General features: G+C 45.0%; 1 protein-coding gene across 1 annotated transcript; it reads left to right on the forward strand.

Annotated features, from left to right (window-relative positions):
- The first annotated feature begins 83,574 nt into the window (after positions 1–83,574).
- Positions 83,575–241,465, forward strand: LOC126426602 (uncharacterized). Its single transcript, XM_050088495.1, has 4 exons — positions 83,575–83,602; positions 85,153–87,177; positions 231,280–231,939; positions 241,413–241,465. The coding sequence occupies exons 1-4, from the start codon at positions 83,575–83,577 to the stop codon at positions 241,463–241,465; spliced, it is 2,766 nt and encodes a 921-aa protein (XP_049944452.1).
- Positions 241,466–279,275: the final 37,810 nt, after the last annotated feature.

Genomic DNA, 279,275 nt, shown 5'->3' on the forward strand with positions numbered 1-279,275 from the left:
CAGGATCGCGCTCTGCCTGTAGAGCTGTATTACAAGAACGATGACTCTGCACACGTCGCTCTGCGCAAGTTCCGGACACTGAAGGGTTTTGGAAAAGGCGTTGGTCCGATGCAGAGGTGGAGAGGGCCTCTGGCTAACTAAATTTGATGAAAACGTCTCTCCGGAACAGACTAACTACTATTACAGTGAACGCAATAATTACAATAAGAGCTCGTCTTAATCGTGTCGCTAAATGCTGTCACGGTTACGAGCTGCCGGAGAAGGTATTCCAAGAAATCGGCACTATAAGAGCATATGCTCCACCGATGTCTTGACTGGACACGCAGACCTAGCGCTGACTTTGATCTTAAGTTCAATGTTTCGATTTATGAGGGGCTGTGTGGGGTCAGTGTTTTTATATGGCGTGGAAAGTTGGACGTTGAAGGTGAACACCGTCAGCAAGTGGGAAGTATTCGAGATGTAGTTACATCGAGGAATACTTAAAATTCCGTGGACAGCAAGGAAAACAAATGAACAGCTCTTCAGAGTAGTAAAAGAGTCCGCGAACTGCTTACCACAACAAAACTTAAGGAAACTGCTTACTCAGACCATATGATACGAAATGAAACGTATCACCTTCTTAATCTGATACTCGAGGGGAAGACTGAAGGCGAAAGAGGAATTGGCAGCAGAAAAAAATGTCATGGATCAGGAATAAGAGACGCTGACAACTTGATCCATGCTGGAAGAGAGAAAGACAACGCTGGGCAAATTAGATCGCAAATATCGATTAACAGCTGTGCAGAAGAGGAGGAAGAAGACGAAGACGAAGAGGAAGAGGAAGAAGACGAAGACGAAGACGAAGACGAAGAGGAAGAAGACGAAGACGAAGACGAAGAGGAAGAGGAAGAAGACGAAGACGAAGACGAAGACGAAGAGGAAGAAGACGAAGACGAAGACGAAGAGGAAGAGGAAGAAGACGAAGACGAAGACGAAGAGGAAGAGGAAGAAGACGAAGACGAAGACGAAGAGGAAGAGGACGAAGAGGAAGAGGAAGAGGACGAAGACGAAGACGAAGACGAAGACGAAGACGAAGACGAAGACGAGGACGAGGACGAGGACGAGGACGAAGACGAAGACGAAGACGAAGACGAAGAGGAAGAGGAAGAGGAAGAGGACGAAGACGAAGACGAAGACGAAGACGAAGACGAAGAGGAAGACGAAGACGAAGACGAAGACGAAGACGAAGACGAAGACGAAGACGAAGACGAGGACGAGGACGAGGACGAGGACGAAGACGAAGACGAAGACGAAGACGAAGAGGAAGAGGAAGAGGAAGAGGACGAAGACGAAGACGAAGACGAAGACGAAGACGAAGACGAAGACGAAGACGAAGACGAAGACGAAGACGAAGACGAAGACGAAGAGGAAGAGGAAGAGGAAGAGGACGAAGACGAAGACGAAGACGAAGACGAAGACGAAGACGAAGACGAAGACGAAGACGAAGACGAAGACGAAGACGAAGACGAAGACGAAGACGAAGACGAAGACGAAGACGAAGACGAAGACGAAGACGAAGACGAAGACGAAGACGAAGACGAAGACGAAGACGAAGACGAAGACGAAGACGAAGACGAAGACGAAGACGAAGACGAAGACGAAGACGAAGACGAAGACGAAGACGAAGACGAAGACGAAGACGAAGACGAAGACGAAGACGAAGACGAAGACGAAGACGAAGACGAAGACGAAGACGAAGACGAAGACGAAGACGAAGACGAAGACGAAGACGAAGACGAAGACGAAGACGAAGACGAAGACGAAGACGAAGACGAAGACGAAGACGAAGACGAAGACGAAGACGAAGACGAAGACGAAGACGAAGACGAAGACGAAGACGAAGACGAAGACGAAGACGAAGACGAAGACGAAGACGAAGACGAAGACGAAGACGAAGACGAAGACGAAGACGAAGACGAAGACGAAGACGAAGACGAAGACGAAGACGAAGACGAAGACGAAGACGAAGACGAAGACGAAGACGAAGACGAAGACGAAGACGAAGACGAAGACGAAGACGAAGACGAAGACGAAGACGAAGACGAAGACGAAGACGAAGACGAAGACGAAGACGAAGACGAAGACGAAGACGAAGACGAAGACGAAGACGAAGACGAAGACGAAGACGAAGACGAAGACGAAGACGAAGACGAAGACGAAGACGAAGACGAAGACGAAGACGAAGACGAAGACGAAGACGAAGACGAAGACGAAGACGAAGACGAAGACGAAGACGAAGACGAAGACGAAGACGAAGACGAAGACGAAGACGAAGACGAAGACGAAGACGAAGACGAAGACGAAGACGAAGACGAAGACGAAGACGAAGACGAAGAGGAAGAGGAAGAGGAAGAGGAAGAGGAAGAGGAAGAGGAAGAGGAAGAGGAAGAGGAAGAGGAAGAGGAAGAGGAAGAGGAAGAGGAAGAGGAAGAGGAAGAGGAAGAGGAAGAGGAAGAGGAAGAAGACGAAGAGGAAGAGGAAGAGGAAGAGGAAGAGGAAGAGGAAGAAGACGAAGACGAAGACGAAGACGAAGAGGAAGAGGAAGAGGAAGAGGAAGAGGAAGAGGAAGAGGAAGAGGAAGAGGAAGAGGAAGAGGACGGAGACGGAGACGGAGACGGAGACGGAGGAAGAAGAAGACGAAGACGGAGACGAAGAGGAGGAGGAGGAGGAGGAGGAGGAAGATGAAGACAGAGAGGAGGAAGATGAGGAGGAGGAGGAGGAGGAGGAGGAGGAGGAAGATGAAGACAGAGAGGAGGAAGATGAGGAGGAGGAGGAGGAGGAGGAGGAGGAAGATGAAGACGGAGAGGAGGAGGAGGAAGATGAAGACGAGGAGGAGGACGGAGGAGGAGGAGGAGGAGGAGGAGGAGGAGGAGGACGGAGGAGGAGGAGGAGGACGGAGGAGGACGGAGGAGGACGGAGGAGGAGGAGGACGGAGGAGGAGGAGGACGGAGGAGGAGGAGGACGGAGGAGGAGGAGGACGGAGGAGGAGGAGGACGGAGGAGGAGGGGGACGGAGGAGGAGGAGGACGGAGGAGGAGGAGGACGGAGGAGGAGGAGGACGGAGGAGGAGGAGGACGGAGGAGGAGGAGGACGGAGGAGGAGGAACAAGAAGGTAGGTTCATTTGGGGGAGGGGACCAGACAGTGAGGTCATCGGATTAGGGAAGGAAGTCGGCCGTATCCTTTCACGGGAACCATCCCGGCATTTGCACGGAGCGGTTTAGGGAAATCACGGAAAACCTGAATCAGGACGGCCGCACGCGGGTTTGGACCGTACTTCTCCCGATTATGGGTCCTGTGCGACACGTCGCTCGGTAACTTGAATACAAGGGAGAGCTTTCCGAATGTTTTGGTCTAGATCAGGGCCTCCCGAAGTTTTCCTGATACAATGCGACCACGGAACAGTTTGCAAATGCTCGTGCTTTGCTGGGGGACGTTTACTATCTTAAAGATTAAATATTTTGTTTAAAATTAGACACAGTTCTCTTATTCAGTCACAAATTTTATATCATAAGTAGCACCACTGAAAGATCTAAACAGAAACAAGGCCCGGGAGTAGACAACATTCCGCATGAACTAGTCATAGCCTTGGGGGAGCCAACCGTGAGAAAACGAGACAGGCGAAATAATCTCAGACTTCACGAACAGTATTACAACTCCAATTCCAAAGAAAGAAGCTGCTGACAGGTGTGAAAATTACCGAACTATCAGTTTAATAAGTCACAGCTGCAAAATACTAACGCGAATTCTTTACAGAAGAATGGAAAAACTGGTAGAAGCCGACCTCGGGGAGAATCAGTTTGCATTCAGAAGAAATATTGAAACATGCGAGGCCATACTGACGACTTCTCTTAGAAGACAGGCTAAGGAAATTCAAACCTATGTTTCCACCGTTTGTAGACCTATAGAAAGCTTTTGACAATGTTGACTGGAATACTCTCTTTCAAATTGTGAAGGTGGCAGGGGTCAAATACAGGGAGCGAAAGCATATTTACAATTTGTATAGAAAGCTGAGTGTCGAGGGGCACGAAAAGGAAGCAGTGGTTGAGAGTGAGGGTTGTAGACTTTCCCGAACGTTATTCAAGCTGTATTTCAGCAAGCACCGAAGGAAACGAAAAGAAAATGTGGAGTAGGAACTAAAATCCATGGAGAACAAAGAAAAAAATTGAGGTTTGCCGATGACATTGTAATTCTGTCGGAGACAGCGAAAGAGACTTGGAAGAACGGTTGAACGGAATAGATAACATCTTCAGAGGATATACGATGAACATCAACAAAAGCAAAACGAGGATTATGAAACGTAGTTGAGTTTAATCAGGTGATGCCGAGGGAATTGGATTAAGAAATGAGCACTTCAAGTAGTAGATGAGTTTTGCTATTTGGGGGCGAAGTAATTCATGGCCGAAGTAGAGAGGATATAAAATGTTGAGTTGCTAAGGCAAAAAAGCGTTTCTGAAGAATATAAATTTGTTAACATCGATTTAAGGGTCGGGAAGTCTTTTCTGAAAGTATTTGAATGGAGTGTAACCATGCATGGAAGTGAAATATGGACGATAAATAGTTTAGACAAGTGAACAGAAGCTATCGAAATGTGGTGCTACAGAATAATGCTGAAGATTAGATTGGTAGAACACGTAACTAATGAGGAGGTATTGAATAGAATTGGGGAGAAGAGGAGTTTGTGGCACAACTTGACTAGAAGAAGGGATCGGTTGGTAGGATATGTTCTGAGGCATCAAGGGATCACCAATTTAGTACTGGAGGGCAGCGTGGAGGGTAAATATCGTAGAGGGAGACCAAGAGATGAATACACTAACCAGATTCAGAAGGATGTAGGTTGCAGTAGGTACTGGGAGATGAAGCAGCTTGCACAGGATAGAGTGGCATGGAGAGCTGCATCAAACCAGTCTCTGGACTGAAGACGCCCCACCGCACACGCACACATGTAGTAACAAACAAACCTTTGTAAAATTAAATAAATAATTACTAGCGTTAAAATGTCGAAACACAACGCCATGTTATACACAGTTTCTCGTGGACCACTTACGGACGTCCCACGGAACAAACACTACTGTTGGCTGGAACAGTGTGGGAAATCTTAGTTTGGACTGAAGGCCTGTACTGGAGTCAAATGAGGACGATAAGCAGTTCAGAGAAAAAGAGAACGAAGTTTTTAACTCTGGTGCTAGAGAAGAAAGCTAAAAATTAGATGGATAGATGAGGGGTACTGCATAGAAGTGGAGAAAATGAAAATTTAGGGCGTATTTTGACTACAAGGAGGCATCGCTTAATACGATACGCCATACCCATAGAACTATTGTCTCTTTGGTAGTGGAGCGAAGTGTGGAAGGTTGAAGCACGGCCCCATTGTCCCGCTGACCTGCTACCACGCCAACTCTGACGACTGGTTGGATGCCTACCTTCCCGGCGGCAGGCGGCGCTGTGAAATGAAGCGAGACACCGAACGCTGAGGAATGCGGACATGGTGTAAAATTCCTGGCTGTACAGTCGTCATATTCAGGAATAAAAAGATCTTGGAGCAGCTGGGAAAGGAGTAGCGGGAAGGTGTGGTGTGGTGTGGTGTGGTGTGAAGTACCGGTGACAGACGGTTTGCTCCGTACGCGTATCCTGAGAAAAAGACCGCCTAAATTGTGGTCCTTCTCCTCGATTGGCTGCTGCGTTCGGAAGTTGCGCGCCGAATATTAGTGTGGTCTTCAGTCCTGAGACTGGTTTGATGCAGCTCTCCATGCTACTCTATCCTGTGGAAGCTTCTTCATCTCCCAGTACCTACTGCAACCTACATCCTTCTGAATGTGCTTAGCGTATTCATCTCTTGGTCTGCACTACTATTTTTACCCTCCACGCTGCCCTCCAATACTAAATTGGTGATCCCTTAATGCCTCAGAAGATGTCCTACGAACCGGTCCCTTCTCCTAGTCAAGTTGTGCCACAAACTCCTCTTCTCCCCAATTCCATTCAATACCTCCTCATTAGTTATGTGATCCACCCACCTAATCTTCAGCATTCTTCTGTAGCAGCACATTTCAAAAGCTTCTATTCTCTTCTTGTCCAAACTATTTATCGTGCATGTTTCACTTCCATACACATCTATACTCCACACAAATACTTTCAGCAACTAGTTCCTGATACTTAAATTTATACTCTATGTCAAAAAATCTCTCTTCTTCAGAAACGCTTTCCTTGCCATTGCCAGTCTACATTTTATATCCTCTATTTCGACCATCATCAGTTATTTTCCTCCCCAAATAGCAAAACTCCTTTACTACTTTAAGTGTCTCATTTCCTAATGTAATTCCCTCAGCATCACCCGACTTAATTCGACTACATTCCATTATCCTCGTTTTGCTTTTGTTGATGTTTATCTTATATGCTCCTTTCAAGACACTGTCTATTCCGTTCAATTGTTCTTCCTAGTCCTTTGCTGTCTCTGACAGAATTACAATGTCATCGGCGAACCTCAAAGTTTTTATTCCTTCTCCACGGATTTTAATACCTACTCTGAATTTTTCTCTCGTTTCCTTCACTGCTTGCTCAATATACAGATTGAATAACATCTGGGATAGGCTACAATCCTGTCTCATTCCCTTCCCAATTCTTTTTAATGCCCCTCGACTCGTATAACTGCCATCTGGTTTCTCTACAAATTGTAAATAGCCTTTCGCTCCCTGTATTTTACCCCTGCCACCTTTAGAATTTGAAAGAGAGTATTCCAGTCAACATTGTCAAAAGCTTTGTCTATGTCTGCAAATGTTAGGAACGCAGATGTGCCTTTCCTTAATCTAGCTTCTAAGAGAAGTCGTAGGGTCAGTATTGCCTCACGTGTTCCGATATTTCTACGGAATCCAAACTGATCTTCTCCGAGGTCGGCTTCTACCAGTTTTTCCATTCGTCTGTAAAGAATTCGCGTTAGTATTTTGCAGCCGTGGCTTATTTAACTGATAGTTCGGTAATTTTCACAACTGTCAACACCTGCTTTCTTTGGGATTGGAATTATTATACTCTTCTTGAAGTCTGTGGGTATTTCGCCTGTCTCCTACATCTTGCTCACCAGATGGTAGAGTTTTGTCAGGACTGGCTCTCCCAAGGCCATCAGTAGTTCCAATGGAATATTGTCTACTCCGGGGGCCTTGTTTCGACTCAGGTCTTTCAGTGCTCTGTCAAACTCTTCACGCAGTATCTTATCTCCCATTTCATCTTCATCTACATCCTCTTCCATTTCCATAATATTGTCCTCAAGTACATCGCCCTTGTATAGACCCTCTATATACTGCTTCCACCCTTCTGTTTTCCCTTCTTTGCTTGGAATGGGGTTTCCATCTGAGCTCTTGATATTCATACAAGTGGTTCTCTTTTCTCCAGATGTGTCTCTAATTTTCCTGTAGGCAGTATCTATCTTACCCCTAGAGAGATAAGCCTCTAAATCCCTAGCCATTCCTGCTTAGCCATTTTGCACTTCCTGTCGTTGGCGTGTTTCGATTCCACTATTTCGTAAGTGTTAATAACCAGCAGAATAATATACAACTGCAAAATGAGAAGGCAGACGAAGCACTTCGGAGATCTTCGGATGACGGGCGAAGTGGTTCGGCTATGAGACCAAAGCTGGGTCGGCAGTCTGGTTTTTTGGACGTGTAACTCGACTAGTGTGACAGTAACTACGCAGACACGCACTTCATTATTCTGTTCATTCTCTGTGAAAGTGTGAATAATGGAAACTGACTGTGATTCGTAAAATGGATTCTAACTGTGCAGTTTCTCCTATCCTACTAAAATAAAAAACTAATGTTCAAAATTTAATTATTTATACAATACGATTTCCTCGCTAATGGTTTATTACAGCCTCGATAGAACGGACGTGCTGTTTCCTGCGCAGGGGACAGCAACTATAGATCACTGGAGGAGGTTGGTGAACGTTACTCGGAACCTGTGTGCATTCCACTCAGGGCAGTGGAAGGAACTGCGCACCCCGTGTCTAATGCAGTATCTGTACAAATGAGATCGGGACACGTGATTTGTGGTAACGCAGAGGATGTATGGAGGAGGGAAATTTTCGAAGCAACGGCTCATTTTTTTGTTTACATTCGTTTTAGAAACCCTCTACAGAGAAGAAATACGGACACAAACTGATGATCTGTCAGATGGTGATCAATGTGACGTCAGGAAAGTTAAGACCGCCAGAGAAACTTACTCGGTTGCGGTCGATACTTGCACAAAGACGTAGCGAAAATTAAGGTACCTTCACAGAATCTGTCTAACAAAAAGCAGTTAACACCGTAAAATTGTCCAATGTCTTCGGAATTGTGTAAATAAAAGAGGTCAGCTATAGGGGAAGATGGGTATTTTGCAGGTTGTATCACAATGTTTTGATCATTTCAAATTTGAACAACAGACAAATTCCGAAACAAAGATGAAAATTTTACACAAGCAAGAGCACTTTGACAATTCGCGGCTACCCAATACTCCAGAACTTTCATCCTGTTTTTGAACTCGTCTTACGCAACAACCGCTGGAATTTTGGACATTTCATCGTGAACCTGATACACTGTATCAAAACTATGGGGACACTCCACAAATGTATGTTTTCAGGTAAGGTACATTGTGCTGCCACCTGCTGACAGGTACTCCATATCAGCGACCTCAGCTGTCATTAGACATCGTGAGAGAGCAGAATGGGCCGCTTACGGATTTCGAACGTGCTCAAGCGATTGTGCGTCACTTGTATCGTAAGTGTGTACGCGAGATTTCCACACTGCTAAACATCCCTAGGTCCACTGTTTCAGATGTGATGGTGAAGTGGAAACGTGAAGGGACACGTACAGCACAAAAGCGTACAGGCCGACCTCTTATGTTGACTGACAGAGACCGCAGACAGTTGAAGAAGGTCGTAATGTGTAGTAGGCAGACATCTATCCAGACCGTCACACAGGAATTCCAATCTGCATCAAGATCCACTGCAAGTACTATGACAGTTAGGCGGGAGGTGAGAAAACTTTGATGTCTTGGTCGAGCGGCTGCTCGTAAGCCACACATCACGCCGGTAAATGCCAAACGTCGCCTCGCTTGGTGTAAGGAGCGTAAACATTCGACGATTCAACAGTGTGGAGTGACGAATCACGGCACACAATGTGGCGATCCGATGGCAGGGTATTGGTATGGAGAATTCCCTGTGAACGTCACCTGCCAGCGTGTGTTGTGCCAACAGTAAAATTCGGAGGCGGTGGTGTTATGGTGTGGTCGTGTTTTTCCTGGAGGGGGCTTGCACCCCTTGTTGTTTTGCGTGTCACTATCACAGCACACGCCTACATTGACGTTTTATGCACCTTCCTACTTCCCACTGTTGAAGAGCAATTCGCGGATGGCAACTGCATCTTTCAACACGATCGAGCACCTGTTCATAATGCACGGCTTGTGGCGGAGTGGTTACACGACAATAACATCCCTGTAATGGACTGGCCTGCACAGAGTCCTGACCTGAATTCTGTAGAACACCTTTGCAATGTTTTGGAACGCCGACTTCGTGCCAGGCCTCACCGACCGACATCGATACCTCTCCTCAGTGCAGCACTCCGTGAAGAATGGGCTGCCATTCCCCGAGAAACCTTCCAGCACCTGACTGAACGTATGCCTGCGACAGGGGAAGCTGTCATGGAGGCCAAGGGTGGGCAAACACCATACTGAATTCCTGCATTACCGATGGAGGGCGCCACGAACTTGTAAGACATTTTCAGCCAGGTGTCCGGATACTTTTTATCCCTATTTTAAGCTTCTCGGCCGGTTTGAGTACACTCACGCCTTCAAATAATCTCGTAGGTGAAAGTCTGGCACCGTTAAATCTGGCGAGCGAGGCGGCCATTCGAGAGAAGAGTGTTTGGGAATTATGTTGTCACCGAACGCTTTACAGAGAACCGAAGTTTCTTCCACAGTTCAATATTGCTCCACGATCAGGACTGATATTGCTGCAGGACGTTGAAATGGGTATGAGAGGCACATTGAACACTCCTCGACACACATTCACCGTACGAGAACGAAGCGAAGGCAGGAGTTGCTCCGAGCAGTCATCATTGGCTGATTGGCCGGATGACTTGGGGGGGGGGAGGGGGGGGGAGGGGGGGGGGTGGGACGACCAGACAGGTTACGGCCCCCATCGGATTAGCGAAGGATGGGGAGGAATTCGGCCGTGTGCTTTCATAGGAATGATCCCGGGATTTGCCTGAAGTGGTTTAGGGACATCACGGAAAACCTAAATCACGATGGCCGGACGCGGATTTGAACCGACGTCCTCCCGAATGCGAGTCCAGTGTGCTAGCCACTGCGCCATCTGGCTCGTCACGTGTACACGGTCAGTGTGCCATCTATGTGGGGCACTCCGCACTACAGACAGAGGCTTGTTTTTACCAAGCAGGCGTTATTCAAAACTGAGATGCTCAAAACATTCTGAAACACGCTGTACAATATGCAGGAGAAGCAACACGGGACAAAGGCAACAAGGAATCTCGCTAATTATGAAGGATGCTGCGCGGCTGGCGCCAGTGTTCTCGCACTCAGAATGGCACTTCGACCATGAATATGATAGACTGGCCCTGACGTCATTTTCCTGGCTCCAACATCTCCGGGCTGAAGTCACGTGAATGTTGGCAACACATGGTTGTTTCGTGTTGCGCTTATGGCTGTACTCGGCGTTTTGTCGGGGGAAATGGCGTTACGTTTCACATGTGTTTCTATGATAGTGCAGATGCGTTTATTGAAATCTGCTGAAGTGACTTTTCTATGGTTTTTTACACTTGAAATAGAGTATCACGCAAATTAAAGTGTTGAAACTGATGCCTGTAAAGTCAGACTCATATTACATTTTGGAAAGGGTCTGTGATAATTCGGTCACAGAAGTAAGTATAACTGTTTCTCGTTCCTACTCATAGGTTCCCCAAGGATGAAAACCGAAGGCAGCTTTGGATACAGGCCCTGAAACGGAAAGACTTTAAGCCATCTGCACATACGCCCCTTTTTGTATATACAAGTGAGATTATAATAAGGTAAGAGCTCCTATAGTCGACACATGAAGAGATTTTTTTTTTCTACCTTCTAATACTATAAAATAAATATAGGCTCCGAAATTATTTTCTGAAACTTCGAAGTCTCACCTTTCATCTAAAATATTTTTTATTTTAACTGATAGCTTAAACTTTTGTAAAAGTAGTAGAAACCGAACCTTTGAAGTGCACCTAAAATTGACCTGCTCCTAAAGGCGACAATTTTGGAACCTATACTTGACATAATTCCCATATCCCATATTCTTGTGTAAGTGACTAGAAGAATTTCAACGACACTTTTAATTGATAGTTTATAGTAATTTATTCCTGCTGCCCACCAGAGTGGCGTTCGATGTATTTGTTAGATTTTATAAATGGTACTGTGAACAAATCCAGGTCAAATGTAGTTCTGGCATAATTTTTCGCAAATAAAAAAAGTAATTTTTGTTGGAAGCGTTTGGCAGTCAACTGAGAAATGTGGGGGAAAATACGATACAAACTTAGGATGGCAGACCGCTGATTTGGAATCCCGCTACGTTTTGCCAACAGTCCCGTGGTTTATGTTGGAGCCACACCAGCCCTATAGCCTCTGCACAGCAAGGCCACTCTACTAGTATCTATGGTCGAAGGAATGGCATCGCTGCCATCCATTGTAAGGTGAGCATCTTTGCCTTCCGCGATTCAGGCCGGTGGTCGAGTGGTTAACGGGCAGAGAAAAGAGACAGCGGAGTGGATATTCGCAGGGTCGGAGGTGGCTTGTCGACGTTTACCCTGAGGCCTGTGGCGCGACGCTTGTGCGCTATGGACAGGGTCAGCGAGAGATCCCGGCAGTGACTTGGTGGCAGCTCGGGTTTGGTATCGCGAGGTTGCACTGTTGTGTTTTGGGGCTTTTATGCTCGAGGGCGTGTATAGGTTCTTGTTACTGGCCATTGAAATTGAGATGTGTCTATGGCGTGACGGGGGAAATGTGTGATGCTCGTCGCTGTTGCATGGGAAAACGCTACGTCTGCCTTGTGTCTGTGCAGGAAATTGTGTGAAGTAAATAGCTGATACCACGGCGACGTCTTGCTCTCACGCGTTTTTCAATATACCGGGTGATCAAAAAGTCAGTATAAATTTGAAAAATTAATAAACCACGGAATAATGTAGATAGAGCGGTAAAAATTGACACACATCCTTGGAATGACATGGGGTTTTATTAGAACAAAAAAAAATTACAAATACAAAAGTTCACAAAATGTCCGACAGATGCCGCTAGACAGCGAAACTGCTACCGTGACGGGCGAGAGGTACGCCGATATGTTACAGAATCGCATCATCCCCAGCCTGGCTGATAAACACCTGCTGGAACGTACGACGTTTATGCAGGACGGCGCTCCGCCCCATATTGCTAGACGCGTGAAAGATCTCTTGCGCGCGTCGTTTGGTGGTGATCGTGTAACTCAGCCGCCACTTTCGTCATGCTCGGCCTCCCAGGTCTCCAGACCTCAGTCCGTGCGATTATTGGCTTTGTGGTTACCTGAAGTGGCAAGTGTATCGTGATCGACCGACATCTCTAGGGATGCTGAAAGACAACATCCGACGCCAATGCCTCACCATAACTCCGGACATGCTTTACAGTGCTGTTCACAACATTATTCCTCGACTACAGCTATTGTTGAGGAATGATGATGGACATATTGAGCATTTCCTGTAAAGAACACCATCTTTGCTTTGTCTTACTTTGTTATGTTAATTATTGCCATTCTGATCAGATGAAGCGCCATCTGACTGACATTTTTTGAACTTTTGTATTTTTTTGTTCTAATAAAACCTCATGTCATTCCAAGCATGTGTGTCAATTTTTACCTCTATTTACATTATTCCGTGATTTATTCAGTTTTCAAATTTATACTGACGTTTTGATCACCCAGTATTTCGGAATTACTGAATGGTTAAGATATCCCACGTGTACAGCAAATGAAGCTATTTGCGCCATACGAAGGTACTGTTTTGTTCTGCTGAAATCTATGTCAGTTCTATGTGCATTTATATGCCCTTCTTTAGTTGCAGAAATTATAGAAATGTGTAAACAGAGAGCTATGTGGAAAGGGATGAAAAGTTGAAACCCTTCCAAAGAGTGAATACACTCTTACTCGGGTATTACTAAAGGTCCCTTTTGCTACCAGCACCTACCTTGGGTAATAAGTGTTATTCGGAGGTTGTCAGGGTACTGCAAGTAATTATTATACACAAAACTGTTTATTCAGGTTGTGTACATGGACAAGGAAAAAAAATTCCCGGATTTCCCGGGTGAAAATACACTTTCTCCCGGGTGAAAGTACACTTTCTCCGTGTTAAGTGTCAGTATACTTTTCCTCGGCACTGTGAAACTTATCAATCCTTAGAATGTTCATGGTTTTCTACACATGACGTAGAATTTGACGGTACTTAAGAAAACGAAACCCATGGTGGGAAAAAAACACGTTTTGGAAAGATCTTTGATGTGCAGCAACATGTACGCTGCATTTTTTCGTGTTACGGAGGTATAAATTCGAATTCCACCAAACACCGCATCTTACTTTCCGAAGCAATTAAATCGAGATTGCGACGCACTTTTGTAAGTCAGTCATAGCTCATGTCACGTGATCTCGCCAGCTGATGACAGCATAGGACACGTGATCTAGTCAACCAGTAGCAAGATCACTATTTAAGTAGCGCGAACACACAAAAATTAAAAGTTAACCGTTGAAATTAACATACATAGTGTTGCTACAAGAAATACAAAGCTTTCACAAACAGTATTGGTCTCTAAGATTAATAAGCTGCAGGAGAAGCTAAGCTTCCACATAGGGTCAATAATGCTGATTTTTTGCCCTTGTTACACTTTAAGATACATCACAAAAATGTGCCAGTAAATAACGACGTAAGTGTCTGATCTTCTGGGCTCGAAATACTTCTAGATGGTCGTCCCCAAAGGGTTGATTCTTAAATGAGAGTCAAACGCTCTGTGATTTAAGAAATTCATCGCACATTCTCGCACATAGTTCATTTGCGTAAAAGGAAATTTACTTTGAAAGTAACACTTTTTAGACCACCATTCGCGTATTTTCCCGTGACCTGTTAGAAACTGGTTCGTTTCAGCAGTTGCAAGATGACAGGCGTCACTGCTCATGCGCAGCTACGACGCCGCAGGAAGCCCGTATGTTCGTACGTGTTAAACATTAAAAGATCTTGCATTATGTTATAAAAGAAACAAGACATCGAAGGATACCATACTAAAATGCATAATCCGGCTTAAAGTGCGCAATCGTATGTCCAGATACGGATGTAAATTTTCTTGAGTACCAGTACTGTATTATGCCGTGTTTGGTTCTTTATTATGGCACAATGCCATACGAGCTAGAATATCGAAAACGTGCACTTGAAATGCAGCGAACAGTTGAAACTAGCCAATAGTGTGAAATTAAACACTTCGCTTCAAATAAATTGACTGCTAAGCGCAAAAGATTGATAAAAGCCAAATCTCTTTAGCAAACCGACAAAAATAACTTCATTGTTCCGCAAGGCGATTAATGCTTGACTGTCAGAAAGGTGGAAATAAAACCTGAAACTAACAACGAATTTTAGCCTTCCGTAACTTTGCGAACGTATTTTAATTCATTTGGTAGCTCCCGGCCACAGAAATCCGTTTTGTTTTCATTTAATGTGAGAGCAATAACCGAAGAGGAACCAGCAAAATCACTGAACGTAAACACAAGTCACGTGGAGACTACCCACCTCCCCACTACAATTCAAGACTGCTCTGTGCATCAGCCCCGGATCTACGATATTTCCGAACCGGAGCAATTTAGATAGCAGCGCCAAGCCACACATCTGTAGCCAGAAGCGAGAGAAGGTACTGAAACTTCCTGGCAGATTAAAACTGTGTTCCAAACTTTACAGAAGCTCTCCTGCGAACCTTGCACAACTATCAGCGCACACTCCGCTGCAGAGTGAAAATCTCATTCTGGAAACATCCCCCAGGCTGTGGCTAAGCCATGTCTCCGCAGTATCCTTTCTTTCAGGAGTGCTAGTTCTGCAAGGTTCGCAGGAGAGCTTCTGTAAAGTTTGGAAGGTAGGAGACGAGGTACTGGCAGAAGTAAAGCTGTGGGTACCGGGCGTGAGTCGTGCTTGGGTAGCTCAGTTGGTAGAGCACTTGCCCGCGAAAGGCGAAGGTCCCGAGTTCGAGTCTCGGTCGGGCGCACAGTTTTAATCTGCCAGGAGCTTGCATATCAGCGCACACTCCGCTGCAGAGTGAAAATCTCGTTCTGGAGAGAAGGTACTACTCACACGTGACTCAACTACGCACGCGCAAGAGCCCACCCGCAACTGCTCAAATGAGTCCAATGTGAACAGCTGCCACGTCACGCTCATCGGAGGCAATCTGTTGTTACCACAGTGTTTTGTTGTTGTACATGGCGCATTTCCTTTGCGACTTAGGTCTTATTTTCGTTTTTCTCTGCTTCATGTTTTGTTGCTGTAGTATTATTCTGCAAAGGTGGGGATACAGTAATATCCCTCGTTAGAGTATTCGTTCTTACCAGTCAAAATTACAAAAATTTAAGTGGTAACTAAAACAATAAAAAATTCCCGTAATTCTAAAAAATTCCCGTAATTCTAAAAAATTCCCGTAATTCTAAAAAATTCCCGTAATTCTAAAAAATTCCCGTAATTCTAAAAAATTCCCGTAATTCTAAAAAATTCCCGTAATTCTAAAAAATTCCCGTAATTCTAAAAAATTCCCGTAATTCTAAAAAATTCCCGTAATTCTAAAAAATTCCCGTAATTCTAAAAAATTCCCGTAATTCTAAAAAATTCCCGTAATTCTAAAAAATTCCCGTAATTCTAAAAAATTCCCGGGGTTTTCCCGGACGAAAAAGTTCCCGGGTGTTTCCCGGATCTCCCGGGTCGTATACACCCTGTTATTCTGATTGTACTAAATTGGAGATATAAGGTCGGTTGTGTGCCGCTGTGAATTGCTATTGTCTCCTCTGTGTGGCAGCCCAGCATTGTTAGTGGCTTTCAATCATTATTCCTGTCATATTTCGAGTTTTGTATTCGCTGGTTTGCTTAAGCTGACGCTGTTGAGTTGTACGACCGATAAGCAGGCAAGTCGAACTGAGTATTCTATGAACTCAAGACGATATTCTATTACGTGGTATCTTGGTTTGTTATAGGTTAGAAGTACTTTACGTGTTATTAATATTCTGCTGTTTTCTTCGTCTGTAGAGGAGCTTGTTCTGTGAAGTAGTCGTTTAATTTTTATTAGTGTGTTACGCGTTGTGCCTTTTCATGTTAATTGTTTTTAAGGAGCTACCTCTATGATTGTGTACGTTGCAGGCAGCTGAAAGTAAACGTGTTTACAGGGGTCGCGTCCTTACAGGGTGGTTATTGGCCCTTTTTACTACGGCACAGCCGCCTATCCTTCAGTACATTTTTCTCGCTTATATCGTTACTACGTTTGTCGAGTGGAATTAGGGCTTACTGTAATCACCTTATATGTTGAAGTTAAGTGTGTCTATCGCCAGGGCCCAAACCTTCGTGGATATAGTCGTATTCTCACCTGTAAAGATTGATAGTGTTATTCATTTGTTCTCGTCACGTGTATGATTATCTTGTTATGTTTAATGTCAGTAAAATGTCTTAGCGAGGTCCGAATTGGGACGTTGGATTCTCCTGTTGTGGAAACAAATTTAAGTGGTTTTATTCCTTTTTTAAGTAGCCTTTAGATGCGTACAATTTGCCTCCATGTTTGGAGTTTTCATGGCTTCCACGTTAATTAAAATTACAAGAAAGGTAAATTTGGCAACGGAGGGTTTCGTGTATTTATTAGTCGCTAAGTGGATCCTAACTTAAGTGCAGGAATCCTACCATATGTAAGACGACGATGCAGTCATCCCCCTATAGTGTTTAATCCATTCGTCGAAGAAGCAGTGACAAACGGATTAAGATCCAGGGTCAAAATACGTCAGTGACAACATTCGCTGTCGACACTGCTACAGTCAGTGAAAGTGAAGAAGAATTGGAGGGCGCACTGATCGGAATGAACAGCCGATGGATTGCAGAATACATATTGTTACTAAATAGAAGAAAACATGAGTAACGAAAAACAGCAGAAATGAGAACAGCAAGAAAGGTAACATTAAAACTGGTTACCTCTAGGAAGACGACGGGAAAGGAATTATGCTATCTAGGTAGCAAGTAACACATGACGGGAGGACTAAGGAGGGCTTAAGCAGAATAGCACTGGCAAGAACGGAATTCGTGCGCAAGTTGGGTCCACCAGTATCAAACATTGGCGTAAAATTGAGGCATACATTAAAGAGACTGTACGAGGACTGTTCAAAAAGTAAGGTGACTTGTCAAATTGAGAAGGCACCATACATTCAATTATCGGTCTTTTTTTGTTATGTTGGTACACGTGCCCCGAACCTATGTTCACAGCTTGAACTGTACAGAATACTTCGTTTGCTTTTGACCGATAGAAACGTTAGACGTGTTTTAGTGCGCCCGGCGATTTTCAATTATTATAAAGAAATGTATCAAAGAATTTGCATCAAATTGTGTGTGAAAAATGGAATCAAGTGCTCTTGGACACTTGAAATGTTGACAGTTGCGCACGGTGAGTCTGCTCGAAGTAAAAAGGAAAGTGGTACAAGGTCTTCCAAGATGGCCGAGAAGACACTACGACGAAGCTCGCTCTGGACGCCCCAGCACATCATCAACAGGTGATAACCGCGAAGTTGTTAAGAGAATTGTTTTGGAGAAACGTAGAACTACAGTAACAGACCTTGCGGAGTATTTTGGCATTTCGGTCGGCTTGTGTCGTGTATCTTCGGATGTGCTGGGCACGAGACGTGTGTCGGCGAAGTCTGTAAAAAAGGTTCAAAATGGCTCTGAGCACTATGGGACTTAACTGCTGAAGTCATCATCAGTCCCCTAGAACCTAGAACTAATTAAACCTAACCAACCTAAGGACATCACACACATCCATTCCCGAGGCAGGATTCGAACCTGCGACCGTAGCGGTCGCGCGGTTCCAGACTGAAGCGCCTAGAACCGAACGGCCACACCGGCCGGCCCTTGTATAAGACGAGTGTCTGGCGCAGTAGTCAGATCGTTTACCGCTGCTTCAGTGGCAGGTTACGAGTTACAACGTGGTACTATAGTCGGGGCGCGGGCGGTGGGACACAGCATCTACGAGGTAGCGACGAAGTAGGGACTTTCTTGTACGACCATTTCACGAGTGTACCGTGAATATCTGGAATTTGGTAAAACATCAAATATCAGAGATTGCTGTGGCCGGAAAAAGATCCTGCAAGAACGGGACCGACGACTGAAGAGAATCGTTCAACATGACTGAAGCGCAACTCTTCCGCAAATTGCTGCGGATTTCAGTCCCAGGCTATCAAGAAGTGTCAGCGTGCTAACTATTCAAGGAAATATCATGGATATGGGCATTCGAAGCCGAAGGCCCATTCGTGTACCCTTCTTTACCGCACGACACAAAGCTTTACGCTTCGCCTGGGCCCGTCAACACCGACATTGGACTGTTGATGACTGGAAACATACGGCCTGGTCGGACGAGTATCGTTTCAAATTGTATCGAGCGGATATGGAGACAACCTCACGAATCCGCAGACCATCTATGTCAGCAGGGGACTGTTCGAGCTGGTGGAGGCTCTGTAATGGTGTGGGGCGTGTGCAGTTGGAGTAATGTGGGACCCCTGATACGTCTAGATGCGACTGACAGGTGACACGTACGTAAGCATCCCGTCTGATCACCTGCAGCCATTCGTGTCCAGTGTGCGTTCCGTCGGAGTCGGGCAATTCCAGCAGGACGATGCGACACCTCCAAATCTCCAGAATTGCTACAGAGTGGCTCCAGGGACACTCTTCTGGGCTTAAACACTTCCGCTGGCCACCAAACTCCCCAGACGTGAACATTATTGAAGGTATCTGGGATGCCTTGCAACGTGCTGTTGTGAAGAGATCTCCACCCCCTCGTACCCTTACACCCCTGCAGGATTCGTGGGGTGTGAAATCCAGCACTGCTTCAGACATTAGTCGAGTCTATGCCACGTCGTGTTGCGGCAGTTCTGCGTGATCGCGTGGGCCTTACACGATATTAGGCAGGTGTACCAGTGTGTTTGGCTCTTCAGTGTACAATGAAATAGCAAAGAAGTAACGGCATCGCAACAGGAAAATAATAGCCCTAGTTTCTGCAAGAATCTAACGCTACGCTGATGGTGTCGGAAACTTCTCACGGTGGAGCAATAGAATTCAAGGATAACTTAAAATCAATAATTGCTGGAGCTTTAACGAAGCAGGGTTGTTGCCCACTGCTATCCTGTTTTGGTTTTACACTCTTTCAGTAACTTAGTTAAGCAATCAACTTTTGTTTTTCATTGTCACTACTCAGGATTCCGACTACAGATTCTGTGGCTTTCAGCGTCATAGCACAGAATTCAGAAATAGTTTACATAAAATTCCCCTAGTAAACTCCATTATCCTGAAAGTAATGAGCTATTTACTTTATTGGACATGAATCCTATTAAAAGTTATGAACAATGACGTATGTTGTGCAGTACATATTAAGTAAAATTCGAGTGAGCTAATAGATCGAATTCAGCTATAAGACTGCATCCAAAAGAAAGCCCAAGTTTCAGTGATTCCAGCAAAGTAAATTAACATAAAGTTTATTAGTTAAATAGATATTAAGACTGGAAATCTGTAGCGTGTATGACTTTCAGTGCCAATTGTGAGCAAACTACTAATCAATTCCGAGATCTGTTTTGATACTTTTGCTACCTTTATTTTTCTACGTAAAATGACTCCAGTCTCAACTTTGTGAGTGCACTGATTAAGAATTAAGTAAATTTGAATAAGCGAAAATTATTGTTCAAAAGGGCTGCCACGGTTATAAGTCGGGAATTCCCACTGCGGATGCGTAAGTTAGTTCTGCGTATTTAAATTGATACAGCTCATTTGTGTTATTTAAATAATGAAACCCAATAGTTAACTTCAAAACCAATTAGAAAGGATCATTTTAACCCTCTGAAATTATGAACTATAATATATTAACAGAAACAGTCAAATATTCGAGCGCTCGTCTATATAAGGTCCGAGCTGGTGCAGTTCTCATTTCTCGGTCAGATTCTCACGGAGCAAAAATGCGGCAAATCGGTGCCGGAATGTGATGTGATGTGATAATACTTGAAACAGAAGCTTAACTTTTCCGGTCGGTACCAAAAAAGTGTAACTGTATTCGGCTTTGGACATTTAACGCGTATTGTGAACATTGTTGAAGATTTGAAGTTTTTGACCTACCTAATGTGAAGATTATTAAGTGTAAGAGCCCCTGTCACACGAATATTGTGTGTGTGTGGCAACAGATAAATCGCAATGTGGTTGTCATAAGTGTTCGACAATCAATGCGGTCTCGACTTTTGATTTTGTGAAACATAATCTAGGATCCTGGCTTCTTAATTGCAGTGCGATTTAGGTGAGACGGACGCAGCTACCGAGAAGACAAGTACAGATAGTGTTGAGGATCAGTGGACAAAGTTCAAAACCATCGTACAATATGCGTTAGATGAGTATGTGCCAAGCAAGATCGTAAGAGATGGAAAAGAGCCACCGTGGTACAACAACAGAGTTAGAAAACTGGTGCGGAAGCAAAGGGAACTTCACAGCAAACATAAACATAGCCAAAGCCTTGCAGACAAACAAAAATTACGCGAAGCGAAATGTAGTGTGAGGAGGGCTATGCGAGAGGCATTCAATGAATTCCAAAGTAAAGTTCTATGTACTGACTTGGCAGAAAATCCTAAGAAATTTTGGTCTTATGTCAAAGCGATAGGTGGATCAAAACAAAATGTCCAGACACACTGTGACCAAAATGGTACTGAAACAGAGGATGACAGACTAAAGGCCGAAGTAGTAAATGTCTTTTTCCAAAGCTGTTTCACAGAGGAAGACTGCACTGTAGTTCCTTCTCTAGACTGTCGCACAGATGACAAAATGGTAGATATCGAAATAGATGACAGAGGGATAGAGAAACAAAATCGCTCAAAAGAGGAAAGGCAGCTGGACCTGATGGGATACCAGTTCGATTTTACACAGAGTACGCGAAGGAACTTGCCCCCCTTCTTGCAGCGGTGTACCGTAGGTCTCTAGAAGAGCGTAGCGTTCCAAAGGATTGGAAAAGGGCACAGGTCATCCCCGTTTTCAAGAAGGGACGTCGAACAGATGTGCAAAACTATAGACCTATATCTCTAACGTCGATCAGTTGTAGAATTGTGGAACACGTATTATGTTCGAGTATAATGACTTTTCTGGAGACTAGAAATCTACTCTGTAGGAATCACCACGGGTTTCGAAAAAGACGGTCCTGTGAACCCCAGCTCGCGCTATTCGTCCACGAGACTCAGAGAGCCATAGACACGGGTTCCCAGGTAGATGCCGTGTTTCTTGACTTCCGCAAGACGTTCGGTACAGTTCCCCACAGTCGTTTAATGAACAAAGTAAGAGCATATGGACTATCAGACCAAATGTGTGATTGGATTGGGTAGTTCCTAGATAACACAACGCAGCATCTCATTCTGAATGGAAAGAAGTCGTCCGAAGTAAGAGTGATTTCAGGTGTGCCGCAGGGGAGTGTCGTAGGACCGTTGCTATTCACAATATACATAAATGACCTTGTGGACAACGTCGGAAGTTCACTGAGACTTTTTGCGGATGATACTGTGGTATATCGAGAGGTGATAACAATAGAAAATTGTACTGAAATGCAGGAGGATCTGCAGCGAATTGACGCATGGTGCAGGGAATGGCAATTGAATCTCGACAAGTGTAATGTGCTGTGAATACATAGAAAGATCCCTTATCATTTAGCTACAATATAGCAGGTCAGCAACTGGAAGCGGTTAATTCCGTAAATCATCTGGGAGTGCGCATTAGGAGTGATTTAAAATGGAATGATGGTATAAAATTAATCATCGGTAAAGAAGATGCGAGACAGATTCATTGGAAGAATCCTAAGGAAATTCAATCCGAAAACAAAGGAAGTAGGTTACAGTACGCTTGTTCGCCCGCTGCTTGAATACTGCTCAGCAGTGTGGGATCCGTACCAGATAGGGTTGATAGAGAAGATCCGGTGGAGACCAGCGCGCTTCGTTACATGATCATTTAGTAATCGCGAAAGCGTTACGGAGATTGTAGATAAACTCCAGTGGAAGACTCTGCAGGAGAGACGCTCAGTAGCTCGGTACGGGCTTTTGTCAAAGTTTCGAGGACATACCTTCACCGAAGAGTCGAGCAGTATATTGCTCCCTCCTACGTATATCTCGCGAAGAGACCGTGAGGATAAAATCAGAGAGATTAGAGCCCACAAGAGGCATACCGAGAATCCTCCTTTCCACGAACAATACGGGACTGGAATAGAAGGGAGAACCGATAGAGGTACTCAAGGTACCCTCCGCCACACACCGTCAGGTGGCTTGCCGAGTATGGATGTGGATGAAATAAGCAAAGCAAGGTAGGTCAGGAACACTGCGCACTATCTACTGGGTGAGGAAATGTTTCACTACATCCGGTTGTGACGTGAACTTTGAGTGGCACCAATGCAAGGATACAGCCCGGCACGTTACGCCGTGGGACCGTTCCCTACTGCTGCCCTAGCGAGTGTAATGGACCTTTAGCTGAGCGCTTATCAACCACATTCCAAGAGACTGTTTTATCGGCTAACGCCGGGATAACTTCAGTTCAATTCAGACAGTCGCTCGCCTTTGATACGACCATCTTTCACTCAAAACGCCTGCACGTCTGATTTGATTGTGCAGAAACAACTGTACTGCCGATAAGGTGGGAAAACCAATAGTTAGCTATCGCTCTCAAAACGACAGCCGTCTCGTATGCGGGCTCTCTATCGGCTCCCCAGTTACGCCGCACATTCTGGTTAGGATTTCCACGTTCCCGAGCGTACACCAGGGAACAGAGAATATTTGACGCAATTACCGATGCTCCTCTAGGAATCTCCTTCGGTGCGCTTGTGTGATACTTGAACTCTCGACATTTACACGTTCCTCTTATAACACCATAACTCTAATGCTCTGCTGATTTATTTTGCTTTTGTTTCATTTAATGTTACATCGTTGAGCTTCTGTAAGTGTGTTTGAATCGGTAACACAAAACTGTATACTCCTTCCTTTGTTAAAACTTTGATGTCGTGGTTTGATTCTATGCAATGTAGTAAATCTGTCATTTAAATTCTTTGTCCCATTTGGAGGGAACAAAACGTACTGTATATACAGGGTGTTCCAAAAAGGTACGACCAAACTTTCAGAAAACATTCCTCAGACACAAATAAAAGATGTTATGTGGACATGTGTCCGGAAACGCTTAATTTCCATGTTAGAGCTCATTTTAGTTTCGTCAGTATGTACTGTACTTCCTCGATTCACCGCCAGTTGGCCCAATTGAAGGAAGGTAATGTTGACTTCGGTGCCTGTGTTGACATGCGACTCATTGCTCTACAGTACTAGCATCGAGCACATCAGTACGTAGCATCAACAGGTTAGTGTTCATCACGAACGTGGTTTTGCAGTCAGTGCAATGTTTACAAATGCGGAGTTGGCCCATTTGATGTACGGATTAGCACGGGGCAATAGCCGTGGCGCGGTACGTTTGTATCGAGACAGATTTCCAGAACGAAGGTGTCCCGACAGGAAGACGTTCGAAGCAATTGATCGGCGTCTTAGGGAGCACGGAACATTCCAACCTATGACTCGCGACTGGGGAAGACCAAGAACGACGAGGACACCTGCAATGGACGAGGCAATTCTTCGTGCAGTTAACGATAACCCTAATGTCAGCGTCAGAGAAGTTGCTGCTGTACAAGGCATCGTTGACCACGGCACTGTATGGAGAGTGTGCTACGGGAGAACCAGTTGTTTCCGTACCGTGTACAGCGTGTGCAGGCACTATCGGCAGCTGATTGACCTCCACGGGTACACTTCTGCGAATGGTTCATCTGACAATGTGTCAATCCTCATTTCAGTGCAAATGTTCTCTTTACGGATGAGGCTTCATTCCGACGTGATCAAATTGTAAATTTTCACAATCGACATGTGTGGGCTGACGAGAATCAGCACGCAATTGTGCAATCACGTCATCGATACAGATTTTCTGTGAACGTTTGGGCAGGCATTGTCGGTGATGTCTCGATTGGGCCCCATGTTCTTCCACCTACGCTCAATGGAGCACGTTATCACGATTTCATACGGGATACTCTACCTGTACTGCTAGAACATGTGCCTTTACAAGTACGACACAACATGTGGTTCGTGCGCGATGGAGCTCCTGCACATTTCAGTCGAAGTGTTCGTACGCTTCTCGACAACGGATTCGGTGACCGATGGATTGGTAGAGGCGGACCAATTCCGTGGCCTCCACGCTCTCCTGACCTCAACCCTCTCGACTTTCATTTATGGGGGCATTTGAAAGCTCTTACCCACGCAACCCCGGTACCAAATGTAGAGACTCTTCGTGCTCGTATTGTGGACGGCTGTGATACAATACGCCATTCTCCAGGGCTGCATCAGCGCATCGGGGATTCCGTGCGACGGAGGGTGGATGCACGTATCCTCGCTAACGGAGGACATTTTGAACATTTCCTGTAACAAAGTGTTTGGAGTCACGCTGGTACGTTCTGTTGCTGTGTGTTTCCATTCCACGATTAATGTGATTTGAAGAGAAGTAATAAAAAGAGCTGTAGCATGGAAAGTAAGCGTTTCCGGACATGTCCACATATTTTCTTTCTTTGTGTGTGAGGAATGTTTCCTGAAAGTTTGGCCGTACCTTTTTGTAACACCCTATAATTGTAATTTCTGTGTGAGTAAGTTTTTGTAGAAATGTCAATATGTGCAGATGTTCTGTTTTATTTAATGTGTTTGATTGCTGTTCTGTAAACTGCTGATGCTCACTTAGGGTTCTCAGTTACGCGGTATGTAAAATATAGTGTGGTTCCGCTGGGGAACGGAACTGTGTAGCGCGTGCAAATTGTGGTTGGCCTAGGTAGAAAGGTGCAATTGACAGTCAGCTGGGTACGAGCTACCAAACTGTGCACTGCCCATGTTAAAGTTGTATAGTGTGCTGGTTGCGAGAGAGGTTCTTTCTGCCGCTTTCCAATGCCTCGGATGGATGCATAAATAGCCGGAACTATTCTGGAATTGGTATCCATCATCGCCACCAAGAAGGGACAGAGTCCAGCAATTCTGCCTGCAAATCCACCTACCAACATACAGTTGCCACCGCATTTTGCAATCACTGTAACGGAATACTATATAATGTACAGTGAAGGATCAGGTTATTGGATGTGTTAGTGTGCTCAAATATAAGGTAGCTTATAATTGAATTCATGTACCTACCTTGATTTTTCCCTATCACTACACCTCTCAAGTTCCTCTCCATTTGAACTATGATTACCGAGTGTCCTAGTTTGTGGAAAAAATGAAAGCCTCAAAGCCAAATAGTTAATTAAATAATATTGTTTGATCTTTGGTGAAAAATGGTTCAAATGGCTCTGAGCACTATGCGATTTAACTTCCGAGGTCATCTGTCACGTAGAACTTAGAACTAATTAAACCTAACTAACCTAAGGACATCACACACATCCATGCCCGAGGCAGGATTCGAACCTGCGACCGTAGCGGTCGCTTGGCTCCAGACTGTAGCGCCTAGAACCGCACGGCCACTCCGGCCGGTTGATCTTTGGTAAGAAAGGAGTATTCTGATTTACTGTGGATTTAGTGAAATTGTGGGGGGTAGTAAATGTAGTCTTGTGAAAGGCTCCCAGTGATGAAAACAGTCCAATTTAAAGTTTTTTTTTCTTTTTTTTTGGAGTTCCAAAGTCACCTACTTAATCATTTACTTCAAAGTAGGAAACTGTGCTAATAAAGACAATTTGCTGTTTCTTTTAAGAATTAAAAGTACTGAAAGCTGAGGCTTATAAAGTTTTTGCTTAATTAATGATCATAGTGCTGCCTGTAGTAAATTTCAAAAGGTGAGTCAGTTTCTTGTAAATATGTCAACATTGTATCTCACTGCAGTAAAAGTCGTGAATTGCAGTTGTGGAAAGATTGATGCTTGCTAAGCACTTGTTTCTTTTGGGTATTGAAAGTGCATATTAATAGTGTAATGAGATCCACAGGTTATCCTTTACCACTATTTATGAAAACAATAATGTCTTTATTCAAAAGACAGAAGTAACATGTTAGTGAATTCCATTTAACTTTCATTGTAAACAGGGTAGTACAGGGTTATTACAAATGATTGAAGCTATTTCATAAATTCACTGTAGCTCCATTCATTGACATATGGTCACGACACACTACAGATACGTAGAAAAACTCATAAAGTTTTGTTCGGCTGAAGCCGCACTTCAGGTTTCTGCCGCCAGAGCGCTCCAGAGCGCAGTGAGGCAAAATGGCGACAGGAGCCGAGAAAGCGTATTTCGTGCTTGGAATGCACTCACATCAGTCAGTCATAACAGTGCAACGACACTTCAGGACGAAGTTCAACGAAGATCCACCAACTGCTAACTCAATTCGGCGACGGTATGCGCAGTTTAAAGCTTCTGGATGCCTCTGTAAGGGGAAATCAACGGGTCGGCCTGCAGTGAGCGAAGAAACGGTTGAACGCGTGCGGGCAAGTTTCACGCGTAGCCCGCGGAAGTCGACGAATAAAGCAAGCAGGGAGCTAAGCGTACCACAGCCGACGGTTTGGAAAATCTTACGGAAAAGGCTAAAGCAGAAGCATTTCTTAAACAGGAGATTGGAAAACCGATGGATCGGTCGTGGTGGAGATCATGATCAGCAATTCATGTCATGGCCTCCACGCCCTCCCGACTTAACCCCATGAGATTTCTTTCTTTGGGGTTATGTGAAAGATTCAGTGTTTAAACCTCCTCTACCAAGAAACGTGCCAGAACTGCGAGCTCGCATCACCGATGCTTTCGAACTCATTGATGGGGACATGCTGCGCCGAGTGTGGGAGGAAGTTGATTATCGGCTTGATGTCTGCCGAATCACTAAAGTGGCACACATCGAACATTTGTGAATGCCTAAAAATTTTTTTGAGTTTTTGTGTGTGTGTGCGAAGCATTTTGAAAATAACTCAAATAATAAAGTTATTGTAGAGCTGTGAAATCGCTTCAATCATTTGTAATAACCCTGTATTTAGTTGAGGGGTATTCAACCAGTGACCTGTTCATAATTTTGCAGTGAACTACATTTATAACTTTATGTCAGCTAGGAAAATGTTTGAACAATAATACTGGATCTATGTGCAATTAATGATTCTGCAGTGATTATTAGTAGTAATGTTATAAAGACCACTCAGTTTGAATAAGCCCTGAAAGTAATAGTGTGTTTCGTTATCTGTTATACACTCCGGGAAATTGAAATAAGAACACCGTGAATTCATTGTCCCAGGAAGGGGAAACTTTATTGACACATTCCTGGGGTCAGATACATCACATGATCACACTGACAGAACCACAGGCACATAGACACAGGCAACAGAGCATGCACAATGTCGGCACTAGTACAGTGTATATCCACCTTTCGCAGCAATGCAGGCTGCTATTCTCCCATGGAGACGATCGTAGAGATGCTGGATGTAGTCCTGTGGAACGGCTTGCCATGCCATTTCCACCTGGCGCCTCAGTTGGACCAGCGTTCGTGCTGGACGTGCAGACCGCGTGAGACGACGCTTCATCCAGTCCCAAACATGCTCAATGGGGGACAGATCCGGAGATCTTGCTGGCCAGGGTAGTTGACTTACACCTTCTAGAGCACGTTGGGTGGCACGGGATACATGCGGACGTGCATTGTCCTGTTGGAACAGCAAGTTCCCTTGCCGGTCTAGGAATGGTAGAACGATGGGTTCGATGACGGTTTGGATGTACCGTGCACTATTCAGTGTCCCCTCGACGATCACCAGTGGTGTACGGCCAGTGTAGGAGATCGCTCCCCACACCACGATGCCGGGTGTTGGCCCTGTGTGCCTCGGTCGTATGCAGTCCTGATTGTGGCGCTCACCTGCACGGCGCCAAACACGCATACGACCATCATTGGAACCAAGGCAGAAGCGACTCTCATCGCTGAAGACGACACGTCTCCATTCGTCCCTCCATTCACGCCTGTCGCGACACCACTGGAGGCGGGCTGCACGATGTTGGGGCGTGAGCGGAAGACGGCCTAACGGTGTGCGGGACCGTAGCCCAGCTTCATGGAGACGGTTGCGAATGGTCCTCGCCGATACCCCAGGAGTAACAGTGTCCCTAATTTGCTGGGAAGTGGCGGTGCGGTCCCCTACGGCACTGCGTAGGATCCTACGGTCTTGGCGTGCATCCGTGCGTCGCTGCGGTCCGGTCCCAGGTCGACGGGCACGTGCACCTTCCGCCGACCACTGGCGACAACATCGATGTACTGTGGAGACCTCACGCCCCACGTGTTGAGCAATTCGGCGGTACGTCCACCCGGCCTCCCGCATGCCCACTATACGCCCTCGCTCAAAGTCCGTCAACTGCACATACGGTTCACGTCCACGCTGTCGCGGCATGCTACCAGTGTTAAAGACTGCGATGGAGCTCCGTATGCCACGGCAAACTGGCTGACACTGACGGCGGCGGTGCACAAATGCTGCGCAGCTAGCGCCATTCGACGGCCAACACCGCGGTTCCTGGTGTGTCCGCTGTGCCGTGCGTGTGATCATTGCTTGTACAGCCCTCTCGCAGTGTCCGGAGCAAGTATGGTGGGTCTGACACACCGGTGTCAATGTGTTCTTTTTTCCATTTCCAGGAGTGTATTTATGCAAGTAGTGTGTTCTGCTCTGTCAGCTCAAATCTTACCGTGAACGTATGCAGGTGTCAGAGTTCATTGCACTCGAGTGTAGCAAAGTATAGCTTGTGCTTGTCCGTTAAGGTTATTCATACTTAATTTCTTGAACAAGAATGTCAACCATCCTCTTGCCTAATTAGGCTGGCGAACGTTTTCCTTGTTCTTTGAACAGTGTAGATCGGCAAAAATATCGTTTGTTACTGTTCGAATATTTACGTAATTCTGACTTTCACTTCCGATAAGGCACACCCGTTAGGTACGACACGGTCAACACAACGAAATTCCTCTCAGAGGGTAACATTGCTCTGTTGCTTTATACCATAATTGCTTTAACTAGATAGTTCTATTTCACGATCTGGGTCCTACTTTAAGGCTATGGTATATGTAAGGGGTCCGTAGGCCCTTACTATAAATTTGCACTCGGCACAGGTCGATAGGGCAAACAATCGATAGTGTCGTGTTGCGAGAGCGAGTGTAGAGTTGAAGTGAGTTTCCCAGGTTGCGGGCCGAGCCGTGCGGAGGCCTGTTGCTGTAATGCAAGGCTTCACCGACAAAGGGAGTGGCCAGCGCCGCGGTTTAACCCCTTTGTGTTAGAATAATACGGGGAAAGTGAAGAAGTATAATTACGAGAGTGATCAGTGACATTTCTAGGGCCGATATTTTGGTTTCGCGTCTACCGCGCCGGCATCATTTTGGATTGCAGTGTTGGATTGCAGTGATTGAATTTGCGTGTGACGATAATGAATAACGAAGAGGCCTGTGCTGAGATTAGCCGTTATTAAATATGTATGACGAAGGCAGTGGCTGTCTCCTTTTTCTTGTGTTTTAGAGACGCATATAGGTTCTTGATTAGTGAAGCTGTGTTGTTGTTCTTCTTGTTACCAGACATTTCATTATTACAGCATTTGAGAAGGACAAAATGGAATGTAACAACTCCGTAGCAGTCAATTCCGATTGCCAGCCCCATTAGGTACACGGTCACAATAATTAATATTTATTTGGGCTGCTATCAGATCCGATAGGGTCGAGAAATATTGAAGTAGCAGAAAGGAGTGTTATACTTGTACAGCACCCCGGGTAGCATCACGCCACGTCCCATTGTACGGCCGTCCTCTCACGGGACGTGGAAGCGACCGTGGACGAGAACCTGATGACGTCGCAGCGTGGAATCTTCCTCCACACCGCGGACCTTGTGATACACAGTCTGTCATCTTAGAATTTTTCCTCGCGGAGAACAACGCGACCCATCAGATGTGACGTCCTTTTACGTCAGAAGAAAGGCACACAAGCCGCCGTAGTGTGTGGCGTTAGAAATCTTATTTCCTGGTTTGTTTCTCGGAGAGTACGTCGTGCGAATATAACCCGTTTAAAAGCATCACCAAATTGAGACTCTGTCGAATACGCGTCGTTTCGGCTGCAATTTGTTGCAATAGCGACAGTAAACTACGTATCGGTAGGTGGTGGTTGTTGCTGCTTTTAGTCCTGAGACTGGTTTGATGCGGCTCTCCATGCTACCCTATCCTGTGCAAGCTTCTTCATCTCCCAGTACCTACTGCAACCTACATCCTTATGAATCTGCTTAGTGTATTCATCTCTTGGTCTCCCACTACGATTTTTACCCTCCAATACTAAATTGGTGATCCCTTGATGCCTCTGAACATGACCTACCAACTGACCCCTTCTTCTAGTCAAGTTGTGCCACAAACTCCTCTTCTCCCCAATCCTATTCAATACCTCCTCATTAGTTACGTGATCTACCCACCTAATATTCAGCATTCTTCTGTAGCACCACATTTCGAAAGCTTCTATTCTCTTCTTGTCCAAACTATTTATCGTCCACGTTTCACTTCCATACATGGCTACACTCCATACAAATACTTTCAGAAACGACATCCAGAGGCTTAAATCGCTTCTGGATGTTAAATTTCTTCACAAACGTTTTCCTTGGCAATGCCAGTCTACACTTTATATCCTCTCTACTTCGACCATCATCAGTTATTTTGCTCCCCATATAGCAAAACTCTTACTACTTTGAGCGTCTCATTTCCTGATCTAATTCCCTCAGCATCGCCCGCTTTAATTAGACTACATTCCGCTATCCTCGTTTTGCTTTTATTTGTGTTAATCTCATATGCTCCTTTCAAGACACTGTCCATTCCATTCAACTGCTCTTCCAAGTCCTTTGCTGTCTCTGACAGAATTACAATGTCATCGGCGAACCTCAAAGGTTTTATTTGTTCTCCATGGATTTTTATTCCTACTCCAATTTTTTCTTTTGCTTGCTTTACTGCTTGCTCAATATACTGATTGAGTAACATTGGGGTTAGGCTACAACCCTGTCTCACTCCCTTCCCAACCACTGCTTCCCTTTCATGCCCCTCGACTCTTATAACCGCCATCTGGTTTCTGTAAAAATTGTAAATAGCCTTTCGCTCCCTGTATTTTACCCCTGCCACCTTCAGAATTCCAAAGGGAGTATTCCAGTCAACACTGTCAAAATCTTTTTTAAGTCTACAAATACTATAAATGTAGGTTTGCCTTTCCTTAACCCATCTTCTACGCAAGTCGTAGGGTCACTATTGTCTCACGTGTTCCAACATTTCTACGGAAGCCAAACTGGTCTTCCCCAAGGTCGGCTTCAACCAGTTTTTCCATTCGTCTGTAAACAATTCGTATTAGTGTTTTGCAACCCCGACTAATCGAGCTGATAGTTCTGTAATTTTCGCATCTGTCGACACCTGCACATTGGTAGGTGAAGGCTTCCAAGTCTGTGGCATCACCAGAGCAACAGCAATCACGTGACTAGAGCTTGATATGTAATGTTTTTTATGCTTCAATTACATAAAAATAACATTTTGTTAAGACATTGAGCGTAAATGCTATTTACATGTTATAATCAATCATAATAACAAACTGGACCATATTTTTAACACAGGGAAATAGCCAATTCTGCTGCAGCCTAGGAAGCACGGTAACCCGTAACGGACGGCTCAAGGACACACAAAGCGGACTAGCTATGGCAGAAAGGGTATTCCTGCCCAAGAGCCGTCTACTGGTATCAAATACCGCTGTAAATTTGAAGCATAAATTTCTTACAATCTACGTTTGCAGAACGGCATTGGTGTTATAACTTGTGTGCTACGGAAGTATACCGTTTCAGTGTTACAGCACAATGACTGTCAAAAGCGCCTATTTCTGCTACACTTTGCATATTAAATACCAAATAATTACATCTGTAGATACAGTCTTTGCACAGTTCCTACCAGGTACGGAGGGCCAGGAGCTATGTTAAAGAGTCGTGAGCTACAGAACTGTGAAGGTACAGACAGAACGTCTGCGTCCACCTGCTTCAGCGTTTTTTTTTTTTTTTTTTTTTTTTTTTTTTTTTTTTTTTTTTTTTTTTTTTAGTTTTTGTTTTATCCATGTCGTTTATGATAAGTAACTACCTTAGCGTCCGCTACTTCGCTCGCCTTGACTGTATGGTCTGCTCGGATTTTTTGTTAATTTCCTTTAACCGATGCTGTTGGCAAACTGGAGCACCTTCTAAGCTTTTCCCGTTAGTTGAGTCTACAGAAGCATCGTCTTTTCCGAAAGTACTTCTGACCAAAAAGCGCTTCGGGTAGCTGGTGTTGGAGGTGTTTGTAGATCATGCCTTTTGAGATCTTGAGCTGCCATTTCCATAGAAACTTCCATCCTGTAAGACATGTCTCTCTGTAAGTCCACTAGAAATTTTCACACATTTAGCTTTAAAAAGGTTTCAATATAACGAAATATTTTCATTTTTATTCCTTATTTCACTGCCTTAAGGGTTTTTATCAAAAAGTCTGGAACACATTTTTTACATCTAACCGTGGAGTCACATCAGTTTTCATGGATGTCCGTTTAAAAAATATTGTATTAGTACTTCGATAATGATTTACTTTCGAAAAAATGTCACCCGATATTTTACACCCTTAGTAGTTGAATTTCCCAAAATATTGAACTATGTGTATCTTTTGTTTCTGACCGAGGAACCAAATACCAATTTTCGCCAGTCTGCCTCCGAAATTGCATTAATGGCGACGTATTTTCAAAAAAAAAAAAAAAAAAAAAAAAAAAAAAAAGAGTTTCATCCCTTTAAAGGTGGAATTTTCAAAAATCACTTCTTAAACTACGCCTACAGTGTACCCATGTATGGACCATGTGTAGTTTATACCTGTATGGAAGTGAAAGAGGAAACAAGTTGAACAGAATGGACAGTGTCTTGAAAGGTGGCTGTAAGATCAACATCAACAAAAGCAAAACGTGGATAATGGAATGTAGTCGAATTAAATTAGGTGATGCTGAGGAAATTAAGATTACGAAATGAGACACTTGAAGTAGTAAATTAGTTTTGCTATTTGAGCAGTAACTTAACTGATAATGGTCAAAGTAGGGAGGATATAAAATGTAGATTGCCTATGCGAAGTACAAGAAGAGAATAGAAACTTTTGAAATGATGTGCTACAGAAGAATGCTTAACATAAGATGGGTACATACGTAACTGATGAGGTGGTACTGAATAGAATTGGAGAGAAGAAGAATTTGTGGTACAGCTCGCGACGGGGCAGTGAAGAAGCGCGGTTGAAGCGTTCTCACGTATGTGCATATACAACTGTTTGTTAAGAAATGTTATTGCAAACTTTGGCTCTCACGTAAGTTTCAGGGGTTGATTACAACACTTCGTGCATTAGTATACTGTTCCACAACCGCGCATTAGTTATAGTCTTTGAATTAATTATTCACTCAGACTTGAGTTCAGTTTATGCTAGGGAACAAAAATTAGGCGATTATTTTAGCAAAATCATTTTTTTCACGACAATTCAATCACTATTTATTGGCGTTGTCCTTTTCTTTCACACAGTGAAATTAGCACTGGTGAGACGGTTTACAGTTTTACTTTTAATAATAATTTCACTCCGAGCCCCCAATAGCAGTAATGTAGGCTGCTATAAACGAAAATTACGCAATTCGAACAGGACCACAAGTCCCACTGTCCTCTTTGTTCTAGCAGTTTTGGCGCGAAATCACAGTTCGCCCCATGTTCACTTACGCCCATGTATACTTCGTAAATCGTACTCTCACGAACAATCGTAGCACTTCCAGTTCACCAAATATATGCTTGCACACTTTCACTACTAAACAATACTCTTTGTCGAAATAAATCTGCGCGAGAAAGAATTCTCAAACGACCAGATGGGCCAGCCTTAAGTGGGCTCGCTCGCCACCCACCCTCCAAAACGACTGACCCATGGCCAACATGTCCGCTCGCTTATATAGGCTCGGACGTCAACCCCCCTGGTTATTTAAATACCAATCTCACCAGTTAAGGTTACAAACTTTGATACATACATCCCTCGACATAAATAAATACACCATCGGAACCGCGCTAAAAAGTACATCTCATCTATTATGTTACATTAATTTCTAGGACTGTTCTATCGCCCGTAAACCAAGTTTTAGTATAATTAATTAATTAATTAATTATAGGCGATAAATGTTAATAATACTTAGCAAACAAAAACTATTGCAGCTTAAGGGTATAGTATAACTTGTTCAAAATACATGCGATGCCACCCAAAATATTATATAGTGCCGTTCTTTACGTCATGAACTTTCTGTTGAATTTTATAAACAATTTTCCCACAAACTGTTTTTTGCTCTTTACTGGCTTAATTATTTATGAATCTTAACATCGGCACTCGATCCGCTATGACGAAACGTTTTTAATGAGAGCTCGCTCATCCCTGTAAGTTGTTATTTACTATTTTTATTAATCTTTCAGTATTCGCGATATTGACCGATTTTGAGGTTGCTATAACTTTTGCGTCTAGTGACTAGAAATAAAGATCGATCTTTCAGAAGGTTCATATTGCTGACCAAAATCCACTGCCGCATCGCTCTTGACCGTGAGTTACACAGTTTTTCGCGTAATGCGCGAAAAACCAAACAACGCCGCAAGCTGGAGGCGACGTCGCCGCCCTGCGGCGGAGACCATCCCACCGACCGTTGCGAATCTCGCGCCATACGTGACCCGTTCATCTAGAAACGGGGGTTTGTACCGTCACAAGCTTGACTGGAAGAAGGGATCATTTGATAGCACATGTTCTGAGCCATCAGGGGGATCACGGATTTAGTGTTGAACGACAGCGTGGAAGGGCAGAATCGTAGAGGGAGACGAGGAGATGAACAGACTAATCTCATTCAGAAGGATGTAGGCTGCAGTAGTTACACTGAGATGGAAAGGCTTGAACGGGGTATAGTAGCATCGAAAGCTGCATCAAACTTATCTCTGGACTGAAGACCGTAACAACAACAACAACAACAACAACAACAACAACATAGTGTAAGATCAGCACCTTCTCCAAATTTCGTGTTTCTATCCATACCCGTTTGGGCTGAGTCAATCAGGACCTTGCTTCTCATATTGTTGTTGTTGTGGTCTTCAGTCCCGAGACTGGTTTGATGCAGCTCTCCATGCAACTCTATCCTGTTCAAGCCTCTTCATCTCCCAGTACCTACTGCAACCTACATCCTTCTGAATCTGATTAGTGTATTCATCGCCTCTCATATACAGAGATGTATTTGCTGCAATTCTTGTTGCATAGGCCGGGTACTGGATTGTTTCCGTAGTGGCCAGCAATCTTAACAGGACTGCCGGGATGTCAGGAAGTGAACACAAGGAACACACTAATATTTTGCGATTATGGAACTTTCTCTACAACACACACACACACACACACACACACACACACACACACACACACACACGTCTGGGTTTTTGAATGGCTCATTTTTGTATCTTGACAATAAGTATGTTTTTAGTGATGGTCAGCAGCTTCGAAAAAAATTTCCTCTTCTGTACAAAATGAAATTACAAAACGAATTTCCATTTCGAAGTTTTTGCGATGAACTACGACATTTCAGAGTATTAGCAGTCAATGCAACATGGAGAACATGGATATTAAGCACGCGCAAATTAACGTCCGACATTATACCTTAAGTATACTCAACTTAAAACCGGAAAATTGTGAAAATTGAACTCAGTTAATTAACAACATTTACTGGTATGTATCCCAGATGATTTAAGAACACTGTAGGGCTCCTCTGCCAGCAATTCGCTGTTCAAGTCATCAACGGGTCCAGAAGATTGTTCCTGATTTTCTCCGCCTTTTTTTCCACAGTCGATAACAGGTCAGCACAGCTATTTTACACGTGTCCATTTTCGTACAGGAACTGTGCCGCCTGCGAGCCATATGAAGCCGACAAATGCCAATGGAGAGTGCGGAATCACGTTATCCATCTCGTCCAGAGCGCCGCATCTCGCGATATCCAGCGTAACGTCAGCGTAACGTCAGCGTAACGTCAGCGTAACGTCAGCGTAACGTCAGCGTAACGTCAGCGTAACGTCAGCGTAACGTCAGCGTAACGTCAGCGTAACGTCAGCGTAACGTCAGCGTAACGCTCTGCAGAGACACTTTACGCGACGCATACTGCATCTTAAGTTTAGTCGCAAAGCTTTACTGGTGGACTCAGACTAATGTGCTCCAATGTAAAATCTCTACTACAATGAACTTAATACGGAAGACAGGATGAAAATTCAATTGCCACTGTCTTTTTTTTGCGGCGTAACGCGTGGACCAGAGTTTCAGCCTAAGCGAGCAGCGGCGGCGGCGGCGGCGGCGGCGGCGGCAGCAGCAACAACAACAAGTGGTGTTCCCCAGTCGGTTCTGCACTCACCGGTCTGCGACGCGACGACACGGATGCGACGCTCTCGTCTCGCATCACCCACACGTCCGTGTCGGAGTCGATTGTCGAGCTGGACGAGAACTGCGACCGCATCTCGACCAGCGAGGTGTCGACGAAGCGCTTGTCCAGGTGCGGAGAGGCCAGCGGCGAGGGACGCACCGAGGAGCCTGCCGGCAACACGAGTCCCAGCTGTAGCACTAGCACTAGCAAACAATAACACTAACGTTATTTCAAGTTTCTGCTGCCAGTGACTTTTTATTTTATGCTTGATCTAACATAATGCAACGCGTTTCGAACATGGTTTGTTCATTTTCAAGCGTTTGTACGTACATACATACATACATAGACAAATGTTACTTAAAAATAAATAGATTAATCTAGAACACTGCCATCTCGTGTTGGTGTGTATAACATCGAAGCAATTTCTGCAATGCCATTCAGTGAAGAACTATAATGTGCAATAGTGTAATGTCAATCAACAGCTCCGCCATTGCACCAGTGATGCAAGCCAATCAGCAAGAAGATGTAACTGCAGTGATATACATAGTCAACAACAAAGAAGAAAACCAGCAGACGACATCACTGACTTCGACTTCTAGATATACACTGCCCCCCTCCTTCCCCCCCCCCCCCCCAAATGCCACACCAGCACCTATAGTAAAAAACAAAGTGTTCTAGATTAATCTAGTTTAAAACTGTTTATTTTTAAGTAACATTTCTCTATGTATGTATGTATGTATGTATGTATGTATGTATGTATGTACAAACGCTTGAAAATGAACAAAACATGTTCGAAACGCGTTGCATTATGTTAGAGTAAGCATAAAATAAAAAGCAAGTGGCAGCAGAAACTTGAAAAATACTTTTCCCCACACAATCACGGTTACAAACATAGCCATTATGGCTGAAAATTACGGTAACATCAACAAGATTAAGGAAAGACAAACACGTTTCTAGCATTTGTAAACTTAGAGAGTATTCCAGTGAATAGTATCAAAAGGTTTCTCTTTCAAATTATAAAGGCGGCAGGGGTGTAATACAGGGAGCGAAAGGCTATTTACAATCTGTACAGAAACCAGATGGCAGTTTTAAGAGTCAAGGGACATGAAAGGGAAGCAGTGGTTGGGAAGGGAGTGAGACAGGGTTGTTGTCTATCCCCAATGTTATTCTATCTGTATATTGAGGAAGCAATGAAGGAAACAAAAGAAAAATTCGGAGTAGGTATTAAAATCCATGGAGAAGAAATAAAAACTTTGAGGTTCGCCGATGACATTGTAATTCTGTCAGAGACAGCGAAGGACTTGGAACAGCAGTTGAACGGAATGGACAGTGTCTTGAAAGTAGGATATGAGATGAACATCAACAAAAGCAAAACGAGGATAATGGAATGTAGTCGAATTAAATCGGGTGATGCTGAGGGAATTAGGTTAGGAAATGAGACGCTTAAAGTAGTAAAGGAGTTTTGCTATTCGGGGAGCAAAATAACTGATGATGGTCGAAGTAGGGAGGATATAAAATGTAGACTGGCAATGACAAGTAAAGCGTTTCTGAAGAAGGGATGACAAGTAAAGCGTTTCTGAAGAAGGGAAATTTGTTTCAAGTGTCAGGAAGTCGTTTCTGAAAGTATTTGTATGGAGTGTAGCCATGTACAGATGTGAAACATGGATGATAAACAGTTTGGACAAGAAGAGAATGGAAGCTTTCGAAATGTGGTGCTACAGAAGAAGATTAGATGGGTAGATCACATAACTAATGAAGAGGTAGTGAAGAGAATTGGGGAGACAAAAAAATTGTGGCACAACTTGACTAGAAGAAGAGATCGGTTGGTAGGACATGTTCTCAGGCATCAAGGGATCGGCAATTTAGTACTGTAGGGCAGGGTGGAGGGTAAAAATCGTAGAGGTAGACCAAGAGATGAATACACTACGCAGATTCAGAAGGATGTAGGTTGCAGTAGGTACTGGGAGATGAAGAAGCTCGCACAGGATAGAGTAGCATGGAGAGCTGCATCAAACCAGTCTCAGGACTGAAGACCACAACAACAATAGCCAGTGCGGGGGTTTGTAAAGCCCCATCTGGCGCGTCCCCAGATGGCTGATGCTCGGTAGATATGCTGGGAAGGTGCGAAATAAAATAGCACCGGCGGACCAAAATGAGAGCCAGAATGGGTAACGCGCAAGCGGCAGTATGGTCGGCGTCTGTTCACTAGGAGGTGCGGCTCTAAACGTGCTCCACCAAGTCACAGTCCCTGGTTCCACGCAACTAGCAAAGCCAGACAACTGATGACAAGCAAAGTTGACTCGTAAAAGTAATGACGAAACTACCCCAGGTGGACAATCCACGCGCTGCACAGTGGCAACCGAGCAATCGGATTCTGGGGAGCTTGCACTTGTAAGAGACTGCGTGTCTGAGTTGCTCTCATTAACTTCCACGAGAAACACACACGTGTATGGGCACTTTCAATATTCAGACAGTTCAAGCAGGAAAATTACACAATGTAACAACAGAACTCACGAAGCAGAAAATCCAGTTTCGGAGGCAACAGATTAAAATAATCACACCATCTTCAAAAATCGAACAAACAAGAAAACTGGCAAAGGAACAACACTATTTGGAGTGTCCTTTACTGTACACATAAAACACACATGTGAAACTCATCAACAATCGACTTATGACCCTAAGAATCGAACACACAAACACTATACCTTTATTAATGCACATGCACCAACAAATTGTGGTGATAAAAAATCCTCAAAAACACTAACACTGTGGGAAGAACGTGAAACAGAGGTGGCCAAAATTCTAAAAGATGTCAAAATTCTACTCGGTGACTTTAATGCACAAATTGTGCAGAGAACACAGATACAATAAGACAATACGAAGCCATCCAGTACACAAATTTACCAATAGAAATGGCACACAACTCATTGAATTATGCCAACAAAAGAACCTAAAAACTACGTCAACCTCACTTCGGAAGCGTCCCAAAAAAGTAAAAAACATGGCGACCACCCATCCATCATTTTGAAGATTATCACATTGATCATGTTCCAATATCTTACGACTACCAAAAAGAAATTCACATGTGCAAGTACGCTGAGGTGCAAATATAGTTTCGGATCGTTATTTAACCGGAATAAAAACTGGAATGACACCCAAGAGAAAATTCAAATGAAAAACACCGCTGATTCGAAAATTTGATCTACACAAAATCAAGGACTGAAAAGAAACCCTGAAAAATGGGGAGAGCAACACGCAGAAGACTTCAAACTAAAATCTCCAACAAAAGATCTCATCCCTCTTCACGAAAAACGGAAACACCCTTGCTGGATTCAAGAACGCGGGAACGCACCAGAAGGAAGAAGAAAGGTATTTCAAAATTGTAATTCCAACAAATCAGAAGGAACACAGAAGAAATTTTTCAAAATGTGCAAACAGACTTCCAGGACCGTATGCCAACTCCAACGAAAATATTTCAGTGAGCAACTGCAGTCAATCGAAGAAAACTTCGAAAACCACAATACACACGATTTCTGTAAGAGCTTATCAAACGAGATCGAAGGGTACTAGCCACAAAACCTTTGCTTTCGAAAACAAGTGGCTAAATTGGCCCTGACAAATACATAAAATTGCCAAGTTCTAGCCACGTATTTTTCACAGCTTTTGAACTGTCCAGAACCCAAAGAGAGATTCCCGAAAGTGCAGCCAGCAATCTCACCACAGAACTCGTCATCAACAGAAGAAGAAATTTATGCACACATCAAGGAACTTACTACTCTTAAGGCATCAGGGGAGGACGGAATTGTAGAAGAACTCTTGAAGAATTTGGGCCCAAATTCACTCAAACAAATTACTCGAATAATCCAAAGCAACTGGTCAACTGAAAAATCCCGGATGACTGGAAGATTCCACTACATAAAGGTAATAAATCAGGTGTGAACAACTATAGGGGAATCTGTCTATTACCAGTCACCCAAAAAATTGTATCAGCTCGTGTCTTGAATAGAAAACAACAGCAATTAGATCCTTAAACAGTGCAATATCAAGCAGAATTCAAACCGACTAGATCATGTCCAGCGGAAATTTTCAACCTAAAAAGCATACTCAAAATGCGATCCCTCAGACAAAAACCTGTAGTATGCACGTCTGTAGATTTCAAAAAAGCGTAGTATTAGATAGACACGCCCTCACTATTGCAGATTTTAGAAGCGAGAGGATTAGACCGCAAAATACGACAAATCATAAAAACAGGAACTGAAGTAAAACTTATGGGGCAGATCTCAGAACCCTTTGCCATTCGAACAGGTGTGAGACAAGGTGATCAACATTCTCCTGTTCTGTTCAACGTAGTTATAGACAAAGTTACTGGGAGAAGGAGAATTCAAGACGGGGAGAAAAATCAAGAAATGTGCGGTTTGGAAGACAGTCTAGCTGGGCGTTGCCGTAAACAACCTCTACATACCGTATCTTGCATTTGCGGACAACCTGGCGATACGAACAGACGACGAACAGACTGCAGTCACACAGCTGTAACTACTCAAAAAAGTGCAGAAAAAGTAGGTTTACACATTTCATTTGAGAAAACTGAATTCTTCTGTTCAGAAACAAATTCCAAGCTTAAAAACAAAATACGGTAAAATTAACAAGGTCCCACACATTAAATACCTTTGAGAATTCATCGAACCGACAGGCACTGAAAAATATCACTAAGCAACATTGATTGCATCCAAAGAAAGTAAAAAGAATTTGGCTTAACGCAAAATCTCTACAAGAAAAAAAATCAATGTCAAGAGGGGAAAAAATTAGACATTCCAATACTGTCATAAAACCAGCAAACGTTTACGCAAGTGGAACACTAACCCTTAACAGAAAACAACAAGTTGAAGACATCGAACAAGAAGAAAGATCATCCGGAAAAATCTGGAATGAAATTTTCACTCTGCAGCGGAGTGTGCGCTGTTTTAAATTTGCTGGCAGATTAAAACTGTGTGCCGGACCGAGACTCGAACTCGGGACCTTTGCCTTTCGCGGGCAAGTGCTCTACCATCTGAGCTACCGAAGCACGACTCACGCCCGGTACTCACAGCTTTACTTCTGCCAGTACCTCGTCTCCTACCTTCCAAACTTTACAGAAGCTCTCCTGCGAACCTTGCAGAACTAGCACTCCTGAAAGAAAGGATATAGGATATCCTTGCCTGCGAAAGGCAAAGGTCCCGAGTTCGAGTCTCGGTCCGGCACAGTTTTAAGCTTCCCGGAAGTTTCAGGAAAATTCTAGGAGGAAGACATACACAAGACGGTTATAGACTACAATGAATTAAAATAACAGAAGTTTTCAAACATCGAAACTGATGTAAGGAAAAGACGAGTGAAACTCTTTGGTCATCTCAGCCGACTACCAGAAAATCGGTTGACGAAGAGAATAACAGATTATGTAACCTCACTGAAGAACTCTTAACGTTAGCTAGATGAAATTCGAAAGCGCCTAAATAATGCAAAACAAAACAAGCCGACATTCTACAATGAGACATTTTTATATACAGAGTAGACAAATGGGAAGGCCGGCCGCTGTGGCCGAGCGGTTCTAGGCGGTTCAGTCCGGAATCACGCGCCTGCTACGGTCGCAGTTTCGAATCCTGCCTCGGGCCTGGATGTGTGTGTTGTCCTTTGGTTAGTTAGGTTTAAGCAGTTCTAAGTTCTAGGGAACTGATGATCTCAGATGTTAGGTCGCATACGGCTTAGAGCCATTTGAACAAATGGGCAGTTGTATCAGAGCAACCAAAAGAAACACAGTAGAGATCGAAGCGGTCGGATGAGCGTAAACAAGCGTTTCGGGAAGAAATGGAAACCTATTGGAAGAAGAAAAATTCAACAACTGATTGATTTATTTGCTTAACGTCTTCCATTTCTGGAGAGAATTCGCCAACAACAATAACAATCTCCATACGTGAAAGGCAATGTCCCGTCTGACCGAGTCCTCATCTTCCGGTAGAAACTGCTAGGGGCAGAAACTTTAAATCTGGTGATGGTGTTGGACTTACACCGTAGGTGTCGCTTAAGAATGCAGTTTTCGAAATTCCACCCATAAGTAGTCGAAATAGGGAATGAAGCTTTTTGAAAAATATATCGCTATCAAGCCAATTTTGAACGTAAGATAATTGATATTCGGTTTCTCGGTCAGAAATTAAAAAAAAGTATGTGTCCAAGCATTTTTGAAAAGTCAACCGCTAATGGGGTGAAATAATGCGTGAAAGTATTCAAAAAACTAATCATCGAAGAACTATTAAAGCTACATCTATAAAAACGTGTGTTTCATTTCTTAGCTAGAAATAGAAAATACGAGCTCCTGGAGATTTAACTACTAAGGGGTAAAACACGTCAACGGCCTTGAGGCAGTGCTAACACCGGCTCCCGTCATACCTCCGAAGTTAAGCGCCGTCGGGCTGGGCTAGCACACGGATGGGTGACCATCCGGTCTGCCGGGCGCTGTTGGCAAGCGGGGTGCACTCAGCCCTTGTGAGGCAAACTGAGGAGCTACTCGGCTGAGAAGTAGCGGCTCCGCCCTCGTAAACTGACGTACGGCCGGGAGAGCGGTGTGCTGACCACGTGCCCCTCCATATCCGTGTCCACTGACGCCTGTGGGGTGGGGATGACACGGCGCCCGGTCGGTACCGTTGGACCTTCCAAGGCCTGTTCGGACGGAGTTTTAAGGGGTAAAACATGGCACGAAAGCTTTTTTGAGAGCCACTTATTGAAATACTACTAAAGCAATTTGGAAGCTGCAGCTGTGGAAATTTCCATTTGAATTCTGGTTGGAAATCAAAAAAGAAAGGAATGCATTTCTGTGACTTTGGAGACTCTGACAGGGTAAAATAGGGGATGAACATTTTTATGAAAATATTTGTTCTTTCATCAGATGCGTTACATCGCCATCACTTTGAAACCATCTGTGGCAGCATTAACGCAGGTGGAGAAGACCCACAGTTACGTCGAACTGGCCGTACAGCCGACCGACCCTTGGACCACATTCTGTCAGCAGAGGTCAGCTCTGGTCACGGCCCTAGCCAGCCACCCAGGTCATCTAACCTGTGACGAGCCCTGAAGTCTAAGGCACATCACAACAACCGTCACTATCTTCTTCAACAGCGGCAGAACATTTCGGATGAGGTTGTAGCAATTCCGCCTTCAACTACTTGCTGACCAGGGCCCAGAAGTGCAGAGAGCTGAGTGGTGGCCACTTGCAACGTCTCCTACACTCATCTCAGTACTGTACTTCCTTTCCTCAGCTGTGTGTGTGTGTGTGTGTGTGTGTGTGTGTGTGTGTGTGTGTGTGTGTGTGTGTGTTTGCACCCTGCAACTGTGTTCTGAGGGCCACTACTATTTGCTCTCCCAGTACGTCTTAGTGGACGAAATTTTGTATACAAATATCAGCGCTTCAACTCAAAATACAGGATTACCCAAGACATGGGAAACCACCTACCAGAATCTGTTTTTGGTCAGAAGTACATTCGCAAAAGACCACAACTTCATCGAGGCACTGTCGGTCCAGTTTGTCCAACTCCTCGACGGCGATTCGGCGTAGATCCCTCAGAGTGGTTGGTGGGTCACGTCGTCCATAAACAGCCCTTTCCAATCTATCCCAGGCATGTTCGATAGGGATTCATGTATGGATATCATGCTGGCCACTCTAGATGAGCGATGTCGTTATCCTGAAGAAAGTCATTCACAACATGTGCTCGATGGAGTCGCGAATTTTCGTCCATGAAGAGTAATGCCTCGCCAGTATGCTGCCGATGTGGTTGCACTATCGGTCGGAGGATGGCATTCACGTATTGTACAGCCGTTACGGCGCCTTCCGTGACCACCAGCGGCCAACGTCGGCCCCACATAATGCCGCCCCAAAACAGCAGGGAACCTCCACCTTGCTGCACTCGCTGGACAGTGTGTCTAAGGCGTTCAGCCTGACTGGGTTGCCTCCAGACACGTCTCCGACGATTGTCTGGTTGGAGGCATATGCGACGCTCATCGGTGAAGAGAACGTGATGCCAATCCTGAGCAGTCAATTTAACATGTTGTTGGGCCCATCTGTACCGCGCTGCACGGTGTCGTGGTTGCTAAGATGGACCTCGCCGTGGGCGTCGGGAGTGAAATTGCGCATCGTGCAGCCTGTTCCGTACAGTTTCAGTCGTAACACGACGTCCTGTGGCTGCACTAAAAGCATTATTCCACAGTGTGGCGTTGCTGTCAGGGTTCCTCCGAGCCATAATCCGCAGGCAGCGGTCATCCACTGCAGTAGTAGCCCTCGGGCGGCCTCAGCGAGGCATGTCATCGACAGTTCCTGTCTCTCTGTATCTCCTCCATGTCCGAACAACATCGCTTTGGTTCACTCCGAGACGCCTGGACACTTCCCTTGTTGAGAGCCCTTCCTGGCACAAAGTAACCGCGGTATTGACCGTCTAGGCACGGCTGAACTACAGACACAACACGAGCCGTGTACCTCCTTCCTGGTGGAATGACTGGAACTGATCGGCTGTCGGACCCCCTCCATCTAATAGGCGCTGCTCTTGCATGGTTGTTTACGTCTTTGGCGGGCGAGGTTAGTGACACAGTCAGTTCTTCACTTCTGGTAACCGAAGTGATGCAAAACTTTTTTTGGTTCCCAATTTTCGGAAAATTGTTTGAAGTAGTTGTTCTGAAATTTTAGTAGAACATACTTTTACTTCGACAACGTGAAGGAGTCTCACTACTTTTTGAGCTTTTGTAACGTCCAATCTTTCTCCTTTTCTCAAGCAAGTTGATGTGGTACAAAGTAAGAAATCCGGGTGGCGGTGTGAATGGAATCACAAGGTATCCGATGTGTGGAAACACCAGACCAGTTGCATTAAGAAACAATATTTAACTCAACTAGTGGGCTATTTCTTCACGTCGACGTTCTTCAAAACGAGTTGTTGAAAATTAACAAATATGTAAGTGACAAAATTGCTCTCTGTGGTGGGCGGAGACGTGTGAGGGGAAATGCCGACGTAATCGGCTCCCCGTTTTTTTGTTTTGTTTTGGTTTGAGGTGAAAAAAAAACAACTGGGGTTATACGTGCTCAAGTCAAAACTGTAGAACACCAAGACAGAGAGGTGTTAAAAAAACGAGTACACGTCAGTCCCAAGTGACAGAAGGCAGCTAAAAACAGGGACGTGAAGAAAGGGCTAAGCAAGACATCAAACACAAACGGAGGTACAAAATTAAACATTTAATGGCATTTCTGATACTCCTTTGGATCGGCGCTCGGTGCTACCAACAGGAAATGCAACGTTTAACTTCACCACGCAATTTTCACACTATCCCTGATACTTTGCTGCCGTGTGCAGAAATGGAAGAAAGAAGAAGAAAAAAGAAAAAAGAAAAGCGTAGTCGACATGAAATGTTCCGGACAAATCCGATGTGTGACGAGAATCGAATGACGGACCTAACGGACACTTTTCATTGTGGCACTTACAAGGGAACCTCCCCATCGCATGCCCCTCAGATTTAGTTATAAGTTGGCACAGTGGATAGCCCTTGAAAAACTGAACACACATCAGTTAAGAAAACAGGAAGAAGTTGTGTGGAACTATGAAAAAAATAAGCAAAATATACAAACTGAGTAGTCCATGCGCAAGATAGGCAACATCAAGGATAGTTTGTACCCAGCAGCGCCGTGGTCCCGTGGTTAGCGTGAGCAGCTGCGGACCGACACGTCCTTGGTTCAAGTCCTCCCTCCAGTGAAAACTTCAATTTTTTTTCAGTTTATGTGACAAACACTTATGTTTTCATCACTTTTTTAGGAGTGATTATCACATCCACAAGAAAACCTAAATCGGGCAAGGCAGAAGAATCTTTTTACGCATTCGCCAAGTGTACAAGTTAGGTGGGTCGACAACATATTCCTGTCATGTGACGCACATGCCGTCAACAGTATCGTATAGAATATATCAGACGTGTTTTCCTGTGGAGGAATCTGTTGACCTATGACCTTGCGATCAAATGTTTTCGGTTCCTATTGGAGAGGCACGTCCTTTCGTCTACTAATCGCACGGTTTTGCGGTGCGGTCGCAAAACAGACACTAAACTTATTACAGTGAACAGAGACCTCAGTGAACGAACGGACAGATCGTAACTATGCGAAAATAAAGAAAGTAAACTTTTCACTCGAGGGAAGACTTGAACCAAGGACCTCTCGTTCCGCAGCTGCTCACGCTAACCACGGGACCACGGCGCTCCTGGGTTCAAACTATCCTTGATGTTGCCTATCTCCCACATGGACTACTCAGTTTGTATATTTTACTAATTTTTTTCATAGCTCACACAACTTCTTCCTGTTTTCTCGACTGATCTGTGTTCAGTTTTTCAAGGCCTAGGCACTGTGCCAACTTATAACTAAATCTGAGGAGGGTGCGATGGGGAGGTTTCCTTGTTAGATATATTTACCATTGTTAGCAAACTGGTCATAGTCAAGCGTGAGCGTCCATCGTTTTTACTTCACTTCTTGCTCTAAGGGGGATAAGCAGGCCGCTACCTGCTTGATGTACAGAAAACTTAATAATAAGTCAATACTTAAATATTCGTCTCTAAAACCGGTAGTATATTTAGGAAGTGCAGCCTATATTTTTATAGGGTATTTTTTCCGCAGACGTATCGACACTTTTCTCCAAGAAGTCGATGCTTTCCTTCGGTACATCGACACTTTGATACAACTACACTTTTAATTGATATATCGAGGGCCATTAATGGTTTTTTAGATACCGACTCAGTATTCCCGATATTCTTAACCTATTATGGCCCAAATTAATTTTTTTTTAAACTGAAGGTTTTATTCCTTAATTATAATGTACATAGTGTATGAACCACAATAATTACAAAAATAGCCAAAGAGTATTTATACATGCTGATATAATGGCCGTCCTCAAAATAGGACACTGGGATCTAACAGTATCGTATAACATACTAAACTGTATTCAAATCTTAACTGTTTATTTCTTGTGAAATGGTACACAACACTTCACACACAGTGTTACACGGCATTTAGCACAGTATGTTTGTGGTTTGCCATTGTATTTAGCTCTTACACACGTTCTTTGCGTGCTTCTTTTGTCAATCATATGACCAATTCCATCAAACCTGATGTCTGGTATCACTCTTGACCGACTTGATCGGTATTCCGTTGGACATCCAATATTCGGTCTTCCAGTGTCCAATTTCAGGTATGTAACTGTAACAGCACGTCTGAAATCCAGTGCATTTTTCCCACGTACTAGTCTGTAGAAGAGACAGACATTTACGAGGGCCATTCCCAGCAAACGTGTAATAGGACCTAGTACCATTTTTTCCCTCTAATTACCGTCGTATATTTTCAATCTAACGAGTCATGGCGGTCAACACCTCCCAAGTACGCGTTATATGACTTCAAAACGGCTGGTTGTTGCACTTGTGTCTTCTTAGTTTGGGAGCAGCTACGCGGTACAGTAGACAAACAAAGGTTCAAAATTTGTACCAGTTGTACGAATCTGTTGTGCCAACGAACAAATAAGATTTCACCATTCCTGTCGTACTGGTAGTCGTAGTTTCCTCGAACTGTCTTTCTCAGTTCGTTGGTGCTCAGTAGTGGACAGTCACCAACTATATTCTCTCTGACAGTCCCAGTTGCTCGAAAACCCAGATTTCTCAGATGAATCGGAAGATCTCTACTAGTGAAGAGATCGTCAAACTACACACAATGATTCTCGGGTTTTTCAATGCAGTCCAACATGTTTAGGACTGCTCTTGATCCCAATAGTAGGTCATCCCTTGCAGTATCTTCTAGATCCTTTCCACAGTATAAATCAAATTTGAAACAGTAGCCACTTGCTGCACAAGGAGACCACAACTTATAGCCAAATCTAACAGGCTTGCCTCGGATAAACTGTCCATCTGGAACTCTATTATTTACTAATGGGTAACATAGTCATAAATATACTTACATAATACGCTGTAAATTTCAAAGTAACTTCATATCCTGTAAAGAGGGGTCGTTACTTACCTCGGCAACAAAATCTGCTAAAATTATCACGTTCTAAAATGAAAATACATCAGCAGTAGCAGAGTTTCATATTGGAACGTGCAGCAATACAAATAACTGAAATGATAACACCAAGTCACAGTGTCCTATTTCGAGTACACCAGATTTTATAACAATGGAAAACAATGAAAATAACTCCAATTGAGCTAACAATGGAAGTAGTCTAAAAGACACATTGTTGACTATATATAACAGCAAAAAGATCTTTGCCACATATTTCAAATATTACTGAGTTGTCGATAAAGTAAATACCTGTAATAAGGAGAAGTGTGCCTTAGTATTCAATCATCAATTAATGGTAGGATTTATTGGTTTTAATTTCCTGTAAGCATACATTTGTTATAAGAGTCGTCAACAAACGACGTAGAACAGTAATAGTTGCAAATTAATAATTTATTGTGTATCTATAAATAACTATGTGCTCTGTCCTCAAAATAGGGCACTGGTACTTGATGGGTTAAAGACACGAGCAGTGGTGATCGCCAGGGGGCACTGACCTGGGGAGCCCCGCTGCTGCCAGCGCGCCCTGGCGGCGGCGCCCGCGGCCGCTGGAGGCGGCTGCTGGAAGATGGTGGCCACGTGGGGGCGGCCGCTGGAGGTGAGCGGCCCGCCGGCGCCCGGGTACGTCGCCGTCGACGAGCACAGGTCGGCCATCTCGTCCGCCTCCTCGTCCTCCACCGCCTCGTCTGCAACCCACACACACGCCCGCTCTGATAACCAAAAAGCACGAGCGACAGCAACTACTTGCTCATGTCCAGCTTATATAGCGTGAGCGAGGGAATTCAGCAGGTGAGGTTTCGGTTCGTTCTGCGCATCTGACGTCACAAAACACAGTCAGCCAATGAGCAGAGAACGACGTTGCCAGAGCTCGACTGCAGTGCAGAGCACGGACGAGTGACTTCAGTTTTAGAAACGTTCAGTCATAAATAAAGTAACTGAACAAAAGCAATGTCTCGATAGCAGACTTTCTATAAAAGAAAGTTTGGAAAAAAGCATTCTTTACACCAACTGCTTCACATTCTATTAATTAATTAAACCAAATAAGCAATAAGCCTCGTAATTCAATAGCAAGGAAATTCTCACTTACCACCGCTTTTTCGCAATAAAGAACAGCGGTAATTGTTTATTTCCTATTGTACTTCGACGAAACGTAATTCATAGTGATACCAACAGTGTTTGTTGGTATTCTGCGTGACATTTTAAAGTCCTCTAGGAATATATTTGAATGACAAGCTACGTTAGCGTAATGGTTTGCCAGCACGGTAGCTCAGCGTGTTCGGTCAGAGGGTTAGTTGCCCTCTGTAATAAAAAAAAAAACTGAGTTAATCGATCAACAACGAACTTAAACGGATGTCTTACGACGTCCGCCCCCGAGCAGATGCAACGTACAAAAGGGAACAAAATGAGATTAAAAAAAAGTTAAGGTGTATGACTGGTAAGCGAAAAGTTCTGAGTTGAAACCTTGTTCGGTGCTTGATATTTTGTTTATTTAAAAACAATTTCGTAGTTTCTTACTTAACGAATTTTATTTGTTTGAATGTAATATTTTGAAATTACTAGTTCTTTGTCTCTTCATTATAATAAGTTTTCGGTTCTAATTTTGTCCTCCAATATCTCTTTTCGCAGCAATTAAAAACAATGAAAAGGCACACATACAATATTCATTTTATCTGTTTTGTTTGTTGTATCTTCTCTTCCGCAGTCACTGTTTTACTATTCATATTGAGTTAAAAGTATTATTTAGAGCAGAATTCCGGCTCGTACGTTACCGAGCTACTTGATTGTCTGACGCAATTCTTTGCTTCGCTGCTTTGGCAACATCATATTCAATGTTTTCGTCGACTCATCTATGTTTTGGCAAGTATTTGCTGTCCGTTGTGACAAATACAAATTGTTTGGGCACTGGGTCTCACTGACAATATATTTTAGTTTCTATGTTTTATTACATCCACAATTCAGTTTCGTGTACTTCGCCAATTTTGTTTTAATCAGAACTTTTTAGAAAAAAGCGAAATGACTCTGGTATAAATAAAACTTTTATTACAGTCGCGAAAGACGGAATATTTCTCAATATTACATACGACACCTATCTGGTACTTCAATTAAATGAGGTATTGTTATACAGTAAATTTTATATGAAATTAAGGTATCTTGTCCACATTTCATTCTCAACATTGTGGCAACTAAAATCGACCATACGGAAATATACGCTATGGACTTCTACCTCTGCAAACTCTTCAAAATTTCGTGCAATGGTTTACTACATTTAATGCTGCACAGTAACTGCGCTGAACATCGGAACAAAATTAAGTCATTTATGGGGGGAAGGTATCAGTCAAGAAGATGTGTAAAAATCAAATTTTTGGGCCAAATAGTTTTTGTGAAACCGAATGGTGAGTGTGTCAAAGCAGTCGGAACACCGTGTGTCTGCACAGGCGAGCAGTGCAGTGATGACAAAATGCGGGGAGCACGTCTCTGTAGCAGCGAAAGGGTTATAAGTTTGCGAACTGAACTATACTATACTATGCTATACTATGGCGCTGCTTCTATTGGCGCGTGCGTCGTGTGCAACTGGCAACGCAGCAATCTCCCGCGTCTTGGCGGGCATGCGCGAGCCGAGCCGCCAAGATAAAAGAATTCAACTATAGTTTCGTCGTCGCACTACGGCCTATCCTCAGGCCGCACCACCGCCAAAGCACTATTTGATTCCCTTGGCGCCTTTACTTTGGTATCCTTGCTACTACCACATATGAGCTCGTTTTTATCACGAATCTATGGTCAACAGCCTGTCATCTGGAACGGACTGGAGATGGTGGTGATGTGTCGCCGAAACTAGTCCTGTGATAAAATGATACTCTGAAAACACAGCTGTTATTTTTTTGTCGTATACTTTGTAAGTAGGCTGTTTAGGTTTTTATGTTGGTAACGCCACGTAGCACTCTGAATGAAAATCACTGGCTGTGCTGTGTGCAGTCTGTGGCTGGTTCGCATTGTTGGAATATTCGCTTGTGTAGTGTTGGGCAGTTTGATGTGAACAGCGCGTAGCGTTGGGCAGTTGGGGGTGAGCCGCCAGCAGTGGTGGATGTGGGGAGAGAGATGGCGGAGTTTTGAGAGCGGACGGTCTGGACCTGTGTCCATCAGAGATAGTAAATTTGTAAGACTGGATGTCATGAACTGCTATATATATATTAACTTTTGAACACTATTAAGGTAAATACATTGTTTGTTCTCTATCCACATCTTTCATTTGCTGACTATGCCTATCAGTAGTTAGTGACTTCAGTAGTTTGAATCTTTTATTTAGCTGGCAGTATTGGCGCTCGCTGTATTGCAGTAGTTCGAGTAACGAAGATTTTTGTGAGGTGAGTGATTCATGAAAGGTATAGGTTATTGTTAGTCAGGGCCATTCTTTTGTAGGGATTATTGGAAGTCAGATTGCGTTGCGCTAAGAATATTGTGCGTCAGTTTAGTGGTGATCAGAGTAAGTGAAGAGAGGAATGTCCGAGTACGCTCAGTTTTGCTCAGCTGTTTGAAAATCAAATAACGTAAGAGGTTCAGCACCACAGTATTTCGCTAATTTGTCTGAGGGGACGTTTCAACTTCAACTTCAGTTTCCAGCCTCAAACATTTCGTGGTTCACATTAGAGACGGGACAAACTGAGCGGGTTAGCACAGACACCTGTATTTTACGACTGTGCTTTGGAAAGTTCTTGGAATCACCACCAGAGGTCAGAGGTGACGCAGAGAGCTCTTCACGTGATATTCACTGGACTGTTGGCTGTAAACACGTGTCACGTCGGTGCTCTTGGGAGAGAGCTGTGGCGGTTACGTGGCTCTGTTGTTCCCGCAGAGTGATTTGCCAAGATGGGGGGGGGGGGGGGGGGGGAAATCTGGAGATTCGAGCAGTGATTTAGTACTTCATAAAGAAAGGTATAAAGCGAAGGACATTCGTGCCGATTTCCAGAATAGACTGGGGCACTCTGCTCCCTCATATTCAACTGTTGCCAAGTGGACAAATGAATTTAAATTTGGTCGGGAGATGTTAGACGGCGATCCGCGCAGTGGTCGGCCAAGGTGTCTCACTGCTGCAGAAATCATTGCAAGAGAGCACTAAATGGTCACGGAGGATCGCCGATTTAAAGTGCGTGAAATTGCTCACGTTTGCCAGATGTCATCTAGAAGGGTGTTTCACATTTTAACCGAAGAATAAGAAATGAAAAAAATTGTCTGCAAGATGGGTGCCGAGACTCTCGACGCTGGGTCAAAAACGCACGACAACGGACATATCAGAACAGTGTTTGGCACGTTTTAGGAGAAACGGAGAAGGTGCACTACTATTCCCCAGAGGCGAAACAACAGTCACAGCAGTGGAAAGATGCTGATGCTCCGCCACCAAAGAAAGCGAAGACAATTCCTTCGGCGGGAAACGTCACGGCATCAGTATTCTGGGATGCGAAGGAGATTCTGTTTGTAGATCATCTCCTCACTGGGCGAACAGTTACTGGAGAATACTGTGCCAACCTCCTGGACAAATAGTAACAAACGAAAAAGGAAGGAAGGAAGTCATCTTCCATCAAGAGAATACGCGCCCGCACCCATGTGCCGTCGCCATGGCGAAATTACACTAACTGAGGTATGAACTGTTGCCACACCCGCCTTATTCACCTGATATGGCTCCGTCAGACTTCCATCTCTTCCCAAAATTGAAATTTTTTCTTGGTGGACGAAGATTCACTTCAAAAGAAGAATTGATAGCCGGAGTTGAGAACTACACTCCTGGAAATTGAAATAAGAACACCGTGAATTCATTGTCCCAGGAAGGGGAAACTTTATTGACACATTCCTGGGGTCAGATACATCGCATGATCACACTGACAGAACCACAGGCACATAGACACAGGCAGCAGAGCATTCACAATATCGGCACTAGTACAGTGTATATCCACCTTTCGCAGCAATGCAGGCTGCTATTCTCCCATGGAGACGATCGTAGAGATGCTGGATGTAGTCCTGTGGAACGGTTTGCCATGCCATTTCCACCTGGCGCCTCAGTTGGACCAGCGTTCGTGCTGGACGTGCAGACCGCGTGAGACGACGCTTCATCCAGTCCCAAACATGCTCAATGGGGGACAGATCCGGAGATCTTGCTGGCCAGGGTAGTTGACTTACACCTTCTAGAGCACGTTGGGTGGCACGGGATACATGCGGACGTGCATTGTCCTGTTGGAACAGCAAGTTCCCTTGCCGGTCTAGGAATGGTAGAACGATGGGTTCGATGACGGTTTGGATGTACGGTGCACTATTCAGTGTCCCCTCGACGATCACCAGTGGTGTACGGCCAGTGTAGGAGATCGCTCCCCACACCATGATGCCGGGTGTTGGCCCTGTGTGCCTCGGTCGTATGCAGTCCTGATTGTGGCGCTCACCTGCACGGCGCCAAACACGCATACGACCATCATTGGCACCAAGGCAGAAGCGACTCTCATCGCTGAAGACGACACGTCTCCATTCGTCCCTCCATTCACGCCTGTCGCGACACCACTGGAGGCGGGCTGCACGATGTTGGGGCGTGAGCGGAAGACGGCCTAACGGTGTGCGGGACCGTAGCCCAGCTTCATGGAGACGGTTGCGAATGGTCCTCGCCGATACCCCAGGAGCAACAGTGTCCCTAATTTGCTGGGAAGTGGCGGTGCGGTCCCTTACGGCACTGCGTAGGATCCTACGGTCTTGGCGTGCATCCGTGCGTCGCTGCGGTCCGGTCCCAGGTCGACGGGCACGTGCACCTTCCGCCGACCACTGGCGACAACATCGATGTACTGTGGAGACCTCACGCCCCACGTGTTGAGCAATTCGGCGGTACGTCCACCCGGCCTCCCGCATGCCCACTATACGCCCTCGCTCAAAGTCCGTCAACTGCACATACGGTTCACGTCCACGCTGTCGCGGCATGCTACCAGTGTTAAAGACTGCGATGGAGCTCCGTATGCCACGGCAAACTGGCTGACACTGACGGCGGCGGTGCACAAATGCTGCGCAGCTAGCGCCATTCGACGGCCAACACCGCGGTTCCTGGTGTGTCCGCTGTGCCGTGCGTGTGATCATTGCTTGTACAGCCCTCTCGCAGTGTCCGGAGCAAGTATGGTGGGTCTGACACACCGGTGTCAATGTGTTCTTTTTTCCATTTCCAGGAGTGTATTTTGCAGGCCCGGAGCAAACCCATTTCCGAGATGGGATCAAGGCACTGGAACATCGTTGGACCAAGTGCATTAATGTCAAAGGAGACCACATTGAAAAATAAGTGATGTAAGTACTTTTTTCTGTTCCGTTCCGAGAACTTTTCGAACCACCCTCGTAGCTCCGAAAACCCAAAACTTTTCCGCCTTTGTTTCGTCTCTGATTTACCAGGCGTTTTCCGTATTTTACTAACAACTACAGAAGAAACCAAAATATCAGCCATAGCAGCAGCGCTAAACGTTTGCTTCTAGATAAACATTTCATACAAAACGAATAATGTTTTTCAGTAAAATGTCCATTGTGTACAATTATCGGTTTATTAAAGCAGTTCGGAAGATCAATTAGAACTATTTTAATAAAAATTCTGACAGAAACAAGCAACATACACATGGCACTGAAACTTCCTGACAGATTAAAACTGTGTGCCGGACCGAGACTCGAACTCGGGTTCGCAGGAGAGCTTCTGTGAAGTTTGGAAGGTAGGAGACGAGATACTGGCAGAAGTAAAGCTGTGAGGACGGGGCGTGAGTCGTGCTTGGGTAGCTCAGTTGGTAGAGCCCTTGCCTGCAAAAGGCAAAGGTCCTGAGTTCGAGTCTCAGTCCGGCACACAGTTTTGATCTCCCAGGAAGTTTTATATCAGCGCACACTCCGCTGCAGAGTGAAAATCTCATTCTGGAAACACATGGCAATGCTGAGACAATTAACATGAATATGTGACCTCTTTCGAGCAAGTCCGGAAGAACTGACACGAGACTCAGAAGTCGACTGGCCCCGATGGGCAATGAATACACCACCTTTGATGTGGATCCACCTTTTCCAGCGGGAATGTAAAGATAGACGACGGTGGGAATGTGGGTCCGGCAAGGGGCGTTCCGAGATAGTCCGGGTATTTATGACACACTGTTTCCGGGTGGCGCATTGGTTAACTGAACTGCCTAGAAAGCAGGAGATCCCAGGTTCGAGAGCCCGCGCGGCACACATTTTCACTCGTCGCCCCCGACCGCGCACGTTAGTTCCTCTTACGTTAGATTCTTTCCTTTTTCCCCACTCCCTCCTCAATTTACATAGTAAGGTAGCTGTTACCACGTGGCGTGTTGTATTAGGTGTACCCGCGTACATGCAGTCTGTGAGTTTTGCCCTACGTGGTCTATATAGTAGTTCCTACCTGTTCTTGAACAATAGTTCTATTACACAGGTTGAGTCACTAACTATTGCCACCAAGAATAGCTCCGGAAGTGACAGGAGCTGAAAAATTTGTGGGACAAATGTAGCGTGGCGCAAGAGGGGGCCATGATATGACGTTCGCCTTTTTTGTTGCTAGGTTTGGTCGCTTCAGAGACATGGTCAACTTCGGTGTTTTTAAGGGAATGCTATAGTTTGGTCCTTACTTTCTGATAGCGGCTATCGAGACTAATCAGATGATGTTTGGCAGTAAGATCTTCGGAGTTCAACGAATGTCACAAAGGTGGCTTGAACGTCCATTTGCAGAAGGTGTTCGAAGTGATGGCCATTGGTACGTATGCTGTGCTGCAATCTTCCTATCATGGATTGAGTGGTATTCCTTATCACATCGGCACTTAACGAAGCACATGCTCTGACAATTCTCTCTCGCAAATCCTGAGGTGTAGTTGGAACGTCTTTATAAGCAATATCTTTTAAGAATCCCTATGAGAAAAAAATCCGGAGGTGTCAAGTCTGGTGAACGAGCCGCCCAAGACATCTCCTCCGCGTCCAATCCAACGATTTGGTAATTGTTTCTGCAACTCATTTCTAGCCGACAGCGAAAAATGTGCCAGACACCCATCTTGTTGATACCACATTCTGCTCTTTGTTCTTAAAGGTATTCCTTCCAATAACAGGCCTACCGTTTCTTGCAGGAATGTGGTGTACGTCCTACCATTAAGATTTCCTTCAGTGAAATAGGGGCCTGTAATTCTGTCCTCCAGAGTCCCACACCAACTCCCAAGTGTAAGCTGCGAAAATGAAAAGGGTAAAACTGGTTTGACCCATCAAGCAAATTGCAACATACTAGCCAGATACATCGAGAAGCTGCTCAACTGCTCACCGCCAACAACGAACTGGAACTTCTGGCTGTTCCCGAGAACCTAGAAGACTATATGCCACCAACAAAAGTAGTAGTAAAGGAAGCCCTAAGAAGTCTCAAAAACAACAAAGCCAGCTGAGAAGACTCAATATCAGCAGAAATGCTGAAATGGGCTGAACTGAAAATCCTAGACGACCTACACCGAATCTTGCATGAAGTATCGGGAGAGCGGAAAACTGCCACAAGAGCGGAAAACTGCCACAAGAGCGGAAAACTGCCACAAGAGCGGAAAACTGCCACAAGAGCGGAAAACGTCTCTAATCCATCCAACCCATAAGAAAGATGACAAACAATATGTTAACAACTACAGAGGCGATTCCCAGTCACCTACAAAATCCTCTCAAAGACACTGTAGAATAGAATTGAAGGAATCCTATATAAACAACTTGGAGAATACAAGGATGGGTTCCGGAAACGCTGCACCTGAGGCAAACGAATTTTTCATGTGAAATCAATAATTCGACACAGAATGGTGAATGGCAAAAATATAGACCTTTCTTTCATTGACTCGATGGATAGAACAACCCTACATAGGATCAGAGAATACGGAGTCAAAAACAAGCTGGCAGACATTATCATAGAAACGTCAACAGGAGCAAGTTCGAAACTGGAGTTTGTGGGAGAATTGTCCCAACCATCTGAAACCAAGACGGGTGCGCGAGAGGGTGATGGATCATCACCATTATCAGTGTCCTGGAGAAGATAGAGAGAATTTAATCCCAAACTTGACAATGCACGGATTGGCCGAGTCTGGTTCCTCCAGATTTCCTTCCTAGACAAAGCGATCTGCTTGGCTTTCGCTGATGATTTTGCAACACTTTCAGAGAACTTAGAAGAGGCGTCCGTACAGATCGACCTACAAGAAGGGATCGCTGGCAAGACGGGACTTAAGACCTCGAAAGAAAAGACTGAATTCGTGAGAAGTGACAAACATGGACCAGAATTCCTTTAAACAGAGACTGGACGGAATGAGGGGGTGAAAAGATTCAAATACCTCGGTGAAGCCATACAAGAGAACGCGCTGCAGGAAACTGCTGTGGCGGACCGGATCTCAAAAACGGCGACAGCTTACGGATTAACTAAAAACATTTACAACAAAAACTGCATCTCTTGGAATGCCAAAATAAAGCACTAAAGTGCTGCGGTAAAAACAGAGTGCCAGCGAAATTCTCTTAATATATCTATGTGGATACTCTGCAAATCACAATTAAGTGCCTGGCAAAGGGTTCATTGAACCACCTTCACAATTCTCTATTATTCCAATCTCGTATAGCGCGCAGAAAGAATGAACACGTGTATCTTTCCATACGAGCTCTGATTTCCCTTATTTTATGTTGCTTATCGTTCCTCCCTATGTAGGTCGGTGTCAACAAAATATTTTCGCATTCGGAGGAGAAAGTTGGTGATCCGAATAACATGAGAAGATTCCATCGCAAGGAGAAACACCTTTCTTTTAATGATGTCCAGCCCAAATCCTGTATCATTTCTGTGACACTCTCTCCAATATTTCGCGGTAATACAGAATGTGCTGCCCTTCTTTGAACTTTTTCGATGTACTCCGTCAGTCCTATCTGGTAAGGATCCCACACCGCGCAGCAGTAGTCTGAAAGTGGACGGACAAGCGTAGTGTAGGCAGTCTCCTTAGTAGGTCTGTTACATTTTCTGAGTGTCCCGCCAATAAAACGCAGTCTTTGGTTAGCCTTCCCCACAACATTTTCCATAGAAATTGTACGTCCTAGGTATTTAGTTGAACTTACGGCTTTTAGATTAGACTGATTTATCGTGTAACCGAAGTTTAACGACTTCCTTTCATCACTCATGTGGATGACGTCACACTTTTCGTTATTTAGGGTCAACTGCCACTTTTCGCACCATTCAGATATCTTTTCTGTATCGTTTTGCAGTATGTTTTGAAATTCTGATGTCTCTGCTAGTCGATAAACGACAGCGTCATCTGCAAACAACCGAAGACGGCTGCTCTATCTCCAAAATCTTTTATATAGATAAGGAACAGCAAAGGGCCTATAACACTACCTTGGGGAACGCCAGAAATCAGTTCTATTTTAGTCGAGTACTTTCCGTCAATTACTACAAACTGTGACCTGTGACAGGAAATCACAAATCGAGTCACATAAGTGAGACGATACTGCGTAAGTACGCAATTTTACTACGAGCCGATTGTGAGGTACAGTGTCAAAAGCCTTCCGGAAATCCATAAATACAGAATCGATATGAAATCCCTTGTCAATGGCACTCCACACTTCGTGCGAGTACAGGGCTAGTTGTGTTTCACAGCAACGATGTTTTCTAAGCCCATGTCGACTGTGTGTCAATAGACCGTTTTCTTCGAGGTAATTCATAATGTTCGAACACAATGAATGTTCTAAAACCCTGCTGCATATCGACGTTAACGATATGGGCCTGTAATTTAGTGGATTGCTCCCACTACTTCTCTTGAATATTCGTGTGACCTGTTCAACTTTCCAGTCTTTGGGTACCGATCTTTCGTCGAGCGAACGGTTGTATATGATTGTTAAGTATGGAGCTAATGCATCAGCATACTCCGAAAGGAACCTACTTGGTGTACAGTCTGGACCAGTAGACTTGCTTTTATTAAGTGATTTAAGTTCTTTCACTATTCCGAGGATATTTAGTTCTAGTTACTCGTGCTGGCAGCTTTTCTTGATTCGAGTTCTGGAATATTCACTTCGTCTTCTTTCGTGAAGGCATTTCGGAAGACTGTGTTTAGTAACTCTGCTTTCTCAGTACTGTGTATCTCCATTGCTATCGCGCAGAGAAGGCATAAATTACAAGTTGGGAAAGCTGGGGATGGTAGGAAGAAGTATATTACGGAAAATCATGGGTGTGACTCCGATTGAAACTGGCCGGAAATTTCGGATCAACAAAGAAATCTACAAAAAGGCGGAGGAAAATCTCTGAGACCATAAAAAAAGAAGTTATCATTCCCAGGACACATGCGCAGAATGGGCAAAACCAGACTAACCGAAAGGATATTCGAGTATCTGCGAAAAAAGAAGACTAGGACGACATGAATTACCGAAGCTCGTAAATATCTAGAAAGGTTCAACATCCAGGAAGTACATATGTAAGAACCTTCAACATCGCAGCGCGTCAGCAACCGTTGGTTAATATATTAAAAAACTAAAAACCCGCCTCGATTGCGAAAAAAGCGCCTAGTGTTAACCCAGGTTTCGGCGTAGGCAACACCACCTTCTTCAGAATAACAATAAAACCCACAAGTGCCTAAGGAGACCCTTGTCAATGATTAAAAGAACACCATAGCTATACATTTATGAACGAAAAAGAAAAGGAAGACACAAACAGTACATATGTGCAAAGTGAAAACCATTACTTAACTTAATGGTGTACGCTACACCTCACACCGGCCTATGTTCGATGGGCCATGACCCGCCATAAGCTGCAGCCGCTATCTGTGCACATGCGCAAGACAAGGGAAGTTACTTGAATGCGCATGCGCATACGAATACGAGAAAGTTTATACATGGGTCGGGGCTAAGTAGCCCTTATATTCCCAACTGTGGATCAACGTATATAAAAAAAAATTGAATGGATACAAGGAGAGACGAGCTAAATAGGAGATGAAACCTAAAAATAACCGCACACGGTTGCTTATGCTAGTAAAGAAACTCATATATGAAGCTACCTATGACAACAGGAGGAACTTTTAAAAACTATACCTGAAGCCAATAGTTAGCCTGGGGCGGTAGGGGACGGGGGTTGAGTGGACGTAATCTAAAGACGTCATGGTAATAAAGATATAGGGATAAAACGTGAGGTGTTCAATTGGCGAAAATCACCTTCATCTTAAAAGGAAGATGAGGATAAAACGAAAGAAGATGAACAGCTTGACCAACCGGACTCGTGAATCAGCGCGCGCATGTGATAATCCCCAGATCATCAGATTTACAGGTATGAAGAACGAAGTAAAGGGGGCGAAACCTTCAAAACATTTTCTTTTTCTTTGTAGGAGTTGGTCATTGAGGATATTGTCTTTAACACGTTGCAGATACTTAAAGATCTGCATTTCTTCCAAACCATCCAGTTTCAAGCCCTTACCCTCGGCATGAAGTAACTCGATATTAACTGGAGGGCTTGGCACATGAGCCGTCTGCACAATCTGTCTTCTTAGGCCCTTGTGGGTTTCATTGTTATTCTGAAGAAGGTGGTTCAAAAGGCTCTGAGCACTATGGGACTCAACATCTGTGGTCATCAGTCCCCTAGAACTTAGAACTACTTAAACCTAACTAACCTAAGGACATCACACACACATCCATGCCCGAGGCAGGATTCGAACCTGCAACCGTAGCAGCAGCACGGTTCCCGACTATAGCGCCTAGAACTGCTCGGTCACACCGGCCGGCAGTGGTCAATTCGCAAATAATAATAGTAATAACACAAAATGTATAGGGGAAGAGGGTGCGCATGCCTCCGAGTCATTTGGGGAGATCAACTGTTGTTTGAGTGCTACAGTTACCACGAAATTATATTACAAGCTGAAGCGGTGCGGATGCGAGCTACTGTCCGTAGGCCAGCCCGCTCCACAAACGACACTTGTCCCTGGACACCGTCGAGGGCGAGGGCCAGATGCCACTGGTGAGACGTTTCCGTACAGGGATACACAACACTGGAGATACGTCGTATAGCCGTTACGTTGCTGTATTTGCGCTGGTTTTCTTCGGTCCATAATCAGTTCGCGACCCTGGTGTCTCAGTAACTAGCGTGACGATTTTGTAACTGCTTTCCGATAGCGAAGATAAATTATGTAATGTTAGTGAGGAATGTTTCTTCTACTAAAATGCATTCTTATCCTGACTTTGCTTTCTTCATTGAGATCTGCTGGCGATCTTTGCGTTTTAATAGTTCCTGTTCGTGTTGTACGACCGTCGTTCAATAAGTAATGCCCCACGTTTGTTGTTGAGAGTCACAATTTGGCGACAGTCTTGTCCAATGTCCTGTTTTTCTACACAGTCTCCGTCACGTTCAATGGCCGTTCGCCAACGTTGTGGAAGAGCGTGTATTCCCTGCTGGTAGAAGCTCTTGTCCTGTAGGCGTAGCCATGTTTTCATTGCACGGCTGATACTCTCGTCCCCATGAAAGCCAGTTCCCCGTAGAGAATCTGTAAGTGACCCAAAGAGACGGAAATCGGAGAGTGCCAGGTCTGGACTGTAGGGTGGACGAGGCAGCGATGTCCAACCCAATTCGGTGATGTGTTCCCGGGTTCTCAGACTCGGGTGTCGGCGTGCAATATCGTGTTGGAGCAAGGTTTCTGCTGGACTCTTGTCCAAGCGAACGAGTCGCGAAAGGTTCTTGAGTTCAGAGTCTTCACCTGTGTGCCTCTGACTTGATGGTTGACCGTCTCGGCATCACATCCACGAGAATGACGCCACCACAATCCCACAAGACCGGCACTGTGACTTTTCCGGCAGAGAGGGTTGTCTCGAATTTCTTCTCTTGTGGTGGATGAGGATGATGGCACGCCACGGACTGCATTTTTTTTCTTTCAAACGCGAAGTGCTGCACCCAGCTTTCGTCCCACGTAACGGTCCGTGACAGAAACGCCTCTCCGTCGGTCTCAAATCGCTCCAAGATTCCAGATAAAATGGCCTTTCTTTGAATCTGTGAGCATTCGTGGAGCCGACCGTGAGCACCTCTTGGAATATCCGAGAGTCTCAATCACTGCAGACGCGCTTCCAGTGCTGACGGACGACTGTAGAGCCAGTTGTCGAGCTGTGATGCGCCGGTCGGCACGAATAATGGCGTCCGCACGACTCAGCACCTCTGGAGCAGTGGCTGTGACAGGCCGTCCAGAGCGTGGCTGAGTTCTGCATTCCCTGAGGCTGTGACTTTCTTCACCCATCGCCCGATTGTACTCCTATCAACTGCAGCATGGCCATTTCTCCACACAAACGTTTATAGATGTTCACCGCGGTTTCTATTTCTGCCCGCAAGAATTCAAGAACAGCACGCTGGTTGTAACGGAAGTCGTATGTAGACGCCATTTTGACAGTGTACTGCGGCTCTGCCATCTGCCGGAACGGTTCAAAACTTCAATGGCGCACAGAACAAACATCAAATATGAAGCACCAACAAGGACATTTGTCTGTGTATATCAATGGCTTTGTTGGATGTGGAGTCCGCCAGTTAAGCAGAAGACAGTTCTTTCTCAGTACCCAAACATGTTTCGACAGTGGGTTTTAGTTTTTCTTTATTCTGCAATGTGAACATTTTGCTAAATAGTTATCAAATTATGTGCATCTTTAGTTCAAAGAACAGATGGTTTCTTTTTGTAGATACTTTTGCATTTGGTGTGCATGAATTTTCTGCGTCACTTTGTTAATTACTACTGGTCAGACAGACACACACACACACACACACACACACACACACACACACACACACACACACACACACACACACACACACAAGTGTTTTACTACATGATTTGTGGAAAATACTTGTTATAGATACGTGTGCATCACAACACCTCAGCATGAGGCGGAGAATGGAAGTGCTTGCCACAAGGAAACGTAATTTAAATCGAATATAGGCGCAAATCATCTCTAAAAACTAAATTGCACTCTAGAAGATAGTTCAACTCCCAGTAAAAAACTCTCATCAACATCGTTTGGTCGCATATGACAAGCTACCTGTAGTTATTAACACACAAATGATCCAGAAAATTCATGCTCACGAAATTTAATGGTATTTACAAAAATAAACGATCTGTTGTTTGAGCTAATGATGCACATAATTTTATAACCATTTAACAAAAATGTTCACATTGCAGAATAAAGAAAAACGAAAACCCACTGACGATGGCACAGTGGTGTCGAAACATGTTTAAGCACTGAGAAAGAAACTCTGTTTTGAGTAACTGGCGGACCTCACATCCAACGGTTTTAACTGCAAACGGGGCCAACACAAGCAGCTGCAAATCAAGGTGATGAATATTAATGGATTTTATAAAAAATGTGGGGCATTACTTATTTGAACGACCCTCGCATATGCTGCATGCACAGTAGAGATGAAACAGATATTCGGCAACTATCTGGTATCCGGCCTAATTTTCCGTTTGAAGACCGCACATACCAGAGCCGGTACGCCAATCGTGCTAATTTGCCGTGAGCATTGGGGCAAACGTCCCACCGACGCAATAGGCAGGAGATAACCGCCTGGTACAACACGGTGTTCTGCAATGTGAACAAGACCGTAGCTACCTGCTGCAAATCGTCATCCGACAGAATCGGCCACCCTTGAAGGTCTTTCTGAAGGACCGAAGGCGTGATTATCGCACGAGGAGAAATCGTGACTATAGAGGGGATGACGGGGAGTCAGCCAACAGTAGAGTTGGCGCAACTTCTGAGCCACGACATTTCCGATACGGGGAGGTGCCTTGTCTCGAATAACCACCGCCAGATATTGCAAGATTCAACAATGACGCTGTTGGACAGACAATCAGCGCCACACGCATTCTTCATTCTCCGATGGATGTCTACTGGCGTTTGTCCTTCGGCAGCCAAGAAAAGAGTAACAGCATATTGGTCCTGTTTGGAAACCTCTCTTAATATGGCCACCATACCTCAACGTTTCCGCTCATACGTCCGGAAGACATGAATGCCACACTGATCCCTTGCCTACGCGTTGGTGCTTATATACCCGCAAAAGTGTCGCTCTGCGTTGCAACACACGCTGCATCAACGCCCTCCAACGGAAACTTTTCGATCGCCCTCCTCCTCCCCCCCCCCCCTCCCCAATACAATTAGTAGTCCTACTTAAATGTAGGCATATTACACTACTGGCCATCAAAATTGCTACACCACGAATATGACGTGCTACAGACGCTAAATTTAACCGACAGGAACAAGATGCAGCGATACGCAAACGATTAGTTTTTCAGAGCATTCACACCAGGTTGGCGCCGGTGGCGACACCTACAACGTGCTGACATGAGGAAAGTTTCCGACCGATTTCTCATACACAAACAGCAGCTGAGCGGCGTTGCCTGGTGAAACGTTGTTGTGATGCCTCGTGTAAGGAGGAGAAATGCGTACCATCACGTTTCCGACTTTGATAAAGGTCGGATTGTAGCCTATCCCGGTTGCGGTTTATCGTATCGCGACATTGCTACCCGCGTTGGTCGAGATCCAATGACTTATCATAATATGGCATCGGTGTGTTCAGGAGGGTAATACGGAACGCCGTGCTGGATCCCAACGGCCTCGTATCACTAGCAGTCGAGATGACAGGCATCTTATCCGCACGGCTGTAACGGATCGTGCAGCCACGTATCGATCCCTGAGTCAACAGATGGGGACGTTTGTAAGACGACAACCATCTGCACGAACAGTTCGACGACGTTTGCAGCAGCACGGACTATCAGCTCGCAGACCGTGGCTGCGGTTACCCTTGACGCTGCATCACAGACAGGAGCGCCTGAGATGGTGTACTCGACGACGAACCTGGGTGCGCGAATGGCTAAACGTCATTTTTTCAGATGAATCCAGGTTCTGTTTACAGCATCACGATGGTCGCATCCGCTTTTGGCGACATCGCGGTGAACGCACATTGGAAGCGCGTATTCGTCATCGCCATACTGGCGTATCACCCGGCGTGATGGTATGGGGTGCCATTGGTTACACGTCTCGGTCACCTCTTGTTCGCATTGACGGCACTTTGAACAGTGGACGTTACATTTCAGATGTGTTGCGACCCGTGGCTCTGCCCTTCATTCGATCGCTGCGAAACCCTACTTTTCAGCAGGATAATGCACGACTGCATGTTGCAGGTCCTGTACGGGCGTTTCTGGATACAGAGAATGTTCGACTGCTGCCCTGGCCAGCACATTCTCCAGATCTCTCACCAATTGAAAACGTCTGGCCAATGGTGGCCGAACAACTGGCTGGTCACAATACGCCAGTCACTACGCTTTATGAACTGTGGTTTCGTGTTGAAGCTGCACGGGCAGCTGTACCTGTACACGCCATCCAAGCTCAATGCCCAGGCGTATCGAGGCCGTTATTACGGCCAGAGGTGGTTGTTCTGGGTACTGATTTCTCAGGATCTATGCACCCAAATGGAAATGAAGTCCCATGCTTCTTTACAGAGCGTAGAGGAACGATGCGGGAGACCCGCACCGCCTTACTAGGCAAGGTCCTAATGGAGGTGGTTTGCCGTTGCCTTCCTCCGACCGTAATGGGGATGAATGATGATGATGATGATGATGATGATGAAGACGACACAACAACACCCAGTCATCTCGAGGTAGGAAACATCCCTGACCCCGCCGGGAATCGAACCCGCGACCGCGTGCTCGGGAAGCGAGAACGCTACCGCGAGACCACGAGGGGCGGACTATGCACCCAAATTGGGTGAAAATGTAATCACATGTCAGTTCTAGTATAAAACATTTGTCCAATGAATACCCGTTTAACATCTGCATTTCTTCTTGGTGTAGCAATTTTAATGGCCAGTAGTGTACCGTTGAAACGACAAAGTTTTGCAACGATAGACGAGGTAAGAGAGAATTTGTAGACGGCGCTTCTCGCGATCCACCAAGAGGCGGACCCATAGTGTTTCTGGAAGCGGGGACAGCGTCGGGAGCCGTGCATCGAATGTGTAGGAGAGCATTTCGAAGAACATGCACAGTAAGTTCAAATGGTTCAAATGGCTCTGAGCACTATGGGACTTAACATCTGTGGTCATCAGTCCCCTAGAACTTAGAACTACTTAAACCTAACTAACCGAAGGACATCACACACATCCATGCCCGAGGCAGGATTCGAACCTGCGACCGTAGCAGTCCCGCGGTTCCGGACTGAGCGCCTGAACCGCTAGACCACCGCGGCCGGCTGCACAGTAAGTAAGAAGTAGGAGTAGAAACATTATGTGGACGAAGTTCCGGAATTTTTTTGAACAGAAGTCGTACGTCGTCATGTACGATCTGTCCGTTATGCGTGAACAAACGACACAAAGAGTTGTTTACGGTATTAGTCGAGCGGCTGACAGCGGATACCGGGCTGCGATATCGGCGTGGTGGGAACGACCTCGTGTGGCGCGGGATGAAGGACAGAGAGAGAGAGAGAGAGAGAGAGAGAGAGAGAGAGAGAGAGAGAGAGACTGGGTGTCGTTTTAATTGTGCGGAGCCAGTTGTTTACTTCCGCAGGCCGAAGGACGGCTGCGGCAGCCTATGTTGTATACCAGCGTAGCGGAGCGACCTGAATACGCAGCGCAGCTCAGGGACGTGGCGTAAACAGGAGAGGCGGCTGAGACGCACTGCGTTGAGCGAGGACCGCCAGACACTGGCAACTAACCGTATACCTACGTCCGATGAAGGCGGTACTAGAAGAGACACGTATCGTGTGTTAGTCTGCAGCAGCGTCCCGAACGTTCAAGTCTGGAACTGCCAACTTCTTCCTTTAGCCCTATTCAGGCTGACCAACTCTCCCGTATTTACAGACATTTTTTTCATAATCTCCCGGCTCCCGTATTTTCAGGCTCGGAGGCCGTTTATCTCCCGTCTTTAACTTTATTTTTCTTATCACGTACCGATATGTAAAAATATTTTTCCATCATTTAAATTTTGCACTCACTGTCAGGATTCGTTCGTAGACAGCAGACACAACTGATTGTAAATCGACCTTCGACCATAGATGTCGATATTATGTCTATCGAATATCTTTGGAATGATCGACCGTTTCTGTGCCAGTGCTTACTGTGAATCGTCGTTAACCTGTTCAACATTTTATGATGGGCAGCGAAGACGAAGCTAAAACGCCACCAAAAAAGAAAACGAATTATATGTGTACATATGTTACGAAATGGGAAACTATATTCCTGGATTGGACCAGCACTGTCAAATGCTTATAAAGCAAACTGTTCAATTTGCAAAAGGGAGTTTAGCATCGCGCATGGCGGCAAGAACGATTCTTTACAGCACATGGATACTTCAGGTACGGTAATAAATTATTAATGTGTGTGTTACGCATAATATCTTACTGTATATATATCTTACTGTTCAGTGCGTAGTAATTGTATTAATACTGATGAATTATATGAGGAGTTTTGTAGTTCTAATGATGGAATTTAATGTGCTGCCTCTCTAGATGGTAATGTTAGCCAGAAATGGCTACAGGTTTTTACAACTATGGAATCAAATAATGTTGATTTTGAAAACTCTGGTAAGCTGGTTCGTTTTGTTATCAGTATACCAGGAAGTAATACACTCAGAGTATTTTCTCTTATGAACAATAAGTGGACTGAGGTAAGAAACAGAAGTAGCACAAACTTAATCAAATCTGAACTACTAGGTGCCATGAATTTTCTTTCTTCGTCTAGTCAATTCTTTGAATTTGCTAAAAATGTAGAACTACTGACTGAGGCAAAATATGTATAAGTAATTGTGATGTGTAAATAGTCTACTTTTAGAAATACTGCTTTGATTTTTGGCGAATTTTTGCCCTGCTATTAATCTCCCTTATTTTTTTGTTAAGGATATAAGAATCTCCCTTATTTTCGTTTAGAAAAGTTGGTCACCCCAGCCCTATTACACATCACATCTAACGCGTAAAGCCGGCCCGGGTGGCCGAGCGGTTCTAGGCGCTTCAGTCTGGAACCGCGCGACCGCTACAGTCGCAGGTTCGAATCCTGCCTCGGGCATGGATGTGTGTGATGTCCTAATGTCAGTTAGGTTTAAATAGTTTCAAGTTCTAGGCGTCTGATGACCTCAGAAGTTAAGTCCCATAGTGCTCAGAGGCATTTGATTTTTAACGCGTGAAGTCTCCACTAACGAACCAGGGATTATTAATAGAAATTCCAGGCTCCTCTGTTTGTTTGAGCACGAAGTCTGATATTCTTGCAAAGCTGATATTAACTTAAACTTCTGAGGCGTCTAGCTTCGTATTTATTCAGCAGATATCTTGTGCCCCTGGAACTAAATTACTTTATGCGTACACATAAGTAGCTGGTGTACATGGCTTTGCTAAGTGAGACATTTGGGAGGATGCGTTGTACGCTTTTATACAAGGTGTTTCAAGAAGGATCACTGAGCTTTAAAAATTCATATAAATTTATTGGCGCAAGATACAGAGCTGCGTTTAGTGTTGTAGGGAAACAGGTCTTTTTACCCAGAACTAAAGATGTTGCATGTCCCTTCCATTGGTCATCCTGCACACATGCGATCTCAAGTCAATTTCTTCCAGAACTCTGTATAGCATTTGTAGTGTAACGTGCTCGGTAGCGGACTAAATTCTTGCTGTCATTCCAGGTAGATAAAGTGGCACGGGAGGTACAAACATGATATCCTTGAATAACCCCCGTAAAAAGGAAGTCTAGTATTGTCAGGTCTGGGGTACGTGAAGGCCATGCAACTGGTGGCCAGTCCATTCACCTGGAAAGCGGTCACAGAGAAAATTCCGGACGTCAGCCAGGTGGTGGGGTGGTGCACCATCTTTAATTAAATCAACATTTCGTTCATGGCCATCCTCCTCGATCTGCGGTACCAAAAATTGTTGTAACGTATCAAGGCACACTACTTTCTACTTAAATGGTAAGGTGAGCGCACACAACTGTAGGATTTGGGGCAGCGGAAATCCACATCAAACATTGCAACATGTTATTGATATCACTGAACTGAACGTTTTTCGTGCATTGAGCAAGAGCAAAGTCAGTTGATAGTCATCTCACGGAAAAATACACGAATATGTTGCCGTGTTTGATGTGGATTTCCACTGCCCCAAATCCTACTGTTGTGTGTGTTAACCTTGCCATCCAAGTAGAAATTAGACTTATGAGGAAAGATGATTTTGTGTGTGATAAGTTCATCCTCATGTAATCGATTTAACACATCCGCACAGAAGTTCTTGCGAGCAATTTCATCCGTGTCTTTTATTGCTTGTACGAATGTCAATCTGTACGGTTTCAAATGCAAACGGTTTCTCAACGCACGCCAAACAGTCGTATGTGGGATTTGCAGTTCGCGAGATGCACGCAGGGTCGATTTCGTAGGGCTGTTGACAAAACGTTCTCTCACTCGCTGAACAACGTCGTCAGATGTGCTCTGACGGCTTAATCATTTCCCATGTCTTACCGAGCACCCTGTTCCTATAAAACATTTATGCTACTCAAATTGTAGGCCTACCAGGAGAGTGTTTGGCGTACTCGGTACGGAAATCACCCTGAACCGTCGCCGCCGACTTCTATTCTTCAAACCAAAACACGCAGCTAGCACGCTCGGGTCCAATCAAGGCAGCCATCTTTAACTGCCGCTATCGCTCCTTACGGTGCGAATCGGCACTAGCGAACTACGCCAGACAAAACTTGATATATTTCCCTACAAATTCACACTACACTCACCTCTGTAGGTACTATGACTTAATGTATATAAACTGTCGAAGTCGTAAAGTCCGTTTTTTAAGACCCTATATTTTGAAGAGTGTTTTCTGAAGTTTACCCGGTCATGTATTGTAAAAATTCCTGCGGAGGTGCTTCCAACAGTGATAATCGAATTTTCCCATCGATACAACAGAATCCTCAAGCTTCTGTACGGAATTCTTTCGCATTGCTTAACTGTTAGGTGTTACCCTTTTTTTCCGATTACGCTGTGTGTGTTTGTTGTATTTTTTCGCCGAGTCGTAGTTGAATGCTTCGTTTGTTGGGTTGCACTGTTTACTTTTACGCGCTCCTCGTAGGATGATATTTTCATTGTTGGCTTGAGTGGGCAGTCTTTTGTTTAAGGCCTGTGTCGCCGTTCTTCGTTCTTCAATCCGTTCATATCGTCGTTCTTCCGTTTCTCTGCCTCTCACGTCGCTCATTCTCGTTCGTTGGCAACTTTAGCGTGCTTCGCGCTCTTCATATGTTTCTTTTCCGCGCTCTTCATATATTTCTTTCCCGCTATTTTTTTCCGCCGTTTTGCTTCAGAACTGGCAAGACCGCCTCCTTTATCATGTTTGGCCACTGTGTCTGTAATATAAATCTATTCAACTTTTTATTAACAAATACATTGAATAGACTGTATCGCTTTCATTACCCACACTTCACTTCACTGTTTGTTTTTATTCACTCCCTGCACAGTTTCGCCTGTCATTTAACCAGTATTCATTTTATGTACCTCATCATACGTTTGTTGCTTGTTGTCTGGCTGTGAAAACTTCGTTCTTTGGAAGTTATATTACTTGTGCAGGTTTCCTCACAATGATCTATCCGCCATAAAAATACAGTATCTGAATTATCACTCGTTCTAGCGTGCCTGTACAAGAAATGCGGTTACGTATCGTTCAGTTTGTGTACGTATGTTTATGATAAAAGACTACAGATAGTGAGCCGCGGCTGGCTCATGCTATGGGCTGGATTAAACCTTCGATCGGGTTCTGTGTTTAGGATCCCGCGGTTATCGCGATTTTGCTGTTATCCTCTCCTTTCGCGGGTGGTGGCTCAGCGGTGTGTGTGGTTATTCGCACCTTGGACTATCTTTGACCTGGCGCTTATAGTTTCTGGCTGGGCGGTGTGCGACCAGACGAAAGTTGAGTTTTGATTTAATCTACCAGCAAGTCAAGACTGTTCACATTTGTGTCGCTTCAAGTTCGTTGTCGGCTGTTGGGATATTCCCGTGAGCAACAACGCTGTTTTCAAGTTGGCAAATTTTGGCCACCCTCCGGTGGAGTTTCACTGTATTTGATTATTTGAATCGAAGTGCACAACGGCATCTTATGCCTTGTGCCTGTTAACGTTCCTGTTACCCGCCCTGGCCGTTGACGTAAATTCAGGCAGTGTATTTTCCTCATCGTGTTGTCGCTGTCCACCACGGTGTGTAGTTTGACAGCTCCGTGTATGATTGGTTGTAGGCGCCAATTTCTGCTAACAAGGGAACCTCCCCATCGCACCCCCCCTCAGATTTAGTTATAAGATGGCACAGTGGATAGGCCTTGAAAAACTGAACACAGATCAATTGAGAAAACAGGAAGTTGTATGGAACTATGAAAAAAATAAGCAAAATATACAAACTGAGTAGTTCATGGGAAGATAGCCAACATCATGAACAACATGAGCTCAGGAGCGCCGTGGTCCCGTGGTTAGCGTGAGCAGCTGCCGAACGAGAGGTGCTTGGTTCAAGTCTTCCCTCGAGTGAAAAGTTTACTTTATTTTTGCATAGTTATTATCTGTCCGTTCGTTCATTGACGTCTCTGTTCACTGTAATAAGTTTAGTGTCTGTGTTTTGCGACCGCACCGCGAAACTGTGCGATTAGTAGACGAAAGGACGTGCCTCTCCAATCGGAACCGAAAACATTTGATCGCAAGGTCATAGGTCAACCGATTCCTCCACAGGAAAACACGTCTGATATGTTCTATACGACACTGGTGACTGCATGTGCGTCACTTGACAGGAATATGTTGTCGACCCACCTAACTTGTACACTTGGCGGATGGGTAAAAAGATTCTTCTACCTTGCCCGATTTAGGTTTTCTTGTGGATGTGATAATCCCTCCCAAAAAAGTGATGAAAACATAAGAGTTTGTCACATAAACTGAAAATAAAAAAATTGAACTTTTCACTCGATGGAAGATTTGAACCAAGGACCTTTCGTTCCGCAGCTGCCCACGTTATCACGAGACCACGGCGCTCCTGCTTTCCCAGCGTCCTCGACATTGCATATCTTCCCATGAAGTACTCAGTTTGTATATTTTGATTATTTTTTTCACAGTTCCACACAACTTCTTCCTGTTTTCTTAACTGATGTGTGTTCAGTTTTTCAAGGCCTATCCACTGTGCCAACTTATAACTAAATCTGAGGGGGGTGCGATGGGGAGGTTCCCTTGTAAGTTGTTCTGTTCAACTCCCTGTTGTGCCCTGGTCGGGTTTAGAGGAAGTTACCTTGTCGGTGGGTCCGTTGACTGTCGGTCGGTTGGTTTGTTGTCGGATCGTGAATGGTTGGCCCGACTGCCTGCCTCACCTAACGGAGCGTTAGTGTTTGAATTCCAGGCCGACCCACGAACATCTGGGCGCCCTTGGGTGTACTGACTTATTTGTTCTTGTTGTTTGTACTTGTACGGCTTCTAACCGATTTTTTAAAATTAAGGTTGTTTTGCCCTTAAAGCGTAAGATTCGCTAAAAAAAATGGCTCTGAGCACTATGGGACTCAACTTCTGAGGTCATGAGTCCCCTAGAACTTAGAACTAGTTAAACCTAACTAACCTAAGGACATCACAAACATCCATGCCCGAAGCAGGATTCGAACTACGGTCTCGCGGTTCCAGACTGCAGCGCCTAGAACCGCAGGCGTAAGATCCTTTAGGCCTTCAGCCTAATTTAAATAACGGTTTCACGTAAGGCCTTTGGTTTAAAAAAATAATGTTACGGAGTTTTAAGCATTAGTCCTTCAGCCGATTTCAATGTAACTTGTTTGCTATTTAAGTGTGATTCTTTGAGCCTTCAGCGTAACTAAAGAACTGCTTGCCTTTTAAACTTATGATTATGCTTATTGGCCTTCAGCCGTTTTTAAATAAAAGTTGCTTTCAGCCGGTGATTAAGTCCCAAAATTGAAGCTGTGTGTTTTTTAAAAAACACAAAATTTTTTGGGCTCTTTTAATGTTTCATCAAATAATAAAGTTGTACGTTTGAGTGTAGCCGACAGCCCCTTATTTTGGCCCCTTTCCACAATTTAAACACCCTGTCCTGTCATGCGGGTTTAGCAGGGCGTCTCAGATACATAAAAAATATTCCTCTCCACCTTTGCAACAGTGAAAACATCACACGAATCTAGAAATTTTGAGACGAACTGCTTCAGTACAGCTTTCGACTATCAAGAACCGTAACTGCGTACACTGGTTTCACGTTTTTTCACGAAATACGAGGTGCATTCAAGTTCTAAGGCCTCCGATTTTTTTTCTAATTAACTACTCACCCGAAATCGATGAAACTGGCGTTACTTCTTGACGTAATCGCCCTGCAGACGTACACATTTTTCACAACGCTGACGCCACGATTCCATGGCAGCGGCGAAGGCTTCTTTAGGAGTCTGTTTTGACCACTGGAAAGTCGCTGAGGCAATAGCAGCACAGCTGGTGAATGTGCGGCCACGGAGAGTGTCTTTCATTGTTGGAAAAAGCCAAAAGTCACTAGGAGCCAGGTCAGGTGAGTAGGGAGCACGAGGAATCACTTCAAAGTTGTTATCACGAAGAAACTGTTGCGTAACGTTAGCTCGATGTGCGGGTGCGTTGTCTCGGTGAAACAGCACACGCGCAGCCCTTCCCGGACGTTTTTGTTGCAGTGCAGGAAGGAATTTGTTCTTCAAAACATTTTCGTAGGATGCACCTGTTACCGTAGTGCCCTTTGGAACGCAATGGGTAAGGATTACGCCCTCGCTGTCCCAGAACATGGACACCGTCATTTTTTCAGCACTGGCGGTTACCCGAAATTTTTTTGGTGGCGGTGAATCTGTGTGCTTCCATTGAGCTGACTGGCGCTTTGTTTCTGGATTGAAAAACGTCTCATTCATTGTCACAACCGACGAAAAGAAAGTCCCATTCGTGCTGTCGTTGCGCATCAACATTGCTCGGCAACGTGCCACACGGGCAGCCGTGTGGTCGTCCGTCAGCATTCGTGGCACCCACCTGGATGACACTTTTCGCATTTTCAGGTCGTCGTGCAGGATTGTGTGCACAGAACCCACAGAAATGCCAACTCTGGAGGCGATCTGTTCGACAGTCATTCGGCGATCCCCCAAAACAATTCTCTCCACTTTCTCGATCGTGTCGTCAGACCGGCTTGTGCGAGCCCGAGGTTGTTTCGGTTTGTTGTCACACGATGTTCCGCATTCATTAAACTGTCACACCCTCGAACGCACTTTCGACACATCCATAACTCCATCACCACATGTATCCTTCAACTGTCGATGAGTTTCAATTGGTTTCACACCACGCAAATTCAGAAAACGAATGATTGCACGCTGTTCAAGTAAGGAAAACGTCGCCATTTTAAGTATTTGAAACAGTTCTCATTCTCGCCACTGGCGGTAAAATTCCATCTGCCGTATGGTGCTGCCATCTCTGGGACGTATTGACAATGAACGCGGCCTCATTTTAAAACGATGCGCATGTTTATATCTCTTTCCAGTCCGGAGAAAAAAAAATCGCAGGCCTTAGAACTTGAATGCACCTCGTACATCTGAACGCCGGACGGTTCGAAATTTTCTCTCCGGAACCTATGGATCTTAACGTTTGAGGTCGTCAGCCTCCCTTCCCCCCCCCCCCCCCCCCCCCCCTCTCTTTCCCCGACGGTCTACAGCCCATCTTTTGCTTCATTCAGAGCCACTAGAAAACCTGAATACCCGAAAACCAATTTTGCAACAGTTAGCGCACCCATATTTACGACGTATTCTTCGAAACATTTAATTGGAAATCTCGGCTCGCATCGTGAATCATATGTAGGCAAGTACGAGTACGCATACTTTGAGGAAAACATGCAGGACACTTCAGCTCACACTATAGGAGTCTTCTTAGTATCTCTCGTCTGCGGCTTGCAGACGTGGCTGACATCTAATCGGAACACGCCCCGTCGATAACCGACCTCGTCTTAGTGCGACTGACCATCATTTCAGCTTCGACAATACTGTCTAAACTACATCGTAAGACTAAACCTCATCCAAACATTGCATTATGGTTTCTTCCGAGTTTGCTGGACCCTCATTGTATTTTCGTTTCACGTGGAGCAGAAGCCATTCTGTCTCGAGTACAGTCAAGTACGGTAATGAGGATACGTTTTATGCTGTGCGTTACGCATACCGAGTGATCAAAAAGTCAGTATAAATTTGAAAACTGAATAAATCACGGAATAATGTAGATAGACAGGTACAAATTGACACACATGCTTGGAACGACATGGGGTTTTAGTAGAACAAAAAAAAAAAAATACAAAAGTTCAAAAAAATGTCAGACAGATGCCGCTTCATCTGATCAGAATAGCAATAATTAGCATAACAAAGTAAGACAAAGCAAAGATGATGTTCTTTACAGGAATTGCTCAATATGTCCGCCATCATTCCTCAACAATAGCTGTAGCCGAGGAATAATGTTGTGAACAGCACTGTAAAGCATGTCCGGAGTTATGGTGAGGTATTGGCGTCGGATGCTGTCTTTCAGCATCCCTAGAGATGTCGGTCGATCACGATACACTTGCGGCTTCAGGTAAACCCAAAGTCAGTAATCGCACGGACTGAGGTCTGGGGATCTGGGAGGCCAAGCATAACGAAAGTGGCGGCTGAGCACACGGTCATCACCAAACGACGCGCGCAAGAGATCTTTCACGCGTCTAGCAATACTTTGTTTCTCTGTTTTGTTCTAATAAAACCCCATGTCATTACAAACATGTGTGTCAATTTTTGCCTCTCTATCTACATTATTCCGTGGTTTATTATGTTTTTAAATTTATACTGACTTTTAGATCAGCCGGTACATCGACTCAGCGATAATACGGGACGCCGCACGGGATTGGCCGAGCGGTCTTGGGCGCTGCAGTCATGGACTGTGCGGCTGGTCCTGCCGGAGGTTCGAGTCCTCCCTCGGGCGTGTGTGCGTGTGCGTCTTGCTTAGGGACTGATGACCTTAGCAGTTAAGTCCCATAGGATTCCACACACATTTGAACATTTGATAATACGGGACAACAGCTTTACTGGCGCACTTAACTTGGAGAGCACTGGCCAGCCACACGCTGGTTCTAACATGTGAAAAGTTCTAGTAAAAGCACGCTTAAAAAGTGACGGGCAGAGAACAACATCGTCTCGAGTGCCATTCAATTTTTGAACAGAAGGAAATCACCGTAAAAACCCAGGCGATACGCTTCTTAGGTGATCTGAAGGAAAGTATACTCTCTATCTTAGCTAAGGTAGTACTTTAATGAAAAACGACAGTGATGGTAATTCCTGACTTGAACAAGGGTAATTTTTCTGCGGTGTAAAAGCGGCATTTCACCATGCAGCTAAATACTGAGGCCACTGAACGTGTTACAGTCAGTCGTCTGGTAATCTCAGAACGCCTTCCATATCGGACTACGACGAAAGCGATCCATTTCATTTCATTTCATTTCATTTCAGTATTGCTACGCCGATAACGAGTGTATCAACAACAGAATCCCAAGCCGCCATAAAGTCCAGCTTTCCTGGTCCTCCCCTTTTATGAGGAGTTGTTCTGCATTACACCACCGCTCGGCAGCTACGTGTCAAAGCTTCGCACATTAGCTCCAGTACGTTTGGCATCTTAAATGTCTCCTTATTCCTGTCGACAAATCTCCTAACTTGCTTCCGTATCAGTTCTATTGGGTTCAGCTTCCAGTGGTACTGTGATACTTTTACAGTGTCGTGCACCATGAAAATTGTTTTCCGTGTTTCTAAGACGCTTACCACTCTGGCTCATGTGAGACCACATCATTCCTGTAGAACAGGGGGCATATTCAAACCAAGACTATATGATTTTTCATTTTCCTCACAAAAAAAAAAAACTGTTGCAGCCTACGTCCTTCTGAATCTGCTTAGTGTATTCATCTCTTGGTCTCCCTCTACGATATTTACCCTCCACGCTGCCCTCCAATACTAAACTGGTGATCCATTGATGCCTCAGAACATGTCCTACGAACCGATCCCTTCTTCTGGTCGAGTTGCAGTTATGTGATCTACCCACCTAATCTTCTGTATTCTTCTGTAGCTGATATACTGTATGCTATATACTGATAAATTTCATATTTAAATGATCTAGATTTTCAAAAGAAGCAAAAATAGATTGTTGATCACAACGGGTTTCGAACCACTGTCCACTAACCCGCCCGATCCTCGAACAACGACACTACCGATTACACCAAGATGACAATTACAGTGGGGCCTCTAGTTTTTAACATCGTGTCTCTGAATAGACGTCAAAGCAGGAAGCAGTGCCATCCATTTTCGTGGTACGTATGAACAGTGAGACAATCTGACTGCAAGTAGCGCTTACTATGACTGTAACTGTACATCATTTTTTAAATAAGAATTAAGTAGCTAAAGAATGGCTGTTGATACGATGGTCATTCAACAATTAAGGAGACAAACTGGTCTCTAGAAAACGGCGTTTACTTTCACGAAACAGTAATTTTCCTGCTTCTCAACATAATACCCTTTAACATTTGTGCACCTGTTCCAACGGGCTACAAGCTTTTTATTCCGGATGCAAAGAACTCTATCTTGATGTATGAACCAATTTCCCACAAACGTTTTCACGTCCCCGTTGTCCTGGAACCTCTTCCCACCTAATGCCTCCTTCCAGTGCGCCAAACAGATTGAAATCACTAGGGGCTAAATCAGAACTGTAAGGGGAACGAGGCAGTACTTCCCAGCCCATTTTGTCGATGGTTTAACGGGTTACTTGAGCAATACGAGGACGTGCGTTGTCTTGCTGGAGAATCACACCTCTCCCCTGATATCCACGACGTCTCTCTCTCTCTCTCTCTCTCTCTCTCTCTCTCTCTCTCTCTCTCTCTCTCTCTCTCTCTCTCTCTCTCTCTCGTGGCTGGCTTCAGCTTGTTTAAAAGCAAATCCGAGTAGTATTGGCTGTTCATTGCACGCTACTCTTTGAGATAATCACAAAAAAAAACTGGGACCTTCAGCGTCCCAAAATACCGTCAACATGACTTTCCCTGTTGATGCTTGGGTTTTGAACATGTTCTTGGCAGGTGAGGTGGTGTGTGCTTCCACTCCATGATTTGTCTTTTAGATTCTGACTCATCATCATACTGAAAGCAAGTCTCATCTCAAGTTCAAATCTTGTTGAAGTGATCACCTTCGCTTTCATAACGTCCCTTTAACTCTGTGCACACTCTCAACCTTGTTTCCATGTGTAGCCGCGTCAGCTCCTTTGGGACCCACCTTACACATGTTTTGCGGTACTTCAGCTTGTTACAGATAACGTTACGAACTGTACCAGTACTAACTTGAACCTTACCAACTATCATTTCCACAGTCACACGGCGGTCGGCACGAATAATGTCATCGACTTTCAAGTGAGGAAGTTGAAACTGCAGCTGGTCGGCCAGAACGGTGTTCGTCAGTCACTGAGTCGCGACCATTTTTGAACTGCTCCGCCCACTTGTAGAAATTTGCATGATTCATACAACCTTCACAGTCAACTATAGACATTCCACAGTATATATTCGCTGGTTTCTCGCCTTCAGCACGTAAAATACGAATGACAGAACGTTGTTCAGGTAATGTCGACGTTTCAAACGGACTCGCCGTCTTGAAATGTAGTTTTAAGTTTATAAACAAAACACTGTTAATACATCAGCTGATCAGAACGCACCCCAGTGATGCCTACTTAGAACCGTAGCAGTACCAACCTTGCGCTACTAACATTTTTTTCCCCAGACCAATTTGTCTCTTTAATTACGGAATGACCCTCCCACATCAGAATCTCTGTAAGTTTCCTTTACACTGATCTGATGAGATTTGTAGTACAGAAGTTGGACCTACTGCCAAGACCGGTACACCACCAGTGTTCGAGAGCTGTGGCTGGTCACCAGTCATCGCGTTTGCGTTCTTTTACATCAGGTTTAGTCTTATGACGAATGGAGTATAGTTACCACGTTCCATTTGCACAGCAACAGGTATTTGACGAGATACGATGTGATTTTAGTGCGATATTTAGAGTGTGGTGAGCACATTAGCACACTGACCGCCACTGTTAACGAAAGCACTTCACATACTGGATTTGAGAGTGGAACTGGGAGGGGTTGAGTAGAAGTGCTCCGAGATGCAGACGTGGGACGCGCCTCGGTGTCTTACCGTACACGTCTCGTCGTTGACGCCAACCGACTCTGCGAAAACACGACGGAAGGGCGCCCAAAATTTTCCGCGCTCGCCTGGCACCCACTATTAGCACGCCGAGTCGGCGCTGCCGATAATTCTCCCACGGCGGCGTGAGTCAGCCGGCCACAGCCGAGGGCCTTGTGCCAAACAAACATGTTTACACGCGGCGCTAACACACTTGTTTCCCAGTAGGCGCGCGAACTCTACCGACTTCCTACCCCGTGTTAGCAGAGCTGCCCGCTCCACAATGCTCCGCCAAGGCGGACAGGCGGCACTGAGCCGACACCGACACCGACACCACCTCAGCGCTAGTGGACCAGCCACGGGCTGCACCGAACTACTGCAGGTGTGTATTCTCCGCCCCGTAAAATTTCTGCCCCGCATTGGTCGAGGAAGGGCCCACTAATCCGCTGGGGATGCGAGCTAGTATGATCAAGCCGTACCGCACTAGCCATACTATATGTTGCATGTAACAGTTTCAGTATTATTATTTCTGGTATGTATGTGTGTTTACGTAGAGAGTGCTTACTGATTTTAAAAAAAAGATTCTATTAATTTACGCAGAAATTTGGTTTAGAACACATACACAGCGACGCTGCCCCAGTGAGTACAAAGTAAGTAAATAAATAAACAAGTAAATTGCCGTCAGGTTTTCGAAGGGCCATTTGTTGGCTGGTTCGATGCTGAAATTTGTTAACTTACGTCAGAGAAGCACTTGACCCTAAGGACATGAAAGAAGGCGCGAAAATATTACAGTTCTAGAGTACATTTGTACATGATCAAAAAATTGTCGAGACTAAAAAAATTAAGAACCTATTAAGGAGGTGGTTCTTGATAAAACTGAAGGACTTAAAGAAGGCGTAGAAAATGTTGCACATACCTGTCATGCAAAAGAAGACAGTGTGTTACTTGAAGAAAGAGCAATTGAAGAAGAATCCAATTAAAGTACTACTAGAATGAGATTTTCACTCTGCAGCGGAGTGTGCGCTGATATGAAACTTCCTAGCAGATTAAAACTGTGCGCCCGACCGAGATTCAAAATGGGGACCTTTGCCTTTCGCGAGCAAGTGCTCTACCAACTGAGCTGCCCAAGTACGACGCACGCCCCGTCCTCACAGTTTCAATTCTGCCAGTACCTCATCTCCTACTTTCCAAACTTTACAGAAGCTCTCCTGCGAAAGTTTGGAAGGTAGGAGACGATGTACTGGCAGAATTGAAACTGTAAGGGCGCGGCGTGAGTCGTGCTTGGGTAGCTCAGTTGATAGAGCACTTGCCCGCGAAAGGCAAAGGTCCCGACTTCGAATCTCGGTCCGGCACACAGTTTTAATCTGCTAGGAAGTTTCAAGGTAGTACTAATATTTTCTTTTCTGTCATCTGTCAGTGACCTTTAACTGTCTTGGAAATCTAACAGTTGAATAATAAAAATAGTAAGTGACAAAAAATTTAAAAACAAACACTACTCATACGTTTTTGTTTAACAGACAATGCGATAAAAAAAGCGTTAACTAACAGTTAACGTCTGACTCCTCCTGTATCAGCCACAGCGTGAGAATGTTTTCAGAATTTGGATGGCACATTCAACTAAAAAATCACAGTTTGTACTAAACTTGTTATAGTCTTTTCACCAGAGGTACAAGATTGAACAACGCATATGAATTTGTTAAAAGTTTTCAAGCGTGGTTGAATTTTCAAACCAAGGAACAAGTCAAACTGTAAACAGAAATACCTTACCTAGACAGCACCTCAAACGGAACAATGGTTCAAAAAATGGTTCAAATGGCTATGAGCACTATGGGACTTAAATTCTGAGGTCATCAGTCCCCTAGAACTTAGAACTACTCAAACCTAACTAACGTAAGGACATCACACACATCCATGCCCGAGGCAGGATTCGAACCTGCGACCGTAGTAGTCACGCGGTTCCGGACTGAAGCGCCTAGAACCGCACGGCCACCGCAAGAATGTTCCTATCGGAATTAGTAAATAAATAAATAAATAAATGATTTTGTAAAGATGGCAGTTGGTGAGGATGACAGAAGTCCGCGTTGAGTGCCAAAATACATAGCTGAACCACTGCGCACACATCAGTCTGAAGCAGAACAAAATATTCGACGTGTGGGTAACAAAAATAGAAAATTAATACAGTTCTGTGTGAGCTCGAAATTGATCACTGCAAATATCGGCAAGTCATTCAATAACTTTATATTTAAATAGCTTTTTTATCCTGTCTTCTGATTTATCGTCGCTTATCAGGAAACAGATGCCGTCATTGATAGTTAACCGCTCTGCTTTAAGTTCAATCTCTTTGAGGCGTAGCGCCTTTGCACCGCCCCTGGCACTCGTTAGGACGATATCGTTATAGGCATGAGTCATCGACAGATGTCACCAGCTGACACGGACCTGAGTTACAAAGCTGCACGTAGTTGTATTAGTAGGCGGCAGAGGTCACCAGTTGACGACAGCGCTAGCAGTCGAAGTCAAAACCATGTTGTAAAGTTGTGTTCGATTAATATTTGATGTATTTGCGTAATTATAATTGTTTTATATGTGTAGTAATCAGCAGTGTGAGTGTTGTATGAGTGAAGAAGAACAGAAGTAAATGAAAATTGTTTTGTTTATTCACGAGGTACCAGTTAAACTATACAGGGGAATTACTATAATTAAATGTGCAGTCAGTTTACGGTACTAATAGATCGTGAGTAGAACACAAATTAATCGGTAATTTCAGAAGGAATAATTATATATTTGATACTTTTCTAAATTTATTTAGCAATTGCCATAGAAAGAAATGTTTTACTATGAATGGTCATTGAAGTAAATCGCGGATTAGCGCGGGATAATACTGCAACCTGATTTGCTGCTTGTGATGTCATCCAATCAGAAAAATGCAGGCTCGCGCCAATCTGTGCTGGGAACAAAGCCTTTGGTGTGATCTAGAGGGGTCGGGGCTGAGGGTTCGAAGTAGTAACATCTCACTGAAAGCAGCTCTGACGAAAGTACTGTAAAATCGCGGAAAAATGCTAATTACGAGTTCGCGAAGTAGTAAAAAGTGGTGTTAAGTGAATGGTATAGTGGAAGTCGCGTGGAATTTCGGAAGGAATATCAAAATTATTGCTTTTGACTGGTAGTTAAAACCGCGTGGCGTGTTGTGCGATCTAAGACTGGAACAGGTATTACGTGTAGAGCAGAGTGCACGACATTTGAGCAAGCATTTTCATAACCAAACGATCCGATGAACTCTATTAATTTCGGTAACGGGTGTAAATACCAGAAACTGGCTACGTGTGTGATTGTGGTGTGTGTGTGAACTTTACATTGTGTTGCCACTTAGTACGGACTTGGCAGTATTAACTGTGATCCTTATCGTAAAAGTACACCTGAAAACTTACATTGCCAAGTTAAAACTTTTATTTCAGTAGCTAGCCACATCCCGTTTACCGGACAATTCTATGTAAGTTGCGACCTGCAAGAGACAGTAGTGGTCTAGTATTTTCTGCTACAGCTTTTAGCTAGACAAATGAACATTGCCGGACACTGGCAGGGCGGTAAGAAAGTAACGTGCCGCGCCGCATCATTTTTTGTCTCTGGATCTGTCTCACTTCCCTGCGACTTTGCCCTTTGCTTGTATAACGTCCTCTTCGTTGTTCGCTCTGGCACTTGTGTCACAAAGTTGTACCCTCGATAATGCAAGCTACCTAGCTCCTCTGAATATATTTTGGAAATTGACATTTTCCTCTCCTGCCCTCTTCTTGGCCTGCTTCAGAGTCCTCTGTACTTGCAACCTTGCGTCATCCGGAGCTCCACATCGATGCCTCGTGCGAAATGAGCACCGTAGAATCCTTGGTTTTAAGCTTTCCTCGGCAATGCTTCTCCTTCTGTTTTGAACAGCGCCAAATCACAGGCTCATCTTCCGTCGTTTTCTTCACTGTGTAAGAGTAACCTTCACAGTGGCAACTAGGTTTACCAGGAATTGTCGCTGAAACTTCCGTATCACAACTACTGACTGAGGTGGTAGTATCCAAGTGGCACGATGTGAATTCTGCGAAAACTAGAGCGATAGTAACAGGCAGACGGAACTGTGCGGGCGGAGTTCGGCCGAGTCTACTGACGAGATAGACCCAGGCGATTTGGACGGTCTGGCTGCAGTCAGGAGGGGACACAATGGCGGAGAGTTCGCAAATTTCGAGTGGGGCGGAAAGTTCGCAGGGCGGAGAATTCATGCATTCCTACTACAGGGTTGGGAGGGGAAAACCCGACGAGTTAGCACCGACACCAGTATTTTAGTTCTGAATACCCAGTGATTATGATGTCCCATAATCCGAGAAGCGTAGGAGGACGATGCAGAGACCAAGCACCGCCGCCTAGGCAAGGTCCTAACGGAGGTGATTTGCCATTACCTTCCTCCGACCGTAATGGGGGATGTACTTTTCTGTATTTGTTTGGTCTCAGTTGCAACATTTTTTTTTACTCGTAACTAGAGACCTGATTATATCCATTTGCATATTCGGCTCCTTTTCACCGGTTACTGCATACTTTAACTAAAAACTAGTGACAATGCATAGGTTGGTTGGTTTTTTTTAAAGGCGGGAGAAGGGAGGGACCAAACTACCAGGTCATCGGTCCCTTGTTCCTAATAAAACAATGCCAAAAGTGTGAGAATAAAACAGGCGAAACATGTAACACTAAAAAAGCAAGGCTAAAAAAGCCAAGGCAAGGCTCAAAAAAGCCAAGGCAAGGCTCAAAAAAGCCAAGGCAAGGCTCAAAAAAGCCAAGGCAAGGCTCAAAAAAGCCAAGGCAAGGCTCAAAAAAGCCAAGGCAAGGCTCAAAAAAGCCAAGGCAAGGCTCAAAAACAGCCAAGGCAAGGCTCAAAAACAGCCAAGGCAAGGCTCAAAAACAGCCAAGGCAAGGCTAAAAAACAGCCAAGGCAAGGCTAAAAAACAGCCAAGGCAAGGCTAAAAAACAGCCAAGGCAAGGCTAAAAAACAGCCAAGGCAAGGCTAAAAAACAGCCAAGGCAAGGCTAAAAAACAGCCAAGGCAAGGCTAAAAAACAGCCAAGGCAAGGCTAAAAAACAGCCAAGGCAAGGCTAAAAAACAGCCAAGGCAAGGCTAAAAAACAGCCAAGGCAAGGCTCAAAAACAGCCAAGGCAAGGCTCAAAAACAGCCAAGGCAAGGCTCAAAAACAGCCAAGGCAAGGCTCAAAAACAGCCAAGGCAAGGCTCAAAAACAGCCAAGGCAAGGCTCAAAAACAGCCAAGGCAAGGCTCAAAAACAGCCAAGGCAAGGCTCAAAAACAGCCAAGGCAAGGCTCAAAAACAGCCAAGGCAAGGCTCAAAAACAGCCAAGGCAAGGCTCAAAAACAGCCAAGGCAAGGCTCAAAAACAGCCAAGGCAAGGCTCAAAAACAGCCAAGGCAAGGCTCAAAAACAGCCAAGGCAAGGCTCAAAAACAGCCAAGGCAAGGCTCAAAAACAGCCAAGGCAAGGCTCAAAAACAGCCAAGGCAAGGCTCAAAAACAGCCAAGGCAAGGCTCAAAAACAGCCAAGGCAAGGCTCAAAAACAGCCAAGGCAAGGCTCAAAAACAGCCAAGGCAAGGCTCAAAAACAGCCAAGGCAAGGCTCAAAAACAGCCAAGGCAAGGCTCAAAAACAGCCAAGGCAAGGCTCAAAACAGCCAAGGCAAGGCTCAAAACAGCCAAGGCAAGGCTCAAAACAGCCAAGGCAAGGCTAAAAACAGCCAAGGCAAGGCTAAAAACAGCCAAGGCAAGGCTAAAAACAGCCAAGGCAAGGCTAAAAACAGCCAAGGCAAGGCTAAAAACAGCCAAGGCAAGGCTAAAAACAGCCAAGGCAAGGCTAAAAACAGCCAAGGCAAGGCTAAAAACAGCCAAGGCAAGGCTAAAAACAGCCAAGGCAAGGCTAAAAACAGCCAAGGCAAGGCTAAAAACAGCCAAGGCAAGGCTAAAAACAGCCAAGGCAAGGCTAAAAACAGCCAAGGCAAGGCTAAAAACAGCCAAGGCAAGGCTAAAAACAGCCAAGGCAAGGCTAAAAACAGCCAAGGCAAGGCTAAAAACAGCCAAGGCAAGGCTAAAAACAGCCAAGGCAAGGCTAAAAACAGCCAAGGCAAGGCTAAAAACAGCCAAGGCAAGGCTAAAAACAGCCAAGGCAAGGCTAAAAACAGCCAAGGCAAGGCTAAAAACAGCCAAGGCAAGGCTAAAAACAGCCAAGGCAAGGCTAAAAACAGCCAAGGCAAGGCTAAAAACAGCCAAGGCAAGGCTAAAAACAGCCAAGGCAAGGCTAAAAACAGCCAAGGCAAGGCTAAAAACAGCCAAGGCAAGGCTAAAAACAGCCAAGGCAAGGCTAAAAACAGCCAAGGCAAGGCTAAAAACAGCCAAGGCAAGGCTAAAAACAGCCAAGGCAAGGCTAAAAACAGCCAAGGCAAGGCTAAAAACAGCCAAGGCAAGGCTAAAAACAGCCAAGGCAAGGCTAAAAACAGCCAAGGCAAGGCTAAAAACAGCCAAGGCAAGGCTAAAAACAGCCAAGGCAAGGCTAAAAACAGCCAAGGCAAGGCTAAAAACAGCCAAGGCAAGGCTAAAAACAGCCAAGGCAAGGCTAAAAACAGCCAAGGCAAGGCTAAAAACAGCCAAGGCAAGGCTAAAAACAGCCAAGGCAAGGCTAAAAACAGCCAAGGCAAGGCTAAAAACAGCCAAGGCAAGGCTAAAAACAGCCAAGGCAAGGCTAAAAACAGCCAAGGCAAGGCTAAAAACAGCCAAGGCAAGGCTAAAAACAGCCAAGGCAAGGCTAAAAACAGCCAAGGCAAGGCTAAAAACAGCCAAGGCAAGGCTAAAAACAGCCAAGGCAAGGCTAAAAACAGCCAAGGCAAGGCTAAAAACAGCCAAGGCAAGGCTAAAAACAGCCAAGGCAAGGCTAAAAACAGCCAAGGCAAGGCTAAAAACAGCCAAGGCAAGGCTAAAAACAGCCAAGGCAAGGCTAAAAACAGCCAAGGCAAGGCTAAAAACAGCCAAGGCAAGGCTAAAAACAGCCAAGGCAAGGCTAAAAACAGCCAAGGCAAGGCTAAAAACAGCCAAGGCAAGGCTAAAAACAGCCAAGGCAAGGCTAAAAACAGCCAAGGCAAGGCTAAAAAAAACCAAGGCAAGGCTAAAAAAAACCAAGGCAAGGCTAAAAAAAACCAAGGCAAGGCTAAAAAAAACCAAGGCAAGGCTAAAAAAAACCAAGGCAGGCTAAAAAAAACCAAGGCAGGCTAAAAAAAACCAAGGCAGGCTAAAAAAAACCAAGGCAGGCTAAAAAAAACCAAGGCAGGCTAAAAAAAACCAAGGCAGGCTAAAAAAAACCAAGGCAGGCTAAAAAAAACCAAGGCAGGCTAAAAAAAACCAAGGCAGGCTAAAAAAAACCAAGGCAGGCTAAAAAAAACCAAGGCAGGCTAAAAAAAACCAAGGCAGGCTAAAAAAAACCAAGGCAGGCTAAAAAAAAAAGGCAGGCTAAAAAAAAAAGGAAGACTACAAAAAAAGGAAGACTACAAAAAAAGGAAGACTACAAAAAAAGGAAGACTACAAAAAAAGGAAGACTACAAAAAAAGGAAGACTACAAAAAAAGGAAGACTACAAAAAAAGGAAGACTACAAAAAAAGGAAGACTACAAAAAAAGGAAGACTACAAAAAAAGGAAGACTACAAAAAAAGGAAGACTACAAAAAAAGGAAGACTACAAAAAAAGGAAGACTACAAAAAAAGGAAGACTACAAAAAAAGGAAGACTACAAAAAAAGGAAGACTACAAAAAAAGGAAGACTACAAAAAAAGGAAGACTACAAAAAAAGGAAGACTACAAAAAAAGGAAGACTACAAAAAAAGGAAGACTACAAAAAAAGGAAGACTACAAAAAAAGGAAGACTAAAAAAAAAGGAAGACTAAAAAAAAAGGAAGACTAAAAAAAAAGGAAGACTAAAAAAAAAGGAAGACTAAAAAAAAAGGAAGACTAAAAAAAAGGGAAGACTAAAAAAAAGGGAAGACTAAAAAAAAGGGAAGACTAAAAAAAAGGGAAGACTAAAAAAAAGGGAAGACTAAAAAAAAGGGAAGACTAAAAAAAAGGGAAGACTAAAAAAAAGGGAAGACTAAAAAAAAGGGAAGACTAAAAAAAGGGAAGACTAAAAAAAGGGAAGACTAAAAAAAGGGAAGACTAAAAAAAGGGAAGACTAAAAAAAGGGAAGACTAAAAAAAGGGAAGACTAAAAAAAGGGAAGACTAAAAAAAGGGAAGACTAAAAAAAGGGAAGACTAAAAAAAGGGAAGACTAAAAAAAAGGAAGACTAAAAAAAAGGAAGACTAAAAAAAAGGAAGACTAAAAAAAAGGAAGACTAAAAAAAAGAAGACTAAAAAAAAGGAAGACTAAAAAAAAGGAAGACTAAAAAAAAGGAAGACTAAAAAAAAGGAAGACTAAAAAAAAGGAAGACTAAAAAAAAGGAAGACTAAAAAAAAGGAAGACTAAAAGGAAGACTAGAGGACAATTACACTAGTAATAATATTTTCTTTTCTGTGATCTGTCAGTGACCTTTGACTAACAGAGAGACGCTACAGATACAAGAGAGTTAAAACACGAAAGCAGATTACAGTGGCTGGCCAACCACGAGAACAGAAAGGGAAAGCCAGCCACTCTGCAACACATTATAACCTCCACCCTAAAAGCACTAGGGTGGAGGACACACAGGGACAAAGGACATGCGCTAAAACCTACATAGAAGTATAAAACCCACTCTCGCGGAGAAAACGTGGAACTAAAGCTGCTGTGGAGGTGACTATGCATATTTTTGCTCTATGTTTACAATAGTTTAAAATTCTGGACGGGCGGTCTCTAGCTCAATCTAGTTTTGATGTATCTCATATTCACCGTGACCTAGAACTGCCTGCATTCGCTAACCGAGATGCCACTGCGTAGCGAAATCTTAACAGAAGAGTGACAGGAACAGGCAAGATAGAGGTAATATTCCTAAGTACGCGCCCCCGGTTAATCCCCTCCACTGCCATACCAGTACGCGTCGGCAACGACTAAACTAAGCAAGCTTTTAGTCGCACGTCCATTGTTTCAGTTTAGCTTTCTATTTACTTGTACACAGTTGAACATGTTTACGACGTGTCGTGTGTAACGTGTTGTGCGCCATGTCGCCCGAAAAAAGAAACTTCGTTTTGTGGATAGCTGACCGTTCTGGAACATTTACACATGACGGAATTTTTTTTATATTGTCGAGTTTGCGAGGAAAATTTTCCTTAAAAAAAGTTTCAAATACACCCGCATGTCGACACAAGTCCTTATATCGCAGGCAACTTCTGAGATCATCAAGTTGCTCTAGCAGGGATTTGTCGAAAGGTAACCAAAAAACATGTGACGTCATCAGTCCCCTAGAACTTAGAACTACTTAAAACTAACCAACCTAACGACATCACACACATCCATGCCCGAGACAGGATTCGAACCTGCGACCGTATCAGCAGGGCGGTTCCGGACTGAAGCGCCTAGAACCGCCCGGCCACAGCGGCCGGCTTATTGTTCATTTCAAGTAATATTCCCCTTAAACTTACAAACCCTATGCGCCAAGGCTTCCTACGCAAATATTGCGTAAATCAAAATGCACCAGATGAATCAACATTGCGTAATGTTCTGGAAGAAACACGCAATGAACTCCAGGGTTGCATTACCTGGATTTCAGTTGTCGAAACTACAGACACCTGTAGACTTTACATTGCAAAATTTAATTGGTGGTGCTTTAACAGAAGAGCTTCCTCCTCCATATTTGGCGCCCTGCAAAGAACTTTAGAGAGTAAATCATTCTACGATCGCCAGATGTGTGGATCAGGGTACTAGAAAAATATTTCCATAATCTTTTGCAGATGAAAGGGTGTTTGTGTTTATTTCAGATGCTTCTCCCTGTATGATCAAAGCAGGAAAAGCCCTCCGAGTAATATATACCAATCTGATTCATGTGGCCGACCGAAGTGGCCGAGCGGTTCTAGGCGCTACAGTTTGGAACCGCGCGACCGCTACGGCCGCAGGTTCGAATCCTGCCTCGGGCATGGATGTGTGTGATGTCCTTCGGTTAGTCAGGTTTAAGTAGTTCTAAGTTCTAGGGGACTGATGACCTCAGATGTTCTCCCACAATACTCAGAGCCATTTGAAAAACGACAAACATATTTGTCTACCGTTATGCATGTTTCAAATGATGACATTCTGTATTATTTACGTTTCTTCTACTTTACTATCCCATGTCTATACTATTTTGTTGCAAAATAAACGCAGCCTTGCAGAATTTCCATTTGTTGGTTTAATTTTAGACACCAGACTATTTTGAAGGGCGAGTGACACTGTTTTAGACTAATAAATAATATTCTTTCCGTTACTGTTTCATACACGCGTCGTATCAGGGAAATTCTGTAGCCTGTCTACATATCGTTACCGTCGTATAACAGCGGCTGTGCTGTTAGGTTTTGCTGGTATTCTGTTTGCACTGCGCCGCCCATGATACGACACAGACTGTGCCAAGATTACCCACTACAGATTTTTAAATAGCTGCGTATTAAGGCAGCAGTCAAAACAGCGTATGGAGAACTCCACTCAAAGTCTAAGCGTGTTTTTCTGCTTCCGTCTCCACTGTGTCTTGCAACAGCTGCGAGCGGCCAGAACCGGTTCCGCAGCTCACAACTCTCCTGCGTGGCCCGTCGCCAGTCACGTGCCATTTTCTTTTTTTTCCTCCTTCCCTCTCTTCCCCCCCCCCCCCCCCTCTCTGCCCGCCACTCTCCGTCGTTCCCGTGACACACCCACGCTCGCGTTGTTCACCGACCGCTGGAACGCTTGTGATGTGCTGACCAGCGCGCGGTGTGTGAGGTGACGTCAACAGCCGATGTAGTCCGAGCGCGGCCGACAATGCACGAAGGGCGCGGAAACAGCTGCGGCGCGAGAGCGAAACAAAAGCAACTCGGGCGCCAGGACAACTGAACCGAGATCCGCTCCGCTGATAATGCAGCTTCTGTTGCCGAGTGGCGCTTCGCTAAAACAATACACACGTCTCTCTCTCTCTCTCTCTCTCTCTCTCTCTCTCTCTCTCCCTCCCTCCCTCCCTCTCCCTCCCCCCCCCCCCCCACCCCCTGTACTGAACTGTACAAGCCACCTTATAAAGAACGGCGGAGAGAACTTTCTGTTCGTTTCTCTTGCAGAGTCACCATCTAAACATAAAAGTACCGTCCTTTTCCAGGAAGTAAATTCTGTCGCCAGTCTGGCAGTATACGCCTGCTACACCGGAGACGCAGCTGGGCTGGCATTAAATCTCTGCAATCGGATGTACTTTCATTCGCCGACTTCCGTAAGTCCTATATATACTGAAGATGCGCTTCAGTTACCCTCTCATATACGGTGATTACCGACAAACACAAAAAGTTTCCATGTGTAATGGATTAGTAGGGAGGGGAAATCCGATGAGTTAAGACAGATACCGGTATTTTAGCTCTGAATAACACGTATTTTTCGTTATTTCTTTGCTGTCAGTTACAGGTGGTTGTTTTTTTTACTAGTAACACGTTAAAAACCGAAGTATCAATTAGCCATAGCAGCACTGCTTAAAATTTTTGTTACTAAATCATTTTTTTAGGCAACGAGTAATTTTTATGGGCAAAATTTACATTTCTTTGAAAACCAGCGTTATACAAATCGAGGAAAGTCGTTATCATATGGCGTGACCTATTAGATGATACAGATGTACATGCGGTGTATAGGACTTGCCCATCTGGTCTATACGGCAGTTTCTGTCGTCAAACATTAGCATTATTCCAGAATAGCACCGTCCCTAGTCTGGAAATAATTTTACGAAGTGCGGTATCGATCGATTCCAGTGCTGCTTCGAGAAATTAAAAAATGAGATGAACCACATTAAACTTGCGTTATAATATCCGGGAAAAAACTTTAAAGTTAACGTTTAATTCAAAGTTTGCAAAAAAAAAAAAAAAATGAAAAATCTGGTCTGCTCCGTGTATCTACCTAGTACGCCTGTATCTTCTTGTAGTCCTTGAAAAACGGCATATTATGAGGGCTGTTCAATAAAGAATTATTATAATTCTTTTTCTATGGTCATTATTTCTCACGCTAAAATTTAATCGTCTGAGATTGTTAGCTTAAGGTGCAACAAACATTTGTTTATGTTGAAGATCCTCAGCACGTCCACATTTCGCTGCAATTATCAACCGTCGCAATTTCTCTGTGTACAACAGCACCATCCGCGAACACGCAGATATATGCTGAAGAGCCGACGAAACTGCTGCACCTGCCTAATATGGTGTAGGGCCCCCGCGAGCACGCAGAATTGCCCCAACACGGCGTGGCATTGACTCGACTGATGTCTGAAGTAGTGCCGGAGAAAACTGACACCATCAATCCTGGAGAAAACTGACACCATCAATCCCGGCGGGGCTGCCCATAAATCCGTAATAGTAGGAGGCGATGGACATCTCTTCTGAACAGCACGTTGCAAGGCATCCCAAATATGCTCAGTACTGTTCATGTCTTTTTTTGTAGTTTTAGGGCGCACAACTTCAATGGTCATTAGCGCCCAGACTACGTTAGGAATGCACCGCGAGTCACAAGTTTAAAACAGCAACTAAAAGGGAAAACACGATAAAAGACGGATTGACAGGCATAGGATTAAAAAAACAGCATCATCAAATGTCCTTAGAGAGGTTTGTCAAGTTGATAAAACGAAGAACGCGAGCAGCTGCTCCTCGGTCATCCGCTAAAATGGCATCCAGAGTACATAGCAGGCCGAGATCAAGACGCAGTGTGTTAAAATCCGGACAGGACGTTAAAATGTGGCGGACCGTCAGCAATTGCCCACATGGACAGAACGGCGCCGGCGCAGCCGTCAGCAGATGGCGATGGCCGAACCGGCAGTGTCCAATTCGTAACGGGGCCAAAACTACCTCCTCCCGCCGAGAAGGGCGTGAGGAGGACGTCCAAGCCGCGGGAAGAGGTTTCGAGGCCCGAAGCTTGTTGTCCGTAAGTGCAGCCCAATCGGCATGCCACAGCGATAAAATGCGCCGACAAATGACCCTGCTACAATCTGATGACGGGACACAATAAGAAGCTGTCCGAGGCTGGAGGACCGCAGCCTTGGCCGCGGCATCTGCAGCTTCGTTCCCAGCGATACCGACATGGCCAGGAACCCACATAAAGCTAACCGGAGAACCGACGTCCACCAGCTGCTGAAGAGAGCGTCGGATCCGGTGCACGAAAGGGTGAACCAGATACGGATCACCGAGGCTCTGAATGGCGCTCAGGGAATCGGAGCAGATGACATAAGCAGAATGTCGGTGGCGGCAGATGTAAAGAACAGCCTGGTAGAGGGCAAAGAGCTCAGCTCTGGAGACCGAACAAGCTGTACTCTTGCTTCCCTTTTTGTAATTAAATTTTTTTTCGTTCATTAACATTAAAAAAAAAATTAAGTAGAGGGTGATGTAGGGAAACAGCCTACTCACGCTGTAATAAATTCACATCAGTCTTCCCATTGTGTGCCAGCCAGTCTGCTGTAACTAGCTCTGACGTCATAAATGTTGCGCAATACTTTAAAAACCAAGTAAATAACCTGAAACGGTTCTAGCATGTCAGGAGTAATACTAAATCAATATGTGTTGAATATCAGTTTAATAACTTTCACTCTTTTCGAAATTTGGACGTTTTTCTGTAAAAATCATTGGCGCAACAGAAAAGAGCTAGAGACTTAAAATTTCTATTCAGGTTCCTTTTTCATAATAATTTAATAGAAACAGTCTTCTGGATCTCGCAAATTAAGATTTTAGTTTAAATTAATGATTTTCTGGTTTTTGTCTTAAAAATTAAGGAAGCAAGATAGATTAAGTAGGCTAATAAATAAGGCTAGGATGTTTAGATTTACGTAGAAGGGAGATTCGCTATAATAATAAAGATGTCAGAAGTTTCAATTGAATAACTATAAAACTATAGCGATAGCGTATCTCCAAAGGGCAAGTTCAGAGCTCGTCTACTGCGTGTAGTGTAATTAAATTAATTCTCTAGCCCAAAATATTTAACTTAGCCACGTCAAACTTTTATTATGATTACTTACCTGTGTGTTGAATGCAAATTTAAATTGAGAGCTTCATCTGCCATCAGCAAAGGAAGCTATGATTTATTCGGTAACTTAATGTGGTGCATTACTAGCTCAGCGGCTAGTCGGGAGAGCCGATGTGATCACGCGTTCCCTTAGCCGTCCGCACCGCGGCTTTATATATAAGAACGCTGCGCGAGGAAGCAAGGCCCCAGTTCTCTCCAGACGCTGAATAGCACACCATCTGTGTCGGGAGTCGCGTCGCGTCGGTGTCATTGCCTCGGATGCCGTAATAAGTTACTCGGGATACGAGTAACCATGAAATCATTTTCGAGTGAAGTGTTAATTCTGGGATGACTAATTATCTAGCTTCAGTTTGCGTATGTCGTATTTTCACGGGCCGCCGCGGGACAGACATTCTACCATTATTTAGCGTGGCGTTTGATGAACCTAATCATCAAATTATGGCGAGCATTCATTTAAACATTTAATTTGGACAGTTATAGTTGCATCAGCGCATTAGACTCTGAACTGCTCTGTTAGTCAGATTGTGTGGATTCTTTTGTTTTTCATCTGTGACTTTCATAATACAGAGAACGTTTTTACACGATCGTTTTTTTATTATGAATCCCAGACAATCTCCTAATTCCTCAGAGCTATAAGCTGTAGCTATAAGTGTATTTCTCAGATGAAGTGGGCACTAGGAATTTTAATTACAGGCTTCACGTTTTGCTAATCACTTTCTGGTTGCCAAAATTGTAGTTAGAGAGCCAGTGTTGAGAACGGCAAAAGAACAGCATAAATAATAGGAACATTTATAATAATATTTTCCACCCGCCGCCCCACATATGGTTAAAACGGCAGGGTATTGCATCTTTTCTACATTACAAATCATTTTATATTTCATTTTAAAAAACTATTTTCCACCCGCCGCCCACAGGCAGATGTAAAGAACCGCCTGGTAGAGGGCAAAGAGCTCAGCTGTGAAGACCGAACAATGGCCACGGAGCCGGTATTTGAAACTTTGTGCCCCGACAATAAAAGAACACCCGACCCCGTCATTGGTCTTAGAGCCATCTGTATAAATGAAGGTCGTATTAATGAACTTCGAACAAGTTCGACAAAACGGGAGTGGTAGACCGAACCGGGGTAACCTCCTTTGGGAGCGAGCAGAGGTCAAGGTGGACGCGGACCTGAGCCTGGAGCCAAGGTGGCGTGTGGCTCTCGCCCACTCGAAAGGTTGCAGGGAGTGAAAAATTAAGGTGTTGAAGGAGGCGACGAAAGCGAACTCCAGGGGGTAGCAGGGCAGAGACATACAACCCGTATTGACGGTCGAGAGAGTCGTCAGAAAAGGAACGATAAGACGGGTGGTCGGGCATTGCCAGTAGCCGACAGGCATACCGACAAAGCAGTATATCGCGCCGGTAGGTGAGTGGCAATTCACCGGCTTCAGCATGAAGACTCTCGACGGGACTAGTATAAAATGCTCCGATCGCAAGACGTAAACCCCGATGTTGTATGGAGTTGAGACGGCGTAAGATGGACGGCCATGCAGAGCAGTATACGAAGCTCCCATAATCCAGCTTGGAGCGGACGACCGACCGATATAGGCGAAGTAGGACGGTTCGATCCGCTCCCCGCGACATACCACTGAGAACACGGAGGACATTTAGAGAACGGGTACAACGGGCAGCCAAATATGACATGTGGAGACCAGCTAAGTTTCCTGTCAAATAGAAGACCTAAAAATTTTGTCTCCACGAATGGGAGAGCAACGTGTTCATGTCTGGGGACTTATGCCGCCAGGCGGAAGTGACCTCAGTAAAGTGTGGGGTGTGCATTTTCCCGCTGGAATTGACCAATTCCGTCGGAATGCACGATGGACACGAATGGATGGGGGTGATTAGACAGGATGCTTAAGTACGTGTCACCTGTCAGAGTCCTATCTAGGTGTATCAGGGGTCCCATATCACTCCGACTCCACACGCCCCACACCATTACAGAGCCTCCACCAGCTTGAACAGTCCCCTGCTGACATCGATGGTCTACGGATTCGTGAGGTTGTCTCCATACCCGTACGCGTCCATCCGCTCGGCGCAATTTCAAACGAGACGCGTCCGACCAGGTAACACGTTTCCAGTCATCGACAGTCCAATGTCGGAGTTGTTGAGCCAAGGCGAGGCGTAAAGCTTTGTATCATGCAGTCATCGAGGGTACACGAGTGGGCCATCGGCACCGAAAGCCCATATCGATGATGTTTCGTTGAATGGTTAGCGCGCTCACACTTCTTGATGGCCCAGCACTGAAATCTGCAGAAATTTGTGGAAGGGTTGAACTTCTGTCGCGTTGAACGATTCTCTTCAGTCGTCGTCGCTCCCGTTCTCGCAGGGTCTTTTTCCGGCCGCAGCGATGTCGTAGATTTGATGTTTTGCCGGATTCCTGATATTCATGGTACACTCGTGAAATGGTCGCACGGGAAAATCTCCACTTCATCGCTACCTCGGAGATGCTGTGTCCCATCGCTCGTGCGCCGACTATAACACGTTCATACTCACTCAAATCTTGATGACCTGCCATTGTAGCAGCAGTGACCGATCTGACAACTGCGCCAGACACTTGTTGCCTTATATAGGCGCTGCCGACCGCATCGTCGTGTTCTGCCTGTTTACGTTATGTGTATTTGAACAGGCATGCCTATACCATTTTCTTTGGCGCTCCAGTGTCATTTCTCTACCCACGTATCTCTTGTTCTCCCTTCCTCTGTCCCTATTATCCGGAAGCATTGTGGACCATAGACAGAGCGCAATTTCGCCCCGCCACTTCCGCAAAATATCTGGCCAGGAAGTCAGATAGCTACGCTCTTAACTGCCGACGACATAGCTGAATACACACGCCCCGAGAGAAGCGGCCAGAACATTCTGTTATTACAATACACGACGTGGTCACTGACGCTGAAGTGCAACCCACAAAAGAATTAACCACTGCTGCCTGTAATACCACGAATATCCTCCCTACATTAGCTACTATCATTTATTTTGCTGCCCAAACAGCAAAACGTATCTACTTTTAGTGCATGTGCGACCCTAGTTCCCGCAGCATTGTCTGATTTAATTCTATTACTTTCCGTCAGCCTTGTTTTGCTTCTGTTCATCTTGTAATCTCTCCCCAAGGGAAAATAAATTCCGTTCAAGTGCCCCTCCGAGACTTTCGCCGTCCGACAACACCTCAACTGCAGACAGTGGCAAGATGCAATGGACGAGAAATATAAGTACTGCGAGGGCATCCAGTAAGTGACATGCTTTATCGTGTTAGTTGATGGTTCCACGACAAACCGAGAGATGGCAGCAGAGCCTCACTAATGGCGAGTTTGTCAGGATGTGAACTGTGATACGCGCCAGTAACACATTGCCAGTTGTAGTTGTACCGTGTGCGCTGTTCGTGCCAGGAGAATACTTTTCAGGGGCGATTCTTAAAAATCTCTGCATTATGCGCGTAAAGGCGATTCAAAGATTCTGGATGTGTTCCCGAACGCAAAGCCACTTCGAGAGTAGTTGATAACACTGTTCTACAAAAATAAACTTTTTTTCTATTTCTAATAAAAAATATTGTGATCCTACCTGTATTTTGAGTGCTGAACTGAAAACTGTTTTTGGTTTTTTTCTGTCAGGGATAGTTTATGAGTAACCGCAATTTTATTTCTCTTTTCAGTTTCTGATATACTGCAGCAACGTGAGGTGAAATTCGACAAACAAATGCCCATCTTTATGATGTTATAAGTTCATCACATTAATGGAGGGTGTGATCTAACATATAACACAGTAACCTATGTGTATACACTTTGAAGGATTTATTTGACATGAGAAATTACAGAAAATTGACAAACAATGAGCCACTGCCTTGTAATGCACATCACTTTTTTCTCTTGTATTGCGAATCTTTCTTCTCTCGAATGATATTCCAGCAATAATCTGCTAACATAGAAGGTACCCACTGCCCTTCATAGCGCCTTTCTATGGTAGAAATGTCTTTATGGAATCTTTCCCCATGTACATCCGATACGTCACTACAACTCTCTGTGAAGTAGTCCAGATGAGAGTCCATCATATGTACCTTCAAAGACATATTGCACCCCAAATCCTGATATGCTTTGATCATATCCTTCACCATTGCTTTGTAGTTAGTAGCTCTTCTTCTTCCGAGGAAGTTTTCCGACACCATCTTGAAACAGTCCCATGCGGTTTTTTCGTTATCAGTTAAACATGCTTCAAAATTTGCATCTTTCTGCAGATCCCTGATTTGTGAGCTCACAAATACACCTTCCTTTATTTTTGCAGCTGAAAGACGGGGGAATCTGGTAGCTAGATATGCAAACCCACAACCTGTTGGATCCATGGCCTTCACCAATTGTTTCATCAGGCCAAGTTTGATGTGAAGCGGTGGAAGTAGTATATATTCAGGACCTACCAGACTTTCACGTTGTACATTCTTTTCGCCAACTTTCCATCTTCGCCTAGGCCATTTCTTTTTCACGAAGTGAGAATTTCGGCCTCGACTATCCCACTCGCAAAGAAAACAGGCATACTTTGCGTAGCCTTGTTGCTTTTCCAGTACCATAGCAATTACCTTGAAATCTGCACATATTTTCCATTTGTGTTCATTCTATTTTAATGAATTTAGCATCCTTTGTACGAATTCGTAATTCTCTTTTGTCACAACTAGCGTAAGCTACTGGAACAGAGGGTATTTTATTTCCGTTATGGAGCAAAACACCCTCCAGACTTGTTCTCGATACATCTATGAAAAGTCTCCACTCCTGTGAAATATAAGTGAAGTTCAGCACTTTCATCAGGCCAGCAACGTCATTGCAAAATGTCAGTGCTTCGTCAGTTGAAAAATAAGAAATAAAGGCATGTTCTCTGTGCCTGAACACACTGATTTTAGCACTTTGGTGCAGTAGATTATACTCTTGTGATCTTGAACCAAGCAGCTGCGCCTTTTGTTTACTTAGTCCTAGATCGCGTACTAAATCATTTAAATCTGCCTGTGTTAACAAATGTGGCGATGACTCACTTGTGCAGTGATATAAAGAATCATCATCTGTGATTTCTTCAGTACTACTTATTTCACTGTCACTCGGAATTTGACCTCGAGCTCTTGAAGGGACGGGAAGGTTGTCGGAATGCTGCACTGGCATTCTCGCTGATGGCAGAGCTGGGTAAACAATGTGCCTCTTCGACTTTTTGTTTGTAAAACCCTGAATTTTCGTTAGACAGAAATAACAATCAGTCACATGGTCCTTAGGCTCCCTCCACACCATGGGAACAGCAAACATCGCCACATTCTCTTTACTTTTCCACCACTGAATTAGTTTGCAGTAACATGTAGCACAACAGAAATGTGGTGCCCATTCTTTATCTTGGTCTCCTACCTCTACTCCAAAGTGATGTTTGTATGCTTTCTTTATGACTGAAGAAATTTTCTTCCTATTTCTGGCAAAAGTGAACTTCCCACAGATGTAGCAGAAGTTGTCCGGCTTATATCGACGTCCACGACGACGTGGCATTTCTGCAAATTTAAAAATACCGCTTTGGTAATACACCTGTATTAACTTAATAGTAGGGAACTAGAGGAACGCTGATGTATAAAAACAAGCCGTCGTTTTACTTTCAGCACCAGACTCAATCAGTTTACACACTGGAACTAAAAAATTCAACCGTGCTCGGAAATACGACAGACAGTCACTTGTCAGCCAAAACACCCACTCGTTAAGACTTACACAATTGCGGCTAATGCCACTGTTGTAAACTCGATGCACCTGCCTCTAGGAGGCGTGAAGCTTTACTGCCGAGGCAGCGACCGGCTGTCGCCGTTCGAGTTAATGAGATGTTTCAGGTGGTCTTAATGACATAGGTGTGGGGGGGGGGGATAACCTAATGATGTCTGATTCTTCCCACCTGCTGTTGCACAAGAAATTATCACGTTCTATCACTACTGGATGCGGCAACATACCCGTATTTCTCTATAACGTCTCTGTGTTTGCCATGAATTGTGAATATACATATATATACATATTACATAAAAAGTATCCCTGACAACGATATTTTGTTTACATATTTGAATTTCCCACGGTGAAATGGTCTAGAAGCACATACTTTAATATCAGAAATAGAACCCATGTCAAACAGTGTAATCTGGTACATGACAATATGTATTTAAGACAGTATACCTTGCTAAGCTCTGGCTATAGCTTACTTGAATTTACATTATAGGGTGACTGTAGAAATCTTTAGAGCCATCCTTATCATTGTTTAAGTGCTGTACTAAGCTGCTTACTACAATTAATTTTATACTGAAGTGCATCATATGTTAATATTATTGCAAAAATATAAAAATCTCAAACCCTTCAGATTTGCGTTACTGTTAAATTTCCCAGTTCGCCCAGCAATTAAACAGTGCTAAGTCAATGATAATCTATGTTAAACGTACTCACTTTGCAACAATAAAATTTTGCTTACAACTTACCGCTGTGGAACAAAATGCGCAATACGAATAAACAAAATCACACTGCATGCACAGAATGTAAATAATGTTCTGTCTCTTGTACGCCTGGAAGACTTGATAGTGACTATGTAGTGACCCTACGGAAAGGATTAAGCGCAAGAAACTTTAGCTTTCGAAAGAAGATTTACGCAAGAAACCTAATCATGGTGCTGCCGTTCCGCCTACGTTGTATGGTCTGCCCAAGTTGCAGAAGGAAGGGGTTCCTCTACCCCTACTGTTAGTGATTTGGGTGCACCCATTTCGGTCAAACTTCAAACTTGTTTTTCTCAAAGCCATGTTTTTCGCCATGTCATCCCTCACGCCACAATTTTCATCGTATTTAACTATTTTTGTTCTTTGTTGAAGCAAATTTAATTCTCTTTAGTTCATCGTAGCCGAGGTTTTATGCTGATGTCTAGCATTCTTTAGACCAAAAAACGAGTCCAGAAATGGTCATTTTTCAAACCTCTATAATCTCGCCACTTTCTTGCAAATCCCTACTATGAACTGAAATTACATCTGTAAGGACCAGGGTGATACGTTAATTTCATGTTTCAGATAACCACAATCAGAGTTACAGCTACAACGGTCAATCTACTTCCTTTCAGAGCTTTTTCGGGAAAAATAGCAATTACACAATGAAGACAATATTTCTCCATAAAAAATACCAATAATGTATGCTTTATTCAGTGCAGTAAACCTCATTTGTCTACTACATTGCAGTAAGGAGGGAAAAAACTCCTTAATTACAGCAACGTTTTCGTCCCGTCATCCTGTCTTTCACCTTTAAGGGAATTACCGGCGACCGTGTGTAAGTAACGATCTATCTCGTAACAGCTCTTGGGAGGCGACTCGTACATTATGTGATTAGTTCAAAGGCGTTTTATGGACACTTAGCAGCGGAATAAGAAAGGACAATTCGAAATATTTGGAGTGAAGACTTGAGTATGGGAATTTTGACAACAGCCAATAACGATTCAACTCGACTTGTCTACATTCTCTTTCAGCTCGAGTGCCAGTAACTATGGAATTCATATCGGATCTGTAAGTACCGAACATGTCCTTAAACTGCTAAGACAGTACCACGTGCGTTGATTATGAGAACACTAGTTAGTATTCAGAAATAAACTAACTACACGATTTTACTCATTTCGGTGGCTCAGAGGTTGCGTTGTGGACTGCAATATAGAAGATTACGTGTCCGAACCCACGTCACTTCTTGAAGAAAGAAAAAGAAAATTTCATTTCTTACTACGTTCTCGACATGGTTAACCCACTGTGAGTTGAATAGCACGTCATTGAAGCTGAGATTTCGTTTGGAGAAAGGTACTGTAGAGCAGTTTATAACCGCTCTTTTAATTAAGAACAATGTTATCAGGATTATTCTGATATAGGGGACAGGTGCTCGATAATATCGGAAATAATTAATGGCTTTGAAAAAGTTTTAATTAAAATTATCGATATAATCTCTGGTCAGCATAACGCCCGCAGCAAAGCAGTCAGGAAAATCTAAAAGGGTTTAACGCGGCTACTTTTGTTTCTAAATTCTACTATATAAACCAAGCGAGGATATTGTTTGTTGTGTTGTTTTTACGCTCTGAACAAGTTGACGTAGCTGCGGCGTGCGATATACTGGGCATTTAAGTGTGATATGCTACGAAAGGGATCAGGTGACTTTTGTTAAACTGCAAGAAAACTGACTGTTGTTATTTTATACGGGACAGACTTTTACCGTAACGTCACAGACTAAGAATATCTGAGGAACTGTGTGCGCGAGAAAAAGTAGTGCTCAGTATTAAATTCTATTTCATACCGATTAACCGATATTGGGATCTGTGAAGTATACGAAGGGATGTTAAATTGAATAGAAGAACGAAACTTGACACTTAGCTTCATTAACGTAAAAAGTACAAAGTTTGAATGACTGTCGAAGTATAGTAACAGACCATAGTCCTTGCGATAATATTTTTGAAAGACAACTATAAAAATTACGCACATTTTAGTTGCCGTAATTACTGAGTAATTTTAGGTTCAACCATCCTTTTCTTTACACACCAAACGCAATCATTCATTATCAATCATCATTAAATGTTCATAAAAAAACTAAAGCGATTTCCGCAACAGCGTTTGTTTTAGTCAACGATAATCCTAGGCAAGCTGTAAACTGTATCTGTGGATGACGGAAGATTCGAATACGAAATATCACGAAGCGTAAATTGTGACTTAAAAGCTATTTAACATTTCATTTCCTATCAGACAGAAATAACACCAAATCCGGAACAGTGTGGGTATGGGAGCCTTTATATTTTATGAAGTAACAGCTTTATCATGAGATGAAGAAACATTTTATTTTCCAAGTACAGATCAAAAACTAACAAGAATAAACAACTCGTAACCAAGCCAACTACGGCAAAGATAAATATCTATCAGCTGCAGCTTTCACCCGCTGTTTTTGGCGCAGTGGATAAATGACGTCGCCACACGGGTATGTAGTAACGTCGGAAATAGGAAGTTGAAATAACATCCAAAGACGTTATTAACTATCTTGTCTTCGGTAACGCAGCAACAAATCAAGGGTGACCGACTGTGCAAAAAGTGAACGTTAATTATTAGTAAAACCCGAAATTTAGTCACCGTTACAGTGAAGATGTTTGTGGCTGTTCCACCCGAGGTACAGATATAACGAAAAGTCGGGCATACACAGTAGATAATAACATGAACATATTACGTCACAGTACGACAGCATATCTTCGACCATAAATATCACTGGCTTAGAGGTCATTTTCGTGGCTCCAACATCTCTGGGCTATAGTCACGTGAATGTTGGCAAAACATGGTTGTTTCGTGTTGCGCTTATGGCTGTACTCGGCGTTTTGTCGGGGGAAATGGCATTACATTTCACGTGTAAGTGTTTCTATGATAGTGCACAGGCGTTTATTGAAATCTGCTGAAGTGACTTTTATATGTTTCTTACACTTGAAATAGAGTATCACCTAAATTAAAGAGTTGAAAGTGATGGCTGTAAAGTCAGACTCATGTTACATTTTGGAAAGTATCTGTGATAATTCGGTTACAGAAGTAAGTATAATCGTTTCTCGTTCCTACTCATAGGTTCCCTAAGGCTGAAAACCGAAGTCGGTTTTGGATACAGACCCTGAAACGGAAAATAAGCCATCTGCATATACGCGCCTTTTTGTATATACAAGTGAGATTATAATAAGCTAAGAGCATCTATAGTCTACACACGAAGAGAATTTTTTCTATCTTCTAACAATTCAATAAATGTAGGCTGATATAGTTCGAAGACGTCACACAGGTGGTTTTTTTGAAAGTACAAGAAATCTCAGACGCTAAGCCGCGATGTTTAAATATCGTATCTAGATGGTCAGGACCTGCCCATGACGGCAATATTTTCGGAAACTCACGCGTACATGCTCCGTTGGAAACAGGAGAAATTCCACAAGGCGTAATTGTCGGAGGCAATGGCTATCAATGTTGCAGGTATTTGCGACGGCCGTACTTGGCAAAGAAACGGTGGCTGAGTGAATCGAAATGGTGATTCACGAAGATATGGAATCATTTTTTGTTTAGGTTTTTATGTTGGTAACGCCACGTAGCGCTCTATATGAAAATCACTGACTGCTGTGTGAAGTCTGTGGCTGGTTGGCATTGTTGGAATATTCGCTATTTTAGTGTTAGGCAGCTGGATGTGAACAGCGCGTAGCGTTGCGCAGTTGGAGGTGAGCCGCCAGCAGTGGTGGATGTGGAGAGAGATTTCAGAATTTTGAGAGCGGACGAAGTGGACGTGTGTCCATCAGAAAGAGTAAATTTGTAATACTGGAGATATATATATATATAACTTTTTAACATCATTAAGGTAAATACATTGTTTCTTCTGTATCAAAATCTTTCATTTGCTAACTATGCCTATCAGTAGTTAGTGCCTTCAGTAGTTTGAATCTTTTATTTAGCTGGCAGTAGTGGCGCTCGCTGTATTGCAGCAGTTCGAGTAACTAAGATTTTTGTGAGGTAAGTGATTCGTGAAAGGATAGGTTATTGTTAGTCAGGACCATTCTTTTGTAGGTATTATTTAAAGTCAGATTGCGTTGCGCTAAAAATATTGTGTTTTAATTGAGTGTTGATCAGAATAAGTAAGGAGAGAAATGTCTGTGCACGCTCAGTTCTGCTCAGCTGTTTGAAAATCAAATAACGTAAGAGGTTTATCAGCACAGTAATTCACTAATTTTTCTAAGGGGATGTTTCAATTTTAATGTTAATCTACAAGTAAAACTAAACAAAAAAGTTCATATAAACATAGGCCTGCAAATTTTTAGATACGGAGTTACGGCTAATAAATTTAGCAACTCCAGCAGGCGAGGCGTGCTAACAATTTCTTCAAGAAGAAATTCCCGCTTGCTCGAAGATGTTCCACTTGCTACGCGATTGCAAATTTATTTTCAACTTGACGGCGCGCCTCCACATTTCACCACACCGTTACTGCACACTTAAATGAACATTTTCCCCAGAAAGGGATTGGTCATGCTGCTACACGTCTGTGCCCATCTAGACAGCCCAGTTTAAAAAATGGTTCTGATGGCTCTGAGCGCTATGGGACTTAACATAGGTCATCAGTCCCCTAGAACTTAGAACTACTTAAACCTAACTGACCTAACGACATAACACACATCCACGCCCGAGGCCGGATTCAAACCTGCGACCGTAGCGGTCGCGCGGTTCCAGACTGTAGCGCCTAGAACCGCTCGGCCACTCCGGCCGGCTTGTGAGGACAAAGTCAATATACTTGAGGCATTACTTGCTCGCACTATGAATGCAATCGACAACCCTGTGAAACAAATGGGGAACAATATCTGCTCATACGCGTGCAGTAAAGGCACTGAACTCGGTGGAGACATTTTTGAACATTTATTGCAAATGTATTGTGAAATTGTACGTACAGTGTACAACTCCCGTAACACTAAGCTTCATTTTTTTCGGTTTAATATGGATTCACGTGTGTTATGGTACTAATAAGAACAGATTATCCGACACATTCGTACATTTTCAGTTAACGTTATTACCATAAAATCCCCAAAACTGAATTCTCTACAATTTCTGTGGAAAACTTTGTGCAATTGTCTGGAGTTTTAAAAACAAATTCGGCCAATTAATTAATAAATTAAAAATTTTTACGAAATTCTTCTCTGTGGATGTTCTGGAGAACTACTGCAGATACATGTCTGGGACGTGTTTCATTACATTCACCAGACCAATAACAACAAAATAAATGGAAATCGTGCTTTAATTTAACCTCTTACAGTTTTGCGATGGCTAAATTTGAGCGAAGTTGCTGAATTTCACGCAAAATCTTATTAGCCATAACTAAACATTTGCGGACCTATGTTCATATGAACGTTTTTTTTTTTTTTACTTGTAGAATAACAAAATATTTGCATATCTTTGTGTATCGCCTGTATAATCGTGTCCACAAGAAAATCAAAAACAGTTGAAAGAATGTTTGGAGTAGTAATAGGAAGATTTCCCTCTTCGAGTTTAGGACTCAAAGTATATCGTGCAGCAGTTGTAATAACTGCAGCATTTGTGTTGCACAATATGGCTGACCGTTCGTCAGAGGAACAACCTGAAATTGATAATTTTTTGCTGGAAGAAGAGCGTACGCAAAAATTCCAATACCTGGAGGCTATCAAGCCAACAGGGGTCATAAAACAGTGAGGGCGTCATTTATCAATGCACAAAGTTAACAATTAGAGTGAATGTACCAAGTGTCAGTTTGAAGGCCCGATTTCCTTTTCCTTTCTCTTTGTTCTACTTACTTGTTTATGTCCTGGTTATTGTGTTCTGTATCAGAACAAGAACACCACGAGTGGTGTTATGAAGTACCTTTTACGCAACAAATTCGTCTCAAAACATTAATCAGAGCGTATTACAATGTAGAATACGAAACACCGCACATAACTTCGAAATGAAAATCTGTCTTCAAAGAAATTCGAATAAGCTGCATATTAACGGGTAACAAAGGTAAACAGCAGTCACAATGCAGAGGGTGCCAAGTTTATTAACGAGGTAGATATACAAAAAGTTACAAGGTTGTAAAAATTTACAATGTATCAGCTTAATAGTCTCATTTCTTTAAGTTGCAATTCTTTAATTTCTTATCTCATCTTCTGCAAGCAAGCAGTGAGCTTTCACTTTATGTTCACGCTCGACTCATTTTACTCTTTACTTGTAAAACTGTAATTTCTTATCGGAAACATTCTTTTCTTTTGTTTTTGAGACGAGTTTCTGACACTGTAAGAGAATCCTGGCGTGTTATAAGTGTACCTGTAACTAAATGATATTTTCAACGCAAAATACGCGATGTTGTGCTGTCACGGTAAAGTTATTACATAGTTTTAGTGCACCACTGTTCTTACCATAGAGCAAATATCTCTGGAGTGAGCACTCACATGCGCAGAACAGATTTTGTGTTGTCAACATACATTGCCGGCCTGGTCACGTGATCTCGGGACGTCGTGTGTTTGTTCGTATAGCGCCCTGTATATTTAGAATGTCACTACATCCCTAGTACAGAGCCTGAAGTACATTTTTGCAGTGATAGTCCTGCAAAACGACTCGACAGTACGTTAGTACTTTTGCAACTGTCCGAAAAACACCGAATTTACCACACATTAGCGATTATATCCCTGCCAATTCGTCCTTTTTTCTTGTATTTCTGCGTATTTATTTTCTCATTTTTGCGATCTAAAGCACAATTTTTCTTACTAGTGGCACTTTGAGGTATTTATTTAACGCATTTTACGTACTTGCTCCCAGTTCATTAAATAAATAGTAGATCTAGTAATCTATATACATAATTGACAAGTCACTGATAAATGCATGGAGGATAGTATTTACTGAAACAACTAACCTTTTCCTTTCCTGTTCCACTAGCAAATTTACGAGAGGAAGCGATTGTTTGTAAGCTTTTGTACGAGCCGTAATATCTATTATATAGTCATAAAATCGTACAAAAATATGTCTACAGAATCAAGTCTTAATTATAATGCGTCTCGAAATTTTTAAACGTATACAGTGTCTCTTACTAAAATGAAAACTATAATTAGAGCTATATGGAATGTAACCATGAAAAGTTACTATCCCTCCTATCACGTATTTTTCTTTGCATCCCTAGCAGCAACGTAATTCACCATCGCTATTACAATATCAACAAACGGTGAAACACAACAAAAACCTCTTGATATTATAAACTTCAAACGCTGCAGAAAGCACACACGCACAGCGAAGTCCTGAGATCACGTGACAATCCAGGTTTAATGTTGACAACATGCGCAGAACGCAATGCTCACTCCAGAGATATTTACTCTATGGTTCTTACCAAGTCACTGTAAACATTCTCTTCTTAGTTTCCAATTTTATTATCATCAACAGGAGCATTATTTTCGATTGAAGTTACAGCTCTCTTCTCGTTTGTGAATGAACTGCAACTTGGGTTGTCTGAAACTGTATCATAACGTAATGAGTAACATTGTTAACTACCCTTTACGCAGCACAATTGCCTCAAAAAAACGTATGCGATGGCATCAAAATGTTCACACACCGCTGCACGCAATTTCACGTTGAGAATCTGCATAGTCATTGTAAACGTTTGAACTAGGAAAAAAAATAGTGGCTTAAGGGTTGCAATTAGCTTTTGTCCACTTTCTGCAACGTTAGGCCTTACGAAAGTACGGCCTCCAGTTTCATGCATTTCCAGCTTGACGAGTCTTGAAACTCGTTTTTACTCCACTTTATACACCACATACATAAATAAACGAAATGTAGTGATTATAAAGTATCTACGTTAGACCTCGTCATGTGCGAATGCTTTCTTGGTCCTGTTCTTAATATTTTCATAGCACATTTTCAAAATTTTCCAATGACAATCGGTCCCGATCTTACGGGATTTAAATTCAACAGCAACTTCTCTCCATGCCTTTACCTTGTTGGCCGCAGTGACTTATCTTTTTTTTCCCTTGCATTTAATTATATGTTTATATTGGTCCAAGACAAATTTCAGCAGAAAATATTACTTGTATTGAGGAAACGTTCGAGGATGGCTCCTTCTTCCGTCTATTTGCCTCAGTGGTTACAAGCACGTCACCTTCGATAAAAAATACTGCGTATCTACGCTGTACGATAAATATCTGCGGTCCAAGCGCAATAATCGTTTCGACAGGCGATTTCAGCCCTGTCGTCAAGCATGTTACGTGCTACATTAGATCAGACGTTTTAACTTGCTCCAGTAGATGCAAGTTTAGCGTTGTTCGAAAGAGCCGAGTTCTGAACAGAGTTCAGTTTCCGATGCTGTGTGAAATCTGGTTTCCCGTCAGCGATGTTTATACAATCGACCCGAACAAGGAGAGGTCCACAGCACGGCGCGATTGAGTTTTTGTAAACCATCGATACAGTGACCTGGGTTAAGATCCCTGGCGTCACACACTGGAGCTATTCGTCCTGGTAGGCCCTAGTATGCGAGTAACTGACGAAAAAAAATCAGAATTACGCGTAATAGTCAATACCGTGAAAAAAAGATTATTTACATAATCTGGTTGTGTGGTATAATGGGTAGGATAACACACTCAATACGTTGTTGGTTCGAATCTCGCCAGAAGCAGTAACTTTCTTATTTTAATGTTTATCGAAATGACTTAATTCTGATTCAATTAACTGATTTAAAAGTAATTTTTTAATTTCATTCCTTTGTCACATAATTTTAATCTCAATATTAACTTCATTTGCTCTCCTTTTTCTTCGTATCATTCTTCCTCCACTTGAAATCTTTGTTGATATTATTTTAATTGATTTTATGTAGTAATTTCGTTTTAATTTCTTTTGTTTTACGACACTTTTTTGTCCAAATTATTAGGTATTGTATTTATCTTTCGTTTTGCTCGAATTTCGTTTTACTTACAAACCCGTCTTTAAGTTTTCATCTGTTTCATTGTTTCTGCAGTGCAACAACTATTTACGTTACACTGTAAATGACAATCACGATGACCGAGCAGAAAAAGTAATTGCACTGGTAACAAAAATTCATTTTTCACACCACTGCACACATTAAATTATTTCGTCTTTTGTTTTTTAGCCGTCACATCGAAATTTTCAAGTAACCGAATATTGTAATTGGTAATTGTAACTAAATTCATAGTCACAAAAATTCATATTCGGAGAAAAATAATACAAAGAAAGAAATGAAACAAATGAAGTTGATACGATTAAAATTATGTGACAGGGGAATTAAATTAGAAAATTAAATTTAAAACAATTAATTGTATAGAAATAATGATCGAAGTCATTTCATTTCAATAAAGATTTGAAAATGAAATAATTTACAGCACCTGGCAAGATTCGAACCCATAACCTTTTGCACATGAAGCTGTTATCCTATCCATTACGCCACACAACCTGGCTCTGTAACGCAACTTCGATTCTCTCTGTTTCAGCTGTTACTCGCATACGACGGCCCACCAGGGTGAATGGCCACAGTACGTGATATTTCGGACTTCTTAACGGGAGTCGGAGCGGAAATTTTTTTTCACATTTACGGATTTTCATCACAATCACAGAATTTGCAATTTTCCGAAATAAAATGATATATATATCACTTATGAACTCACATGGGAAGTATTTTATTTTATTAAATATAATCTACACTTCTTTTTATTTAGAGTCAGTACCGCCATTAGACTTTATTTGCAGTATTACATTTACACTTACACAATCATGATTTCGGCTTTAAACTGCCATTATCAAGCGTTTTAAATTTTATACAGTGCCTAAGATGACATGCTGTCGTATTTAAAATACACTATTAGACACATTGTGTAAGGGTCGATATTTCTAGTAAAGCCTACTGCTTTGTTTGAACACTGAGTATATGGTTCTAATGGCTCTGAGCACTATGGGACTTAACATCTGTGGTCATCAGTCCCCTAGAACTTACAACTACTAAAACATAACTAACCTAAGGACATCACACACATCCATGCCCGAGGCAGGATTCGAACCTGCGACCGTAGCGGTCACGCGGTTCCAGACTGAAGCGACTAGAACCGCACGGCCACCCCGGCCGGCAATGAGTACACAATCCTGACCCTTACACAATGTGTCTAACAGTGTATTTTAAATACGAGAGTATACCATCTTCGGTACTGTATAACACTTAAAACGCTTGATAATGGTAGTTTAAAGCCGAAATCATGATTGTGTAAGTGTAAATGTAACACTGCAAATAAACAACATTCCAATGGCGGTACTGACTTTAAAGAAATATATTATGACTGTGGCCCCGCATTATGAAAAAATTATAATATACACTGGTTGAAAACTTTCAAATTTGTAAGTGCATTACTTCAAGATCTAATAAAATCGGTCATTTTTCATATAGAATGCTGTAGATTGCTGTGTCAAAGGTTAAATTACGTGTGTGTTGGTAGCACTGTCAAAAACAGTATCGTATCGTTTCATAGTATAAACAAGCGTTGTATGTGGAAGTGCTAACATTCTTCTGAGGAAAAGTGACAAATATATTCGTAAATCTCCCGAAAAGCGAAGTATGACGCGAAAACGAAATGTTTTTAAGAACCGTCGGTTTCATGGTAATAGATTTTCAAATAAACGGAAGCATTGTGTTCAACATGGTCATGTGAAGTTAAAAACAATGAAATACATGCGAACTCTTCAGTATCTAGAGCAACACTTGTCAGTGCTTCGAAGATTAAAATAAAACGTTGTGATGTACAGTTTTCTCAAAACGGAAGTGATGTAAATGGTGGGTTAGGATGTACTCTGATAGATTTACACGTCCTAACAAGGGTGTTAGGTGAATGTATGTCTTGTAAAATATGTCGAGGAACAGTTAGTTTCCATGGAGGCAGTGATGTATCAAATGGACTAGCCAGGAAACTTATCACGAATTGTGCTACTTGCAAATATGTTCATTCATTTTGGAATTCTGATGAGTGTAAAGGTAATTATTTTGAAGGAAATGTTTTATGCTTTGAGAGCTATTGGCAAAGGACACACTGCAGCAGAAACTGTGTGTGCCGTGATGAATATGCCACGCCCACCTTGTAACATCGACAAGTATGCAGGATTTATCGGAGCTGCTGTGGTATCTGTTGCATGTGAGTCAATGAAAGGTGCTGCTACTGAAGCTGCTTAAATAAATGATAGTATATGACTGACCTACCAGTGGCTTTTGATGGCACTTGGCAGAATCGCAGCTACAGTTCTAACAATTCTGATCTGTGAACGAAAGTGGAGTGTGTTACACTTAAGTTCTTAGGCGATGAAGACTCAAAAGCATGTAACAGTGTGGTAGCTGCTCAGCCTTAGTGAGAAGAATCACAAAACTGGAATGTGTTTGTTATGTCCAGAAGAGGATGGGTACCCAGTTGAGGAATTTTAAACAAAGTTTGAGACACAAGAAACTCTGTCATGATAAAACCATAAGAGGCTAGCCTGATGAACAAAATGATTGATGAACTACAGCAGTATTATGGGATGCCATTAGAAATAATAGTGAGGATTTATTGAGAATGAAGCAGGCAGTACAGGCTACCTTCTTCCACAGACTGTCAACTGATGAAAAACCATTACACCTCCTTTGCCCTCCTGGATTTGATTCATGGTGCAATTACCACAATGCTCAGTACTCAAAGAGTTCATACAGCCATAAACATTCCATCCCAGCAGCAAACGTGGATATCAGAAAACCTATTTACAGAGACCTGGCAAATCCTGAATTACTGAAGACGTGTCTCCATGGTCAGACTCAAATTAGCAATGAGTCGTTCGATAATCTTATATGGATTCGCTTACAAAAATTGTTTTTGTTGGAATGGAGACACTTAAGTGGAGCGATCAGTGACGCTGATATTGCTTTTAATGAGGGCAACGTTGATAGGGTGAAAGTGCTACAGCGCGTGAGAATTAATCCTGGAGCTAACTGCATCAGAGAACTTTAACGGACAGACAAGATTTGCACTGATGCAGCGGAGTATGCAGCATGGTTGGCCACTAAGGAGTCCAGAAAGAAAAAAGAAAAGGAAGAAGAAAAATAACACCAACAACAAGAAGAAAAATAACACCAACAACAACAAGAAGAAAAATAACACCAACAACAACAAGAAGAAAATAACACCAAGAAGAAGAAGAAGAAAATAACACCAAGAAGAAGAAGAAGAAAATAACACCAAGAAGAAGACGAAGAAAATAACACCAACAACAAGAAGAAGAAAATAACACCAACAACAACAAGAAGAAAATAACACCAACAACAACAAGAAGAAAATAACACCAACAACAACAAGAAGAAAATAACACCAACAACAACAAGAAGAAAATAACACCAACAACAACAAGAAGAAAATAACACCAACAACAACAAGAAGAAAATAACACCAACAACAACAAGAAGAAAATAACACCAACAACAAGAAGAAAATAACACCAACAACAACAACAAGAAGAAGAAAATAACACCAACAACAACAACAACAAGAAGAAAATAACACCAACAACAACAACAAGAAGAAGAAAATAGCAACAACAAGAAGAAAATAACAACAACAAGAAGAAAATAACAACAAGAAGAAGAAAATAACAACAAGAAGAAGAAAATAACAACAAGAAGAAGAAGAAAATAACAACAAGAAGAAGAAAATAACAACAAGAAGAAGAAAATAACAACAAGAAGAAGAAAATAACAACAAGAAGAAGAAAATAACAACAAGAAGAAAATAACAACAAGAAGAAAATAACAACAAGAAGAAAATAACAAGAAGAAGAAAATAACAAGAAGAAGAAAATAACAAGAAGAAGAAAATAACAAGAAGAAAATAACAACAAGAAGAAAATAACAACAAGAAGAAAATAATAATTTGGAAAATGATCAAGAGGATGATATACAGTATGGTGCACGGTGCTGCTGAGTGTCTAATAAAAACAAATAAAAGCATATATTACGTTATGTCTCTTGAAACTTTAGAGGATGTTCCCAAAAATTTGCATGTTCTGTTACATTTTCCCCTGAATCTCAGAAACCACATCGAATGGAGTAATCAAATTTGAAGGGAGTTATAACATGTACTGAATCTACTGAACTAAAAGACGAACATAGTGTTATGTATAATTAATTACGATAACGTACGAAAAGTACACAAAATTTTAACGGTGAAATTAAAAACTTTTATATCCGAAAGCAGTGGCTGGAATGGCATTATTGTTGTTCAGTAGACTCAGAAAATACAGGTTATCTGCTGTAAAAGTTTGATGTCAATGGCTACAGCGGTTCCTGAAATACAGCGAAGCCAAGTCATTAAATTTACTATTGTCGGGATAGGGCGTTCCAGCTGCCCGTAACCGCCGTCACCGTATCGATAGTTTCAAAAACTCTATCGCACCGCCGGCGGAGGTCTCTCTGAAAGAGCAGCAGTCGACGGGAGGTTGAACGACTGCAGGGCCATCGCTCTGCCATTCCTCGTACTCGGCGCTACTGCAGTGTGAAGGGGGGGAGGAAGCCAGTAATGGAAGTGACGTAACGGCTCGCGCCCTCACTTCTGAGCCACGTATTTTAACTCTCGGCGTTCGTTAGGGCCGTACGGTCTGCTCGCCGCCGCTGACTGGACCTCGGCACTGCACTCGCCGCGATGACGCAACGCTTACCGCCGCCCGGCAACAGACACACGGCTCACACCAGCCGGGCTCGGCTTTCGCCGCCGTTGCGTGTGGCCCGTGACGTCATCGCCCGCCTGCGCTGCAGAGCGCCGCCGATCGTGAAACACGCGCGCAACCGACTCCGCAGTCCACACCCACACACGGCCGAAGGACCAAGGTCGAAATGGCATCGACGCTTATTATTCCATTTCTCCCGTCTTCATATACTCGCCGCCGCACTCTGTTCATCAGAAGAATAATGTTGTTGTTGTCTTCAGTCCTGACACTGGTTTGATGCAGCTCTCCATGCTACTCTATCCTGTGCAAGATTCTTCATCTCTCAGTACCTACTGCAGCCTACATCCTTCTGAATCTGCTTAGTGTATTCACCTCTTGGTCCCCCTCTACGATTTTTACCCTCCACGCTGCCCTCCAATACTAAATTGGTGATCCCTTGATGCCTCAGAACATGTCCTACCAACCGATCCCCCTTCTAGTCAAGTCGTGCCACAAACTCCTCTTCTCCCCAATCCTATTCAATACCTCCTCATTAGTTATGTGATCTACCCATCAAATCTTCAGCTTTCTTCCGTAGCACTGCATTTCGAAAGCTATTGTCTTCTTGTCTAAACTATTTATCGTCCACGTTTCACTTCCGTACATGGCAACACCCCTTATAAATACTTTCAGAAACTACTTCCTGACAAATCTATATTCGATGTTAACAAATTCTCTTCTTCAGAAACGCTTTCCTTGCCATTGCCAGTCTACGTTTTATATCCTCTCGACTTCGACAATCGTCAGTTATTTTGCTCCCCAAATAGCAAAACTCCTTCACTACTTTCAGTGTCTCATTTCCTAATCCAATTCCTCAGCATCGCCCGATTTAATTTGACTACATTCCATTATCCTCTTTTTGCTTCTGTTGATGTTCATCTTATACCCCCTTTCAAGACACTCTCCATTCCGTTCAACTGCTCTTCCAAGTCCTTTGCTGTCTCTGACAGAATTACAATGTCATCGGCGAACCTCAAAGTTTTATTTCTTCTCCATGGATTTTAATGCCTACTCCGAACTTTTCTTTTGTTTCCCTTATTGCTTGCTCAATATACAGATTGAATAACATCGGGGAGAGGCTACAAACCTGTCTCACTCCCTTCCCAACCACTGCTTCCCTTTCGTGTATCTCGGCTCTTATAATTGCCATCTGGTTTCTGTACAAATTGTAAATAGCCTTTCGCTCCCTGTATTTTACCCCTGCCACCTTCAGAATTTGAAAGAATATTCTAGTCAACATTGTCAAAAGCTTTTTCTAAGTCTACAAACGCTAAAAACGTAGGTTTGCCTCTTTTTAATCTAGTTTCTAAAATAAGAAGTAGAATCAGTAATGCCTTACGTGTTCCAACATTTCTACGGAATCCAAACTAATCTTCCCCGAGGTCGGCTTCTACCAGTTTTTCCATTCGTCTGTAAAGAATTCGTGTTAGTATTTGGCAGCTGTGATTTATTAAACTGATAGTTCGATAATTTTCACATCTTTCAACACCTGCTTTCTTTGCAATTGGAATTATTATATTCTTCTTGAAGTCGGAGGGTATTTCGCCTGTCTCATACATCTTGCTCACCAGATGGTACAGTTTTGTCAGGACTGGCTCTCCCAAGGCCATCAGTAGTTCTAATGGAATGTTGTCTACTCCGGGGGCCTTGTTTCGACTCAGGTCTTTCAGTGCTCTGTCGAACTCTTCACGCAGTATCCTATCTCCCATTTCGTCTTCATCTACATCCTCTTCCATTTCCATAATATTGTCCTCAAGAACATCGCCCATGTATAGACCCTCTATATATTCCTTCCACCTTTCTGCTTTCCCTGCTTTGCTTACAACTGGATTTCCATGGAGACCAGAAGAATAAACCTGATGTAAACATGACGCCAGGTATTCTTCCGCTTTTGCTTGAATCGCGTTGGATTTCGTTTCGGCTGGAGTGGGAACCGAGCTGTGACAGTACAGTCCAGTACGATCATTATACGTTTTATGCTGTGTTACACCTTGTAATTCTGTCAGACAAGAAAGGACCTAGAAGAGCAGTTGAACTGAATGGACAGTGTCTTGATAGGAGGATATGAGATGAACATCAACAAAGGAAAAACGAGGGTAATGGAATGTAGTCGAATTGAATAAGGCGATGCCGAGGCATTTAGATTAGGAAATCAGATACTATATGTAGTACGTGAGTTTTGCTACCTGGGGAGCTAAACAACTGATCATGCTCGAAGTAGGATGTAAAATGTTCACTGGCTATGGGAAGGAAAGCGTTTCTGAAGTAGAGAAATTTGTTAACATTGAGTATAGATTCAAGCGTCAGGAAGTCGCTTCTGAAAGTATGTAATGTAGCTACCATGTATGTAAGTGAAACATGGACGGTAACTAGTTTAGACAAGAAGAGAGTAGGAACTTTGGAAATGTACTGCTGCAGAAGAATGCTGAAGATGGCGGTAGATCACGTAAGTAATGAGGAGGTATTGAACAGAATTGGGGAGAAGAGGAATTTGTGGCACAACTTGACTAGAAGGGATCGGTTGGTAGGACATGTCCTGAGGCATCAAGGGATCACCAATTTAGTATTGGAGGGCAGCGTGGAGGGTAAAAATCGTAGAGGGAGACCAAGAGATGAATACACTAAGCAGATTCATAAGGATGTAGGCTGCAGTAGTTACTGGGAGATGATGAAGCTTGCACAGGATAGAGTAACATGGAGAGCTGCATCAAACCAGTCTCTGGACTGAAGACCACAACAACATCCCCAGATAGATTGAGCGATAATGTGCGCATTGAACTAGGGACATCAGTGGTCAACCAGCGGTCCAACTAGCCTGCAATGGTGTGGGCAGTTGCAGTTCAGACGTAAAAAGAGACGGGCAAAGATACGATATGGCTTCCAATGTCATTTACTTTTGAAAGAGAACGAAATAATACTCGGCAAAACTCAAGCACGACCGCGATCTTCTTAGGTGACCAGGTGGAAAGCATAAAATGCTCGCTCTCACCAGACATAGGAATTTTCATCACCATTTTTTTAATTAGAATACTAACTTAAACACAGGGTAAGTTTTCTGAGCGACCTGTGTGTGATGCAAAAGAATACTGCAGGGATTTCACCGTCCTGTTGAATACTGCAGTCACTGAATGTATTCATTACAGTCATCTGGTGATCTCTTAGCTCCTTCCTCATCCGAATCCGAGAAATACATTACAGTACTGGAACTGTTATCAGCTACGTTGGTAACAGAATCCACGAAGCCAACCAAGAGCCGGATTTTTCACCTCTTTTTTTTGTGATATCTCGCCAACGTTCGGCATTGGCACCAGAAAAAGCTACGTGCGTTATTAACAGCGATGTTATTTCTCGCTCTCAATCCCGCAACTTGGCTCCAGGTCACTTCTGTTGGGTTCATGCTGTAATGGTACAGTGGCAAACAAAGACACAGCATTTTTATTGTGTGCTCAATGCTGTTAAAATGACTCATGTTTCTACGACGACACTTCTCTACAGCCAGCCGTTGTGGCCGAGCATTTCTGGGCGCTTGAGTCCAGAACCGCGCTGCTGCTACGGTCGCAGGTTCGAATCCTGCCTCGGGCATTAATGTGTGTGATGTCCTTAGGTTAGTTAGGTATAAGTAGTTCTAAGTCTGGGGAGCTAATGACCTCAGATGTTAAGTCCCATCGTGCTCAGAGCCATTTGAACGAATTTGAACTTTTCTACATCTGTGGTATAAAACAATGGGCATAGTCCAAACAAAGAGTATTTGGTTTTTCATTTTTGCGTAAATTGTTGTGTTTCCCCAAACCCAAGCAACCCCAAACCCAAGCAACCCCAAACCCAAGCAACCCCAAACCCAAGCAACCCCAAACCCAAGCAACCCCAAACCCAAGCAACCCCAAACCCAAGCAACCCCAAACCCAAGCAACCCCAAACCCAAGCAACCCCAAACCCAAGCAACCCCAAACCCAAGCAACCCCAAACCCAAGCAACCCCAAACCCAAGCAACCCCAAACCCAAGCAACCCCAAACCCAAGCAACCCCAAACCCAAGCAACCCCAAACCCAAGCAACCCCAAACCCAAGCAACCCCAAACCCAAGCAACCTCTTTCATAAAATACCTATAGTTAAGTATTTGCATTTGAAGTGCAGACAGGAATTTCGTGTGCAATATGTAATTAAAAACAAGAAGACGTGCATAATCATAAAAATTACGATGAATTTTACGATTACGAGGTGTAGGTGTTTCAAAATGAACGAGAAGGAACAATGACGCGCACGAGATTTGATCCGGCGAACCATAAACTGCAAAAGATATAAGGTCCATTTGCGCTACCTATTCTGCTGCAGGTAGACTTCGCGTCTGTGTCTGAACTGCATCTAATATAGTGCCTCGGAGAACTTCAAAGCCGATTGTCTCTGCAAATTTATGAAAAACAGTATTTCTCGGCAGTTTTTACCCGTGTTCCACACGCGCGTTTCGCTGCGGAACAGGAAGGAGTCTCAGCCATTCTCGTACTGCGTATTAACAGCGCGACAATCACAGCACAACAATGCAGAGGCTGTTAAAGTACACCGTTTTTTAAAAATAAGAGCTACATAGCTAAAGCGTGATTAAGAAAAAACTTTGATGGCACTTAAATCATTTGAATACCTGAGAAGTTTCATTTAACGTTACTTAGTAATAATGTATCTAATACATAAGTAGTACCTACTTCCAAGAGCGTAACACCAGTTTACGGCTTCTGGCAAATGATCGCCTTTATGTGCGTTTACATCACGTTTATTGTTACGGTCAACGGAGTATATCTGCTGTTCTATCTTCCAAAATGTCATTATGTACGTCACTTGGAACACTGCATAGTTTTCATACGGCGGTATGCTGCAGGAACAACTTCCACGACATGATGTGCAGTAGGGATAACGGTTGTCGCTGAAACAACTAGTTTGTTGGTGTATCTATTTTTGTCGACAGTTAACCCTAACCTAAACCCGCTCAAAAAATACGAGTTTCTGAAGTAACAGGTTTTCGGTTTTCCTGTAAATTAGAAAAAAATAAAACCGTAGAACTCGAAAGAAGATTGAAAAATTTTGACATCCTCAGTTTCAAGACACGCAAAATTAAATACGCAAATTAAAAAATCTTTCTCCGCCCGGTTTACTACTTGTCTCGGAAAGTAGTAAGTGGTTGAAACTACAAAAAGAATCAGCAAAATTGTCGTATCGATTCCGACTTATTAAAAAAAATCTTCTCAAAAATCACGTTGCAATCGAGAATCATACCACAGTTTGGACATGTCGAATAGTTAGTGCTAAAGAGTGAAAGTGGTTCGAATGGCTCTGAGCACTAAGCGACTTAACATCTGACGTCATCAGTCCCTTAGAACTTAGAACAAGTTAAACCTAACTAACCTATGGACATCACACACATCCTTGCCCGAGGCTGGATTCGAACCTCCGACCGTAGCGGTCGCGCGGTACCAGGCTGAAGCGCCTAGAACCGCTCGGCCACCCCGGCCGGCGCTAAAGAGTGAAAACTGAGGTATAACACCTCTATTTTTCGTGTTGTCCTTTTCCAAGAGCTACAAGCAGATGAAGCCACGTTATGTAGACACAGACAACAGCTCGGACACTTTCTCGTTTTACTTCCTGCTCTGAATGAATTGTTAAGTTTCAAGTTTTCTCCTTATACGATTTCCCACATTCTTTTTTGTCTTCGTATGAAATTATTAACTTATTTCGAGTGAATTTGTATGTAATGTGGGGAGATGTATGTAAAAGATTTTAATTGTGTAAATCTAAAAATTTACTACGTAACAATGATGGTGACTGTTCAAGAACATGTAAGTAGAGGTGATTTGTACGCTGCCTGAGGCCAGTCTTAAGTCAGTTATGAGACAGTATTAAATCAATAGTTCGCCGCCGAAGATCTAGCGTGTGAAAAAGTCTACGTGAACGAGAAACACTGGCTTTTTTTTTAACCATTCCATGATTCTCTACTGGCGTTGCAGTGACATCAAGATGAACCCACGGCAGCATTAAGAAAAAGCACCACGGATTAAACAAGATACGTAATATTTATTTGGTGGAAGATATCCGTAATATGAAGTGGTGTTCTGTTTTTCTTGTGTTAAGCAAAGAGACACAATCCAAACTTCACCACACAAACATTTTCGGCAAGTTATATTACAATATCTATATTCGCAAATATATATATATAAAATTGAGTGTACTTGCAAGTATACGAACAACTTGAAAAAGCCGTTCAACTGTAATTAGGAAATCTATGTTGGTTGTTAATCACATGATTTACTTGATACAGAACAATGGCGATATTTACTTAAAAGGTACGTTTTTCTGTCACTTTCTCAGACTTTGAGAGCACAATTCGATGCGCTTCAAGTTTTCTCCTGCAAAATATTGCGCCGAAACTGAACGATTCTCAGACTTTCTAGGGCGACTAAGAAGTGTGAAAAATTGCCGTTTCCAGACGTCTCTTTCCTATGCGAAAATTTAACAACACAGCGAAGTTTTGGTACTCGACCGAAGCACAATTCTACACCACTGGCCATTATAATTGCTACACCACGAAGATGACGTGCTGCAGACGCGAAATTTAACCGACAGGAAGAAGATGCTGTGATATGCAAATTATTAGCTTTTCGGAGCGTTCACACAAGGTTGGCGCCGATGGCGACACCTACAACGTGCTGACATGAGGAAAGTTTCCAACCGATTTCTCATACACAAACAGCAGTTGACCGGCGTTGCCTGGTGAAACGTTGTTGTGATGCCTCGTGTAAGGAGGAGAAATCCGTACAATCACGTTTCCGACTTTGATAAAGGTCGGATTGCAGCCTAACGCGATTGCAGTTTATCGTATCGAGACACTGCTGCTCGCGTTGGTCGAGATCCAATGACTGTTAGCAGAATATGGAATCGGTGGGTTCAGGAGGGTAATACGGAACGCCGTGCTGGATCCCAACGGCCTCGTATCACTAGCAGTCGAGATGACAGCCGTCTTATCCGCACGGCTGTAACGGATCGTGCAGCCACGTCTCGATCCCCGAGTCAACAGATGGGGACGTTTGCAAGACAACAACCATCTGCACGAACAGTTCGACGACGTTTGCAGCAGCACGGACTACCAGCTCGGAGACCGTGGCTGCGGTTACCCTTGGCACTGCATCACAGACAGGAGCGCCTTCGATGGTGTACTCGACGACGAATCTGGGTGCACGAATGGAAAAACGTCATTTTTTCGGATGAATCCAGGTTCTGTTTACAGCATCACGATGGTCGCATCCGTGTTTGGCGACATCACGGTGAACGCACATTGGAAGCGTTTATTCGTCATCGCCATACTGGCGTATCACCCAGCGTGATGGTATGGGGTGCCATCGGTTACACGTCTGTCACCTCTTGTTCGCATTGACAGCACTTTGAACAGTGGACGTTACATTGCAGATGTGTTACGACCCGTGGCTCTACCCTTCATTCGATCCCTGCGAGACCGCTACGGTCGCAGGTTCGAATCCTGCCTCGTGCATGGATGTGTGTGACGTCCTCAGGTTAGTTATGTTTAAGTAGTTCGAAGTTCTAGGGGACTGATGACCTCAGAAGTTAAGTCCCATAGTGGTCAGAGCCATTTGAACCATTTTTTTTATCCCTGCGAAACTCTGCATTTCGGCAGGATAATGCACGACCGCATGTTGCAGGTCCTGTACGGGCCTTTCTGGATACAGAAAATGTTCGACTGCTGCCCTGGCCAGCACATTCTCCAGATCTCTCTCCAATTGAAAACGTCTGGTCAATGGTGGCCGAGCAACTGGCTCGTCACAATACGCCAGTCACTACTCTTGATGAACTGTGGTATCGTGTTGAAGCTGCACGGGCAGCTGTACCTGTACACGCCATCCGAGCTCTGTTTGACTCAATGCCCAGGCGTATCAAGGCCTTTATTACGGACAGAGGTCGTTGTTCTGGGTACTGATTTCTCAGGATCTATGCATCCAAACTGCGTCAAAATGCAATCACGTGTCAGTTCTAGTATAATGTACTTGTCCATTGAATACATCTGCATTTCTTCTTGGTGCAGCAATTTTAATGGCCAGTAGTGCATATTTTACTACAATTCTGGTAATCTTGCCCCGTTTTCTGATGAAATGCTGCGATTTTCACAGGAATTTAAAAAGTTGTAGCTTCTGGTCGTTTTCACCAGAGCTGAAGCTACCCTCTGAAATAGAGGCTTACTCTATTTACACCAGAGAACACTGGAGTGACAAACAGTTTGCATATTTTGATTTTTGGAAAGCAAAGACCTTTCTGGGACTAATTTTACTGGCCTGTTAATCAGATCTTTTATGGCGACGCTACGCAAGAGATCAAGCTGTGGCATCCCTCTCAGGAAATCCTCAACCCCATCACAAATGTAGTCCGACACCCGTATTACTGTACTTTCCCTGTACGCCACTGAACCGAGAGCTGTTCTAAAACTAGACTTAGTCCCTGCGTATCAGCAGCTTGCTGCTAGACGTTACCAACCCAGGAACCGTACACCGGTGAACACGCTACAATTGCCAGAATGAAATTTTTACTCTGCAGCGGAGTGTGCACTGATGTGAAACTTCCTGTCAGATTAAAACTGTGTGCCGGACCGAGACTCGAACTCGGGACCTTTGCCTTTCGCGGGCAAGTTCTCCACCATCTGAGCTACGCAAGCACAACTCACGCCCCGGCCTCACAGCTTTACTTCTCCCAGTATAACGTCACCTACCTTCCAAACTTCCTTTCATATCAGCGCACACTCCGCTGCAGAGTGAAAATCTCCTTCTGGAAACATCCCCCACGCTGTGGCTAAGCCATGTCTCCGCAATATCCTTTCTTTCAGGAGTGCTAGTTCTGCAGCTTCGCAGGAGAGCTTCTGTAAAGTTTGGAACGTAGGAGACGAGGTACTGACGGAATTAAAGGTGTGAGGACGGGGCGTGAGCCGTGCTTGGGTAGCTCAGTTGGTAGAGCACTTGCCCGCGAAAGGCAAAGGTCGCGAGTTCGAGTCTCGGTCCGGCACACAGTTTTAATCTGTCAGGAAAGTTTCAGGTTACAATTGGAACGTGGGTCGCGGTACGGTCCCCACAGCCCGGCAGCATGCGAGTGACTTATCGCCGCCGCCATTGCCAGCATATACGCGCATTCGAGGTCGCGCACATGTCTTATCAGCTGGCACCCGTATGTGCACAAGTGCTCCCACTGACTTAGCAGTGCTATCCCAGAGCAAAGAGACTCGCACTTCCCACAAACAGACCAAGGCCACAAGGGTAGCCGTCCACACCAACAGTCAAGCTGGCCAGCTTAAGGTGTGTGCGCTGAACCGGTTACTGCATTATTTATTTATTTATTTATTTATTTAACCTGATCAGATTAGGGCCATCAGGCCCTCTCTTGCATCGGACCAGTGTTCCACACATGCAGCATTTCACACATCAGAGTTACGTCATGGCAATAGTTTAAGTAAGAAAATTGTATTACTCTAGTGACAATATGAATAAAGACTAATGACAGACCTAATGAAGTAAATGCTGGCAGTATTTTTACAACAGGTGCTATACATTCCAATTATGATAAAATCAATAACATTAAAAAATGAAATAATTAATATTAATAATAATGATATACATGAGAAAAATTGGCAATAGTAATGAAGATTTGTGCACATGTATATTAATATCTTGGTGTGTAAAGTAGATGTTTACTAGTATAGCGAGTTTTGGGGAAGGGAGATTTGAGGAGGAGGAAAAAGGGAAGTAATAAGGTGAAGTGCATTCGTGTACAGAGAAAGGCATTACTGTGGCTGAAGTAGATACGTCATTGACTGTGTTTTGAATCCGGACATGTTTTTAAGTTCTCTGACATAACGAGGAAGGTTATTCCAAAGTCGGGTTCCTGCTACTGTAAAGGACTTGGAGAAGGTGACTGAGGGACGCAGTGGAACAGAGAGGATTTTAATATGATGGGAACGTGTGTTTCTGTCATGTTTTTCCGACATAAGCGTTAGGGACGAGAAGAGATATGAGGGACAGTGTACATTTATAAGGCAGTAAATGAGACCCTGTATGGAAATCTCTGTTCTGGCTGCGTGCAGATAAACGCAATTTTGGATATGCTGGTGAAATGTACGTCACATATATCGGACGCAGGCATTCGTGACCAGTTCCAGACGTCGCAAATTTTCCTGAGAGAGGCCTTGTAGAATAATATCGCCGTAATCAATGATTGGGAGTATAAGCGTTTGTACTAATTTCTTTTTAAGATCGAAAGGGAAGAGTTTTTTTTTATATTTTTGTAGGACATGAAGGGATGCTGATTCTTTTTTGCCCACTGCAGTTACGTGCTCTGTCCAATTGACATTTTCATCTTTTATTACTCCCAAACTACTTGCTGAGGGAAGGAAGTTAATGTTTGTTCCATTTAGGATAAAGATGGTACGGATTCCCGATATTTTGGGCTAATGAGCTTAGAGTGACCAACTAGTACCGCTTGGGTTTTAGATGGGTTTAGTTTTAGTCCTATGTCCTGTGACCATTTTGATAGTGCATCGAGGTCAGTATTTGAACTTTCAATAGCTTTCTGAAGATTGCTTGGTTTCACACTTAAATACAACTGAAGGTAATCAGCATACATATGATATCTGCAATAGGTCAGAACCGATGACGCATCATTGACGTATAGAGGAGAGTATAGGACCTGATACTGAGCCTTGGGGAACGCCTGACACTACCTGCCGCCGTCGTCATTTTATATTCCCAGACAGGACGCGTTGCTGACGAGACGGCATGTACGAGCGAAACCATTGCACTGCACTTGGTGAGAAATTTAGAACGCTAAGTTTGGCCGCTAAGATGTCGAAGTCGACAGTATCAAATGCTTTGCTGAAGTCTAAGAAGCAAATGATAGTCGCTTCTTGTCTGTCCATGGCAAGTTTCAGGTCATCTGTCACCTTTATCAGAGCGGATGTTGTGCTTCGATGTTTACGGAACCCTGATTGGTATTCGTCTAGTAGGTTGTTAGGTAGTTGGTGAGCTGGTCGTGGACTATATATTCTAAGGCCTTTGATGGTGCAGGAAGAAGTCAGATGGGACGGTAGTCAGAGGGTGCTGTGGCGATGTCCTTTTTAGGCTGTGGCTTAATTTGTCCCTGTTTCCAGGCCTCAGGGAAAACACTCGTGATTAATGAATCGTTGAAAATGTCTGTTATAGAGGGCAATGATCAATAATAAGTTTTACCATCTCGATAGTGATGCCATCATGTCCAGTAGATGCTGATCTAATCCGCATTATGGCTTTCTTGACTGTATTGCAAGTAACGTGCTGTAGATAGATTTTTCTTTCCTACAGTCGTTCATCCCCATGAAGTAATCGATGATTCTCTGTTTAGGCCGGTATTAACGCTATCACATACAATCTGACACTGAAGTCTACATACAATCCCATTTTGTAGCAGGTTGCGTACAGCCTGGAAGCACAGAGGTAGACGTGAAACTGTGCCCGCTTCCACGTCGACAACAACAGAAACCAACGTCTTCAGACCTATCACGTGCACTGCAAGCTTGATACGAGGGTACGTCAATTATTATCCGGAATTTAGTTGTATTTTTGTTTATTTTGGTAGCACTGTCGTTTTACGTTGATGACGCATCCTTTGTTTATTCGTTGTTATATCTTTGCAATTTTCAAGCTGCTAGGTTAGTTTCGTTATCGCCTCCGTGCTGTTAATCATGGCTGCTCCGCTGTCTATTTGCACCAAAGAAGAGCAACGTCCAGTCATCCGTTTTTTGTGGTTGGAAGGCGTATCGGGGCCGAAATTCATGGTTCTAATGGCTCCGAGCACTATGGGACTTAACATCTGTGGTCATCAGTCCCCTAGAACTTAGAACTACTTGAACCTAACTAACCTAAGGACATCACACACATCCATGCCCGAGGCAGGATTCGAACCAGCGACCGTAGCAGTCGCGCGGCTCCGAACTGAGCGCCTAGAACCGCGAGACCGCAGGGCCGAAATTCATCCAAGACTTCCGGTACAGTAAGAGAACTGCGTTTTGCCACAACGGAGTGTCTCCGAACGGATTGAAAAATTCCGAAATGGTCGCTCAAGTCTTACGCACGATGAAGGAGCCGGACGACCGTTTACTGCCACAAATGAAGAAAACATTCAGCGTTCACCCGGAATGATTCTCTTAAGATACACTATTGGTGAAGTGGCGCATCGTCTGCAAATTAGTCACGGTTCTGCCTACGATATCATCCACAACAGACTTGGGTTTCATAAAGTTTGTGCAAGATGGGTCCCAAAACAACTCACACAGTTGCATAAACAAACTCGCTTGGGAATCTGCAAATAACGTTTGGATCGCTATGGTAACGAAGGGGACTACTACTTAGACAGGATCACTACTGGTGACGAAACATGGATAAATCATTACGAGCCGGAGAGTAAACGCCAGAGTATGGAATGGAAACGTCCAAATTTGCCGTGCAAGAAAAAGTTGAAGACCGAACCGTCCGCTGGAAAACTGATGATTACGGTCTTTTGGGACGCACAAGCTCCAGTACTGGAACATTATGGGGAAAGGGGCACAACAGTAAACAGTGTACGTTACAGTGAGATGCTTACTGCCAGGCTAAAGCCTGCAGTTGGAAGAAAACGCAGAGGATTGCTGTCAGAAGGTGTTGTGTTGTTGCACTACGATGCCCGTCCGAATACTGCTGCCCACACTGCTGAAACGCTCCAGAAACTCAAATTCGAAGTATTGGATCATCGTCCGTATAGTCCCAACCTTGCCTCTTCTGACTATCACTTGTTTGATCCACTGAAGCAGGCATCAAGGGGCCGTCGATTTGCCTCTGACGAAACAGTGAAAGAAGCGGTACATTCCTGGCTCGCAGCTCAACCGAGAACCTATGAGGTGCATTCAAGTTCTAAGGCCCCCGATTTTTTTTCTAATTAACTACTCACCTGAAATCGATGAAACTCGCGTTACTTCTCGACGTAATCGCCCTGCAGACGTACACATTTTTCACAGCGCTGACGCAATGATTCCATGGCAGCGGCGAAAGCTTCTTTAGGAGTCTGTTTTGCCCACTGGAAAATCGCTGAGGCAATAGCAGCACGGCTGGTGAATGTGCGGCCATGGAGAGTGTCTTTCATTGTTGGAAAAAGCCAAAAGTCACTAGGAGCCAAGTCAGGTGAGTAGGGAGCATGAGGAATCACTTCAAAGTTGTTATCACGAAGAAACTGTTGCGTACCGTTAGCTCGATGTGCGGGTGCATTGCCTCGGTGAAACAGCACACGTGCAGCCCTTCCCGGACGTTTTTGTTGCAGTGCAGGAAGGAATTTGTTCTTCAAAACATTTTCGTAGGATGCACCTGTTACCGTAGTGCCCTTTGGAACGCAATGGGTAAGGATTACGCCCTCGCTGTCGCAGAACATGGACACCATTTTTTCAGCACTGGCAGTTACCCGAAATTTTTTTGGTGGCGGTGAATCTGTGTGCTTCCTTTGAGCTGACTGGCGCTTTGTTTCTGGATTGAAAAATGGCATCCACATCTCATCCATTGTCGCAACCGACGAAAAGAAAGTCCCATTCGTGCTATCCTTGGGCGTCAACATTGCTCGGCAACATGCCACACGGGCAGCCGTGTGGTCGTCCGTCAGCATTCGTGGCACCCACCTGGATGACACTTTTCCCATGTTCAGGTCGTCGTGCAGGATTGTGTGCACAGAACCCACAGAAATGCCAACTCTGGAGGCGATCTGTTCAACAGTCATTCGGCGATCTCGCAAAACAATTCTCTCCACTTTCTCGATAGTGTCGTCAGACCGGCTTGTGCGAGCCCGAGGTTGTTTCGGTTTGTTGTCACACGATGTTCTGCCTTCATTAAACTGTCGCTCCCACAAACGCACTTTCGACACATCCGTAACTCCATCATCACGTGTCTGCTTCAACTGTCGATGAATTTCAATTGGTTTCACACCACGCAAATTCAGAAAACGAATGATTGCACGCTGTTCAAGTAAGGAAAACGTCGCCATTTTAAGTATTTAAAACAGTTCTCATTCTCGCCACTGGCGGTAAAACTCCATCTGCCGTACGGTGCTGCCGTCTCTTGGACGTTTTGACAATGAACGCGGCCTCATTTTAAAACACTGCGCATGTTTCTATCTCTTTCCAGTCCGGAGAAAAAAAATCGGAGGCCTTAGAACTTGAATGCACCTCGTATCATGAGGGCATCAGAAATCTTGTACAACGATGGACAAAGTGCGTTTAAACGCAGGGAGGCTATGTCGAAAAATAATGATGTTCTTAAATTTCCTATTTGATTACAATAAAATTTTGTAACTACTCTGCCGATAATAATTGACTCACCAACGTAGATGCAACAGTGTTTGTTTACTGCGATACAGAAGTCAACACATACTGCGAATCTGTCCTTAGTTGTAAAAGACGTTGCAATGAACGCAGTACAAGCGGTGTGGTTTGTTGATATAACAGACGCGTATTGCAGTGCGTAATTCGATCGCTGAACATTGTTTCAAACAACCAAAATACCAGTGGAAGTGAGGAAAAATGTTATTGAGATCAGTAGAAAGGGCTTCTCACTTCGGAAAATGTGGGAAATTGTTAGAAGAAGCCGTGCAAATGTCCAAACCGCAATAAGAAATTACAGGGATCGAGGTAATGAAGAAAAAAAGACGCGGACGAGCACCAAAATTTTCCAGCAGGGAGTGCTGACACATTAGAAAAGTGAATGCGGATCCCAGAATCACAGCTTCGCAAATGTAGAAATAATGTTTATCCCGTAAGAGTAAGACTGCTGCACTATCATGCATTTGAAAGTAGAACAGCAAGAAAGAAACCGTTCATAAGCAGTGTAAATGAACAGAAGCGACTAGAATTTGCAACTCTGTATCGAAATAAAGATTCCAGTTTGGAATACAGTACTTTTCACGGATGAGAGTAAGTTTAAGATCTTCCAGTATGGAGGTATGTCGAAAAAGGAATGAAAGTTGTGAAAGTTGGAAGAAGAGAAATCTTGTCTTATCAGTGCAGTAGGGTGGTAGAAATATTCTTGTGTGGGGTTGCATGTGTTGAGTTGGGAATTTAGTATCTATTGAAGGTATTATCCATAAATGGAAGTATCCTACAATCTTCAAGGAGGATCTGAAGCAATCTGCGGGTCTACGAACAAACTGGGTGTTTCGGCAAGACAATGACCCCAAGCATACGGCCATTGTCGTAAAAGAATGACTACTTTACAATGTACCAAAATAGTTACATTCGCCTCCCCAGTCACCAGACATTAATCCAATTGAACATCTTTGGGGAGAACTAGCGCGTAGGATAAAAAAAAATACAATATGAAAAGGAAAGATGATGTAAAAGCAGCCTTAGCGAAAGAGTGGAGTAACTTCACACCTCTTCGACGGCTCACCTGAAATTGACTGGCAGTTGTCCAGTTGAAATATCGTGCAGTGAAGTTTAGGACTACCAGCTGCAGTCCCCAAATTTCTTCGAACGTTTAACTCGCCGGGAAAACTAAGTTTCACAAAATCATGACGCGTAGGTCGTGGTAATTATGCATTACAATGAACTTTATTCTGGTTTTCAGTACAGTATCCAAAGAGACTCGACTTTGAAGCAGTATAATCTCGTCAGCACCACTCTTAATATTGCACTAAGTTTATGTATTTTTTTTAACGTAAAAGACGAAGCAGATCTTGTTAAACATCAACCACAGTTAACTACCTGTATATGTTTCACATGCCATGACTTTACTACTGTTTAAGTGCAACGACAAAGCGTATCTTGGACACGTCTGGTTCTAGCTCCGAACACACGACGTTGAAAAGCCCACCCTCCATGTTATTCTGAATTGGTCCCATGGACCGGTGTCATCCTTGCACCACAGGATGGAGCAATTTAGAAACTACGTGACTGTAATGAAATGTCATTTTCGGATAAAACTGGACATTTCCAGTTATTGCACGCCAATGCCTTCTATTACTTCACACACTCACACTCATTCAAAAGGACACAGTTATCTGCAAACACACACATCGTCAGTGGAAGAACTTAAGAGCTTCATGTATGTATGTATTTATGTACTTATTTCCATTGCACTCCTGATACTTTGGGTATAGAATATTGGTGTTTTTCTTAACGGCTTTCTGCATTGTACAAAGTGATTCAGCTGTCATACCTATGGGTTTTACGCAACCCACAACACCTTCGAAAACCACACACGAGACCTCTCTTTCGCTTACTACGAACAGACTGTTAATCCTACAGAAAAATAATTAACTGATCATTTTTTTTGTAGAAAATTCAATGCATTTAAATTTTGTACTGGAATTTGTTTTCACTGGAGGCCACGGTTTTCGAGTTAAGAGAAACGCATCTGGATGTAACTTTCGCGTATTTTCTTTGGGTAATTCGAAACGAACGGCCTCTAGCGAAAACGTATCCCACACAAAACTTTGCTACATTACGTTTCCTACAAGATCATCTTCGTTCTTTTTTGTAACGCTAACAGTTTGCGTGTAGCGAGGGAGAGAGTATGAATATTTGTGTGTGTTATTTGAAGGCATTGCGGCTTGCATAAAACTTATAGGTAGGGGCAGCATAATCCATCGTGTATAAGGCAGTGGAGGATGGAACATCTGTACCATTTTGGTACGTATCGGCGATTCTATGTTCCGTACCTCAACCGGTAAGAACATAAACCTTATGTCCATCTGTTAAGATCTCTTCTTATCTGGAAGGTATAGCAGTATCGAGATAAACTTTACGTCAAATACTATGGTCAGCGTTCTCCTGGGGGGAGTATGAAATTTCATCTCTGCCTTAATGCAGTCAAAATATAGACCCTTTATGCCACCCATTTTTATACTCGCCAACTATATCATGAAACCCTAAATATAGATGAGGTATAGCCCCACATAATTAAATTTGTCGGAGAATCTCAGAGCTAAAGTCCTACACGCATTGGTTCAAATTTTTTTGTTTTTATTCAAATCCTCTTGATAGTATAAGAAAGTGCTGAAAAGTAACGACTCCGAATTTTTGTGTAAACTCTTCAAAGCTTTTAAAAGAAGACAAATATCTTAACATTGTACAGCAGTATCCTTGATGTCTACATAACGATTTCTCCCTGACGCCGAACGAATTTCTTCCAACGACAGACCAGTTTGTTGATGCCGTTACTTTAGAATATTTCATTTTGTTGACGCAACCACAATCTCACCTCTGCTTGCATCGCTTCATCGCTATCAAACTGGAGTCCTTGGAGGTTTTCTTTTAAGCTCCCTTAACAGATGAAATTCTCGCTCGCTCTGCGTGAAATTGCACATGGAGGCAGACAAGTGACTATCTCGACTAGTATCGCATCGACGGAAGTCAAACTTTAGCAATGTTCACGGGGGGGGGGGGGGGGGGGGGGGTATTTGCGGATGTTTTGCATAAAATTTCGTCGAAATCCGTGACTGTCAAGAAGAGAGGCCTAGGCGAAACGGAAAAAAATCGATCGAGTAATATGCACGAGACGTAGCACCTGAACCGATACTGAAATCAGAATATAAAACATTGGGAAAGTGTTTTCAGCACGTCCTCACACCCTCTTACTCTCCACAGTTCTGGAAACGCACAACACTGTGAGGAAAGCTCTTTCTGACTCAACACGCATGAGCGGCGACACGGCACACAGAACATCCGCCATCTTGTCAAACATGTCCTCAGTCGAAATTTTTCTCGACCACATCAAACACGTCCAGATTTGACAATAACGTCCAGATTTGACAAACACGTCCAGATTTGACAAACACGTCCAGATTTGACAAACACGTCCAGATTTGACAAACACGTCCAGATTTGACAAACACGTCCAGATTTGACAAACACGTCCAGATTTGACAAACACGCCAAGCAAAGCCGCGCACCGTGTAACAATTTGACAAACCGGAGAAGTTTGACTAACTGATCATTTGCTGACGGCGTTGAGCCAGACAGAAGCGCGGATGCCCGGCTATCCCCGACGCCAGGTCTTTACCCCCACCCCTCTTCCCTGCTGGCTGGCTGGCTGGCTGGCGTGAGGCTATTTTGGCGCTGACGTCAGCGACCTTGACTGACCTTGGCCAGCAGCCCCCACCCCCCCCGCCAGCAACACACACACACACACACACACACACACACACACACACTGGGCTCCCTGTTAAAACACTGTGCTGAGCATCAGTAAGCGGTGGCAGCGGCCGCTCCACCTCCCTTCTCTCTTCTGCACTGTACTCCCACGCATTCGCAGTTGGCCGGTTACTGCCAGGTGTTTCGATAACACCTGCGACCGCTCTGGGCGGGTTTCTGCGGCGAGCTAATAGACTCAGCTCGTCCGGTTAGCCGCAGTGCCAGAAAAAATAAACGCCAGGAACGCCGCCCGCCGTTCCAAATACTGCGGCGCTGTGCGCGAAGTTCACTCCGATATCGGGTACAGGTGTAACTTACAAGACTGCCTACACCCACACTGGCTACGTTTGGTAAAACCGAGGCAGCCGAAATAAAAGGGTTAGCGAAGTCCATTCGGACCGTCTGCCGCCTCTTCAATAGCGCCTTTTACTACAGCAGTATCAGATTGAAAACCAATCATAAGCAAAAAAGGGAATGCAGAAACGTGGAAATAGTATATCCAGCGTCTACACAAGGGCGAAGTACTGGAGGGCAATATTACTGAAATGAAGGACGTAGATGGAAATGAGTTGGGAGATACGATGTTTGTTTGTTGTTGTCTTCAGTCCTGAGGCTGGTTTGATGCAGCTCTCCATGCTACTCTATCCTGTGCAAGCTTCTTCATCTCCCAGTACCTACTGCAGTCTACATGCTTCTGCTCTTTGTCACCCTCTACGATTTTTACCCTCCACGCTGCCCTACAGTACTAAATTGGTGATCCCTTGATGCCTCAGAACATGCCCCACCAACCGATCCCTTCTTCTAGTTAAGTTGTGCCACAAACTACTCTTCTCCCCAATTCTATTCAATACCTCCTCATTAGTTATGCGATCTTCCCATCTAATCTTCAGCATTCTTCTATAGCACCACATTTCGAAAGCTTTTATTGTCTTCTTGTCTAAACTATTTATCGTCCATGTTTCACTGGCTACTCCATACAAATACTTCCAGAACCGACTTCCTGACACTTAAAACAATACTCGACGTTAACAAATTTCTCTTCTTCAGAAACGCTTTCCTTGCCATTGCCAGTCTACATTTTATATCCTCTCTACTTCGATCATCATCAGTTATTTTACTCCCCAAATAGCAGAACTCCTTTACTACTTTAAGCGTCTCATTTCCTAATCTAATTCCCTCAGCATCACCCGATTTAATTCGACTACATTCCATGATCCTCGTTTTGCTTTTGTTGATGTTCATCTTACACCCTCCTTTCAAGACACTGTCCATTCTATTAAACTGCACTTCCTTGTCCTTTGCTGTGTCTGACAGAATTAAAATATCATCGGCGAACCTCAAAGTTTTTATTTCTTCTCCATGGATTTTAATGCCTACTCCGAACTTTTCTTTTGTTTCCTTTACTGCTTGCTCAATATACAGATTGAATAGCATCGGTGAGAGGCTACAACCCTGTCTCACACCCTCCCCAACCACTGCTTCCCTTTCGTGTCCCTCTACTCTTAACTGCCATCTGGTTTCTGTACAAATTGTAAATAGCCTTTAGCTGCTTGTATTTTACCCCTGCCACCTTCAGAATTTGAAAGAGAGTATTCCAGTCAACATTGTCAAAAGCTTTCTGTAAGTCTACAAATGCTAGGAACGTAGGTTTGCCTTTCCTTAATCTTTCTTGTAAGATAAGTCGTAGGGTCAGTATTACCTCACGTGGTCCAACATATCTACTGAATCCAAACTGATCTTCCCCGAGGTCGGCTTCTACCAGGTTTTCCATTCGTCTGTAAAGAATTCGCGTTAGTATTTTGCAGCTGTGACTTATTAAACTGATAGTTCGGTAATTTTCACATCTGTCAACACCTGATTTCTTTCGGATTGATATTATTGTATTCTTCTTGAAGTCTGAGGGAATTTCGCCTGTCTCATACATCTTGCTGACCAGATGGTAGAGTTTTGTCAGGACTGGCTCTCCCAAGGCTGTCAGTAGTTCTAATGGAATGTTGTCTACTCCGGGGGCCTTGTTTCGACTCGGGTATTTCAGTGCTCTGTCAAACTCTTCACGCAGTGTCGTATCTCCCATTTCATCTTCATCTACATCCTCTTCCATTTCCATAATATTGTCCGCAAGTACATCGCCCTTGTATAGATCGTCTATATACTCCTTCCACCTTTCTGCTCTCCGTCTTTGCTTAGAACTGGGTTTCCATCTGAGCTCTTGATTTTCATGCAAGTGGTTCTCTTTTCTCCAAAGCTCTCAAATTTTCCTGTAGGTAGTATCTATCTTACCCCTCATGAGATACGATACTGCGTGAGATACGTAAGTCGAAACAATGCCCGGGGAGTACACAACGCTGCATTAGAGAGCTACTGGTAGCCTTGGGTGACATGGGCCAGCCATGACAGGACTACCATCCATTGAGCAAGATGTACGAGACAGACGAAATACCCTCAGACTTCAGGAAGAATACGTTAATTGCAGTCCCACAAAATCCAGGGTTGACAGGTGTAAAAATTACGGAACTACCGGTTTAATAAGGCACGATTGCAAAGTACTAACACGAATTTTTTACAGACTAATTAAAAAACCGGTAGAAGCCGACCTCGGGGAATATCAGCTTTGATAACGGAGAAATGTTAGAACACGTGAGGCAATACTGACCCTACCACTTATCTTAGAAGATAGATTAAGGAAAGGCAAACCGATGTTTCTAGAGCCGCCCAAGGTGGTCGAACTGTTCTAGGCGCTTCAGTCCGGAACCGCGCGACCGCTACGGTCGCAGGTTCGAATCCTGCCTCGGGCATTGATATGTGTGATGTCCTTAGGTTAGTTAGGTTTAAGTAGTTCTAAGTTCTAGGGGACTGATGACGTTAAGTCCCATAGTGCTCAGAGCCAGCCTACATTTCGAGCATTTGTATACTTAGAGAAAGCTTTCGACAATGTTGACTGGAATACTGTCTTTCATATTCTGAAGGTGGCAGGGGTCTAACACATGGAGCGAAAGGCAATTTAAAATATATACAGAAACCAGATGACAATTACAAGAGTACAGGGTCATGAAAGGGAAGGAGTGAAACACGGTTGTAGCCTTTCCCTAATATTATTTGGTCTGTATACTGAGCAAGCAGGAAGAGGACGAGTATCAAGGAAAGTAAAACGAGGATAATGGAATGTAGTCTAATGAAATTAGGTGACGCTGAGCAAATTAGATTAGGAAATGAGATACTGAAAGTATCGTAGTATCATAGTAGCTGAAAAGTTTGTGGGCCAAATGTTGCACGGGACACGGGGGCCATAACATGACGTTCGTCTTTTGTTGCTAGGTGGGGTCGCCTCTGATATACGAAGGTCAACTTTGTTTTCTTTTAAATGGGATGCTACAGTTTGGTACTTGTTTTCTGATAGAGGCTATCGAGACGAATCCAATGATGTGTAACAGGAAGGTCTTTGAAGTTCAACGAAGGCCAAAAAGGTGGCATGAACGTAAATTTACGGTAGGTGTTCGAAGTGATGCCCATTGGTATCAATGCAGTGCTGCAATTTTCTTATCATGGATTGAGTAGTTGTCATTATCACTTCGGCACGTATCGAAGCACATTTTCTAAGAATTCTCTCTCGTATATAGTGCGAATAGTAAATATTCGCCCAATACGGCGCATCCGTCTAACGTGCCACTGACATGTAAATACCATTCGACGGTTTCGGAATAAAACACTGATAGGAACGGTAAGCCTAGTATCGTCGGATCAAGCGGATGTGAATCATGTATTCCTTCGAAGAACATGTCGATATGCTTCTCATTTACAAAGAATGCCAACGAAATTCAGTGAGAGCTAGAGACTTGTGTGCTGAAAGATATCCTCTACGTACTCGCCCTACACATTTGAATACATTTAAATACGTGTATGATAAATTGAGAACAACTGGATCTTTAACGCATCGGAAAGACATCCGGCAGAGGAAAGCTACCAACGACGAAACAGAAACTGGTACGCTTGCCACTGTGGTTCGAGATCCTCGTCTTAGTTCGCGTCAAATCGCAAAAAGGGAATCTGGAATGAGCCGGAGTAGTGTTGTTCGTGTTCTGCATCGCCATAAATACAGGGTTATTACAAATGATTGAAGCGATTTCACAGCTCTACAATAACTTTATTATTTGAGATATTTTCACAATGCTTTGCACACACATACAAAAACTCAGTTTTTTTAGGCATTCACAAATGTTCGATATGTGCCCCTTTAGTGATTCGGCAGACATCAAGCCGATAATCAAGTTCCTCCCACACTCGGCGCAGCATGTCCCCATCAATGAGTTCGAAAGCATCGTTGATGCGAGCTCGCAGTTCAGGCACGTTTCTTGGTAGAGGAGGTTTAAACACTGAATCTTACACATAACCCCACAGAAAGAAATCGCATGGGGTTAAGTCGGGAGAGCGTGGAGGCCATGACACGAATTGCTGATCGTGATCTCCACCACGACCGATCCATCGGTTTTCCAATCTCCTGTTTAAGAAATGCCGAACATCACGATGGAAGTGCGGTGGAGCACCATCCTGTCGAAAGATGAAGTCGGCGCTGTCGGTCTCCAGTTGTGGCGTGAGCCAATTATCCGCGGGCTACGCGTGAAACTTGCCCGCACGCGTTCAACCGTTTCTCCGCTCACTGCAGGCCGACCCGTTGATTTCCCCTTACAGAGGCATCCAGAAGCTTTAAACTGCGCATACCATCGCCGAATGGAGCTGGCAGTTGGTGGATCTTTGTTGAACTTCGTCCTGAAGTGTCGTTGCACTGTTATGACTGACTGATGTGAGTGCATTTCAAGCACGACATATGCTTTCTCGGCTCCTGTCGCCATTTTGTCTCACTGCGCTCTCGAGCGCTCTGGCGGCAGAAACCTGAAGTGAGGCTTCAGCCGAACAAAACTTTTTCTACGTATCTGTAGTGTGTCGTGACCGTATGTCAATGAATGGAGCTACAGTGAATTTATGAAATCGCTTCAATCATTTGTAATAGCCCTGTATCATCCTTAGCATATCAGTCTCCAGCAAGAATTGACTGTCACGGATTGTATGCGTCGCATTGAATTCTGCCGATGGGCTCAACTTCAGAGGGATGACACAATTATTGATTTGATTTTATTTACTGACGAGGCTACATTCACGAACAATGGAAACGTTCATTTGCATAAAACGCATTATGGCGCAACTGAAAATCCATGTTGACTGCGGCAAGTTGCACACCAAAAACTGTGGTCTACACATTATGGTGTCGGACGACATAATTATAGGCCCCTATTTCATCGGAAGGAAAGGTAAACCTACAATTCTAGCATTTGTAGACTTAGAGAAAGCTTTTGACAATGTTGACAGGAATATTGTCTTCCAAATTCTAAAGGTGGCAAGGGTAAAATACAGGTAGCGAAAGGCTATTTACAATTTGTACAGAAACCAGATGGCAGTTACAGGAGTCGAGGGGCAGGAAAGGGAAGCATCGGTTGGGAAGGGAGTGAGACAGGGTTGTAGCCTCTCCCCGATGTTATTCAATCTGTATATTGAGCAAGCAGTGAAGGAAACAAAAGAACAGAGTAGGCATTAAAATCCATGGAGAAGAAATATAAACTTTGAGGTTGGCCGATGACATTGTACCTCTGTCAGAGCGAACAAAGGATCTGGAAGAGCACTTGAACGGAATGGACAGTGTCTTGAAAGGAGGGTATAAGGTGAACATCAACAAAAGCAAAACGAGGATAATGGAATGTAGGCGAATTAAGTCGGGTGATGCTGAGGGAATTAGATTAGGAAGTGAGACACTAAAAGTAGTAAAGGAGTTTTGCTATTTTGGGAGCAAAATAACTGATGATGGTCGAAGTAGAGAAGATACAAAATGTCGACCGGCAATGGCAAGGAAAGCGTTTCTGAAGAAGAGAAATTTGTTAACATCGAGTATAGATTTAAGTGTACAGAAGCCTTTTCTGAAAGTATTTGTATGGAGTGTAGCCATGTATGGAAGGGAAACATGGACGATAAATAGCTTAGACAAGAAGAGAATAGAAGCTTTCGAAATGTGGTGCTACAGAAGAATGCTGAAGATTAGATGGGTAGATCACATAACTAATGAGGAGGTATTGAGTTGAATTGGGGAGAAGAGGAATTTGTGTCACAACTTGACAATAAGAAGCGATCGGTTGGTAGGACATGTTCTGAGGCATCAAGGGATCACCAATTTAGTATTGCAGGGCAAAGTGGAGGGTAAAAATCGTAGAGGGAGACCAAGAGATGAATACACTAAGCAGATTCAGAAGGATGTAGGTTGCAGTAAGTACTGGGAGATGATGAAGCTTGCACATGATAGAGTAGCATGGTGAGCTGCATCAAACCAGTCTCTGGACTGAAGACGACAACAACAACAAGAACAACATTTCATCTAAGGAAATTTTGTTGGAAGTACGCCACATTCCTGCAAGTAACATTAGGACTGTTGTGTGGTATCAACACGAGCGTCCGGCCATTTTTTGCTGATGGTTACGAACGAGTTGCAGAGCCAACTCCCAAATCGTTGGACTGGGCGCGGATGAGATGTGTCATGACCGGCTCGTTCGCCAGACTTCACGCCTCTGGACTTTTTCTCGCTTACAAAAATGTTTCAACTACACCTGAAGATACGCGAGAGAGAATTGTCGGAACATGTGCTTCAGTAAGTGCCTAAGTGACAAGTAATACCATCCAATCCATGATGAGAGAAGATTGCAGCACTGCATCGATACCAGTGGTCATCACTTCGAAGATCGTCTGTAAATTTACGTTCATGCCACCTTTGTGAGCTTCACTGACGCTCGTAGTCCTTACTGTTATACATCATTGGATTCGTCTCTATAGCCGCTATCAGACAACAAGTACCATCCGTACTATAGCATCCCATTTAAAAGAAACAAAACAAAGTTGACCTTCATATATCTGAAGCGACCCCACCTAGCAACAAAAAAACCAACGTCGTGTTACGGCCCCCGTTCTCCCGTGCAATATTTGTCCCAAAAACTTTTCAGCTCCTATCATACTTTCTGAGTTATTCTAGGTGGCAATAGTAGTAACTTCACTGCGAATGCACACGAAGTCTGAACGGTGGACGCCCACATGTGAACTGTGTGTTAAGTCGAGAATTTAGGTTGGAAGGGCAGTGTCCAGAGAGGCGAAGCGGCTAAGGGTTCAAGTCCTGGCCGGACACTAATTTTCATGTCTGACCACTGAATGTGTGAGGTGCATTCAAGTTCTAAGGCCTCTGATTTTTTTTCTCCGGACTGGGAAGAGATAGAAACATGCGCATTATTTTAAAATGAGGCCGCCTTCATTGTCAATACGTCCCAGAGATGGCAGCACCGTACGGCAGATGGAATTTTACCGCCAGCGGCGAGAATGAGAACTGTTTTAAATACTTAAAATGGAGACGTTTTCCTTACTTGAACAGCGTGCAATCATACGCTTTCTGAACTTGCGTGGTGTGGAACCAATTGAAATTCATCGACAGTTGAAGGAGACGTGTGGTGACATAGTTACGGATGTGTCGAAAGTGCGTTTGTAGGTGCGACAGTTTAATGAAGGCAGAACATCGTGTGACAACAAACCAAAACACCCTCGGGCTCACACAAGCCGGTCTGACGACACGATCGAGAAAGTGGAGAGAATTGTTTTGGGGGCTCGCCGAATGACTGTCGAACAGATCGCCTCCAGAGTTGGCATTTCTGTGGGTTCTGTGCACACAATCCTGCACGACGACCTGAAAATGCGAAGAGTGTCATCCAGGTGGGTGCCACGAATGCTGACGGACGACCACACGGCTGCCCGTGTGGCACGTTGCCGAGCAATGTTGACGCGCAACGACAGCACGAATGGGACTTTCTTTTCGTCGGTTGTGACAATGGATGAGACGTGGATGCCATTTTTCAATCCGGAAACAAAGCGCCAGTCAGCTCAATGGATGGTTGGTTGGTTGGTTGAGGGTAAAGGGACCAAACAGCAAGGTCATCAGTCCCTTGTTTCAAATAGACTCCATTCTGCTAACGGGACATCTCAGTATAGTCAGAAAAATAAAACAGAAAAAGGGGAAACGTAAAAGGGCAGTCACGTTGTCATTAGTAAAAACAAATGAAGGAAGTTGGCAAGAGAACGGACCCAACACTATGCTGAAGCAGCATAAGCAAGACCACCTGTGTCTTAAAAGGTACAACTGCTATAATGCAGAAAGTACGGATGGGAATAGAAAAACTAACCAAGCCTTAAAAAGAAGGGGTAAAAACAGAGTAAAAGGGAAAGAAAAGAGGATTCCGGTCAGGGAGGTGAATCGGGAATCTCTGAACACTGCCTACAGTGGGAGACACCCAAACACTCACCGCCCCGCCCCAACACCAGAGGGAGATTAAAAACTTTAAAACTGAGAATAAAAACCACTCTCCCGGAGGAAACCTAGAACCAGAGAGACCATCCGGGAATCGTCAGCCAACATCAAAGGTAAAGTGTGGGGGAGTCTGTACTTAGCACGCAGAGCCAAAAGAAGGGGGCATTCAACCAAAATGTGGGCCACTGACTGGAAGGCTCCACAACCACATAGCGGGGGTGGCTCATCACGCAAAAGGAAACCATGGGTCAGCCTGGTATGGCCAATGCGGAGACGACACAGTGTGGTCGAGTCCTTGCGGGAGAGGCTAAAGGAAGAACGCCATGGGCCTGGATTCACCTTAATGGCACGAAGTTTATTAGACAGTGGAGTAGCCTCCCAAGAATTGGCCCATGACTGTGCAAAGTGGGATTTGATGTGAAGCCGTAAATCCGCTGCAGGAGGGGTTACAGAAAACGGGGGGTAAGTAACTGCTCCCCCAGCCAAACGATCAGCGAGCTCATTACCCGGGATACCCACATGGCCCGGGACCCATAGGAAATCAATGGAACAAGCAGCACGGTGAAGATCAGCGAGATGGTCATGGATGGCAGAGACCAAGGGATGGCGCGAAAAACACCGGTCAATAGCAACAAGGCCACTCAACGAGTCCGTACATAACAAAACGCGGTTGTGTGGGGATTGTTTAATAAAGGTAAGGGCCCGGGAAATTGCCATCAATTCCGCAGTAAACACCCCACATGAGGGTGGCAGTAGATGATTTTCCGTTCCAACAAAGGACGTGAAGGCATACCCAACATGATCAGCAGATTTAGAGCCATCAGTGTAAAAAACAACAGCATCCCGAAACTCCCATAAAATTTGGCGGAAAAAGGAACGGAACACCACCGGGGGGGTGGAATCTTTCGGACCGCGGCGGAGATCCATCCGAATTCGAGGCCGAGGAACTAACCAAGGAGGGGTGGAGGGGAGGGAGCGAGGAAGACAGGACAAAGAAGGAAGCCGAAAATCACGGGTAAGAGACGCAAGGCGCAGCCCAACCGGTAAACCCGCCCGAGGGCGGGAGTCAGGCGGGCGACGTCCATGGTCTGGGAATAGGATAGAATAGGAAGGATGAGCGGGAGAAGAACGGATAGTAAGGGCATAAGACACCAGAAGCTGGGACCGCCGAACAGAAAGGGGGGGGATCCCAGCTTCAACCAAGAGACTATCAACAGGGCTCGTAGGGAATGCACCGGTGGCCAAACGGATACCACGATGGTGGACTGGATCCAGCACGTGCAGCGTGGAAGGAGCAGCTGAACCATAAACTTGACAACCATAGTCCAAACGTGACAGAACTAGAGCACGATAAAGACGGAGGAGGAGGGAACGGTCCGCACCCCAAGAGGAGTGGGCAAGGAAGCGAAGGACATTGAGTTTTCGGAAACATCCTACCTTCAGGAGTCTGATATGGGGCAGCCAAGTGAGCTTGTTGTCGAAAAGAAGACCTAGGAAACGAAACTGTGGAACCACAGGCAATCTTTGTGCAGCGAGATAGAGCTCTGGATCAGGGTGGACCGTAGTACGGCGACAGAAGTGGACCACCCGCGATTTTAAAGGAGAGAATTGAAACCCGTGTGAGAGGGTCCATGCAGAGGCACGCCGTATAGCCACCTGGAGCTGCCGTTCTGCAGATGGCATCGAGGAGGAACTAACCCAAATGCAGAAATCATCCACATACAGGGCAGGGGCGACCAAGGGACCGACAGAGGCCACAAGTCCATCGATAGCAATGAGGAAAAGAAGGACACTCAAGACAGAACCCTGTGGGATGCCCGTCTCCTGGGTCCGTGGAGAACTAAAAGCAGTACCAACTCGAACTCTGAATGACCGATGGATCAGGAACTGGCGGATAAAAATCGGGAGTGGGCCCCGAAGACCCCACTGATGAAGGGTTAGTAAGATGTGATGGCGCCAGGCCGTGTCATAGGCCTTGCGAAGGTCAAAAAACACTGCAACCAAATGGCGGCGCTGGGAAAAAGCCTGCCGAACTGCGGATTCCAAGCGAAGCAAATGATCGATTGGAGATCGTCCCTCTCGAAAGCCACACTGGTAAGGGGACAATAGATCCCGAGATTCGAGGACCCAAGTGAGCCGACGGGCTACCAGCCGTTCAAGTAACTTACAACCAACATTGGTCAAACTAATTGGCCGATAGCTGTCAACAGATAGGGGGTTCTGACCAGGCTTAAGGACAGGAACCACAATGCTATCCCTCCACTGAGAAGGGAAGTCACCCTGGAGCCAGATACGGTTAAACACCCGAAGAAGATGGTGCCGTTGTGGAGCACTGAGATGTTGAAGCAGCTGGTTATGAATGGAATCTGGGCCAGGGGCCGTATCATGAGAAGAAGATAGAGCAGAAAGAAATTCCCATTCAGTGAAAGGTTCGTTGTAAGATTCTGACTCACAAGTGGTGAAACATAAGGTGACAGCTTCAGCCTGCTGTTTTTGATGAAGGAAAGCAGCTGGATAGGAGGCCGACGCTGATGCCACTGCAAAATGGGTCGCAAGATGTTCTGCGAGAACTAATGGGTCCGTACAAATGCCATCTGGGAGGTGAAGGCCTGGGAGGGTGGACTGCCGATGGCAACCTTGGAGAGAGCGAAGTGTAGCCCATACCCGTGACAGAGGGACAGTGGAACCAAGGGAAGAAACGAATCGTTCCCAACATATCCGTTTGCTCTGTTTAATTAAATAACGGGCTTTAGCGCGAAGGCGCTTAAAGGTAGAAAGGCTGGCTACAGATGGGTGCCTCTTAAAGTGTTGCAAAGCTCGACGGCGATCACGGATGGCAATGGCAATGGCCGTACTCCACCACGGGACTTGCCGACGACGAAATTGTCCAGATGAGCGCGGGACAGCAAGGTTAGCAGCGCGAACAATCGCGGCAGACACGTCACGTAGGACGTCATCAATACAACCCAACAAAGAGGGAGAAAACTCGACCTGTGCAGTATATAGAGGCCAATCGGCGCGGTGGAAAGACCAACGAGGTAACCTGTCCATCGGGGAGCGGGAAGGGAGCGTGATAATCAACGGGAAATGGTCACTATCACAAAGGTCGTCGTGTGGCGACCAGTGTAATGAAGGGAGGAGAGAGGGAGAAGAAAGAGAAAGATCAATGGCAGAAAAGGTACCATGACCAGCACTGAAATGAGTAGGGGAGCCATCATTAAGAAGGCATAGGTCGTGGTCTGCAATAAATTGGTCTATAAGAAGACCTCGTCTAGATGGAAAGGCACTGCCCCACAAAGGATGATGAGCATTAAAATCCCCAAGGAGGAGGAAGGGAGGAGGAAGTTGCTGAAGAAGGGTGGTTAAGGCAGCAGGTGTAAGAGTCCTGTCAGGAGGGAGATAAAGATTGCATACTGTGACTGCAGAGTCTAAGTGGACCCTAACAGCAACCGCTTCCAATGTAGTGTGGAGAGGAATCCACGTGCTAGCAATGTCTGTACGGACTAACGTACAAACGCCACCAGAAGCCCGCAAGGGTCCGACCCGATTTCGACAGAAAACACGGAACCCACGGAGGGTCGGTGAGTGAGCATCAGTAAAATGAGATTCCTGGAGAACCACACAAGCTGCAGAGTAGGACGAAAGAAGGGATTTCAATTCCGGAAGGTGACGATAGTAGCATTACAATTCCATTGGAGAACCACAGAATGATGGGTTAAATGAGGGCGGAACACGCTAAATCCAGTCATACCGCCGGGTCCCCACCCGTCACCGACAAGGAGGGGGCGACATCCATAAACGACAGGTCAGAATCCGGTTGTGAAGCCGGGGAAGGGACCTCTGGTGACACCAGAGGCTCCTTGTCCCGGGACTTATGTTTCTTCTTCTTTTCAGGCTGAGATCGAGGAGGGCTGTGTGGCATAATGGAGCCAGCTGCAGCAAGATCGGGAACAGAAAGAGACCGGGCGACCGGGGGGCCGATAGACCGCGGCTCTCGCGGTCGCCGCGCTGCAGCAGACCTTTGACCTGGAAGGTGCCGGGAAGGGGCATCCCGGGAGAGGCGCCCTTGACCGGCAGACGCCGAAGGAGTGGGACACTTCTCCGGCTGGGGAGGGGGAGCAGCGCCCAGAGGAGAAGGTGTGGGAGCCGCAGGGGAGGGGGGAAGGAGAGGGGTCCGGGATGGGGGTAAGGAAGGGGGAGGAAGGGATGAAGATGTAACCAAGGCGTAACTCGATGTCATGGACACAGGGTGCAATCGTGCGTATTTCTTACGGGCCTCTGTGTAGCTTAAACGATCAAGAGACTTATACTCCTGTATCTTTTTTTCTTTCTTATAGACGGGGCAATCTGCTGAACGAGGAGAATGACTACCACGACAATTTACACATACAGGAGGGGGAACACAGGGACTCCCCTCATGGAGTGGACGTCCACAGTCACCACAGAGAGGGTCCTGGGTACAGCGAGAAGACATGTGGCCAAAACGCAAGCACTTAAAACACCGCATAGGAGGTGGGATGTACGGCTTCACATCACAGCGATAGACCATAATCTTAACTTTCTCAGGAAGGGTATCCCCTTCAAAGGCCAGGATAAAGGCACCAGTGTCAATACGATTATCTTTAGGACCCTTCTGAACACGCCGAACAAAGTGAACACCCCGCCGTCCGAGATTGTCCCGAAGTTCCTCATCAGTTTGAAGGATGAGGTCTCTGTGAAAAATCACACCTTGTACCATATTTAGAGACTGGTGAGGGGTAATGGACACGGGAATTGTGCCAAGATGGGTACAGGCACGAAGGGCCGCAGATTGGGCGGCCGAAGCAGTTTTTATCAGTAACGAACCCGACCGCATCTTGCTCAGGGAGTCCACTTCGCCGAACTTGTCTTCAATGTGTTCCACAAAGAATAAAGGTTTGACACTGGTGAAAGTATAGCTCAATGGAAGCACACAGATTCACCGCCAGCAAAAAAAATTTCGGGTAACCGCCAGTGCTGAAAAAATGATGGTGTCCATGTTGTGGGACAGCGAGGGCGTAATCCTTACCCATTGCGTTCCAAAGGGCACTACGTTATCAGGTGCATCCTACGAAAATGCTTTGAAGAATAAATTCCTTCCTGCACTGCAACAAAAACGTCCGGGAAGGGCTGCGCGTGTGCTGTTTCACCGAGACAACGCACCCGCACATGGAGCTAACGTTACGCAACAGTTTCTTCGTGATAGCAACTTTGAAGTGATTCCTCATGCTCCCTACTCACCTGACCTGGCTCCTAGTGACTTTACGCTTTTTCCAACAATGAAAGACACTCTCCGTGGCCGCACATTCACCAGCCGTGCTGCTATTGCCTCAGCGATTTTCCAGTGGTCAAAACAGACTCCTAAAGAAGCTTTCGCCGCTGCCATGGAATCATTGCGTCAGCGCTGTGAAAAATGTGTACGACTGCAGGGCGATTACGTCGAGAAGTAACGCAAGTTTCATCGATTTCGGGTGAGTAGTTAATTAGAAAAAAAAATCGGAGGCCTTAGAACTTGAATGCACCTCGTATTTGAATGCCCATTTGCGACTGACGTCTGTATGTCTTCCAAAATCACGCAAACTTTATTCATTTCGCCATTTTGTAGAGGTGTCACCGAGAAAAATGTCTCTCAAAGGTTTGAAATCGTGTGCGAAGTTTATTGCCAGTCGCCAAGCTGCCTCATTTTCTAGTACCGTATGATTACATTCTGGGAACTCCGCGCACTGAGTTATGCGGCCTGAAGAATCGTACACAAAATTCTGAAGTCCAGTACTTTGCTCAAAATTATACCTCTTCATCACCAGATTCTGACACTATTTCAAATTTTAAAATACGATCTATAATTGTACTGAATATCGAAAAGTCAATGTTTTGTTGCCCCTTCGAACTGTTACATAGGCAACCTGCAAGAAAAACTGCATACCATTTCATCCGTTTAATAATATGCATTTTGAAATTTAGCTACGACGTAGTTTATTGAAGCAATATTACCAAGTGCAATTAAACTCATACGAACAGTGGCGGCTATGGTATCTTTAAAACGAAAGTGCTACAGCTGAACCCATGCAGTTGTAAACAACCAAAATGCCGTTGTGTTGATCTCTTCATTACTTTCAGCCAGTTTCATTCCAGACATCGAACGCAAATTGTTGAGATGCGTATGAATATAGAGCACAAAATGCATTATACGTATTTCTGAATGTGACTTATCTACTAGCGATATTGTTTCGTTCAAAAGCTGCACAGCACTCGCTAACAAATCTTATGCCTGACATGTGTCAGGAGTTTTAAAGATTCACGTAGGTTAGGCCGGTATTACACTATCAAATTTCTTTGCCCAATATCTAAGTCCAATATCTCTGCCCAAGATATTTGATGGTGTAATAGGGACTTTGTCAAATGTCGTCCGATATTTGATCAAATCTAGGGCCTCGCTGTATATTTGATCAAAGAGGTCGCTTGTCTTCTGTTGACTGCAATGTGACATGTTACCACATGGAGCGCTAGCGTAGCTGCATTGTGTCGTCTGTAGTGTTTTGATAAACATTTCGGGTAAATACAATTGGTGTGTGCCGACAACTACAAAATTAATAGAGATGTATGAAGCTGATGAGGCGCTTTACAACGTGAGGCACCCTGAATACAAAAATAGAATAAGAACACTGGAGACCTAACCTGACCTGTCCCTCTCCTGTAGCAAGGAATCGGAGTGTTACAGTGAGCCTGCCTTCTGCAGATGTAGCAGTTCTTAAGTGAATATTGTGCTTTGTGGTATGAGGATACACTTCGCTGAGCACATACTGAAATGTATGCTCATCCATTCTTAAGTAATTGATGTACGACTTGACATCTTCCACTGTAAGCTCACGTAACAAGTTTTGTTGAATGCTTTTATCGTGTCGTCGCAAAACCCACGGCTTCACCCAGATTAGATTAGTTTTTCGTTCCATAGATCCGTGCTGAGGAGATCCTCGTGTATGTGAAACATGTCGATTTTTTTAAAGCTGAAATAACAATACTAATAGTATGAATAAATACAATACATCATTTGTTTCTATTAAAAATTTCGCCAATGGAGTAGAAGGAGTTGGCCGCTAGTAAGTCTCTCAGGCTCCTTTTAAACTGATCTTTATTTGTAACTAAATTTTTTATGTTTTCCGGCAAATTATTGAAGATGAGTGTTCCTGACTAGTGGACCCCTTTTTGAACTAAAGTAAGTGCTTTTAAGTCCTTGTGCAGATCATTTTTGTTCCTGGTATTGTATGTATGAACTGAGCTGTTTGTTGGAAAAAGAGATATATTATTTAGGACAAATATCATTAAGGAGTAAACATACTGAGAGGCAGTATTTAGTATACCCAGTCCTTTGAAGAGGTTTCTACAGGACGTCCGTGAATTTAATCCACAAATAATACGTATTACACTCTTTTGAACTCTAAAAACTTTTGTTTGACTTGAAGAGTTACCCCAAAATATTATACCATATGACATTATGGAATGAAAGTATGCAAGCTTTCTCATTTTTATGTTGCCCATGTCTGCTAACACTCGAATTGCAAATACAGATTTGTTAAGGCCTTTCTGCTGTTCTGTGGTGTGCTCCTCCCAACTGAATTTATTATCAAGTTGTAATCCCAGGACTTTTAAGACTGTCAACCTCGTATGTATGGTTCCATTCCCCCCCCCCCCCCCACTTCTTTTCCGCATGTGCACACAATGCAATTGGAGTACGTAGAACTGCTGCGGTTAAATAACAAGTTGTTGTCAGCCATCTTGAACTTTGACGAAAAATTTGATGACAGTGTAATACCCCTTCTAGCGCTACGTCAAAGATCTTTGTCAAATATATTGGACGGAATATTGGATCAAATCTTTGACAAAGAAATTTGATAGTGTAATACCGGCCTTATCGATAAAACTACTACTCCGCGCTTCCGAATGCCCAATTCACAGAAATTCCAACTCTGCGGTGATCCTCACTGGTAATTGGTCTCCGTATAAAAGTTCGATATATGAAGATCATTTTTTTTTTTTTTTTTTTTTTTGGTAGGGTTTAAGGGCGCTCAACTGCTGAGGTCATTAGCGCCCAGTCACTGGTGTCAGAGCACAAGGAACCTGCTAAAACTCAAGGGGATGGGGGGACATCAAAAGGACCGGACAAAGATGCAGATGAAATAAGTAAAAGGTTAAATGTCTTTGGTCAAGCCAGTTAAAGTTATAAAACGCAGAAGACGAGCAGCTGCTCGAGCGTCATCAGCTAAAACATCCGGTAAGGTAGATGGCAGGGACAGGACAACACGAAATTGACTAAAACGGGGACACGACAATAAAACATGGCGCACCGTTAATGCCTGACCACAAGGGCACTGTGGGGCTGGGTCACCAGAGAGCAGGTAGCGGTGGCTAAACCGGCAATGCCCAATCCGCAACCTGGTCAGAAGGACCTCCTCGCGCCGAGATGGTCGGGAGGAAGTTGTCCAAGCAGTTGGGAGCGGTTTTACTGCCCGGAGCTTGTTTCCTTGGAGGGATGACCAAGCATCCCACCACAAGGACACAAGCCTCTTACAGACATCCCCACAAACGTCAGATGACGGGACACAATGGGAGGCTGGGCGAGGCTGGAGGACTGCAGCCCTGGCTGCAGCATCCGCAGCCTCATTCCCAGGCACTCCCACATGTCCGGGGACCCACAGAAGGCTGACAGAACCGCCATTATCAGCGAAACTATGGAGGGACTGCTGTATTCGGTGAATCAAGGGATGGACCGGATAGGGAGCCCCAAGGCTCTGAAGAGCACTGAGTGAGTCAGTGCAGAGGACATACGATGAATAGCGGTGGCGGCGGGCATACTGAATGGCCTGATGGAGAGCAAAAAGCTCGGCCGTAAAGCTGGAACATTGGTCAAGGAGCCGGTATTTAAAGGTGGCGGTCCCGACGACAAAGGCACAGCCGACACCATCGTCAGTTTTGGAGCCATCGGTGTAAATAAAGGTGTGACCAGCAAGTCGAGCACGAAGTTCGACAAACCGTGAGCAATACACAGCAGCCGGAGTACCCTCCTTCGGGAGTGAGCTGAGGTCGAGATAAATACGAACCGGAGCCTGGAGCCAAGGTGGTGTCGGGCTCTCACCCTCTCTGAAGGTGGTAGGGAGGGCAAAATCCAATTGTCGAAGCAGGCGACGGAAGCGGACTCCGGGGGGCAGCAGGGCAGACACATATAACCCGTACTGACGGTCGAGAGAATCAGCGAAGAAGGACTTGTAAGAGGGGTGGACGGGCATAGACAACAGCCGGCAGGCATACCGACACAGCAGTATGTCGCGCCGGTAGGTCAACGGTAACTCGGCAGCTTCAGCGTAAAGACTCTCGACAGGACTAGTGTAGAAGGCTCCGGTCGCAAGACGTATCCCCCGATGGTGGATGGAGTTGAGCCGGCGTAAGAGGGATGGCCGAGCGGACGAGTAGACGAAGCTCCCATAATCCAGCTTCGATCGGACTATGGACCGATACAAGCGAAGCAGGACAGTGCGATCCGCTCCCCAAGATGAACCGCTAAGAACTCTGAGGACATTAAGGGAACGTGTACAACGGGCCGCCAAATAAGAGACATGTGGAGACCAACACAGTTTCCGGTCCAACGTGAGCCCTAGAAACTTAGTTGTGTCCACAAATGGGAGAACAACGGGACCAAGATGTAAGGATGGCGGAAGGAACGCTTTATATCGCCAAAAGTTGATACAAACCGTCTTCTCTTCAGAGAACCGGAAGCCATTTGCCACGCTCCATGAGTAGAGGCTGTCTAGACAACGCTGGAGGCAGCACTCCAGGAGGCATGTTCTCTGGGCACTGCAGTAGATCGCGAAGTCATCGACAAAGAGAGAGCCTGAGACATTAGGTGGAATGCAATCCATAATTGGATTGATCGCGATGGCAAAAAGGGCTACGCTCAAGACGGAGCCCTGAGGCACTCCGTTCTCCTGGAGGAAGACGTCGGACAATACGGAACCCACACGTACCCTAAACTTTCGATCCGTTAAAAAGGAATCAATAAAAAGGGGCAGACGACCGCGTAGGCCCCACTTGTGCATAGTGCGGAGGATACCTCCTCTCCAACAGGTATCATAAGCCTTCTCCAAGTCGAAGAACACGGCGACCGTTTGGCGCCTTCGCAAAAAGTTGTTCATGATGAATGTCGACAAGGTCACAAGGTGGTCAACAGCGGAGCGGCGGCGACGAAAGCCGCATTGGACATTAGTAAGTAGTCGTCGAGATTCAAGAATCCAAACTAACCGAGCATTAACCATGCGCTCCATCACCTTACAGACACAGCTTGTAAGAGAAATGGGGCGGTAACTAGAAGGAAGGTGTCTATCCTTCCCGGGTTTGGGTATAGGAACAACAACGGCGTCACGCCAACGCATGGGGACCTGACCTTCGGTCCAGACGCGATTGTAGGTACGAAGAAGGAAGCTTTTGCCCGCCGGAGAAAGGTGGGCCAGCATCTGAACGTGAATGGCATCTGGCCCCGGAGCAGAGGACCGGGACAGTGCAAGCGCACGTTCGAGTTCCCGCATGGTAAAGGGGGCATTGTAAGTCTCCAGATTCAGCGAGTGGAAGGAAGGTCGCCGAGCCTCGTCTGCCTCTTTCCTGGGAAGGAAGGCAGGATGGTAATGGGCGGAGCTTGAAACCTCCGCGAAAAAGCGGCCAAAGGCGTTGGAGACAGCCACAGGATCAACAAGGACCTCATTACCTGAGGTCAGGCCAGGTACCGAGGAGTGGGCCTTAATGCCCGACAGCCGGCGCAGGCTACCCCAAACTACGGAAGAGGGAGTAAAACTGGTAAAGGAGCTCGTGAAAGAGGCCCAGCAAGCTTTTTTGCTGTCTTTGATGACTCTACGGCATTGCGCTCGGAGTCGTTTGTATTCAATACAATTCGCCAACGTAGGATGGCGGCGAAAGGTGCGTAAAGCACGTCGTCGAGCACGGATAGCGTCCCTACAAGCCTCGTTCCACCAGGGGACGGAAACGCGACGGGAAGAAGAAGTAGTACGAGGTATGGAACGTTCGGCAGCATTGATGATAACAGCCGTGAGGTATTCGACCTGACTGTCACAACTGGAAAAATCGCGGTCCGGAAAGGTCGCCAGGGAGGAGTAAAGTCCCCAGTCAGCTTTCAGTATGTTCCAGCGCGAAGGACGTGGGGATGGGGTGTGGTGCAGGAGACGAACGACACAGGGGAAGTGGTCGCTCGAATAGGTGTCAGAAAGGACATACCACTCGAACCGACGGGCAAGAGTGGTAGAACAGATCGAGAGGTCCAAGTGGGAGTAGGTATGAGTAGAGTCCGAGAGGAAAGTCGGGGCGCCGGTATTGAGGCAGACAAGATTGAGATGGTTGAAGACATCCGCCAAGAGTGAGCCTCTTTGACAGGATGCAGGAGAGCCCCAAAGGGGATGATGGGCATTGAAGTCGCCAAACAATAAGAACGGCGGGGGAAGCTGATCGATCAGGTGCATCAGGTCAGCCCGACTAACAGCAGATGACGGTGGAGTGTAGACGGTACAAACGGAAAAAGTAAAAGCAGAAAGAGTAATGCGGATAGCTATTGCTTGGAGTGGGGTGGTCAATGGGATGGGATGGTAATATACATCGTCCCGAACGAGCAACATGACCCCACCATGAGCTGGGATACCGTCCACAGGGGCGAGGTCATACCGCTCCGAGGTATAGTGGGAAAAGGCAATACGGTCAGTCGGGCGCAACTTGGTTTCCTGGAGACCAAGGACGAGCGGACAGTGCAGGCGGAGGAGCAGTTGTAATTCCTCCCGATTAGATCGAATACCCCTTATGTTCCAATGAAACAACGCCATTGCTAGTCAAAAAGTTGGGGGAACGAGACGGGGAAGAGCTGGTCACCTCGATGGCCGCGGAGGGCCAGGTTGCGAGGCAACAACGCTACAACTGACGGCAGGCGGATCCGGTTCCATCGACTCGTCGCCAGCTGCGGCCGCTGTCCCTGATTGTGTAGGAGGGGCCGCATCATTTGCCGACAAAAGGCCGGCGGAACGCCTGGCAGCAGAGCGTCCCGGCGAAACTGAGGACGGCCGGGAGCAGCGACTCACGGATGAAGCGTCAGATGAAACGCGCCGGGGTGGAGAGGGGGATAGAGATTTCTTCTTGGAGGCCTTCTTGGAAGGCCGAGGAGGTACAGGGATGGTGGGCTGGACCCGAAGAAGGTCCTCACGCGCGGGGTCCGTTTTGGAACGCCGGACCGCGGAAGCCGGGGTCCGGAACGTTTCCCCGATGGACGCCTGAGAAGAGGATCGCTTCTCAGGTGGCGTGGGGGGAGGAGGAGGAGGAGGAGGAAGGGTGGCCCCTGGGGCAGGGGGGGTGGGGGCCGCGGGGGAGGAGGATTTGGAAGGGAGGGATTTGGGAGGCGGAGGCAGAGCCCCCTGACGGGCAGAGGAGGCGGAGGGGGGACAGGATAGAGGTGAGGATACAGCGGAAGGAGTGGACACAACGGAGGCAAACGAAGTGGCCAGTGACACGGGATGAAGGCGGTCATACTTCTTCCTGGCCTCAGAATAAGAGAGCCGATCCAAAGTTTTGAGTTCCTGTATCTTTTTCTCCTTCTGATAGGCTGGGCAGTCCGGGGACCTAGGCGAGTGGACGCCAGGACAATTAGGGCACCGAGGTGGTGGGGTGCAAGTATGTTCCTCACGAAGAGGACGTCCACAGTCGCCACAAAGGGGCTCAGCCTCACACCGGGACGACATGTGCCCAAAGCGCAAACACCTAAAACAGCGCATAGGAGGCGGGACGTAAGGTCGCACGTCGCACCGGTAGCACATCACCTTTACCTTCTCCGGGAGAACGTCCCCCTCGAAGGCGAGGATAAAGGCCCCGGTGTCGATGCGACGGTCCTTGGGGCCGCGCTGGACTCGCCGGACGAAATGCACGCCGCGGCGCTCCAGGTTGGCCCTGAGCTCCTCATCAGATTGTAGCAGGAGGTCACGATGAAAAATGACCCCCTGCGTCCTATTGAGTGCCAGATGTGGGACAATGGAGACTGGGATGTCCCCTAGGCGGTCGCACGCCTGGAGTGCCGCCGATTGTGTGGCAGAGGTGGTCTTGATAAGAACAGACCCCGATCTCATCTTGCTGAGAGCCTCGATTTCCACGAAGACGTCCTCAATGTGTTGAACAAAGAACATGGGCTTGGAGGTGGCGAACGTCCCCCCATCTGTTCGAGAACAGACCAAATAGCGGGGGAAGTACTTCGCCCCAAGCCGGCGGGCCTGTCCCTCCTCCCATGGAGTGGCCAAGGGGGAAAGGGCAGGAGAACCAGAACTAGAAACCGTACCTTTTCTTTTGGAAGACTCGGCCGCAGAGCGACCTGATACATGCTGACGTTTCATGTGCGAAACGTCCGCCCCGATACCACCCACTCCGACCAGGGGCTCTCCCCACGGGCGCCACCCAGCCGCAGCAAGGGCCACCTGGCAGGATGACCATTGCCGGGAGTCCTGATGCCCCAAGGAGACGGGCATCTACTCCTTGGCCAACGTGGGGAGGGTGCAGCTCAGGTATCGGCAGTACGATCCCTGTGTTGTCAGGGGGCTACAACCTAGAGGGTACATGACGACCCCACCACAACGGGCTGGCTACCGTGCTGGATTTCTGGTGCCATGGAAAGTCCATCATGATCGCTGGTGCAGATGGAGAGGCACTATGGGCGTAACGTGGACAACCCATCAGGCGTTTAGGCCCAATTTGAGGAATAATGGGTATGGTGACAACGCCGGTGCAATGCTGAGTGCCAAGGTCTTAGTGCACTTAGGACCAGTGGTACACCATGTAAGGTGTCCTTCCCCAAAAGGCTCGTACTTCTGTAAAATTTTGAAAAATGGAGGTCAAACCCCAAGGGGGACCATCACATTAAGGCCAAAACATTTGAGACTCCTTTTAGTCGCCTCTTACGACAGGCAGGAATACCGCGGGCCTATTCTAATCCCCGGACCCGCAGGGGGGTATATGAAGATCAGAATGCCACGTATGAATGAATCTTTAGGTTTCTGGGAAAATATGGCTAATCCTACGTTACTACACCTAATGCGTCGGTACAGATAACCGGAAGCGCCAACGGGAAAGGAGGGCTGTAGGTGCACAGGGACAAGGCAACACGCTTTTTTATCGACTACTACATGGAGAGCAAAAATATGCCGCAGTGTGGATGTATTTTCCAACATGACTCATTAAACACAAGACACATTTCTGATGAGTTGCGAGAATTTGGGCCTAATGACCTCTCTCTTTCTCTCTCTCTCTCTCTCTCTCTCTCTCTCTCTCTCTCTCTCTCTCTCTATTCGTTTAATCGGTTCCGACTCTTCGTGACCCCCATGAACCAAATCAGGCCACTTTTTCCTGTCTTGCACTTTCTCCCGTAGACCTTCCAGGTTGGAACACATTGCTTCTGTGATGCCATCGATCCATCTCATCCTCTGACGTCTTCTTCTAGTTCCTTCAATCTTCCCCAGCATTAATGTTTTTTCCCGCGAGGCATGCCTTCGCATTGTGTGTCCAAAGTAGGTCAGCTTTTGTTTTAAGATTAGACCTTCCAGGGAGAAATCTGGTTTGATTTGCTCCAATATTGATCTGTTGGTTCTCTTTGCCGTCCATGGAACTCTAAGAAGTTTCCTCCAACACCACAATTCGAAGGAGTCAATTCTTCGCCGTTCAGCCTTTCTAATGGTCCAGGTCTCACATCCATACATCACAACTGGAAAGACCATAGCCCTCACAATACGGATCTTTGTTGCTAGTGTTATATCTCTGGACCTTATAACCTTGTCAAGGTTTGACATCGCCTGCCTACCGAGCAACAGGCGTCTCCGGATTTCGTGGCTGCAGTCACCGTCAGCAGAGATCTGGGAACCGAGATAACTGAATGTGGTCACTACCTCCATGGTTTCTCCTGCTATATCCCATGAATTGGTAGGTGTAGTTGCCATAATTTTAGTTTTCTTCACATTCAGCATAAGACCAGCCTTTTCACTTTCGTCTTTCACCTTCAGTACGAGTGTTCTCAATTCTTCTTCACTTTCTGCCAACAGGATCGTATCATCCGTGTACCTGAGGTTGTTTACATTTATTCCAGCTATTTTAATTCCTGTTTCTGCTTCATCTAGCCTCGCATTCCTCATAACATGTTCTGCGTACAGATTGAATAAGTACGGTGACAGTATGCAGCCTTGCCGGACCCCTTTCTGAATCTTTATCCATTTCGTTGTTCCATACACAGTTCTCACCGTGGCTTCTTGGTCAAGGTATAAACTCCGTATCAGATGAATGAGGTGATCTGGGACACCCATGTTTTTCAGTACGTTCCGTAATTTGTTGTGATCGACGCAGTCAAAGGCTTTGGCGTAGTCAATAAAGCAGAGGTACACATCTTTCTGGAATTCTCTCGCTTTTTCCATAATCCACCGAATGTCAGCAATTTGATCTCTAGTTCCTCTTTCTTTCCTAAATCCCGCTTCTTGTTCTGGCAGCTCTCGATCTAGATATTGGCGAAGTCTATTTTGTAAGATTTTCAACAAAACTTTGCTAACATGTGAAATAAGTGCGATTGTTCGGTAATCTGAGCATTCTTTAGAACTTTTCTTCTTTGGAATGGGGATGAATACTGATCTTTTCCAGTCTTCTGGCCACTGCTGCGTGATCCATATTTTTTGACGTATTGAGTGCAGCACTTTCACTGCATCCTTTCCAGTGACTTTAAACAATTCTGCTGGTATTTCATCATGTCCACTAGTTTTGTTATCAGCCATATTTTCGAGGGCCCACTGGATTTCGCTCTCCAAAATATCTGGCTCTAGTTCTAAATTAACATTAACATCAGCAGTAGGAGCCCTGTCATGATGCAGTTCTTTCTTGTATAGGTCTTTTACATATTCTGCCCATCTTTCCTTAACATCCTCTGCTTCACTCAGATCTTTCCCATTTCTATCTTTTATCATTCCAATTTTTGCCTGGAATTTTCCTTTAATTTCTTTTAATTTTCCTTTAATGACCTCTGTACCTCCACCGTATTTCATTCCTCTTGTTTAATCAGCTTCCGCTAGCCGAATTAATTCTTCCAACTTCCAACGAGACGTTAATGGTTGCCCCCTCCAATTTTCTTCACATTTACCGCACACCGATTTCCTAGGCCAGCAAGGCACAATTAAAAAAAAAGTCACCATTAGAAGAATGGCTGGTAGCTGATTGAGCAGCTTTCAAGTCTTTTACTCACGAGGACTTTGGTTCCATCTACGTTAGAAGCAATTTCTTATGTTTGCAAACAACATTTTATCTGCTGGAAATAACAGACAAAAATCGAGTTCATACATTCTTATTAAAAATATTTTTTAATTGCTATTCTTATGAAAATTTGACTATTCTACTCTTAGATTTATCAAAATGTGGTACAAAATTCAAGACAATCCGTTTCAGTGTAAGTTATACCTGCGCACGGAGGGTTCCGTATAAACTCAGTTTTATATACATCCCTGGAATCGAGAATTCCAACGATTTATGCCCGTTATCGATACTGGCAACGTATTGAATTATGTAAGATAAATGGACACATCTTTTGATTGCATGAACGTGCAGTTCAGACACACACAGATCTCAGTATGCGACAAATTTCAATGAACCACCTAACCGTTCTTGACAAGAAGGGTTCATAACAGTATGACAGAAGGGATGCTTGAAGGGTTCGTTTCTTACCAACTGAGACATGGTACCCTTACAAGTATTTTCGTACTTCTAGAAAATTGACAGTATTATTCATTCTTATTTCTGCATGCCTGTATCAAATTTTCATTCGTTTTCGTGCAATTTGTGATTGAAAATGATTTTATTAACAGTTACAATTTAATACTTGTTTATTAACATTTCCATCCGATAATGCTTACAGAATTTGTAAGTAAAAGTAAAAGCTAAAAGCGAGAACTGAATCATAGACCTCGTAAATACAACAACCACCAACTGCGCATTTAGCTACCTAAGAATCTAATCAATAGGCCGAAAATATTTCCCTGCATGCCTGTATCAAATTTTAATTCATTTTCGTGCCATCTGTGATTGAAAATATTTTTATTATAAATTATAATTTAATATTTGGTAATTAACATTTCCATCCGATGATGCTTACAGAATTTTTAAATAAAAGTAAAACGCAAATACAATAGCTGCCTAAGAATCTAGTCAATACGCTGAAAATATTTCGCACTTTACAGTGCTGGAAAATAATCCAGCCTTCAATGGTGGTAGGTTTTTTTTCTGCTTGCAACTAAGTGGTACTCGTTTCTGAAATTTTTGACTGACCGTTAACTTTCGAATCTACGATGGCCAGTAACGTCGTCTTTTTTTTTATTCGAAGATACGCCGCCAGTCAATCAAGGCACATGTTGTCAGTAGTGCGGTGTGTTCTCTCCGTCGGAAAAAAAAGCGAAGACGGAATATCGATATCGATTTCGTCGGCTCGATTCCGTTACTGTCTGCCGTTTGAACGCAGTCCTATGACAAATGAATGCCGTTCGGGCCCGAGGCAGCAGCCGCGCTTGCGCATTGGCACCACAGTGCAAGATGGCGCGCGCAATTTATCTGCCGCAGTTTTTCCTGAACAATGGCGGCTGAGAAATGCCGATGTAATTAACTCTCCGGTCTGCGCGCTTTCATCTTCGCCGCAACGTCGCATTGCGCAATCTGTTGCTTCGTTTCTTTCTCTCGTCGCAAACCGGTGAAGGCTGCAACGAACCGCCATGTCTGCCCCGCAAATCAAAGCAGTTGCTTGCTGGCGCGACTGCCCCATTTGACTGCAACTTCCTATATACTGCTGTATCGCGGATATCGCAAGGAGCTGTGACTGTATGTCATTTTATTACAATGGACACATCGCTGCCGCTTGTTTTGTTACTGCATCATACCCTTAGTACTGTGTGGTCAGCATCGATTTCATTGCACATCCTTAGCACAAGGCAAAACGCAAGTCATCTTTGGTTTCCCCTCATCTAATGTTATGAACACGGACTGTAATTACGGCTAGTAGCAGTTTCGCAAATCTAACCGCTTCCAGGGCGAATGAAAATTCTATTTTCAATATTTCGCTTAATTAAATTTTAAATGCTGTTTTCATTACTCACCAACGGCTACAATCTCATTTTCAGATTTTAACAATGATTATATATTGTGTGTGTGTGTGTGTGTGTGTGTGTGTGTGTGTGTGTAACATTGAATTTAATTGCTGAGAGGAGGAAAGTAAAAAATGCAACGAGGAAAAAATGACTGCCCATATGGCTCTAAATCCCCTATTCAGTCACTCGTTGACCACGATGGAACCGAAACAGAGGACGACCGAAGAAAGGCAGAAATACTGAATTCAGTGTTCCGAAACTGTTTCACTGCGGAAAATCGTAACACGGTCCCTGACTTCAGCCGTCGCACGGACGCCAAAATGGAAAATATTGAAATAAACGATATCGGAATTGAAAAACAACTGCTATCACTTAGTAGCGGAAAACCATCCGGACCAGACGAGATACCCTTAAGATTCTACAGTGATTATGCTAAAGAACTTGCCCCCTTTCTATCAGCAATTTATCGTAGATCGCTGGAAGAACGTAAAGTACCTAGCGACTGGAAGAAAGCGCAGGTCGTTCCCATTTTCAAGAAGGGTCATAAATCAGATGCGAATAATTATAGGCCTATTTCGCTTACGTCAATCTGTTGTAGAATAATGGAACATGTTTTGTGTTCTCGTATTATGACGTTCTTAGATAATACAAATCTCCTTCATCATAACCAACATGGATTCCGCAAACAGAGATCATGTGAAACTCAGCTCGCCCTATTTGCCCAAGAAATTCACAGTGCCGTAGACACTGGCGAGCAGATTGATGCCGTATTCCTGGACTTCAGGAAGGCATTTGATACGGTTCCGCACTTACGTTTAGTGAAAAAAATACGAGCTTACGGAATATCGGACCAGGTTTGTGATTGGATTCAGGATTTCCTAGAAGAAAGAACACAACATGTCATTCTTAACGGTTCAAAATCTGCAGATGTAGAGGTAATTTCGGGAGTACCGCAGGGAAGCGTGATAGGACCTTTATTGTTTACAATATACATAAATGACTTGGTTGACAACATCGGTAGCTCCGTGAGGCTATTTGCAGATGACACGGTTGTCTACAAGAAAGTAGCAACATCAGAAGACTCGTACGTACTCCAGGAGGACCTGGAGAGGATTAATGCATGGTGCGACAGCTGGCAGCTTTCCCTAAACGTAGATAAATGTAATATAATGCGCATACATAGGGGCAGAAATCCATTCCAGTACGATTATGCCATAGGTGGTAAATCATTGGAAGCGGTAACGACCGTAAAATACTTAGGAGTTACTATCCGGAGCGATCTGAAGTGGAATGATCACATAAAACAAATAGTGGGAAAAGCAGGCGCCAGGTTGAGATTCATAGGAAGAATTCTAAGAAAATGTGACTCATCGACGAAAGAAGTAGCTTACAAAACGCTTGTTCGTCCGATTCTTGAGTATTGCTCATCAGTATGGGACCCTTACCAGGTTGGATTAATAGAAGAGATAGACATGATCCAGCGAAAAGCAGCGCGATTCGTCATGGGGACATTTAGTCAGCGCGAGAGCGTTACGGAGATGCTGAACAAGCTCCAGTGGCGGACACTTCAAGAAAGGCGTTACGCAATACGGAGAGGTTTATTATCGAAATTACGAGAGAGCACATTCCGGGAAGAGATGGGCAACATATTACTACCGCCCACATATATCTCGCGTAATGATCACAACGAAAAGATCCGAGAAATTAGAGCAAATACGGACACTTACAAGCAGTCGTTCTTTCCACGCACAATTCGTGAATGGAACAGGGAAGGGGGGATCAGATAGTGGTACAATAAGTACCCTCCGCCACACACCGTAAGGTGGCTCGCGGAGTATAGATGTAGATGTACGAGACCTAATCTCTCTTATCTTTGTGGTCTTTCCGCGAAATGTAAGTTGGCGGCAGTAAAATTGTACTGCAGTCAGCCTCAAATGCTGGACTATATAGAGGGTCTATAAAAGGGAGATGACCTTTAAAGCAGTATTATAGACAGGAAAGTGGACGTAGATAAAGACGATATAGGAGATACGATACTGCGAGAAGAATTTGACAAAGCTCTGAAGGATGGAAGAGGAAACTGGTCCCAGGGGTAGATGATATTCCGTCAGAATTGCCGATAGCATTGGGAGAGAGAGAGCCATAAGGAAACTCTTTCATCTGGTGTGAAAGATGTGTACGACAGGCGAAATACCCTCAGATTTCAAGAAGAATGTAGTAATTCAAATTCCGAAGAAAGAAACTGCTGACAGGTGTGGAAGATTACGGAACTATCAGTTTAATAAATCATAGTTGTGAAATATCAACACGAATTCCTTACAGAAGAAGAATGGAAAAATTGGTAGAAGCAGACCTCAGGGAAGATCAGTTCTGATTCCGTAGAAACGTAGGAACACGCGACGCAATACTGACCCTACGACTTATCTTAGAAGTCGAATAAAGAATGGGAAATCTAAGTTTGTAGCATTTGTAGATTTAGAGAAAGCTTTTGACCATGTTGACTGGAAATGTGGTGCTACAGAAGAGAGCTGAAGACTAGATGGGTAGGTCAAGTAACTAATGAGGAGGTACTGAATAGAATTGGAGAGAAATTTGTGGAAGAACTTGACCAGAAGAACGGATCGGTTGGTAGGACATGTTCTGAGACATCGAGGGATTACCAATTTAGTATTGGAAGGCAGCGTGGAGGGTAAAAATCGTAGAGGGAGACCAAGAGATGAATACACTAAGCAGATTCAGTAGGATGTAGGTTGCAGTAGGTACTGGGAGATGATGAAGCTTGCACAGGATGGAGTAGCATGGAGAGCTGCATCAAACCAGTCTATATTAATGGATTATTTGAAAATGAGGACGCTTTTCACGAAATTGCAAATTTTCACCAAAATTTCTCTCTGATAGAGCCGACCAATTGACGGACGGAATGAGGTGTATCGGTTACTTCACCTTCGATGTTAATTCAGTGCGACAGCATCAAGCACGCCGGTTGTAATTCATTACCCCTTTGCTGCCAACTCTATTCGCAACACAGTTTCAAGACAGTATCCACCACGTATACCATTTAACGATCCTGCAAAATTATATGACAATAAGACGTACTGTTCAGTCGATATGACGCCATAAACATTGATTTGAGCAAAAACACTTTCTTTAGCTTAAAATGTATCGCCGACTATATGTAACCCGTGCTGCATAATGTGGACAGTTAGTGAATTCCTACTAACTTTGAACATAGTACGAAACCTCTTCTGAACTTTTTTCCTCAGTGATGAAAGTCAAGGATTTGACAACTCATTTTTAATATGTTATTTGCAACTAAAACTAAAGAACAAAGTTGATATAAACATAGGTCCGCAAAAGTTTAGTTACGGAGTTACGACTAATGAAAGATTTTGCCTGAAATTTAGCAACATCGCTGATATAAAACCAGTGCAAAACGGCACGAGGCTAAAGGAACGCAAGATTTCCGTTTATTTTGTTTTTACTGACCTGGTCAATCTAATAAAACCTGTCCCTGACGTACATCCACTTTCCACATAATTGATTCTTCTGATTTTGAATTTGCGTCTTTTAACGTGCCACAGAGTCGGTATTTTCTGGTTTCGCTGTACGAGGGCTGTTCAAAAATAAGATGACTTCAAATTTCGCGGGCAAAGTACATTCGATTATCGATTTTTTTAATATGTTGGTACACATGTCCTGAACATACGTTCGCTGTTTCAAGTATGCAGCATACTTCGTTTGTTTTTGACAAGAAGGTTAGACGTGCTTTGGTGTGCTGGGCGATTTTCGATTATTATAAGAAAAAGTGGAGCAAAGAATTTGCATCAACTTCTGTGTGAAAAATGGAATCAAGTGCTCTAAAACACTTGAAATGTGGACAGTGGCATACGGTGAGTCTCCTCTAAGTAAAAATAATGTTTATAAATAGTACAAGGTCTTCCAAGACGGCCGAGAAATTGCTAATTACGAACCTCTCTCTCGACGCCCCAGGACATCAACAACAGATGATAACGTCGAAGGAGCGAAGAAAATTGTTTATGAAAATGGTCGAATTATCGTAACAGAAGTTGCTGAAGAAGTTTGCATATCGGTCGGCTCGTGTCATGCAATTTTTCGGACGTTTAGGATACGAGAAGCGTGTCAGCTAAGTTTGTTCGAAAACTTAGCAATTCTAATCAGAAGAACCGTCGCATGAGCATCGCTCAGGATTTCTTGAACGACAACGATAATACTGATTTGCCCAAAAGGACCAGAACTGGAGACGAAACGTGGGTTTGCGGTTATGACGTCGAAACCAAAGCTGAACCGTTCCAATGGAAGCATCCCGGAGAGCCGAGACCGAAAAAATGCACGCCAAGTTGGATCAAATGTGTAAGTTTTGCTCACTGTTCTTTTTCTTCCATTACCGTGGCGTAGGGCACCATGAGTTTTCGCCTCAAGGTCGTACGGTCAATAAGGAATATTACCTTGAAGTTACGTGCCTTTGCGAGAAGCAGTACGCAAAAAAAAAAGTCCAGAATTGTGGAAAAACAATTCGTGGCTTTTCCATCACGACAATGCACGTTCTGAATCATCATTGCTTGAGAGAGATTTTTTGGCCAAAAACAACACGACAATCATGCCTCAGCCACCATATTCACCGAATTCGGCCTCTTGTGACCTTTTCCTGTTCCCGAAACTGGAGAGACCTATGAAAGGACGAAGATTTTCAACGATTGAGGAACTAAGAATAGCATCGCTGGAACTACTCGAAGCTGTACCAGAAAGTGCCTATGAGGAGTGCTTCGAGGATTGGAAGAAGCGTTGGCAGAAGTGTAATGTGTCTGAGGGGGGGGGGGGATTACTTTGAAGGGAGCAGCATGAATATTGATGAAATAAATACTTTTTCATAAAAATATGAAGTCCCTAACTTTTTGGAACACACCTCGTATACTCATTGCAAATGGCTATGTATGTGCGAGTATGTGAAATGCGTGACAGTACGTAGGTCCGTTCGCTGCTTGTGAGCGCACTCAAATGAAGGAGAAAAGGGAATGTCTTGGGCCGGCGACGTGTTTCGCTGTTGTGGGCTCGAGTCCTGTTACCGCGCCACCTGCCGTGTGGCGGCAAAACACCCACGCAGGCGCCATTACCGCCGAAGACGACGCTGCGGCGTGTTTGTCCGCTGGGCGGGTTGCAATCACCCGGCGCCACGTCATACAACGTCAGTGACGTCACGCGATGAAAGGGCGTTTGACGCCCGAACCCCGCGTGAACTCTGTATTCGGAGGGTGTGCCTATACTGCAGGGTCGCCTGTTTTACTAACACGTGTCGCTTTGTTGTTTGTGCGATACTGGCCCCGGGAGTAGACAATATTCCATTGGAACTACTGACGGCCGTGGGAGAGCCAGTCCTGACAGAACTCTGCCATCTGGTGAGCAAGATGTATGAGACAGGCGAAATACCGTCAGACTTCAAGAAGAATATAATAATTCCAATCCCAAAGAAAGCAGGTGTTTATGGATGTCATAATTACCGAACTATCAGCTTAATAAGTCACGGCTGCAAAATACTGACGCGAATTCTTTACAGACGAATGGAAAAACTGGTAGAAGCCGACCACGGGGAACAGTAGTTTGAATTCCGTAGAAATGTTGGAACACATCAGGCAATACTGACCGTAGGACTTATCTTAGAAGAAAGATTAAGGAAAGGCAAACGTACATTTCTAGGATTTGTAGACGTAGAGAAAGCTTTTGACTATTTTCACTGGAATACTCTCTTTGAAATTGTAAAGGTGGCAGGGGTAAAATACAGGGAGCTAAAGGCTATTTACAATTTGTACAGAAACCATACACGAGTAGAGGGACATGAAAGGGAAGCACTGGTTGGGAGGGATTGAGACAGGGTTGTAGCCTCTCCCCGATGTTATTCAATCTGTATTTGAGCTATCAGTGAAGGAAACAAAAGAAAAGTTTGAAGTAGGCATTAAAATCCATGGAGAAGAAATAAAAACTTGCAGGTTTGCCAATGACATTGTAATTCTGTCAGAGACAGCAAAGGACCTGAAACAGCAGATGAATGGAATGGATAGTGTGTTGAAAGGAGGGTATAAGATGAACATCAACAAAAGCAAAACGAGGATCATGGAATGTAGTCGAATTAAGTCGGGTGATGCTGAGGGAATTAGATTAGGAAATGAGACACTTAAAGTAGTAAAGGAGTTTTGCTGTTTGGGGAGCAAAATAACTGATGATGGTCGAAGGAGAGATGATATAAAAAGTAGACTGGCAATGGCAGGCGTATCTGAAGAGCGTTTCTGAAGAAGAGAAATTTGTTAACATCGAGTATTGATTTAAGTGTCAGGAAGTCGTTTCTGAAAGTATTTGTATGGAGGGTAGCCATGTATGCAAGTGAAACGTGGAGGATAAATAGTTTGGACAAAAAATTGAATAGAAGCTTTCGAAATGTGGTGCTACAGAAGAATGCTGAAGATTAGATGGGTAGATAACTAATGAGGAGGTATTGAATAGGATTGGGGAGAAGGAGTTTGTGGCACAACTTGACGAGAAGAAGGGACCGGTTGGTAGGACATGTTCTGAGACATCGAGGGATCACCAATTTAGTATTGGAGGGCAGCGTGGAGGGTAAAAATCGTAGAGGGAGACCAAGAGATGAATACACTAAGCAGATTCAGAAGGATGTAGGCTGCAGTAGGTACTGGGAGATGAAGAAGCTTGCACAGGATAGAGTAGCATGGAGAGCTGCATCAAACCAGTCTCTGGACTGAAGACCACCACAACAACAACAACAACAACAACAACGGTACTGTTCCGTCCGGCCAAATTTATGTAACTGGTGTCTCTCGCTGCTGTTATGCTTTCAGGCGATGAAGTATTCCAAGTGCTAGGGATGGCGGTTACCGCTGAAACAACGGGTTTTCGGTTAAATCTGTTTTCCTTCACGCTAATATGATTTAGCTGTTAAAACCACTCAAAAATCACAGGTTTCTGAAAAAACCTATTTTCGGATTTTGATTACTGTTATTCACTGTGATTATTTTGGAAATCGAAGAGAGACTAAAAATTTAGACTGAGTCAGTTTCAGGCCACACAGAATCAAAATAATAAAAAAAGTCCGCCGTTTGCTGCTTTACTCTAAACATGGTTATTGGTTGACCAGAATTTTCCTAGTAACTCTGTTTCTGACAATCTGCTCAATTGGGGACCATCCCATTATTTGAGTATTACCAACAGTCAGTGCTCAAGGGTGAAAACTGAGGTTGAAAAACTTTCGTGCTAGTTTGTCCGTTTTAAAGGACTACAAGTAAACAAATGGATGCTGTGTCGACACCGGTAGAAGACCCTCTACCTTCTGTTTTTATTTGTGATTATGAATAAATAATCAAGTTTCTAATTTGTAGTCCTTCCCACAATTTCCTCTCTCTTTTTATTATTTCACGGAAATGGCAGACAAATCTATAATCTTTTGAAGCAAGTGAACTGTTACTCCTCATTGCTATGTCACTCGGTAAAAATATTTCCAGACCGAAGTTAATGCTATTTTCAGTGCAACGGATGTCCGGAGGTGACGGCGGGAAACTAAGGTATAGGCCGGATGGGGGTGTGCCTCGCACTCTGCAAGTACACCCCGCACCTTACGGCACGACACACGCAAGCAAGTACGTTCTCAGCACTGCTGTACCAGTTCTAACGCCATAGTTTTGTCGTTCGTTTCAGTCCGCACCGTTATTAAAATACACTACTGGCCATTAAAATTGCTACACCACGAAGATGACGTGCTACAGACGCGAAATTTAACCGACAGGAATGAGACGCTGTGATATGCAAATGATTAGCTTTTCGGAGCATTCACACAAGGTTGGCGCCGGTGGCGACACCTACAACGTGCTGACACGAGGAAAGTTTCCAACCGATTTCTCATACACAAACAGCAGTTGACCGGCGCTGCCTGGTGAAACGTTGTTGTGATGCCTCGTGTAAGGAGGAGAAATGCGTACCATCACGTTTCCGACTTTGATAAAGGTCGCATTGTAGCCTATCGCGATTGCGGTTAATCGTTACTGCTCGCGACTGTCAGCAGAATATGGAATCGGTGGGTTCAGGAGGGTAATACGGAACGCCGTGCTAGATCCCGACGGCCTCGTATCACTAGCAGTCGAGATGACAGGCATCTTATCCGCACGGCTGTAACGGATCGTGCAGCCACGTCTCCATCCCTGAGTCGACAGATGGGGACGTTTGCAAGACAACAACCATCTGCACGAACAGTTCGACGACGTTTGCAGCAGCACGGACTATCAGCTCGGAGACCACGGCTGCGGTTACCCTGGACGCTGCATCACAGACAGGAGCGCCTGCGATGGTGTACTCGACGAACCTGGGGGCACGAATGGCGAAACGCCATTTTTTTCGGATGAATCCAGGTTTTGTTTACAGCATCACGATAGTCGCATCCGTGTTTGGCGACATCGCGGTGAACGCACATTGGAAGCGTGTATTCGTCATCGCCATACTGGCGTATCACCCGGCGTGATGGTATGCGGTTCCATCGGTTACACGTCTCTGTCACCTCTTGTTCGCACTGACGGCACTTTGAAAAGTGGACATTACATTTCAGATGTGTTACGACCCGTGGCTCTACCCTTTCTTCAATCCCTGCGAAAGCCTACATTTCAGCAGGATAATGCACGACCGCATGTTGCAGGTCCCGTACGGGCCTTTCTGGATACGGAAAATGTTCGACTGCTGCCCTGGCCAGCACATTCTCCAGATCTGTCACCAACTGAAAACGTCTGGTCAATGGTGGTCGATCAACTGGCTCGTCACAATACGCCAGTCACTACTCTTGATGAACTGTGGTATCGTGTTGAAGCTGCACGGGCAGCTGTACCTGTACACGCCATCCGAGCTCTTTTTATTTAATGCCCAGGCGTATCGAGGCCGTTATTACGGCCAGAGGTGGTTGTTCTGGGTACTGATTTCTCACGATGTATTAACCCAAATTGCGTGAAACTGATCACATGTCAGTTCTAGTATAATATATTTGTCCAATGTATACCCGTTTATCATCTGCATTTCTTCTTGGTGTTGCGAGTTTAATGACCAGTAGTGTAGCACAGAGCGCTCTTCCCTTTTTTTGTATCATAACGCGTCACATATTTTATGGTAACGCAACAGACTCTCACGGATGCGACCTCTAAGGTCAAGTTCAGAGGAGGAGTTTCAACATCAAAACGGGAGTACGACAGGGTGATTTTCTATCACCCATTCCGTTTAATCTGGTGTGCAATTATGTCTTTAAAACCTGGGAATGTACACTGACGCATCTAGGAAGGAAACCAGTCACCACTGGAGCCAGGACCCGAGATATCCCGGTACGGTGCCTTGGTTTTGCAGGTGACTCTGCTATCTTAACCAGCAACTCTAAGGATGCTGTCATTGCTGTCCAAGCCCTGCACGAGATAGCAGTGAAGTCATGGTCACAAAAATCGTACGAGATGATCGAATACTTTGAGAACCGTCACGCTAGTAACACCCCTTTTGACAAATATACATAGAACGATTGGGAGGGTCAATCGCTTTCTTTATCTTGGTGAATGGGTCCACCCAATGGTGGAGAGGCACCTCAGTGTTAGAAATGCGTCACCAACTCAAGGCAACACACCATCTGTCCTACAATCTGTACAACAAGAAGTGCATTTCCAAGAATGCTGAGGTCTGTCATTACAGAACTGTTGTCAGACCACAGTTTCTGTATGCCGCAGGGAGCCTATTAATGAACAGAGAAGGCACGATGGATGACCTGCAGAAAGCCGAAAGACGTAGTCTCAAATATTCGTGGCCCGAGGTTGCTCCCAGATGGGAACTACGTATTTAAGTCCAATTCTGGACTGGATCAACAGAATCAGTGAACACCAGTATGCAATGTAGGAGGCTCGAGTTCAATGGGCTCCTACAAGGAATGAGCAACAATGGGCTTACCAAGAAGACTGTCTCACTGGTTAAAAGCTGTAAGACTGGGAAAGCCTGTGGCTTAATGAAATACTGAAGGACTTTGATTCGGCTGGGATCTCTGATCTTGAGGTAGAAGATCGTTCCGAATTTTGTGCTATGGTACAGTCTCGGACCCCACTATCTATAGTCGCTGAACGTCGGATAGCCCCTTTCACAGGGAGAGGAATAATTAGCAGGGCTCGAGATACTGGGAATACAAGAAAGAATCGAAGAAGAACTGGTCATAAGCACTCCTCAGTGGGCTTAAAAAAAAAAGAAATTAACGCATTATTTCAAAACAAAGCAAATTTTACGAATAAAAAGCACTGTATTTTAAAAAAGGTATATTCAGAAACTTAAAATGTTAGCACTGTTTCTGCGGCTAACAGACGTTCGTTCTTTTTACTTGGTTGTTAGTAACAAAATAACACCTGTTATTACCACAACGGAAAAGTACCGAAAAATACCGGCCATTCAGAACTGAAATACCGGTATCAGTTTCAACCGGTCGGTTTTCCACATCCCCAGAACGCGGAACTAAGGCTTTATCCAACAGAAGTTCTGTTTTATGGCAAGAGCCGCATCAAAATCAGCTGGAAGACTTTGAAGCCGTCAAAAATAAATAGTTTGTAATTGCCAAATACCGCTTAAAGTCGTGGACATGTGAATTTAGCACCCAATCAAAACACTTTGTGGATGACATGTGGATGTGCAAAATTCGTCAAAAAGTATTTTTTTTTTTTGCCTTCCGACAGGTCTGCAACGTGTTAGAAACATTTCCCGACTTTTATTAGTGCTGCATATGACGTAAAATCAATCTTGTTTTACCAAATGTGCACTTCCACGCCCCCTATTCTATGGGACTCTGTCCTTGCTTGCAATCTTTTTATTATTTTGTAAGTCGGCTGTTTAGGTTTTTATGTTGGTAACGCCACGTAGCGCTCTCTATAAAAATCACTGGCTGTGCTGTGTGCAGTCTGTGGCTGGTTGGCATTGTTGGAATGTTCGCTATTGTAGTGTTGGGCAGTTGGAGGTGAGCCGCCAGCAGTGGTGGATGTGCGGAGAGAGATGGCGGAGTTTTGAGAGCAGATGATCTGGACGTCTGTCCATCAAACAGTGCATTTGTAAGAATGGATGTCATGAACTGATAGATATGACTTTTTAACACCATTATGTAAATACATTGTTTCTTCTCTATTAAAATCTTTCATTTGCTAACTATGCGTATCAGTAGTTAGTGCCTTCAGTAGTTTGAATCTTTTACTTAGCTGGCAGTATTGGCACTCGCTGTATTGCACTAGTTCGAGTAACGAACATTTGTGAGGTAAGAATTAAAGGTATAGGTTAATGTTAGTCAGGGCCATTCTTCTGCAGGGATTATTTAAAGTCAGTTTGTGTTGCGCAAAAAATATTGTGCGTCAGTTTAGTGTTGATCAGAGTAAGTAAAGAGAGAAATGTCTGAGTACGTTCAGTTCTGCTCAGCTGTCTGAAAAGCAAATAATGGAAGAGGTTTATCAGCACAGTAATTCACAATTTTTCTAAGGGGACGTTTCAATTTCCATCCATCAAGTAAGACATCTGTACCGTATAGAAAGCTGTGAACCCGTTTACCATGCATTTAATCACAATTTATTAACGAAACGCACGCTTTAATACAAAACACGAACGAAAACCTTAACCTCCCGAAGAAGAGACGCCCGAAGACAGCTCTATTCACTGAAAACTGAGGAAGATTCATGACGCGGGTATTCCAAGTTCTGAAGTGTCAGTGAAGGACACTGCGAAAAGGGCACGGGAGAATCAGACTAGAAGGAAACCGCTAATAAAGAACAAATGTTAAGACCTACAATAAAGAACTTGTCTCTGACATAACATCTTTTTTCCGCATTCCCGCAACTTTCATTCTTCCGCGTGTGAAGAACATTTTCTGCTGATTCACTACAGATACGAGGGTGAAATTTGTTACTGAGGTGGTACATACTATAACACAGCTAAAGTTTCTTTGAATGTTTATGTGAAATAAAAATCGCTATGTGTACCGCAAATTTTAAAAATGTTGCGAAAATTCTAAGGTTGATCGTAAGAAACTGATAAGCATTTGTTAGGAAAGAAAAAAATTCGGAGAAGGAATTAAAATCCATGGAGAAGAAATAAAAACTTTGAGGTTCGCCGATGACATTTTAATTCTGCCAGAGAGCAAAGGACCTGGAAGAGCAGTTGAACGGAATGGACTGTCTTGAAAGGAGGGTATAAGATGATCGTCAACAAAAGCAAAACGAGCATAATGGAATGTAGTCGAATTAAATCGGGTAATGCTGAGGGAATTAGATTAGGAAATGAGACACTTAAAGAAATAAAGGAGTTTTGCTATTTGGGGAGCAAAGTAAGTGGTGATGGTGGAAGTAGAGAGGATATAAAATGTAGACTGGCAATGGCAAGGAAAGCGTTTCTGAAGAAGAGAAATTTGTTAACATCGAGTATAGGTCGAGGTGTCAGGAAGTCGTTTCTTTAAGTATTTGTATGGAGTGTAGCCATGTACGGAAGTGAAACGTGGACGGTAATAATAGAAGCTTTCGAAATGTGGTGCTACGGAAGAATGCTGAAGATTAGATGGGTAGATCACATAACTAATGAAGTATTGAATAGGATTGGGGAGAAGAGAAGTTTGTGGCACAACTTGACTAGAAGAAGGGATCGGTTGGTAGGACAGGTTCTGAGGCATCATCAAGGGTCACCAATTTAGCACTGGACGGCAGGGTAGAGGGTAAAAATCGTAGAGGGAGACCAAGAGATGAATACACTAAGCAGATTCAGAAGGATGTAGGTTGCAGTAGGTAATGGGAGATGTAACAGCTTGCACAGGATAGAGTAGCATGGAGAGCTGCATCAAACCAGTCTCAGGACTGAAGACAACAACAACAACAACAACAACAACAAGCAGCATTTGTTTGATTACTAACGATAACCTACATTCTGAAAGGTGTCAGTGAAGTAACGATTGAGATAATGCTTGAGTGATGCAATGTGTTCTATAACTATCCAGCAATATCCTCATATAATTATCCGACATAATTGAAGACGTTCGGATCATAGACAATAACATGACAATATGTACAGAATTTGGTTCGATTCTCTCTCCAACAGTAAAAGTTGCATTAGCTCATTTGCAACCGTGTGTTTTCTCGTACGTTCCCGGTAACTTACGTGCCAAACCGGTTCAAATGGCTTTGAGGACTATGGGACTTAACAGCTGAGGTCATCAGTCACTTAGAACTACTTAAACCTAACTAACCTAAGGACATCACACACATCCATGCCCGAGGCAGGATTCGAACCTGCGACCGTAGCAGCAGCGCGGTTCCGTACTGTAGCGCCTAGAACCGCTCGGCCACAGCGGCCGGCGCCAATAAAAAAGCGAGTGGCATCCCTTGTAAGCTAACTGATTGGAAATTTATTTCTAAAATAACAGTTCCTCGGTAAGAGTTTCCTACAGCCTCAAGATGGCGGATTCACGATCCACGTGCTGTTTTCTGTGCAGTGGACAACTACTATGGAAGACCGCAGGTTGATGAACGTTTATTAGAATTTACGCATTCCACTGGGGCGGAGGAAGGGAATAGCCACCTCGCGTGCTCTGCAATCTCCATACAAACGAGGTCAGTGACACGTGACCTGTGGTAACAAAGACGAGGTATGTAGGGGAGAGATTTTTGAGGGAAGGAGTTTGTCATACGCACGTATACAACTCACCCGCCCCCCCCCCTTTTTTATGCTGCCGTACGATCAGGAGGATAAGGTATGAAATTAGATAGGGTCGAAATTGGATAGGGTCAAGTGATGAATTTATTTTTGCCCTTCCTACAGAATTGATATGAATGAAAAATAGAAAAATCCGTTAAATCGATGTCTGATTGTAAAATGTGAACTTTCATGGCCTGGAAGTGTCAGAAAATACTCCGGGTCGGATGGATTTTCCATTAAAGCGTTTCGTTCCTGTCTGCGGAGGACTTTTCAGGGACGATCGTAGCGTCTTTGAGTGCCCGATTCACGCCCTGGTTCGCTACTGACTGCTGCGGAATTCCGTTCACGCGTGTTTCCGCGCAGTGGCGTGACGTCACATGTTTTGAATACCCGAGCGCAATAAGCTATTGGCAGTTGTCGCCACTCTCTCTCTTATCACGACTCCGACATATCATTTCCAGCGCTGGGATCCAAACGGCTATATACAGGGAAGCCAAGGAGACACTTAAACACCGCAGGAATTTCAGTAGAAAGGAGAAGGGCGTGTAACTGAATGACATCTTGATTCCGTTGCTGAAGAAAACGGTGTACAAGTCTTCCGCCGTGGGCTGGTATCAGAAGATGACGGCGGCATCCGGTCACGGGCAACTGCGCGAATATTCGAAGCGTGGCCTACGCTAAATGCAGCCCTAAGCGCACGGCCGTGTGACGTCAGCAATGTAGTGCTCGCGGCCGACGGTAAGTACTTACCAAAGCCGTGAGATCAATTATCTGACACGGTAGTTGGGAAGCGTTGAGCGAAGGCCTTTGTTTCCACGCCGCTTTGCTTCCGTTCGTGCACTTTATAAAATGAGGAAGTCTATTTGGAGCGTGGCTACAACCACACTGGTCGTTGCAAAATGCCGACAATACGGAAACTCTTCCTACCACAACGCACGGCGACTACGAAAACCGTAATAAGCGGTTACAATGAAACAGCTGCAGCGTCGATGACGTTTAGCTCATACATAAAAAGAATGCATGTGGAAGTTAATGGACGTGTGAAAAGACAAGTGTTTCCAAAAATATACGACTGAAATAAACGTGTTTATTTGTACGTCAAATGAACAAACAATCTTCACGAATTTTTCATAGCATGATTTATATATTGCTTCAGGTGTTTCTGGACTAATATGTAAAATGGTACATTGTGGGATCCGCTTACTGTATCGAAGGCTATCCTAGCTTTCGCCTGTTGCTAAAAATTTGAAATAGCGAAGTGGTATCTTTAACAGAAATGGCATCCATGATTGAAAGAATGAAATACTGCACCAATTAAGTCTTTTTTTTACGATTTGCTCGAGGCTTTGCGCGAATTTCTGCTCATGATCAAGTACGAATATTTACACAGGTATTTTATGTGATGTTTCGGAAAACTGTCGAAAAGAAATCTGTTCGATTGCAGCTTATCATAATAACTGCAGGGTAAGATAGGCAGAACAACACACATATAAACCCACATGAAACACCTAAGTCGATATTTCCTTTTGGTAATCAGAACAAATTCTCTAATAGCGTCCTATTAAGCACGAAAAACATGCAACTATTGCCCTGTTTCAATATTTAAATAACGGATAACACCGCTGCAGACTTTCCAAAACCATCGATTATGATGAATGAAATCAAGAAACGGCGTTTGTTAAGCGAACATCGTCTACCCAAGTAAGATGAGCCACTTTCATGAGGGGAAACTGAAACATTTGTTCGTTCATTCTCAAAAAAATTTAGTCGTTATTTACGTCCTCGCACTGCAGCTTAGGAAGTAAATTCTGGCGAACACTTTCAGCTTCTCCAGTAGCGACCGGCCGCTGTGGCCGAGCGGTTCTAGGTGCTTCACTCCGGAACCACGCGACTGCTACGGCCGCAGGTTCGAATCCTGCCTCGGGCATGGATGTGTGTGATGTCCTTAGGTTACTTACGTTTAAGTAGTTTCAAGTTCTAGGGGACTGATGGCCTCAGATGTTAGGTCCCATAGTGCTCAGAGCCATTTGAACCGTTTCTCCAGTAGCTACTCTTCATTTCGCCCACAGTCGTTCCCATCTGTGTTTTCCAGCAATGCGCTCGCCACCAATACATGCTATTTTTAACTGTTACGATCGTGTAATAGCTCCAGTGAAGTACTTTGGTAACAGAAGTTTCACAAACTGTTAGACAAAGCAAGCGTTTGTGTCGGCCGGCTGTTTTAACACTTCACTGCCGACGTCACACAACTGGCGCTTTGGCCAGTATTTATGGTGGGCCGAGGTTCGAAGCACGTGACGTCACTCCACTGCGCGGTGACACGGTCAAACGGAATTCTGCCGCAGTCAGTCGCGAGTCAGGGTGCGAATCGGACACCCCAAGAAGATGCGACCCTTCCTGAAAATTTCCTCAGCAGATGGGGACGAAACGTTGGGTTTTAATGGAAGACGCATAGCCCCGAGTATTTTATTAGATGAGGATGTCTATGTGTACACAAATAGTCTGCGAGCTGTACAACGTGGCCGAAGGTACCTCGTACGGACAATATTGGTACGCCGTACCGTCCACCATCCGTTGCCCATTGACCTGCAGAGCCAGTGATATGCGTCGAAGTCAAATATCTCGATCTCCCGTCATGAGAGAGGTCTTATCGCAACAGGTCCACGTGCAGTCCCGCTATCTCTAACCGCCGGCTCAACATTACCACCCCGTGGCACGCAATTCGCTCTAATCGCGCGCTCCGACAGCTCGAAAACCCAAAGTCTTACGCGCGGACGCAGGCGCACACCCAAGTTGACGCGCTGTTACAAAAACGTTTCAGCGAAAACCATCGACGCCTCATCAGCTTAATGGACGCGCTACACAATGCAATTCACAACGCATCTCATTTCTGTCGCTCTTTACCTCCCCCCCTGCTACCCCCCGTCCATGGTAGCTTTTCAATTTTCTCCCAGGAATCTCTGTTTTATGCGAGGCTGTACGGAAAAAAATGCGAAACATGTAACAGGAAGATTAAAGCGTCTGCACTGTTTTTTTCCTCGCTTTCCTTAAGCTTTCCTAGCCTCTAGGAAGCAATCTGCTTTCGAGAATTACGAACGACTACGAGAAGAGAGCTGGTTTGTATCTGGACTCCACCAGAAGAGTTGGACAGAAAGTCGTACCAACTTTGTTATAAGGCTCAAGCCAGACCTTACTGACAGGCGTTCACCGGATTCTTATGCCCTCAATATAATCGCCGTCCATCTTTGCCGAAGTCTCCCGGGGACCACCCTACGGCACGTGTTGATCTGTCAGATTCGTCTCGGGTAAATATGGAAGACGTTCCACTATCTCCCAGCCCCACGTACGCATCATCTTCTCCCGTCTCTATCAAGAACCATGCCCCGACTTTTCTACTGTCCAGGGGCCCCCGCATCACGAATCGCAGTCACTTCACTGTTAACTATTGTCTTTGAATAGGACTAATTTCTGTTCGTATCATTGTTATCTTACTCAGATGTAGAGTGCTATTGACAGAGGATTTGTAATTGATTCGGTATTTCTGGAAGGCTTTTGACACTGTACCACACAAGCGACTTTTAGTGAACCTGCATGCTTAAGGAATATTGTCTCAGTTACGTGAATAGATCGGTGATTTCCTGTCAGGGAGATCAAAGTACGCAGAAATTGACGGAAAGTTATATACTAAAGCAGAAGTGATTTCTGGGGTTCCCCAAGGTAGAGTTATAGGCTCTTTGATGTTGATTATGTACACACACCAAAACGTTTTGCATCACCTCGGTTTCGAGAGTTCCGGAACCTGTACACAAAATTGGAATAGAAATCAACGTAAACATCATTTCAGCCCTCATTATTGCTCATGAAAACCATACGTTGCATGTTGTACCACCATACAGCGAGACCTTCAGAACTGAACACACCTGTACCTGTAATACCTAGCAGCGAGTCCTCTTGCATTGACGCATGGCTGTATTCGTCGTGGCATACTATCCATATCAAGGCAGTATTGGTCTATATTGTCCCACTCCACAACGGCGATTCGGCGTAGATCCCTCAGAGTGGTTGGTGGGTCACGTCGTATATGAACAACCCTTTTCAATCTATCCCAGGCATGTTCCATAGCGTTCATGTCCAGAGAACATGCTGGCCACTCTAGATGAGCGATGTCGTTATCCTGGAGGGAGTCATTCATTCACAAAATGTGCTCGATGGAGTCGCGAACTGTCGTCCACGAAGACGAATGCCTCACCAATACGCTGCCGATACGGTTGCACTATCGGTCGGAGGACGACATTCACGTATCGTACAGCCGTTACGGCGCCTTCCGTGACCGCCAGCGGCGTACGTCGGCCCCACATAATGCCACCCCAAAACAGCGGGGAACCTCCACCTTGCTGCACTCGCTGGACAGTGTGTTCAGCCTGACCGGGTTGCCTCCAGACACGTCTCCGACGATTGTCTGGTTGAAGGCATATGCGACGCTCATCGGTGAAGAGAACGTGACGCCAATCCTGAGCAGTCCATTCGACAAGTTGTTGGGCCCATCTGTACCGCGCTGCACGGTGCCGTGGTTGCAAAGATGTACCTCGCCACGGACGTCGGGAGTGAAGCTGTGCATCGTGCAGCCTATTGCGCATTGTTTGAGTCGTAACACGACGTCCTGTGGCTGCACGGGAAGCATTATTCCACATGGTGGCGTTGCTGTCAGGGTTCCTCCGAGCCGTAATCCGTAGGTAGCGGTCATCCACTGCAGTAGCAGCCCTCGGGCGGCCTGAGCGAGGCATGTCATCGACAGTTCCTGTCTCTCTCTGTCTCCTCCATGTCCGAATAACATCGCTTTGGTTCACTCCGAGACGCCTGGACACTTCCCTTGTCGAGAGCCCTTCCTGGCACAAAGTAACAATGCGGACGCGATCGAACCGCGTATTGACCGTCTAGGCACAGTTGCACTACAGACAACACTTGCCGTGTACCTCCTTCCTGGTGGAACGACTGGAACTGATCGGCTGTCGGACCCCCTCCGTCTAACAGGCGCTGCTCATGCATGGTTGTTTACATCTTCGGACAGCTTTAGTGACATCTCTGAACAGTCAGAGGGACTGTGTCTGTGATACAATATGCACAGTCAGCGTCTATCTTCTGGTGTTCTGTGAACTCGAATGATGCAAAACTTTTTTTAGAGTGTGTATATAAACGATTTCGGAGACAGTCTGAGCACCCGGCTTAGGTTTTTTACAGATGACGCTGTCGTTTATTGACTAGTAATGTGATCAGGAGACCGAAACAAGTTGAAAACGAGTTAGAAAAGGTCTCTGTATGGTGCGGAAACCGCTGACAGGAATCTGTTACAGTTTTATTACACGATACATCAGTCAAATCTAAAGCCGTGAATTCAGGTAAATAGCTAGGTACTACAATTACGACGACTAACTGGAAGGAACACAGAGAAAATTTTGTGACGAAGGCTAATGTAATGGCTCTACTAAGGAGACTGCCTACACTAATCGGTCCTCTTTTAGAATACTGCTGCACGGTGTGCGATCCTTACCAGATAGGACTGACGGAGTACATCGAGAGAAAGCTCAAAGAAGTGCATCACGTTTTTTATTTAAGGAGTTACGTTATTGACAAGTAGCGGCTCCGTTCTCGTAAATGGAGAAGGGCCGGAACAGCGTTGTCCCGGCCACACGCCACTCCAAATCCGCGTCCAGTAACAATTTCTGGCTGAGGAAAACAAAGGTCGGTTGGTTTCTGTTGTCGCTTGAAGGCCTGTATGGCGTCTGTTTTTTTTCTTAGCTGATGACGTTAGCAATTCCTCTAGTTCGTTGCATTTTCGAGGTAAGTATGCTGTGGTGAGTTACTCTTACCAAGACATCGGTCTTTGCATTGCTGCACACATACGTTGCTGGTTTGAGGAGTACTCAAGACGGTGGAAGGAGCGAGTCTCTACTGGGGGACATTTGTACCTGGCGCCCGAATGTGATTTTATGAACGATGTCTGTCTTTGATAGGCTTTATATCGCAGACCCGGAAATACTGCTTCCAGTTTGCCATCATTATCCGAGGTGCATTCAAGTTCTAAGGCCTCCGATTTTTTGTCTCCGAACTGGAAAGAGAGAAACATGCGCATTGTTTTAAAATAAGGCCGCGTTCATTGTCAATACGTCCCAGAGATGGCAGCACCGTACGGCAGATGGAGTTTTACCGCCAGCGGCGAGAATGAGAACTGTTTTCAATACTTAAAATGGCGATGTTTTCCTTACTTGAACAGTGTGCAATCATTCGTTCTCTGAATTTGCGTGGTGGGAAACCAATTGAAATTCATCGACAGTTGAAGGAGACATGTGGTGACGGAGTTACGGATATGTCGAAATTGCGTTCGTGGGTGCGACAGTTTAATGAAGGCAGAACATGGTGTGACAACAAACCGAAACAACCCCGGGCTCGCACAAGCCGGTCTGACGACACGATCGAGAAAGTGGAGAGAATTCTTTTGGGGGCTCGCCGAATGACTGTCGAACAGATCGCCTCCAGAGTTGGCATTTCTGTGGGTTCTGTGCACACAATCCCGCACGACTACCTGAAAATGCGAAAAGTGTCATCCAGGTGGGTGCCACGAATGCTGACGGACGACCACACGGCTGCCCGTGTGGCACGTTGCCGAGCAATGTTGACGCGCAACGACAGCACGAATGGGACTTTCTTTTCGTCGGTTGTGACGATGGATGAGACGTGGATGCCATTTTTCAATCCGGAAACAAAGCGCCAGTCAGCTCAATGGATGCACACAGATTCACCGCCACCAAAAAAATTTCGGGTAACCGCCAGTGCTGAAAAAATTATGGTGTCACGTTCTGGGACAGCGAGGGCGTAATCCTTACCCATTGCGTTCCAAAGGGCAGGTGCATCGTTCGAAAATGTTTTGAAGAACAAATTCCTTCCTGCACTGCAACAAAAACGTCCGGGAAGGGCTGCGCGTGTGCTGTTTCACCGAGACAACGCACCCACACATCGAGCTAACGTTACGCAACAGTTTCTTCGTGATAACAACTTTGAAGTGATTCCTCGTGCTCCCTACTCACCTGACCTGGCTCCTAGTGACTTTTGGCTTTTTCCAAGAATGAAAGACACTCTCCGTGGCCGCACATTCACCAGCCGTGCTGCTATTGCCTCAGCGATTTTCCAGTGGTCAAAACAGACTCCCAAAGAAGCCTTCGCCGCTGTCATGGAATCGTGGCGTCAGCGTTGTGAAAAATGTGTACGTCTGCAGGGCGATTACGTCGAGAAGTAAGGCCAGTTTCATCGATTTCGGATGAGTAGTTAATTACAGAAAAAAAAAAAAAATCGGAGGCCTTAGAACTTGAATACAACTCGTGGTGTTTGAGTACAAACGTGCTTGGGGCGCTCAGTTGCACGTATGTGTCTGTGAGAAAAATGCGGAGTAGGCAGTTTTTGTGGTGTGCTCTGTGAAGCCACCAACAGTTAGATGATATAGGTATGTCAACACTGTTTAACACTGAAGCAGTAGTTTTCATGCAAGCAAGGTAAAGACGTCAAATAATTATGATTTTTGTTTCGCCAGCGCGTTAGTGTAGATGAGTTGGCTGATGGTTTGGAACTGTTGAGTGACCCCAGCATAAACAACTGTTTTTATAAAAAGGCTAGTTAGATATTTAATTTTTGTAGCGGTTCTGTGTTAACAGAGCAATGTAATTTAGTGATTTGCATTTATGTTGGTTTAGTGAAGTTAGATAATACTTGGTATTTAAATCTCATTGTTGGTGTAGCAATTGTAACGTAGCTTCAGTTGTCAAATGTTTCTGGAAAGCCAAACTTTAAATTTAATTTAGCTAATACAAACTTTGTGTTAGTAATTCACCGCAATGACTAACGCCTCCCTGTCCAGGTCATGTGTGTTTTAAAGAAGTTGAATTTTTTTTTGAATGTTCTCGTTTATCAGCGAAAATAATTTCGTGTGCATTTCAAGTATTACGGCCAGTACCGCACACCGTTGAGCCTGTGGTTAGCATATTTTCGTTTTTTATGACAGACCAGAATATATCGCGTTGCTCCGTTGCTGCTCTAGAGGCAAGACAATTTGATTTATTATTATGTGCACAGCGACCAAAGTTATTAACTTTGAACAGGGCGAGATTATTCAGTGCCAAAGGGGCTCAATGCAGTAAAATTTGAAATTTTCCTGGCGAATCCAACAAGATTTCGGGCTTGCAGGTAGTCGTCGTAAACTTCATTGCACGATGTTTCGGCTGGACAACTGCCAGCCATCTTCAGGTGTGCCCAACAGTCCTCGATCCGCGCACCTCAAGATGGCTGGCACTTGTCCAGCCGAAACATCGTGCAGTGAAGTTTATGACGACCGGCTGCGAGCCCGAAATCTTTTTGAACAGGGCTGGATGAATTCTGCGGTGACTGTCTTTCTGTATTGATACTGCGAATTGCATTGCTCAGTTAGTTCGTATAAAGTTTTCGCTAACAATAACACACAGTAAGCACATCACTTGCAGTTACAACACGCAACACGATAATTAGAGTTGTGTGTGTCCATTCCACAGTTGAGACCCAGCCGTAGCGGCTGGCGCTAGGGTACTGCACCCGCATCCGCTGCCCTGCTATCTTTGACTGCTCCCCCGGCGGGTTTCCCAAGTGAACGTGCGGCGACCAAGTCTCCGCTCGCCGTTCAACGAGCCACCTTGTGTTGGAAAGATGGCCGCGTCCCTAACCGTGGTGCATGGAACTCGCCGTGCTCTCAGCCCTTTTCTTTTGTTGCGCCGCGTGTACGGTGACGATCAATGGGCGGTGAACAGCTTCCCAGCTCGTAATTTCCAAGCTCCAAGTTACGTATGACTTTTACTGTGTGTTTAACTAAGAATGTTGTTGAAACTTATTGTGGCACGGGTAGCTGCCAGAGATGGTTCTGAACTTGGTTCCATAGTCGCTATTTTAAGGAGGCAGATTGTTCCTCATTTCGTTCCTCATGATCTGTGGAGTGTGTGATTTCAATGGTTTTCATGCAAATTTTAACTTGTTTTAGGACATATTGACCGCTTTCGGACTGGTTGCGGTTGTGTACGCCTCCCGGCAGCCGTAGAGTTAATGGTTTAATCATTTGTCACAGCAGGATTTGGTATGTTTATTTAATGCTGAAAGTGCCTTAAGGCAACTGGAAGTAATCTCTTACGTTTCCCGCTAATTAACTGGGAGACGGGTAATCTTGACATTATTGTTCCGTAACAATTTGGGGGCGTGCTTACTATTTATTGCAGTATGGCTGTGACCTCCTTTCCATTGCAATATATTGCTGCTGCAAGGCATTTGTTAAGACCCCTTGTTCCCTGGCAGTTTAAGAGAAGCCTAAAGGATTTATTGGTGGCCAACTCCTACTCCATTGATGAATTTCTCAGTAAAACCAACTGATTTGTATGTAAGTACAATATAACTTCTGCACAATTTCAGTGCACTAATGTGTTCATTGAAAATAAGTATTATAGTAGTTCTATTTCGTGTTTCTTACCTTTTAAATAAATAAAAAACTTTTTTATTTTAAATTCAGTGCATTAGTACTTGTAAAATCACTTTCATATAGTGTTCATTCAAAAATGACGATCATTCCACTTGGGACCTGTGGAATGGTACATTAGCTTATTTGTTTTAGTTGTAAATATTTGTCATGTATTGTTGTTTTTCTGACATGTTCCACATCCTGGAGGACCTCCTCACTACGGATCAATTGGAATCAAAGCAAATCTAATCCAAGTCGGCGCGCTTATGCATTGCCAGCATCGCTCGTTGTGGTGCCGGTCGCATCACATATATAAACACACTACTGGCCACTAAAATTTCTACACCAAGAAGAAATGCAGATGCTAAACGGGTGTTCATTGGACGAATATACTACAACTGACATGTGATTACATTGTCACGCAATTTGGTTGCATAGATCATGAGAAATCAGTACCCAGAACAACCACCTCTCGCCGTAATAACGGCCTCGATACGCCTGGGCATTGAGTCAAACAGAACTCGGATGGCGTGTACAGATACAGCTGCCCGTGCAGCTTCAACACGATACCACAGTTCATCAAGAGTAGTGACTGGCGCATTGTGACGAGCCAGTTGGTCGGCCACCATTGACCAGACGTTTTCAATTGGTGAGAGATCTGGAGAATGTGCTGGCCAGGGCAGCAGTCGAACATTTTCTGTGTCCGGAAGGGCCTGTATAGGACCTGCAACACGCGGTCCTGCATTATCCTGCTGAAATGTAGGGTTTCGAAGGGATCGAATGAAGGGTAGAGCCACGGGTCGTAACCCAACTCAAATGTACCGTCCACTGTTCAAAGTGCCGTCAATGCGAACGAGACGTGACCGAGACGTGTAACCAATGGCACCCCATACCAACACGCCGGGTGATACGCCAGTATGGCGATGACGAATAGACGCTTCCAATGTGCGTTCACCGCGATGTCGCCAAACGCGGATGCGACCATCGTGATGCTGTAAACAGAACCTGGATTCGTCCCTAAAAAATGACGTTTTGCCATTCGTGCACCCAGGGTCGTCGTCTAGTACACCATCGCAGGCGCTCCTGTCTGTGATGCAGCGTCAAGGGTAACCGTAGCCACGGTCTCCGAGCTGATAGTCGGTGCTGCTGCAAACGTCGTCGAACTGTTCGTGCAGATGGTTGTCGTCTTGCAAACGTCCCCACCTGTTGACTCGGGGATCTAGACGTGGCTGCACGATCCGTTACAGCCGTGCGGATAAGATGCCTGTCATCTGGACTGCTAGTGATACGAGGCCGTTGGGATCCAGCACGGCGTTCCGTATTACCCCACTGAACCGACCGATTCCATATTCCGCTAACAGTCATTGGATCTCGACCAACGCGAGCAGCAATGTCGCGATACGATAAACCGCAATCGCGATAAGCTAAAATCCGACCTTTATCAAAGTCTGAAACGTGATGGTACGCATTTGTCCTCCTAACACGTGGCATTACAGCAACGTTTCACCAGGCAACGCCGGTCAACTGCTGTTTGTGTATGAGAAATCGGTTGGAAACTTTCCTCGTGTCAGCACGTTGTAGGTGTCGCCACCGGTGCCAACTTTGTGTGAATGCTCTGAAAAGCTAATCATTTGCATATCACAGCGTCTCATTCCTGTCGGTTAAATTTCGCGTCTGTAGCACGTCATCTCCGTGGTGTAGCAATTTTAATGGGCAGTAGTGTACTAAACCTCCCTTTAAATGACGATGGATTAACAGGCAGTGCCCGATACTCAACCTAGCTAGCTAACATGATGTCCACACTGCGAGAGGTGGTCTCCAAGCCGCGCTGGAAGAGGCGTAATAGCCCGAAGCTTGTTCCCATGAAGGCGATGCCAAAGTGACACCACCTCTTGACAGAGGCCAACACAGAGACCGTCTGACGGAATGTGGCAACTCGCGGGCTGGGGTACGTGAACTGCAGCCTCGTTTTCCGTCAGACCGACGTGGTCAGGAACGCACACGAACATCACACTGGCTCCATCAACCGTGAGCCAGTGACACCTTTCGTGGCCCCCTTTGCACTAAGGGACGGGCGGTGTACGGCGCACGGAGGCTTTGAAGAGCGCTGAGGAAGTCGGACCAGATGACGCAATTGCCAAGTCTGTGTCGACGTATGTACTATGTGGCCTCATAACAGGGCGGAGAGCCCTGCAGTAAACACTGTGGGCAGTGTTGCGGGAAGCCGATACCGAAATACGCCGGCGCCGGTGACGAAGCAACATCTGATACCACGGGTGGTCTTAAGGACATCGGCCTACACGAAGGTACGATCGCCAAGTTCAGTGCGAAGGTCGAGGAACTTACAGCGATAGGGCTAGTCTAGAGTCGTGTCCTTACGAACCGCACCGAGTCCACGTTAGCGTCGTGTCTTCTGGGGAGAGTATCTTTTTGACCGCGAAGGTGAACCGGACACTGGTAACTGCTTGCATCCCGCAGGAGCTGTTTACCCGCGCCTGCTTCCGCGCTCCACGCAGCCACCTGGCAGGTGCTGAACCGCTCTACTTGTGGCTGTGTGCCCTACACGTTGCGTCATATGCTCACAGTGTCTGCGTCAGCCGCCCAAACCGTCTGGCCAACTCGCCGCAAAACAAGAGCCATTGTCTGCGCACAGCACCTGGCTTCGCGTGCGATCTCTCCCTCTCTCTTCCTCTCTCTGTCTAGCTCTCGCAACGCACTAGAGCGTCCGGATTAGACGACCTTCAGCTACTCCGATTTCTCTACTTTGGGTTCAAATGGCTCTGAGCACTATGCGACTGAACATCTGAGGTCATCAGTCCCTTGGACTTAGAACTACGTAAGGGGGGTAGGATGTCAAATGGTTCAAATGGCTCTGAGCACTATGGGACTCAACTGCTGTGGTCCCCTAGAACTTAGAACTACTTAAACCTAACTAACCTAAGGACATCACACACATCCATGCCCGAGGCAGGATTCGAAACTGCGACCGTAGCGGTCGTGCGGTTCCAGACTGTAGCGCCTTTAACCGCTCGGCCACTCCGGCCGGCTGTAGGACGTCAAATGGGCCGACTTGGAGCAGGAGAGGCACCACAGTACATTTTTATTTCCACTGTCTATACTCTAACGAGTAAATTCACAAAACTTTGTCAGCATGACCAGCAAGGATTCACACTCGTAGCAGCCGAAGTTCAGAAACGTAACAAAATAATTTTTTTTACATGTGAAATTTCATCATTTTTTCCACTTACTGTTGGCTGCATTTGTTGCTATATGTACATTTTTCTTCACAAGTAAGAGAGATTCTTTGATGAATTCTGCACAGCATACAAACCATACTTAGAGCCGTATGAAACTCTAGAATTTTCCAAATCTATTAAAAACTGTGGTAAAAATTGAGATAGTTTAGAAAAAATCTAATTTTGTTGTTAATTATCTCAATTTTTACCACAGTTTTTAATAGATTTGGAAAATTCTAGAGTTTCATACGGCTCTAAGTATGGTTTGTATGCTGTGCAGAATTCATCAAAGAATCTCTCTTACTTGTGAAGAAAAATGTACATATAGCAACAAATGCAGCCAACAGTAAGTGAAAAAATGATGAAAGTTTCATATCCAAAAAAAAAATTATGTTTTTGCACTTCCACTGCTATGAGTGTGAATCCTGAATCCTTCCTGATCATGCTGACGAAGTTTTATGAATTTATTTGTAAAACTACAGACCGTAGAAAATAGAATGTCCTGTGGTGCCTCTCCAGCTCCAAGTCGGCCCGTTTGTTGACGTCCTACCCCTCCCCCCCCCCCCCCTTTAAACCCAACTAACCTAAGGACATCACACACATCCATGCCCGAGGCAGGATTCGAACCTGCGACCGTAGCAGCAGCGCGGTTCCGGACTGAAGCGCCTAGAACCGCTCGGCCACAGCGGCCGGCTCTCCTTTTCGGCTGGACCTCCAACAGTCCAGTTGCTTGTAGTTGTCGTCGTTTTCTTCAGTCCGGAGACTGGTTTCATGCAGCTTTCCATGCTACTCTCTCCTTTGCGGGATGCTTCATCTCGCAGTACCCGCTGCAACCTACGTCCTTCTGACTGCTTTGTGACTGTCTCCCTCTACGGTTTTTGCCCTCCACACTGCCCACCAACACTAAACTTGGTGACCCCTTGATGTCTCAGAGCGTGTCCCACCAACCAATCCCTTCTTCTAGTCAAGTTGTGCCACAAATTACTCGTCTACCCAATTCTGATCAGTACCTCCTCATTAGTTACGCCATATACCCACCTAAACTTCGACATTCTTCTCTAGCACCACATTTCGAAACTTTGTGCTATCGATAGCTACGATGCCACGGCGTAGGCGAAAGTTCTTAGGTTGGCACTACGACACCGACAGCGCGCTCCAGCCGGTGCTGTGCAACTCCACGAGCGCCGCTCCAGATTCTCCCCATTCGATCAAGAGCAGACGACCAAGAGACTATCCCCCACCTACCCTGGATGAGATAAAAACCAGAATCAAACACCTTAAACAGAGTAAGAATCCAGGTGAAGATGGAATACAGGCTGAAATGATCCTGGCAGGAGGAGAGAAACTTGCAGAAAAAATACACCGACTGATACAGGCAATATCGACCAAAGAAGAACTACCAGGAGAATGGAAAACGGCTCTGATTTGTCCAATACATAAGGGGGGCGACAAACTGAAATGGGACAACTATCGAGTAATCACCCTGCTTAACGTCTGCTATAAAAGACCCTCTCCAATTGCCTCACACATAGAATTCAGCCAGTGGCAGAATCTGTGATTGGGGAGTACCAGGGAGGTTTCCGGCCAGGACGGTCAGCAGTAGATCACATCTTCAGTCTCCGGCAGCTCACTGAGAAACTGGGTGAATATGATAAAGATTTGCATATTTTATTCGTTGATTTTAAGGAGGCCTATAATTGCATACATCGCAAGAGCCTGCTCAACTGTTTAAGGGAGTTTGCCATAGCAGAGAAACTCATCAATCTGATAAACATCTGTCTGAACGAAACACGTGCAAAGGTGAAGATGGGTAATCGCGTAACAGAGGAATTTGAAATTGTGACAGGACTCAGGCAAGGAGATGGGTTGTCCCCTATCCTGTTCAACTTTGCCCTCGTGAAGATCGTACGCGAGACCTTCCGAGAGAACGAAGGGATTGAAATCTAAGGAAAGAGACTGGCATACTTAGCCTATGCAGACAACATCTTTTTGCTTAGGTCGGAAGACGAGTTGGAGCAAATGACCAAAGCACTAAAGGAGGCTGCCAGCAAATTTTGGCTAAACGTAAACGAAGCCAAGACAGAGTGCCTCGCTATGACGCGTCGTCATTGTCAGACTGCTGGTCATCTACCATCACTGCAGGTTGGGGATCATTCCTACAGGAGAGTGCAAGAATTCAAATACCTAGGGGCACTTTTCACTGAGAACTCGTCATGTGAAGCGGAGATCAGTGCCAGAATACAAGCTGGAAACCGATCTTACCACAGCCTAGCGCAACTGCTTCGGTCCAAATCTCTCTCCGGACAGTTCAAGATTCGACTGTACAAAACCCTTATCCAGCCTGTTGTTCTACAGGGTTATTACAAATGATTGAAGCGATTTCACAGCTCTACAATAACTTTATTATTTGAGATATTTTCACAATGCTTTGAACACACATACAAAAACTCAGTTTTTTTAGGCATTCACAAATGTTCGATATGTGCCCCTTTAGTGATTCGGCAGACATCAAGCCGATAATCAAGTTCCTCCCACACTCGGCGCAGCATGTCCCCATCAATGAGTTCGAAAGCATCGTTGATGCGAGCTCGCAGTTCTGGCACGTGTCTTGGTAGAGGAGGTTTAAACACTGAATCTTTCACATAACCCCACAGAAAGAAATCGCATGGGGTTAAGTCGGGAGAGCGTGGAGGCCATGACACGAATTGCTGATCATGATCTCCACCACGACCGATCCATCGGTTTTCCAATCTCCTGTTTAAGAAATGCCGAACATCATGATGGAAGTGCGGTGGAGCACCATCCTGTTGAAAGATGCAGTCGGCGCTGTCGGTCTCCAGTTGTGGCATGAGCCAATTTTCCGGCATGTCCAGATACACGTGTCCTGTAACGTTTTTATCGCAGAAGAAAAAGGGGCCGTAAACTTTAAACCGTGAGATTGCACAAAACACGTTAACTTTTGGTGAATTGCGAATTTGCTGCACGAATGTGTGAGGATTCTCTACCGCCCAGATTCGCACATTGTGTCTGTTCACTTCACCATTAAGAAAAAATGTTGCTTCATCACTGAAAACAAGTTTCGCACTGAACGCATCCTCTTCCATGAGCTGTTGCAACCGCGCCGAAAATTCAAAGCGTTTGACTTTGTCATCGGGTGTCAGGGCTTGTAGCAATTGTAAACGGTAAGGTTTCTGCTTTAGCCTTTTCCGTAAGATTTTCCAAACCGTCGGCTGTGGTACGTTTAGCTCCCTGCTTGCTTTATTCGTCGACTTCCGCGGGCTACGCGTGAAACTTGCCCGCACGCGTTCAACCGTCTCTTCGCTCACTGCAGGCCGACCCGTTGATTTCCCCTTACAGAGGCATCCACAAGCTTTAAACTGCGCATACCGTCGCCGAATGGAGTTGGCAGTTGGTGGATCTTCGTTGAACTTCGTCCTGAAGTGTCGTTGCACTGTTATGACTGACTGATGTGAGTGCATTTCAAGCACGACGTACGCTTTCTCGGCTCCTGTCGCCATTTTGTCTCACTGCGCTCTCGAGCGTTCTGGCGGCAGAAACCTGAAGTGCGGCTTCAGCCGAACAAAACTTGATGAGTTTTTCTACGTATCTGTAGTGTGTCGTGACCATATGTCAATGAATGGAACTACAGTGAATTTATGAAATCGCTTCAATCATTTGTAATAGACCTGTATATGGCTGAGAGACATTGAGTATCCGGAAACAGGAGTTCCATGAGCTCCTCGTATTTTAGAGAAAAGTGCTTCGGAAGATCTTCGATCCGGTTCTGGATGCAGATACAGGGGAATGGAGGATCAGATACAACCGAGAGCTCGAGAAACTATACCAGCAGCCCAACATAGCAGGAACCGTGAAAGCCAAACGAATGCAGTGGGCCGGCCATGTGGCCCGGATGGATGATAACAGATGGCCTCGGAAGCACCTGGATTTCACACCTACAGGAAAGAGACCGCCAGGGAGACCCAAGAAGCGTTGGAGGGATGGACTCCGTGAAGATTTAAACCAGGTGTCAATAGACGTGGACGGATGGCGGATAGCAGCAATGGACAGAGTGCGGTGGAGGAGGAAACTTTTAGACGCGTGCGGTCCACTGGGCCTGTTCACATAATAGTAGTAGTAGTAGTAGTAGTAGTATGAGCTAGCCATTACACACTGTGCGTTTGTTACTTCAGTGGTAGTTTGTCCAAGTACTAGTAGCCGTTCGCGTTGATACCTGTACGGCTTCGCACCTACGTGCCCACCTCACGCGAAGTTAAGTAACCACTTATGTACTCATAATTTTGGCTATACTGAACTTGCAAAATCTACAAGCAGGACCGAAGTACCTCACCTTCCCCTGTTCTACTCGCTTCCTGCTTTCGCCATACAAATACTTTCAGAAAACACTTCATAACAAATCAATGCTCAGTAACGACAAATCTCTTCTTCAGAAACGCTTTTCTTGCCATTGCCAGTCTACATTTTATATCCTCTATACTTCGACCATCATCAGTTATTTTACTCCACAAACAGGTAAACTCATCAACTACTGTAAGTGCCTCATTTCCTAATCTAATTCCCTCAGCGTCACTTTATTTACGTGACGTTCCATTATCCACGTTTTGCTTTTGTTTATTTTCATCTTATATCCTGCTTTCAAGATACTGTCCATTCCGTTCAACTGCTCTTCCAGGTCCTTTGCTCCCTCTGACAGAATTACAATGACGTAAGCAAACCTCAACGTTTTTGAAACTTCATGGCAGATTAAAACTGTGCGCCCGACCGAGACTCGAACTCGGGACCCGAGTCTCGTTCGGGCACACAGTTTTTATCTGCCAGGAAGTTTCATATCAGCGCACACTCCGCTGCAGAGTGAAAATCTCATTCTCAACGTTTTTATTTCTTCCCCGTGAATTTTAATTCATACTCCAAATTTTTCTTTTGTTTCCTTTGCTGCTTGTTCGATATGAATGCCGTTGTATCGTGTACATTAACCAGCGACGCGAAGTGTTTAGGATTACAAAATCTTCAAGGTATATCCACGAAACCGCAATTGTAGCTGTCAAAAATTGTGTGGAATCACCTTCAGCGGTCATTTAAATGTAACGTTAAACAAACGAAACAGTCGGATTATCAGGATTGTTCTTGCAAAACATTTGACCGTCTACCTTTCTCTCTTTTCGACGCATTAAGCATTCCTCTTCTAAGCATAGTTCGAAACAGTTTCCGCACAGTATGGGAAGTCGTAATTACTCTAAACGAAGAAATTAAAAATGAGAAACTTGAAAGTTCCTGGCAGGAAAAGAGCACCAAGTTACTCTTACAGGTAAGTAAGCGAGATGGCGCCAATATACAAAGTTATTTACAGACTTCGTTACTACGATATTTTGATTTCCATTGGCGACTGCGTTATAGACGTCGTAGGTGTTGCACTGTTATTGCCCTGTTTCCTGTGTTAATTTTCAGTTACTATGTAACCATGAACGTCCCTGGAACACGATTTCATGAAACGTCGTTACTTTTTTGTGCCATTATTGGAGATTTTAATGAGTGATAGAATGGTATTACCACCGTTACGAATATGAATGCATCTCTCTACCTCTCAATGGCTACGTACACACACTCTTTCTTCGTGCAAATCCCAGGCAAAGTATCTACCGATTTATGTAACTTTAAATGACTTCTCTGTGGAACTAATATTACTTCAATTTTCGCGTCCATGTATCACCAGTACAATGATCTTATATTACAGGTTGAACGCCGTAAGTCCTGAAGTTAGAAACTGTGCGTACGTCTTGAGACAGACAATGTGCATCCAGTGTTTCAGAAAAGAGCGCTTAGCGACTTCCGGTACAGTTTCCACACAATTTCCGACATTTTGGCAACTACTACTGCCTACCATCCCAAACAAAACTATGAAGTAAAACGGTTTATCGCTTATAAGGTGACTTTACTAACTTGCCCTCACCGATTTGATTTACACTGACACGCTGTGTAGAGCACAACTAGGAGTTCAACGCATGTAAATAGCAAGACGTAACTCTCAAGCGTTTTCGAGAGAACAGAATCTGAACATGTTACGGGTGACACAAATGAATTACAGTCACTGGTGTGTTATATATATATATATATATATATATATATATATATATATATATATATATATATCTGCGTGTGCGTACCGTTATGATGTGGAACGTGTCAAATGCACAAGAAATGCGCACAGGAAACAAGTGTTTTTTTTACATTATAGTGTTATACCTAAATATTTCTATTATCTATCCCATTCGTTTAAATGGCACAAAATGCATATATTTGATCTCCAGATTTATTTACTCGCATTCAAGAATTCATCTATGGTATAGAAGGAGTTGTCAAGGACGTATGATTTCAATTTGTTTTTGAAACTGTTACTGCTGTCTGACATTTTATTTCATCCGGTAATTTATCAAAAAGTTTTATAGCAGAATATTTTACTACTTTCTGTGCCAAAGATAGGTTAAGTAAAGGATAGTGTAGGTCTTTCTCTTTTATGGTATTGTAATCATCCATGTCGCTGTTGATTTTAAACTGGTCCATGTTGTTGAGAAAAATTTCATTAGTGAGTAAATGTACTGTGAAGGAGTTGTAAGAATTCCTAACCTTTTAAACAGATGCCTACAAGATGTGCGACTATGAACCCCACACATTATTCCAACCACTTTCTTTTGAGCAGTGAAAACCTTTTCCCTCTGTTGAGTTGCCCCAGAGTATTATTCCGTATGACATCAGAGAGTGGAAGTGTTCAAAGTATGCTAACTTACTAATTTCTACATCCTCAAAATTGGCACTTTTTCTGATTGCAAAAGTTGCTGAACGTTCCCGCTTTAGCAGATCGAAAATACGAATTTCCCAATTAAGATTCTCATCTATATGTACACCCAAAAACTTAGTATTCTCTACCCTGGCTAATGACTTCTTTTGATGTGCTACGTTTATTAAAGGAATTATACGTTTTGCAGCAGAAAACTGGATGTACTGTGTTTTTTCGAAGTTGAGAGCAAGCCCATTCGCAGAAAACCAATTAGTAACGTTTCCGAAGACGTTATTTGTATCATTTTCGGACTTTCTTTTACTGGACTAATAATGATGCTTGTATCATCAGCGAACGGTGTCAGTTCAGCATCTTGTTTCACATAAGAAGGAAGGTCGTTCATATATATCAAGAACAGGAGGGGACCCATGATCGAACCTTGTGGAACACCTAATGTAATTTCACCCTAGTTAGATGAAGAGGAAAACTCCTTTGAATCACTTGAAGCATATGAAGAAACTTTTTGCTTCCTGTTCTGCAGATATTACTTAAACCACTCATATGCTGTTCCAGTTATAGCATAGAACTGTAATATCTCTAACAATGTCATGGTTCACACCATCAAGGGCTTTGCGTTAAGTCACAGAATATTCCTACGCCGTTCGCTTGCGCGCGGTGCAGTTTTTTTTACCTCAAGTCTCAGTCCGACAGTGCTTGTACTACAGTGTTGTTACGTGAACAACGAATACAGTTGTGTGTGGTGAAAATGCCACGGATCTTCACACAGGCACAGTATGCTGACATGGTGTCAGCCTGTGGTTTGCCCAATGGGGATTGCAGAGCCGCTGTGCGAGAATACCAACAACGATTTCCGAATCGCGTGAGGCTGGTACGCTTCCCAGGGTAAATGTTGTCTCTGAACGTCCCTGTCTGTGAATGAAATTGAGATCAAGTAATGGGAAGCAAGCGTACTACTAGCTGTAGGAGAATTGCTGACCAACTTCGTATTTCACAAACACGAATGATACGCACACGTACACCAGCACGGTCTGTATCATTCGCTTCATACACGGTAATCATATACAATGTTCGCTCGACGAAAGATCCGTACCGAACGACTGAAGATTATATATATATATATATATATATATATATATATATATATATATATATATATATATATATATATAAGAAAACGGTTTACTAACATACAGTCAACACGGATTTAGACAACATCGTTCCTGCGAAACACAACTAGTTCTTTGTTCACATTACGTGCTGAGTGCTATTGACAAGGGGTTTCTGATCGATTCCCTATTTCTGGATTTCCGGAAGGTTTTTGACACTGTACCGCACAAGCGGCTGGTAGTGAAATTGAGTGTTTATGCAATACACTATCAGTTATGTGACTGGATTAGTGATTTCCTGTCAGAGGGGTCACAGTTCGTAGTAACTGACGGAAAGTCATCGAGTGAAACAGAAGTGATTTCTGGCGTTCCCCAAGGTAGTGTTATAGGTCCTTTGCTGTTCGTTGTCTACATAAAGGACTTGGGAGATAATCTGAGCAGCCGTCTTAGGTTGTTTCCAGATGACGCTGTCGTTTATCGACTAGCAAAGCCATCTAAAGATCAAAACCAATTGCAAAACGATTTAGAAAATGTGTCTGTATGGCGCGAAAATTGGCAGTTGACCCTAAATAATGAAAAGTATTGCGTCATCCACATGAGTGCTAAAAGGAACACACAGAAAACGTGGTGTGTGTGTGTGTGTGGGGGGGGGGGGGGGGGGCTAACCAAAGACTGCGTTTTATTGGCAGGACACTTGGGAAATGTAACAGACCTACTAAGAAGACTGCCTTACATTACGCTTGTCCGTCCGCTTTTAGAATACTGCTGCGCGGTGTGGGATCCTTACGTGATATGATTGACGGAGTACATCGACAAAGTTCAAAGAAGGCAGCACGTTTTGTATTATAGTGAAATAGGGCAGACAGTGCCTCTGAATTGATGCAGGATTTGGGGTGGACATTATTAAAACAACGGAGTTTTCTTCACAGCGGAATCTTCTCACGAAATTCCAGTCACCAACTTTCTCCTCCGAATGCCAAAGTACTTTGCTGACGCCGACCTACATAAGGAGAAACGATCACCACAATAAAATAAGGGTAACCAGAGTTGGCACGGAAAAATAGGTGTTCGTTCTTTTTCACGTGCTACACGAGATTGGAATAATGGACAATTGTGAAGGTGGTTCGACGAACCCTCTGCCAGACACTTAAATGTCATTTGCGGAGTATCCATGTAGATGTAGCACTAGTCCAATGGCGAGCCGCCAAAAATCACATGAGGCTTCTGGCACAGGACGACACGGCGGCCGGTCGGTACCGATTCGCTCACGAGGGCACTAACGTAGAGCTTTCCTTCTTTCGAAGAGAACGTGACCGCGGACTTGTTTTTGCTTCTGGTATGCCCGCTTTGTGAGTGACACAGACGGACGAGGCCGTTCTGGTTCTGTGATCGGCGAGTGACTGAATAGTAACTCCCATCCAGCTTGGCGATTCGGTGTAGGGGCGGGTTTCGCAATGGCTTTAATCTTGGCAAGATAGATAAAAGGGTAGACGAACGAATAATGGTCGCTTCTGAACGCACTTTTACGGTTGGGCACCGAAAGAACCACAACAATAACCTTAATCTCTATGTAGAGAAAGCAACAATGAGTCGCCAGACTCTTCGTCCCGCAGCCGAAATCACTAAGGACTAGACTTGGCCACTGTTTCTATGTTTCGATACAGTGTATCGATACGTGGAACTGTTTCAGTGTTTCGGAACGGCTGTGGTTCACTGTTTCGAAACAGTGGTGTTTCATTCCGCCCCTGTCTCGGATAACGGCACCAGATTCCATCTCGAGCCAGACACGGAAACTGTATCGTTGTTTCAGAATAAGGCTGTTTCAGTCCACCTGTGCTTGGAACGGACTATCGTATTGTATCGAAACAGTGATGTTTCATTCCGCTCTGTGTCGGACGAGATTCGGGCTCGGCACAGGTACTGAAACACAACATAACACTTCGTGGAACACTTTAAAGAGTGTCGAAATCGTTTTGACAAGCAATGGCATGAAGCTTAAGATATCCGAAAATAAAGCTTCGTTTCTAGATGACTGTCATATTCCGAAATGGCGTAATATCTGCTTTATAAACACTAACCAAGCAATAAAACAACGCATACTATTCACATTCAAAATAATAAATGTGAAAATCATTCGATTAAATTACACTTTTTTATGACATACGCTTCTCTGGTCATGTACAGTAATCATATTAAGAAACGCAAGTAAGCCTACAGCATTTTGAATAAAAAAAAAAAAAAAAAGGCGTAGAGTGACAGTTATTAGACATATACATAAATTTGATGTAGGTATAATTGCAAGCAATCTGACATCTCTTATAGTGTAATGGTGAACGGGAAGGGCTGGGAAGCATGGTGTATTTATAGTAACGGTTCGAAACACCTTGAAAGACAAAATTTTTTTCTGTTGTATTTTGTTATTTATTCGAATTATTTGGCATGATTTGTAAGGCTATAGTCACTGTGCCTATTATCCTCAATGATTCCCTTTGTGTGCATGGAAATTAGCACAGGATGGGTTTATTACCCGTACTAACGGAATGTGGGAATCCCAGTAGCATATCCGTTGTTTCTGCAGTTTGCTCCCACCTCCAGTTCCGTTCGTGGTGGTTCTTCTGCCTTCACCTATGGCTGTCCTCAGCCAATTGGAAAGTATGAAAGCCACACGACACGAAAAGCAGCGCATTTGCTGCAGGAAATACGAAACTGCCAAGACGCCCAAGCGATAGTTTCATACTTTCCGCGAAATGATTAGCGCTCTCGCACCTCATTTGTGTTTATGTGGACATACTTATAGAGTAGACATTCAAGATGAAATGTGTAGGTTTATTAGATTACAAAACACAAACTGTTTCACTGTATCGAAACAGCGTATCGAAACATTACATTGTACTGTTTCATTTGTTTCGAAACAGTTAAGTGTTTCAGTTTGCCCATCTGTACTAAGGACAGAAACTTTAAATTTCGCGAAGTTGTTAATCTTCTTCTGTAAGCGTCGTTTAAGGAAGAATATTTCGTAGTTCCAACCCTATGCGGGTGAAATAGGCGATGAAGGGCTTTTTTCCGAACACGTCGCTACTGAGGCAAACTTGAAGCTATGCTTACGAAAACTGATACTTCATTTCTGTGTCAGATATGAATACGTGTTTCAGCATTGCTAGAAATTGACCCTTATGGGCGTGGGAGAGAGGGTGAAAGCTTTTTTCTGAAAATGAATTATTAAAGTTACGTCCATGAAAATTAATATTTGACTTCTCGGTTAGAAATTTAAAAAAAATACGTGTGTCTACGTTCCTGCAAAAACAACGTCTAAGTGTTTAATAGCGGATGAAAATTTGAGAAAATATTTCGTTCCACTGAAAAATTGAATCTCTTAATTCGAGAGGTGACTTGTGTGTAACGTATACCGCAAGGTGGGGTCTGTGAGACCCGTATGTGTAAACAGAGATTTAAGGCGAAATCATTTGAAATTTTTAATTTACTGTATGTAACTTATTTTTTACAATTAATTGCTATTTAAATGCTTCTAGTTTATTTTATTGCACTAAACGAAGGCCTGCAGCATTTTACTATTTATCACACAACAGCACATTTTTGTGGATCTTTTAAGTAGTAAACACAAATGGACTGTTTGAGTACTGAATTTTACATTCTGGAAAATTGTATGATCTTTGTAGCAAATGAATTTCCCAATTAAAAATAAATTCCGAGGTTTAAATTTGCGCATAAAAGTTTCACCCGATGGGTACAAAACGAAAGTCTGTCGAATTGACATTCACTGCTGGGAACTACATTTTTATCACCACTCTGAACACATTCGATGTACACACACACACACACACTCTAAGTATTTCAGTCAAGAAACAGACAGATCGCCATCACAACTTTAAGTGCGTCCCCTGAATGGTAGTTCTTGTTCGATACCAGAACTGTGATCACTGGCTAATGTAAAATAATAATCTTTTTCGTTTATTTCTTCATCTTTATCACTAACACATTCCTCCATACACCGACTAACAATGCCATCAAACAAGGGAACGTTAAAAACGACACATCTGTGCCAACACATTTAGAGGCTATATGGTGCAGTGCTGAAGAAAACCGGTCCATAGTTGACGGTGCGCAGTCTAGGAGAGACTAACACATGTCAACAATAAACACAGAAGGCGATAAGGCAACCGACACCAAAACATCATAGGCTTGGCAACTTAACGAAAGTAGCGGGAATATGGAAGCATTCCGCCACATCTGGGCTTGGAGAGACAGAGTTCGAAAATTTTCGCGCCGTGTGGGAGACCCCACCTTCTGAGTTAAGGCACCTTCTGAGTTAAGGGTTAAAGCTACAGGGTGGCGCACCAAAGGTGTTATTTTGTTTTTGAGTATATACTTTTTTGCAATACAATCTGAAAGGAACATATACTACAATGAAGAGCCGTCTATGGAGATTTGTTCTAACTCAGCACATGCTCAATATGTCCACCATTTCGTTTCCTAACTTCATTCAAACGAACACTGAAATTAGTGATTACCTTACGGTACGTATCTTCTGTAATTTCACTGCAAGCTTGAAGCTTAAGTCTTCTGAGCTCCATTAAATCACGTTGACGTTTCGGGAAAATTTTTTCCTTTAGGTACCCCCAAAACAGAAAGTCACATGGATTGAGTTCTGGACTATTGGGGGGCCAATTTTGTCCCTCATTGAACCGACGTGGAAACCTGAGTGAAATGATCCGCATGTCGATGTGGCCTTGCTACATCTTGCATGAACCACTGCGTGTTGAATGGCAAAGCAGTAGCAAGAAGCTGTGGAATGAAGCTATTGTGAAGCGTGCTCAAATAACGCTCGCTGTTCACTGTTTCTTCAAAGAAAGAGGGTCCAATAAGTCCGTGACTGGAAATTGCTGCCCACGCTGTAATGTTGTCGTTCGTGAAGCACTTGTGGGTTTTCAGTGGCCCAAAAGCGTACATTTTGTTTGTTAACCACACCGTCTAAATGAAAATGCGCCTCGTCTGAAAACCAAACGTTGCTGAGAGTTTCTTCCCTATCCTCCGCCCACTGAGCAAACAGTAGTCTCTGCTGCTTGTGTTCTTCAGTGAGCTTCTGTGCACAGGTCATCTTGTATGGGTACATATGGAGGTCACTTTTAAGAATGCGTTGAAAGGAGCGTCTGGATATTCCCAGTTGCACTGCTGCCTTTCTACACGATTTCCCTGGACTTGCCCGTACAGCAACTCGTACCGCTTCAAAATTCTCTGGCGAACAAACTAGCTTAGGCCGAGGTCGCTTCGTTTCCAATACTGTTCCTTCCTGTACAGATTTATCGTACAGCCTGTGGATGGTCTTCTTGCAAGGGACCCATCGTGTGTTAAACTGTTGTCGAAAACGCCTCTGAGTCACAACAAGGCTTTTCGTTTCCTGTAAAAGTTACAATTGCCGATCGTTGCTGTGTCGTCAGTCTTCCGTTGTCAGCCATTGCTGCCTACTAGTCTCCTAGCGGCAGTATCGTGAATTACACGTCATTTCGTAACTCATTTGTTTTTCCAAGCTCTGCTGGTACCGCTGTAGAGATCCCAGCGGGATATCTAATGTGCGTCGTAAATTGTGAAAGAAACAACTGGTAACACAGTTCGTGCGCCACCCTGTAAATACACTCCTGGAAATTGAAATAAGAACACCGTGAATTCATTGTCCCAGGAAGGGGAAACTGACACATTCCTGGGGGTCAGATACATCACATGATCACACTGACAGAACCACAGGCACACAGACACAGGCAACAGAGCATGCACAATGTCGGCACTAGTACAGTGTATAGCCACCTTTCGCAGCAATGCAGGCTGCTATTCTCCCATGGAGACGATCGTAGAGATGCTGGATGTAGTCCTGTGGAACGGCTTGCCATGCCATTTCCACCTGGCGCCTCAGTTGCACCAGCGTTCGTGCTGGACGTGCAGACCGCGTGAGACGACGCTTCATCCAGTCCCAAACATGCTCAATGGGGGACAGATCCGGAGATCTTGCTGGCCAGGGTAGTTGACTTACACCTTCTAGAGCACGTTGGGTGGCACGGGATACATGCGGACGTGCATTGTCCTGTTGGAACATCAAGTTCCCTTGCCGGTCTAGGAATGGTAGAACGATGGGTTCGATGACGGTTTGGATGTACCGTGCACTATTCAGTGTCCCCTCGACGATCACCAGTGGTGTACGGCCAGTGTAGGAGATCGCTCCCCACACCATGATGCCGGGTGTTGGCCCTGTGTGCCTCGGTCGTATGCAGTCCTGATTGTGGCGCTCACCTGCACGGCGCCAAACACGCATACGACCATCATTGGCACCAAGGCAGAAGCGACTCTCATCGCTGAAGACGACACGTCTCCATTCGTCCCTCCATTCACGCCTGTCGCGACACCACTGGAGGCGGGCTGCACGATGTTGGGGCGTGAGCGGAAGACGGCCTAACGGTGTGCGGGACCGTAGCCCAGCTTCATGGAGACGGTTGCGAATGGTCCTCGCCGATACCCCAGGACAAACAGTGTCCCTAATTTGCTGGGAAGTGGCGGTGCGGTCCCCTACGGCACTGCGTAGGATCCTACGGTCTTGGCGTGCATCCGTGCGTCGCTGCGGTCCGGTCCCAGGTCGACGGGCACGTGCACCTTCCGCCGACCACTGGCGACAACATCGATGTACTGTGGAGACCTCACGCCCCACGTGTTGAGCAATTCGGCGGTACGTCCACCCGGCCTCCCGCATGCCCACTACACGCCCTCGCTCAAAGTCCGTCAACTGCACATACGGTTCACGTCCACGCTGTCGCGGCATGCTACCAGTGTTAAAGACTGCGATGGAGCTCCGCATGCCACGGCAAACTGGCTGACACTGACGGCGGCGGTGCACAAATGCTGCGCAGCTAGCGCCATTCGACGGCCAACACCGAGGTTCCTGGTGTGTCCGCTGTGCCGTGCGTGTGATCATTGCTTGTACAGCCCTCTCGCAGTGTCCGGAGCAAGTATGGTGGGTCTGACACACCGGTGTCAATGTGTTCTTTTTTCCATTTCCAGGAGTGTATATGTTAGATATACAGGAATGTTTGTTAAGGGATGGAAGTTGCTACGGAAATATCTCCACAAGAACGCAAATGGCGAGATTGACAACAGCCTTGGAAACCAACTAGAAGAATCTCTTTTTAGTCGGCAGTTCACTCGGAAAAGACCACGCTTATATGGCCTTAATTAGCGTAAGTAGTTTAGGTGGTGTTGGAACTTGTGAACAACATAATAATTCGAGCAAATTAAAACAAAGGATCTCTCCAGCCCATAAAGTCTACGCTAGCGCAACTGCCGGCCCTTAGCTGGTGAGTTTATAACGCAGGGATGCACGATTCCCCAACTGTGTTCCAGGTGCAGACCATTTCACGGGGGTAGGGGGGGGGGTTAAAGAGAGAGAGAGAGAGAGAGAGAGAGAGAGAGAGAGAGAGAGAGAGAGAGAGAGAGAGAGCGCAAATGCACGCGGCGTCTCGGCTGCTGAGAACGCAGCCAAACAATGGCAGCATCGGACGCGGGAAACAGCTGACACCGTGTCTGCGTGTGTAGGTGACGCCTGTACTGCGGAGTTACGGAAACTTAGCGACGGCCATCGTGGAACCCGGAGCCACTTTCAGGCCGCCTATGCAAGTGCTTCCAAGGGCAACGAAACTGCGAATTCCGTAATTCACGTAATTAATCAACGAATTTAATAAAGTCTAAACAATATCGTAATCCACCTACTAAGAGACAATTCAGTCTCCCCAAGGAATTTCCTGTTCCCGCCGTTGTTTGGTTGTTCTGGTCTTCAGTCCAGAGACTGGTTTGATGCAGCTCTCCATGCTACTCTATCCTGTGCAAGCTTCTTCATCTCCCAGTACCTACTGCAGCCTACATCCTTCTGAATCTGCTTAGTGTATTCATCTCTTGGTCTCCCTCTACAATTTTTACCCTCCACGCTGCCCTCCAGTACTAAACTGGTGATCCCTTGATGCCTCAGAACATCTCCTACCAACCGATCCCTTCTTTTAGTCAAGTTGTGCCACAAACTCCTCTTCTCCCCAATTCTATTCAATACCTCCTCATTACTTATGTGATCTACCTATGTAATGTTCAGCATTCTTCTGTAGCACCACATTTCGAAAGCTTCTATTCTCTTCTTGTCCAAGCTATTTATCGTCCACGTTTCACTTCCATACATGGCTACACTCCATACAAATACTTTCAGAAACGACTTCCTGACATTTAAATCTATACTCTATGTTAAATTTTTCTTCTTCAGAAACGTTTTCCTTGCCATTGCCAGTCTACATTTTATGTCCTCTCTACTTCGACCATCATCACTTATTTCGCTCCCCAAATAGCAAAACTCCTTTACCACTTCAAGGGTCTCAATTCCTAATCTGATTCCCTCAGCATCACCCGACTTAATTCGACTACATTCCATTATCCTCGTTTTGCTTTTGTTAATGTTCACCTTATATCCTCCTTTCAAGACACTGTCCATTCCGTTCAGCTGCTCTTCCAGGTCCTTAGCTGTCTCTGACAGAATTACAATGTCATCGGCAAACCTCGAAGTTTTTATCTCTTCTCCATGGATTTTAATACCTACTCCGATCGATCTTTTCTTTTGTTTCCTTTACTGCTTGGTCAATATACAGATTGAATAACATCGGGGAGAGGCTACAACCCTGTCTCACTCCCTTCCCACCCACTGCTTCCCTTTCGTGCTCCCTCGACTCTTGTAACTGCCATCTGCTTTCTGTACAAATTGTAAATAGCCTTTCGCTCCCTGTATTTTACCCCTGCCACCTTCAGAATTTGAAAGAGAGTATTCCAGGCAACATTGTCAGAAGCTTTCTCTAAGTCTACAAATGCTAGAAACGTAGGTTTGCCTTTCCTTAATCTTTCTTTTAAGATAAGTCGTAGGGACAGTATTGCCTCACATGTTCCAACATTTCTACGGAATCCAAACTGATCTTCCCCAAGGTCTGCTTCTACCAGTTTTTCCATTCGTCTGTAAAGAATACACGTTAGTATTTTGCAGTTGTGGCTTATTAAACTGATAGTTCGTTAATTTTCAAATCTGTCAACACTTGCTTTCTTTGGGATTGGAATTATTATATTCATCTTTAAGTCTGAGGGAATTTCGCCTGTCTCATACATCTTGCTCACCAGATGGTAGAGTTTTGTCAGGTCTGGCTCTCCCAAGGCTGTTGTAAGTAGGCTGTTTATGTTTTCTCTATGTAAGTAGGCTGTTTATTTTTTTTTTTAGGTAGAGTTTAAGGGCGCTCAACTGCTGAGGTCATTAGCGCCCAGTCACTGGTGTTAGAGCACAAGGAACCTGCTAAAACTCAAGGGGATGGGGGGACATCAAAAGGACCTGACAAAGATGCAGATGAAATAAGTAAAAAAGTTAAATGTCTTTGGTCAAGCCAGTTAAAGTTATAAAACGCAGAAGACGAGCAGCTGCTCGAGCGTCATCAGCTAAAACATCCGGTAAGGTAGATGGCAGGGACAGGACAACACGAAATTGACTAAAACGGGGACACGACAATAAAACATGGCGCACCGTTAATGCCTGACCGCAAGGGCACTGCGGGGCTGGGTCACCAGAGAGCAGGTAGCGGTGGCTAAACCGGCAATGCCCAATCCGCAACCTGGTCAGAAGGACCTCCTCGCGCCGAGATGGTCGGGAGGAAGTTGTCCAGGCAGTTGGGAGCGGTTTTACTGCCTGGAGCTTGTTTCCTTGGAGGGATGACCAAGCATCCCACCACAAGGACACAAGCCTCTTACATACATCCCCACAAACGTCAGATGACGGGACACAATGGGAGGCTGGCCGAGGCTGGAGGACTGCAGCCTTGGCTGCAGCATCCGCAGCCTCATTCCCAGGCACTCCTACATGTCCGGGGACCCACAGAAAGCTAACAGAACCGCCATTGTCAGCGAAAGAATGGAGGGACTGCTGTATTCGTTGAATCAAGGGATGGACCGGATAGGGAGCCCCAAGGCTCTGAAGAGCACTGAGTGAGTCAGTGCAGAGTATGTACGATGAATGGCGGTGGCGGCGGGCATACTGAATGGCCTGATGGAGAGCAAAAAGCTCGGCCGTAAAGCTGGAACATTGGTCGAGGAGCCGGTATTTAAAGGTGGCGGTCCCGACGACAAAGGCACAGCCGACACCATCGTCAGTTTTGGAGCCATCGGTGTAAATAAAGGTGTGACCAGCAAGTCGAGCACGAAGTTCGACAAACCGTGAGCAATACACTGCAGCCGGAGTACCCTCCTTCGGGAGTGAGCTGAGGTCGAGATAAATACGAACTGGAGCCTGGAGCCAAGGTGGTGTCGGGCTCGCACCCTCTCTGAAGGTGGTAGGGAGGGCAAAATCCAATTGTCGAAGCAGGCGACGGAAGCGGACTCCGGGGGGCAGCAGGGCAGACACATACAACCCGTACTGACGGTCGAGAGAATCGGCGAAGAAGGACTTGTAAGAGGGGTGTTCGGGCATAGACAACAGCCGGCAGGCATACCGACACAGCAGTATGTCGCGCCGGTAGGTCAATGGTAACTCAGCAGCTTCAGCGTAAAGACTCTCGACAGGACTAGTGTAGAAGGCTCCGGTCGCAAGACGTATCCCCCGATGGTGGATGGAGTTGAGCCGGCGTAAGAGGGACGGCCGAGCGGACGAGTAGACGAAGCTCCCATAATCCAGCTTCGATCGGACTATGGACCGATACAAGCGAAGCAGGACAGTGCGATCCGCTCCCCAAGATGAACCGCTAAGAACTCTGAGGACATTAAGGGAACGTGTACAACGGGCCGCCAAATAAGAGACATGTGGAGACCAACACAGTTTCCGGTCCAACGTGAGCCCTAGAAACTTAGTTGTGTCCACGAATGGGAGAACAACGGGACCGAGATGTAAGGATGGCGGAAGGAACGCTTTATATCTGAGTGACCACCATCAAACGTTCATTTCTGAGGAAGAGGATGTGGAACAAAAATGGAAAAAATTCAGAAACATCGTCCAGTACGCCTTAGACAAGTTCGTACCGACTAAGGTCCAAAGCGAGGGGAAAGATCCACCGTGGTATAACAATCATGTACGAAAGGTACTACGGAAACAAAGAAAGCTTCATCATAGGTTTAAGAGTAGTCGAATCATAGCTGATAAGGAAAAGCTGAACGAAGCGAAAAAGAGCGTAAAGAGAGCAATGAGAGGAGCATTCAACGAATTCGAACATAAAACATTGGCAAACAATCTAAACAAGAACCCTAAAAAGTTTTGGTCATATGTAAAATCGGTAAGCGGATCTAAATCCCCTATTCAGTCACTCGTTGACCACGATGGAACCGAAACAGAGAACGACCGAAGAAAGGCAGAAATACTGAATTCAGTGTTCCGAAACTGTTTCACTGCGGAAAATCGTAACACGGTCCCTGACTTCAGCCGTCGCACGGACGCCAAAATGGAAAATATTGAAATAAACGATATCGGAATTGAAAAACAACTGCTATCACTTAGTAGCGGAAAAGCATCCGGACCAGACGAGATACCCTTAAGATTCTACAGTGATTATGCTAAAGAACTTGCCCCCTTTCTATCAGCAATTTATCGTAGATCGCTGGAAGAACGTAAAGTACCTAGCGACTGGAAGAAAGCGCAGGTCGTTCCCATTTTCAAGAAGGGTCATAAATCAGATGCGAATAATTATAGGCCTATTTCGCTTACGTCAATCTGTTGTAGAATAATGGAACATGTTTTGTGTTCTCGTATTATGACGTTCTTAGATAATACAAATCTCCTTCATCATAACCAACATGGATTCCGCAAACAGAGATCATGTGAAACTCAGCTCGCCCTATTTGCCCAAGAAATTCACAGTGCCGTAGACACTGGCGAGCAGATTGATGCCGTATTCCTGGACTTCAGGAAGGCATTTGATACGGTTCCGCACTTACGTTTAGTGAAAAAAATACGAGCTTACGGAATATCGGACCAGGTTTGTGATTGGATTCAGGATTTCCTAGAAGAAAGAACACAACATGTCATTCTTAACGGTTCAAAATCTGCAGATGTAGAGGTAATTTCCGGAGTACCGCAGGGAAGCGTGATAGGACCTTTATTGTTTACAATATACATAAATGACTTGGTTGACAACATCGGTAGCTCCGTGAGGCTATTTGCAGATGACACGGTTGTCTACAAGAAAGTAGCAACATCAGAAGACTCGTACGTACTCCAGGAGGACCTGGAGAGGATTAATGCATGGTGCGACAGCTGGCAGCTTTCCCTAAACGTAGATAAATGTAATATAATGCGCATACATAGGGGCAGAAATCCATTCCAGTACGATTATGCCATAGGTGGTAAATCATTGGAAGCGGTAACGACCGTAAAATACTTAGGAGTTACTATCCGGAGCGATCTGAAGTGGAATGATCACATAAAACAAATAGTGGGAAAAGCAGGCGCCAGGTTGAGATTCATAGGAAGAATTCTAAGAAAATGTGACTCATCGACGAAAGAAGTAGCTTACAAAACGCTTGTTCGTCCGATTCTTGAGTATTGCTCATCAGTATGGGACCCTTACCAGGTTGGATTAATAGAAGAGATAGACATGATCCAGCGAAAAGCAGCGCGATTCGTCATGGGGACATTTAGTCAGCGCGAGAGCGTTACGGAGATGCTGAACAAGCTCCAGTGGCGGACACTTCAAGAAAGGCGTTACGCAATACGGAGAGGTTTATTATCGAAATTACGAGAGAGCACATTCCGGGAAGAGATGGGCAACATATTACTACCGCCCACATATATCTCGCGTAATGATCACAACGAAAAGATCCGAGAAATTAGAGCAAATACGGAGACTTACAAGCAGTCGTTCTTTCCACGCACAATTCGTGAATGGAACAGGGAAGGGGGGATCAGATAGTGGTACAATAAGTACCCTCCGCCACACACCGTAAGGTGGCTCGCGGAGTATAGATGTAGATGTAGATATCGCCAAAAGTTGATACAAACCGTCTTCTCTTCAGAGAACCGGAAGCCATTTGCCACGCTCCATGAGTAGAGGCTGTCTAGACAACGCTGGAGGCAGCGCTCCAGGAGGCATGTTCTCTGGGCACTGCAGTAGATCGCGAAGTCATCGACAAAGAGAGAGCCTGAGACATTAGGTGGAATGCAATCCATAATTGGATTGATCGCGATGGCAAAAAGGGCTACGCTCAAGACGGAGCCCTGAGGCACCCCGTTCTCCTGGAGGAAGACGTCGGACAATACGGAACCCACACGTACCCTAAACTTTCGATCCGTTAAAAAGGAATCAATAAAAAGGGGCAGACGACCGCGTAGGCCCCACCTGTGCATAGTGCGGAGGATACCTCCTCTCCAACAGGTATCATAAGCCTTCTCCAAGTCGAAGAACACGGCTACCGTTTGGCGCCTTCGCAAAAAGTTGTTCATGATGAACGTCGACAAGGTCACAAGGTGGTCAACAGCGGAGCGGCGGCGACGAAAGCCGCATTGGACATTAGTAAGTAGTCGTCGAGATTCAAGAATCCAAACTAACCGAGCATTAACCATGCGCTCCATCACCTTACAGACACAGCTTGTAAGAGAAATGGGGCGGTAACTATAAGGAAGGTGTCTATCCTTCCCGGGTTTGGGTATAGGAACAACAACGGCGTCACGCCAACGCATGGGGACCTGACCTTCGGTCCAGATGCGATTGTAGGTACGAAGAAGGAAGCTTTTGCCCGCCGGAGAAAGGTGTGCCAGCATCTGAACGTGAATGGCATCTGGCCCCGGAGCAGAGGACCGGGACAGTGCAAGCGCACGTTCGAGTTCCCGCATAGTAAAGGGGGCATTGTAAGTTTCCAGATTCAGCGAGTGGAAGGACGGTCGCCGAGCCTCGTCTGCCTCTTTCCTGGGAAGGAAGGCAGGATGGTAATGGGCGGAGCTTGAAACCTCCGCGAAAAAGCGGCCAAAGGCGTTGGAGACAGCCACAGGATCAACAAGGACCTCATTACCTGAGGTCAGGCCAGGTACTGAGGAGTGGGCCTTAATGCCCGACAGCCGGCGCAGGCTACCCCAAACAACGGAAGAGGGAGTAAAACTGGTAAAGGAGCTCGTGAAAGAGGCCCAGCAAGCTTTTTTGCTGTCTTTGATGACTCTACGGCATTGCGCTCGGAGTCGTTTGTATTCAATACAATTCGCCAACGTAGGATGGCGGCGAAAGGTGCGTAAAGCACGTCGTCGAGCACGGATAGCGTCCCTACAAGCCTCGTTCCACCAGAGGACGGAAACGCGACGTGAAGAAGAAGTAGTAGTACGAGGTATGGAACGTTCGGCAGCATGGATAATAACAGCCGTGAGGTATTCGACCTGACTGTCACAACTGGGAAAATCGTGGTCCGGAAAGGTCGCCAGGGAGGAGTAAAGTCCCCAGTCAGCTTTCAGTATGTTCCAGCGCGAAGGACGTGGGGATGGGGTGTGGTGCAGGAGACGAACGACACAGGGGAAGTGGTCGCTCGAATAGGTGTCAGAAAGGACATACCACTCGAACCGACGGGCAAGAGTGGTAGAACAGATCGAGAGGTCCAAGTGGGAGTAGGTATGAGTAGAGTCCGAGAGGAAAGTCGGGGCGCCGGTATTGAGGCAGGCAAGATTGAGATGGTTGAAGACATCCGCCAAGAGTGAGCCTCTTTGACAGCATGCAGGAGAGCCCCAAAGGGGATGATGGGCATTGAAGTCGCCAAACAATAAGAACGGCGGGGGAAGCTGATCGATCAGGTGCATCATGTCAGCCCGACTAACAGCAGATGACGGTGGAGTGTAGACGGTACAAACTGAAAAAGTGAAAGCAGAAAGAGTAATGCGGATAGCTATTGCTTGGAGTGGGGTGGTCAATGGGATGGGATGGTAATAGACATCGTCCCGAACGAGCAACATGACCCCACCATGAGCTGGGATACCGTCCACAGGGGCGAGGTCATACCGCTCCGAGGTATAGTGGGAAAAGGCAATACGGTCAGTCGGGCGCAACTTGGTTTCCTGGAGACCAAGGACGAGCGGACAGTGCAGGCGGAGGAGCAGTTGTAATTCCTCCCGATTAGATCGAATTCCTCTTATGTTCCAATGAAACAACGCCACTGCTAGTCAAAAAGTTGGGGGAACGAGACGGGGAAGAGCTGGTCACCTCGATGGCCGCGGAGGGCCAGGTTGCGAGGCAACAACGCTACAACTGACGGCAGGCGGATCCGGTTCCATCGACTCGTCGCCAGCTGCGGCCGCTGTCCCTGATTGTGTAGGAGGGGCCGCATCATTTGCCGACAAAAGGCCGGCGGAGCGCCTGGCAGCAGAGCGTCCCGGCGAAACTGAGGACGGCCGGGAGCAGCGACTCACGGATGAAGCGTCAGACGAAACGCGCCGGGGTGGAGAGGGGGATAGAGACTTCTTCTTGGAGGCCTTCTTGGAAGGCCGAGGAGGCACAGGGATGGTGGGCTGGACCCGAAGAAGGTCCGCACGCGCGGGGTCCGTTTTGGAACGCCGGACCTCGGAAGCTGGGGTCCGGAACGTTTCCCCGATGGACGCCTGAGAAGAGGATCGCTTCTCAGGTGGCGTGGGGGGAGGAGGAGAAAGGGTGGCCCCTGGGGCAGGGGGGGTGGGGGCCGCGGGGGAGGAGGAGTTGGAAGGGAGGGATTTGGGAGGCGGAGGCAGAGCCCCCTGATGGGCAGAGGAGGCGGAGGGGGGACAGGATAGAGGTGAGGATACAGCGGAAGGAGTGGACACAACTGAGGCAAACGAAGTGGCCAGTGACACGGGATGAAGGCGGTCATACTTCTTCCTGGCCTCATAATAAGAGAGCCGATCCAAAGTTTTGATTTCTTGTATCTTTTTCTCCTTCTGATAGGCGGGGCAGTCTGGGGACCTAGGCGAGTGGACGCCAGGACAATTAGGGCACCGAGGTGGTGGGGTGCAAGTATGTTCCTCACGAAGAGGACGTCCACAGTCGCCACAAAGGGGCTCAGCCTCACACCGGGACGACATGTGCCCAAAGCGCAAACACCTAAAACAGCGCATAGGAGGCGGGACGTAAGGTCGCACGTCGCACCGGTAGCACATCACCTTTACCTTCTCCGGGAGAACGTCCCCCTCGAAGGCGAGGATAAAGGCCCCGGTGTCGATGCGACGGTCTTTGGGGCCGCGCTGGACTCGCCGGACGAAATGCACGCCGCGGCGCTCCAGGTTGGCCCTGAGCTCCTCATCAGATTGTAGCAGGAGGTCACGATGAAAAATAACCCCCTGCGTCCTATTTAGTGCCAGATGTGGGACAATGGAGACTGGGATGTCCCCGAGGCGGTCGCACGCCTGGAGTGCCGCCGATTGTGTGGCAGAGGTGGTCTTGATAAGAACGGACCCTGATCGCATCTTGCTGAGAGCCTCGATTTCCCCGAAGACGTCCTCAATGTGCTGAACAAAGAACATGGGCTTGGAGGTGGCGAACGTCCCCCCATCTGTTCGAGAACAGACCAAATAGCGGGGGAAGTACTTCGCCCCAAGCCGATGGGCCTGTCCCTCCTCCCATGGAGTGGCCAAGGGGGAAAGGGCAGGAGAACCAGAACTAGAAATGGTACCTTTTCTTTTGGAAGACTCTGCCGCAGAGCGACCTGATACGTGTTGACGTTTCATGTGCGAAACGTCCGCCCCGATACCACCCACTCCGACCAGGGGCTCTCCCCACGGGCGCCACCCAGCCGCAGCAAGGGCCACCTGGCAGGATGACCATTGCCGGGAGTCCTGATGCCCCAAGGAGACGGGCATCTACTCCTTGGCCAACGTGGGGAGGGTGCAGCTCAGGTATCGGCAGTACGATCCCTGTGTTGTCAGGGGGCTACAACCTAGAGGGTACATGACGACCCCACCACAACGGGCTGGCTACCGTGCTGGATTTCTGGTGCCATGGAAAGTCCATCATGATCGCTGGTGCAGATGGAGATGCACTATGGGCGTAACTTGGACAACCCATCAGGCGTTTAGGCCCAATTTGAGGAATAATGGGTATGGTGACAACGCCGGTGCAATGCTGAGTGCCAAGGTCTTAGTGCACTTAGGACCAGTGGTACACCATGTAAGGTGTCCTTCCCCAAAAGACTCGTACTTCTGTAGAATTTTGAAAAATGGAGGTCAAACCCCAATGGGGACCATCACATTAAGGCCAAAACATTTGAGACTCCTTTTAGTCGCCTCTTACGACAGGCAGGAATACCGCGGGCCTATTCTTACCCCCGAACCCGCAGGGGGGAGGCTGTTTATGTTTTCTTATTGGCAACGTTACGTAGCGCTCAATATGAAAATCACTGGCTGTGCTGTGTGCAGTCGCTGGCTAGTTTGCATTGTTGTCTGCCATTGTAGTGTTGGGCAGCGGCAGCTGGATGTGAACAGCGCGTAGCGTTGCGCAGTTGGAGGTGAGCCGCCAGCAGTGGTGGATGTGGGGAGAGAGATGGCGGAGTTTTGAAATTTGTCATGAACTGCTATATTTATATATGATGATATCAAGGTAAATACATTGTTTGTTCTCTATTAATATCTTTCATTTGCTAACTATCCCTATCAGTAGTTAGTGCCTTCAGTAGTTTGAATCTTTTATTTAGCTGGCAGTAGTGGCGCTCGCTGTATTGCAGTAGCTTGAGTAGCGAAGATTTTTGTGAGGTAAGTGATTTGTGAAAGGTATAGGTTAATGTTAGTCAGGGCCATTCATTTGCAGGGATCTTTGAAAGTCAGATTGCGTTGCGCTAACAAAATATTGTGTGTCAGTTTAAGCACAGTCATGTATAATTGTTCAAAGGGGACGTTTCACTGTCAGTAGTGCTAATGGAATGTGGTCTACTCCGGGGGCCTTGTTTCGACTCAGGTCTTTCAGTGCTCTGACAAACTCTTCACGTAGTATCATATCTTCCATTTCATCTTAATGTACATCCTCCATTACCATAATATTGTCCTTAAGAATATCGCCCTGTATAGGCTCTCTATATACTCCTTCCACCTTTCTCCTTTCCGATCTTTGCTTAGAACTGGATTTCCATCTTAGATAATCATCATCATCATCATCATCATCATCATCATCATCATCATCATCATCATCATCATCATCATCATCATCATCATCATCTTTCTTGTCTCAGACGTTATGTCTGGTTAAAAATGGAAAGTGATGCGGACCTTGATCAAGCGTGACTTCCTTTTAACTGTACGGTATATGTTACATTGCATTTAGGAACTTTCGGGTAATTGAACATGTATCAATAATTACAGATTTCTGTAGTTGTATATGTAAGTTTGGATGTAGCTGTATCACTCGTGTAGTTGATAGTATAATTGCCATAATGTCAACTTTATCCTGATGCCACAGGTCCTAGACTTCCTCAGCCAGTTGGATGTATTTTTCAATTTCTTTCCTGTTTTCTTCTGTATATTTGTTGTATTGGGTATGGATATTTTGATTAGTTGTGTTAATTTCTTCTTTTTATTTGTGAGTATGATATCAGGTTTGTTATGTGGTGTTTCATCTGTTATAATGGTTCTGTTCCAGTATAATTTGTATTCATCATTCTCCAGTACATTTTGTGGTGCATACTTGTATGTGGGAACGTGTTTTATAAGTTTATGTTGTAAGGCAAGCTGTTGATGTATTATTTTTGCTACATTGTCATGTCTTCTGGGGTATTCTGTATTTGCTAGTATTGTAGATCCGCTTGTGATGTGATCTGTTTCTATTTGTTGTTTGCAAAGTCTGCATTTATCTGTTGTGGTATTGGGATCTTTAATAATATGCTTGCTGTAATATCTGGTGTTTATTGTTTGATCCTGTACTGCAATCACGAATCCTTCCGTCTCACTGTATATATTGCCTTTTCTTAGCCACGTGTCGGATGCGTCTCGATCGATGTGTGGCTGTGTTAGATGATACGGGTGCTTGCCATGTAGCGTTTTCTTTTTCCAATTTACTTTCTTCGTATCTGTTGATGTTGTGTGATCTAAAGGGTTGTAGATGTGGTTATGAAATTGCAGTGGTGTAGCCGATGTATTTATATGAGTGATTGCCTTGTGTATTTTGCTAGTTTCTGCTCGTTCTAGAAAGAATTTTCTTAAATTGTCTACCTGTCCATAATGTTGGTTTTTTATGTCGATAAATCCCCTTCCTCCTTCCTTTCCGCTTAATGTGAATCTTTCTGTTGCTGAATGTATGTGATGTATTCTATATTTGTGGCATTGTGATCGTGTAAGTGTATTGAGTGCTTCTAGGTCTGTGTTACTCCATTTCACTACTCCAAATGAGTAGGTCAATATTGGTATAGCATAGGTATTTATAGCTTTTGTCTTGTTTCTTGCTGTCAATTCTGTATTCAGTATTTTTGTTAGTCTTTGTCTATATTTTTCTTTTAGCTCTTCCTTAATATTTCTATCATCTATTCCTATTTTTTGTCTGTATCCTAGATATTTATAGGCATCTGTTTTTTCCATCGCTTCTATGCAGTCGCTGTGGTTATCCAATATGTAATCTTCTTGTTTAGTGTGTTTTCCCTTGACTATGCTATTTTTCTTACATTTGTCTGTTCCAAAAGCCATATTTATATCATTGCTAAATACTTCTGTTATCTTTAGTAATTGGTTGAGTTGTTGATTTGTTGCTGCCAGTAGTTTTAGATCATCCATGTATAGCAAATGTGTGATTTTGTGTGGGTATGTTCCAGTAATATTGTAACCATAATTTGTATTCTTTAGCATGTTGGATAGTGGGTTCAAAGCAAGGCAGAACCAGAAAGGACTTAATGAATCTCCTTGGTATATTCCACGCTTAATCTGTATTGGCTGTGATGTGATATTATTTGAATTTGTTTGGATATTAAGTGTGGTTTTCCAGTTTTTCATTACTATGTTTAGGAACTGTATCAATTTAGGATCTACTTTATATATTTCCAATATTTGTAGTAACCATGAGTGGGGTACACTATCAAAAGCTTTTTGGTAATCTATGTATGCGTAGTGTAGCGACCTTTGTTTAGTTTTAGCTTGATATGTCACCTCTGCATCTATTATCAGTTGCTCTTTACGTCCTCGTGCTCCTTTGCAACAGCCTTTTTGTTCTTCATTTATAATTTTGTTCTGTGTTGTATGTGTCACTAGTTTCTGTTTAATGACTGAAGTTAATATTTTGTATATTGTTGGTAGGCATGTTATGGGGCGATATTTAGCTGGGTTCGCTGTGTCTGCTTGATCTTTAGGTTTCAGGTAAGTTATTCCATGTGTAAGTGTATCAGGGAATGTGTATGGGTCTGCAATGTAACTGTTAAATAATTTAGTTAGATGTGAATGTGTTGAGGTGAACTTCTTTAACCAGAAATTTGCTATTTTATCATTTCCAGGGGCTTTCCAATTGTGAGTAGAATTAATTGCTTGGGTGACTTCATGTTGCAAAATTGTCACTTCAGGCATTTGTGGTATCATCTTGTATGTGTCTGTTTCTGCTTGTATCCACCGTGCATGCCTGTTATGTTGTACTGGGTTTGACCATATGTTGCTCCAGAAGTGTTCCGTGTGTTATGTTTGGTGGATTGTTTATTTCAATGTGTGTGTTATCTATTGTCTGGTAAAATTTCTTTTGGTTTGTGTTGAATGTTTGGTTTTGTTTCCTTCTATTTTCACTTTTTTTGTATCTTCTGAGTCCTTTGGCGAATGCTTGTAATTTCTGCTTCTTTTCGTCTAATTGCTCTGCCGCTTCTTGTTGTGAGATTTTACCTAACCTTTTTCGTTTTTTTTCCGAGATTTCATTTCTTATAAATTGTGTTAGCTGTCCGATGTCTTTTCTCAGTTTTTCTATTTTGATCTGTAGCCTGTGTTGCCATGCTGGTTTTGTGGGTTTCTTCTGTGTGTTGGTTGGTTCTGATCTCTGCTTAGTGTGTATATTTAGTGTAGTGAGTGCTCCTATATAAACCAGTAGTTGTAGCTCTTCCATAGTTGTGTTTTCATTTATTTTGTTGTGTATGATTGTGTTGATAGTTTTTATTGTTGTTTCGACTTGTGGGTTATTTGGTGGTCTATGCAAGAACGGTCTAATGTCTGTATTTGTGTCTTTGTATTCTATATATGTTAGCTGAAATTTTTCTTCTATATCTAATATCTGTGTCACTTTGTGTTCTATTTGTGCTTGTTCTGGTGGCTGCCTTAAGATTTCGTTTTCCTCTGATTGTTTAATTGATGCGTGTTGTTCTTTGTTTGTTTGCTCTGGGATGTTTGAGTCCATTACTGTATTTTCTTCTTCTTCTGATTGCACATTATTTTGTTCCAGTATTTGTTGTACTTGTTGTTTGATGTTTTCTAATTCTGACTGGGGTATCCTGTTATTTTTTATTATTACACAGATCTGATCAGCTAGTCGTTGTTCTGTTAAAAATTTTAATTCTGGGTATCTGGTAATAAATGTTGTGTATACTTGTGGTCTGTATCCAGTTGTGTTGGTTCCTAGGTTTGTTGCTTGGTGATAACAGAACATGAGGTGTCTATTAACTTCATCTGACCATCTCATCCTCTGTCTTTGTTTTCCTTCTAGGGTGGTTGCAGGAAGCATGTCCTGCAAAACACCTCTATTTGGATTTGAATCATTTTCCAGTTGGCTAGCAGTGTCGTTACCATTGTGGGCGGGCATAGGGTTCAAGCGTCGTCCCCGACCATGACGGCGCTTGTCCGAGGTTTCTTTAGTTCTGTCCTGAACCAACTAATCACACTAAAAGGGGGGTCAGCCCTATTAGTGGTTTGTTCTTTTCGTCGCCTTTTACGACTGGCAGAACATACCGGAGGCCTATTCTTTTCCCGGGCCTGCACGGGAATTATTATTATTATTATTATTATTATTATTATTATTATTATTATATCTGGCTTACTTACGCAGAATTTATCATTTGCCATCAGAATTGGTGATGACAGCTCCGATCAAATGGAATCTAAAATCACTCGACACCTCGCTACAGTCAGGTTTACTGCTTGCATTATCTGCAGGATTCACAGAAGAACGCTCACCTGAAGTCTATCGCCATCGCTAGTGACTCCTACTACGGCACAGGCAGCTGCGGCAAAACACGTGTTCAGAGTGAAGGGCACACCAGCAGCAACAACGACGAGGGTAGCATTCAATCTCACGCTAGGTGAGGAGAACCCTACGTCATAGTGACGTAACACTACGTCATCGTGACGTAAATAACCTAAATCGAGTACGTGAGTGCGTAAATCGATCTTTGCGGTTGTACCGATAACGTCAAAGCTAAATGTAAATACATGTTGTGGTGTCACCGCCAGACACCACACTTGCTAGGTGGTAGCCTTTACATCGGCCGCGGTCCGTTAGTATACGTCGGAGCCGCGTGTCGCCACTGTCAGTGATTGCAGACCGAGCGCCACCACACGGCAGGTCTAGAGAGACGTCCTGGCACTCGCCCCAGTTATACAGCCGACGTTCATAGCAATGGTTCACTGACAAATTACGTTCTCATTTGCCGAGACGATAGTTAGCATAGCCTTCAGCTACGTCATTTGCTACGACCTAGCAAGGCGCCATTATCAGTGTATATTGAAATGGAAATTATGTACAGTCAAGAGAGATGTACACCGATTGTGGATTAAAGTTAAGTATTCTACCAGTTACCTCCTGGTTTGCTAGTCTTATTTCTCTGACCTGTTCCAAACCTCACGCCAGTCTGTGTGTATTTAAACGCGTGCAATTCGGCCTCCTCCAGCAACACGGTGTTGGCTCTTCTGCCAACGCATCACATGTGTACAATTAAAGTGACAGTAGTTATCTGTTACGATCATCCCAGTTGAATTAATTATTAAGCTGTAATCACAACAATTTGGGATTGTATTGTTTGTTTCAGGAACATAATGAATGTCTGGACGAAGGAACCGTAACGAAAGTAAAAAAAAGCTTTTAGTCGATTTTTTTTCAAAATCCCGTGAAACGTGCATAAATCATGTGGATAGAAACGTGAAGTAGGGAGAAATTAAAGTGTTTCGTATTTTTATAAAAGCCAATGAATTGCACATAATTCAGCCGGCCGCGGTGCTCTAGCGGTTCTAGGCGCGCAGTCCGGAACCGCGCGACTGCTACGGTCGCAGATTCGAATCCTGCCTCGGGGATGGATGTGCGTGATGTCCTTAGGTTAGTTAGGTTTAAGTAGTTCTAAGTTGTAGGGGACTGATGACCACAGTAGTTAAGTCCCATAGTGCTGAGAGCCATTATTTTGTACATAATTCATGTGGACAGAAACGTTAATCTGAGAAACTGAAGTTCGAAGTAATTCCGAATGTTGCTAGAAATATTAAACCATCTAGTTCGATTTCATTTTGCCTTCAAACGTTGTAAATCAACTAAGAACAATGAACAGTGCAGATTGAAGACGCACACAACAGTCGATTTATACAGAATGCACACAACAGTGGATAGGACAACTCGTGAAACTCATGACGACGCGTGCCTACGTCACGTTGACGTAGGGCTCTCCTCATCTAGCCTGAAATGAATGCTACCCCAACGACGACGACAGCAACGCATTACGGTGAGAAATACAGATTTTCGCCTGCCCCTGCCAGTAGGCACCCCGCCGTACGTAAGCTGCCATCCCTAGCGGCGGCCGTCCCCGGGCAGTGTGGTGTGGTGTGGTGTGGTGCGGTGGCTTATAGCGGGGGCCGCGCCAGCACACTTTCCAGGAATCTGCTGGCCTTTTGCGCAACGCGTGACGCCAGATGCTTAACCAGGCCGGCGCGAACCCATCACCGCTGCTGCAGCCGGCACTTGTGTGTCGTGCGCGTATATCTGTGGCGCTCATAAAACGGCGACTCTAAGACACACACACACACACACACACACACACACACACACACACACACACACGAGAGGAGAGTATATATACAGGGTGGTCCATTGATCGTGACCGGGCCAAGTATCTCACGAAATAAGCGTCAAACGAAAGAAACTACAAAGAACGAAACTTTTCTAGCTTCAAGGGGGAAACCAGATGGCGCTATGGTTGGCCCGCTAGATGGCGCTGCCGTAGGTCAAACGGATATCAACTGCGTTTTTTCAAATAGGAACCCCCATTTCTTATTACATATTCGTGTAGTACGTAAAGAAATATGAATGTTTTACTTGCACCACTTTTCGCTTCGTGATAGATGCCGCTGTAATAGTTACAAACATATGGGTCACCATTTTAGACGAACTATTGGTAACAGTTAGCTTTTTTAAATTAAAGTAGAAAACGAACGTACGTTTGAACATTTTATTTCGGTTCTTCCAATGTGATACATGTACCTTTGTGAACTTATTTCTGAGAACGCATGCTGTTACAGCGTGATTACCTGTAAATACCACATTAATGCAATAAATTCTGAAAATGATGTCAGTCAACCTTAATGCATTTGGCAATACGTGTAACGACATTCCTGTCAACAGCGAGTAGTTCACCTTCCGTAATGTTCGCACATGCATTGACAATGCGCTGACGCATATTGTCAGGCGTTGTCGGTGGATCACGATATCAAATATCCTTCAACTTTCCCCACAGAACGAAATCCGGGGGACGTCAGATCCGGTGAACTTGCGGGCCGCGGTATGGTGCTTCGACGACCAATCCACCTGTCATGAAATATGCTACTCAATAGCGCTTCAACCGCACGCGAGCTATGTGCCGGACATCCATCATGTTGGAAGTACATCGTCAGTCTGTCATGCAGTCAAACATCTTGTAGTAACATCGGTAGAAAATTACGTAGGAAATCAGCATACATTGCACCATTTAGATTGCCATCGATAAAATGGGGGCCAATTATGCTTCCTCCCATAATGCTGCACCATACATTAACCCACCGAGGTCGCTGATGTTCCACCTGTCGCAGCCACCGTAGATTTTGCGTTGCCCAATAGTGCATATTATGCCGGTTTACGTTACCGCTGTTTGCGAATGACCCTTCGTCGTTAAATAGAAGGCGTGCAAAAAATCTGTCATCGTTCCGTAATTTCTCTTGTGCCCAGTGGCAGAACTGTACACGACGTTCAAAAAGTCGTCGCCATGCGATTCCTGGTGCATAGAAATATGGTACGGGTGCAATCGGTGTTGATGTAGCATTCTCAACACCGACGTTTTTGAGGTTCCCGATTCTCGCGCAATTTGTCTGCTACTGATGTGCGGATTAGCCGCGACAGCAGCTAAAACACCTACTTGGGCCATCATTTGTTGCAGGTCGTGGTTGACGTTTCACATGTGGCTGAACACACCCTGTTTCCTTAAATAACGTAACTATCCGGCGAACGGTCCGGACACTTGGATGATATCCCGTTGGGCATTTTGATCACAATAGCCGTACATCGACACGATATCGACCTTTTCCCCATTGGCAAACGGTCCATTATAACACGGGTAATGTATCACGAAGCAAATACCGTCCGCACTGGCGGAATGTTACGTGATAGCACGTACTTATACGTTAGTGACTATTACAGCGCCATCTGTCACAAAGCGAAAAAAGTGGTCCAACTAAAACATTCATATTTCTTTACTTACTACATGAATACGTAATAAAAAAATGGGGGTTCTAATTTTTAAAAAACGCAGTTGATATTCGTTTACCCTATGGCAGCGCAATGTAGCGGGCCAACCATAGCCATCTAGTTTCCCCCTTCAAGCTAGACAAATTTCGTTCTTTGCAGTTTTTTCGTTTGACGCTTATTTCGTGAGATATTTGGCCCAGTCACTATCAATGGGCCATCCTGTATATGAGAGAGACAGACACAGAGAGAGAGAGAGAGAGAGAGAGAGAGAGAGAGAGAGAGAGACGTGGAAGTGGGAGATGAGTGGAAATAGTTGGGGGAAGTGACAGGTTGCGAAGCCATAAAGCTGTACTACACCAGTACGAATATTTTCATGCTCCCATTGCGAAATGGGTGATTAGAAGTACATCATGTTTTCAGAAGAAATGATCCTATTACGTAGTTCTCAGGGTGGTTGTTGTTGTTGTTGTGGTGGTCTTCAGTCCTGAGACTGGTTTGACGCAGCTCTCTATGCTACCCTATCCTGTGCAAGCTGTTACATCTCCCAGTACCTACTGCAACCTACATCCTTCTGAATCTGCTTGGTGTATTCATCTCTTGGTCTCCCTCTACGATTTTTACCCTCCACACTGCCCTCTAATACTAAATTGGTGATCCCTTGATGCCTCATAACATGTCCTACCAACCGATCCCTTCTTCTAGTCAAGTTGTGCCACAAACTTCTCTTCTGCCCAATCCTATTCAATACCTCCTCATTAGTAACGTGATCTACCCACCTTATCTTCAGCATTCTTCTGTAGCACCACATTTCGAAAGCTTCTAGTCTCTTCTTGTCCAAACTGGTTATCGTCCATGTTTCACTTCCATACAAGAAGAATATAATAATTCCAATCCCAAAGAATGCAGGTGTTGACAGATGTGAAAATTACCGAACTAGCAGTTTAATAAGTCACAGCTGCAAAATACTAACGCGAATTCTTTACAGACGAATGGAAAAACTGGTAGAAGCCGACCTCGGGGAAGATCAGTTTGGATTCCGTAGAAATGTTGGAACACGTGAGGCAATACTGACCTTACGACTTATCTTAGAAGAAAGATTAAGAAAAGGCAAACCTACGTTTCTAGCATTTGTAGACTTAGAGAAAGCTTTTGACAATGTTGACTGGAGTACTCTCTTTCAAATTCTGAAGGTGGCAGGGGTAAAATACAGGGAGCGAAAGGCTATTTACAATTTGTACAGAAAGCAGATGGCAGTTATAAGAGTCGAGGGCCATGAAAGGGATGCAGTGGTTGGGAAAGGAGTGAGACAGGGTTGTAGCCTCTCCCCGATGTTATTCAATCTGTATATTGAGCAAGCAGTAAAGGAAACAAAAGAAAAATTCGGAGTAGGTATTAAAATTCATGGAGAAGTAAAAACTTTGAGGTTCGCCGATGACATTGTAATTGTGTCAGAGACAGCAAATGACTTGGAAGAGCAGTTGAACGGAATGGACAGTGTCTTGAAAGGAGAATAGAAGATGAACATCAACAAAAGCAAAACGAGGATAGTGGAATGTAGGCAAATTAAGTCGGGTGATGCCGAGGGAATTAGATTAGGAAATGAGACACTTAAAGTAGTAAAGGAGTTTTGCTATTTAGGGAGTAAAATAACCGATGATGGTCGAAGTTGAGAGGATATAAAATGTAGACTGGCAATGGCAAGGAAAGCGTTTCTGAAGAAGAGAAATTTGTTAACATCGATTATAGATTTAAGTGTAAGGAAGTCATTTCTGAAAGTATTTGTATGGAGTTCTCAGGGTGGCGCACAAAAATCCGGCCGTGAGCAACACAAGAACAAGTAAGTAAACACGCGATCATTAGATAACAAAGCTAAATAACAAATAAGTCTATGCTAAGGTCTATATTTAGTGAACTGACCTTATCTTTTACATTAGATTAGACGCTGAAAGTCACCTTGTGCTTCTAAATGCTTTTCCCCGCGACCTAACACGTCAGTGTACACTTCGGGCAACTCTGCCGCGTAAATACTGGACATACCATTACGAATATTGCTTTCGCGTTTTGTAACGCGACTGGGTTATCGTAGTTACCCTTTTTCTCATCAGCCAGAGATGTCAGTGGTCAAGTCCGACGAAAGAGGCGGGCACAGTCCTTTGGCTGTCAAGTCCTTTCTCCTGTGACTCTTTCACGAATTCGTGAGACTGACTCGCGCCAAGTGTGACACGTCGTCCCATACCGTTGAAAAAGATGCGTGCGTTCATAGCGGATAAATGTTTGCCCAAGTCCCCCGAAGACTTACTTATGTGCAGCAACTTTAACTGTTTGAAAATCTACGAGACCACATTCACATCACACGGCACACCACAGACTCCGATGCATTGACGGTGCGGAGGTTCCTCATCAACAGTATAGGGACTGATTGTCTACCAGTAGCGTACCTCTGATGCTCTGGCGGCTGGCGCGTCTTGTCAGATGGGACCAGGCTTCGCGAATCGTGAAATACAGCAGCGCAACCAACACTCCACTCACAACTGCTTGACAGCCAAGTACCGTAAATAATTCACACGTTTTGCCGTATCTTCCTCCTCGAGTTCTTGGACGCGTCTCATTTTGTACGGCATCATCCCTTTGTGGTGTCTAACATCTCCATCTACATCTTCATTTATACTCCGCAAGCCACCCAACGGTGTGTGGCGGAGGGCACTTTACGTGCCACTGTCATTACCTCCCTTTCCTGTTCCAGTGGCGTACGGTTCGTGGGAAGAACGACTGTCTGAAAGCCTCCGTGCGCGCTCTAATCTCTCTAATTTTACATTCGTGATCTCCTCGGGAGGTGTAAGTAGGGGGAAGCAATATATTCGATACCTCATCCAGAAACGCACCCTCTCGAAACCTGGACAGCGAGCTACACCGCGATGCAGAGCGCCTCTCTTGCAGAGTCTGCCACTCGAGTTTGCTGAACATCTCCGTAACGCTATCACGGTTACCAAATAACCCTGTGACGAAACGCGCCGCTCTTCTTTGGATCTTCTCTATCTCCTCCGTCAACCCGACCTGGTACGGATCCCACACTGATGAGCAATACTCGAGTATAGGTCGAACGAGTGTTTTGTAAGCCACCTCCTTTGTTGATGGACTACATTTTCTAAGGACTCTCCCAATGAATCTCAACCTGGTACCCGCCTTACCAACAATTAATTTTATATGATCATTCCACTTCAAATCGTTCCGTACGCATACTCTTAGATATCTTACAGAAGTAACTGCTACCAGTGTTTGTTCCGCTATCATATAATCGTACAATAAAGGATCCTTGTTTCAATGTATTCGCAACACATTACATTTCTGTGAAAAGCAATGGTCCCCTAACACTCCCCTGTGGCACGCCAGATGTTACTTTAACGTCTGTAGACGTCTCTCCATTGATAACAACATACTGTGTTCTGTTTGCTAAAAACTCTTCAATCCTGCCACAAAGCTGGTCTGATATCCCGTAGGCTCTTACTTTGTTTATCAGGCGACAGTGCGGAACTATATCGAACGCTTTCCGGAAGTCAAGGAAAATAACATCTACCTGCGAGCCTGTATATAATATTTTCTGGGTCTCATGAACAAATAAAGCGAGTTGGGTCTCTCACGATCGCTGTTTCCGGAATCCATGTTGATTCCTACATAGTAGATTCTGGGTTACCAAAAACGGCATGATACGCGAGCAAAAAACATGTTCTAAAATTCTACAACAGATCAACGTCAGAGATATAGGTCTATTGTTTTGCGCATCTGCTCGACGACCCTTCTTGAAGACTGGGACTACCTGTGCTCTTTTCCAATCATTTGGAACCTTCCGTTCCTCTAGAGACTTGCGGTACACGGCTGTTAGAAGGGGGGGCAAGTTCTTTCGCGTACTCTGTGTAGAATCGAATTGGTATCCCGTCAGGTCCAGTGGACTTTCCTCTGTTGAGTGATTCCAGTTGCTTTTCTATTCCTTGGACACTTATTTCGATGTCAGCCATTTTTTCGTTCGTGCGAGGATTTAGAGAAGGAACTGCAGTGCGGTCTTCCTCTGTGAAACAGCTTCGGAAAAAGGTGTTTAGTATTTCAGCTTTACGCGCGTCATCCTCTGTTTCAATGCCATCATCATCCCGGAGTGTCTGGATATGCTGTTTCGAGCCACTTACTGATTTAACGTAAGACCAGAACTACCTAGGATTTTCTGTCAAGTCGGTACATAGAAATTTACTTTCGAATTCACTGAACGCTTCACGCATAGCCCTCCTTACGCTAACTTTGACATCGTTTAGCTTCTGTTTGTGTGAGAGGTTTTGGCTGCGTTTATCTTGCAGTGAAGCTCTCTTTGCTCTCGCAGTAGTTTCCAAATACGTACGCGAGACGTTCACCTGTTGCGACAATGTTCGTGTCTACGTCTTTGGACTCTGCATCCTTCGTGCTCCAACATCAGCGATCGCAGTTCCATTTGCAACTGTCCCACTTTGTCACCAAATCTGCTCTCTGCTGGTATGGAAACGCCAGGAAACTACTTTGCAAGAATGTCCCGCGTTTCCCTAAATGAACCGGTCATAGTAAGCCTCCACTATTACGATTCGTACTATTACGATCAGACCAGTGTCAGTTCCAAAGCGATTTAGAAAAGATTGCTGTACGTTCTGATAGGTGGCAGTTGACGCTAAATAACGAAAAGTGTGAGGTGATCCACACGAGTTCCAAAAGAAATCAGTTGGAATTCGATTACTCGATAAATAGTACAATTCTCGAGGCTGTCAATTCAACTAAGTACCTGGGTGTTAAAATTGCGAACAACTTCAGTTGGAAAGACCACATAGATAATATTGTGGGGAAGGCGAGCCAAAGGTGGCGTTTCATTGGCAGGACACTTGGAAGATGCAACAAGTCCACTAAAGAGACAGCTTACACTACACTCGTTCGTCCTCTGTTAGAATATTGCTGCGCGGTGTGGGATCCTTACCAGGTGGGATTGACGGAGGACGTCGAAAGGGTGCAAAAAAGGGCAGCTCGTTTTGTATTATCATGTAGCAGGGGAGAGAGTGTGGCAGATATGATACGCGAATTGGGATGGAATTAATTACAGCAAAGACGTTTTTCGTCGCGGCGAGATCTATTTACGAAACTTCAGTCACCAACTTTCTCTATCGAATGCGAAAATATTTTGTTGAGCCCAACCTACATAGGTAGGAATGATCATCAAAATAAAATAAGAGAAATCAGAGCTCGAACAGAAATGTTTAGCTGTTCGTTTTTCCCGCGCGCTCGCTGTTCGGGAGTGGAATGGTAGAGAGATAGTACGATTGTGGTTCGATTAACCCTCTGCCAAGCACTTAAATGTGAATTGCAGAGTAATCATGTAGATGTACCTTAAGAACGGGCAGCCGAGTTCGTGTAAGTAGCCTGTAGTATATGCTTTAATTGCGTAAATTTATTTCCATCATGTGTTTACTGGTATGTTGCTGTTTTCTGTCCGTTTCACATTGCACAGAGGAGATTCTGCCAGGCGATGCAGCTGTGTTCCACAGACGTAGCAAACCGGCAATGCGGGTCACTAATCTCAAGAGCGTCGACGGTCCGCAACGACAATAACAGCAGCGTCACTATTGTCATCACCACCGTTGTGCATTGTCAACAATTATGTTCCAAATGAATACATGAGGATGTATCAGCTTACCAGCACGTCTTGAGCTTGTAGGACCACTGTATGTTACCAGCTTTCGCGAAAAACGCAATGTTAACTGCGTCCAGTTTTGAGCGTAACAATTGTACCGCTGGACCATACTTGAGTTATTGGATTCTTGCAAGGTAATCTTTAAAGGCCTCTGACATACTATATTGGAGGGATGGATCTACTTTGATCTGGAGCCGGCCAGTGTGGCCGAGCGGTTCTAGGCGCTTCAGTGTGGGACCGCGCGACCGCTACGGTCGCAGGTTCGAATCTTGCCTCGGGCATGGATGTGTGTGATGTCCTTACGTTAGTTAGGTTTAAGTAGTTCTAAGTTCTAGGGGACTGAAGACCTCAGTAGTTGGGTCCCATAGTGCTCAGAGTTAAGTCCCCAGAGCCATTTGAACCATTTTTGATCTGGTGCTGCCTATTGAAAGCATTATCGTATTTATTAAGGCGAAATATAATTTTGAAAATTAATTAGTGCATGACAAATACACACACTGAAGAGCCGAAGAAACTAATGAGCCTGCCTCATGTCGTGTAGGGCCCCGGAGAGCACGCTGTAGCGCCGCAACGCGGCCTAGCATGGACTCTACTGTCCGAGGTGGTGCTAGAGGGAACTCGTACCTTTAATTCTTCAGGGCTGTCCATAAATCCGGAAGAGTAAGAGGGGGTGCAGATCTCTCCTCAACAGCACGTTGCACGGCATCCCATATACGCTGAATTATGTACCTCTCTGGGGAGTTTGGTGACAGGCAGAAGTGTTTAAACTCGCAAGACTGTTCCTGGGTCCACTCTGTAGCAATTCTCTACGTGTGGTTTGTGGCATTGTCCTGCTGGAATCGCCAAAGCCCGTCGGAACGCAGAGTGGACACGAATGGATGCAGGTGATCAGACAGGATGCTTACGTACGTGTCACCTGTCAGAGTCGTATCTAGACGCATCAGGGGTCCCATATCACTCCAACTGCACACGCCCCACACCATTACACAGCCTCCACCAGCTGTAACAGTTCCCTGCTGACATGCAGTTCGTTCATGAGGTTGTCTCCATACCGATACGCGTCTGTCCGCTCGATATAACTTGAAACGAGACTCGTCCGACCAGACAACATGTTTCCAGCCATCAACAGTCCAATGTCGGTGTTGACGGGCCCAGGCGAGGCGTAAAGACTTTGTGTCGTGCGATCATCACGATACACGAGTGGGCCTTCGGCTCCGAAAGCCCTTATCGATGATATTTCGTTGAATAGTTCGCACGCTGACACTCTTTAATGGCCCAGCGTCGAAATCTGCATCAATTTGCGGAAGGGTTGTTGCACTTGTGTCACGTTGAACAATTCTCTTCAGTCGTCCTTGGTCCCGTTCTTGTAGGATCTTTTTCCGCCCGCAGCGATGTCCGAGACTTTGATGATGTTTTACCGGATTCCTGATATCCACTGTGAACTCCTAAAATGGTCGTACGGGAAAATCGGCACTCCACCGCTACTTCTGAGATGCTGTTCCCATCGCTCGTTCGCGCGCTAACTACAAAACCACGTTCGAACTCAAATGTTTATAACCTGCCACTGTAGCAGCAGTAACCGATCTAACTACTGCGCCAGACACTTGTAGTCTTACACTACTGGCCATTAAAATCGCTACACCAAGAAGAAATGCAGATGACAAACGGCTATTCATTGGACAAATGTTATACTAGAACTGACATGTGATTACATTTTGACGCAAATTGGGTGGATAGATCCTGAGAAATCAGTACCCAGAACAACCACCTCTGGCCGTAATAACGGCCTCGATACGCCTGGGGCATTGAGTCAAACAGAGCTCGGATGGCGTGTACAGGTACAATTGCCCATGCAGCTTCAACACGGTACCACAGTTCATCAAGAGTAGTGACTGGAGTATTGCGACGAGCCATTTGCTCGGCCACCATTGACCAGAAGTTTTCAGTTGTTGAGAGACAACATTTTCTTTATCCAGAAAGGCCCGTACAGGACCTGCAACATGCGGTCGTGCATTATCCTGCTGAAATGTAGGGTTTCGAAGGGATCGAATGAAGGGTAGAGCCACGGGTCGTAACCCAACTCAAATGTACCGTCCACTGTTCAAAGTGCCGTCAATGCGAACAAGACGTGACCGAGACGTGTAACCAATGGCACCCCATACCAACACGCCGGGTGATACGCCAGTATGGCGATGACGAATAGACGCTTCCAATGTGCGTTCACCGCGATGTCGCCAAACGCGGATGCGACCATCGTGATGCTGTAAACAGAACCTGGATTCGTCCCTAAAAAATGACGTTTTGCCATTTGTGCACCCAGGGTCGTCGTCTAGTACACCATCGCAGGCTATCCTGTCTGTGATGCAGCGTCAAGGGTAACCGCAGCCACGGTCTCCGAGCTGATAGTCCGTGCTGCTGCAAACGTCGTCGAAGTGTTCGCGTAGATGGTTGTTGTCTTGCAAACGTCCCGATCTGTAGACTCAGGGATCGAGACGTGGCTGAACGATTCGTTACAGCCGTGCAGATAAGATGCCTGTCATCTCGACTGCTAGTGATACGAGGCGGTTGGGATCGAGCACGGCGTTCCGTATTACCCTCCTGAACCCACCGATTCCATATTCTGCTAGCAGTCGCGAGCAGTAACGATTAACCGCAATCGCGATAGGCTACAATCCGACCTTTATCAAAGTCGGAAACGTGATGGTACGCATTTCTCCTCCTTACACGAGGCACCACAACTATTCACCTGGCAGCGCCGGTCAACTGCTGTTTGTGTATGAGAAATCGGTTGGAAACTTTGCTCGTGTCAGCACGTTGTAAGTGTCGCCACCGGCGCCAACTTTGTGTGAATGCTCTGAAAAGCTAATCATTTGCATATCACAGCATCTTCTTCCTGTCGGTTACATTTCGCGTCTGCAGCACGTAGTCTCCTTGGTGTAGGAATTTTAATGGCCAGCAGTGTACTTGTGCTGTTTCGCAACTAGTATTTGGCCACGCTTTATGAACATGTGAAAGGATTAGGAATGTCCACGTGCATGATTCGCATTCAGGTGCCAGTAAAACATCATAGCCGACATACATATAAATGTATAATGAAGCCTAACACACACTCCATCCGTCCACATGGGGTTCCGCTGCAATCGTGCAATAAATTGGCGGCAGAGCGTCCTCAGTTTGTATTCGCAGTGTGAGCGAGCAACGAAACCTGTTGCTTCATCTACGTCTACATCCATACTCCGCAATCCACCATCCGGTGCGTGGCGGAGGGTACCTCATACTACAACTAGCATCTTCTCTCCCTGTTCCACTCCCAAACAGAATGAGGGAAAAATGACTGCCTATATGCCTCTTTACGAACCCTAATCTCTCTTATCTTTGTGGTCTTTCCGCGAAATGTAAGTTGGCGGCAGTAAAATTGTACTGCAGTCAGCCTCAAATGCTGGTTCTCTAAATTTCCTCAGTAGCGATTCACGAAAAGAACGCCTCCTTTCCTCTAGAGACTCCCACCGGAGTTCCTGAAGCATTTCCGTAACACTCGCGTGATGATCCAACCTACCAGTGACAAACCTAGCAGCCCGCCTCTGAATTGCTTCAGTGTCCTCCCTCAGTCCGTCCTGATAGGGATCCCAAACGCTCGAGCAGTACTCGAGAATAGGTCGTATTAGTGTTTTATAAGCGGTCTCCTTTACAGGTGAACCACATCTTCCCAAAATTCTACCAATGAACCGAAGACGACTATGCGCCTTCCCCACAACTGCCATTACATGCTTCTCCCACTTCATATCGCTCTGCAATGTTACGCCCCAATGTTTAATCGACGTGACTGTATCAAGCGCTACACTACTAATCGAGTATTCAAACATTACGGGATTCCATTTCCTATTCATCTGCATTAATTTACATTTATCTATATTTAGAGTTAGCTACCATTCTTTACACCAATCACAAATCCTGCTTATGGAGCGGTAACTACTGTATCGTTTCAGTATCACCGAAGTTAAGCGTTGTCGGGCTGGGCTAGCACTTGGATGGGTGACTGCCTGGTCTGCCGAGCGCCGTTGGCAAGCGGGCTGCACTCAGCCCTTGTGAGGCAAACTGAGGAGCTACTCGACTGAGAAGCAGCGGCTCCGGTGTCGTGAACTGGAGAGCGGTGTGCTGACCACATGACCCTCCATATCTGCATCCAGTGACGTCCCTGGGCTGAGAGGATGACACGGCGGCCGGTCGGTACCGTTGTGTCTGCGAAGGCCGGGCGCAGTTTTTTGTAGTTGGCTACCGATCTCTCTCTCGTGTGTGTGTGTGTGTGTGTGTGTGTGTGTGTGTGTGTGTGTTAGAGAGAGAGAGAGAGAGAGAGAGAGAGAGAGAGAGAGAGAGAGAGAGAGATCGCCAGAGGGCACGGCTATTTGCAAGAGGGCCGCCGATCCGGTACTGGGGCAGTGATAGCAGGTTAGCGAGCCTGCAAAATGTTAATGCGCGCGCCACACTTTCTCCAAAATTGCCGGCCTGAGTGACCGCGCGCGCGCACACACTGCATCGTCTGTTGCGCTGGCAGCAAGTTTCTCGAAGGTGTCGACGTATCCTCTACGTTCCCAATACTGTGTACTACGTTCCCCTAAAAACCCTTCCGTTCCCATGAAAACCCTCTTGTTGCACTGGAACGAACAGAAGTGAACAAGCGGGCGAGTATCCGCTGACAACGTGACTAGGTTGCCTCCCATTCGCTCGCAGCTAAGAACACACGTGCACCCTCTAGGCTTCTAGGGGACTGAAGAGAGGGCGAAGGTAGCGTGCCAGCCCCGCTTACGCTGAATTATTCGATTTCTTTTCACGCTGACAGCCCGCACACAGACCTCAACACGTAATGGTAGTTGCAAATTTTGAAGACAGCAAGGGTAAAGTGCCTCCAGGTTCACTGCGGAGAGTGATCGCAGACATTTCTTGCAAAAATCGACCGTCTCTACTAATCCCGGCACATCTTTAAGTAGGAAATTTTCGTTTACTGTAATCCACTGTGTGGCTTACGGGGATCGAACCTTCGTTTACTATGCGTTTTTACCACCGACCCGAATATTCGTCACACTTGACATCCACTGCGTGGGGAAGAAATATTTGGACAGCAGGCAATTTTAACACGACGCATAAACTTTTATTTAGTAAATGATAATTAACTGAAACCCTCAGCTCCCGACAGGTGTTGATATACCTCGATAACGACACCTGAAATGGTTCAAATGGCTGAGCACCATGGGAGTTAACATCTGAGGCCATCGGTCCCCCAGAACTTACAGCTACTTAAACCTAACGAACCTAAGGACATCACACACATCCATGGCCGAAGCAGAATTCGAACCTGCCACCGTAGCGATCGCGCGGTTCCAGACTGAAGCGCCTAGAACCGCTCGGCCACAGCGGCCGGCTAGGAAAGCTGAAAATGTGTGCACCGACCGCGACTCGAACCCGGGATCTCCAGCTTGCATGGCAGACGCTCTATCCGTCTCAGCCACCGAGGACACAGATGAATAGCGCGACTGCAGGGACTTACTTATCCCTTGCACGCTTCCCGTGAGACCCACATTCCCAACTGTCCACAATCTACATACGTAATAGATATTTGGCCATCCAGTCATTACTCACCAAGGTTAATATATATATATATATATATATATATATATATATATATATATATATATATATATATATATATATATATATATAAAGATAGTAACTGTTCTCGAAGGAACAGATACCATCTTCATATCTCTATTGAATATTTGTTAGCCTGTTTTGTTTTGGGGCGCAAAAACAACGAGGGTGATACGCGCCTATGTCAAAACTAGAGAACACGAAGAGAGAGGAGTTAAAAAACGACTACGCGTCAATCCCAATTGACGGAAAAGAAGACAACTAGAAACTGGGACGTGTAGAAATGTATCAAATACGAGACAGAAACGGAGGTCCAGCACTAAAAATTTAATGTCCTTCGGCATATTGATACGACGGATAAAAAGTGGTCGACAGCTGGCGCATAGTTCGGTAATACCGCCGATTACTCAAACGTGAGGGTAAGCGGTTAAAAAACGGCATTCCGTCAGGAAGTGGCAGACCGTGGAAGGTTGAGCGCAAGGACATAGTGGTGGGGGAACGCCACTTAAATGGCGATGGGTAAACGGACAGTGCCCGATGCGCAACCCAGCTAACATTGTGTCCTCACGGCGAGAGGGACGAGAGGAGGTCGTCCAAGCCACCAGGAGAGCCTTAATAACTCAGATCTTGGTCCAGTGAAGGGCGGGCCAGTATCAACAACGAGGCAGCTCAGGAGGAAGCTCAGGAGGAAGCTCAGGAGGAAGCTCAGGAGGAAGCTCAGGAGGAAGCTCAGGAGGAAGCTCAGGAGGAAGCTCAGGAGGAAGCTCAGGAGGAAGCTCAGGAGGAAGCTCAGGAGGAAGCTCAGGAGGAAGCTCAGGAGGAAGCTCAGGAGGAAGCTCAGGAGGAAGCTCAGGAGGAAGCTCAGGAGGAAGCTCAGGAGGAAGCTCAGGAGGAAGCTCAGGAGGAAGCTCAGGAGGAAGCTCAGGAGGAAGCTCAGGAGGAAGCTCAGGAGGAAGCTCAGGAGGAAGCTCAGGAGGAAGCTCAGGAGGAAGCTCAGGAGGAAGCTCAGGAGGAAGCTCAGGAGGAAGCTCAGGAGGAAGCTCAGGAGGAAGCTCAGGAGGAAGCTCAGGAGGAAGCTCAGGAGGAAGCTCAGGAGGAAGCTCAGGAGGAAGCTCAGGAGGAAGCTCAGGAGGAAGCTCAGGAGGAAGCTCAGGAGGAAGCTCAGGAGGAAGCTCAGGAGGAAGCTCAGGAGGAAGCTCAGGAGGAAGCTCAGGAGGAAGCTCAGGAGGAAGCTCAGGAGGAAGCTCAGGAGGAAGCTCAGGAGGAAGCTCAGGAGGAAGCTCAGGAAGTCGCGGGTGGAGGTACGAGGACTGCAGACTTGGCAGTAGCGTCCGTCAGACCGAAGTGACCAGGAAACCCACGTAAACATCGAAGTGGCTCAATCACGGGTGAGCGAGTGACAGCTCTCCTGGACCCGTTAGACGATGTACAGCACGCATAGGCTCCGAAGGGCACAGAGACAGTGAGCAGAGGGCGCAATTGGAAAGCCTGTGTCGGCGAATGTACTGTGTGGTCTGATACAGGGCCAAGAGCCCTGCTGTAAATACTGAGGAGTGTGCCGGAAGTCGATACCGAAAAACTTTGGCGCCAATGACGAAGGCACATTCGACACCACCGTGACTCGAAAGTCATCAGAGTACACGACGGCGCTACGCGAAATTCCGTGCAAAGGGCTGGAGTAGTGTCCTTAGGGAGCGAATGAAGGGCAAGGTGAACACGGGCGGCAGCACAAAGCTGATGTGGTGAAGGGTTCACACCCACCGCCAAAGTTGCAGGTAGCGTGAAGTTAAGCTGAAGGAGCAACAGCTGACAGCGGAGTGCAGGAGGCGGCAGAATCCTGTGTGTTCTGGCTCACTAGCTCACTCAACGTTGGACGTTAAGCTAAACATAAACACAAACAGATGTCAATGTCCAACATTCGTTTAGCGTTTGTTTGAAGTTCTTTTATTATTGTTTCGAATGTAACTGATCTTCGTTACAAGTTAAATTTATCTTCCTTTCTAATGTAATTTCTATATTCGTTTCGAGTTTACTGGTCGCTTTTTCCAGCCACTGCGCTGCTTGAAAAAAAAAAAAAAAAAAAAAACGATGTCTTCCTTTCTGAAGGGAAGTCATCAAGCAATTTCAGAAATTAAAGTATTTAATCGTTGCAGAAGTTAAAACAACAAATAGGAACAACAACTTTGATCTCTTTCTCCAACCAATAATTGGGAGAGAGATGTAGAAAAATTTAAATCATTCTCCTGTAAATTCCACCACCATTGTGCTCTTTCAGCACTTCATCGTCTGGAAATGGTTCTTTATAGTATTTATCGATATCTGTTTCGCTTTGTTCGCTAGAATCCCAATAGTTTTCTTCAAAATAACATTAATTGCCCTAAGAATCTTTTTTATAAACTTGTTTCTCCTTTTATTTAAATCTTTTAATTCTACGAAAGTATCCTCTTCCTTCTAAACCATAATTTTTGCACAACTATTTTTAAGCAAAACTAAATCCAAACGTTCTATTTGGTGTTGTTCGTCTAACAAACTATTTTTCTCTCGTATCTTGGTAATGTATTTTACACTGAAACAGATCTAAAAATTTTGCATTTCTGTCTTATTCCATTTATTATTACATATTTTTAGTAAGTCATAAATAAATTTAATTATGATTAAATGGAGAAACTAATTATTCCTTAAGACATCACACCTTGGAAAGCTGATTTATTTGTTTACGTAACTATGGAAACTATACGAAGAGAATGGTATCTGCTATTGTTTAGTTATTTGGGATACAATGTTTGCCATATCTATTCTGCAGAGGACGGAAATTTCATTCGTCGTCGTTACAATATTCGAAAATATATAACAAGTTTAGTTGGACAATTACGAATATCCATGATTAAAAAAATTAACAAAGAGAATAATATAGTTATTCCAGAAAAAATTCGAAACAGTTAAAACAGATATATAAAAAATACAGTACGTTAGGCATACGTCATTCTGTTCCACCTTGCAATATGCACAATAATTGAACAAAAAACATGTCATCATCATCATCATCATCATCATTATCATCATTATCATTATCATTATCATCATTATTATTATTATTATTATCCCGTGTGGAGTTTGCTGGTCTCCCATCGGGCGCCTCCCCAGGTGGCGGATAGGGGAATGCTCACCAGATATGGTGGGTACCGGGGAAATAAAATACCCGGGGTGGACCAAAACTAGCAACTGCTGCCTTGTAGTATGATATTGGCTTATCAAAGGCTAAAGGAAGAAAACCTTGAGTAAAAATTACCTGGTCCTCCAGGTTGGGGGTTGTGCAGTGGGCCAGCTCCTCACTCACATAAAAACATAAAAATGCTAAAAAACCTAATAATATGCCTCGGAAAAATTGGAACTTTGGACGACGAACTGGCAATGAGAAACGGAAAATTATGTTTGGATGCTGGAATGTGCAAGGTATTTCCACTAAAATAAATTTACTCCCCGCAGAACTTGACATGTTCAACATGGATGTTGTCGTACTCTCTGAAACAAAGGAGAAAGGCCAAGGAGAAGAAGAACTGGATAATTATGTACATATCTGGAGTGGGGTATCAAAAGCAGTAAGAGCCAAAGCAGGAGTCTCCATTATGATAAAAAAATCATGGAAAGAAAGAATCACAAATTGGACATTCATCAATCAACGTATAATAACTGTTGAAATGACATTATTTGCTAGGGAAGTTGTGATTATTGGCGTATATGCACCCACGAACGACACAAAAGATAAGGAGAAAGATACATTTTGGGACACCCTCAGGGAGACTATTGAAAAAATCCCAGGAAGAAAGGAACTGATTATCATGGGAGATCTGAATGGAAGGGTAGGAATAAGAGAATCTTGTAGAATAGTAGGTAAACATGGAGAGGACGAATATAATGACAATGGAGAACGATTGATTGAAATTTGTGAACAATTTGATCTAAAAATTACCAACACATTTTTCAAACATAAGGACATTCATAAATATACTTGGCAACAGAACACCAAAGAACTTCGTTCTATAATAGATTATATTATCATTAGGCAAACAAGTAGTTTCAAGGCAGTAGACGTCAGATCTTATAGAGGAGCCCAGTGTGGATCAGACCACTATCTAGTTAAAATGAAGTCTTTCTGGCCATGGAAGAATGCAAGGAGTGATACAAGTAACATAAATAAAACGAACCAGACTGAGAAAGATGAAAATTTACCTTTTAATATTGACAGCCTACAAGACGAAAGTATCAGAACACTCTTTGCGGCCAGGATGGAAAGGAAACTGGCTGAATCATTTGAAGGAAGTACAGAGGAAATATATGACTATATAAAAGCTAATGTGAAAATCATAGCAACAGAGGTGTTGGGTAAAAAAGATAGCAACCACAACCGTGCAGCAGAGTGGTGGTCAGAGGAACTAGAGGTCCTCATTAGAGAAAAACGAAATGCGTTCCTTCAGTGGTTGAATGATAAATCAGAAGAAACAAGGTCAATATACAAGGAAAAGAAGAATGAAGTGACGAAAAAAATAAGGATGGCAAAAAATGAAGCATGGGAAAGAACATGTGCCAAGGTGAATAGCAAATTAGGATTTGGGAGAGCAAAAGAAGCATGGTCAGTATTGAAAGGGCTTCGACAGGATACAAAAAGCAAAACTAATCTCCAACTGATAACACAAAAGGAATGGGAAGAGTATTTCCAAAAATTATTAAATGAGGACAGAGAAGAATATCTAGAAGAAGGAACAGGGGAAGATGAAGGACATGAAGATGATGAGATCCATATTTTAGAAAGTGAAGTACTTCAGGCGTTGAGAACAGGAAAGAATGGTAAATCACCGGGACCAGGCAATATCAATCTGGAGTGTCTGAAATATGGTGGTGACAAAATTGTGAAACTGATAACACAGCTCTTCAACAAAATGATACATGGAGATTCAATACCCAACGAAATGAAGCTAGGTTACATTAATACAATATTTAAGAAAGGGGATCGCAAAATTTGTTCAAACTATCGAGGAATTTGTGTTACAAACACATTAATGAGAATTTTTGCGAAAGTAATTAAAAACAAACTGGAAAAAAATTTTAGAACCCAAGAAGAACAATGTGGATTCACGGCTGGGAGATCATGTGTAGACCATATTTTCGCATTACGACAGATTTTGGAGAAACATAGGGAAAAATCAGAAAGTATAGGATTAATTTTCATAGATCTAGAAAAAGCGTATGATACTGTTCCAAGAAAATTACTTTAGAGAGCACTACATATGGCAAACATAAACCCTTCCTTGATTAAAATAATACAACAGATGTATAAAGATAACATTTGCCAAGTGAAAGTTGGTAATAAACTTTCACAGAAATTTAGAACAAGCAAAGGCCTTTTACAGGGCTGTCCCATGTCACCATCATTATTTAAAATCTATGTAGATATTAGCCTTAGAACATGGTCTCGTAAATGTAATAGTATGGGATTAGAAATAAGAGATGGAGTTTACCTACATCATTTATTATTTGCTGATGATCAAGTAGTCGTAGCACAAGATGGGGAGGATGCTAACTATATGTGCAATCAACTAGCAGTAGCATACAAAACTTGGGGTTTGAAGATTAATTACCAAAAAACAGAATACTTGACTAATGATTCAGATGAGCTATACATTGAAGGAAAGAAAATCAAAAAGATAAACACTTTCTGTTATTTGGGATCCATTTTAGAAATCGAGGGAAAATCAGAGTCAGAAATCAATAAAAGAGTTAGTAGCGGACGGAGGGTCATTGGGATGCTTAACTCAGTCTTATGGAGCAGGAATGTAATGAGCAGAACAAAAAAATTAATATACAAATCCATATTAGAGAGTGTGGTTCTGTATGGAACGGAGACCTGGACAATTAACATGAAGCACATTAAAAAATTACAAGCTCTAGAGATGGACTTTTGGAGAAGATCGGCAAGAATCTCCAGGAAAAAAAAGATAAGGAACACCGAAGTAATAAGGAGAATGGAAATAAAAGAAAGAATATATGACGTAATGGATAGGAAGAAATTACAGTGGTACGGGCATGTACGACGAATGGAGGAAGCCAGAATACCAAAATTGATACTGGAGTGGGAACCGGAGGGGAGAAGAAGAAGAGGACGACCTGTGACCACCTGGCTCCAAAATGTACAGCACACAATGAGGAGAATGGGCGCAGAGGAAGAGGACACACAAGATCGAAACACATGGAGAAATATTTTGAGAGTATAGTTTACGAACGTTTATTGTTTGTATTGTCATTTCCAGGTAAATTATTATGTTGGAGATAAGCCTCTGTAATGAGGAAAAGCTCAAAATAAAAAAAAAATTATTATTATTATTATTATTCGGTGTTTTAACTTTATCGACTTCAATTTTAATTTTGTAATTTAGATCACCGTGGTCTAGGGGTAGCGTCTTTGATTCATAATCAAAACGTCTCCGGTCCCGGGTTCGATCACCGCCACTGCCTAAATTTTGATAAATAATCAGCATTGGCGGCCGAAGACTTCCGGCATAAGAAGTCAGCATCATTCTGCCAACGGCCTTGTCAAAGAGGGCGGAGGAGCGGAGAGAGGTTCAGAGCGCTCTTGTCCTAGGGGTGGGAAATTGCCCCTAAAGGCGGAAGAATCACCAATGATCAACGACATGAGGATCCAGAAGGCAATGGAAACCACTGCATTAAAGACACGTAACATGTATCCACAGGACATGTGGCCTGTACTTGAAGTGTCGTGATCTCTCCATTGGCAAAAGATTCCGGAACAGTCCCCCATTCCGATCTCCGGGAAGGGACTGCCAAGGGGGAGCTTACCATGAGAAGAAGATTGAATAATCAACGAAAGGATAACGTTCTACGAGTCGGGGCGTGGAATGTCAGAAGCTTGAACGTGGTAGGGAAACTAGAAAATCTGAAAAGGGAAATGCAAAGGCTCAATCTAGATATAGTAGGGGTCAGTGAAGTGAAGTGGAAGGAAGACAAGAATTTCTGGTCAGATGAGTATCGGGTAATATCAACAGCAGCAGAAAATGGTAAAACAGGTGTAGGATTCGTTATGAATAGGAAGGTAGGGCAGAGGGTGTGTTACTATGAACAGTTCAGTGACCGGGTTGTTCTAATCAGAATCGACAGCGGACCAACACCGACAACGATAGTTCAGGTATACATGCCGACGTCGCAAGCTGAAGATGAACAGATAGAGAAAGTGTATGAGGATATTGAAAGGGTAATGCAGTATGTAAAGGGGGACGAAAATCTAATAGTCATGGGCGACTGGAATGCAGTTGTAGGGGAAGGAGTAGAAGGAAAGGTTGCAGGAGAATATGGGCTTGGGACAAAGAATGAAAGAGGAGAAAGACTAATTGAGTTCTGTAACAAGTTTCAGCTAGTAATAGCTAATATCCTGTTCAAGAATCGCAAGAGGAGGTGGTATACTTGGAAAAGGCCGGGAGATACGGGAAGATTTCAATTAGATTACATCATGGTCAGACAGAGATTCCGAAATCAGATACTCGATTGTAAGGCGTACCCAGGAGCAGATAGAGACTCAGATCACAATATAGTAGTGATGAAGAGTAGGAATGACGAGATACGTTTGAAGTTCTCTAACGCTATAGATACAGCAATAAGGAATAGCGCAGTAGGCAGTACAGTTGAAGAGGAATGGACATCTCTAAAAAGGGCCATCACAGAAGGTGGGAAGAAATACAAAGGTACAAAGAAGGTAGCTGCGAAGAAACCATGGGTAACAGAAGAAATACTTCAGTTGATTGATGAAAGGATGAAGTACAAACATGTTCCGGGAAAATCAGGAATACAGAAATACAAATCGCTGAGGAATGAAATAAATAGGACGTGCAGGGAAGCTAAGACGAAATGGCTGCAGGAAAAATGTGAAGACATCGAAAAAGATATGATTGTCGGAAGGACAGACTCAGCATACAGGAAAGTCAAAACAACCTTTGGTGACATTAAAAGCAACGGTGGTAACATTAAGAGTGCAACGGGAATTCCATTGTTAAATGCAGAGGAGAGAGCAGATAGGTGGAAAGAATACATTGAAAGCCTCTATGAGGGTGAAGATTTGTCTGATGTGATAGAAGAAGAAACAGGAGTCGACTTAGAAGAGATAGGGGATCCAGTATTAGAATCGGAATTTAAAATAGCTTTGAAGGACTTACGGTCAAATAAGGCAGAAGGGATAGATAACATTCCATCAGAATTTCTAAAATCATTGGGAGAAGTGGCAACAAAACGACTATTCACGATGGTGTGTACAATATATGAGTCTGGCGACATACCATCTGACTTTCGGAAAAGCATCATCCACACAATTCCGAAGACGGCAAGAGCTGACAAGTGCGAGAATTACCGCACAATCAGCTTAACAGCTCATGCATCGAAGCTGCTTACAAGAATAATATACAGAAGAATGGAAAAGAAAATCGAGAATGCGCTAGGTGACAATCAGTTTGGCTTTAGGAAAAGTAAAGGGACGAGAGAGGCAATTCTGACGTTACGGCTAATAATGGAAGCAAGGCTAAAGAAAAATCAAGACACTTTCATAAGATTTGTCGACCTGGAAAAAGCGTTCGACAATATAAAATGGTGCAAGCTGTTCGAGATTCTGAAAAAGTAGGGGTAAGCTATAGGGAGAGACGGGTCATATACAATATGTACAACAACCAAGAGGGAATAATAAGAGTGGACGATCAAGAACGAAGTGCTCGTGTTAAGAAGGGTGTAAGACAAGGCTGTAGCCTTTCGCCCCTACTCTTCAGTCTGTACATCGAGGAAGCAATGATGGAAATAAAAGAAAGGTTCAGGAGTGGAATTAAAATACAAGGTGAAAGGATATCAATGATACGATTCGCTGATGACATTGCTATCCTGAGTGAAAGTGAAGAAGAATTAAATGACCTGCTGAACGGAATGAACAGTCCAATGAGTACACAGTATGGTTTGAGAGTAAATCGGAGAAAGACGAAGGTAATGAGAAGTAGTAGAAATGAGAACAGCGAGAAACTTAACATCAGGATTGATGGTCACGAAGTCAATGAAGTTAAGGAATTCTGCTACCTAGGCAGTAAAATAACGGACGGAGCAAGGAGGACATCAAAAGCAGACTCGCTATGGCAAAAAAGGCATTTCTGGCCAAGAGAAATCTACAAATATCAAATACCGGCCTTAATTTGAGGAAGAAATTTCTGAGGATGTACGTCTGGAGTACAGCATTGTATGGTAGTGAAACATGGACTGTGGGAAAACCGGAACAGAAGAGAATTGAAGCATTTGAGATGTGGTGCTATAGACGAATGTTGAAAATTAGGTGGACTGATAAGATAAGGAATGAGGGGGTTCTACGCAGAATCGGAGAGGAAAGGAATATATGGAAATCACTGATAAGGAGACGGGACAGGATGATAGGACATCTGCTAAGACATGAGGGAATGACTTCCATGGTGCTAGAGGGAGCTGTCGAGGGCAAAAACTGGAGAGGAAGACAGAGATTGGAATACGTCAAGCCAATAATTGAGGACGTAGGTTGCAAGTGCTACTCTGAGATGAAGAGGTTAGCACAGGAAAGGAGTTCGTGGCGGGCCGCATCAAACCAGTCAGTAGACTGATGAGCAAAAAAAATTTAGATCTATATTTTTAATTCCGATTCCTTCTTCTATCCAATAACTGGAACAATAACAATCTCTTATATTTTAGGATTTAAAAATGTATCTATTCCACGATAATCTTCGATTGTGATGATGATAATAATTAGTTCTAATCGTTCTAGATTTCCTTATCGTCTACAGTTCTTTATTTTTATATTTCGTAAAATTTGATGGATTTTGTGCTTTTGATGATCTTAGTCTTTACACAATTAACTGTCTGTTTTCAAAAACTGAATGTATCTTTAGATAAGCTATTCTGGGAAAAAAATTTCCATTGAAAGTAGAAAAAACATTTTTATTTCGAAAAAAGTAGTTAGAAATAGAGATGCAAAATTATGAAGGACATAAAATTGAATTGTTTTCAAAAAGTAGCTTAAACTGGGTAGTTGAAAGCAATGTGAAGTGATTTTAAAACTGAGGAATATAATCCAGGTTCATTAACAAATGCTGAAGATTTTTCATTATATTCTTACCTCGTCTGGGTGACGGTTTAAATAAGCAAATTTCTTACCATCAGCTACATCTATATTTTTTTCTAATTGCTTGGTTTGTATCTCTAAACTCTAAAAATTCACGGGATCCGCTAAGATCCTTTGAAATTCCATAATGAATGAAGCATAAAATGTCGATTGTGATCAAAACATCTTTTTGGTTTAACAAAGGAATCCATGTATCTTTGAAGCACCTACCTACATTTAATTGATAAGTTACAATGAAATGAACACCCTTAGCTGCTTAAAGGCGTTGACATACGTCAACGGGGACAGATGGAAATGTGTGCCCCGACCGGGACTCGAACTCGGGATCTCCCAGACGGGGCACACATTTTCATCTGTCCCCGTTGACTTATGCCAACGCCTGTATGCAGCTAAGGGTGTTCATTTCATTGTAATTTCATTCTAACGAGCTGCATGGTCACCGATGGTATCTGTTCTTTTGGATATGTCCGAAAGAACAAATACCATCTTAGTATATACTTGATAATTCTTTTGCTGAATAAAACCATTTCACTTATCTTCTAAGTTTCACATTCTGTAAGAAATTGTGTAAATTTATTTTCTGACTTTCAGATTTTAGAAGGTATAGGGAATTTGAGCTGAAAAATATATATTATAGTAGCTAAATTATGTATGTGCTGGCTAACTTTGGTGAAATAGCAAACGAAGTCATGAGTGAGCTAGTGAGCCATAACATACAGAATTTAGCTGTCGCCGAAGGAGGGAGGGAGTCACCGAAGGAGGGAGGGAGGGAGGGAGGGAGTGAGTCACCGAAGGAGGGAGGGAGGGAGGGAGGGAGTGAGTCACCGAAGGAGGGAGGGAGGGAGGGAGGGAGTGAGTCACCGAAGGAGGGAGGGAGGGAGGGAGGGAGTGAGTCACCGAAGGAGGGAGGGAGGGAGGGAGGGAGTGAGTCACCGAAGGAGGGAGGGAGGGAGGGAGGGAGTGAGTCACCGAAGGAGGGAGGGAGGGAGGGAGGGAGTGAGTCACCGAAGGAGGGAGGGAGGGAGGGAGGGAGTGAGTCACCGAAGGAGGGAGGGAGGGAGGGAGGGAGTGAGTCACCGAAGGAGGGAGGGAGGGAGGGAGGGAGTGAGTCACCGAAGGAGGGAGGGAGGGAGGGAGGGAGTGAGTCACCGAAGGAGGGAGGGAGGGAGGGAGGGAGTGAGTCACCGAAGGAGGGAGGGAGGGAGGGAGGGAGTGAGTCACCGAAGGAGGGAGGGAGGGAGGGAGGGAGTGAGTCACCGAAGGAGGGAGGGAGGGAGGGAGGGAGTGAGTCACCGAAGGAGGGAGGGAGGGAGGGAGGGAGTGAGTCACCGAAGGAGGGAGGGAGGGAGGGAGGGAGTGAGTCACCGAAGGAGGGAGGGAGGGAGGGAGGGAGGGAGTGAGTCACCGAAGGAGGGAGGGAGGGAGGGAGGGAGGGAGTGAGTCACCGAAGGAGGGAGGGAGGGAGGGAGGGAGGGAGTGAGTCACCGAAGGAGGGAGGGAGGGAGGGAGGGAGGGAGTGAGTCACCGAAGGAGGGAGGGAGGGAGGGAGGGAGGGAGTGAGTCACCGAAGGAGGGAGGGAGGGAGGGAGGGAGGGAGGGAGTCACCGAAGGAGGGAGGGAGGGAGGGAGGGAGGGAGGGAGTCACCGAAGGAGGGAGGGAGGGAGGGAGGGAGGGAGGGAGTCACCGAAGGAGGGAGGGAGGGAGGGAGGGAGGGAGGGAGTCACCGAAGGAGGGAGGGAGGGAGGGAGGGAGGGAGGGAGTCACCGAAGGAGGGAGGGAGGGAGGGAGGGAGGGAGGGAGTCACCGAAGGAGGGAGGGAGGGAGGGGGGGAGGGAGGGAGTCACCGAAGGAGGGAGGGAGGGAGGGGGGGAGGGAGGGAGTCACCGAAGGAGGGAGGGAGGGAGGGAGGGAGGGAGGGAGTCACCGAAGGAGGGAGGGAGGGAGGGAGGGAGGGAGGGAGTCACCGAAGGAGGGAGGGAGGGAGGGAGGGAGGGAGGGAGTCACCGAAGGAGGGAGGGAGGGAGGGAGGGAGGGAGGGAGTCACCGAAGGAGGGAGGGAGGGAGGGAGGGAGGGAGGGAGTCACCGAAGGAGGGAGGGAGGGAGGGAGGGAGGGAGGGAGTCACCGAAGGAGGGAGGGAGGGAGGGAGGGAGGGAGGGAGTCACCGAAGGAGGGAGGGAGGGAGGGAGGGAGGGAGGGAGGGAGGGAGTCACCGAAGGAGGGAGGGAGGGAGGGAGGGAGGGAGGGAGGGAGGGAGTCACCGAAGGAGGGAGGGAGGGAGGGAGGGAGGGAGGGAGTCACCGAAGGAGGGAGGGAGGGAGGGAGGGAGTCACCGAAGGAGGGAGGGAGGGAGGGAGGGAGGGAGGGAGTCACCGAAGGAGGGAGGGAGGGAGGGAGGGAGGGAGGGAGGGAGGGAGGGAGGGAGGGAGTCACCGAAGGAGGGAGGGAGGGAGGGAGGGAGGGAGGGAGGGAGTCACCGAAGGAGGGAGGGAGGGAGGGAGGGAGGGAGGGAGTCACCGAAGGAGGGAGGGAGGGAGGGAGGGAGGGAGGGAGGGAGTCACCGAAGGAGGGAGGGAGGGAGGGAGGGAGGGAGGGAGGGAGTCACCGAAGGAGGGAGGGAGGGAGGGAGGGAGGGAGGGAGGGAGTCACCGAAGGAGGGAGGGAGGGAGGGAGGGAGGGAGGGAGGGAGGGAGGGAGGGAGGGAGGGAGGGAGGGAGGGAGGGAGGGAGGGAGGGAGGGAGGGAGGGAGGGAGGGAGGGAGGGAGGGAGGGAGGGAGTCACCGAAGGAGGGAGGGAGGGAGGGAGGGAGGGAGTCACCGAAGGAGGGAGGGAGGGAGGGAGGGAGGGAGTCACCGAAGGAGGGAGGGAGGGAGGGAGGGAGGGAGTCACCGAAGGAGGGAGGGAGGGAGGGAGGGAGGGAGTCACCGAAGGAGGGAGGGAGGGAGGGAGGGAGGGAGTCACCGAAGGAGGGAGGGAGGGAGGGAGGGAGGGAGTCACCGAAGGAGGGAGGGAGGGAGGGAGGGAGGGAGTCACCGAAGGAGGGAGGGAGGGAGGGAGGGAGGGAGTCACCGAAGGAGGGAGGGAGGGAGGGAGGGAGGGAGGGAGTCACCGAAGGAGGGAGGGAGGGAGGGAGGGAGGGAGTCACCGAAGGAGGGAGGGAGGGAGGGAGGGAGGGAGTCACCGAAGGAGGGAGGGAGGGAGGGAGGGAGGGAGTCACCGAAGGAGGGAGGGAGGGAGGGAGGGAGGGAGTCACCGAAGGAGGGAGGGAGGGAGGGAGGGAGGGAGTCACCGAAGGAGGGAGGGAGGGAGGGAGTCACCGAAGGAGGGAGGGAGGGAGGGAGGGAGGGAGTCACCGAAGGAGGGAGGGAGGGAGGGAGGGAGGGAGTCACCGAAGGAGGGAGGGAGGGAGGGAGGGAGGGAGTCACCGAAGGAGGGAGGGAGGGAGGGAGGGAGGGAGTCACCGAAGGAGGGAGGGAGGGAGGGAGGGAGGGAGTCACCGAAGGAGGGAGGGAGGGAGGGAGGGAGGGAGTCACCGAAGGAGGGAGGGAGGGAGGGAGGGAGGGAGTCACCGAAGGAGGGAGGGAGGGAGGGAGGGAGGGAGTCACCGAAGGAGGGAGGGAGGGAGGGAGGGAGGGAGTCACCGAAGGAGGGAGGGAGGGAGGGAGGGAGGGAGTCACCGAAGGAGGGAGGGAGGGAGGGAGGGAGGGAGTCACCGAAGGAGGGAGGGAGGGAGGGAGGGAGGGAGTCACCGAAGGAGGGAGGGAGGGAGGGAGGGAGGGAGTCACCGAAGGAGGGAGGGAGGGAGGGAGGGAGGGAGTCACCGAAGGAGGGAGGGAGGGAGGGAGGGAGGGAGTCACCGAAGGAGGGAGGGAGGGAGGGAGGGAGGGAGTCACCGAAGGAGGGAGGGAGGGAGGGAGGGAGGGAGTCACCGAAGGAGGGAGGGAGGGAGGGAGGGAGGGAGTCACCGAAGGAGGGAGGGAGGGAGGGAGGGAGGGAGTCACCGAAGGAGGGAGGGAGGGAGGGAGGGAGGGAGTCACCGAAGGAGGGAGGGAGGGAGGGAGGGAGGGAGTCACCGAAGGAGGGAGGGAGGGAGGGAGGGAGGGAGTCACCGAAGGAGGGAGGGAGGGAGGGAGGGAGGGAGTCACCGAAGGAGGGAGGGAGGGAGGGAGGGAGGGAGTCACCGAAGGAGGGAGGGAGGGAGGGAGGGAGGGAGTCACCGAAGGAGGGAGGGAGGGAGGGAGGGAGGGAGTCACCGAAGGAGGGAGGGAGGGAGGGAGGGAGTCACCGAAGGAGGGAGGGAGGGAGGGAGGGAGGGAGTCACCGAAGGAGGGAGGGAGGGAGGGAGGGAGGGAGTCACCGAAGGAGGGAGGGAGGGAGGGAGGGAGGGAGTCACCGAAGGAGGGAGGGAGGGAGGGAGGGAGTCACCGAAGGAGGGAGGGAGGGAGGGAGGGAGTCACCGAAGGAGGGAGGGAGGGAGGGAGGGAGTCACCGAAGGAGGGAGGGAGGGAGGGAGTCACCGAAGGAGGGAGGGAGGGAGGGAGTCACCGAAGGAGGGAGGGAGGGAGGGAGTCACCGAAGGAGGGAGGGAGGGAGGGAGTCACCGAAGGAGGGAGGGAGGGAGGGAGTCACCGAAGGAGGGAGGGAGGGAGTCACCGAAGGAGGGAGGGAGGGAGTCACCGAAGGAGGGAGGGAGGGAGTCACCGAAGGAGGGAGGGAGGGAGTCACCGAAGGAGGGAGGGAGGGAGTCACCGAAGGAGGGAGGGAGGGAGTCACCGAAGGAGGGAGGGAGGGAGTCACCGAAGGAGGGAGGGAGGGAGTCACCGAAGGAGGGAGGGAGGGAGTCACCGAAGGAGGGAGGGAGGGAGTCACCGAAGGAGGGAGGGAGGGAGTCACCGAAGGAGGGAGGGAGGGAGTCACCGAAGGAGGGAGGGAGGGAGTCACCGAAGGAGGGAGGGAGTCACCGAAGGAGGGAGGGAGTCACCGAAGGAGGGAGGGAGTCACCGAAGGAGGGAGGGAGTCACCGAAGGAGGGAGGGAGTCACCGAAGGAGGGAGGGAGTCACCGAAGGAGGGAGGGAGTCACCGAAGGAGGGAGGGAGTCACCGAAGGAGGGAGGGAGTCACCGAAGGAGGGAGGGAGTCACCGAAGGAGGGAGGGAGTCACCGAAGGAGGGAGGGAGTCACCGAAGGAGGGAGGGAGTCACCGAAGGAGGGAGGGAGTCACCGAAGGAGGGAGGGAGTCACCGAAGGAGGGAGGGAGTCACCGAAGGAGGGAGGGAGTCACCGAAGGAGGGAGGGAGTCACCGAAGGAGGGAGGGAGTCACCGAAGGAGGGAGGGAGTCACCGAAGGAGGGAGGGAGTCACCGAAGGAGGGAGTCACCGAAGGAGGGAGTCACCGAAGGAGGGAGTCACCGAAGGAGGGAGTCACCGAAGGAGGGAGTCACCGAAGGAGGGAGTCACCGAAGGAGGGAGTCACCGAAGGACTACGCATAGGACAGGTGGCCACTCATGGCAGACAAACGGCATGATGAGGAGAGAGAGGACAGCGGTAGATCAGCTACTACTGTCTAGTTGTGCGCACAGCAGCTGTACTCTTACTCACCGGCGTGGGGCGGCGCCTCATTGGCGTGGGCGTCGCCGGCCCACTCCGAGACCCGGCGCCCCTCCAGGATGGGCCGCAGGCAGGGCGAGCGCAGCTCGTGCTTGGGCAGGCGGTTCACGTGGCTCAGGAAGTAGTGCTCGAACCAGGCCAGGTCCACGTCGTTGGTGGGTCCCGAACCGGGCCCGTGCAGCAGCTCCTTCAGCGCCGCCAGCGACGTGATGGTGTTGTAGCTGCTGCTCGACTGCGACGAGTCGTCGTCGTCCGCCGAGGGCGACGGCGGGGGCGACGGCGACGGCGAAGAGTCGTCCGGCGCGGCCAGAGGCGCCGGGCCCGCAGCCGGCGCCGGCGCCTTCTTCGAACCCTTGGCGCCGGGCTCCTGAGCGGGCTTCTTCGGCGGCATCGTTCGATCCGGAGGGTTCGGCAGGCGGGGAACTCCGAATTGGGCTTCCGGGTTCTCGGCAGCACTCGGGAGCTCGCCAAAGATCAGATACTACCGAGTGTCCGGGCCAGTTGCTCTTTACCGACGCACTGTAATTAGGTGTCAGTCGCTCTAGAAATAGTTGGGCCTTTCACGAGCCTGGAACTGAGCTACCACCACAGCTAGACACCGTGCACAGTAGTCCAACTGGATCCTCCCCAGGGAAGTGTGCTTCAGGAAACGGTAGTGCCGGGACACGGCTCCCGACTTTAGCGACGGGCAGAAAAGTCTCCCCAGTGAATCAGACAGTCTGTAGCGGCAGCAGTAGTCCTCAACGTTCCCCCACTGTCAGCTGTCTTCAGAGGTCTGCACAGAGAGAGGAGACTTGGAGAGTGGCAGGCACGATTCGCCGATCTGGAACGACATTTGGCCCGAGTGCCGAGGTCGATGGCCGACACTGCGAGGGTCGAGACAGCTTACTAACCGCAACTGGGGGGTTCAGGGTGCTACCACACTAAAAAGAAAAACTGTCCACTCTTAAGTACTCTGGTAAGGAGGCTACCAAACCAGCTGCCCTGTCGTGCACCTTTGACAGTGTACGAGAAGTGAGTTGGTTGCGGAATTTCAGTAGAGGAACATTTATCACAGCTCCCGTTTCTCCCTCTCTCTGAAGCACTTGCAGATCTCTATCTACACTATTAAGTACTCAGTTCGGAAGTATATCTGTACCACACCTGCGAGCGCAGCACTTTCTCCGCAGAAATCTGTGGTCTACAATTCCACCAGCAATTTATTTTAAGAAATTACTATTTAAGTACTTCACTTTGTCGGTCCTCTAGTATCTCCTAGCCCAGCCCCGACGAATACGAAGACACCGACACCAGATGTCAGACGCACACGGGTCTTTTTATGAGCCTCGGAAGCTTGAATATTCAGTCGTCATCCGAGATCCTACCACACTCCACAGAGTGTGAACTGGAAGACAAGTATTAGGCCACTTCTAACTTTCAAAAGCAGAAAAATTCGTTGCACGAGTCCAGTGGTTGATCAATTCCACCACGTTCACTGCACCCCGCGATTAAGTACACAGTAACGCACAGTAACTTGCCGACGGTCGAAATGGTTATCTTAACACTCTTCCACACTACAATTCCAATTTGAATTATGTCCCGCTAAATTTTCAACGTTTGCCGAATATAAGCAGGAAGGCCTTGATCTTGCAGAGAACTGTGACGAAAAATCGCTCCTGCTGTGAGAGTATCTTTCTTTTTGGGTACCCAAATTACAAGGAATAATGCTAGGCCGTAACTAATCGGAATACTAACGTACATATACTTTATTCCACTATTTTAAGTACTGAACCAACGTAAATACTTGTTTGTACTGAGATACCGCCTACTGATGATGAAAACGGGATTAATCTTTTAAGTACTTGTTTACAGACCAGGAAAATGTTTTCCGATACACTTATGGTAAGAATGTATACTTTTTCTTGCAAGCCGTTTGATTAAGTGTGCACGCCAATTACCAGTTAAATACAACTAGACTATTACTATCTCAATGTTTAAGTGTGCAAGTGCCGAAGAGTAAGTGGGCGTAGATAAATATGCTATCTGAGTACAGACTTTGCACATCTACTACAGACGTGGCTGAATATGAAATAGTACTAATTTTCCTAGCGAACAGTTAACGCTCAATATGCAGACAAACCGCATTCAAAAAAACCTTTGACTAGTTTCCAACTAGTTTAAAGTACCCCTTTTTGTACTTTTATTGTAACTGATACTATCAGACACAGACGAGAATGTGTAAGTACTGTCTTGAACAGCTGAACTTTAAGGCAACTTTCTTCGCTTTTCCCCTCTTCTCGTCTATCCCTGCGTCGATTCTTCGTTGTCTGAAAATTCCAATATCAAACGCGACTGATCCCAAATAAAACGTTTCCTATTCACAATTTCTGGCTTTTACAGTTGCAAGGCAAGCTCTTCTTATTGCTATCGAGTATCACAAAAATCTTAGCTCCTGAATCAAAACCATCAGGCACGGGAACAATTTTTATTTAAAACTAGATAATAAAGTACGATTACAAAATACACAGCGACACTACCAAAAACACAATGCTCAATATAGCGACACGCGCGAAAAAACTTTTCCAAAAAATCTCGCGAGAGGAAAAATCGATTTGACTTTTGCGTATTCAACGATTAACTTTGGTGTATAAAACCGAAGCAATTAAAATTCTCTCGGCAGCGTTTCTTTTCCCACTTTGACATGCCGCAGAGGGTAACGACAGCTCACATCGCGGGGGAAAAAAATAAATTAATTAAAAATCTGGCACTTGCAAATGTATGTGAGTCCTTTTAAGTACACTTGTGAGAAAACACAGAAACGTACGCGTGGACACTTTGCCTAAGAGAGCGAAGCGTGTATTTTGAAGCGCACACAATCAGGACCTCCCGCGATACTAACTGTCTAAGGCGGCGGGCGATCTGTCTCATCTACCACCTACGGTCTACTTGGTGTGAACTGTCGCTTCAGAACATTATAGCTACGACTAACCCAGCAACTACTGGGCACTTCGAAGATTACGCTACTACCTTCCTTCCCCTTTGCTATTCTTACTCCACTGTCATTCCCTCACTTTGCCACCATTTGTACTTTCGCTTGCACACGTACACACCAAGTAAGGGCGTGTGACGAAAAAATTAAACGCGGTACAAAAATAGGGGGTGATCACAGAAGAGCGATTTTTCTCGTCTAGTTTCCAATTACTGAGTCAGTCTTTCCGTCACTTCTTTCTTCGTGTGGCCGTTACTCGCTTGCTGCTTCCGCCACGTCCCGTATCTTCGTGCCGTGCTGTCTCCTTATGCGGTAGATATCTGAAACAAGAGAAAATGCCATCAGAGAGCGCAAATCCAAAACGCAGCCAGTAGAAGAAGCACGCACTAGCCCACTTTGCCAACACTGAGTCACACACTGATAATTGAGAACAGTATAAATCACTAACACCCCCATCAATCTTTAAACAATCCAATTCCCACATGTGAAACAGCTTCGAATATCAGATAACTTCGCAAATGAGTTAACGTTCTGAATATATGACAAACACCTAACACCTTGATGAAATTACAATGAAATCCGGACCATTAGCTGCTTACAGGCGTTGATATTCGAGGGTTGGAACTTTAATAGTGGCAACTACACTACTGGCCATTAAAATTGCTACACCGAGAAGAAATTCAGATGATAAACGGGTATTCATTGGACAAATATATTACACTAGAACTGACATGTGATTACATTTCCACGCAATTTGGGTGCATAGATCCTGAGAAATCAGTACCGAGAACAACAACCACCCCTGACCGTAATAGCTACCTCAATACGCCTGGGCATTGAGTCAAACACAGCTCGGATGGCGTGTACAGGTACAGCTGCCCATGCAGCTTCAACACGATACCACAGTTCATCGAGAGTAGTGACTGGCGTATTGTGACGAGCCAGTTGCTCGGCCACCATTGACCAGACGTTTTCAGTTGGTGAGAGATGTCGAGAATGTGCTGGTCAGGGCAGCAGTCCAACATTTTCTGTATCCAGAAAGGCCCGTACAGGACCTGCAGCATGCGGTCGTGCATTATCCTGCTGAAATGTAAGGTTTCGCAGGGATCGAATGAAGGGTAGAGCCACGGGTCTTAACACATCTGAAATGTAACGTCCACTGTTCAAAGTGCCGTCAGTGCGAACAAGAGGTGAGCGAGACGTGTAACCAATGGCACCCCATACCATCACACAGGGTAATACGCCAGTATGGCGAAGACGAATACACGCTTCCAATGTGAGTTCACCGCATGTCGCCAGACACGGATGCGACCATCGTGATGCTGTAAACAGAACCTGGATTCATCCGAAAAAAAATGACGCTTTGCCATTTGTGCACCCAGGTTCGTCATCGTCGAGTACACCATCGCAGCCACGGTCTCCGAGCTGATAGTCCGTGCTGCTGCAAACGTCGAACTGTTGGTGCAGATGGTTGTTGTCTTACAAACGTCCCTATCTGTTGACTCAGGGATCGAGACGTGGCTGCACGATCCGTTACAGCCGTGCGGATAAGATGCCTGTCATCTCGACTGCTAGTGATACGAGGCCGTCGGGATCCAGCACGGCGTTCCGTATTACCCTCCTGAACACACCCATTCCGTATTCTGTTAACAGTCATCGGATCTCGACCGACGCGAACAGCAATGTCGCGATACGATAAACCGCAATCGCGATAGGCTACAATCTGACCTTTATCAAATTCGGAAACGTGATGGTACGCATTTCTCCTCCTTACACGAGGCATCACAACGACGTTTCACCAGGCAACGCCGGTCAACTGCTGTTTGTGTATGAGAAATCGGTTGGAAACTTTGCTCGTGTCAGCACGTTGTAGGTGTCGCCACCGGCGCCAACCTTGTGTGAATGCTGTGAAAAGCTAATCATTTGCACATCACAGCATCTTCTTCCTGTCGGTTAAATTTCGCGTCTGTAGCACGTTATCTTCGTGGTGTAGCCATTTTAATGGCCAGTAGTGTATTTGTTTACAGCTCTTACAACATAGATACGTGTTTCGAAGTTTTACTGAGACAGTAGTCACCAGCATTGTGTATGACCCGTTGCCAGCGATGTGGAAGTCGTAGTATACTCTCAGCGGTGCCAGTTGTGTTGACAGTTCGAGCGGCGCGGTCTATTGCCCGACGAATTTGTAGAAGTTCTGTAGCGAATGCCGTGAAGTGTTTCCTTCAGTTTAGAAATCAATTTGAACTAACGAGGGCTTAAGTCAGGTGGGTGCAGTAGGTGGTATAGCACTTGACAGCACCATCTGTCTAACACATCAGTAGCATCTTACACTTGTGTGCTTGAGCATTGTCCTGCGAAATTATAGTCAGGTCCTGCAGAAAGTGTCGTCACTTCTGTGTCTACGCTGTTCATTTTTTGATCACAACCTATGACCAGCTACCGAGGTGCATTCAGGTTCTAAGGCCTCCGATTTTTTTTCTAATTAACTACTCACCCGAAATCGATGAAACTGGCGTTACTTCTCGACGTAATCGCCCTGCAGACGTACACATTTTTCACAACGCTGACGCCACGATTCCATGGAAGCGGTGAAGGCTTCTTTAGGAGTCTGTTTTGACCACTGGAAAATCGCTGAGGCAATAGCAGCACGGCTGGTGAATGTGCGGCCACGGAGAGTGTCTTTCATTGTTGGAAAAAGCCAAAAGTCACTAGGAGCCAGGTCAGGTGAGTAGGGAGCATGAGGAATCACTTCGAAGTTGTTATCACGAAGAAACTGTTGCGTAACGTTAGCTCGATGTGCGGGTGCATTGTCTCGGTGAAATAGCACACGCACAGCCCTTCCCGGACGTTTTTGTTGCAGTGCAGGAAGGAATTTGTTCTTCAAAACATTTTCATAGGATGCACCTGTTACCGTAGTGCCCTTTGGAAAGCAATGGCTAAGGATTACGCCCTCGCTGTCCCAGAACATGGACACCATCTTTTTTTCAGCACTGGCGGTTACCCGAAATTTTTTTCGTGGCGGTGAATCTGTGTGCTTCCATTGAGCTGACTGGCGCTTTGTTTCCGGATTGAAAAATGGCATCCACATCTCATCCATTGTCACAACCGACGAAAAGAAAGTCCCATTCGTGCTGTGGTTGCGCGTCAACATTGCTCGGCAACGTGCCACACGGGCAGCCGTGTGGTCGTCCGTCAGCATTCGTGGCACCCACCTGGATGACACTTTTCGCATTTTCAGGTCGTCGTGCAGGATTGTGTGCACAGAACCCACAGAAATGCCAACTCTGGAGGCGATCTGTTCGACAGTCATTCTGCGATCCCCCAAAACAATTCTCTCCACTTTCTCGATCGTGTCGTCAGACCGGCTTGTGCGAGCCCGAGGTTGTTTCGGTTTGTTGTCACACGATGTTCTGCCTTCATTAAACTGTCGCACCCACGAACGCACTTTCGACACATCCGTAACTCCATCACCACATGTCTCCTTCAACTGTCGAATTTCAATTGGTTTCACACCACGCAAATTCAGAAAACGAATGATTGCATGTTGTTCAAGTAAGGAAAACGTCGCCATTTTAAGTACTGAAAACAGTTCTCATTCTCGCCGCTAGCGGTAAAATTCCATCTGCCGTACAGTGCTGCCGTCTCTGGGACGTATTCACAATGAACGCGGCCTCATTTTAAAACAATGCGCATGTTTCTATCTCTTTCCAGTCTGGAGAAAAAAATCTCAGGCCTTAGAACTTGAATGCACCTCGTAAAAGTGATGACACTTTCTGCAGGACCTGACCATTTTTCGCAGGTCAGAGTGGCCGAGCGGTTCTAGGCGCTACAGTCTGGAACCGCGCGCCAGCTACAGTCGCAGGTTCGTATCCTGCCTCGGTCGTGGATGTGTGTGATGTCCTTAGGTTAGTTAGGTTTAAGTAGTTCTAAGTTCTAGGGGACTGATGACCTCAGCAGTTAAGTCCCATAGTGCTCAGAGCCATTTGAACCATTTTTTGAAACACTTCACGGCATTCGCTTCAGAACTGCTACAAATTCGTCGGGCAATAGACTGCGCCGCTCGAACTGTCAACACAACTGGCACTGCTTAGAGTATCCTACGACTTGCACATCGCTGGCAATGGGTTATACACAACACTGGTGACTATTTTGAAGGTCAGTAAAACCTTGAAACACGTACCTATTTTATTGTTGTGGTCTTCAGTCCTGAGACTGGTTTGATGCACCTCTCCATGCTACTCTATCCTGTGCAAGCCTCTTCATCTCCCAGTACCTACTGCAGCCTACATCCTTCTGAATCTGCTTAGTGTATTCATCTCTTTGTCTCCCTCTAAGATTTTTACCCTCCACGCTGCCCTCCAACACTAAATTGGTGAGCATGTCCTACATGTCCTACATGTCCTACATGTCCTACATGTCCTACATGTCCTACATGTCCTACATGTCCTACATGTCCTACATGTCCTACATGTCCTACATGTCCTACATGTCCTACATGTCCTACATGTCCTACATGTCCTACATGTCCTACATGTCCTACATGTCCTACATGTCCTACATGTCCTACATGTCCTACATGTCCTACATGTCCTACATGTCCTACATGTCCTACATGTCCTACATGTCCTACATGTCCTACATGTCCTACATGTCCTACATGTCCTACATGTCCTACATGTCCTACATGTCCTACATGTCCTACATGTCCTACATGTCCTACATGTCCTACATGTCCTACATGTCCTACATGTCCTACATGTCCTACATGTCCTACATGTCCTACATGTCCTACATGTCCTACATGTCCTACATGTCCTACATGTCCTACATGTCCTACATGTCCTACATGTCCTACATGTCCTACATGTCCTACATGTCCTACATGTCCTACATGTCCTACATGTCCTACATGTCCTACATGTCCTACATGTCCTACATGTCCTACATGTCCTACATGTCCTACATGTCCTACATGTCCTACATGTCCTACATGTCCTACATGTCCTACATGTCCTACATGTCCTACATGTCCTACATGTCCTACATGTCCTACATGTCCTACATGTCCTACATGTCCTACATGTCCTACATGTCCTACATGTCCTACATGTCCTACATGTCCTACATGTCCTACATGTCCTACATGTCCTACATGTCCTACATGTCCTACATGTCCTACATGTCCTACATGTCCTACATGTCCTACATGTCCTACATGTCCTACATGTCCTACATGTCCTACATGTCCTACATGTCCTACATGTCCTACATGTCCTACATGTCCTACATGTCCTACATGTCCTACATGTCCTACATGTCCTACATGTCCTACATGTCCTACATGTCCTACATGTCCTACATGTCCTACATGTCCTACATGTCCTACATGTCCTACATGTCCTACATGTCCTACATGTCCTACATGTCCTACATGTCCTACATGTCCTACATGTCCTACATGTCCTACATGTCCTACATGTCCTACATGTCCTACATGTCCTACATGTCCTACATGTCCTACATGTCCTACATGTCCTACATGTCCTACATGTCCTACATGTCCTACATGTCCTACATGTCCTACATGTCCTACATGTCCTACATGTCCTACATGTCCTACATGTCCTACATGTCCTACATGTCCTACATGTCCTACATGTCCTACATGTCCTACATGTCCTACATGTCCTACATGTCCTACATGTCCTACATGTCCTACATGTCCTACATGTCCTACATGTCCTACATGTCCTACATGTCCTACATGTCCTACATGTCCTACATGTCCTACATGTCCTACATGTCCTACATGTCCTACATGTCCTACATGTCCTACATGTCCTACATGTCCTACATGTCCTACATGTCCTACATGTCCTACATGTCCTACATGTCCTACATGTCCTACATGTCCTACATGTCCTACATGTCTATTCTGTACGAGCTGTAAGGAAATAGTTGCCACTATTAAAGCTGCAATCCTCATATCAAGGGGAACAGGTGAAAATGTGTGGCCCGACCCGGACTCGAACCTAGGATCTGCTTACATGGTAGACGCTTCATGTCGGTTGGCGCACACATTTTAAACTGTGCCAGTTGGTATATTAAACATGTCCGAAACAACAGATAGAATCTCCATGTAGATAAGGCTTACCAGCCAATGATCTCCAGTGCGGATGCACTCACATTGCTCAAACTCTTGCGGGACTCGGTAGATTGACTCACTGTAGTGATGAGCATAGTATCAGGGGCACTACAAATGTAGTGTGTGGACAGTAAGTTGGAAGTCTGGTGCCACTGTCAAGTCCCTGAAGTCGCACTATCCTGTGTGTCCTCCGTGGCTCAGTCAAATATTTGGTTAAAAAAAAAAGTCGGATAGAGCGTCTGCCATGGAAGCAGGAGATCGTAGGTTCGAGTCCCGCTCAGGGCTCACGTTTTCCACGGAGGAAGACTGCACTGTAGTTCCTTCTCTAGATTGTCGCACAGATGACAAAATGGTAGATATCGAAATGGACGACAGAGGGATAGAGAAACAATTAAAATCGCTCAAAAGAGGAAAGGCCGCTGGACCTGAAGGGATACCAGTTCGATTTTACACAGAGTACGAGAAGGAATTTGCCCCCCTTCTTGCAGCGACGTACTGTACGTCTCTAGAAGAGCGTAGCGTTCCAAAGGATTGGAAAAGGGCACAGGTCATCCCCGTTTTCAAGAAGGGACGTCGAACAGTTGTGCAGAACTATAGACCTATATCTCTAACGTCGATCAGTCGGAGAACTTTTGAACACGTATTATGTTCGAGTATAATGACTTTCCTGGAGAGTAGAAATCTAGTTTGTAGGAATCAGCATGGGTTTCGAAAAAGACGATCGTGTGAAACCCAGCTCGCGCTATTCGTCCACGAGACACTCAGGGCCATAGACACGGGTTCACAGGTAGATGCCGTGTTTCTTGACTTCCGCAAGGCGTTCAATACAGTTCCCCCCAGTCGCTTAATGAACAAAGTAAGAGCATATGGACTATCAGTCCAATTGTGTGATTGGATTGAAGATTTCCTAGATAACAGAACGCAGCATGTCATTCTCGATGGAGAGAAGTCTTCCGAAGTAAGAGTGATTTCAGGTGTGCCGCAGGGGAGTGTCGTAGGACCGTTGCTATTCACAATATACATAAATCACCTTGTGGATGACATCGGAAGTTCACTGAGGCTTTTTGCGGATGATGCTGTGGTGTATCTAGAGGTTGTAACAATGGAAAATTGTACTGAAATGCAGGAGGATCTGCAGCAAATTGACGCATGGTGCACGGAATGGCAATTTCATCTCAATGTAGACAAGTGTAATGTGCAGCGAATACATAGAAGGAAAGATCTTTTACCACTTAGCTACAATATAGCAGGTCAGCAACTGGAAGCAGTTAATTCCATAAATTATCTGGGAATACGCATTAGGAGTGATTTAAAATGCAATGATCACATTAAGTCGATCGCTGGTAAAGCAGATGCCAGACAGATTCATTGGAATCCTAAGGAAATGCAATCCGAAAAAAGGAAGTAGGTTCGCCCACTGCTCGAATACTGCTCAGCAGTGTGGGATCCGTACCAGATGGGGTTGATAGAAGAGAGAGAGAAGATCCAACGGAGAGCAGCGCGCTTCGTTACAGGATCATTTAGTAATCGCGAAAGCGTTACGGAGATGACAGATGAACTCCAGTGGAAGACTCTGCAGGAGAGACGCTCAGTAGCTCGGTACGGGCTTTTGTTAAAGTTTCGAGAACATACCTTCACCGAGGAGTCGAGGAGTATATTGCTCCCTCCTACGTATACCTCGTGAAGAGACCGTGTGGATAAAACCAGAGAGATTAGGGCCCACACAGAGGCATACCGACAATCTTTCTTTAAACGAACAATAGGAGACTGGAATAGAAGGGAGAACTGATAGAGGTACTCAAGGTACCCTCCGCCACGCACCGTCGGGTGGCTTTCGGATGTATATGTAGATGTCCCCGTTGATATTTATCAACGCCTGGAAGCAGATAATTTCATTCTTCGAGCGCTGCAAAATCACCAATGGTGTCTGTTCTTTCAGACACGTCTAAAGATGGTTCGAGACACGAACCTACGTGCACCGAGATGACAGAAGTCGTAGGGGAATCCTAATCTCGGGTCTTTTGCACCAACTCATACGTGGCATTGACTCAAGGACTCAAATAGTTTCAAGTTCCCTGCAGAAATACTGAGTGATGCTGCCTGTACAGCTGTCCATAGCTGTGCAAGTGCTGCCGATGCAGGATTTCCTACACGAACTGGCCTCTCTATTATGTCCCATAAATGGGATTCACGTCGGGCGAACTGGGTGGCCAAACCATTCGCTCGAATTGTCCACAATGTTCAGGGCGACTGCCATAGAGTAAATACCTCTGGAGTGAGCATTCACATGCTCGGAACATATTTTGTGTTGTCAAGATACACTGCCGGACTGGTCACGTGTTCTCGGGACGTCTTGTGTTTCTCCGTATAGCGCCCTGTATATTTAGAATGTCGCTACATCCCTAGTACAGACGGATTCTTTTCGTATGTGTCGTGGATTATTTATATATGTTACGCAGACATTTTAACACTATCCATTTGATACAGGGAATAAACCAGCTGCGTAACTTTCAAGGGCAAGTGATATTACATCCTACTTCTTTGCGACAGATGTCACAGTTCAGAATGACTCGAGTTTTGGTAGTTTTCGGTATGATACGGCATTTTATACGGGGAGGCTTGCGTGCCTCAGCGATACAGATGGCCGTACCGTAGCTGCAACCACAACGGAGGGGTATCTGTTGAGAGGCCAGACAAACGTGTGGTTCCTGAAGAGGGGCAGCAGCCTTTTCAGTAGTTGCAAGGGCAACAGTCTGGATGATTGACTGATCTGGCCTTGTAACAATAACCAAAACGGCCTTGCTGTGCTGGTACTGCGAACGGCTGAAAGCAAGGGGAAACTACAGCCGTAATTTTTCCCGAGGGCATGCAGCTTTACTGTATGATTAAATGATGATGACGTCCTCTTGGGTAAAATATTCCGGAGGTAAAATAGTCCCCCACTCGGATCTCCGGGCGGGGACTACTCAAGAGGATGTCGTTATCAGGAGAAAGAAAACTGGCGTTCTACGGATCGGAGCGTGGAATGTCAGATCCCTTAATCGGGCAGGTAGGTTAGAAAATTTAAAAAGGGAAATGGATAGGTTGAAGTTAGATATAGTGGGAATTAGTGAAGTTCGGTGGCAGGAGGAACAAGATTTTTGGTCAGCTGAACACAGGGTTATAATTACAAAATCAGATAGGGGTAATGCAGGAGTAGGTTTAATAATGAATAAAAAAATAGGAGTACGGTTAAGCTACTACAAACAGCATAGTGAATGCATTATTGGGGCCAAGATAGATACGAAGCCCACACCTACTACAGTAGTAGAAGTTTATATGCCAACTAGCTCAACAGATGAAGAAATTGATGAAATGTATGTCGAGATAAAAAATTATTCAGGTAGTGAAGGGAGGCGATAATTTAATAGTCATAGGTGACTGGAATTCGACAGTAGGAAAAGGGAGAGAGGGAAACGTAGAAAGCGAATATGGATTGGGGGAAAGAAATGAAAGAGGAAGCCGCCTGGTAGAATTTTGCACAGAGCACAACTTAATAATATCTAACACTTGGTTCAAGAATCATAAAAGAAGGTTGTATACATGGAAGAATGCTGGAGATACTAGAAGGTATCACATTATAAAATTGTAAGACAGGTTTAGGAAGCAGGTTTTAAATTTTAAGACGTTTCCAGGGGCAGATGTGGACTCTGACAACAATCTATTGGTTATGAACTGTAGACTAAAACTGAAGAAACTGCAAGAAGGTGGGAATTTAAAGAGATGGGACCTGGATAAACTGAAGGAACCAGAGGTTGTACAGAGTTTCAGGGAGAGCATAAGGGAACAACTGACAGGAATGGGGGAAAGAAATACAGTAGAAGAAGAATAGGTAGCTCTGAGGGATGAAGTAGTGAAGGCAGCAGAGGATCAAGTAGGTAAAAAGACGAGGGCTAGTAGAAATCCTTGGGTAACAGAAGAAATATTGAATTAATTGATGAAAGGAGAAAATATAAAAATGCAGTAAATGAAGTAGGCAAAAAGGAATACAAACGTCTCAAAAATTAGATCGACAGGAAGTGCAAAATGGCTAAGCAGGCATGGCTAGAGGACAAATGTAAGGATGTAGAGGCTTATCTCACTAGGGTAAGATAGATACTGCCTACAGGAAAATTAATGCGACCTTTGGAGGAAAGAGATCCACCTGTATGAATATCAAGAAGTCTGATGGAAACCCAGTTCTAAGCAAAGAAGGGAAAGCAGAAAGGTGGAAGTATATATACAGGGGCGATGTTCTTGAGGAAAATATTATGGAAATGGAAGAGGAGGTAGATGAAGATGGAATGGAAGGTATGATATTGCGTGAAGAGTTTGACAGAGCACTGAAGGACCTGAGTCGAAACAAGGCCCCGGGAGTAGACAACATTCCATTAGAACTACTGACGGCCTTGGGAGAGCCAGTCCTTACAAAGCTCTACCATCTGGTGAGCAAGATGTATGAAACAGGCGAAATACCCTCAGACTTCAAGAAGAATATAATAATTTCAATCCCAAAGAAAGGTGTTGACAGATGTGAAAATTACCGAACTATCAGTTTAATAAGTCACGGATGCAAAATAGTGACACGAATTCTTTACAGACGAATGGAAAAACTGGTAGAAGCCGACCTCGGTGAAGATCAGCTTGGATGATGTAGAAATATTGTAACACGTGAGGCAATACTGACCCTACGACTTATCTTAGAAGCTAGATTAAGGAAAGGCAAACCTATGTTTGTAACATTTGTAGACTTGGAGAAAGCTTTGGATGATGTTACCTGGAGTACTGTCTCAAATTCTGAAGGTGGCAGGGGAGAATACTGGGAACGAACGGCTATTTACAATTTGTACAGAAACCAGATGGCAGTTATAACAGTCGAGGGGCATGAAAGGGAAGCAGTGGCTGGGAAGGGAGTGAGACAGGGTTGTAGCCTCTCCCCGCTGCTATTAAATCTGTATGTTGATCAAGCAGTGAAGGAAACAAAAGAAAAATTCGGAGTAGGTATTAAAACCCATGGAGAAGAAATAAAAACTGAGGTTCGCCGATGACATTGTAATTCTGTCAGAGACAGCAAAGGACTTGGAAGAGCAGTTGAACGGAATGGACAGTGTCTTGAAAGGAGGATAGAAGATGATCAACAAAAGCAAAACGAGGATAATGGAATATAGTGGAATTAAGACGGGTGATGCTGAGGGAATTACATTAGGAAATAAGGCACTTAAAGTAGTAAAGGAGTTTTGCTATTTGGGGAGCAAAGTAACTGATGATGGTCGAAGGAGAGAGGATATAAAATGTAGACTGGCAATGGCAAGCGTATCTGAAGAGCGTTTCTGACGAAGGGAAGTTTGTTAACATCGAGTATTGATTTAAGTGTCAGGAAGTCGTTTCTGAAACTATTTGTATGGAGTGAAACGGAGACGATAAATAGTTTAGACAAGAACAGAATAGGAGCTTTCGAAATGTGGTGCTACAGAAGAATGCTGAAGATTAGATGGGTAGATCACATAAGTAATGAGGAGGTATTGAATAGGATTGGGGAGAAGAGTAGTTTGTGGCAGAACTTCACTAGAAGAAGGGATCGGTTGGTTGGTAGGACATGTTTTGAGGCATCAAGGGATCACAAATTCAGTATTGGAGGGCAGCGAGGAGGGTAAAAATCGTAGAGGGAGACCAAGACATGAATACACTAAGCAGATTCAGAAGAATGTAGGTTGCAGTAGGTACTGGGAGATGGAGAAGCTTGCACAGTATAGAGTAGCATGGAGAGCTGCATCAAACCAGTCTCTGGAATGAAGACAACAACAACAACACCAACGACACATCTGTACCAATGATATGGGTCTACAATTCAGCGGATTAGTTCAGTTTCCTTTCGTGCTAATTGCTGCAGCCTGTGTGGCTTTCCAGTCTTTAGTCTCGGGTTCGACACGCGCCTACCTCGGAATGAGGTAGTGACTGGCGGATTGGCGCTTAGGGAGCTGCGGATACGAGCACAGGTTAGGGGTTCGAACCCCGGTGGTCCCCGGACGCCTGTCCGCACCGGAAAATCGCCAGTCACCCGCACAGGTGGGAAGGTGGGTTTTATCGCGGCTGACGTCTCCATTACGTAAGGCCATGCTTGCTGCCGGTGGGTCAGAGATAACGGCGCGACAAAGGTCTAAAGCCGCCGCTGACTCACCGAGACATGCCCTACGTATGCGCTCTTCGTCGGCTTCCACCGATTTTGTAGATCGGAAAATGAAAGCTGATGTAACTTGCTGCTGTACGAGTTACGTAAGTGCTGGATATATTTAGGAATATGTGAAAAATACGATCCTGCAACTTCGCAACAAAATTGCGCGGAATTTTCGACGTAAGTACCATAACCACTTAAGTTTACATATTTATTTACGCTGTATTTCATCGTTTGGAGGTTAGTTATTTTCACATAGGGCGTTTCTAACACTATTTTTCTACCGTACGGCAAGAACACACCAAAAATACTTCGCCACAGTGGAATAATAAAAATCGAAAACGGACGATAATGTAAAGTGTATCTTGAGAATTATGTGAACAGCCGTCTGATGAACTTTCCAGTTCGAAACCGGCAACGGCGCTATTTACCCAAATAAATAGCAGTATTAATAGTGGCTGGTTGCTGTTTTCTTCTCTGTAAGAATTAACCTACATTAAATAACTTCTAAGGTTTCATACTCCTGTAACTATGATTTGTATGCTGTGCGAAAGTCATTGAAGAATCTCTCTTAGGAAGAATAGTGTACCTATAGCAACAAATGCAGCCAGTAGAAAGGGAAGAAATGATAAAAAAATTTCACATGAAGAAAATTATTGTTATATTTTTGAACTTCCGCTGCTACGAGTGTGAATCCTGAATTCTTCCTGGTGATGCTGACAAAGTTTTGTGAATTTACTTGTAAAAGTATAGACAGTGGAAATTAAAATGTCCTGTGGTGCCTCTCCTGCTCCAAGTCGGCCTGTTTGACGCCCTACCCCCCTTAGCGTGCTGCGACACTGATGCATCTGCCCTACACACGCTGGAAGCCCCTGTGCTTGACGGGAAGTACATTACGTGACTGCTACGCATTGCATTTACTGTTCCAGACGAATGAGAAAATAAACGGGTACCTACACTCACAGAAAAACAATCGTAACACTACGTTGAGAGTAATGAAATTTGGTGAATACGTTTGTCTACATAATATACGAGGGTGGCTTGAAAAGTTCTCGGAACGGAACAGAAAACAGAACGTACATCACTGAAACTTTTATTCATCAATGTAGTCTCCTTGTAGATTAATGCACTTGGTCCAACGATGTGCCAGTGCCTTGGTCCCATCTCTGAAATGAGTTTCCTCCAGGCCTTCAAAATACCGGGTGATCAAAAAGTCAGTATAAATTTGAAAACGCAATAAACCACGGAATAATGTAGATAGGGAGGTACAAACTGACACACATGCTTGGAATGACATGGGGTTTTGTTAGAACAAAAACAAAAAATATTACAAAAGTTCAAAAAATGTCCGAAAGATGGCGCTTCATCTGATCAGAATACCAGTAATTAGCGTAACAAAGGAAGACAAAGTAAAGATGATGTTCTTTACAGGAAATGCTCAATATGTCCACCATCATTCCTCAGCAATAGCTGTAGTCGAGGAATAATGTTGTGAACAGCACTGTAAAGCATGTCCGGAGTTATGGTGAGGCATTGGCGTCGGATGTTGTCTTTCAGCATCCCTAGAGATGTCGGTCGATCACGATACACTTGCGACTTCAGGTAACCCCAAAGCCAATAATCGCACGGACTGAGGTCTGGGGACCTGGGAGGCCAAGCATAACGAAAGTCGCGGCTGAGCACACGATCGTCACCAAACGACGCGCGCAAGAGATCTTTCACGCGTCTAGCAATGTGGGGTGGAGCGCCATACTGCATAAACATCGTACGTTCCAGCAGGTGTTTATCAGCCAGGCTGGGGATGATGCGATTCTGTAACATATCGGTGCACCTCTCACCCGTCACGGTAGCAGTTACTGACGTTTTGCTGTCCAGCGCCATCTGTCGGATATTTTGTGAACTTTTCTTTTTTTCTAATAAAACGCCATTTCATTCCAAGGATGTTTGTCAATTTGTACCTCTCTGTCTACATTATTCCGTGGTTTATTACGTTTTCAAATTCATACTGACTTTTTGATCACCCGGTAGTTGTGAACTCCGGCTATGGTTTCTTCCTTTGAAGCGAATCTTCGTCCACCAACAAAAGTTTTCAGTTTTGGGAAGAGATGGAAGTCTGACGGAGCCGTATCAGGTGAATAAGGTGTGGCAACAGTTCGTACCTTAGTTCGTGTAATTTTTGCCACGGCGCCTGCACACGTGTGTGGGCGCGCATTGTCTTAATGGAAGGAGACTTACTTCCTTGCTGAACCTGGCCTTTTTCGCTTATCTTTTGTTGCAATTTGTCCACGACGATAGCACAGTATCCTCCAGCAATTGTTTGCCCAGTGGGGAGATAATGTAGAAAGAGAATCCCCTTCAGATGCTAGAGGACTTATGCCGCGACCTTTCCCGCTAGAAGGAATTGTCTTTGCTTTCTTTGGTGGCGCAGAATCGGCATGTTTCCACTGCTCTGACTTGTTTTGTCTCTGTGGTATAGTAGTGCACCCAAGTTTCATCTGTGGTCACAAACCGGACAAAGAATTTTGTTCGTTTCTCCTAAAACTGGCCGAACACTATTCCGATATGTCCATTCTCGTGAGTTTCTGATCCAGCATCAACAGTCGCGGCATCCATCTTGCAGATAATTATTTCATTTCAAATTCTTCAGTTAAGATGTGATATACCCTTTCAGATGCGTGGCAAGCGTGAGCACGCACTTTCAATGGGCTATCCTCCGTGACCATTTTGTGCACTTTTGCAGTGTTTTCTGGAATAGTGACTCATCTTTGCCGACGACTGTGCAGATCGTCATATAAGTTCTCCCGACCAAATTTAAATTAATTTGTGCACTTGGCAACAGTTGAATATGAAAGAGCAGAGTCATGTGTATTCTGGAAATCGCCACGAATGTCCTTTGCTTTCATGTCTTTCTTTACGAAGTACGAGGGAAAGTCAATTATCCGCTAAGTAGTTCTGAAATTTTATTGTAATGAAATAGGAAACTTACAAGAACATTTTTCGACGTAGTCTCCTTGCTTTTCAACGCACTTTGTCCGTCGTTGTACAAGCTTTCTGATGCCCTCATAAAAGAAGGTTCTCGTTTGAGCTGCGAGCCAGGAATGCGCCGCTCCTTTCACTGCTTCGTCCGAGGCAAATCGACGGCCCCTTAAATGCCTGTCTGCGTAGACCAAACAAGTGATAGGACGGGCATTGTCGTGCAACAACACAACACCTTTTGACTGCAATCCTCTGCGTTAGTTTCGAATTGCAGGCTTTGGCCTGGCAGTAAGCATCTCACCGTAACGTACACTGTTTACTGTTGTGCCCCTTTCCCCATGATGTTCCAGTACTGGACCTTGTGCATCCCAAAACACTGTAAGCATCAGTTTTCCTGCGGACGGTTGGGTCTCTAACTTTTTCTTGGACGGAGAATTTGGATGTTTCCATTCCATACTCCGCCGTTTACTCTCCGGCTCGTAATAACCGATCTATGTTTCGTCGCCAGTAATGATCCTGTCTAAGAAGTTGTCCCCTTCGTTACCGTAGCGATCCAGGTTTTTTTTTCTGCAGACGTCCAAGCGCGTTTGTTCGTGCAACTGTGTGAGTTGTTTTGGGTCCCATCTTGCACGAACTTTATGAAACTCAGAGTCTGTGGAGGATGATTTCGTAGGCAGAACCGTGACTGATTTGCAGACGATGTGCCACTTCGTCAATAGTTAATCGCCTAAGAGAATCATTTCACGTGAACGCTCAATGGTTTCTTCATTTGTGGCGGTAAACGGTCGTCCGGCTCCTTCATCGTGCGTAACACTTGTGCGATCATTTCGGAATTTTTCAGCCCATTCGTAGACACTCCGTCGTGGCAAAACACTGCTCCCGTACTGTACCGAAACTATTCTATGTACTTCGGCCCCTGATACGCCTTCAGACAACAGAAAAACGGACCACTGAACGTCGCTCTTCTTTGGTGCGAATAAGGCAGCGGAGCAGCCATAATCAACAGCCCGGCGGCGACGACGTAACTAACCTGGCAGCTTGAAAATTGCAAAGATATAACAACAAATAAACAAAGCATCATAGACGAAGTATCTCTGGAGTGAGCATCCACATGCGCAGAACATATTTTGTGTTGTCAACATACATTGCCGGCTTGCTCACGTGTTCTCGGGACGTCGTGTGTTTGTCCGTATAGCGCCCCGTACATGAAGAATGTCACTACATCCCTAGTACACGCGGATTCTTTTCGTACGTGTCGTCGATTATTTATATATGTTGCGCACACATATTAACACTATCCATTTGATACAGGGAATAAACCAGCTAAGTAACTGTTAAGGGCAAGTGATATTGCATTCTGCTCCTTTGCGATAGGTGTCACAGTTCAGATGCACTGGAGTTTTGGTAGTTTTCGGTATGATACGGCACTTCATAGTATTACAGAGTCTGACGTACATTTTTTACAGTGACAGTCTTGCAAAACTACTTGACAGTACGCTAGTACTTTTGCAAGTGTCCGAGAAACACCGAATTTTCCACACATTAGCGATTATATCCCTGCTAATTCGTCCTTTTTTTCTGCTATTTCTGCGTATTTATTTTCTCGTTTCTGTGACCTAAACCACAATTTTTATTAGTGGTGACACTTTGAAGTATTTGTTGTTGTTGTTGTTGTGGTCTTCAGTCCTGAGCCTGGTTTGATGCAGCTCTCCATGCTACTCTATCCTGTGCAAGCTTTTTCATCTCCCAGTACCTACTGCAACCTACATCCTTCTGAATCTGCTTAGTGTATTCATCTCTTGGTCTCCCTCTACGATTTTTACCCTCCACGCTGCCCTCCAATACTAAATTGGTGATCCCTTGATGCCTCAGAACATGTCCTACCAACCGATCCCTTCTTCTGGTCAAGTTGTGCCACAAACTTCTCTTCTCCCCAATCCTATTCAATACTTCCTCATTAGTTATGTGATCTACCCATCTAATCTTCAGCATTCTTATGTAGCACCACATTTCGAAAGCTTCTATTCTCTTCTTGTCCAAACTATTTATCGTCCATGTTTCACTTCCATACATGGCTACACTCCATACAAATACTTTCAGAAATGACTTCCTGACACTTAAATCAATACTGGATGTTAACAAATTTCTCTTCTTCAGAAACGCTTTCCTTGCCATTGCCAGCCTACATTTTATATCCTCTCTACTTCGACCGTCATCAGTTATTTTGCTCCCCAAATAGCAAAACTCCTTTACTACTTTAAGTGCCTCATTTCCTAATCTAATTCCCTCAGCATCACCCGACTTAATTAGACTACATTCCATTATCCTTGTTTTCCTTTGTTGATGTTCATCTTCTATCCTCCTTTCAAGACACTGTCCATTCCATTCAACTGCTCTTCCAAGTCCTTTGCTGTCTCTGACAGAATTACAATGTCATCGGCGAATCTCAAAGTTTTTATTTCTTCTCCATGGATTTTAATACCTACTCCGAATTTTTCTTTTGTTTCCTTTACTGCTTGCTCAATATACAGATTGAACAACATCGGGGAGAGGCTACAACCCTGTCTTACGCCCTTCCCAACCACTGCTTCCCTTACATGTCCCTCGACTCTTGTAACTGCCATCTGGTTTCTGTACAAATTGTAAATAGCCTTTCGCTCCCTGTATTTTACCCCTGCCACCTTTAGAATTTGAAAGAGAGTATTCCAGTCAACATTGTCAAAAGCTTTCTCTAAGTCTACAAATGCTAGAAACGTAGGTTTGCCTTTCCTTAATCTTTCTTCTAAGATAAGTCGTAAGGTGAGTATTGCCTCACGTGTTCCAGTGTTTCTACGGAATCCAAACTGATCTTCCCCAAGGTTGGCTTCTACTAGTTTTTCCATTCGTCTGTAAAGAATTCGTGTTAGTATTTTGCAGCTGTGACTTATTAAACTGATAGTTCGTTAATTTTCACATCTGTCAACACCTGCTTTCTTTGGGATTGGAATTATTATACACTCCTGGAAATTGAAATAAGAACACCGTGAATTCATTGTCCCAGGAAGGGGAAACTTTATTGACACATTCCTGGGGTCAGATACATCACATGATCACACTGACAGAACCAAAGGCACATAGACACAGGCAACAGAGCATGCACAATGTCGGCACTAGTACAGTGTATATCCACCTTTCGCAGCAATGCAGGCTGCTATTCTCCCATGGAGATGATCGTAGAGATGCTGGATGTAGTCCTGTGGAACGGCTTGCCATGCCATTTCCACCTGGCGCCTCAGTTGGACCAGCGTTCGTGCTGGACGTGCAGACCGCGTGAGACGACGCTTCATCCAGTCCCAAACATGCTCAATGGGGGACAGATCCGGAGATCTTGCTGGCCAGGGTAGTTGACTTACACCTTCTAGAGCACGTTGGGTGGCACGGGATACATGCGGACGTGCATTGTCCTGTTGGAACAGCAAGTTCCCTTGCCGGTCTAGGAATGGTAGAACGATGGGTTCGATGACGTTTTGGATGTACCGTGCACTATTCAGTGTCCCCTCGACGATCACCAGTGGTGTACGGCCAGTGTAGGAGATCGCTTCCCACACCATGATGCCGGGTGTTGGCCCTGTGTGCCTCGGTCGTATGCAGTCCTGATTGTGGCGCTCACCTGCACGGCGCCAAACACGCATACGACCATCATTGGCACCAAGGCAGAAGCGACTCTCATCGCTGAAGACGGCACGTCTCCATTCGTCCCTCCATTCACGCCAGTCGCGACACCACTGGAGGCGGGCTGCACGATGTTGGGGCGTGAGCGGAAGACGGCCTAACGGTGTGCGGGACCGTAGCCCAGCTTCATGGAGACGGTTGCGAATGGTCCTCGCCGATACCCCAGGAGCAACAGTATCCCTAATTTGCTGGGAAGTGGCGGTGCGGTCCCCTACGGCACTGCGTAGGATCCTACGGTCTTGGCGTGCATCCGTGCGTCGCTGCGGTCCGGTCCCAGGTCGACGGGCACGTGCACCTTCCGCCGACCACTGGTGACAACATCGATGTACTGTGGAGACCTCACGCCCCACGTGTTGGGCAATTCGGCGGTACGTCCACCCGGCCTCCCGCATGCCCACTATACGCCCTCGCTCAAAGTCCGTCAACTGCACATACGGTTCACGTCCACGCTGTCGCGGCATGCTACCAGTGTTAAAGACTGCGATGGAGCTCCGTATGCCACGGCAAACTGGCTGACACTGACGGCGGCGGTGCACAAATGCTGCGCAGCTAGCGCCATTCGACGGCCAACACCGCGGTTCCTGGTGTGTCCGCTGTGCCGTGCGTGTGATCGTTGCTTGTACAGCCCTCTCGCAGTGTCCGGAGCAAGTATGGTGGGTCTGACACACCGGTGTCAATGTGTTCTTTTTTCCATTTCCAGGAGTGTATTCTTCTTGAAGTCTGAGGGTATTTCACCTGTTTCATACATCTTGCTCACCAGGTGGTAGAGTTTTATCAGGACTGGCTCTCCCACGGCCGTCAGTAGTTCCAATGGAATATTGTCTACTCCGGGGGCCTTGTTTCGACTCAGGTCTTTCAGTGCTCTGTCAAACTCTTCACGCAGTATCGTATCTCCCATTTCATCTTCATCTACATCCTCTTCCATTTCCATAATATTGTCCTCAAGTACATCGCCCTTGTATAGACCCTCTATATACTCCTTCCACCTTTCTGCTTTCCCTTCTTTGCTTAGAACTGGGTTTCCATCTGAGCTCTCGATATTCATACAAGTCGTTCTCTTATCTCCAAAGGTCTCTTTAATTTTCCTGTAGGCGGTATCTATCTTACCCCTAGTGAGATAGGCCTCTACATCCTTACATTTGTCCTCTAGCCATCCCTGCTTAGCCATTTTGCACTTCCTGTCGATCTCATTTTTGAGACGTTTGTATTCCTTTTTGCCTGTTTCACTTACTGCATTTTTATATTTTCTCCTTTCATCAATTAAATTTAAGACCTGGTTCCTAAATCTCTGTCTGACCATTATATAATCTATCTGATACCTTTTAGTATCTCCAGGGTTCTTCCATGTATACAACCTTCTTTCATGATTCTTAAACGAAGTGTTAGTTATGATTATGTTGTGCTCTGCGCAAAATTCTACCAGGCGGCTTCCTCTTTCATTTCTTCCCCCCAATCCATATTCACCTACTATGTTTCCTTCTCTCCCTTTTCCTACTGACGAATTCCAGTCACCCACGACTATTAAATTTTCGTCTCCGTTCACTATCTGAATAATTTATATCATCATACATTTCTTCAATTTCTTCGTCGTCTGCAGAGCTAGTTGGCATATAAACTTGTACTACTGTAGTAGGTGTGGGTTTCGTATCTATCTTGGCCACAATAATGCGTTCACTATGCTGTTTGTAGTAGCTTACCCGCACTCCTATTTTTTTATTCATTATTAAACCTACTCCTGCATTACCCCTATTTGATTTTGTATTTATAACCCTGTAATCACTTGACCAAAAGTCTTGTTCCTCCTGCCACCGAACTTCAGTAATTCCCACTATATTTAACTTTAATCTATCCATTTCCCTTTTTAAATTTTCTAACCTACCTGCCCGATTAAGGGATCTGACATTCCACGCTCCGATCCGTAGAACGCCGGTTTTCTTTCTCCTGATAACGACGTCCTCTTGAGTAGTCCCCGCCCGGAGATCCGAATGGGGGACTATTTTACCTCCGGAATATTTTACCCAAGAGGACGCCATCATCATTTAATCATACAGTAAAGCTGCATGCCCTCGGGAAAAATTACGGCAGTAGTTTCCCCTTCCATTCAGCCGTTCGCAGTACCATCACAACAAGGCCGTTTTGGTTATTGTTACAAGGCCAGATCAGTCAATCATCCAGACTGTTGCCCTTGCAACTACTGAAAAGGCTGCTGCCCCTCTTCAGGAACCACACGTTTGTCTGGCCTCTCAACAGATACCCCTCCGTTGTGGTTGCACCTACGGTACGGCTATCTGTATCGCTGAGGCACGCAAGCCTCCCCACCAACGGGAAGGTCCATGGTTCATGGGGGGGGGGGGTTTGAAGTATTTATTTATTTAACGCATTTTACGCACTTATTCCCAGTTTATTAAATAAATAGTAGACTGAGTAAGAAAGAGGGGGGGGGGGGGGGGGAGAAGAAAGGTGATCGGAGAATAAATGTACCGTAAAGCAAATACAGTTGGTCATGATGTAACAGTCAACCAATATCACCATTAAGGGAAGTGGGAAGAGACCAATGTAAGAGTTTGGGGACATGTTTACTAATATTTTACGCTCATCTTGACTTTTTCCACTATTGTCATCACAGTTTGTCAAGATTTCCGAGTGTAAAGATGAAACGGACACCTCAGTGTACAAGCCTATGCCAAATAATGCAGAATGAAACATTTCTCAGTGAAAGAAAGTAGCAAATATGATAACCACAAGTTACATATACGAACCTGACATTTCGTTTTACAGGTGCTTTTAGTGTGGGTACTTTTGGTAGTAGGTGCTGTGGACAATAATAGTTGGTACAGCATCTACCTTCAGCCACACACACACACGAATTTTTCTCTGTCTAAACATTCCTCTTCAAAGTGTTTTGAACATACTTTGGAACGTTTTGTGGGGACAAAATTACTGATTTTCTGGAAGACATCTTTTCTCGTTGTTCATCCTTCGGGAAACTAAAATATAAACCACACCATCATTCTCCATGTCCTAGACACACTTAAGAAGGTCTCCTACTGTAACTTTATAGTAAAAAAAAGTTTGGATACATTGTACGAAGACAATTACAGACTCCCACTCTATTGAATTTATCTGTCTCCCGCCTTTCGAATCTCTATTCATAACCGACACGTCACTGATAAATGCATGGAGGATAGTATTTGCTGAAACAACTAACCATTCCCTTTCCTGTTACACTAGCAAATTTACGAGAGGAAGCGATTGTTAGTAAGCTTTTGTATGAGCCGTAATATCTATTATATAGTCATAAAATCGTAGAAAAATAGGTCTACAGAATCAAGCCTTAATTATAATGCGTCTCGAAATTTTTAAACGTAGTACCCATGAAACGTCACTATCCCTCCTTTCACATATTTTCCTTTGCATCCGTAGCAACGACAGTAATTCACCATCGCTATTACACTATCAACGAACGGTGAAAACACAACAATAACTCAAACTCTGCGGAAAGGACTCACGCACAGCGACGTCCCGAAAACACGTGACAATCCTGGTTTAATGTTGACAACATGCGCAGAACGCAATGCTCACTCCAGAGATATTTGCGCTATGCAAAGCATGCCTGATTACTGTAGAAAGACAGTACTACCAAAATAAAAACAAAATATAAATTTCGGATAGTTGACACCCTCCTATTTAACCACTGCTCGAATCTCTATTTTTTTCCACCTTCGCAAATCACTACGCGGGAACAACAACAGATCCACATCACCGCCACATCTCTCTTGCAAGAGCACCGACGTGGCACGTGTTTACAGGCAACAGTCGACTGAATGTCACGTGAACAACTCGCTGCGATACCGCTGATCTCTCGTGGTGATTCCGAGAACTTCTGAAACCACCCTCGTATTTAAATGATTGCCATCGCAAAACACACGTTAGTGTAAGCTCGAGGTAAGCCACTGCAGATGTGAAATGCTGATACATTAATAATCAGTGTAGCTGCCAGAATATTGAGCGTAAGCACGCAAAACCGGCAACGCATTGTGCTGTATAGATGGCGTATGTCAGTTTGTGGGACAGAGTTCAACGCCTGTTGCAATTGGTCAATATAGGGACGGTCAATGCTGTGTAAAGATCAACCTGGAGTTGTCCGGTAATGCCCTATAGTGCTAGATTCGAGACAGATCTTACGATCAAGCAGTCCAACGCTACGTATCGAAACGTTATAGAGCACGCAGGGTTACAACAGCTGTATGTGGGCGAGCGTTATCCTGTTGGAAAATACCCCCTGGAATGATAATGGATGGCTGCACGACACATCGAATCACCCGCCTGACGTACAGATTTGTAGTCAGAGTACGTGGGATGAGCACCAGGGTGCTTCTGCAGTCATACCATACGGCACCCCAGACTAACTCCAGGTGTAGAGTCCAGTGTGTCCAGCAGGGAGACAAGTTGGCTGCAGGCCCTGAACTGGACTACTCATAACCAATACACGGCCATCACTGAGGCCGAGGTATCTGCATCTACATCTACATCTACATCCATACTCCGCAAGCCACCTGACGGTGTGTGGCGGAGGGTACCTGGAGTACCTCTATCGGTTCTCCCTTCTATTCCAGTCTCGTATTGTTCGTGGAAAGAAAGATCGTCGGTATGTCTGTGTGTGGGCTCTAATCTCTCTGATTTTATCCTCACGGTCTCTTCGCGAGATATACGTAGGAGGGGGCAATATACTGCTCGACTCCTCGGTGAAGGTATGTTCTCGAAACTTCGACAAAAGCCCGTACCGAGCTACTGAGCGTCTCTCCTGCAGAGTCTTCCACTGGAGTTTATCTGTCATCTCCGTAACGCTTTCGCGATTACTAAATGATCCTGTAACGAAGCGCACTGCTCTCCGTTGGATCTTCTCTATTTCTATCGACCCTATCTGGTACGGATCCCACACTGCTGAGCAGTATTCAAGCAGTGGGCGAACAAGCGTACTGTAACCTACTTCCTTTGCTTTCGGATTGCATTTCCTTAGGATTCTTCCAATGAATCTGTCTGGCATCTGCTTTACCGACGATTAATTTTATACGGTCATTCCATTTTAAATCACTCCTAATGCCTACACCCAGATAATTTATGGAATTAACTGCTTCCAGTTGCTGACCTGCTGTATTGTAGCCAAATGATAAGGGATCTTTCTTTCTATGTATTCGCAACACATCACACTTGTCTACATTGAGATTCAATTGCCATTCCCTGCACCATGCGTCAATTCGCTGCAGATCCTCCTGCATTTCAGTACAATTTTCCATTGTTACAACCTCTCGATATACCACAGCATCATCCGCAAAAAGCCTCAGTGAACTTCCGATGTCATCCACCAGGTCATTTATGTATACTGTGAATAGCAACGGTCCTACGACCCTCCCCTGCGGCCCATCTGAAATCACTCTTACTTCGGAACACTTGTCTCACATGCTGCTGTTATTTAGGAACTCTTCAATCCTGTCACAGAATTGGCCTGGGAGTCCATATGCTCTTTGTTTATTAAACGACTGTGGGGAACTGTATCAAACGCCTTGCGCAAGTCAAGAAACACGGCATCTACCTGGGAACCCGTGTCTATGGCCCTCTGAGTCTCGTGGACGAATAGCGCGAGCTGGGTTTCACACGATAGTTTTTTTCGAAACCCATGCTGATTCCTACAGAGTAGATTTCTAGACTCCAGAAAAGTCATCATACTCGAACATAATACGTGTTCCAAAATTCTACAACTGATCGACGTTAGAGATATAGGTGTATAGTTCTGCACATCTGTTCGACGTCCCTTCTTGAAAACGGGGATGCCCTTTGCCCTTTTCCAATCCTTTGGAACGCTACGCTCTTCTAGAGACCTACGGTACACCGCTGCAAGAAGGGGGGGCAAGTTCCTTCGCGTACTCTGTGTAAAATCGAACTGGTATCCCATCAGGTCCAGCGGCCTTTCCTCTTTTGAGGAATTTTAGCTGTTTTTATGTCCCTCTGTAATCTATTTCGGTATCTACAATTTTGTCATCCGTGCGACAATGTGGAGAACGAACTACAGTGCAGGCTTCCTCTGTGTGTTTTTCCAAAGACATTCAATAGTTCGGCCTTTAGTCTCTTGTCTTCTGTTTCAGTACCATTTTGGTCAAAAAGTGTCTGGGCATTTTGTTTTAATCCACCTAGCACTGACATAAGACCAAAATTTCTTAGGATTTTCTGCCAAGTCAGTACATAGAACTTCACTTTCGAATTCGTTTGACGCCTCTCGCATAGTCCTCACACTACATTTTGCTTCGCGTAATTTTTTTTTTGTCTGCAAGGCTTTGGCTATGTTTATGTTTGCTGTGAAGTTCCCTTTGCTTCCGTAGCAGTTTTCTAACTATTTGAATTACAAAAAACTAATAATAAAAAAATTGCATGGCGCGAGATTCGATCCGGCGACCTTCGGATTACAAACCCGAGCGCTTACCGCTGCGCCACGACGCTGTAGAAAACTATTAATCCTAGAGAGTATTTCACCGCAACGGTTTCTGTTAACTGTCGATTTTCTCGACAACGGCTGAGAAGTGCATCTTGGTGCTTTGCCACATCACACCTCTGGCCATGAGCTTTTATTATGCGCAGGATGAATCGAATCTGAATTTCACAATTGGCGGCCTCCCCTTGTTAGTGACGTATTGATAATTGCGCCTTTGTCGCCTCAAAGGCATTTTTGAGAAACATCAACTCGCCACGACCAATCTCGAAGATAAAAAACGCTCACTAGCGTCACACAGTATTTGAACGAAACATGATCTGCATCATCAAAGTGGCGATAGAAGCCACCTGTCTCATCAGACTGGTGGGAAATGTTATATCGACCATCACTCAGATGTCTATAGACGCCTACTAAGTTTCGTTCATGTCACGTAAACTCTTTGGTGCTGCTATTTTTTTGTTAGTGTACTGAACCTAATTCTGCTGGTGTTACTGGACATAATCAGTTTTTTTTTTGCAATTTTTCTGTCAAATAATTTGACAAGGGCATTCCTAAATGCTTTCGGAACACATTGAATCACATGAGGAACATCATGTCACTCGTAAGTTTTCTTAGAACTTTCAAAACGCGGTATGTTGTTCTTAGTAACTGGTGTGTACCAGTTGGTTAACATCACTCTAGGAACTCTCGCAACTTTTTTTTAATTAATATCTATGAGATACTAAAAGTAGTGAGATTCATTATTTAATGGTAAGGCAAAGACTTAGGAACCAGATTTTAAATAGTAAGACATTTCCAGGGGCAGACGTGGACTGACCACAATCTATTGATTATTAACTGTAGATTAAAACTAAAGGAACTGCAAAAAGTTGGGAATTTAAGGAGATGGGACCTGGATAAACCGAAAGAACCAGAGGTTGTACAGAGTTTCAAGGAGAGCATAAGGGAACAATTAACAGGAATGGGGAAAGAAATACAGTAGAAGAAGAATGGGTAGCTCTGAGGGATGAAGTAGTGAAGGCAGCAGACGATCAAGTAGGTAAAAAGACGAGGGCTAGTAGAAATCCTTGGGTAACAGAAGAAATATTGAATTAATTGATGAAAGGAGAAAATATAAAAATGCAGTAAGTGAAACAGGCAAAAAGGAATACAAACGTCTCAAAAATGAGATCGACAGTAAGTGCAAAATGGCTAAGCAGGGATGGCTAGAGGACAAATGTAAGGATGTAGAGGCTTATCTCACTAGGGTAAGATAGATACTGCCTACAGGAAAATTAAAGAGACCTTTGGAGATAAGAGAACCACTTGTATGAATATCTAAAGCTTTGATGGAAACCCAGTTCTAAGCAAAGAAGGGAAGGCAGAAAGGTGGAAGGAGTATATGGAGGGCCTATACAAGGCCGATGAACATTAGGACAATATTATGGAAATGGAGTAGGATGTTGAAGAAGATGACATGGGAGATATGATACTGCGTGAACAATTTGATAGAGCACTGAAAGACAAAAGTCGAAACAAGGCCCCGGGAGTAGACAACATTCCATTAGAACTACTGACTGCCTTGGGAGAGCCAGTCCTGACAAAACTCTACCATCTAGTGAGCAAGATGTACGAGACAGGCGAAATACCCTCAGACTTCAAGAAGATTTTAATAATTCCAATCCCAAAGAAAGCAGGTGTTGACAGATTTGAAAATTATCGAAGTATCAGTTTAATAAGTCACAGCTGGAAAATACTAACGTGAATTCTTTACAGACGAATGGAAAAACTAGTAGAAGCCGACCTTGGGGAAGATCAGTTTGGATTCCGTAGAAGTACTGGAACACGTGAGGCAATACTGACCCTACGGCTTATCTTAGAAGCTAGATTGAGGAAAGGCAAACCTACGTTTCTAGCATTTGTAGACATAGAGAAAGCTTTTGACAGTGTTGATTGGAATACTGTCTTTCAAATGCTGAAGGTGGAAGGGGTAAAATACAGGGAGCGAAAGGCTATTTACGATTTTTACAGAAACCAGATGGCAGTTATAAGAGTCAAGGGACATGAAAGGGAAGCAGTGGTTGGGAAGGGAGTGAGACGGGGTTGTAGCCTTTTCCCGATGCTATTTAATCAGTATATTAAGCAAGCAGTAAAGGAAACAAAAGAAAAGTTCCGAGTAGGTATTGAAATCTATGAACAAGAAACAAAAACTTTGAGGTTTGCCGATGACATTGAAATTCTGTCGGAGACAGCAAAGGACTTGGAAGAGCAGTTGAACGGAATGGACAGTGTCTTGAAAGGAGGGTATAATATGATAAACAAAAGCAAAACGAGGATAATGGAATGTAGTCGAATTAAGTCGAGTGATGCTGACGGAATTAGATTAGGAAATGCGACACTTACAATAGTAAAGGAGTGTTGCTATTTGGGGAGCAAAATAACTGGTGGTCGAAGTAGAGAGGATATAAAATGTAGACTGGCAATGGCAAGGAAAGCGTTTCTGAAGAGAGAAATTTGTTTACATTGAGTATAGATTCAAGTGTCAGGAAGTCGTTTCTGAAAGTATTTGTATGGAGGGTAGCCATGTATGGAAGTGAAACGTGTAGGATAAATAGTTTAGACAAGAAGAGAATAGAAGCTTTCGAAATTTCAGAAGAATGCTGAGGATTAGATGGGTAGATCACATAACTAATGAGGAGGTATTGAATAGAATTGGGGAGGAGAGAAATTTGTGGCACAACTTGACTAGAAGAAGGGATCGGTTGGTAGGACATGTTCTGAGGCATCAAGGGATCACCAGTTTAGTACTGGAGGGCAGCGTGGAGGGTAAAAATCGTAGAGGGAGACCAAGAGGTGAATACACTAAACAGATTCTGAAGGATGTAGACTGCAGTAGGTACTGGGAGATGAAGCTTGCACAGGATAGAGTAGTATGGAGAGCTGCATCAAACCAGTCTCAGGACTGAAGACCAGAAGAACAACAAAGTCTATGATATGTAGCTGTTAGTTTCACAAAAATTTAAGTCATATTGACAATAATGCCACTTTGAACAATTTTTACTTTTTTATCCGAAATGGTTGAACAGAAAATGTTTCTTGTGACTTGAAAAATTAAAGTTGTGGAGAATGCAGAAAGAGGTTTTTGTTCACATTTATGCCAGGAACAAGTACGTTAGTGTTGGCCATAGCTATACATTTGGTCGTTTTGGTCTTGATGCATCTATTTTCTTCTAGGTTGATTCTTTTGGCAGTATCCTTCACCAACATTTGAAGACTAGGAATAACCACATTATCAATCTTGTTGAATACGTTTTCAGTGAGGCAACGTGCATCAATTCCTTGTCTCGTAAGGGTCTCGAATCTTCCAGTGTTACCGTGGCTGGACACCAGGTAAGCATCACATGAGGATATTTTAACTATAGTAGACGACCGAAATGTCATGGCCGTCTCTTCCAAACGAGGTTTCGTGCGGATTTTGTGTTCGACTATGTGCGCATTTCGTTAATAAATCGAAAACGGAGTCACAGCCTTTTACGTTCTACATAACTCTTCCCTGGTTGCATGAAATGATAGAACATCACGAAGAAGAGTCATGCTGAGAAGGGGGCGTGTCACTGAGCATTGATTGAAACTGCATGGCTTTCCGTTATTTGTAGCACGAACAGAATACCAAAACTTCGAAGCAACATTTGTAACGTTCAACAGAAGTATCTGGTGGCAAAAGATTTCGACGCTTTTGATTGTCTTTTACCATTTGCTGTGGCTGCAGTAAATTCCAGTGAAAACCTTTTCTAATGTGGATGTGCTGAGCGTGGCTCTATCTTCTCACTAAGATTTTTCATTCCAAAATGTCTTATGAAGCTACTGAGTATATTTACGTGCTCATTCAATTTAGGGGTCATTCCACGTCAATTCAACCAATTTGAAAAAATTGTTCCAGCTGATAGTCTCAGATTTGGCTGAAATTTAGCACACCAATGCTACCAAGTTTGGAACACTCATGTACAAAATTTTAAGTTCCCTGACAATTAGTTCCATAATTATGGCTTGTGAAAGGTGGTGCCATGACCCGGAAATTGCAACCCACCTCTGGGAATATCTTCAGACCCAACTTTAGGTCTTAATAACTTTGCAACGATTCGGCACAGTCCAGTGAAATTTTTACAACCCAGCAACATCCACTTAGAGAACACGCTCTATGAATCAAAACAACATATTTCTGAGGAAAAATAAATTCCAAAATGTGATTAAAATGTAATATGTTATAAGTTAAATATTGTAGGTGCCCTCTATGCCAAATATAATTCGCTCAAAAAAGGTATAAATATTTTTTGTGGTAAGCTTAATGTGGCCTAAACACACACAACTCATCTTGCCCGTATCAGTCACG

This window comes from Schistocerca serialis, chromosome 11, assembly GCF_023864345.2.
Source record: "Schistocerca serialis cubense isolate TAMUIC-IGC-003099 chromosome 11, iqSchSeri2.2, whole genome shotgun sequence".
Taxonomy (NCBI): Eukaryota; Metazoa; Arthropoda; class Insecta; order Orthoptera; family Acrididae; genus Schistocerca; species Schistocerca serialis.

Excerpts from the sequence above, each read along its gene's own strand:
- LOC126426602 (XM_050088495.1), top strand. The coding sequence starts at position 83,575 with ATGAACATTGCCGGACACTGGCAGGGCG. Across the intron at positions 87,178-231,279 it reads CAAGGCTAAAAACAGCCAAG|GGCGGGCCAGTATCAACAAC; the intron begins GCAAGGCTAAAA and ends GGTCCAGTGAAG. Across the intron at positions 231,940-241,412 it reads TCAGGAAGTCGCGGGTGGAG|ATTTTAGAAGGTATAGGGAA; the intron begins GTACGAGGACTG and ends TCTGACTTTCAG.